This window comes from Medicago truncatula, chromosome 2 (assembly GCF_003473485.1).
Source record: "Medicago truncatula cultivar Jemalong A17 chromosome 2, MtrunA17r5.0-ANR, whole genome shotgun sequence".
Taxonomy (NCBI): Eukaryota; Viridiplantae; Streptophyta; class Magnoliopsida; order Fabales; family Fabaceae; genus Medicago; species Medicago truncatula.
In genome coordinates, this window is record NC_053043.1 from 4,588,144 (window position 1) to 4,874,651 (window position 286,508).

The 286,508-nt window shown below is 31.8% G+C and overlaps 34 protein-coding genes, 1 long non-coding RNA gene, 4 other non-coding genes and 1 pseudogene across 49 annotated transcripts in view; 20 read left to right on the top strand and 20 right to left on the bottom strand.

Moving 5' to 3' along the window:
- Window positions 1-1,147, bottom strand: part of LOC11440807 (3'-N-debenzoyl-2'-deoxytaxol N-benzoyltransferase) — a 2,205-nt gene extending 1,058 nt beyond the window's left edge. The window contains exon 1 of the mRNA XM_003593671.4: window positions 154-1,147. Within this exon, the coding sequence (XP_003593719.2) occupies window positions 154-956 (803 nt within the window). The 5' untranslated portion in view covers window positions 957-1,147. The remainder of the gene's footprint in view (window positions 1-153) is intronic.
- Window positions 1,148-13,254: 12,107 nt separating this feature from the next.
- LOC11445848 (probable purine permease 11) lies at window positions 13,255-15,104 on the bottom strand. Its single transcript, XM_003593675.4, has 2 exons — window positions 14,939-15,104; window positions 13,255-14,526 (listed from the first exon to the last, which is right to left on the bottom strand). The coding sequence occupies exons 1-2, from the start codon at window positions 14,973-14,975 to the stop codon at window positions 13,415-13,417; spliced, it is 1,149 nt and encodes a 382-aa protein (XP_003593723.1). The 5' UTR covers window positions 14,976-15,104; the 3' UTR covers window positions 13,255-13,414.
- Window positions 15,105-16,778: 1,674 nt separating this feature from the next.
- LOC11446839 (GDSL esterase/lipase At5g45920-like) lies at window positions 16,779-19,091 on the bottom strand (annotated as a pseudogene).
- A 6,162-nt stretch (window positions 19,092-25,253) lies between these two features.
- LOC11443835 (GDSL esterase/lipase At5g45920) lies at window positions 25,254-28,232 on the bottom strand. Its single transcript, XM_003593679.4, has 5 exons — window positions 27,980-28,232; window positions 27,226-27,462; window positions 26,160-26,227; window positions 25,865-26,029; window positions 25,254-25,610 (listed from the first exon to the last, which is right to left on the bottom strand). Exons 1-5 carry the CDS (start codon window positions 28,082-28,084, stop codon window positions 25,454-25,456), a joined length of 732 nt encoding a protein of 243 aa, XP_003593727.1. The 5' UTR covers window positions 28,085-28,232; the 3' UTR covers window positions 25,254-25,453.
- A 517-nt stretch (window positions 28,233-28,749) lies between these two features.
- Window positions 28,750-33,273, bottom strand: LOC11442912 (GDSL esterase/lipase At5g45920). The gene is made up of 5 exons (XM_003593680.4): window positions 32,951-33,273; window positions 32,580-32,810; window positions 30,480-30,547; window positions 30,186-30,350; window positions 28,750-29,233 (listed from the first exon to the last, which is right to left on the bottom strand). The coding sequence occupies exons 1-5, from the start codon at window positions 33,056-33,058 to the stop codon at window positions 29,059-29,061; spliced, it is 747 nt and encodes a 248-aa protein (XP_003593728.1). The 5' UTR covers window positions 33,059-33,273; the 3' UTR covers window positions 28,750-29,058.
- A 3,270-nt stretch (window positions 33,274-36,543) lies between these two features.
- Window positions 36,544-39,518, top strand: LOC11441838 (THO complex subunit 7A). Its single transcript, XM_003593681.4, has 3 exons — window positions 36,544-36,685; window positions 36,909-37,510; window positions 39,179-39,518. Exons 2-3 carry the CDS (start codon window positions 36,917-36,919, stop codon window positions 39,311-39,313), a joined length of 729 nt encoding a protein of 242 aa, XP_003593729.1. The 5' UTR covers window positions 36,544-36,685; window positions 36,909-36,916; the 3' UTR covers window positions 39,314-39,518.
- Window positions 39,519-40,802: 1,284 nt separating this feature from the next.
- On the top strand, window positions 40,803-43,010 carry LOC11441288 (pentatricopeptide repeat-containing protein At1g28690, mitochondrial). Its single transcript, XM_039830277.1, has one exon. The coding sequence runs from the start codon at window positions 40,915-40,917 to the stop codon at window positions 42,475-42,477; it is 1,563 nt and encodes a 520-aa protein (XP_039686211.1). The 5' UTR covers window positions 40,803-40,914; the 3' UTR covers window positions 42,478-43,010.
- Window positions 43,011-43,510: 500 nt separating this feature from the next.
- LOC11438846 (signaling peptide TAXIMIN 1) lies at window positions 43,511-44,425 on the top strand. The gene is made up of 3 exons (XM_003593684.4): window positions 43,511-43,696; window positions 43,800-43,928; window positions 44,186-44,425. Exons 1-2 carry the CDS (start codon window positions 43,578-43,580, stop codon window positions 43,921-43,923), a joined length of 243 nt encoding a protein of 80 aa, XP_003593732.1. The 5' UTR covers window positions 43,511-43,577; the 3' UTR covers window positions 43,924-43,928; window positions 44,186-44,425.
- A 4,241-nt stretch (window positions 44,426-48,666) lies between these two features.
- Window positions 48,667-52,137, top strand: LOC11441289 (probable galacturonosyltransferase 10). Its single transcript, XM_003593685.4, has 2 exons — window positions 48,667-49,057; window positions 50,083-52,137. The coding sequence occupies exons 1-2, from the start codon at window positions 48,908-48,910 to the stop codon at window positions 51,532-51,534; spliced, it is 1,602 nt and encodes a 533-aa protein (XP_003593733.1). The 5' UTR covers window positions 48,667-48,907; the 3' UTR covers window positions 51,535-52,137.
- Window positions 52,138-55,131: 2,994 nt separating this feature from the next.
- LOC11439310 (pyruvate decarboxylase 1) lies at window positions 55,132-58,782 on the top strand. Its single transcript, XM_003593686.4, has 7 exons — window positions 55,132-55,804; window positions 56,141-56,304; window positions 56,709-57,270; window positions 57,634-57,722; window positions 57,824-57,941; window positions 58,057-58,245; window positions 58,369-58,782. The coding sequence occupies exons 1-7, from the start codon at window positions 55,349-55,351 to the stop codon at window positions 58,537-58,539; spliced, it is 1,749 nt and encodes a 582-aa protein (XP_003593734.1). The 5' UTR covers window positions 55,132-55,348; the 3' UTR covers window positions 58,540-58,782.
- A 4,725-nt stretch (window positions 58,783-63,507) lies between these two features.
- Window positions 63,508-68,630, top strand: LOC11439312 (GDSL esterase/lipase At1g28580). The gene is made up of 5 exons (XM_003593688.4): window positions 63,508-63,928; window positions 64,026-64,253; window positions 66,488-66,636; window positions 66,735-67,008; window positions 68,206-68,630. The coding sequence occupies exons 1-5, from the start codon at window positions 63,631-63,633 to the stop codon at window positions 68,454-68,456; spliced, it is 1,200 nt and encodes a 399-aa protein (XP_003593736.1). The 5' UTR covers window positions 63,508-63,630; the 3' UTR covers window positions 68,457-68,630.
- A 2,187-nt stretch (window positions 68,631-70,817) lies between these two features.
- On the bottom strand, window positions 70,818-70,891 carry TRNAT-AGU (transfer RNA threonine (anticodon AGU)). Its single transcript has one exon. It is a non-coding gene; the product is annotated as a tRNA-Thr (tRNA).
- A 1,703-nt stretch (window positions 70,892-72,594) lies between these two features.
- Window positions 72,595-75,856, top strand: LOC11433598 (GDSL esterase/lipase At1g31550). The gene is made up of 5 exons (XM_003593689.4): window positions 72,595-72,917; window positions 73,203-73,424; window positions 73,856-74,004; window positions 74,452-74,725; window positions 75,498-75,856. Exons 1-5 carry the CDS (start codon window positions 72,668-72,670, stop codon window positions 75,728-75,730), a joined length of 1,128 nt encoding a protein of 375 aa, XP_003593737.1. The 5' UTR covers window positions 72,595-72,667; the 3' UTR covers window positions 75,731-75,856.
- A 9,002-nt stretch (window positions 75,857-84,858) lies between these two features.
- Window positions 84,859-91,619, top strand: LOC11441291 (GDSL esterase/lipase At1g28590). Its single transcript, XM_003593692.3, has 5 exons — window positions 84,859-85,168; window positions 85,258-85,488; window positions 89,630-89,778; window positions 89,886-90,159; window positions 91,271-91,619. Exons 1-5 carry the CDS (start codon window positions 84,919-84,921, stop codon window positions 91,528-91,530), a joined length of 1,164 nt encoding a protein of 387 aa, XP_003593740.1. The 5' UTR covers window positions 84,859-84,918; the 3' UTR covers window positions 91,531-91,619.
- Window positions 91,620-94,226: 2,607 nt separating this feature from the next.
- LOC11446841 (GDSL esterase/lipase At5g45910) lies at window positions 94,227-96,724 on the top strand. Its single transcript, XM_003593694.2, has 5 exons — window positions 94,227-94,498; window positions 94,708-94,929; window positions 95,023-95,168; window positions 95,557-95,830; window positions 96,340-96,724. The coding sequence occupies exons 1-5, from the start codon at window positions 94,249-94,251 to the stop codon at window positions 96,570-96,572; spliced, it is 1,125 nt and encodes a 374-aa protein (XP_003593742.1). The 5' UTR covers window positions 94,227-94,248; the 3' UTR covers window positions 96,573-96,724.
- Window positions 96,725-97,607: 883 nt separating this feature from the next.
- LOC11446843 (GDSL esterase/lipase At5g45910) lies at window positions 97,608-100,020 on the top strand. The gene is given in 5 exon segments (XM_039830278.1): window positions 97,608-97,919; window positions 98,151-98,372; window positions 98,463-98,608; window positions 98,725-98,998; window positions 99,639-100,020. Coding segments are annotated over 5 exon segments (1,125 nt in total). The 5' UTR covers window positions 97,608-97,669; the 3' UTR covers window positions 99,872-100,020.
- Window positions 100,021-100,970: 950 nt separating this feature from the next.
- Window positions 100,971-102,199, bottom strand: LOC11446844 (40S ribosomal protein S27-2). The gene is made up of 4 exons (XM_003593697.4): window positions 102,070-102,199; window positions 101,724-101,825; window positions 101,576-101,604; window positions 100,971-101,341 (listed from the first exon to the last, which is right to left on the bottom strand). Exons 1-4 carry the CDS (start codon window positions 102,070-102,072, stop codon window positions 101,215-101,217), a joined length of 261 nt encoding a protein of 86 aa, XP_003593745.1. The 5' UTR covers window positions 102,073-102,199; the 3' UTR covers window positions 100,971-101,214.
- Window positions 102,200-104,948: 2,749 nt separating this feature from the next.
- LOC11443836 (phospholipase A1-IIgamma) lies at window positions 104,949-108,101 on the bottom strand. Its single transcript, XM_003593699.3, has 2 exons — window positions 107,202-108,101; window positions 104,949-105,773 (listed from the first exon to the last, which is right to left on the bottom strand). The coding sequence occupies exons 1-2, from the start codon at window positions 107,895-107,897 to the stop codon at window positions 105,168-105,170; spliced, it is 1,302 nt and encodes a 433-aa protein (XP_003593747.2). The 5' UTR covers window positions 107,898-108,101; the 3' UTR covers window positions 104,949-105,167.
- Window positions 108,102-115,195: 7,094 nt separating this feature from the next.
- On the bottom strand, window positions 115,196-115,911 carry LOC11441841 (uncharacterized). Its single transcript, XM_003593701.3, has 2 exons — window positions 115,638-115,911; window positions 115,196-115,545 (listed from the first exon to the last, which is right to left on the bottom strand). Exons 1-2 carry the CDS (start codon window positions 115,758-115,760, stop codon window positions 115,297-115,299), a joined length of 372 nt encoding a protein of 123 aa, XP_003593749.2. The 5' UTR covers window positions 115,761-115,911; the 3' UTR covers window positions 115,196-115,296.
- A 592-nt stretch (window positions 115,912-116,503) lies between these two features.
- On the bottom strand, window positions 116,504-121,967 carry LOC11439769 (protein trichome birefringence-like 38). The gene is made up of 5 exons (XM_003593702.4): window positions 121,433-121,967; window positions 120,804-120,975; window positions 117,913-118,088; window positions 117,222-117,380; window positions 116,504-117,004 (listed from the first exon to the last, which is right to left on the bottom strand). Exons 1-5 carry the CDS (start codon window positions 121,714-121,716, stop codon window positions 116,713-116,715), a joined length of 1,083 nt encoding a protein of 360 aa, XP_003593750.1. The 5' UTR covers window positions 121,717-121,967; the 3' UTR covers window positions 116,504-116,712.
- Window positions 121,968-129,702: 7,735 nt separating this feature from the next.
- On the bottom strand, window positions 129,703-131,038 carry LOC11439314 (auxilin-related protein 2). The gene is made up of 2 exons (XM_003593705.4): window positions 130,622-131,038; window positions 129,703-130,206 (listed from the first exon to the last, which is right to left on the bottom strand). Exons 1-2 carry the CDS (start codon window positions 130,666-130,668, stop codon window positions 129,864-129,866), a joined length of 390 nt encoding a protein of 129 aa, XP_003593753.1. The 5' UTR covers window positions 130,669-131,038; the 3' UTR covers window positions 129,703-129,863.
- Window positions 131,039-132,427: 1,389 nt separating this feature from the next.
- Window positions 132,428-133,926, top strand: LOC11439315 (uncharacterized). Its single transcript, XR_003008978.2, has 2 exons — window positions 132,428-132,545; window positions 133,527-133,926. It is a non-coding gene; the product is annotated as an uncharacterized lncRNA (long non-coding RNA).
- A 1,533-nt stretch (window positions 133,927-135,459) lies between these two features.
- On the top strand, window positions 135,460-137,995 carry LOC11440808 (F-box protein At1g49360). The gene is made up of 2 exons (XM_003593707.4): window positions 135,460-135,500; window positions 136,900-137,995. Exon 2 carries the CDS (start codon window positions 136,922-136,924, stop codon window positions 137,873-137,875), a length of 954 nt encoding a protein of 317 aa, XP_003593755.1. The 5' UTR covers window positions 135,460-135,500; window positions 136,900-136,921; the 3' UTR covers window positions 137,876-137,995.
- Window positions 137,996-143,923: 5,928 nt separating this feature from the next.
- On the bottom strand, window positions 143,924-143,996 carry TRNAA-UGC (transfer RNA alanine (anticodon UGC)). The gene has a single exon. It is a non-coding gene; the product is annotated as a tRNA-Ala (tRNA).
- Window positions 143,997-144,067: 71 nt separating this feature from the next.
- On the top strand, window positions 144,068-145,970 carry LOC11423417 (50S ribosomal protein L34, chloroplastic). Its single transcript, XM_003593710.4, has 2 exons — window positions 144,068-144,289; window positions 145,440-145,970. Exons 1-2 carry the CDS (start codon window positions 144,106-144,108, stop codon window positions 145,688-145,690), a joined length of 435 nt encoding a protein of 144 aa, XP_003593758.1. The 5' UTR covers window positions 144,068-144,105; the 3' UTR covers window positions 145,691-145,970.
- Window positions 145,971-165,847: 19,877 nt separating this feature from the next.
- Window positions 165,848-167,472, top strand: LOC11446847 (senescence-specific cysteine protease SAG12). Of its 2 annotated transcripts, XM_039831151.1 has the most exons (3): window positions 165,848-166,313; window positions 166,759-166,797; window positions 166,990-167,472. In XM_039831151.1, the coding sequence occupies exons 1-3, from the start codon at window positions 165,887-165,889 to the stop codon at window positions 167,340-167,342; spliced, it is 819 nt and encodes a 272-aa protein (XP_039687085.1). In that variant the 5' UTR covers window positions 165,848-165,886; the 3' UTR covers window positions 167,343-167,472. The 2 variants fall into 2 exon arrangements, with proteins under 2 accessions (XP_039687085.1, XP_024633323.1); XM_024777555.2 differs by having other exon boundaries at window positions 166,759-167,472.
- A 5,983-nt stretch (window positions 167,473-173,455) lies between these two features.
- On the top strand, window positions 173,456-175,951 carry LOC11443837 (mexicain). The gene is made up of 3 exons (XM_003593717.4): window positions 173,456-173,620; window positions 173,897-174,245; window positions 175,273-175,951. Exons 1-3 carry the CDS (start codon window positions 173,456-173,458, stop codon window positions 175,851-175,853), a joined length of 1,095 nt encoding a protein of 364 aa, XP_003593765.1. The 3' UTR covers window positions 175,854-175,951.
- A 272-nt stretch (window positions 175,952-176,223) lies between these two features.
- LOC11441294 (uncharacterized protein YNL011C) lies at window positions 176,224-183,942 on the bottom strand. Of its 2 annotated transcripts, none has more exons than XM_024777463.2 (13): window positions 183,494-183,942; window positions 183,089-183,221; window positions 182,371-182,467; window positions 181,978-182,021; window positions 180,553-180,709; window positions 180,295-180,366; window positions 179,632-179,715; window positions 178,478-178,579; window positions 178,126-178,173; window positions 177,632-177,757; window positions 177,133-177,291; window positions 176,581-176,795; window positions 176,224-176,494 (listed from the first exon to the last, which is right to left on the bottom strand). In XM_024777463.2, exons 1-12 carry the CDS (start codon window positions 183,825-183,827, stop codon window positions 176,664-176,666), a joined length of 1,488 nt encoding a protein of 495 aa, XP_024633231.1. In that variant the 5' UTR covers window positions 183,828-183,942; the 3' UTR covers window positions 176,224-176,494; window positions 176,581-176,663. The 2 variants fall into 2 exon arrangements, with proteins under 2 accessions (XP_024633231.1, XP_003593766.2); XM_003593718.4 differs by having other exon boundaries at window positions 177,199-177,291; window positions 183,494-183,941.
- A 3,417-nt stretch (window positions 183,943-187,359) lies between these two features.
- On the bottom strand, window positions 187,360-191,164 carry LOC11441843 (protein spotted leaf 11). The gene is made up of 2 exons (XM_003593719.4): window positions 190,507-191,164; window positions 187,360-188,546 (listed from the first exon to the last, which is right to left on the bottom strand). The coding sequence occupies exons 1-2, from the start codon at window positions 190,980-190,982 to the stop codon at window positions 187,700-187,702; spliced, it is 1,323 nt and encodes a 440-aa protein (XP_003593767.1). The 5' UTR covers window positions 190,983-191,164; the 3' UTR covers window positions 187,360-187,699.
- Window positions 191,165-198,310: 7,146 nt separating this feature from the next.
- On the bottom strand, window positions 198,311-198,381 carry TRNAG-GCC (transfer RNA glycine (anticodon GCC)). Its single transcript has one exon. It is a non-coding gene; the product is annotated as a tRNA-Gly (tRNA).
- Window positions 198,382-200,197: 1,816 nt separating this feature from the next.
- On the bottom strand, window positions 200,198-202,935 carry LOC11425915 (transcription factor bHLH106). Of its 5 annotated transcripts, XM_024776561.2 has the most exons (4): window positions 202,514-202,935; window positions 201,271-201,501; window positions 201,011-201,150; window positions 200,198-200,509 (listed from the first exon to the last, which is right to left on the bottom strand). In XM_024776561.2, the coding sequence occupies exons 1-3, from the start codon at window positions 202,805-202,807 to the stop codon at window positions 201,025-201,027; spliced, it is 651 nt and encodes a 216-aa protein (XP_024632329.1). In that variant the 5' UTR covers window positions 202,808-202,935; the 3' UTR covers window positions 200,198-200,509; window positions 201,011-201,024. The 5 variants fall into 5 exon arrangements, 4 of the variants coding, with proteins under 4 accessions (XP_024632329.1, XP_013462544.1, XP_003593769.1 ...); XM_013607090.3 differs by having other exon boundaries at window positions 201,011-201,501; window positions 202,514-202,933; XM_003593721.3 differs by having other exon boundaries at window positions 200,198-201,150; window positions 202,514-202,928.
- Window positions 202,936-212,019: 9,084 nt separating this feature from the next.
- LOC11439317 (cysteine protease XCP2) lies at window positions 212,020-216,621 on the top strand. The gene is made up of 6 exons (XM_003593724.4): window positions 212,020-212,401; window positions 212,485-212,717; window positions 212,821-212,958; window positions 213,363-213,535; window positions 214,963-215,387; window positions 216,383-216,621. The coding sequence occupies exons 1-6, from the start codon at window positions 212,020-212,022 to the stop codon at window positions 216,619-216,621; spliced, it is 1,590 nt and encodes a 529-aa protein (XP_003593772.3).
- A 3,994-nt stretch (window positions 216,622-220,615) lies between these two features.
- On the bottom strand, window positions 220,616-224,398 carry LOC120578149 (zinc finger MYM-type protein 1). Its single transcript, XM_039830394.1, has 3 exons — window positions 224,337-224,398; window positions 223,232-223,618; window positions 220,616-222,098 (listed from the first exon to the last, which is right to left on the bottom strand). Exons 1-3 carry the CDS (start codon window positions 224,396-224,398, stop codon window positions 220,616-220,618), a joined length of 1,932 nt encoding a protein of 643 aa, XP_039686328.1.
- Window positions 224,399-225,990: 1,592 nt separating this feature from the next.
- LOC25485953 (lipid droplet phospholipase 1) lies at window positions 225,991-230,837 on the top strand. 5 transcript variants are annotated; one of them, XM_024777541.2, is made up of 12 exons: window positions 226,127-226,266; window positions 226,498-226,711; window positions 226,833-226,977; window positions 227,566-227,633; window positions 228,128-228,198; window positions 228,307-228,570; window positions 229,030-229,193; window positions 229,282-229,337; window positions 229,413-229,465; window positions 229,973-230,132; window positions 230,247-230,344; window positions 230,428-230,837. In XM_024777541.2, exons 3-12 carry the CDS (start codon window positions 226,877-226,879, stop codon window positions 230,527-230,529), a joined length of 1,137 nt encoding a protein of 378 aa, XP_024633309.1. In that variant the 5' UTR covers window positions 226,127-226,266; window positions 226,498-226,711; window positions 226,833-226,876; the 3' UTR covers window positions 230,530-230,837. The 5 variants fall into 5 exon arrangements, 4 of the variants coding, with proteins under 4 accessions (XP_039686215.1, XP_013462549.1, XP_024633309.1 ...); XR_005644054.1 differs by lacking the exon at window positions 226,498-226,711 and having other exon boundaries at window positions 225,992-226,266; window positions 230,261-230,344; XM_013607095.3 differs by lacking the exon at window positions 226,498-226,711 and having other exon boundaries at window positions 225,997-226,266.
- A 1,841-nt stretch (window positions 230,838-232,678) lies between these two features.
- Window positions 232,679-236,653, top strand: LOC25485955 (14-3-3-like protein C). The gene is made up of 7 exons (XM_013607097.3): window positions 232,679-233,014; window positions 233,104-233,407; window positions 233,518-233,605; window positions 234,294-234,403; window positions 234,510-234,658; window positions 236,173-236,228; window positions 236,304-236,653. Exons 1-7 carry the CDS (start codon window positions 232,948-232,950, stop codon window positions 236,304-236,306), a joined length of 777 nt encoding a protein of 258 aa, XP_013462551.1. The 5' UTR covers window positions 232,679-232,947; the 3' UTR covers window positions 236,307-236,653.
- Window positions 236,654-248,124: 11,471 nt separating this feature from the next.
- LOC25485957 (olee1-like protein) lies at window positions 248,125-249,638 on the top strand. The gene is made up of 2 exons (XM_013607099.3): window positions 248,125-248,603; window positions 248,979-249,638. The coding sequence occupies exons 1-2, from the start codon at window positions 248,447-248,449 to the stop codon at window positions 249,326-249,328; spliced, it is 507 nt and encodes a 168-aa protein (XP_013462553.1). The 5' UTR covers window positions 248,125-248,446; the 3' UTR covers window positions 249,329-249,638.
- A 2,947-nt stretch (window positions 249,639-252,585) lies between these two features.
- LOC25485958 (dof zinc finger protein DOF1.5) lies at window positions 252,586-253,395 on the bottom strand. The gene has a single exon (XM_013607100.3). It carries the CDS (start codon window positions 253,294-253,296, stop codon window positions 252,811-252,813), a length of 486 nt encoding a protein of 161 aa, XP_013462554.1. The 5' UTR covers window positions 253,297-253,395; the 3' UTR covers window positions 252,586-252,810.
- A 1,665-nt stretch (window positions 253,396-255,060) lies between these two features.
- TRNAG-UCC (transfer RNA glycine (anticodon UCC)) lies at window positions 255,061-255,132 on the bottom strand. Its single transcript has one exon. It is a non-coding gene; the product is annotated as a tRNA-Gly (tRNA).
- A 9,417-nt stretch (window positions 255,133-264,549) lies between these two features.
- On the top strand, window positions 264,550-266,586 carry LOC25485960 (proteasome subunit alpha type-7). The gene is made up of 3 exons (XM_013607101.3): window positions 264,550-264,929; window positions 265,710-266,124; window positions 266,240-266,586. The coding sequence occupies exons 1-3, from the start codon at window positions 264,757-264,759 to the stop codon at window positions 266,399-266,401; spliced, it is 750 nt and encodes a 249-aa protein (XP_013462555.1). The 5' UTR covers window positions 264,550-264,756; the 3' UTR covers window positions 266,402-266,586.
- A 55-nt stretch (window positions 266,587-266,641) lies between these two features.
- Window positions 266,642-270,541, bottom strand: LOC25485961 (protein trichome birefringence-like 21). Its single transcript, XM_013607102.3, has 2 exons — window positions 269,979-270,541; window positions 266,642-267,561 (listed from the first exon to the last, which is right to left on the bottom strand). The coding sequence occupies exons 1-2, from the start codon at window positions 270,408-270,410 to the stop codon at window positions 266,776-266,778; spliced, it is 1,218 nt and encodes a 405-aa protein (XP_013462556.1). The 5' UTR covers window positions 270,411-270,541; the 3' UTR covers window positions 266,642-266,775.
- Window positions 270,542-286,508: the final 15,967 nt, after the last annotated feature.

Genomic DNA, 286,508 nt, shown 5'->3' on the forward strand with positions numbered 1-286,508 from the left:
TGCATCTTGTGAATGGCGAGCCTTAATTACATTCATTAACCAATAATAAACGTAATTAAACACAAATTTTAACTATATTAACCATCTAATTTATTTGCAAATAAAATTTTGTTCTCAATTTGTGTCATAATAACACAGCTAATAGAAACTTACTTGGACCTCCAAATGCAAGCACCTAAAGCTTCAAAAGTGGTGAACTTGAACCCACATTGATCAAACAAAGATCTCTTAAACTCTTCCAAACACTCATCCTTCACATGAAAACACTCTCTCACAACACCACCATCACCTTCTTCATACACCAAAAACTCTTTATCCAAACTCAAAAACTCTCTTACCAACGCCGAATCCACTCGTGGCACATCCCTTGGACCCAACAACTTCTCTCTATCCCACACTGGCTCCACCATGATATGTTCCCCGCCACGAGCCAACTCCGCCATCGTGTTGAAAAAAAGCGTCCCACCCATTCCATCACAAAGTGAATGGTGAATTGCTGCACCGAGAGTGAACCCACCGCACTTGTAAACAGTGAGTTGAAGCATGCATGGATGGTTTAATCCTTCTTCCGGTTTTGGGTCGGGTACTAACTGTTCAACAAAATGGGAAGATGGGTCGTCGTCGAGGTAGTTTACGGATTCGAGAGTGATGTCTACGGTGGCGTGGATGAGAGGAACGCTGTCTTGGCTTTTGGAGCAGAAGAGTTCGAGGCGGTGGTTGTGGTAGCGGAGTGTGGCGGCGAGTGGGTAGTAATGAGGGAGAGTTTTTGAGAGGGAGGAGGAGATGACGGTGAAGGGATCATGGTGGTGGGTGGTGGTGGCTGTGTAAGCGCGGAGGTAGCGTATGGTTGTATTGAGGTTGCGGTCGATGTCGAGGTGGGAGAGAGGGAGGGTGTGGTCTTCAAGGAAGGGGGTGTGAGAAGGAAAAATGAGAGTTTGTTCTTTGATTTTCAACATTTTAATTGTATGGTTTGTGTTATGTTGTGAGGTTATTTTTGCTTAATGCTACCTGATTGCTTTGCTTTGTCTGTGTTTTCAGCGTTGGAGATTTGAGTCACTTTCTCCCACCAAACCCATAGAGAAAGTAGAGAGTTTCACGTGGAGCATGCTGCACCCCATTCCATATCTCACCCCAACCAACACCATTCCCTCAATTAATTTTGTATATACCATGCTGTTACAAACTTTCTATAAAAAGTTACTAATCTAAGAACTTATTTTTTGTTGTACAGTTTATCCTCTTTCAGTCAAAAGATTTCATAGGAATTTTATACAGCCTGCCAAAAATTGCACATTTTCTGCAGATATATCTTTTCTGTGGATCCTAAAATCTTAAGGAAACAATTACCTACGAAGGTATTACATTTACGAATCTAAATCCTTAGCAAAATCCGCAGGTAAAGCGAAAGTTTCTAGTAATGGCTGGGCTTACTACAAAGAAAGTAGAAGCTCAGCCTGGGCTAGTGCCCATGCTAGCTGGGGGTGGCTCCGCCCCTGCCTCTGATTTTTTATTTAAAGTGTTTATTATTTTGAGCAAATTGTTGGTACATTAATTTTAGTGTCATGTTAAGGCAACCGTTAAAGATCTAAAAAAGAATTAAAACATAATATTTAAATTAAAAATATAAGTTTTAAATCTTTTAAGACATTGAATGTACAATTTTTAAAATTAATTTTTTATATTTAGCTCTTTTTTTTTTGATAAAGCTAGAAAATTACAATAAAAAAATAGAGGGAAAAGTATAAAATTGGGGGGACTAAGCCAATACCCAATTAGACAACAAAGACAGAAAAGCAAAGTCACTTCCTAAGTAGCCTTAGACCACTTCTAAGGAAGGATAAAATGGAAAACAAAGTCTGCTACTAAGGATAGTAACAGGTGACAATAAGAAGACACAAGCACAAAGAATTAAAGCAACAGAGAATCAATCTAAAGCCTAAACCAAGGCATACACATCATGATTTATAAGCTTTAGATATGCCACTCTTAGCGCGAGTTTGAATGCACTCATTTTTCGATTCTCTAGGACTCTGCAATTTGTTTTTTTTCTTCTGTCTATTTGAAACATATGGAGTAAAGGACTTATTGTTCTCATCATCATCAGATCCTGCTGTGATTTTAACCAAACTGATTCCTTCTAGATTTGTGGTACTTTTGTTTTTTTTGCCAGGTTTAATAGTGCTAGCATGTTCAACATTCTTTGCCAAGTACTTGTCAATATTTGAATGAGAATCAAATAAAGACCTATGGCTCTCTATATATGTGTCTTGATCCATAGTGCTATCCGTAGCAGGCTCCTCATTAACCTCATCTCCCCAAAACTTGCTCAAAAGTTTCACACTCTTGATGGCAGCAGCGGAAAGATTTTTAGAACTACTAGGTAATTTAACCTTGCTTTTGTCTGGACCTAACTGCTCATAAGTTGTGATAGGAGTGGTCATTTTTATAGGAGAGAAAGTTGTAGATTGAGAGGGTCTAATCACCAAATTACAAGGTACCTCAGAGTCTATAGGGTGCAGCAAGTTTGCCTTCTCTATGGTAACTTCCACATCATTATCCCTGATCTGCATAGCTTCCTCAATGGCAATGAAGGGAAGCTCCCCACCAGATTGTCTAGCCTTCCCTGTGATATTGTCTTCACCATCTTCCAGCAATTCAAAGGAGTTGTGAAGTGTTAGTTTTAGTTTTGAAGGGTCACCAGAAGCATGAACCTCAGAAGTATCATTCAAAATAGGTACAGTGTTAGGATTAGCAGAAATTTCACCTTCCTCAATATCCATTACTGCAGATATGTGAGCCTTGTGCATGTCAGTATTGTTACAATTTTTGGCAGGCTTTTTACCAACTATTTCAGTGTGATTGTGAACAAAAACCTCATTCACTTTAGAGACATTCAACTCAGCTCTCTTCAAGTTGGTAGTATCAGAGTGATTGTGAACAAAAACCTCATTCACTTTAGAGACATTCAATTCAGCTCTCTTCCTGTTAGAGGTATCAGAGTGATTATGAACAAATACCTCATTCACTTTAGAGACATTCAACTCTGCTCTCTTCATGTTGGTTGTATCAGGATGTTGCTGAGCCTTTTGAACCAATTTGTTAAGATTTTTATAGCCTGTCACACTAGTGTCTGCATTCATTTTGGAGCATGCCTGAATGTTATGGCCAAGTGTCCTACAGTGATGACAAAACAAGGGGTACTTCTCATATTGAACTAGCACAGTCAAAGCATGACCTTCCCTTTTCACTATAATAGATTCAAAAAATTTCTCTACCATGTTCACATCAATTAAAATCCTAACAAAGAGACCAAAACGCCTATTTTGAGTTGCCTCATTTACTGTGAGAGGAGTTCCCAAGCCTGAGGCAATCTCAAAGAGGGTTTGCTTACCCCAGTATTCTTGTGGCAACTGCATTAATCTGACCCATACTTGTGCATGTGTTTGTGCCTGTGCCTTAGGGATGAAATCCTTTGTCCAGCAATAGAACCTCAAGAATCCCGGTTTCAAGTTCATCACACCAAGAGCCCAAACAGATTTCATATCTTCAATTGAACTAAAATTGAATTCAAAAAAGCCCTTACCAAGTGGAATTAAGCTCCAATTGCTGAGTTGAGGCTAGAGATTGTTGAGCTTCGTCTTCAGAGCTTGTGTTGTAATCGAAGAATCCCCTTTGTGCAGAGTCAAGCGTCCATGGAGGTGGCATTTGCACGCAGCTAGACCGGATTCGTAAGCAGCTTGTGAGATCTTAATACGAACAGAATCGCCCATAACCACCTTAGGTGGAAGATTGGCCAGAAAACTCTCGCCGGAGGAGGCACCAGAGAGAATCTGGGCAAAGGATTTCCCAGATTCCGGCATAATCGTCTTGGTATGAATCGGTGTGTCTAGAGAAGCCATACATGGCCAAGAACACGCCATGGTTGCGAGATAAAGGAATGGAGCTCACCGGAGAAGAAACCACAGTGTCCGTCGAAGAGGATCTACGAAGAGGAGAACACCACTAGGAGGTGCAAAAGCAAGGAAGAAACTTGGGGTAAAGGTGCAGAGGAGGTCGACCACCGTGTAGGAGGCGGAGGAGCACCGTGAAAATGAAGAAGAAATGATGAAAGAGCTTCACCGGAGCTTCGCCGGAAAGTTGCGATGGTGCCAGAAAAAATCAGTTACGGTGGTTCCAAACATAGCGCTGAGTTGAAGTTACATACTTGGTACTACTATATATTTAGCTCTTTAACTTGTGTCTTACGGACACAAGTTAGCATTTCCCTTAATTTTATTATACATTAGCAAAATATAAGTTGCAAATTTTTGTTTGATGGATGAAACCAACATTATATAACGTTTATAAAATTTGTTTAATTTCAATATAATTCAACATCATGATATGATATGATATTAATGGAATGTTTGGGAGCTGAGTTTTAGAAGCCCAAATCTATTTAAAAATAAAACATGATAAAATATCATATAATAAATATTCACTGTTGTTCGAAACCATAGCTTAAAGTCAGAAGGTTGTCACATAAATATGTGACATCTTCTAATAAGAATGTTATGAATAAATATGCAACAATTTTAAAGGAGGTTTGTTGCAAGCCCACACCTACAGGATGGGTTCGGTCAAACATTGATGGTGCTTTCAAAGGTAAAGATATTGTGTGGTGGGTTAATGTGAGATAGAGGGTAGAGCTTAATATTGATTCAAGTGTGGTTGTTAACACATTGCGATATCAAACTGGCGGGAGTAGTTTAGGAGGATGGTTCGTGCAATATGCTTTGGTTGGTGGAGATGGATCGAGAGGTCAAAATTTGTCATTCTCATGTTGAAATAAATCTTCGTGTTGATACTTTGGCAAACATGGGTTGGACTTTGGAGAATTGTTGATGGAATTTTTAAGGATGATTATTCAGTTTGGTACTCTTATTTCTATGCTAAAAATATTTATCTAATAGGATTATTCACTTCTCCTTAAGTAATTAGTTAGTAATAGACTCTATAATATGGATATCGGATTACATGCAATCCTATTTTTCTGCATTCACACAGGTATGAGAATATCGGTTGTCCGATTTTGATCAGAGGTAAAATTTAGACCGTCCAATATTAATCAAAGGTCACAAATATGTTATTGTGTGAAAAAAAAAAATATTATGGCAAGGTATTCTATGGTAGTATTTTTTTTTTTTACAAACATTCCATAATAAAGATAGGTAGATCTTATGGACTAATCTTTGATTTTTTTTCTCTCCCTTATTTATTTAAATAAAAATTTGTGTTTCCTTTTTACCAATTGGTTTGTCATATCCATCAAATGGAAATTGGTTTATCATATTTGAATAAGGATTGAACAACCTTTGCATAAGTGATTACTTAATCGTGACTAACCACAAATAGTTAATAGAACGGATCTATAGACTATAGGATAAACTAGATCTTATTCTTGAGTGTTGAATGACCAAAATTGCATGGTTTTTTAGTGATACTAATTTGTAAGTTCAATTGCAACTTGAATGACCAAACCTAACTAGACTAGACTCACAGAATCAACAAAACGTCATTTTAATTGGATTTAACATTGAAATGTGTCGTTTGCAATCAGACAAAAACGTTCTGACAAATTACATGGGAGACTATAACAATCATATGCTCGTTGACAAATAAACAATCTTTATAATGGTATGGAAAGGTTTCAAGATCTCTTTCATTTTTATAGCATATTAACAAAAGTATTTCAAAATAGAGATGTAAGTCCGCCTATCTCATATGATAAAAATGTCAAAATCGCAAGTTGTTAAATTATACTATTTGATCGGTATTCGAATCCCAGCAATTTTATATGTGTAGATAAAAATGTTAAAATCGTTAAGTTGTTAATATATATGTAGATAATTAATTCTAAACTAAAATTATGATTTGTAACTTTTGACTCAAACGTTTTTACGTTTAATTTGTTGTTCAATTCATTTTTTCAGATGTATCTAAACATAAATTATTTTGCATTTAACTCACTAGTTAAAATTAAGTATTACAAAATCAATTCTTTAAAAATTATTTTTTGTCCTCAAAGACCAAATATACACATAAACATTGAACCAGTAGTCACCTCTCTTTATATTGATGCATGAAGGGTTTTTCATAGGGCCATACGCATAAATATACACATAAACCCTTCATGCTGGGATTCAAAATCCCTTTATATATATATATATATATATATATATATATATATATATATATATATAAAGAAAGCACAAAGAGACAGAAATGATCTATACTAGTCTACTTATGGCCCCCATGAATACCTAGTATTTTTTTTTGTCTGTATGAAGTGAAATGCGCATGCTTTCTAACTCCAACTTGAAACAGCTAAACTTATTATATTGAAAGATTTGAAACTTACCTGAAATGTTAAAAAAGAAATTATTGATTATGAAGCTGGCAATACGTGGTATAGCAAATGGAAGAGCCCTTAAGAGGATTTTACATGCCCATTGATTTGGTTTATATATAGCCGACCTTTTCTCAATGCATGTACATAGAGAACCCCACAAATTCTCAAATTAAAATATTTAGAAAATCATTGATACGATTTTACATATATATGCATTTTGTTATGGCCTATATAAATCATACAATTTTTGACTTCAAATCTATGCTTGCAGCACATTTGGTATATCTACCTTAAATCATTGTTGCTAAAGAAATGGCAAAATTGGGGTTCTATGTGATCCTTACGTTGGTGTTGGTGTTGGTGTCATTTTCATGCTGTGAGTCTCGTCCACTTGGTACTACTCAATATGGTTCTATGAACAATTTAGCAAAAGATTCAGGTTTAGGTGTTGAGCATGTTATGCGAGCATGGTTATCATCAATGTCTAAGGAAAAACCACGTAGAACGAGTCGACTTAGTCCTGGTGGGCCAGATCCAAGGCACCATTGATCACTATTTAGTAATCTTTAGAGGCAATTTAGACTCGTAAGTTAGGAGAGGGGAATTGGGGAATTAAATCTCCATTCCCATTTATATGTACTTTTTGTTACTCTAGTCTAAGTTTGTACTTGGATTTGTGGTGGTTAATAAAATTTGCTTTGCTTCTAAAAAAAATGATTTGCTTATTCGAAACAATAGCTAGTTTTTAAATTATATGAAGGGTTTTTCTATCATGTGCAAATTCGCATATGTTAAGAAATTTAAAATAGAAATTTTGTATTGAAACTTGTACATTTAATATTAAATATAAAACTTTTAAATAATTTAGTGTTGTTTCCCAAGAAATAGTTTGGTGGATACTCCATCCACCAATTCTACATTTCGGTTAGATTCCATATACCTATGATTTCTCGTTATTTGTTTCTTGAAAATAATAAATGTTTAATAGCAGTTTTAGCCTCCTAACTTTTTCAAAGTTGTCATTTTGGCCCCCTAAGAAAAAAAACTACAAAATCGTCCCATAAGTTTTGCAACTGTAGCAGTTTTGGCCCCCAAGACCAATTTTTGGTAAAAAAGAATAACACGTGGCACCTCACTTAGGGTGCCACGCCAGCGTAGACCGAGTCAAAATTGGCAGTGGGGGCCAAAACTGTCACGAACGCAAAACTTAAGGGACAATTTTGTAGTTTTTTATTAAGGGGCCAAAATCGCAACTTTGGAAAGTTAGGGGTCTAAAACTGCTATTAAGCCAATAATAAACGTGGGTTCCATCCGAGGTGTGGAATATGTAAACAAGAAATCCAGCAAATATTGCTCAAATATATTGATGACAGTCGTCATTAAGTTATTTTTATGGTATTTTTATGGCATTTAGAGAGTCAATTGCTTGTATACATGGTTAAATCATCTCAAGATTTATAAAAGAGAAGTTCTGCACAAATTGGAGAAGAATGCAAGAATTTAGCTACTGGAGAAATCGTGGCACGATGGATGTGTAACATGCCACGATGATTGAATAAATTTACTGCCATGTATGAATTAATTGGATGAGCCACGTGAACAATTGTTTTGTTTTTGGGTGGTGTGAATAATAGAAATATTAGGAAAGCAAGTGGGCTTGTGTTGTTACTAACCCGAAAGAAACAAATGGGAGAATTAGGGATCGTTACCTATTGGCATATAAATATAAGAAGCTAGCAACCAAAAAGGGAGGACGGCACAGGATTCACGCTTGGCACAGAAACATCAAGTTTTGGAAAAGAATTGGGAGTTCATGCATCCCGAGATGGGAAAAGGGCACATGGGCATGGAAAGGCATCAATAACACTAGCGATTGAGAAATAATTGAGGAGTAAAGCCGGCAACGACGAAGCTCTATCGATTTATTTTCTTTACTATGTTGTTTATTTCTTTAATTATGTCTAGCTAATTCCCTTTGATTGAGTCATGATGAACCTATATTACCTATTGTAATATATAAATGTTGACACTCTTTTTATTATCAATATTATTCAGTTATTCAGAATTATTTGTGTTCATTGCTTTTCATATAATTGTTTGCATGACTATTAACCCTATCTTCTTACAATCACATAAATTGATCTTAGGAATTGAATGACTACTAACCTAGCTTTTAATCCTGAAATAGTAATTCTGTTTAATTCAACATAGGAACCTAGAGATAGGAAATTCTGACATCGCTTCCGCGGTTATTCAATCGGTTTAAGAGATTATAAGGTTATAACTTAGGAAAGGGTTTTGAGTCAAGAGATTGATCAAAACTAATTAGTTAATTTGTCGTAAAGATTGAATAAGTGTTGAGAGTAAAGAGAGATAAGCTATTTCACATAAAGCAATAGAGGATTCACGGGCTTAATCATCTGTTTTAATTCAATTATCAAACCATTTTATTTTATTTTCTGTTATTTACTTTTTATTGCACACAAACCTACTGCCTCAGGCACTTATTAAATTTACACATCCTAAAAAATGTTCTTCCAAAAAAATGTTCTTTCATACAAACGGACTACAGATTAAACTCACCAACACATGTTTAAGGAACTCAATCATATCTGCTAACTATGTCACACCACATATTGGTTAACTAACATGTAAACTTGACTACGCATTACACACTTCTTATAATTAACAAATGATAGACCCTTTTTTTAGAGGGATAGAACTTATTATTTTTGTATATTGATGGATATTTAAATAGAATGACGGCTCTCATGTGTTTTTTTTTACCCTTTTGAGTTGTCTTGCACCCTCTTGCTTTATATAAATATTTCCATTTTGAGTTAATTAGGCCACGAAAGTTTAAACCTATAGCTTCGTTTCGACGATCTTTTTTAGTACTAATGTACTTTAGCGTATATGTAGTGGATTCATTAGTTATAAAATTGATGGTTAAGTAAAGCAAAAACTGCATGATTATCATTACACAAAAAAAGTGATGAAAGACAACAGTGCGGGATCGGTTATGCCGTGCATAAATCCCAACATAATTGCTTCCTACACCTTCAAAGGAAACCAAACAAAACAAAACAAAACGAATCAAACGCAGAAACAAACTGAATCATCACCGTCGTTCATCATCATCACCACTAGAATCTTCAATCTCATCATCAACACCGTCGTTCATCATCATCACCGTACCTGAATGCCAAAACCATTTTGCTGTGGAATGGTTTTTGTGAGTTGTACTCCAAACCCATTTTGCTGTGGAAATGATTTTCAGAATTTTCAATCTCATCATCAACACCGTCGTTCATCATCATCACTGTACCGGAATGCCAAAACCATTTTGCTGTGGAATGGTTTTTGTGAGTTGTACTCCAAACCCATTTTGTTGTGGAAATGGTTTCCAGAATCTTCAATCTCATCATCAACACCGTCGTTCATCATCATCACCGTACCGGAATGCCAAAACCATTTTGCTGTGGAATGGTTTTTGAGTTGTACTCCAAACCCATTTTGCTGTGGAAATGGTTTCCAGAAGCTTCAATCTCATCATCAACACCGTCATTCATCATCACCACCGTCATCATCACCGTACCGGAATGCCAAAATCATTTTGCTGTGGAAAACCATTAGATATACTTAATGGTTTCCAGCAGTTTTAGATCTGAAACCGTGAACCTCATGAACACTAAACCACAGAAAATCACATAAACATCATCTACCACTCTCGAATTCATCAATAAATCCAGAAATAAGTTCAGATCCGTCGTTATCTAAGGCGAAACTAGATCGGAGTTCGTACAGCCTACGACAACAAGATTCGAACCAGATCGAAACAACACTTCAACACAACAACAAATCCGAACCGTATTGGAGAAGAAGACCAAAACGCGAAACGGATCCGTGAAGAACAAGAGGTAGTTTATTTTCTCTTTTTGTTCCGTTTTTTTACTTGTAGATCTACGCTCGTGTGAGTTTTTTTTGAGAAATCTAAGGCGATATTTGGAATCAACACAAAAAAGGATGTCTAAAACCGTGAAAACTTTTTGATTTGGACGGAGTATTGAACTCCAGCGCGGTGGTGCCACCGGCGGCCGTCGTGCCGGAATCATCATGTGTGGCCGGAAGAGATGAAGACTCATCTGAATTGTAGAGAGAGAGGGAGAGCTTTATGTTTTAGTGAGAGAAATGTTTGAGAGAGAGGGAGAAGTGTAGAAATGAAGCATAAGATTATTACACGTGTACACTAGATCTGATGGTTGTAAAGTGTTTATGCATGGTGCATAAGGATTTCCTTAGTGCAGCCGAGCTTCATTATAATAATAATTGGTGTTTTTCAATGAAAAGTTACTATATTTAGTTTCCTTAACATGTGTAATATTGCACATGTTAGACAAACTCTAAAGTATATATATGAACTTTCTTCAACTTTGGATGTGAGGTCACCTTGAGCCAATGAGGAAAAGTGAAGCTATATATTTATTGGGAATTTTAAAGATTGATCAAATAAGCATTGAGATCTAGACACTGTGGAATCTTAAAATGAAACAAAGTTATGCCTTTGGAGCAAGCAATCGGAGCAATGACCGAGTCATCAAAATACATAAGGGTTTCATTACTTGTGCACTTAAAGAAAATTATTGAAGTTTTGAATTTGAGACTCTATATTTTGTTCAAGTGATAGTAAAATATTGAGACAAAAACTATTTGTAACATGGGCTCTACTATTTCTTTCTGTCTATATATATCCATTTCATATGCAATATTTTATCATATTGATAGATTATTTTTTTCAAACACTTCATAAGAAAATGCTGAAACTGAAACCCATGTTCTGGATGTGCTTGATTCTTGTATTCCTCTCATTATCTTGTCGTGAATCTCGTCCTCTTGGAACCCCAAGGAGTATGAAGAGCAATGAAGCTAGAGATTCACATTTTGGTGACCATGTTGCAAGTCTCAGGAGATCGTTGTCAGAAATACATGCAGTGGCGGATCTTGAGTTAAATTGTTGGGGGTGCCAAATATATATGAAATATATATTAAATGGTTTCAAAAAATATCAATTATTATTAATCATCCTAGTGGTATGGATCGATTCAAATTAGCAATGGAACAGGGGTTCGAATCTCCTCAGAAGCTTTTTTTTAATACAATATTTAAAATTAGAAGATAAAATTGTAAAAAAAGAGGCATGGAAGTCTCGAACTCATGACAATTAGGATTTTATGGCACCCCCTTTCCACTGGACCAGCTGAAATCTAGTGATAAAATACAGCTAATATTGTATATAAGAAAAATCTGGGGGATGCCGTGGCCTCCGCCGGCCCCTTAGAAGATCCGCCCCTGAATACATGAAAGCCCTCGTTTACCAGGAAGACTTAGTCCTGAAGGCCCGGATCCAAAACATCATTGATTAAGTTGCATAACAAATTCTACTTAAAAATTGTGGTTGGATCTAACACGGTTCTACAAAACCAACTTGTCAAGTGAGACTCACTTAAAAACACTTATATATGTCATCTCTCAACCGATGTGAAACTCTTTTAAGAGAAATATATAGTCTAGTTTGAATTTTTAATTTATGAAAATAACATTTATAAACATATACGTACTTGTGTTATTTAGACATCTGAGTAACATGTGTATTTCCTTTGTCCCATGATATGAATTGTTTTAGTAAACGATACACATGTACTTGATTTGTTGATTTTATAAAAGTTATAACTTAGTTTATAAAATTATTTTTCACTAATGGTATTATGACTTACAAGAATTAGGAAAAAAATAGTTAAAAGTGTAATTAAGAGACAAAATTAATACTTATAAAACGAGACATAAAGTGAGACACTTTTTTTTAGTACAATGACTTATATCGTTGGACAGAGATTGTTAAAGATTAGATTTGAATGTCTAGAACAATTGTACAACACTTGAATTAAGAGGTTGATACGTTAAATAAGGTCCCATGTTCGACTTCTTCTGCTAATATTTTTCTCTTCTCTTTAAAAAATATACTAACTAATTGCTTATAAAAAAGTTTACATGAGCTAAATTTTTCACGTGCATACGTTTGTTTTTTTTAGGAAACAATTTATATACCATTGTAAAAGAAAAAGAATTATTTATTTATAGCGCTAAGCAAAAGGAATTAACTATTGTAACATAAGGATTTTTTTAAGAAACAAGTTTATAATTGTATCATTAACAAATCCACCAATGATTATGTCTAGCTTGATCGTTAAAATTATCGATTGTCTTGTCTCTCTATAGTTGTGGATGGTCATGACCTAGTTTGTGATTTTGTCTCTTGAATGATGACCAAAAGCCCTCGGAAACAATATTTTAAAAATTTTAACTTTCTTATTTATGTAAAAAATCTGAGAAGGGTTGAAGAGATGTTTTTATATTATTAAGATGACAATAGTCCCTTTATTTATTTTGGTATTTGTTTATTAATATCCTCCACCTTTGGTTTATTTAAATACAAATTATTATTTGTCTAAAAAAGATAAATTAGTCCATCAAAATTAACACCAGAGATAATCGAACCTAACTAAAACCTTAAGAGGAGCAAATTTCAAGGTCTCAAACAAACACTATCAAGTCAACCCAAGTGGGTTCACAAATTTTGTATATGCATAGAGAGGAAAAAAAAAATTATACATGCCATTTAATCAAATTACTTGGTTGAATGCGATCAGATGCATGTTTAAAAATGTTTTATTCTGCTGATATATACAAATTAACTCCATGTACATGTAGTATATTGTCTTCTAAGAATATATTATATACAGCTTAATCAATTTTAGGTGTAAGTAAATACTCAGTTGTGTACACAGGCAGTTTCAGATCGTGACTAACAAATTGAAAAATACATTCTTTGATACTTTAATTTCAATAATTTCTTATATATTTGTTTTTATAAAACTCAAAAAACTTTGTATTTTTATATAGGTAATCCATTTCATACATAAATACATACAAAAGAAAGTGATCCATATTTGATTCAGTCCATCATCAAATTTCTATCACATCGCTTGAAACCTCAAGGGGAATAACTTTATCTTCCTTGGCTTTTTTGTCGTCTAAATAATTTTGATAAATATATGAAAAAAATCCCCATATTGCTATTATCAAGGCTATAGATTTGACCCCATCAATCTTGTCATGGAAGAACAAAACAGCAAGAATTGAAACCAAGGGTAGTACCAAGGAACCTATTATATTTGCAAATAGTGAAGATACCTCAAATACTAACCCTAAAATTCCAATGTAACATATTTGCCATGTCACTGAACAACACACTAGAGTGATTATATAGGACTTTTTTCCATTTGCAAATTCCTCCATCTCCTTTTCCAAAATTTTCCATTCTCCACTTGCAAACAATCCCACAACACAAGCACAAGTAGCAATGAAGGATGGGTAAAATTGCATGTCCAAGATTGCAGAAAATGTTTCTCTTTTTATAATTTTCTCAAAAGAATATTGCACAAGGGCGAGATATAATGCAAATGCAGCACATGCACAAAGAGTGAAGAGGAAACCAAGTATGTATTTTTCTCTATGAAGATCCGTTGAGTCTTCAGAAATGGAATCGACGGCAAGCAATGAAGTTGATATGGTAAGGAGGAATACAGAATTGAATATTAATGCTGTAAACCTTTGAGAATTCAAGAAGAAAGAGAATAATGCATTGAAGGCTAATTCAGTTGAGCATATTAGAGAAAAAGTGGAAAGAGGAAGATATACAAGCCCATATGAATACATCAAGTAAACCCCTTCTACAAGTAAACCAAAACCTAAGTATAGGGCAAAAAAATTTGGTTTGATTATGGAGGAATTATCATTGCTGAACATGTTTTTGAATTGATCATGTGGTTTGAAGTAAAATATGAGTGGGAGTAGTAAGGGAAATCCAGCTGATTGAACAAATGATATCATCCATTTGCTCTTACCACCTTTGTCATAATATAACCTTTCCAAAAGAAGGGAAGAAGATTGGCCTACCAAAAGGAAAATTATGTAGAGGATTACACGAAACCACCATCTATAATCTTTTGATCTTGGATCTTGAAGTTGTTGAGTGACAATTATATTTATGTCTGAGTTGGGCACTTTTATGTTATCTACAAATATTCAAGAAAATTGAGATTAATTTTATAATTTTGTATTTGGTGTTAACAATGGAAACAATAAAATATTGTGCATGTGATAAAAGGATGTTGAGGGATTGGAGAGATAGGATGGATGTTATAAATTGATTATGTGATAGAAAAATATAGATGAAGATAAAATGATGTGTCAAATGAGTGTATGAAAATTTGAAGTGTTCAAATATCATTTGTTGATTAGAAAAAGTTGTTTATAAACATGAAATTTAATTCTGTTTTTAAGCATTACAAACCCTATTGGAGGGGAAAAATAGCATATTTCCATCAATAATTCAACTTTTTATTATATGCTAACTTGCACCGAAGTTCCAAATATCTCCCTTGTTATTTTCCTTTAAAAAAAAGTGAGTTTGATTGAGAAACTAACCTGAACTTTGTAGATGTGGTTCTTGATCCATCTCCATTAAAAAAGAGTAAATACTATAATAGAGATGATCATATTTGTTTATAAAACATTCCCAAAGAGGCTACAGATGTTTGTATACTCTATGGATTTTTAATAATGTTGAGCTTACTGATGGGTATGTTGTGGTGCGCTTTATATATATATATGATGATATATATTAACTCTATGGTTGATGAGCAAGTTGTGCAAGAAATGTTGTACAGCTCAAGGAAAGGTAAGTTTATTGTGTTATAATCATGATGCACCACAATAATGTAATAAAATAATTTTAGATTTATTTAAAAATTTATTGATGTGATATAAAATTTCAATCAGACGATCAAATTTAAAAAATATATATAAATTAAAACATCATTGGGTTGGGTGGTATAACATTAATATAATCTGTATAATTTCATCCCACATCATTATATATTTCTTGTAAAGATATATAAATGTGTCACTTTTTTCAATAAAAATTTCTTTCACACAATCAAATTTTCTACTTCTAAAATTATTTACTTAATCTCTAAGTTTTTTTTTTTTAGAAACTTAATCCTAAGTTACCACTTCACAAAGTTGTATTATTTTATTTTTAAATAGCGATAAACAATTTACTTGATTATACTTTCCCTTTCTTAATTCTTCACAATACCCATCGCCTCTTCTACAAATAAATCATATTGCCTTTTTGTTTTTTTTTACCTTTTCACCTTCATGAAAAGTTTGGTTCCTATTTTTTTTAAGGGTTAAATTAATTGGTTAAATTAACTCAAATAAATATATTAACTAACGTGTAACATTTTCACTCGTCTGAAATCTTTTTCAATAATTGATCTCCCAATTTTCACCATTTATAAAATTGGTCCTCCTATTTTAAAATTTGAGAGTTTCAGTCCCCCAATTTTCACCATTTAGTTAAAATATGTGATATATCATGTTATAAAAGAGTTTTTATTTTTATTTTTTATAATTTCATCGATGTTGATTTTTCAATCATTAGATCATATATCATATTATTTGAAATATATTCCATTGCCGTTTTTTAATTCAGAAATATAGTTGAGGGACCAAAACTATCATATTTTAAAATAGCGGATCCAAATTTGCAAAATGGCTAAAATAAATCATCAAAATTACAATAAGCCAAACTTTTGTATTTCTTTTTTGTGATTGACCTAGTGACAAATACATCACAAAATAAACGGCAAAGGGGGTAGAGGAATTCTGGGTTCAAAACCTTATTTATTTCACTAACTAATGCTTGATAAAAAGTACACATCTACAAACAACGATTTGCATTATTCTACCTTCCAAGATATCCCAAGCTTGTGCAAAAGTTGCAGCAGTAGAAATTTTATCAAAGTTTGTATCATCTACACTTTGATGTATTAAAAACAATTCTGGGTTGCATCATAATCGATTTAAGTATGTTCCGTTACTTCTTGGAAATCAAACAACGCCTTCATATGAACATGTCACTGATCCCAATTGTTGACATAACTTTTGCAGTTGCAAGGAAATTATCATTGAAACTCACATATATATATATATATATATATATATTTTGTGCCCTAAATTTTGGAGACCCAACTATGTAGAGTTGTTTACACCCTTTAGGGACGACTCTAAATGAGAATGTCTATTATGAGATTAATATGATCACAATACTAAAGAATCTTATTGTTACATCACTTATTTATATGATAGTATTTTTTTTAAAAGGATAAAAATGAAATAAAAGAATTATGACTATTTTATTCAGTCCACTTTCTAAACAATATAATGAGAAATTTGTATTGTCTGTCATGAAACTAATAACTAAACAGAAATAAAAATTGTGTTCCATTACAACTTGTTCACGCCACTTTATTTCATTCCAGTTGCATTATACAAACTGTTAAAACTTCAATCTGGTTCATTGACACTAAAGCATAACAAATAGAAGACACATTTAGTGAATCCTTACAACAAAAGGACAATCCAAATATAACATATTTTTCAATAATAATGATAACCAATACAGTAATTTCCCAAAAGAGAAACATATACCCCTTGTGTACTACGTGATGATCTTGTTACTACAGAAATGCCTTCAATTAATGAATCATTTGGATCAATATCAGCTAAAAGGGGTAGATCAACTGCCATAGATTCTAGACTCACACCTTCATCTCTCAGTTTTTTTATTACTTCCTCAAACACAAATTGATTCCCTCCATTAGTGAGATGCAAACCGTCACTGCATTTAAGTATAATAATCATATCAAAACCAAAACTATAATACCATAGACTAGTATCACAATATTTGATTAATTGGTACTTTAAATTAAATGGTAAATGCTAATATCAAGATTCCAAAGTATTGTAAGAGAAGATAAATAAAGAAGGTAAATTTTTTGGAAATTAAACCTTAAGTAAACTTTTTCCCATCCAAGGAACCGTTGCATTTTAGTCCAGAGATCAATGAAAGGAATTTGACACTCATTGGCCACAGAATGCATGCTTTAGCATATTCACCAGCAGCTTCATTTGTCCATTCAGGAAGCCCCTCAGGATTGTTAACTCTTATTTTAAAAGATGGTCTCGTTAACTCTTCATTTATGCTTATCTCTCTTATGAATGAACAATAATAAACAAAAATAAATTTTAAAAGATGGTCTTGTTAACTCTTCATTTATGTTTATCTCTCTTATGAATGAACAGTAATAAACAAAAATAAATAATTGAAGAAATCCGAACTTGTTACTACCGACATAAGTTACCTTAAAAAAGGAGACAATGGAGCGAAGGTTGTCCTTGTATTCATGTAGAGGAACATGTTGAAAAACATAGCATCTATTAGGAAGACAAGCATCATTTGCCCCAAAAAATATTGTTAAAGCAATTGGAGCAGTTTCGGTTCCCCGGTCGCTGCCATGTGACACCGGAAAAACCTTTTCCAACACTTTCAGTGCCCATCGTGTGTTATACCCACGATACCCTCTGAACATCACATCAGCCTGTCACACGAGCTCATTTGATTAAAAAAAACCTCAAAAAGATTTTGAGAAAATCACTTTTGATATTTTAATTTGGGGTACGTTTGTTTCAGCTTAAAAAAAATAGATTTTGAGTTAAAAGAATCTATAGTTTTTTTTTGTTGAGATTTTTAATAAATCTAAAGCTATTTATGTTTGTTTATTATCATAAAGCTATTTATGTTTGTCTAGCGGCGCAGCTTATTGTCCGTTTTTCTTTTATTCATGTGTAATTAATCATTATTGATCTTGTGCTTGTATTTAACATGTATAGCTTTTCAACTTGAATGATTTTTAAACAAAAACGAAAATAAAAAACATATATAGTTCATTTTTATTTAAAATCACTCTCATTCAATCTATTACAAAATCTGGAAAAATAACCATCAAGAGAAAAACAAGAAATGACATGGAAACATGGTTGGTGACTTACCGTACGAGAGAAATAGTTGGCAAAAGAAGCACCCCATCCTCCAACACCAAAGGATTCTTCAGTGATTGAATCTGTGGCCTTGTCATGTTTTGTTATACACAAGTGTGTGTCTTTGATGAGTGAAGTTGAAGAAATGAAAGAATGGACAATCCACTATATAGTCAACACAGCAAGCTACATGTGTTAATAAAAAAAAATTAAGATTTCGTAATCAATTCGGGTTTATAAACTTAATGTGATGGAAATGAAAATTCCGGCTAGTTCTATATTTTTTTTAGGCTAAACACCACTTTTCGCCCCCTAAGTTTCAAAATGTTGCGATTTTGGCCCCCTATTAAAAAAAAATGGCAAAAGTGACCCCCTATGTTTAGGGAAATATGCTCTTTTGACCCCCTAACATAAGGGAAATATGTTTTTTAACCCCTTATCTTTACAAAAAGTTGCGATTATGACCCCTTTTCATGCCAAAAAATGAATATTTAATTTCTTTGTTTTTTGTTCTGTCTTTGACCCTCTCTTGTACTAAATAAAATAAGGAACATAATTAGTATGATGGAATAGAATATAATGAGTTTATGTTTTGTTGTTTAGATTGGTACAAAGAAAATGAAATGAAATGAGGTGAAGTATGAAGGAATAAATTTCATCGTATTTCATCATTTACCTTGAGTTTTGCTCCCATTCAATTTATGCAGAATGGGATGAAATCCTCTTTTTGTTTTATTTTTTAAGTACTAAAAATACTACTTATCTATATGTTTCTTTCTTAAAAACAACTTTGCAATAGTGTAGTTCCTTCAACAAAAAAAAAAACTTTGCATTAGTGTAATTCTGTAATTAGAGATTACTTGGTTAAAACATGCTTTTTTATGTTTGTTTAAACTATTTTAAATTTTAATCGTTCCATCATTAGGACCTTGATCTCTTTTCCACTATCTCATACCAAATAAGGGCTGGACAAAAACCAGCCATCCGGTCCAAACCGTCCGGTCCGAATGGCCCGTTGACGTGCGGGTCGGTCTAAACGGGTCAGGCGGTCTCAACGGGCTTGCAGATTCGGTCTTGTATGGATACGTACGGTCGGTCTCGGATGACAGAAATCCAACCACGGTAACCCAATACCGTCCGAAATATACTGAATACTCTACAACAATCTACTATATATATGACATATATAGTAAAGAAATTCATTTTTCAAAATAATATGTCTAATCTCACATTCCATTAACCCATTAAAATTGGACACATCATTTCCTTGAGACCCACGATGCTGACACATCACATGCTAATACTCTTTCTTTTCTTATTATTACTTATTTACTTCTTCCATTGACAGGTCCCACTCCACTTTCACGTTTTCAACACACTTCCCCTTCCTCATCTCTCTTTTCTCTCTCACATAATTCTTCTGGCTTCTTCTTCACCACATAAACAAAACACCAACTCTTTGTATTTCAATGGAAAAAAGAAATTCATTTTCCAAAATAAAGAAAGAAGAAAGCAACATTCAATTGCAACAAATTCATCATCATTTAATTGTTCTTCCATTCTGTTTTAAAGGTTGTAGTTGTTGTTGTTCTGTTGAAGGTTGTTGTTGTAGTTTTCTGAAATTGTTGAAATTTCAGCTTTCCATTTGAATTTTACTTCCTTTCAAAAGTTTTAATTTTTGATTGATTTAGTAACCGAAAAAACCCACCCATCAAAACCGATATCCGATCTAACCGTAAACCGACGTAACCGTAAACACTTGCGGACGGGAATGGGCTTAGTTTTTCCATCCGCGAAACCGATTGAAACCGCGATTTCTGGCCCGAAACCGTCCGAGTCCGACCGTTGTCCACCCCGCAAATATATTATTATTACCCCTCTCATTTACATGAAAGACGTCACTTTTACGGCAACAACTTCTCTATAAGATATTTAATGATAACATGTGTGAAACAATGACAGAGTTTCTTGCATTCATTAAAGCAAAATGCCCGAATTGAATAATAGATATAAGCCATGTCAAAATAGATACTAGAACTTGATACAAGTAATTAGCATGCCAATTTTAACATTTTGGGTCTTATACAGGGAAAGAAACAGTTTTACAGATTTTCTATTTACGTATGGTGATTTTTTTTTTTTGACCGGGGTTCGAACCCAGATCTTGCATATATTATACATTGTTCATGTCAACTGAGCTAAATTTACGAGGATGTATGGTGATTCTTCTAGAGGTAGGGGGTAATGTTTGAAAATTGCACTATATTTTTTTTTTACTAGTTAGTGAAAATAATACAAAAAACTAGAAGAGACTTTATATAAGCTATAAAATTTTAAACATTTTAATAGATAATGTATTTTAATTCTACATAATAAAGTTTTTAAAAAGTTAAAATGGAAAGAAAAAAAAGTTATAACACATTTTTCCCATTATGTAGCTTAAGCCTTAATGAATAACATTCCTCCGTTAAGGTGAACAAATAGAAAATTTAAGGTTTGAATCCGACTTCTACATATCACATCTCCCTATGAACGAAGTTATACTTACGGAAACAATCAATTACATCTTAATTCTGCTCAGTCATAAAATATCCAACCAATATAATTTATATTCCTCTCTGCTCATTTTAAAATATCAAGCAGAGCCTTAAAAAGGGAATTAGATCCTCTCAATAGTGAAAAAACTTGATAGTTAGTTGGATGATTTAACCATTAAAATGTATTGATTCCCACTTATATAATTTTATTGGATGGAGAGCCCAACATATTTTAATGGTGATGTCATTCACATAATCCTTTAAAAAAATCACAATTAAAAGGATCTAGATCACACTTAAAGAGACGAATACTGAGAAAGACACAACCAATGGTAGAGAAACTAATGATTTTTTTTAAGAGTCAGATTAGCCCAATGAAATTGGCTCTGGAGAGAAATGAATGAAGTTATACTTACGGAAACAATCAATTACATCTTAATTCTGCTCGGTCATAAAATATCCAACCAATATAATAAAATCTATATTCCTCTCAGTTCATTTTAAAATATCAAACAGAGCCTTAAGAAGGGAATTAGATCCTCTCAATAGTGAAAAAACTTGATAGTTAGTTTGATGATTTAACCATTAAAATGTATTGAATCCCACTTATATAATTTTATAGGATGGAGAGCCCAGCATATTTTAATGATGAGATCATTCACATAATCCTTTAAAAAAAAAGCACAATTAAAAGGATCTAGATCACTTAAAGAGACGCATACTGAGAAAGACACAACCAATGGCAGAGAAACAACAAGGACGCACAAGACTTTTTTTTAAGAGTCAGATTAGCCCGTTGAAATTGACTCTAGAGAGAATCGAGCATGATACATTGAGAGAAGCACACTCCACGATCTGAAGCCAACACCATCATGTCATTTCAAAGGACGTTAATCGTATGATAAAAGTGAATAGGCAATGAAAAAAGGATGTAAATGAATATACATAGACACATAGAGTATGATATCCGTGTTTTTTTTTTTATATATATGATATACATGTCTGGTCCTTATCTGTGTGGATATCTATTGAGCAAATTCAAGAATTTTGAGGTACCTTCCGGTATTAATGGATATTCATGGACAATATTTTCAAAAAAATAGAATAAATTTTATATATAAAAAAACTACTTTTTGTTATTACTCAATATTTAACGACAAAAGTTCATCACAATCATTTCACTCTTATTTGTATTTAACAAAGGATACTTATGTCTAGAGTTTTTATTTTTTGACCAAATATGAAACACTCTTTGCTTTTTAAGAATGACGAAGGGAAAAAAAGAATAACATTAGGAACATGACTCCGTACGTGGCATCAAGTCTCAAAATAGTCTTTAACTTTAATGAAAAAGTCTGTCAAAATGTCACATCTAACTTTTAAGAACGCCTAAGTTTGATTAAGAAATTTGTGCAAAAATTGTATCTCTAAACACTTATTGGAAAGAAATGTAAGGAATATCCATTAAGTAATATATAGTTGAGATATCCATTAATTTTATCTTTGGATATTTATTAAGGTATCCGCTTCATGCATGTAACAGGTTTTATCCATAAATATCTACGCGTACAAATTCTTTTGTCATCTCTAATAAAGATAAAGAAAATAATTTATTTAGCAGACACGGACGAATATGTTAAAAAAGAAATTGACTCCAAGGTGAGAAATTAATTGGGTATCCTTGGAGATAGGGATGACAATTGGACCCAAGCCCGATGGGTACCTGTAAAAAATACCCACAATAGGTACGTAAAACTCTGCTTTTATGGGTCTGGGCACGAGTACATGTAATACCCACAAATTTTAATGGGAATGAGCACGAGTAAGGGTACTATACTGCCCAACCCCGCATATACATATTTATATAATATCATAAATAATTTATTTATTTTTTGTGTATAATTAATTAATTAATTTAGCTATTTAAGCCTAAACCTAAACTTAAACCAAAAAACTACTTAATACAATAACAACTCCCATCATGCCGGTGTACAATTTTTTAGGGATATTTTGGATGTTTTTTATTTGACTAAATAGTACGATTCGTACTATTTTATGAGTTAATTTTAAACAATTTGGACCTCAGTTTTATTTCAATTGTGATATTTTTATTTTCTTTTCATAGTTAAAGTGCGGGTAATGGGTGCGAGCATGGACACTTAGGTACCCATAAGGTACGAGGAAGGGCACTAAAGTTGTTGCCGACGAGGGTACGAGCACGGGTGCGTGTATTTTTTTACAAATGCTGGTATGAGGAAGGGCACTGTAGTACCCTACCCATAAGAATTAAAAGAAATTAGATAAATGCTAAAGTGTTTTTTTAGATACTCTCAATCTTCAATATAAACAAAAAATTGTCAACAAAAATTAATGTATTTGATTTTAAATTTGTATCAAATACATCAGTTTATTTGTTTATATTTTGAAACGGAGAGAGTATTTGTTTATAAAACTAAAGTATGTTTTTTTGTTTTTACAAAATATAAATATTATGCTTTTTTCCTAACAAAATATAAATAGAGTGAATAGGCAAAAACCCCCCTGAAATTGTAACTTTCGTCAAAAACCCCCCTGATTTTTAAGAAACTTCAAAAACCCCCATGAAATTATCAAACGTTAGTCAATTACCCCCCTTCCGTTTGTTTTGGCTGTTAAGTGACTATTTTTTAATTTCTTTTTGCTTTCTTCATCTTCTTCCTTCCACTTTTTTCATCATCTTCATCAACATTCATAAAAAAATCCAGAAAAAATTTAAGAAACAACAACATCATCATCAACATCACACACTTTCTAATGATTCTCTCTCTCTTGTTTGTTACCTTCTTGAATTAATCAACAACAACCCTTTGGAATTCATCAACAACAGAAAGAATAACAGAAAAGATCATGAACTTGTTGGAAAAAGAACAAGGGTTATGATGAATAGCATGAACACCAACATCAACGTTTCTTCTCATTCTCATGATGTTATTGTTCCATCATCACTCATGTCTCCTCTTCATAATCAATCACTTTTTAACCCTCATTCAAATGAATTTCCTTTTTGGAGCAGCGATGAGATTATCAACAACAATGATCATCATCAATTGTCTCTTGATCTTTCTGCTACGACCCTTTTGGATAACAACAATGAGCAACAAACAAGAGAAGCTTGTAATGAGATGATGATGATGTTGTTAATGGTTGTTGTTTCTTAATTTTTTTCTGGATTTTTTTATAAATATTCATGAAGATGGTGAAAAAAGTGGAAGGAAGAAGATGAAGAAAGCAAAAAAAAAAAAAAAAAAAAAAAAGTCATTTAACAGCCAAAACAAACGGAGGGGGATAATTGACTGACGTTTGTCAATTTCAGGGGGTTTTTTGAAGTTTCCTAAAAATCAGGGGGTTTTTGACGAAAGCTACATTTTCAGGGGTTTTTTTTGCCTATTTACTCATATAAATATTATGTTAGGAAGTAGTGTAAAATGGTAATATATTTAACTTTTAAAAAGTTAAAAATGTGTTGTTTTCGCCTAATTATTTCTATTTTTTTAATTTCCTAATTCCTTTAAAACACTTGCTAGTTGCTATCATCATAGGATAAAATAAAAAATAAATTGAAGGTGAGACGTCTGGTGGGTGGAGGGATTGTATATAACTGGAGGAGAAGAGTCGTTGTGATTTTATTTTTTTTATTACAAAGAGGCAGAAGCTCATGGTTTTTTTTTTTTTTTAAATGTTATTTATATAAAATTTCATGTCATTCATTTCTTTATCTTTCACAACATATTGAGTCCAGAAAAAATCTTTGACAAAATATACGACATTGAAGTTTTATTTTTAAAATTTTATTCGAATAGATAAAAAAATTGACAAGGACTATATAGTTTCATTTCTTTTTATTTTTTGGTCATGGGAATATATAGTTTTCTATTAAGGATAAATTATAGTTCTTAATTCACAATTTTGATTGTCTGATCATTCTATTTTTCTTTGCATGAAACTTGTCTGGTTTGACAGTTACTCTTCCTAAAATGACAAAAACGGTTTTTATAACAGGAAGGGAGTGTTAGATATGTGAGTTTTGAAGAAAAGTCCTATCATCAAAGTGGATTCAAGAAAATGCCGGTTAGACAAAGGAAGAAAACTAACAGAAAATATTTGGAAAAATGGTTATAAAGAGATAGGATTAATGATGTTGGAGGATTGAAGTATGTATACACACACATATAGTACAAGTTTTTTATATCAACAAATTCCATATGGTTTTCATTATGTCACATAACATAAATTTCAGATGATGCTGAGAACTCACTTGAGCATGAACCGAACTACCAACATATAAAACGTGAACTAACTTCATATCTTAAAAAGGCTTTTTAATTAACTGTATTCATAGAGTTTCAAATGCATCAAGCATTGTACAAACCGTTCAAACTTCAATCTGGTTCATTGACACCGAAATTGAAATATCAAATACTAAAGCAAAGAGAAAAATAATATATCACTTACCCCCACATATTGCTATATCATCCTGTTACTACAGAAATGCCTTTAAGGGGTCATTAGGGTCAATATCAGATACAAGGGGGAGATCAACTGGAATAGATTCTAGACTCAAACCTTCATCTCTCAGCTTTTTTATTACTTCTTCAAATACAAGTTGATTCCCTCCATTAGTTAGATGCAAACCGTCACTGCATTTCGGTAAACAAAATCGTATATTCATATCAAACCATACCATATGCATTAAATAATGATATTCTTCTTTGCAAATTCATACAGAATTAGTCATTTTCACATAACTTAAGTCACATGTATTGGCTACGGAATTGGTCATTTTGAAAAACCAATCAAGTCAGCAATGAAAACTTCATAAGTTTTTATATGATGCAAAAATGCAAAATGTTGTAAGCAAAGATAAACAAAGAAGGTAAAAATCCTTACAAACCTTAAATAAACTTTTTTCCAGTCAGGGAACTGTTGCATTTTGGTCCAGAGATCAATGTAAGGAATATGACATTCGGTGGCCACCGTAATGCATGCTCTAGCATATTCACCAGCAGCTTCATTAGTCCTTTCAGGAAGACCCTCTGGATTATTCTCGAATGGATATCTGTCATAGATTTTTAGAAATTCTTCAAGTGTGATTAACCTTTATAGAATTATATATCTGAATGTCACAAACAAAGAAAACATGATAAAATCAGTGACAAAATGAAGAGAAAAATCCAATAAAACAATACCTAAGTCGTGCAACTTCATCAATGGGAGGGGGAGTTATGAGGATGACTTTAGTTGTCGGCCATCGCTTCTGAAATTCAAAGGAAATTTGCAGTGTCCAATTATACCATTTATACAAGAGGCCTAGAATTGAAATTAAAAATATTGAAGCGTCAACTTGTATACTTACATATACATATAAAGGACAACAGCTTTCTTAATAGAAGCATCAAAGTTGATCAACTTATGGGCCACGCAAGTGTAAAAAAACTTTCCTTTAAAATGTTATAAACAGACATCTTGATCCTTAAAGAGAGGGACCATTCTTCCACTCCTAAAGTAGAGGTTGGTTTTCCCCCATTTCTAACATGCATGCCTATACTTAACAGCTCACAGCTCACATGAGACCAAACCAACTGATAACATAATTGCACAGGCACCAAGTAATGACTGACACAGAAAGAAGGCACAATGTTTAGGTTTGTCAAAACAACGCTAGACTCAATTCAATAGAAAAGTGGACCTTTACACAAGCATCTCGTGCGAACTCCATTCCCACAGAAAAGCATGGAATCAAACCTTTTGGAGAGCGAAATTATTGATCATACAGTAGTGGCGAATAGCCAGAGTCCCCATTTGACATCACCTATTCTATTAACCTCCCAATTCCCGAAATCCCACAAGGCCATGTGAGTGCATCCCTAGTCCTACTGCCGTGCACTGTGCCACAACTTGACAACCATTATACACCTAGAGAGAAACTTTTCATTCTCTAGATCTAACAGTTGAAATAGTTCTTGTGCCGTGCAACATTAGTAGAGTATGCAAGGCTATACTTAAATCATCATAACAACGACAAACCACCAAATGACAAATAATTATTCTTTCTTTAACATGCAATATATACGCGACCAAAGCACGGCTATCAAACTCAAAACCACAATTTTTTTTAAAGAAAAAAGCCTCCTTCTGTGCCTCTAAAGAACAAAACACAATACGTCTTTTACCTAATAATCTGTGTCAATCCCTCATTGTGTGCATACCCATTAAACTCTAATTTTATTCAAACTCTGTACGAGTATGCGTTACCTTGAAGAAGGAGACAATGGAGCAAAGGTTCTCCTTGTAATCATGTAGAGGGACATGTTGAAAAGCAGAGCATCTATTGGGAAGACAAGCGTCATTAGCCCCAAAGAAAACAGTCAAAGCAATCGGAGCAGTTTCGGTTCCACTGTCACCGCCTTGTGACACAGGGAAAACCCTTTCTAACACCTTCAACACCCACCTCGTGTTGTACCCACTATACCCTCTGAGCACCACATCTGCCTGTTAAACATTACAACACAAGCCTCATTTATCCTTTTCAAAAGAAACACAAACCCCATTACAAAAAGATTCAAACTTTACATTAAAATCTAAAAACAGAATGTGGGTTGCAATTAACTCAAATTGTCGACCCCTTATGGATCTGGCTATTATGTAGTCACGCATTCATGATAATGGTGGCCGTTTGATCAAGATCAGACACTTAAGATTCAATTTCTATATTTTGAAATAAAAAATTTAGAACGATCAACAATGTCCCGAATGCGTGATTCCAATGAGTGCACGGAATCCAGTTTCACCACTTATAAACTCAATGTCAACGTGAGATTCTTAACAAGACGAGACTAATAAATAAATCACATTACAATTTGGGTTGCACCTAATTCAACTCAAAAAGTAAGTAAATATTGTCCATTATTTATAAACACAAACATATAATGTGGAATCTTAACAAGAACATTAAACAGAAATGAAAATATGAGTTGTTAAAGCAAAACAAAGCAAGAATGGATGTTACTGTGCGTGAGAAAAAGTTGGAAAGAGAAGCACCCCATCCTCCAACATCAAAGGATTCCTCAGTGATTGAGTCACCAAAAAGATATATTTGTGGCCTCTTAGTCATGTTTGATCATACAATTGTATGGTTGGACTTGGTGGGTTCAGTTCAGGTGAAAGAAATGGAAGAGGGTCTTAGATCATATAACTATGTTGATGCATTAATAAAGTAAATAAGATTCCACTACAATGACTACATTCTCAATCACCAGATAAAAAATTATAAAATGTATTTGGAGAAATTAAATTTTTATTTGAATAAATAACCCTTAAAAAAAAAAAATACCCACCTGCCCCTCCCGACAATTTCTTAAAAAAATATAAGTTTTACTGTTCCTTCTATCCCATATTAAAATGATCCATTGGACTATTTTACATTGAGGTTACTTATTATGTACTCTATGCTCTATTCTAAAATTTATAAATTATTTCTTATCTTTCATTGTTATAAATCATTTCTCCTCTTTTTTTCTTTTTTTTTTTTTTGACATAAGTTATACATTATTTCTTACCTTCTATCTTTCATTTGTTTGCCATTGCACAACTACCAAGTGTTGCTTATGCATTTCACACAAATTCTTCACTCATTCGTATGCAACATGTAATGACTTCTCTCAATTTTCATTTGTTTGTCCTTGCATGATTCTTTCTCCAACATGAAAATTCATTAAAAAAGGAAAAGCTTCCGACATGAAATGTAAGCTTAACTCCATATCCAAATAAATGGCTCTATTTAACTGAATTCTGAGAGGCTAAATTGTATATAGCATTATACAAACTGTTCCAATCTGGTTCATTGACACTGAAGCACAACAAATATTCTTTGACTGAAAGAAAAACTATTACACAGACTAACTCACAATCAATACAAACAAAACAAAATGAAATATCTAATACTTTAAGAGGGAAAAAGCATATACCACTTAGAGAATCCTTAAAACAAAAGGAAGACCAATACCAAGGTAATGTACTCTATTTACATATCATTCAATAGTAATGACAACAGTACTATAATTTCCCAAAAGAGATAGCCCTTTTGTACTACATCATCATGTTACTATACAGAAATGCCTTCAGTGGGTCATTAGGATCAATATCACCTATAAGGGGGAGATCAACTGCCATAGATTCTAGAGTCAAACCTTCATCTCTCAGTTTTCTGATTACTTCTTCGAACACAAGTTGATTCCCTCCATTAGTGAGATGCAAACCGTCACTGCATTTCAGTAAACAAAATTGAATATTCATGTCAAAACCAAAAATATAATACACACTTCGATTAATAGCTACTGTAGGCTAACAGAAAGAAAAAAACAAGTGAAATCCATGTAGACAGCATCATTAATTAGCATCATCGAAACTGTGCAATCTTATACAGCAACCAAGCCTTATCCCGCTAAGTGGAATCGGTTACATGAATCAAATGACGCCATAGTGTTCTATCAAAATCTATGTCTTTCTCCAACTCATTTATCTCTAGATCCTTCCTAATAGCTTCTCGTATAGTTTTTCTAGGTTTACCACTACCTCTAGTGACCTGACTCCCCTCCATTTTATCTGTTATACTTACTACAAAATTCACAAGTCTTCTTTCTATATGTCCAAACCACCAAAGTCTAGTTTCTACCATCTTTACTACTATAGGTGCTACCCCAACTCTCTCTCTCTAATGTCGTCATTTTGAATTCTATCCCGTCTAGTCTTACCACACATCCAACGCAACATCATCATTTCTGCTACGCTTTATGTTCGAAACAGTACAATCTTATGTTCTATTAATATGAAACTTGCCCAATTTTTTGTAAATTACACAATAATTAATTTTTCAGTTGTCTTTGCATTTTTAATCAAACCACAGTCACCATAACCATCCAAGAATGACATTATTCTTTGCAAATTCATCAAAATTGGTCATTGTGGCATAACATAAGTCACATATATATGGCTACGGAATTGATCATTTTGAAAACCAAGTCAGCAATGAAAACTTCATAAGCTTTCATATGATGCCGTTATGACAAATCAACAAGAATTCGGATAAACTACATGACAAAGCCATCATGTTCATTATCATTTTAAATTTAAATGGTAAATATTGAATACTGTTAACATTGAGATTCCAAAATGCTTTATGCAAAGATAAACATAGAAAGTAAAATTTTGGAAACCTTAAATAATTTTTCTTCCAGTCAGGTGACTGTTGCATTTTGGTCCAGAGATCAATCACAGGAACACGACATTCATTGGCCACAGCAATGCATGCTCTAGCATACTCACCAGCAGCTTCATTTGTTCTTTCAGGAAGACCCTCTGGATTGTCCACATACGGATATCTGCAATAAAGTTTCAGAAATTCTCCGAGTATTACCTCTATAGCATTATACAATCTAAATCTTACAAACGAAGAAAACCTAAAATAAAAAAACGACAAAATGATGAAAAAAAGGTCAATAAAGCAATACCTAAGCCGTGCTTCCTCATCAATGGGAGGAGGAGTTACGAGGACAATATGAGTAGTTGGCCACCGCTTCTGAAATTCAAAGGAAAATTGTAATATCCAATTATACCATTTAGACAAGAGGCCTAGAATTGAAAAGAAAAAAATATATATTTGATTTACGAGGTCATTCTTTTTTAAGGGTGATAATTTACTGTGTCATTCTATTATTTGGATTATTAGTATTATTCAGGAAGGAGAATGCTATTATTTATTCAAGGATAGGGGAGACACTAGGCCATTCTATCTCTATGGATTATTACAAAACTAAGCAGCCACTGTGCTAGCATCCACAGAATAAACAAGAAAGAACTTGCATGACTTTTCCCGATCAACTTTAACCTTTTTCTCAAGGAAGCCTAAGCTAATATTTTCATCTTTTCTTGCTAAAAGAAGAAAGCATTACAACTCTGAATTTTAAATTTTATATTCATTTGATTTTTTGTTTTTGAGGAAATTTGAATTAATACTCCAATTTATAATGCTTTAAATTTGTAATGTTATATATATAGCACATTTGAGGACGAGCCTTGGCACAACAGTAATGCTGCTACCTTGTGATAAGATCACAAGTTAAAATTCTGAAAACATCTTGGTTTGTAGGGGTAAGATTGTATGCATCTACTTCACAAGACCCCACCTGATAGAAACCTCATGCAATTTATTGTAAGCAATTTATTGCCCTTACAGACACTTATAGACATCTCAATTATACACATAAAGGGTCGACAACTTTCTTAATAGAAGCGTTAACAATGATCAACCTATGAGCCATGTCAAAAAAACTTTCTTCTAAGAATGTTATGCAGATATCTTTATCCTTAAAAAGAGGGACCATTCTTCCACTCCTAAAGTAAATGTGGGTCTTCCCTATTGCTAACATGCATGCCTACCTAACAGTTCATAGGTGACCAGACCAAATGATAATATAATTGCATGGCCACCAAACAATGACAGAGAAAAAAGACACAATGTTTAGGTTGTGAAAACAACGTTATGATCCTACTCAAAAAGAAAGACAATAAAAAGTGGACCTTTACAGAAGCATCTCGTGCAAACTGCTAACTCCACTCCCACAGAAAAGCATGGAATAAAAAAAATCTTTAGAGAGCGTATTATTGATCACAACACAAGTGGAAAACAGTGATAACTGATAACCAAAGTCACTATAGCACAGCCACTGCACGTGTGTTAATTTGACATCACCTATTCCAAAAAGGCCCCACTTCTCCAATTCAATTCCTGAAACCCCACAAGGCCAGAACCAATATTTGGCTACCCCAGACAATATATATAAATCATCATTAACAACCAACCACACCAAATGACAAATAATTAGTCTTTTTGTAACACTAACATGCAATATATGCAAACAAAGCACGCTTATCAAACCCACAAGGGTCAAAACTAAATTTTTAACCTTTTGTGCCTCTAAAGAAACGTGAGTTACCAACACTTCATGTTTAATGTGTATTTGGTGGTGTCACACATGTGTCAGTGTAGAACAAGAAACTAACATGTGCAGCTACATTCAATCCAAATATGTCATTAACAAACTATTTTATTCATTGAAATTCATATGATTCTCGTTAAATTTACATGGCCTGCATGATTTAGTAGAATCTGTTTTAATCTCAACCAATAGAATAGTATAATCATATGAGTCGGACACCGGATATATATGCCGTCCATCAACCGCTAGTCTGCATGCATTCCTTCATTCAACCACTATCAATTTTTCAAATTATTATCCCTGTCCATGTGTGTTTAGTCTAACATCGCTGTCAATACCGAACCTTTTTCAGGGTTTCAATACCATTAACATAAATCTTTTACCTGATCATTTTATTCAAACCAGTGTTACAATTAACAGCATCCTTATATATACATACATAAAATAAAATAAAAATTGTCTTGATACAAATCTATGAAGCACCAACACTGACATCGGACATGATACAAACATGGGTAATAATTTGAAAAAATGAGGTAATTGAAAAACATTTGTCGGACACACTAATCATGAAGTGTCGGTGCCTGCTACGAAGCTACGAAAATAGGTTACCTTGAAGAAGGAGACAATGGAGCAAAGATTCTCCTTGTATTCATGTAGAGGAACATGCTGAAAACCAGAACATCTATTAGGCAGACAAGCATCATTTGCCCCAAAGAAAACAGTCAAAGCAACAGGATCAGTTTCTGTTCCATCACACTTTGACACAGGGAAAACCCTTTCCAAAACCTTCAACGCCCACCTTGTGTTGTAACCACTATATCCTCTTAGCACTACATCAACCTGATACACAACACAATAACCCCAATTACAAAAAGCTTCAAACTTTACATCAAAATAACAAAACCCATCACAAGAAAAAACACAAAAGGATGAAACATGATTGATGGGTTGTTAAAGGAAGAACGAAAAATAATAAATACCGTGCGAGAGAAATGGTTGGCAAGAGAAGCACCCCATCCTCCAACAGAGAATGAATCTTCAGTGATTGAATCACCGAAAAGAAAAATCTTTGGCCTTGTCGTGGTCATGTTGATGCAGAAATGAAAGAATGAATGGAAGATCCACTAGATATATATAATAGAGCTTCTCCTTCTACTAATAATGGATAATGAATTACTTTTCGGTGGAAAAACTGAAAAAGACTGCAAATGCACACAAAGACAAAGTAATTGAATTCATTGAAGTGAAAGTGCACTGAAAAAGGTGCATGCTGATAGAGACGTAACCAAGGCCGGCGAGCGGTAGGGACACAAGGGCTCCATCCTCGATCTACAAATAATACAATCAATATAATTAGTAAGGCTTAAACCCTGAAGATTTGGTCCCTTAACTAAAAAAAAGATTGTTTGAGAATTTTAAATTTTTTTAGTCTCGTTTTGGTCCTTCTGCTTGATTTCCGTTAGTTTTAATAAAAAACGTTAAGTGTTGACACATGTCATTTTGTCATTGGCTCTGAATTTTTTTTTTTTACAAAAAAAAATACTCAAAGCCAATAACAAGGTGACACGTGTCCAGGAGTTAACTTTTTTTAAAAACCCTAAGGGAAACCTAACAGAAGGGACCAAAACGAGACTAAAAAAAAACTTAAAATCCTCAAACAATCTTTTTTTTAGTTAAGGGACCAAAGCGATACCAATTAAATAGTTAAGGGACCAAAAGAGCATTTAAGCCTAATAGTAATCATAAACACTCTCTCTAATAGTCACTCTCTTTGGCGGTTTAAATCATTATAGGTCTGCACTTTAAAAATTGAACAAACAAAGTGATGGAACATATATTGATTTCATCCAATAAAAGAGTGAGTACCAAAGGGAGCGTTGAAAAGTGAGTGTTGCTAACATTTCTTATCAATATAATATGGGTTAAGATGGAGTCTATTTCGCAAAATAAACTCTCTGTTTGTAACTTCGAGAGAGATAGACATAGACAATATATAATGAGTTCTACCATTAGATGGGTCCCACCATCATTAATTATATTTTATCTTTTTTAAAATTTTATATGTTTGTTATAGTTTTTATACACAAATTAAGAAATGTAATAATAATGTCAAAAGACATACAATTTTACTAAACTAACTTTATTTACAATTGGTGTAAGTCTTTGAAAGTAGTGTACACTCCATTAATTATACTTTATAAAAAAAAAATAAACAAAACCTTTTAAAAAATAAAGTTAAACAAAAGTTAATTATGACCCTCTCCAAAAAAATGTTAATAAAGACAACACATTTTTTTGGCCAAATACCTTCCTGACTCCTTTAAGTTTCACGTTTGTTTCGGATAGGTCCTTTAAGTTTCTAAGGTTTTAGATAGGTCCTTTAAATTTTTAAGGTTTCAGATAGGTCCTTTAAGTTTCGAGTTTCTTTCGGATAGGTCCTTTAAGTTTTTAAGGTTTCAGATAGGTTCTTTAATTTTCGAGTTTGTTTCAGTTAGGTCATTTCTATCAAATCAACTTTGGCTTAACGGAGGTTGATAGAAAAGACCTATCTGAAACAAGCTAGAAACTTAAAGGACCTATCTGAAACATTAGAAACTTAAAGGACTTATCTGATACAAACTCGAAACTTAAATGACCTATTTGAAACCTTAGAAACTTAAAGGATCTATCTGAAACAAACATGAAACTTAAAGGATCCGGGAAGGTATTTGACCCTTTTTTTAAAAAAAAAACGTAACATTTGTTGTTATGCAGACGTGAGCATATATTTTGTGTAAAAAAAAATGTGCGCATATTAATTAAACGTAACATGCTTTTTTTTTGACAAAAGTAAACGATATTCATTCATTCAAATTGATAGAGTATATCGATACAATACAAATCCAAATCCGCTAGAAACAAAAAAGATGAATCTCTGAACAAACTCACAATATCCATGTTAATAGCATAAAACGGCAAAATATCTATGCCTACAAATATGACTATATTCAAGTCTCTAGAATACTATGTCTCTAGATCTGCAACGTTGACGAAGTCAAAAGTCATTGTCATTGATCGGATCTGCACTTGCTCAAAGCTAGTCTTTCAACCTGAATCAAATAAACACCACACTAAGACGGGAAATAAAAAACACACTGCATAAAGATGAAAAATCAAAACAAACAGAGTCATTCAGAGACGACGAAATCACAAAAACAATCGAAAGAAAGCAGAAAATATGTGAAATCACTTATTCAATTAGAATAGAAGGAAAAACAACTCGAATGAGTAATTTTTGGGTCAAAATTGACCTTAAATCACCCTTCTGATAAAAAGAAGAAGAAAGGGGTGACGGCTAGGGATTACATAACATGCTTCTTAAAAAAAATATTAAAGGTAACATGTTTATCTTAAACATAGCAATTTATTACAAAGGGTAAAAATAAATTTTCATTGTAAAAAGACCGTTAGCAAACGAGTTTTTTTTTCCGTCAAACGAACTTATAAGTTATCCACTATAAACTAGCTTTTTGACATTGTCAAACAGAGTCTAAGTAACTAAGCAACAAAAAGTTGTGTAATTACTGCTAAGACAGAAATAAAACTTGCATTTCCAAGACATAACTTGAATTTCCTCTGAATTGTTTTTCTCTTAAGACCTAAAAATACGTCAAAGTCATTGATTTAATCGGCAACAATATATCAAAGTTAAATTGTCAATTTGAACCAAATGAACATCACATATGTCTATAAATCAAAATAACGCCACATACAAATGACGAAAATCACAGAAAAAAAATTCAATATATGCAAGTAGAGAGAAAAACAGTTTAAATGAATGATTTATAGCGAATAATTGATCCCTAAACCACCTTTATTGATGGATGAATAAGAGGTGAAAGTTAGAGATGAAAATAAAAAATGAGAGTGGAACCTAATTTTTTTCTTAAACGATACATTTTATCATTCATTTATTAAATGAATTGCTTACCATTTTCTAAATTCTATTTTGTCACTCACATTTTGTGTTTCAAGTTTATTTTTTAAAATTCTTAACTTAGAATAAAACGTCACTCACATTAAAACAAGTTAATCCATTCCTTCGTTTGGATGTTTATATGAGTAGAGAAGATGTGTATTGAAATTTGCCTTGTTTACAAAGTTAGTTTGAAAATATTTTTCAATTATTTTTATTAAACTCAATTATATAGCGGAATGGACTAACTTATTTCAAAGCTAGTAAGTTTTAAATCAACATAAAACTTTTAAAATATAATGAACCAAATTGAAAGGGTGATCAAGGAAGATTTAGGTGGATGGTGATATAAGGAAGATTTCTTTTAATATTGTTTTCATGCAAAATTTAAATGGTGATTAGCACCTAAATTGTTCAAAATTTCATAAAATTGTCCATAGTAAGTCATCACAACATTGCACAAAGATATATATCATCGATCACTATTATAAATAAAATTTAATATTTTAAATTTATTTAATAAATGATTTATGTAATCTATATCAAATATATTTATAGAATGAATGTATCTAAAATATCAATTTTTATTTATAATAACGACCTGAAGATGTATTTGGGTCGAAAATTAAAATATTTGGGTCACCAACCCATTAATTTTCTCATATCACTTTCACTTCAACCATAACCAAAACTGAACCGCTCTCACCGGAATTCAGACACAGACACAGTGTCAACCACCGCACACGCATCCCTAGAAAAGGTCCGTTCCAATTTCCTTTACTCTCCATACTTCATATTCTACTATTTTCTATTATCCCAATGCACATAATTACATTTAATTTCATACCCTAATTCTATAAACAATGTTAATTCAACAATTCATATATCTCAATTTTTGAAATTAGGGTTCCTAAGCCTAATTTTGCTTCAATTCGACAATTCTATTCTAACCAGACAATATATTTTGTATGTGAATGATCAAGAAATCGAGATGCAGGGAAGAGTGAGGAAGGTTTCAGCTCGTGGTGAACCGGTAGCAGCAAACTACGCATTCGGTCCTTCAATAGACGATGTAATCATTAAACACCGGCTTCTAACCCGAACAACAACAACTCGAGGCGAACCACCATTGAAAAAGCTTCAAAAGAAGTTCACTTCTTTCGTTTCTGAGGTAGACAAAGATGAAGACAATTACAATGACTGTGAAAAGCTTGCAAGAGCTTTTTTGCAAGAATTGACTACTTTTGAGATACCCCTTTTGAAGAGTAAAGCGATCGTTGAAGCTAATGTTAGAGAGAAGGATAATTTCAATGAGTTGAAAGATGAAATGAATCGACAGATTGCGCAGGCGCAGGTTGATATTGAGGATTTGAAGAAGCAGTTGGAGGAGAGTAAGGTTGAGAGAAGGCATAAGGAGGAGTGTGAGGCTATTAGGAAGTTGATTGCTGTGCAGCCGCCGAGATCCGAGACGCAAAAGGTTTTGAGTGAGTTAGAGAAGGAAATTGCGGCGTTGGATGCTGAGAACACTGCTGGTTCGAGATTGTTGGAGCTGAGGAAGAAGCAGTTTTCACTTTTGTTGCAAGTGGTATGTGGTAGATATTTTAGTTTGTTTAATTGCTTTTGTGATTGTGTGTTATTTTGCCTCTTAGAAATTTGCAAGCAGGAATTTAACGTCAGCTCTGGGCCTATTTGTGATGCCTAATTGTTTAACTATTTCTCTTTCAAAATGTTATGTTAACGTAGATGCTTACCCTTGTTGCCCTGTTTGGATAAACAACTTATTCGCAGCTTATAACACAAGTGCTTATCATGGTGAGATGTATAGGTTATTTCTATAGCATAAGCTATCTTGGAGAACTTATGAAAATAAGCTAAAAGCAGCTCATGAACAATGTCATAAGTTGTTTTCACAAGTTCTCCCAAATAGTCTCACAAAACTTATATTGGTAGATAAGCTCAAATAAGCCAATCCAAACAGGCCCTGAGGTTTAGAGAATGGCAGAATGGGCTTTAGTTATGAATGTCATTTTTCTATTGAAAAGGGATTCTGGTGCTATTGCAAAAGTAGCACATAGCAAAATCACACACTATTTTGAAATAGAGACATTATATTTTATACTTCTTATTTTGATTATGATAATGATAGCACTATGCAGATGAAGCTGTTAATGTAAATAAAAAAACTAAGATCCTGTGTGGTTCTAGAAAATGTTTTCTTCTTTCATTTTTGTTTTCACCGAAATTTAACTCGGTCTAATGAACCTCAATAGCAATCCAAGTTCAACTGAAATCAACCATAAAAGAAAACATCAATCACTTAAAAACATATATGGTTGAAGGAGAACTCAATTTGGTACGAATTGCCCAAGTCTGAGAAGCAAAGATGAATAGAACTAGAATGCAACCTTAATTATGAATAGCCTGTTAAATCTAGAAAATGGCAGAATGCAGCCTCAGTTATGAATACTAGTTGAGAAGGGATTTTGGCACAGTTGTAGACCGAAACTTAAGATGCATTTGGGAAGAGGGGTAGTTCTAGCTTACAAAGCAGTATTTTGGTTATTTGATTGTGATCTGCATTAACCTTTTAAAATCATCTTAGATGTTTTTAGAGTGTTAAAAAATGGTGTTTGGGTTGAAAATTGTCAAACCAAGTAATCATATATGAATACATTCATAGGTCTGGAAGACTAAAATAGAGAAGTTGTGATTTGTGACTTTTTAGTTTATTGCTTGAAATGGTTATGCAATTTGCTAGGCTCTTGTCAAGTTATATAATATATGTTGACAATAAAATGCTTCCATCTTTAGTTATTTCTCTTTGAAGATTTTTTAGTCGGAAATTCCATCCTTAGCTTCCTAATTTCCTAATGTAATAAAATGTGGACATGTGTTTTTCTCCGATGGCAACAACCCACATGTGACATTCTGAAAAGAGTTCAATGTATCATTCAATCATTCTTAATCTCGATATAATCTGTAATTGCCGGTTTCCCTTTTATTTATTTATTGTTTTGTAGTGTGCATACCTGTTGGAAGTACAAACTGAAACTTTTGAATTTAGTTTTAGTCAATAGTGTTTCAGCTGAATCATTTTTGTTCAAGGATTTCACAATAAGTTATATATTTTCTATGTATCTTTTACTTCTCATGTCATATGAACTTGTTTTTCCGATATTTTCTGTTTTTCATTGGCTATGTTATGAACTGCCAATATCTTGATGGCAAATTCTCCTCCTTAATTTTCTTGCAGGTGGATGAGTTGCAGAATACAATAGAGGAAGACCAAAAGAGTCTAGTCGAGGAGATGAGATTAGCAACTGAGGAGCTCAAGAATGGGATGGAGGACGCAAGTGGGGGGTCAGATGCAATGGCAGTTGACCATTAGATTGAAAGTCTCATTGTTGTATCATTTTTTGTTTTCATATCGTGATTAGGAATCATATGTAAATGAAATATCAATGTTATTTTGCCAGTGCTTAGAACTTTGTACACTTGCATTTTGATGGGGGTTTTCTCTGAAATTTTGTTGTGTAACAATATATTCAACATTGTTGCGTCTTTTTCACTATTTTTTTTTTCCCTTCTCCTTATCGTTTTTTCACCCAAAGGATCTGGTCAATTATACTCCTATGTATCATGAACAAAACCATATATGGGAATGGATATGAGAATTTTAAAAGTATATACTAAATTTTTTCTGAGTAGTTGGAAGTATCTAAAATCAACTGTGATGAGGCTAAATGATCTTAGAAGCAAACAACTTGAGGCACAAATGCACCGCCCTTATTTTTGTGTAAATTGGGTATCCTCCGCGCGCACATGCGGAGCCTAATGCAGTTGTTTGTTCATATATCTATCAAAATATATTCACACAACAAAAATTTACTCTCTTTTATATTCTTCTCCCATTTTTATAAACTTCAAATGAATCTATTTTTTAGGCAACAAGTAAATGATAATGTTCATGTTCTTGCTTGCAAAAGTATCTACCAATTACGCTACTCGCAATATTTTTATGTGTACTCCTCATTGTATCTGGAACATTGAATGAAATGCTTTGATTTTGTTTGCGTAATTTTTTTATTTTTTTTATTTTTTATTTTTTATTTTTTTTTTGCAAAGGACTTCAAAGGAATCTTAAGTTTAAAACACTTTATTTTGTGATAAATATTAAACAAAATTTTTGGATTACTAAATCAATGGCTACGAGGTGTCTGATTTTTCCTTTTCACATTTTAGGCGACGTTCAAATTTATTTATTTTCTAACAGTTTAGGTGACCTGAAAATAATAGAGTAAATTGACTAAAAAATGTTGGATGTAATTTTAAAAAAAAAAAAGGGTTAACTAAGTAAATCATAGTTATAAATTTCAAAATTTCGTTTTTAATCTTTATAAAAAAAGTACTTTTTTGTCCTTGTAATATTTTTTTTTTAACATTTTAAGGACAAAAATGTTTGACAGAAAATTTTACAGTATCAAGTACAACTTTTTTTGTAGAGACTAAACGAAATTATCAAGGTTTTTTTTTAGATTACCTTTGAAGAATGGTGGGTAATTTACCCACCAACTAATGAAAATAAGTAATTTGTTGGTGGGGTCAAGATAGTTCATGGATACCACTTAAAAATGTGCTTATGTGCCTAATGTGTATTGGTTGGGGTAAATTATCCAACATTCTTCCATGGGTACCCTAGTTGTCACCAATTATCAAATATCCACCCAATGACATTGAATTTAATGACTTTGTTTTTATATCTCTTAATCAATCATTTTCTATAATCAAAATAATTTATTTTTATCAATCAATTTATATCAATTAAATACAATAAAATCATCAATACGTCACTAAAACTTATTGACATCCAAGTATTTTCCAAAAGTGTCACAAAGCACAACTCTAGTAAATGACATTAACCAGACAAGTAACATAGGATCGCGAATCCTCATACAAATTCTCTCCGGCAATGTCACTCATTGAGAAAAGATGAAGAATGGAATAATATTCAGACCTTTCTTCTTCTCTCGTAGATTCCTTAGTTCCCTATTATCACCACATCAACCATTTTCACAAAACCATGATTTTATTCCTCCCTCCACCTTTTTCTCCAACACTCTTCAACACTACATTAATTCCCAAACCCCTTCCCACGGCCAAAAGATCCATTCCCACATTCTCAAAACTGGGTTTGTTCCAAACACAAACATTTCCATCAAACTCCTTATACTTTACATTAAATCTCATTCTTTAAGATATGCACGTCAAGTGTTTGATGATTTGCATGACAGAACTTTATCCGCTTATAATTATATGATTGGCGGGTATTTAAAAAATGGGCAAGTTGATGAGTCACTTGATTTATTTCATCAGCTTTCAGTGTCTGGTGAAAAGCCTGATGGGTTTACGTTTTCGATGATTTTAAAGGCGTCTACAAATAGGGTTAGTAATGGGATGGTTGGTGATCTTGGAAGAATGGTACATGCACAGATTCTTAAATTTGATGTTGAGAAAGATGATGTTCTTTGTACTGCGTTGATTGATTCTTATGTTAAGAATGGGAGGGTTGGTTATGGAAGGACTGTGTTTGATGTGATGTCGGAGAAGAATGTAATATCTTCAACGTCACTTATTTCTGGTTATATGAATAAAGGCTTTTTTGATGATGCTGAATATATATTTCGGAAAACATTGGATAAGGATGTTGTGGTGTTTAATGCTATGATTGAAGGTTATAGCAAAGTATCTGAATATGCTATGAGATCTCTTGAAGTTTACATTGACATGCAACGGTTGAATTTTAGGCCGAATCTTTCCACATTTGCTAGCATAATTGGTGCTTGTTCTGTGCTTGCAGCATTTGAAATTGGGGAACAAGTTCAAGCTCAGCTTATGAAAACGCCTTTTTTTGCAGTCATAAAGTTAGGAAGTGCGCTTATAGATATGTATTCCAAATGTGGTAGAGTCATAGATGCTCAAAGAGTTTTTGACCACATGCTTGAGAAGAATGTTTTTTCATGGACGTCTATGATCGATGGATATGGGAAGAATGGATTCCCTGATGAAGCACTTGAGCTGTTTAAAAAGATGCAGATTGAATACAGCATCACACCCAATTTTGTGACGTTCCTTAGCGCTCTCACAGCTTGTGCGCATGCTGGACTTGTGGAAAGGGGTTGGGAGATCTTTCAGAGTATGGAGAGTGAATATAAACTGAAGCCGAGGATGGAGCATTATGCTTGCATGGTTGATCTATTAGGACGAGCCGGGTGGCTGAATCAGGCTTGGGAGTTTGTCACAAGGATGCCTGAGAGACCAAATTCGGACGTGTGGCTTGCTTTACTTAGTTCATGCAGAATCCATGGTAATATAGAGATGGCGAAATTAGCTGCAAATGAGCTTTTCAAGCTGAATGCTTATGGAAGACCGGGGGCATATGTTGCATTATCTAATACCTTGGCAGATGCTGGGAAATGGGACAATGTAAGTGAGCTTAGAGAAGTAATGAAGGAGAAAGGAATATCCAAGGACACTGCCTGTAGTTGGGTTTGAGCTAACAGTGCTTGTATGTTCTTGTGATGAATTCAAAGATGCACAACATCATAACTAAGTTTTGATATGCTTCTGACAATAATGTAAACTCTTAAAAAGAAATATATACGAAACAAGATGTTCAATGAAGTGGAGAAGCAATGGTGTTTCTAGGAGGTAGTTGCAGATAGTATGGTTCAAGGAGGTTAATCCTAATTGACAGAAAAAGAAGGGAAAAACTTAAGCAGAATTGTTGACTATCTTGAATAAAGTTGAAGTCAAGCCCTGCTGCTTAAAAGAGATAGGTTTTTTTTTTTTTTTTTTTTTTTGCAGTAGGTAGACATAGGATTTGGACTTTTAAATTAAAAAACTCCAAATATTGTTAATCTGATCCATATTAAGTTCGGGATCACAGTGAAAGAAGTACAGATTAATATATGGATTTAGTTAGTTTTTATCTAATCCATGAAGTTGATAAATTTCATGACAGCAGCCAGTCGTAGATACTTTAAAAATGTATTTTTTCGATAGATCTTTCCTTCAATTGTTTTTTTAATGATTTGTATCAGACGACGTAGTGCATATTTAGAATGACGGCGAATGTAGCGGAATTATGGTGTGTCATTGTGTTTTACTAAAAATTACACTTTTGAACCTCAACAAAATTACCATGTCAGTATAATTTCGTCAAACTCATTCTAAACATGCACTTACTAACAAATACTCCTTACAATGAAACAATCTTGGCATCACATAGTTGAAATTGCATTTTCAAAGTTTGATTATGTACAAAAATAATAATAAAACCTGATCCATAATTAGAAGAAAGAAAGTGGCGTGAAGAGAGAGGAATGCTTGTATCAACGTGGACTTTAGGTATTGGTAACCAACCAATGCTGTTTCTTTCTTGGAACAGGTTCAAAATCTAGGTGGCTACTTTCATTTCACTACGTGTACCCGTTTTTTTATTTTATTTTGGTAGAAAATTTTATTTTGTTTTCTCTACTAATTTAACTCATTTTATTAATATTTCTTGTTCTCTCCGTCAACTATATAGTACTAGTATATATTATATATAGCCTCCCATAATTTAACAACTTCAAGCCTTTAGGTAAATAGCCATGTGTTGCTGTTGTGGTGAAGATTGTAAATTCAGGCCTCTTGGATTTCTCCTAGGCTTGCCTTTTGCTTTCTTGTCTCTCATAATTTCTCTTGTAGGTGCAGTTATTTGGATTGTTGGGTAAGTCCCTCTCTTTTCCCATCTATTAGCTAGCTGTAGTATTTTCTTTGAAAATAATAATTGAGAACAAGTTATGAATGTGTTTGATGCTATATAATGGCAGGTTGACTTTGACATGCATATGTCCATGCTGTCTTTGCGTGACCCTCATAGTTGAATTTGCTCTGGCTCTCATCAAGGCTCCAATTAAGGTTATGGAGTGGTTCACATCCAAGATTCCATGTTAGAAGAGATATTTGTATTTTTATTAGACTTTGAAGTTACATGGTGCTAACTTTAGTACTATTCTTTTGTTGATTATCTTTTAGCTTGATTCATGCATTAGTTTAAACTATTAGTACTCTCCTTGTCCTAAAATGAATTTTAATTTATCAAAAAAAAAAAAAAGAATTTTAATTAGAAACTTTCACTTCAACTTAACTTTCTCTTCAGCCTAATTTTGAGCAAAGAAAGAAACAGTATTCTATCACATAAGTTTGATTGATTGTAGGACTTATTAATGTTGAAAATGTTTTTGTCTTTTTTTCTCTTAGTGGTTTGTATCTTTCTTTCAAATTAGCAAAATATTCAAAGATGAAATGAGCTCCCGAACTGTTAGTTTTGGCTTGTATCCTGTTATTGCGTGTACACTTCATATAACCTCTGTTTCACTTTCAAGCAATATAGAGGATGAATTCAAGTATTTATCTCCAACTTTTGTGTTTATCGGATTTGTATCATTTAGTTTAACCTTTCCTTTTTTATACTTTGATGCTAACAATAACGTTTCTTGTATTTCCTAATATCTACAAAAACAAAATATTTGTAAGAATTGAACCCATGACCTTCACTCATACATATAGAGATCATTACAATTATTGGGCTGTTTTTTTAATAGAAGACTTCATGTATAAGTATAACATCCATAACTTAAGAATGAATTTTATAATATGTTTAGAAGGCAAATATGTTTTTCATCCTTACACAATTTTTAAATGTTGTTTTCCTTCCTCATAAAAAATAAATCACACCTTTCAAAAAAATAAAAAGAATTCACACTTTTTTTTAGATAAACGAAATGACATGACAGTTATTATAAATCCACTCACATAAGTGAAGGAGTCGAGGTTCTTACTCTGATTACAACATTTGACCTAATAATTTTGACATTTTCGTCAGTTGAGTTAGGACATGTGGACTCACACTTTTTTATTATTACAAATATATTTAAATTTTTGCTGGGATGTGTAGAAAACAAAAAAATCTATAAAAAACACCATGCTTTTTTGATAACTAGAAATACTAGCTATTTAACTTTTACTCAGAAAATATATTTACAAACTTATTAAAATAATGTAAAGTTTTGCGTAATATAAATTAGGAGTTAATCGGTGCCTCCGGAGCACTGGTTAAGGAACCTAAAAAAAGAAATTTTAAAATAAAAATAGCACTTTTCATGTTTTTGATGAGTTGACAACATAAATTCTAATGTAATACTTACTACATTTGCTTTCTTAATCAATGCCCTGAGACACCGGTTAACATTGTCCTATAAATTAACCAAAGATCAAAATTTTACTCAATACGTTTTGATAACTAGTGATACTAGCAATTTAACTTTTTTTTTTTAAATAACCAAACACCATGTTTATGTCTAGAAGGCATTTTTCATTCATTGCATAATGGTTTTAAGTCGTAAGTGTGAGTGATTAAAAAGACATGTAACCACATTATGTTAGAAAATGTACTAGCTTCTTTTCTTCAAATCGAATATATCTGTCTTGAGAAGACCATTATACCTAGATATATACCTAGCTTTTTTAAGGGATGATACGGCTACATCACATTAAGTTAATTCGCTTAATCCAACCATTTTAATAATCAATTGCATACGAGATATTCTCAATTCCACATATTCACTTGGCATTCTAAGTTATATCAAATGTTAAGAATGATAAATCAAAGATAAAGATCATATTTACAAATAATTAATTGATTATTTGGTCATTCGTTTAATCTTTTAACTTAATTTTTTTATCAATTTAAACCTCAATACGTTTTTGTTTATGATGTATCGTTGTTGTCATTAAAACTCAGTTAAGTCAAAAGGATATCTTCTTCACATCATAATAGAAGTGTGATAAAACACATTATCAAAATACGAAAAATATTATTACCATTTTTTTATTATAATTTATTTTTATCTCATTCAAGCATTTGACAAATCCTCGATTACCATAAAATAGAAAGTGAAATATATTAATTTGAGAGTAATGTGTATATTATTAATTAAATATTAAAAGTGAAAGTAAATAAATTAATGATTTTTGCGTCGTTAATGTTGTAGATTTAAAAACATGATTATTTTGGTGGCTTGAAAATAGTTGTATTTGTAGGAATATATTCATTGTCATTTTATGTTATTAATATAAATATTGTGAATTTGTTCGTAGATTCATTTTTTTTGTTTTTGATGACTTTGAATTTGTATTGTATAGATATACTCTATCAATTTAAACTAATTAACATGACACTTATTTTGAAAATATTTTTTTTTCAACCAACTAGTGTTATTAGATCTTGCTAAAGGGACTGTACTGTTGTAGCAAATCAATATTTAAATCATGACTGAGAGGAGAGAGGTACATACTTTAATGGTCCGGCGACGCATCTTGTCATGGAGAGAACTTATAAAAAACAAAAAAAAAATATCATTCCAAATAAAAAATCATGTGTTGCAAAGAGAAGTTAGAGGGAAAGAGAACACTTTGTCAATGTTGATATGTAACTCAACCTTGTGCAACCGACATCTCATACGGATTACGACTATAAATCGTCCAACTTCTACTTTATCATAGAGTGTGTTAACTTGTGTAATATTCAATCCCCCGTGCATATAGTTTAGTTGATGGTGACTTGCATTGTTATAAAAAATTATTTATTCTGATTTTTTTCTTTAATTTTCTCTATGTTTTCTTAATTTGCAATGATAAATATATATAATATTTTTATGTTTATTAGTAATCCATCCCGTGTTTTTAAGCATATGTAAAAAATATATTTCTTATCATTTATATTTGTCCACAAAAAAAAAGTGTCTTTTTTATGTATCAATCACATATATGTGTTGAGTTTTGTTAACGAGTGTCTCCGATCCGGACACTCTTTAAGAAGAATTTTGCTCTTCACCCAGCACAAAACACTCGCATCCTGCAGGGTGCGAGTTAACTAGCGCAAGTGTAAATACATATATTTTATTAATATGATTCAAACATTACATATATTTTACCCTCTTCGGTATATATCAATAGCTCTTGGGGAAAATAGTGATCCGTCTTGTAGGGGAAAACGACATCAAGATCCCTTGAGTTAAATTTAAATTTGGTTCCTTTTATACCCCCATGATGATTCTTTTTACCCACGGTAAAAAGATTTTGGGAGTAAAAGGAAGCAAACCTAATTTTACCTCAAGGGATGATGTCTTTTTCCCCAACCTAACGGATCACTACTTCCTCAAAAGCCACCGATATTTACCTAAAGGGGTGTAAAGACCCTAGAGACTATAGAAACCAAGAAGAAGAAGAAGAAGAAGAAGAAGAAGAAGAAGAAGAAGAAGAAGAAGAGAAAGAGGGGGAGAGAGTTGGAGGAGAAAATGTAAGGAAAAGAGGAAGTATGTGAGAGTTTTTCTAGGTGGTATAAGGTAGATAACACTTAATGAGGTTCAAAAACGTGTGGAAAAAAAAACGTGTAAAAAGCAATCAAAAGCATTGACCACCGTCCCAAAAACGTTTGTGCTTCAGTTTTTACCACCGGCCAACTTGCGCAAGTTAACTCGCGTAGAGGCTCAGTGGGGCGTGACTTAAGTCACGCAGAGCTTGTGAAGTGCGTGAGTTAAGTCACACAGCGTGACTTAACTCACACATGGTTATATTTGAAAAACATGCAGGGCGCGAGCGAAATGTGCTGGGTGAAAAGCAAAATTTCAATTAGAATTCGAAAAGATGAAATTATTTCATAAAAAGTTAAATATTACAATTTTCAATGCATTGATTACATAGATTTAAATACAATAAAGAGTATCGCAGAAACACTCGTTAACCTTTTCATATGTATTCTTTTGTGAGAACAATGTTAATAACGAGAAAACCTCATATAAAGAGAAGTTATGTTAGAAGCTCTTCCATCCTTTACCACCTACCTTCTTAACTCATCCCACTAGTGATGAATCCAGAAATTTTAATAAGAGGGGCCAATATCTATTTATGATAAATATTTATATAAAAATATGTAAATGCAAGTGGCAAAAGTATGACCTCGTTATCATTAAAAAATTGAAGATTTAAAAAGTTATATAATTGTATATTCAAAATTTAAATACACCTTAAAATCGAAGAATTATAATTGTTTTATACGTGTTCTCATATTTTGAAAATGTTTAAGATTTTTTTCTTTTCATTTACAACATTATTAAATATATCATTTTAGATGTATGTTACCGAAAAATAACTCAATTTTTTACGTATGTTACCAAACAGTCCCATTTACTAAACAAGTTGGCCTTAGTTTTTTTTTTCTTTTCTATCCTTTAACATACAAACTTATTACTTTCAAAATACGATATACCTACGAAAGATATCAATAATTTCATTTTTTAAATTCTTAATAACTGCCTTTAACAACACCCAAATTATATAATTTGTTTTCGTATAAAATGTGAAGAGAAGCTTATTTTAAAGTTGATAAAGGAAAAGTTCATTAAAGTCGTCATTTTTATAACCTATGATTTAAATTTAGGCTTGAGTTATGTTCTATAAAGCACGGATACAATACATATTAGATATGATGATATTTTTTTTTGAAGGAAGGAATGTCAAACGTTGAAAAATATAGAATATGATATATTTAAGATTGGTATATAAAAATTAAAATAAATTTTGTTTGAGGGTATAAATTAAACATCATTATTAGTTAAAGAAAAACAAATCTATCCTGTTAAGAATCGTTAATTGTGTTTTGCTGATTGTGGTGGTATCACGGAGGAGCTCAGAAAACAAAACAAAACAAAACCCAAACAAAATATTATTATTTATTTCTGGAAAGTTTGAATCTTGTTCTTAAATCTAAAACTCCATCCAGTTCGTGTAGATCTCTCTCGGTAATAGCACGTGATTCGTGTATATCTGAATTTTCCCCTGAACTGAATTTTAGGGGGAAAATTGGGGGTTTTGGAAAATGAGGCGTAGAGCAACAGATTTTCGAAGGCCAGTACGGAGAAAGGTTCCTGATGCATTGTGGTGGGCATTATGCTGTGCAGTTATTCTTCTATTTATCTATATTCTTACAAGAGGGACTCAAATTGAGTCTAGACCACCTTTGTCCAAGGTATTTTATTGCTTTTTCCAGATCTCTCTTCTCTTCTTGTTTGCTCTGCTGAAAAATTTGTATGAAAACCCATCTAATTTCTATTTACTAGACTAAACAGCTAGATTATATTCTCACTTCAACTCAATAAGTTAGGATAAGATGTTTCTATTTACAATCTCAATAATTTATATGGATGTGAAAAATTGAAACATAAGTTCTTTAGAGCTTAGCTTATAGTATGCTGAGATGATGTTGGAAATTCATTTTGTTTCCGGAATTATGTACCATGTGCTAGTTGACTATATATGCCTTTTCATTTTTCATTTATCGGGTTGTGCTCATATGTTACTTGTTAATTTCTTATATTTCTTGTTTTCGGCTCAACTGGATTTGTGTGAGATGTGAGTTGAATGGAATTCTACATCAGATTTGTGACATCACACGACAATTTAAAACTCGGTATCCATGTTTTGAAAACTCAGTATTTGATCCAAGAACTGACTAATCCGAGGGTACCAATCCCTATTGCGGGGGACCCATTTAAAGCCAGAGCAAAGTTTTGTATGGACTTGCCCGCCGAAATTGGCACCAGGGGAAATCGAACCTGAAACCTTGAGAGGAGCATACTCCAAGATTCCAAGCCAACCACTAGGCCAACCCCACAATTTGCAAGTTTTTAATACATCACATTGTTATATTTTCTTTAAAGTTACTACAATTATATGAAGAGCTTATTGGTAAATGTTTTGCAATAGGCAGAATAGTGATACTTCCATGTGTTCTCTTGTTGCAAGTTATGTCAGGCGCATTTCATTTCCGTACTATAGAGAAAAACTATTTTCCACTAAATATCATTTTTCTTCATAATTTCATTTATAGTATTGGAACTCTAACAGAATAATGCGTAGATCATAATAGTACTTAATCTTGCTTAAGTAATTGGAACATAGCTTGCATGGCATGCTTAAATTCTTATTTCAAAGCTGGAATATTATATTAGGGGTCCTTGTTTAGCCAATAACTTCTTGTAACATGTTGTGCAGAGAACTTACAAAAATGATAGGATTATGGAAGGCCTTAATATTACCGAAGAGATGTTAAGTTCCGACTCGGTGACCAGACAACTTAATGATCAGATATCCCTAGCTAAAGCTTTTGTTGTAATTGCAAAAGAAAGCAACAATCTCCAATTTGCTTGGGAACTAAGTGCTCAGATCCGCAATTCACAGATTCTTCTCTCAAATGCTGCCACTAGGCGTTCTCCTTTAACAACCAGAGAATCAGACAGTGCTATCCGAGATATGGCTTTATTGTTATACCAGGCTCAGCAGCTCCATTATGACAGTGCAACTATGATCATGAGATTCAAAGCAAAAATCCAAGCCCTTGAAGAACAGATGAATTCTGTAAGTGAAAAGAGTTCAAAATATGGACAAATAGCGGCTGAAGAAGTACCAAAAAGCTTATACTGTCTGGGTGTCCGGTTGACAACTGAATGGTTCAAAAACCTCAATTTGCAAAAGAAATTGAAGGACAAAAGGCAAGTGGAGATGAAGATTAAGGATAAAAATCTTTACCACTTTTGTGTGTTCTCTGATAACATCATTGCAACTTCAGTCGTGATTAATTCAACTGCAAAAACTTCTAAAAATCCCAATATGATTGTTTTTCACCTTGTCACTGATGAAATAAATTATGCTTCGATGAAGGCGTGGTTTGCCATGAATGACTTTCGTGGGGTGACTGTGGAAGTTCAGAAGTATGAAGACTTCTCATGGTTAAATGCTTCATATGTTCCTGTGCTTAAGCAACTTCAAGACTCAGAAATACAAAGCTACTACTTTTCCGGAAACAGTGATGGTGGAAAGACACCTATCAAGTTTCGTAACCCTAAATATCTGTCCATGCTTAACCACTTGAGGTTCTATATCCCTGAAGTTTTTCCTGCCCTGAAGAAGATTGTGTTCCTGGACGATGACGTCGTGGTTCAGAAGGATCTCTCTGATCTTTTTTCAATTGATTTGAATGGGAATGTTAATGGAGCTGTTGAGACATGCATGGAGACATTTCATAGATACCATAAATACTTGAACTATTCTCATCCTCTTATAAGAGCTCATTTTGATCCCGATGCATGCGGATGGGCATTTGGGATGAATGTATTTGATTTGGTTGAATGGAGGAAAAAGAATGTAACTGGCATCTACCACTATTGGCAGGAAAAGAATGTAGATCGGACATTGTGGAAACTCGGCACTTTGCCACCTGGATTGTTAACATTTTATGGACTAACAGAACCCTTGGATCCGTCATGGCATGTACTGGGTTTTGGCTACACAAACGTTGATCCTCAGTTGATAGAAAGAGGGGCTGTACTGCACTTCAATGGGAACTCCAAACCTTGGTTGAAGATTGGGATTGAAAAATACAAGCCCCTATGGGAAAAACATATTGATTACTCTCATACCTTTTTGCAGCAATGCAACTTTCATTGATTTTGAATTGAGCTTTAATTGGAACTTCAAAGTTCAAACCTTGGTGGAAGATTTGGATTCACAAGCACTAGTCACAAATGGTGTATATTGGAATAATACATCATTGACCATTCCATCCAATCCTCTATTGCAACAGTGAAACAGTTATTGACTTGTGGAGCTGAGAGGTTTATTGATCCTTAGATGCAAAATCCAATTGAGGTATTCATTCTGTAGTAAAAAATGGTTTTACAATTTTAAAAGGTTAAGCATGTTTGGTGGCTATAACATGGCGTATTCATTGATTCCGGATCTTCAGTTGTAGCATATGGATGTCCATTTCTGTTAGACAATATCAGCTCATAGTTTCTTCTTTGTGATTTTAGTCAGAGTTGAGATCTGCTGTAAACTTATTATTGTCCCTTATTACCACTATTCTTCATTGCAAGACCAGATACATTGTTAATTAACTACTACAGCCTTCTTGCTACTGTTACTGACTTTCTTGATCCAAAAAGAAACTATGATTAGAGTTTTATGGATCTTTTTATCGAAACTATCTTGCCTATGTATTCTCTAATCATGATATTCAATATCCTTTTGTTGTTGGTGTGGATTATTTTATTTGATTGTCTCTCATGTGCTAGGGGTCATGAACTCATGATAGAAATGAAAGAAACTTTTTATTCATTCACATTTACTCATACATTTTCGTTCACTTGATTTTTTATTTTTTTATTTTTAATAATAAGGTCTAATCATCATAGCATAGGGTCTCCAACGCCTACAAACACACAAATGGGAAGAGGGAAGGGGTGTTGTGGTTCAACCAGCAATGACACACTACTCATGTCTTTGTTTTTTTTAATGGCAAGTGTTATTAGCTAATTTGTTATATTAATATTTATTCATTCGTCCGGTTTAAACCCATGATCTCCAACTTATTTTCCTTTAGTTTGTTAAATTACTTTTTTTAATTGACTCAGTAATTCTTATTACCTGAAGTCCTGAACTAATGTTACCGTTACTTATGAAGAACTATCCATTGTATGTAGTGATTCAAATAGTTGAGATTGCTTGACAGAGCCTATGTATTAGCATATTATAAGGTTAGATTAGATGACACTTTTTCGCATGAACTTTGTATTACTTAATTAGATTGGATGTCAGACTCATAAAAAGATTGACAGTCTAGATAATATCTTAAAAAGATCAGACCATAATTACCAAAAATCTATTAAAGGTAACATATCATATTTGAGCTCTTTTTTTTTTTGACAAACAATCGTATTTTTACTTGAGTCTTACCTTACAAAAGATAAACAAATACATAAAAATATGAAAAAATAAAAAATAACTAGACATACCCATGCCCATGCTTTGTGCGGTGGAAAATGAAATTGAAATAATTTGTGCAGAGTATAAAAAATAGATTTGGGACACTTGTTAGCTTTTTCCTAAAAAATATGTTGATTTTGGGATAAAATCAAGTGTTAAAATATATTTGCTTTTAGACAAAAGCAAATTGAAGAAATCAAAATTACCCATTTCAGATGTTATTTCACATTTATATCTACTATTATGAAGAGTCAAATCCATGAGGGATAGAGTGAAAGAAAAATGAGAGAGGAGCTGAGAATTTGTGAGTCAGTTTAGAAGGATGGTGACTTTGAAGTAAGGGTGGCAAAAATACCCAAGCCCATGAGTACCTGTGGGTAAAATCTGCCACGGGTACGGGGCGGGTAGCTAAACAGATATTTCACTATCCATTATTATATGGATACGGACACGAATTTGATTGTATCCATATCCACGGGTACCCATACCAGATAATAAATTAAGTAAATTACTAAAATATCGTTATATAACTTATCTTACTGTTAACTTATTGAAGAAAATTTTACCGCCCACCTAAGATTCCTCATTAGTAACCTATTTTTATTTTAAATTTTTCTTAATTCATCTTATTAAGTTCACCGTTTTCATTTCGTTCAAATCATAAAACATATTCTATGGATTAGGTAAGAATCATGAATTATCTATGGATTATGTAAGAATCACGAATTTTCTATGGATTATGTATGAATGTTTAAAAGTTGAAGTCTTTTGATAATTAAAAAAAAGTTATTATTTGTACTAAAAAATAAATAAATTCAAAAATCCATTGATACCATGAATACCTCAATACCCACGGATACCCACATAGTGGGTACCTACGAGGGTACGAGGCGGATACGTGTATCATATTTATCCAATGGGGCGGAGACGGGTATCATACTATCCGTATCTATGGGTACCCATTAACATCTCTAGTTTGCGGCTTTGAGTGAGATAAAATTAATTAAACAATGAATGGATGAATTTGCATTAGTTAGAGGAAGACTTTTCATGTATTTTTCATGCCTTGTTGCCATATATCAATAGTTGAACGTGATTATGAATCAAATTTTGGATTTAGTCAATCATATCAAATGTTTGAAACTGCATCTAAAAGCAAATATATTGATACCATTGATGCATATCTATAGTTAGAGTGCCAACGGATGTTTGGCATGACACGTCAAACGCATAAAATAAAATCAGTTTGAAGAAATCATATCTATTGTGGTAAATCAATTTGTGCAACACACAAATATATGTTATACACCATGGAAAAATTATAGTATTGGCTAATAAAATGGAAACATATTTAGACCAAAAAAAAAAAAAAATGGAAACATAAAGGTTCACAAACACTCTAAAAAAATTGTAAACCCTAGAATCTAGAGAAGAAGACTTTTGTCTTTTTTTTTTAAAAAGGCTTTTTGTGACATATTCCAACTGAGTTTGGTTTTCCTTCATTTTTTTTTTTCATTTAGTGTTTATTTATGAGAGAGATATACATATATGATAGCTTTGTGATTAAGTAAAGCTCACGAAATGATCGAATATGTTTATCTCTCTTAAAATAAATGGAAAAAATCAAAATTCATTTCACATATTCAATGTAAAAGAGCTATTAAAGTAAGAGTTTTGTTAACTAGTACCCTAAGCATTAATTAAAGAATCTATAAATAAAAAATTTGTGTTAAAATTATAAGTTGTTACTTTTAACCAACTAATAATTACACCAATTTTTTATAAAAGTTTATTTGTTATCATTCTTCTTCTTAAAATAAAGTAAAAGTACCAAAATAAAGTACTCTTAAAGCTAGGGGATCCACTTAAACCCCAAATTAAATTAAGAACAAAAAAGTAATTAAGCTTTTGTTTAAAAAAAGCAACAAACTAAGGTGGTGGCTGCTAGCAAGTAGTAACCGGTTGTGGCTAGATTAAGAAAAAACCTCTGTTCTCTCAAAAGAAAAGTTGAAAACTCAAATAATTTATTCATATTTTTGACAATTTTCCTATCAAATTGTCAAAAACTGGTCCATCCAAAAACGTAAACAAAGAATGACAGAAAGAAAAAAAGGAAGAAAAGTCGAAATCCTCCATCATATACTAATCAAAAACCAGCAAACAAAAGCAAAACCACCACTACCCCCAAATAGCCAATCCAATGAAACCGAATAGAATAATATCTTTAGTTCACAGAACCTTCGACATTATTCATGCCACTATATTAATTTTCTTTAGCATAAAAACAAAAGTGCATTTTAGTGCATAGTTTTTTTCTTATGCTCCAAGGCATAGCACATGGTTTCCATTTTCCAAAACCAATCAAACTTAACCATATTAAAACCCTTTCCTAAACCTCTTCACTTCACATTCACAAAATCACAATCACTATTATTCACTCAAACAAAGTTAACAAACAAATTAATCAAACACATAATCATACAAACTATCAAACTCAATGGAAACTTCACCTCCCAGCTCAGCTCCATCCACCGTCCGTCCCTTCACCTGTGATGGCACGATGGGCGGCCACCTTGCACGGCGGCTTGTCGAAATCGGCGTTCGCGACGTCTTCTCCGTTCCCGGCGACTTCAATTTAACTCTTCTTGACCACCTGATCGCTGAGCCGGAGCTTAACCTTGTCGGTTGCTGTAACGAGCTGAATGCTGGATATGCTGCTGACGGTTACGCACGTGCCAAGGGAGTTGGCGCGTGTGTTGTGACTTTTACAGTCGGTGGACTTAGTATCCTCAACGCCATTGCCGGAGCTTACAGTGAAAACTTGCCGGTGATTTGTATTGTTGGAGGACCTAATTCTAATGACTATGGTACTAACAGAATTCTTCATCATACTATTGGTTTACCTGATTTTTCGCAAGAGCTTCGTTGCTTTCAAACGATCACATGTTTTCAGGTGAGCAGTTAGCAACACCAACACTCATACTCACTCGAGTCAACAAAAGTTGATGTATCTGGTTCAAAAAAAATCAAATAGATGTATTTGGTTCAAAAACATATACATCAACTTTTTGTTGACCCAAAATTTTCATCCGTGGGAGTAATAGTTTGAGAATATAGAATAATTGAATATAACGCGTGTCTCGGTGGACATGTGTCAGACCATGCCAGTGTCTGACACCTGTCAGTTATCCGACACATCTTTAATATGAATTGTTGTTGCTACATATATATCACACATGTCTATTTTGATCACTGAGAATTTGATGATATTGTGGTGTGAATTTTTCAGGCAGTGGTGAATAACTTGGAGGATGCACATGAACTTATTGATACTGCAATTTCAACTGCTTTGAAAGAAAGCAAGCCTGTTTATATAAGCATAGGTTGTAATCTTCCTGCAATTCCTCATCCAACTTTTGCTAGGGACCCTGTTCCATTTTTTCTTGCACCAAGGTATGTATTTTTTGCTTACCTTTTGAAGTTTCTTTTATCTGTTTTGCTTATGAGTGTGATCCTTTTAAAAAGAATGTATGACTAATGGTAGTGATGGGATAAAGCTTATGAGTGTGATCCTTTTGCTAGGGACCCTGTTCCATTTATTATTTATGTGATGAAGTTGAGTTACTAATTATAGCATTCTTTCATGAGTTGTAAGTTCTGTGGTACGAGTTTGACCTTCGAACTTCAAGGGATGAAGTTCAAATTCCCTGGAAGACAGATGTTAAATGGCCACTAGAGCCACTTTAATTAATGAATATTTATCCTTATAGTATTCATGGATCATGTTTGTTCATACATTCATATTTGGCATTAGTATTATGTTAAAGATAAATACACATTTTTACAACTATATGCAGGGTAAGCAATCAGGAAGGGTTAGAAGCAGCTGTCGAAGAAGCGGCTGCATTTCTGAACAAAGCTGTGAAGCCAGTTATCGTGGGCGGGCCAAAACTTAGGGTAGCAAAGGCGCAGAAGGCTTTCATGGAGTTTGCAGAAGCTAGTGGATATCCAATAGCTGTAATGCCCTCCGGTAAAGGACTTGTACCAGAAAATCATCCACATTTCATTGGAACATATTGGGGTGCTGTTAGTACTAGCTATTGTGGGGAGATAGTGGAGTCTGCTGATGCTTATGTTTTTGTTGGTCCCATCTTCAATGACTATAGTTCTGTTGGATACTCGTTGTTGATAAAGAAGGAGAAGTCCTTAATCGTGCAGCCCAATCGGGTCACCATTGGCAATGGTCTTTCCTTAGGTTGGGTTTTCATGGCTGATTTCTTAACTGCATTGTCTAAAAAGGTGAAGAAAAACACCGCAGCTGTGGAGAATTACCGTAGAATCTATGTTCCGCCGGGCATTCCTCTGAAGTGGGAGAAGGATGAACCTCTTAGAGTTAATGTACTATTCAAGCACATTCAGGTAATTTCTATTTATAAGCTTCTTTGGAAAGAAAATCAGTCTAGGGATTCTTTGGCATAATAATAGTTTTGTTCATATATACAATTGTAGTAACTAGCAAATGCATGGTTCCTTTTCTAGATTTATCCTGTTAAATCATGTGACACAGTATTTATAGAAGTAGATTCATAGTTTGAATGTATGTTTTGATTGTGAGTGGATTAGAGGTGTAAAACATTGCCCGAAAATGAGGAACATAACAGTTTCAGATGATTAGCTGTTGATTACATTGCTAAATATGCAATATTGTTTGTGTGGTTTCCATTAAATTACTATATTATTGTAAAATTTCCATTTAGTTCAGCAATTAAATGTGTTGAACAGGAACTGCTAAGTGGAGATACTGCTGTAATAGCTGAAACCGGTGATTCATGGTTTAACTGTCAGAAGCTTCGTTTGCCTGAGAATTGCGGGTAAGTCATTCACAATTTTTGCACGAGTAATATGATAAGTACAATCTCTGCAATCTACATTGTTGGAACTAACATTGGCGAATGTGGATTCTGTCTTTCAGTTATGAATTCCAGATGCAGTATGGATCAATTGGTTGGTCAGTAGGTGCTACTCTTGGATACGCACAGGCTGCAACCAATAAGCGTGTGATTGCATGCATTGGTGATGGCAGTTTTCAGGTTAGTAACATGATAAGAAAGGAAACTTTGTATTCAGAACATTAATGTTAAGTTTCACCAGCAAGTAAGCCTGTTCATTAATTTATTTTCGGATGGATGTATGATGCCTTATTAGGTGACGGCACAGGATATTTCAACAATGATCCGTTGTGGACAAAAGAGCATCATCTTCCTCATTAACAATGGAGGTTATACAATTGAAGTTGAGATTCATGATGGTCCATACAATGTGATCAAGAATTGGGACTATACCCGCTTTGTGAGTGCCATCCATAATGGACAAGGGAAATGCTGGACTGCCAAGGTTAGCACAAAACGAACAATTTATCTTGTACCACTGTTTTAGTTTATAATTTGGTTGAATGTTAAACACATTATAATTTGCATTATGTCATGTAGTTGAATCTTTAAAACTTTGTGAGTGTAGGTACGTACGGAGGAAGATTTGATAGAAGCAATTGCAACTGCTACTGGAACAGAGAAAGATTCACTATGTTTTATAGAAGTTTTTGCACACAAGGATGACACCAGCAAAGAGTTGCTAGAATGGGGATCCCGGGTTGCTGCTGCTAACAGCCGTCCTCCTAATCCCCAATAGAAAATCAATTCCTAATCTGCATTATGCATAAAACATTTATAATTTGTATATTTAATTTGGTGCATTTTATAGTGGAGGACATCTATAGGATAAATGCGACAAAAAATGAAAAATAAGTTGGAATAAATACTCGATTTTTTTTTTACATCCATCTTGTCCCCAAGTATTGCACTTTGTTGTTATAACATGAACTGTTGTAGCTTTGCTAATGACATCCTTTTGTATGTAATTCTTATTACTTTATTTTTTTAATTGACTCAGTAATTCTTATTACCTGAACTAGTGTTACTGTTACTTATGAAGAACTATCCATTGTATGTAGGGATTAAAATAGTTGAGATTGTTTGACAAAGCCAATGGATTAGCATATCATCAGGTCTAGATTAGATTACACTTTTTTGCATTAACTTTGTATTACTTAGATATAGATTGGATGGCAGACTCATAATTGATAGGCTAGATCATATCTTAAAAAAGACCAGACCATAATTACAAGCTTAATTGCATTTTTGGTCCCCAAAATTAACGCACACGTGTATTTTTTTTTATTATTTAAAAAATATTTTTTTATTTTTTAATTATTTAAAAAAGTATATTTTTAATTAAAAAAATAAATTATTTTTTATTTTTAAATTTAAAGAGATTATTTTTTATTTTTTAGAAATATTTATTTATTTTAAATTGTCACATCAGCGAAGACAAGTCAAAATTGGTCTTGGGGTCAAAACTGCCAAAGATCCTATACATAGGGAGCTGTTTTGTATTTTAATCAGTTAGACGGCCAAAATTGCAACTTTTAAAAAGATGAAGGGCCAAAAGTGCAATTAAACCTAATTACAAAAAATCTATAAAAGGCAACATATCATGATTACAAATAGTATATCCATTTATCAATTAAATTATGTAAAAAAAAAGTATATCCATTATAGAGATAATATTCAATGTAGTGATAATTTTTAAATTTGACATTTTAATAAATATTCTATTTCCACACAAAACTACTTCATTGGTGTATAAAATTCTCTAAAAACTTAAAAATTGTTAATTTTGTTTTGATTTCTACTAAATAAATCTAGTTTTAGTCTGTTGTTGGTAGATATATATTGTTATTTGTGAAAACTACTCAATAATGTTTAGATAGGATAGAAGTATTTTTTTGGCTTAATATATGCTTTAGTCCCTTAACTTATTTTTGGATTTTATTTTGGTCCTCTATATATAAAGTATCTCAATTTGATCCCATATGTCTTTTGCCGTTACCTCTTTTGGTCATATCCGTTACATTTTAACTGTTTGGATCTTGTAGGTTTACTGTAAGCCTATGGTGAATGATTAACACTTGATTTTTTTGAAGTAAAAATTATATAAAAAAATTCATTTTTTATAAAATATGAAGAAAAAAATATTCCAGATTTTTTTTTTATGAATTTTTATAAAATCATTTTCAAAATTGGAAAAAAAAAATTACAAAATTTTTAAAAAAAGTCAGATTTTTTTTTCCGAAAAAAAAAAAGTTTTTTTAAATATTTTCTTACAAAATTCTTGATAATATTTTAATTTTTAAAAATCTGGAAAAATATATAAAAAATTAATATTTTAAAATTAGAAAGAAAAAAAACATTCCAGAATTTTTATAAAATCTTTTCCAAGATTTAAAACATTGAAATTTTTTTAAGAAATTTCAAAAAAAGGTCAGTTTTTTTTCTACAAAACTCTGGAAAATATTTTAATTTAAAAAATCCAGAATTCTGAATTTAAAAAGGTTATAAAAAAGGTCATATTTTTTTTTACAAAATTCTGAAAAATATATAAAAAATTCAGATTTTTATAAAATACGAGGAAAAAAAATTATTCCTGACCTTTTATTTTTAAATTTCGTAAAAAACTTATTTTTTTTCAAATTTTGAAAAAAATATAAAAAATTCAGGTTTTTATAAAATATGGAAAAAAAATGATTCCTGAATTTTGTAGAAAAAAATAAAAAAAAAAAATTTCTGAAAAAAACTGACCTTTTTTTCAAATTTTAAAATCTTGGAAAAGATTTTATAAAAATTCTGGAATATATTTTTTTTCTAATTTTAAAATCTGAATTTTTTATATATTTTTCCAGATTTTTAAAAATTAAAATAATTTCCAGAATTTTGTAGGAAAAAATTTAAGAAACCTTTTTTTTTCGAAAAAAAAAATTTGGCCTTTTTTTAAAATTTCGTAAAAAAATATTTTTTTTTTAATTTTGAAAATGATTTTATAAAAATTCTGGAATATTTTTTGCTTCAAAAAAATCAGGTGTTAATCATTTACCATAGGCTACAATAAACCTACATGATCCAACGGTTTCTATTTCAAAAATAGATCAAACAGTTAAAATGTAACGGATAGGACCAAAAGAGGTAACAACAAAAGACATAAGAGACCAAATTGAGACACTTTATAGTTAGGGGACCAAAATGAAATCTGAAAATAAGTTAAGGGACATGTTGAAATTAAAGTTACATGTTTAAATTTAAACTTAAACACGAAGCAGTTATAAGACTTACCGTTTGGCTGGTTTTTTTTTTTTCTTCAGCTTTTTTACATTTTTAAGGAGAAGTTAGGCCCGAACACAATATCAATAAAATACCTTCGAAAAAAAATACCTTTTTTAGAATGAGTAAAATTGAATGGAATGAGCTTTAACCAAAAGTTGTTGAATGCTACTTCAAAAAACTACTTCTCTGCAATTTATTTCACAAACACCTCTCTTCAACTCACACGGCAACATATTCTTTTATTTTTTAATATTATATTTCAATTTATTTTTTTTTCTTCCATTTAATTTAATTTTATTTTTTTGAACCGGTCCATATAATTTTTCTTTGAAGGAGGGTCCATTTAATTTATTTTTTTTAGAGAAGGGTCCATTTAATTTTATAATCTATTATTGAAGGAATTTTATTATATTTTTTATCACTTATATATTTAATTTCAATATCGTTTAATTATCACAACCTCGCAAATATTTTTATTCATGCTGTCATTGAATGACACCAAATATTTTTATTCCCTTTCTTCAACCTCACAAATATACACACACACATTAGCATTTAAAGTGATATTTTATGTCCGTATGTATGTTTTTTGTTACGTTAATGCGTATAAATTTTTAATGTTGTGTCGTATAATTATTTTTATAAAATTTTGATTTTAATTAAAAGTACAAGTATAGATGCGTAAAAAAAATACTTATATATATATATATATATATATATATATATATATATATATTACACATTTATATTGTAACAAACTATGCATATCTTTTTCTTATTAAAAAAACTAAACATATCTTTTTCAATGACACCAACAATGTAACAAATATAATATCATATAATATAAATTTTTATTTTTTTAAATGACACCAAAATTATGGTATTCCTATAACAAAATTTGTTATATAGTATAATTGGAAAAGAAAAAAAATAGATGCAAGGTCCTGGGTTCGAACCCCGAACACCACAAAAAAATAATAAATTCAAAGTTTTGTACAATATTTTGCCAAACAGCTTTTAACTCAAAAATAACTTTAGAATTAAAAAAAATAAAATAAAGAAACCAAACAGCTTTAGCCTTTTTCTTAAAGAGCTTTATTTTAACTTTGTTTTAAAGTAGCTTTTAGATCGAAAAAAAGCCTGGCCAAACGGTACCTTAGAATATTAGTCGCCGCAGTTGCTTGCTAAAACGAAATCTTTTTTTTCTGACCCTCTTTGCAAAAAAAATACCATGTCTGACCCCCTATGAAAATTATTCACCAAAATGACCCACTTTTTTTTTTGTCATCCTTTTCCTCATTCCTGCCATTTGAAACGGCGGGAATGAGCCGCCGTTCTGACACATGTCACATCGTGACTGGCCAGCTATTTTTTTTTTGTCATTACCGCCATTTGAAATGGCAAATTTTGCTCCCAGGGGAGTCGAACCAGGCGCGTATGGGACATTGCCATTCTGTGTTGCCACTAAGCCAATGTACATTTGATGTTAATTTTCGCATCTAATAATATATACCCTTTTTAAAACCAGTTTCACACACCACAAACCATCCAGTTTTTCATTTTTGTTTTTTTTTTATTGGATAATTTAGGATATCCGACGAATATATATATAATTTATTGGAGAAAAATTATCTGACGAAATAATTTTTTTCACTGATAAATTATATATATATATATATATTATTATTATCTGACGAAATATATATTTTTCATCGATAAATTATCCGACGAAATGATATATATATATTCAAAATAAAATATAGAATCCAATTAAAATTATAAAATCTGCTATATTTTTTTTTTGTCAAATAGCCTAGTGGCTAGAGAAATTCACCTTAAAATCTAAGCTCATGGGGACCTATATATATATTTTTTTATAAGACTTATATTAAAAAAACAAAAATGTTTTTTTTTTTTTAGGGAACAAAAATGAAAAATTGGATGGTTCATGCCTCATGGTGTGTGAAACTGATTTAAAAAATGGTATATATATTATTGGATGCGAAAATTAACATCAAATGTACATTGACTTAGTGGGAACATAGAATGACAATGACCCATAACCTTCTGGTTCGATTCCCCCGGGGTTTTGAAATTTTTTCTCAAATAAATTAATATGTATAAATGTACAAATGTTGCCCAAAAAAGCAAAAAACGAAAAAAAAAAATCGGTCCCGCCATACAAAAAAAAAAAATAGCTGACCAGTCACTCCGGGAATGAGGAAAAGGACAAAAAAAAAAAGGGTCATTTTGGTGAATAATTTTCATAGGGGTTAGACATGCTATTTTTTTTTTGCAAAGGGTCAGGAAAAAAAAAAATCTGCTAAAACTTCTACTCATCTTTACTGTAGCTCAAGTTAAAGTAGAAAACTATCATTTTTTTTGTGGGGACAATGGTAGGTAAGAAGGAAGGAGTATAATATACGATTCTGATATCTCCTTTATTAGAAAAAAAATCTTTGAATCTCAGTGCAAGTGGAATCACACACCTAAGCACGACTTAATAAAAAAATCTGTCTTAAAATAGTTATTCATTTTACGATAATGGTAAGGTTCTCTTAAAATGGTTGTTTCCCACTTCCACAACAAATTTCTCATGGCGTCTGGTTCTGAACAGCGATGGAGCACTGTAACATTACAATTACTTCTTGTAATTACGGTTTCAGCACCGTTATTCACGGCTGCATGCTCCTCTTACTCTTCCATCTTCAGCTTCGGTGATTCCATTGCCGACACTGGCAACCTGTATCTCAGCTCCCAACCACCCTCTGATCACTGTTTCTTCCCTCCCTATGGCCAAACTTACTTTCATCATCCGTCTGGACGTTGCTCCGATGGACGCCTCATCATTGATTTCATCGGTATATACCATCGTCAATTTGCTAGCTTAATTATAAGTTATCTGTTATATATTTTTAACAGCAGAGTTTAAATGTTGTTAATATATTACAATTGCAGCTGAGTCATTGGGAATTCCAATGGTGAAACCATATTTAGGAATTAAGAATGGTGTATTGGAAGATAATAGTGCAAAGGAAGGAGCAAATTTTGCTGTTATAGGAGCAACGGCGTTGGACGTTAGTTTCTTTGAAGAGAGGGGTGTTGGTTTTAGTACCAATTATTCTTTGACAGTTCAATTGAATTGGTTCAAGGAACTTCTCCCTTCTCTTTGCAATTCCTCCAAAAGTAAGTTCTCAAATATTCTCATTCATCATCATCATCATCATCATAATCATTGAGTAGTAAATCAATCGTAAAGGTTTGACCATTTTCAAATTTCAATGGTATATAGGACTATAGATGCCCGACCCCATATAGTTAAATTGGTAATTTACTCATCATCTCTACCCACCGGCACCGCACATCATACAGACCCTACCGATTATTAAATTTTATTTTTGTCTTCTTGTCTACACCTGTTATGGTGATAAGCTTAGTATTTTTTATTTATTTTACGGAAAAGTCCATGGAAAGCACGTGTATATAAATAAAAGGAAATGCTAACGTTTAAGTACATTTGTAAAGAAATTTTAAAGAGAAAGTTTATTTTAGACTCCAATGATGAGGTCTTTATCAATTAAGATCCGATATTTAATAGATATTTTTATTTGAGATTTTTTTTGGAGACTTTTAAGATCTATGGTCTCACTTGAGACCCCACATATTTTATAAAATAATCATTGTTGAGTTGTTTTTGTTGAAAGGTAAAAATGATAAAGAGTTATTGGTGGGATCCATTTAGACATTTTATTAGAAAGTCTCCATTGAAGTGGTTGAGTATTTTTTTTTTTTTTTTGAAAGGGGAGTGATTGAGTTCTTATTAGGTACTATTATTAAAAAATTATACAAAAATGATGTGTACATGTGAGAGACTCGTTTAAGACTTAAAAATTGAGGGTCTCCACTGTGTACATGTGTATATGTAAATGATGTATTCAACACAAACTTTTAAAATGAACTTTTTCTACATCAAATTCATAATTTATTTCTCTTTTTTACTTCTTAACTAGTACCCTTAAAGCACATGTTAGCATAACCTAATAAAACATAAAACAAACAATAATATGCATCTGCATAAATTTATTGTAGTTTTTTTTTATCAATAATGAACTTTAATGTCTGCTGTCTGCGTGCATCTGCATAAATTTATTGTAGTTTTTTTTTATCAATAATGAACTTTAATGTCTGCTGTTGTGTAATTTTATATGTTTTTTATTAAAAGAAAAAGCTAACTTGTGTTCTTAATGACACGTGAAAAGTTTATTTTCTCAATGGAAAATTTATTTTTCATTTCCTCTTTTAGTTTTTAACTTGTGTCTTAGGGCACAAGTTAGCCTGACTCTTTGTAAAAAAAGATGGGCTTAAATGTGGCTTTCATCATCCTATTTTCTCAAAATTGTGACATTGGTTCTCATGTTTTTAATTGCGCGATTTTGGCCATTCATTTTAGAATTTTCGACCAATTTATAATTTTGACCATCTAACTTAATAATATAACAATAAATTAATAGATCTAACATAAAAATGAAGGGTTTAATTATTGAGTGTCTTCATAAATGGAGTGATAAATGAGTCATGATCAAGTATACAAAGAGAAGATCATTTGTAGTTATATAAGGGGTTGGTGTGAGCAATTTAGTCAAAAGCATGAATTGGTCAAAAAATTGAAATGGGGGATCAAAATTTTGCGATTAATGATTGAGGATAAAAACTGTGATTTTAACAAAATAGGAGACAAAAACTACATTTAAGTCAAAAATTTATTTACCTGTGTCACAAGCTACGAAACGTCAGATTCAATTAGTGGTACACCCATCTCCCATCGGAGGAATCCGAATTTGATGCAGTCATAGACTGCACATGCAAAACATGTTTTTCTAAACAAAATTTACCGACATTGAACATATACCATCTGATCTCAATCGAACGGTCATAGATCACTAACTGAATGAAGTCTATGATTGCACACAAATCAAATTCCTATTGGAGGTGGATATTTTTGATGAATTTAAATTTCAAAATCATTACGATTAAACAACAACCTATGGATAAAAGTCGAACATATGACTCACATTCTCATGTTTTAAGTATGTTTCATTGAACTAAGACTTCAATACTAAATATATTTGTATATAGTTATAACTTTTCAATAGATTTATAATTATAATTTTAATAATATAAATTTGTTATTCAAATATATGATGTATATACTCGGGAATTTTTTTTCAGATCCCCAACAAAACTGCAGCCTTGGGTGGTCGCCCCCTCGCCCACTCTTAAGGCTGTCGCTGAATCACAGATAAAAATCACACAACATATTCGACGGAGAGAACTTATAAAAAAAAAAAAAGACAAAATGGATCAACAAATTAACATAATTGAATTTAGTAAAATTACTGAATTGAGGTCTAATCTTGCAGACTGCCATGAAGTTTTTGCAAACTCATTATTTCTTATGGGAGAGATCGGAGGTAACGACTTCAATTATCCTTTATTTATACGAAGGAGCATAGTAGAGATTAAAACATACGTGCCACATGTAATCAGTGCAATCACTTCAGCAATCAATGTAAGATTATATTATATGAAGCAATATCTGTCTGCATTACTATTATTCGAATTTCAACTTTCCAAGCATACTTAATTTTCTATTTTATGTCTTCACAGGAGTTGATTGATCTAGGTGCACGCACGCTCATGATCCCTGGGAATTTCCCATTGGGATGCAATGTAATTTACTTAACAAAATATGAAACTACAGATAAGAGCCAATATGACTCAGCTGGTTGCTTGAAGTGGTTAAACGAATTTGCTGAATTTTATAATCAGGAGCTCCAATATGAGTTACATAGGCTAAGAAGAATTCATCCTCATGCTACTATAATCTATGCTGATTACTACAATGCTCTTTTGCCATTATATCAAAATCCCACTAAATTTGGTAATTCAACCCTCTCAACTTCTACTATAATTTTTTTTTTTTTTTTTTTTTTGAAACGGCAAATATTATTAATCCAAAACTCTCGCAAGACGCAAAGAGCAGTAGAAAGAAAGAAACTACAAAGATACCGCCTATTAGCGTAACATTGCCCAAACAAAGCAAACCACCAAAAAATCAACCGAATAAACGGAAGAAAAACAAAGGCCGAAACACCCACCAAACTAGTCAAAGTTGGCAAAAGTTATGACTCTGAAATCTATTTCTCACCGTCAAAATTCAGACCCATAGCCCAGCCACAAAAACAGCAGACCAGCCACCTAAAAAACCCCCAAAAAATCAGCTGGAACTGGCGCAAACAGCAAGCACTGTTGCTGAACTGTCAAAAACAGCAGCACATCAGCGCTGCCAGCAGAAGACCAGCACAGCTGGGACGCGAACCTGGCAACAAGGCAGCTGCAAATTAACGCACAAAACATTCGCGAGGACACCAACTCCACTCATAAAACATGCAAGCCGGAATTGTGGTTCTACCGAGAATCCACCTCCACGACAACACCTTCACCGCCTCCATTAACTCCTCCCACGAAGCAACCTCATTATTGAAAATACGCCCATTTCTAGCTTTCCACAAAACCCAAATTACCACCTCCCAAATCATCCTCAATAGCTTTCGAATCTTCTTATGTAATGGCCCCCCACTCCAACACTCCCAATGAATAAACAAATTAGGCGGCATTACAAAATTCAAATCGAGCCACAACTTCTACTATAAATTACCTCCTCTAACCTTGAAATTTGCTACTTTAACGTTTAGACACATACTCCCTCTGTTTTTTAATATAAGCAAATTTTGACTTTTAGGTTCATTCAATCAATAATGTATGTGGTCTATAATATAAACCACATACATCATTAATTGAATGAATCTAAAAGTCAAAATTTGTTTATATTAAAAAACGGAGGGATTAGTATAATTGAGTCTAAACGTTAAAGATAGTTTTGTAAAGTTGAATTAGATCTAAAACCAGAAATTATACTAGCTAGTTTAATTGAACTACTTTATTATCTAGGTACAAAGTCTAATATAATGCTCAATGTATTGTGTAAAACCCAAGATTGAAGAGTATAGAGAATGAGTTAGTTTAGGACATTATTTCACAACTAATGTGATGATTTTTAACTTTGATGTCAATGCAGGTTTTACAGGTCTTAAAAACTGTTGCGGGATGGGAGGTTCATATAATTTCGGATCAGGATCTTGTGGTAAACCAGGTGTGTTTGCTTGTGATGATCCTTCTCAGTATATTGGATGGGATGGTGTTCATTTGACTGAGGCTGCTTATAGATTAATTGCTGATGGCATCATTAATGGACCATGTTCTGTCCCTCAATTTAGTAACTTGTGCTCCGTGAATGTGAGCTATGAATATGGTCATTTCAATAGCTAGAACGTTTATTTGCCAAGCTGCCATTAATAGTAATAAGGCTAGGCAAGGCATCGTATCTTTGGAGCATATACAAAAATTCAATTTTCACTTGCTGTAATCATAACAATAATTGTTTGACAAGTTTTATTTAACATTCAATAAATAAGCCTCTTATTGGTGCTACTTGCATCTCAATGCTTTTTAGACAGAGAAAGGAAGCACAAATACTAACACGACTACTACGTTAACACATAAATACAATTTATGAAAATGGAAGTAATTGAATCTAATTGCATATATCGATATGGTGTAAAGTGTAGTTAATTTTCTTAAATTAAAATCCAAATAGTTTTTTTTTTTTTTTTTTTTTATCAGCCGTGACATGTTTTGTTGTGATATGTTATAAGTTAAAGTTTCATATTTGATAGAAGAGTTGAAATTGAACAACATATAAGCGAAATAATTCATAAACCCAATATCTTAAGGTTTTCGACAATTGCTCTTTAGGCACCTAAAATCTTAATATTTCTCTACTAGTTAGACTACTATAGTTAGAGGTGTAAGCGGTTCAGACTAAACCAACGAAACCGAAAGTCCAAACCGAAAAAATATCCGACCTTGTTCGGTTCGGTTTGAAATCGATCCGAACCAATCAATACTGATTTAGTTTGGTTTGGTTCATGGTTTTTCATTTTGAGATCCGTGAAACCGATGAACCAATCCGATGATAACCACACTCCTTAATTCTTTTACTAATATTATCCTCCTCACACTCACACAAAATTATGGTTAGACCCAAAATTAAAGTCCAACTTAAACTACTTTTCAATCCATTCACTTTTTCTAATCCTCATCTCATCTCATAAGTCAGACTCTTTCATTTCTACTAAAAAAGAAACCCTATCCGTCAACCACACCAAACCCATTGTTCATCGCCACCGGCCACCGCTGAGATCGTTCATCTCTTGGTTAGTTTTATCATATTTATGCCATTGATTTATACTCATTATATTTCATTGTTTTCCATGTTGATTTTCTATGCCATTGACTTGTACTCATTATGAATCTTGGATCATACGTATGAAATATTGAGTAAGGTTAGTTATAAAAAGTTGTATGAAAAAACATAATATGAAATATAGAGTTATACTAAGTTCTATGAAATATTTTGTGAAAATATGAATTTTTTTTAATTGTATTTTTAAACAAACCGATCAACGAACCAATCCAAATCGAGCCAAACCGATTAATTTGGTTCGGTTTCTTTTTTGAAAAACAGTGAAAACTGAACCAATCCGAACCGATGAAGATTTCATCGGTTCAGACATTTTTTGGCTGAAAATCAATCCAAACCGAACCGCTACACCCATAACTATAGTTAGTATGTGACCTCTTTCATGTATAAATGTGTGTTGTACACCTCATATTCAATAATGAAAAATGAAACTTTAATTCAATTTGTTTCTCTCATAATATAGTATCAGTTTTCTCTCATTTCTCAAGAGAGAAGTTACGATCCTAACTACCTTATAAACATTTTTGGTTATGCTTTCTTCCACTATGATTTGTCTTCATCAATGATCTTCATCCTCATCGTCTTTGTTTGTTATGCAACAATTTCTTAATTGTTTGTTCATCGCTGCAATCAGTTAAATACGTTTTTCGTGAATCATTTTATGATTATGTGTTTTGTTCTTCATTAATTTGTGTTTTGGTGAATTGTGTTTCAGGTTATTTACATTATATCATTCTTTCAATCTTGACATTTATTCAAATTCGTTGCTAATTTGTTCAGTGTTTTTGTTTGATTTTCATCCCACCTTTGTTCTTGGTTGTGATTTGATCATCATTCATTATGCCTCCGCGCCTAAATCTTGTTCAAAATCAACCTAAAGAACCTAACTATGAATCCATTTATTATGTTCATCTAATTGACAGTTCAAATTGAGTCACTCTTACGCCCAAACTCAATGAATCCAATTATCTTGTGTGGAGTCGTTCTATGCAACGTGCATTAAGCGCGAAGGAAAAGCTTGCCGTCATCAATAGCACTGCTTTTGTTCCATATCGTTTGTATTTGAATAGAGGTGCACAGAAATCATGTAATGAATAATGAAGCTTTCATTCAATTTTTCTATATTAAGAACCAATAAATAGGAAATCACACATCATAAATTTTTTCTCTATTGATTTGTCCCCTATTTTTCGTACAATTTCGTACATTTTCTTAACTTTTCACACAACATAATAAAGGTACTAACATTATATATAGGCTAATAAAATTACAAATAATAATAATAAAATATACCAGTTTGGTCGACGTCTTGAGTTTAAATTCCTTTTTTGAATGACAAATCAATAGATTAAAATATATTTACTTTTTGCTTTCATTGAGAGTTGAACTCAAGACCTCCCGCTTACTAAACGGGTGCTCTAACCAACTGAGCTATGAAAGCTTTTATATCCTATGCATATCAAATTGGTTATTTAAACCAAACTAATCGGTTTAAATTGCATCTATAAATTGATTAGATCATTGATTTAATCCTTACACTTCTTAATTTTTCACTTAAAAAGTTTAATTAAGAAATTATGTCTTGAGAATGATGCATTCAACACGTTGAAAATTTAAAAAGTTACTTTTTCTACGTAAAACTTATAAATTATTTTCATTTTTAAATCCTTAATTGATATCTAAGGACATTTGTCAGCAAAACCCTTAAAACAAAAATCTTCTTGAAACTAATGTGAATTTATTGTCTTTTTGTGAGGATCTCTCCTGATAATCTCATCCAAATTCTATTTAATATAATCTATAGAAAATGTTTGACGGACATTTTATATGAATGTATATATTCTGAGAGATCGATAAATATAGTGATATATTTTAAAAAGAGATAAATAGAGTTTTTTTTTTTGACAAGATAAACAAAGAAATATAAATACAAAATGATTTTTTTTTTTATGATAGAAATATAAAATAAGTTTTGTTGAATAAAGAAATATAAAGTGAGTTTTTTTTTTTGTGGTGGCCAAGATTTAAATTCTGAACCTTGCATATATTATGCACTGTCTCTATCAACTGGGTTAAGTTACATAAAATGAGTTGTTCAGTAAATTGAAAAATATAGATATAAAATTAGTTGACTAGTCGTCTAAAAAATAAAATTGTTTAACGAGGGTTGAAAAATATCGGGTGCCACAATATCATTTTTATCATTTATATTTGTAACCATATTAATTTGGGATTAAAACAAGTTTTCTTGGGTCCACAAGTCTTAGTTCAACTTGTTTTTTTTTTGTTACACTTAGTTCAACTTGTTTGTGATATGAAAAACATTATGACCACTTAGAAATACTTATTCAGGTTATATATATCTCTTTCAATGCGAGATTCTTAATACATACTTCTCACATTTAGGATTAAGTGTGACCCGAGTGATCTGATAGCAAAAATATGATAAAAAGTTATCCAACCGATCTTAAATATGCTCTTATATCATTCTATAATTTCAATTGAAGATAACTAAACCATAAAATCATCATGGTGGAAGCTGAAGACTATCATACCCAAAATTTGACATGTGAATCGTGACTCAAGCCACCCGATAACAGAAAACTCATTTTAATATTAATCTTGGATAGACTTCAATATTATTTTAGAGTTTATGATCGAACTTAGTATAATTTCACAAATCTGATTTGTAAGGGAATGATACGCAAACATGTGTGACAACCATATATCTCTTTCTAAAGTGAGACTCTCAAAATTTCTTGGGTGTGTTTGCTTTGCAAAACAGCAAGTACTGGACAGAACAGTAAAATATAGAACAGTACAACATAAGGCAGAACAACACAGGACAAATTTTTTATACCATTGAGTAATTTTTTGTTTTATACGATTTTTGAGGAACAAAATGCTATTTTGGTATTTTAAACAACTTGTATGTGAGACAAAAAGTTGTGCTGTGGTTTGGTGAGAGACAAAAATATGAATTTTTGTTCCGTCCCACCTCCAGTTTGTCTTGTACCTGAAACAGTTTTACAAATCAAACACTGAACAACTAAAGTTGTTCTGTCTTTTCCTTCATTTTTTTTTAGTAAATCAAACACACTGTTTCTGTCTCATCGATTGAAACGTGGACAATGATATAAATGCATTGCAGACAATGTACAGCTTAAGGTGAAAAGAAGGTATTGTTCAGTCAATAACAAAAAAACCAAATTCTATTATGGCTTCACCAGTTTGGTCCCTCCAACAACAATGGTTATTCATTGTTCTGCCACTGGTTTTTACTACTGCTGCTACTAGTTGCTACTCTTCAATCTTCAGCTTCGGAGATTCCCTCACTGATACCGGAAACTTGTATTTCATTTCCCAACCACAGAGCCCCGATTGTCTGCTCCCTCCTTACGGTAAAACCCATTTTCATCATCCCAATGGACGCTGCTCTGATGGCCGCCTCATCGTTGATTTCATCGGTATAACTCAATTTCCATCATACCCTTTTTTTCCTTTTCACTTTATTCTTTGATAAAAATTCATTTTTTTTTGTAAATTGCAACCTTGTTTATTATCTACAAATTATTAACACAGACACCGGACACTGACACATTAACATCAATAATAATTTAAAAAGTGACATAACTGAATAGCTTCGGTATTTGACATTGACACTTGTAACACTAGACTTGACTTCTATTATAAGTGTTGATGCTACAAAGTTTGTTAATGTTACTGTTTTTGTGTGTGCTGGGTTTGTGAAGCTGAGTTTTTCAGGCTTCCATATTTGAAACCTTATCTGGGTTTCATAAATGGTGGGAACATTGAGCATGGAGTGAATTTTGCGGTTGCTGGAGCTACTGCGTTAGATCGAAGTTTCTTTGAAGAGAAAGAGTTTGTTGTTGAAGTGACTGCAAATTACTCTCTCATTGTTCAGTTAGATGGGTTCAAGGAATTGTTGCCTTCTATCTGCAATTCTACTTCAAGTGAGGTTACCTACTATTCGCTTTCCCACATTTTGTTTTTATAAATACTTGTCCCATTGCAAATTTGCATTTATTAATTTGAACCACGAATTTGATGGGTTGAGAATAGTTTATAGACTATTTATTATAGTTTTATAGTTAAGGGATCAAATAGAAGAGATAATGAAAGTTTATGGATCAAATTGAAGATTTACTCTTGATTATATGATATGATGTTTAAATAATAGAAATTGACTGAGAATTTTGTCTGGGAGATAGTTTGATTTAAATATTCAGTAGCTTTCCTAGTATTTGAATGTTGTTCTTCATGTAAGGATTTGATTCACGAAATATTTAATTGATCTCAGTATTTACTTATTACTTTGTATCCCTTGCTTTTTCTTGACTGTTTAAGTTGGTAATTCTGGTTTATGCGATTTCATTCTCTTTAGGCTGCAAAGGTGTTCTTCACAGCTCCTTGTTTATTGTGGGAGAGATAGGAGGCAATGACTATGGTTTTCCTTTGTTTCAAACAAGTGTATTTGGAGATCTTATTACTTACGTACCCCGAGTAGTATCTGTAATCACTTCATCAATTAGGGTAAGAGTTTAATTCAGTGTTTGAAAGTTGAGTAGTAGTTATTTCAGTATTCTCTTATCCTCATATTAAGTTTCACATTTTGAACATTTACTTGTCACATAGTACATATTATTTGTCATTTTACAATACTCACATCTTGTTTTTGTATTTCAATACACCTAACTTTTTATCAAATTACGTTATTAATAAGGATATTTTAGTCAATAAATCTCATTTTGTGATAGAAATTATTACACTCAATTATTTTCTTAAAAAATGTGTATAACTTTGAAGTATGAGACACAAGGAGTAAGTTTTTCAAGCTCAAAATCAGATTCACGTTAATGAAATAGTGAGATTCAGATTACTCTTAGTTTTCTTTGAGAAACCCAGGTTTTTAATTTGTGGTTTCTTTTTACTCCTGTTGAAGTCATTTTTAATCTTCAATTAGTTTATGAGTTTATGCAGGAGTTGATTAATTTAGGTGCTGTCACGATTTTGGTTCCTGGAAGTTTACCACTTGGATGCAATCCAGCCTATTTAACAATGTTTGCGACTAAAGATGAAGAGGAGTATGATCAAGCTGGATGTTTGAAATGGTTAAACAAGTTTTTTGAATACCATAATGAGCTGCTTCAAACCGAACTACATAAGCTTCGAGTGCTGTATCCTTTTACTAATATCATCTATGCAGATTATTTCAATGCTGCATTGCAGTTGTACAAATCTCCAGAACAATATGGTAGTCTGCTTGCTAATCCTCTTTACTTTTTATGTCATATCAATGTGTTTGTGCTGCAAGTAAGCATTACAAGTTGCAACATAAAAGTTCAGTCATATAGAACTGTTCAGGGTTCAGGAAGGATACCAAACTGAATAGTTAAAACAATTTGGTAAAACGTAACCGAACTGTTCATAGTCACCTTTAAAAAAACAAACTATACTTTTTCGACATTTTTTGCAGACCTCATTGTAACAAATTTTTATTATTAACTGATAATTAGGAATGTTGAGAAAAGCCCAAAATCGAACCAAATTGAATAGTATGACTGTTTAAAAAAACTGAAGAACTGTTAAATTGAACAAAACAGAGCTGCACCGGAAAGAACCAAACAATCAAGGATAATTCGTGAACTCAACTGAACCGAACTCGGTTCAGTTCCTGAATTGTCAATCATTGTTTGACTTTTTTCAGTGTGTTTTGGTTTTGGTTTTTTTAACAGCCCTCATTTTCATGTGATATTTATATTATTAATTAGTGGCAATATTGTCATTTTGCAATTGTCCACGAGGGAGATTTTAACTATGTCCTTTGATATTACAAGGTCAAATCCTTACCACTAAACTAGCACCTCATGGACATTCATGTGTTATTTAGTCATTGTTATTAGTTAGATAACATGAATCAATAATTTACAGCAGAACTAAACTAGAGAGTCTCTATGTCATGAATTTTCAGTATGCCACTAAATCATTGAAGAGTGATACAAGGATTTGCTTCACTATTGTAACAGGGTTTGATGGAAATGCTTTTAAAGTTTGTTGTGGAGGTGGAGGCCCTTACAATTACAATGATTCAGCACTATGTGGAAACTCAGAAGTGATTGCATGTGATGATCCTTCAAAATATGTTAGCTGGGATGGATATCATCTTACTGAGGCTGCACATAGATGGATGACTGAGGCTTTATTAGAAGGACCATACACCATCCCTAAATTTAGTTTCTCTTGTCTTAGTAGTGAGTGAGACCTTTGCAGATTTCATCAACTAGTAACTACGCAATGGAGAGAAAAAACAATGTATTTCTCTATGTTATTGTAAAAAAATAAGTCAAACAAAATATTAATCTGAGTGGTTGAATCCTACCGTCCACTTGCAGAGATCTATTAGAGAAAAACTCTACATGGACTAACGACCGAAATTGACACCGGAGGAATCGAATGAGACCTTGAGAGAAACAAACTCCAAGTCAGCATCATCAAACTAGTTTGGGTGGTTACATATTCTTAAAAATGAGACTAACTCATGTGGTTACATATTCTTGAAAATGAAAATGCACGCTCTGAATAAAAGATTGTATAAAGTAGAAAAATTGAACACAATTTATTGAAGTTCGAATCAATAAATCCTACATCTTTATTGAGGTTGCCATTATCACTGCGATCATGCTGAATGCTGCAGCACCAGTGTTACAAGACTTTCTTAGAAGAAATTCACAGCCCCTCACTTGAACACTCTATTATCCCTCTTGCTCAACGATTCTGCGAAACAATCTCAAATCCAATTCAATGGACTCTCAAGTCTCAATATTTTTCAAAATCAACCGTTGAATTGAAAGTTATTAATATTTATAAATTTTGATATTAATCCATGAACAATTCATATGTCACCAAGATGTATTGAAAAAAAGTTATTTGTAATTCTTTCATCAGTAGATAATAGAACACATCAATATATTCACAAAAGAGTGTTAGTAACACATCCTCTAACACATGAGAAGATCATCTCCACTGGAAACTATCAGTTTTCAGTTTTATGTAGACATTGAATCTTTTGTCAAAAAATGTGACAATCTCTTCCCCTAATGCACATATCCCAACACATTTCTTTTTATTGAGTAAAATCCATATGGTCTCGACAAAATTATGAGGCCCACATAAATTGATATAATTCATAAATTTTAATCAATAAAAGACAATTTTTTTTTAAGGAAAAGAGAGTTTGTTTTGGAGTAAATAGGCAATTACTCATCGAAATTGTAAGTTTCGATAATTACCTCCTCTTAAATTAACAAAATTTCAATTGCCCTCCTGAAATTGCACAACGTTAACCAATTTACCTTCTCCGTCAAATTTTTCTGTTAGTCAACGTGACGTTTTTTTGCAAATACCCCCTGAAGTTTTGCACTTATTTGCAAAATGCCCCCTAAACTTGAAAATTTATATATTTTTTCTTATCCTTAAAAGTGGCTGAATTATCACCGACTTGTAGAGCATATTAGCTAAGTTTTGACGGTATGCAGTACACGTTGGTGTTTACTGCTATCCATTCATAATAAATTAACAGAATTCTCAATATACACGTTGGTGAAGTACAAAAGTTGGTGTTTACTTGTTCTCATGCATGAGTACAAACAAGAAAATTATTTTGGTCTGGATCGATGGTAGCATCAGAATAATATACAATATGTTGCCATAATGCCATTAGCTTATTCAGCGGCTTGAAAATACTACTCCCTCCGTCTTAAATTGTATGACGTTTTGGGCATTTCACACATATTAAGAAATATAATTAATACAGTATGGGGAAGAGATATTATGAGTTGTTTTACAAAATTATCCTTAATAAATGATATGAGAAAAATAAATGAAAGAATTGAAAGAAGAAAGAGTAATAAATGGTTAAGGATATAATAGGAAAAGTAACATTAATGTTTTATTGGTATTATAAAGTGATATACAATTTGGGACAAATATTTTTTCTAAAGTCACATACAATTTGGGACGGAGGGAGTATTATATACTGCTGCAAGAAACTTTCCTTGAGAAGATGTTATGTTTCAACTAAGCTGAACAATGTGTACTTAATAGAGGCATGGGGAAGAACAAAACTTGAGAGCTGAAATAAAAGCAAAGCTATAAATAAAAACTTAGCTAACGTTGGAATAAAGAAATGCGTTTATGTTTGTTTTGTAAATATTTTTGAGTTTTAAACATTATTGTAGGGTTTACCAATATGTTTCATAATTCAGTGATAATGCAGTCACTTGAAAAAAAATATAAATTTTCAAATTCAGGGGGGATTTTGCACATAAGTGCAAAACTTCAGGAAGATATTTGCAAAACGTCATGTTGACTAACAAAAGAATTTGACGGAGGGGGTAAATTGATTAACGTTGTGCAATTTCAGAGGATAATTGAAGTTTTGTTAATTTCAAGGGTAATTGACGAAACTTATAATTTCAGGGGGATAATTGCCTATTTACTTGTTTGTTTTGTTGTAGTGTGTATTTTTGACATTAATTTCAAAATCAATGTTCTATAACTCACTATTAATATGTTTAGCACTAGTGTAACGCCCCGTGCCAAGCACGGGATATATTTTATTAAAATTTTTTAACAGAGTTTACCAATAAATAAGTTTTTTTAGATATTATTTTGACTTTTTTAGTTTGATTTTATTCAGAATTTTGATACTCTGCTTAAAATAGTGAGAAAAAGTACAACTATGCTTAAAATATAAAAATACTATAAATAATTACTATATTCTTAAAAATATATCTAATTAATAGGAGGCATGATTACCTCTGTTATAATCTACCATTATGACTTTGCCCTCTCTTTAGAAATCTTCTGCAACCTCACCCCCTTTTTTTCGAAACCTTTATCACTTATGATGTACCAACATGCAACGATGGTGCGATGAGTGGCGTCGTCCCCCCGCACCACCCTTTTTCCGGTTCCCACAACAATTTGTGTCGTTGGTTTCCGATTCAACCAATACCGAATCTGCTACGGGTGGTGGTTGCTGAGTTGTTGGTATTCGTAAATTGTTGGCTGTCACTAGCGATCTTGTTTGGTTCTGTGTGTTGGCTTCTCAATGGCAGAATCCCGCGTTGGTTTGGTAGAAACCCAAAAGGGTCCGTTCTTTATCCTCTATTTTGCCACCGTTTTAGACCTTTTTCGCCACCGTGTGGATTGGTTATGGTGGTTCATTCGAATCCGCCGTCTCCTCCCTTTCTTTGGAGGTGGTTGCGGTTCTACGTTGGGCCAAAAATGACTGTTAATTTGATGTTGATCATAGCAGTAAACAGTTAGTGCATGTGGATTTGTTAATTACCGTGTTGGCGGTTGAATCTACTCCCCACTCCCAAGAATATGTATGTCTTTTGCAACCCATCAATCCTTGATTGACATGAGACTGTATGGACTTGAAAGAGTCATTAATGCTTGTTGCCGTTGTTGCATGGGGTTGATGGCACGTGATCCGATTTTGCGTTGACAAACGTGTATCGTTGATGGTATTCGTTTGTTAGAATTAATTAGGCTCGAATCCACTTTGTTGATCTTTTTTTGATGTATTACCCGTTAGGGTGGATCCACTTGGATTGACTGGATCAAATTTTTTGTCCTCCAGGTTTTATATTTTTTTTTTCCTTTTTTTAATAATATATATGGAACAACTGAAAATCGATTAAAATAGGGTACCAACTTAATTGAGATTATTCTTTTTGCTCCTGTCTTATAAAAATATAATAAAAAATCTACCACTTTGAATAAAGCTATTACTTTTTTTATTTAATCATAATACTCTCTCGGATTTCAATTATAACAAAATATTTAAGTTCAAAAATTTACTTATATGCAATTAGTTTTCTCGAATGTTTTCTAAAAAAATATAAAATTATGAAAAGTACCATCTATTGGAACTTGTTTCATGAGAATAAAAAAATATTAAAAATAAAACTTACATGAATTAAAATGTATATTAGGACAACTACCTTTTAAATAGAGTCAAAGTATGTTATATATTCTTTTTAATTTAAGATAAAAAAAAATAAAAAAAAAATCTTAAATTAAAAAAATATATAACTTACTTTGACTCTATTTTAAAGGTAGTTGTTTATTTTTTATATCTAAGATTGGAGAGAGTCCCTAAAAAAATATTGGAGAGAGTATTTCTCTTGAAAGCAAATCATCTCTAGTGAGAAAAATTTGAGAAAACAATTTTATTTAATCTCCTTTCTTCATTTTTTTTAATTAGAGATCAATGTCACAAATTAAAACAATCTAACCTAATTTCGTTATGTTTTAGTGTAGTTATGATTTCGAATTCATCGTTTCCCCTTTTTTCCAAGCAAACACTTCCTCTTTCTTAATGTTCCTAACCGAAATCCACAAACTAAAACCTCCATCAAACATGGGGAAGAAAAAGGTAGGAGATCTATGTCAACCCATTCAATTTCATGCAAGTTCATCAACTCCTCAATGGTGATCCTAAGAGTAAGGTTAAAAAATTCTTCTGGTATGCTAATGTGGAAATTGATTTGATGACAACTTGATGATAGTGGAGAGTAATGAGAAAAATACTCCTTTTTTATAATGATTCGTGGTTGTAGAGTGGTCCTTTGTGTGATATATCTAGAGGAACTTTTGAGTTATATCAAAATAACTTTATGCCATTTAAGGAGATACGTTGGTTAGGGTTGGATGGGGTGGAGACGATGTCATAGAATTTTTCTTGGAATGAGGTGCAGGGGATATATTGTTGTTATTTGTTGGACAACATTATTTTTAAGGCTAGCGTTTTTGATAAGTTTCTTTAAAGTTGATCATGGTGAAAGGTACCCTGACAAAGGGGTATATCATCTAGTTGCAAGTGGAACATGATGAACCTATGGCTCTAAAAAATCTCATTAGGAACAAAGTAGCTCCTTTAAATGTCTCTATCTTTTCGTGGAGGCTCTTGAATATCTAAATTCTAATAAATGGCAACTTAGCTTGATGGAGTGTTTAAAATATGGACTTATTTTTATGTTCTGGCAGATGTGAAAAAGAGGAGAATTATCTTTTTTTGTATGCTAATGTGAATTCTTTTACAGCATATGACATAATATTCTAAAGTGGTTGAAATTATTGCGTTCTTCCAATTAATTATTGTGAGTGTACTCTTCATTTCAGTGGTTCTCAATTGTTCCAAAAAAAGTTTGTTTTAGTTTTCAGTTGATTTTGCTGACTTGCATTTGGATTATTTGGAAAGACAAAAATTCTTACATTTTTGTCACAAGAACCAGTTTATGGTGTTGTTAGATAAATATACATTTCTCGTTTACTGGATACAAAATGCTAAGAAATCATGTATGTATTTTGAGTTGAAATGTTGGTGGAATAATCTTTCTACTTGTCTTGTTTATTCTACCTCATGATTTGGTTCTTTTGTATCTATGCATCTTGAACTTTGTATTTTCCTTTATTGGGCGGATCTTGTGCTTGAAAGGTTTTTAATATAATTGATCTGAGGTCTTCATACAAACAAAATCCACCCCAGTCAAGAAACCAACTACATCAATATATAATTTATTGCATGTTGTTAGAAAGGGATGGGGGTTTGAAATTAGTTTCATGATAAAAATATGATTCAAATTACATTTCATGTCGTAAGAATCATTAAAAACATCATATGCAGTGTAAACGAATACATGTTTGTAGGGACCAAAAAAGATTTAAATATATTGATTTTTGTGTTAATTGTAAAATTCAGTTTGTATTCGTTGTGTGATGGTCTATATGAACCACTGTTGCTAGCAAAATCAAATGAGGAAATCGTGAACACCATTCCCTCTTGGAGCTGCTCCTTGAACTTGTAAATCAATGTTCTTCGAATAAACACACCTATTCGATCACCCTAGATAACAAAGATTAAAATATTATACTTTAAACAAACAAAAAAAAACAAAAAACAAAAACGGTATGAAAAAAGTATCATTCGATCCATTAGAACCAACTCCATAGAAAATGGTAGTTTTTTATTTTTGTAGTCTTGAACAAACCAAGCACGAACAACCCTCACTACCAATGTCCAGGATTATTTTCTTGGCGAAACATCAGAGATGAAGTTGTGTTTCGTAGACGTTTTTCTTTGCAATAGAAAAAATTACAGAAATTACTTAGAATATAGATATTAGAGAACCAAAGAACAGAAAAAGAAGAACTATATTTTGTGATTGTTGTGTACTTATACCCAAAAGTGCTACTATTTATATAGAAAAATAGTACCATAACGGTTAATATCTATTAATCATTAATTTGATCGTTTTAAAATTAATATTATCAACGTATTTAAAATTATAAAATATGCATTAAACGATTAGATTATATTTGATGTAACCTACAAAAAAATTAACTTCATAACATTTGAAATTTAATAATATCTTATTAAATATTATGTAATATAATTTTGCAACGAATAAAAATTAATTATATAACCTTAAAAACTAATTACTACAATTAAATTTTTAATTAGTAGGTTACTGTCATAGTGTAACGGACCAAAATTCAAAATATAATTTATTCAAATTATTTATTATAATTTTGTAACCTACCAAATTTTTAATGTACCATATAAATGTTAATCGAATAATAATTATATTAATAATTATTTGATTGTAACGTACAAATTTTTAATGTAACATATAAATTTTAATAAAAACAATTATTATATTAATAATTATTTGATTGTAACCAACTATGTATTTTATGTAGAATTTAATGATTAATAAAAAACAGTTTTTAATAATAATTATAATTATTAAGCTTGTATTAAAAATTAGGAGAAATCTTTGGAACAAATGCCAAGTAGGATTATGATGATGTGGACATCTTTAGAGGAGAGGATTTTGAAATAGACTGTTTCTAAAAACTCTAAATTGTTAGTATAAAGATAAGTGAACCAATGCTATGTAAACATCCAATTGATTAAAACTATACAATAACTAGGTCTCACCAAGTTTTTTGAAGACAAATTATGTCTCACCAACAAATGAAAGTAGGGTAAAATGTGTTGTATGCAGATGAATGAAGGTTCACAACCTGCAAAACAATAAAATGTAACGTTAAACCCGAGGTATGACTACGTCATTGTATGAAGAAATTATCTGCAGAATTATGCAACTTTCCCGTAATACAACAGATTCTTCTCGGCGTTAAGCATACCAAGACTATCAAGATACGGATAAAAATATGAAGACTCAATGACTCAGCCACTTAGTAATTTTGTGAAAATGAAAGAAGTGTTAAACAATATTCAGAAGCAAGTACATAGGTAACAAACAATTTTGTTACCTAAGGGCCTTGCTAACCAGTGTCCTAAGGACATTGATTAAAGAATCCATAAGTTGAAGTTTTGTCTTGAAAATGTAAGCTGTTACATTTAACCAAGTAATGATTACACATATTTTTATAAAAAACTTACTTATTTTATTTGCTTAATCAATGCCTCTAAAACACTAATTAGCATTCTCCTCAAAATGATGGTACTCACCATGTTAACTTGCCTTAAGACAAAGTAGGAATAAAATTCAACACTACAACCACACGTTTTTTAATAGCTAATCATAATAATAATAATGATATTTTTATTATTATCATCAAAGTTGTTTTTATTATAGGAGTTCTTTTTATGAAATTTTGATTTGAATTAAAACTAAAAATATAAAAGTTTGTTGCTTTCAGGTTATAACAAACTTTTATTCAATAAAGAAATTATAACAAATCAAACTAATCATGATTATTTTTTTCAATGACACCAACAATTTAACAAAAAAATATAATCTATTTTTTTTTTAGTGACATCAACAACAATCTTTATTAAAGAAAAAATTGTTTAAGTGTATAATTGGAATAATGAAAAAGTAATTATAAATATACTCATCTAGTTTGTTACACTTTTTAAATGATAAAGAAAAATAATCAGACATATATATATATATATATATATATATATATATTCATATCGTGTTTGTTACATTTTTTTCAATATTTAAATTTATATTCTTATCTTTTTTTTTGAAGAAATATTCTTATCTATTTGTTACATGTGTTATTTGTATTGAAAAATGATGACATTTTTAAAAAGATAAAATGTCAATCCAAGAAAACTGAAAGGGATTGTTTATATATATATATATATATATATATATATATATATATATATATATGCTTCTTCAAGTGGATACTATTGGTTTCTTGAACAACATAGAGATTGGAATGTGAATTGTAATATGAATTGGCTTTGGCGCCTTAAAGTACCAGTAAAACTTCAACACTTTCTATGACTTTGTTTTCATAATGCTCTCCCTATTAATGTCCGTCAGCATCATTGCAACATGGTAGCTTCTCCAAGCTGCACCTGTTGCTCTTCAGCCATAGAGGATATTCTTCACTGTTTACGTGATTGTCCGCACTCTAGTGAGCTTTGGCTCCGCTTGAATATGGGGCGTTATAATAATTTTTTTCTCTGAGTTTTTGATGTCAAAGTTTGGCTTCATGAGATGACAAAGGGTACTTCCTCTATTTTGTTTGTTGCAGGAGTATGGTATGCTCGGTGTTGGAGAAACAATACTATTTTTGAGGATCAACATTGGCGTATTCAAGATGTGGTGCGAAAGACATTTTTGTTACATAATGAATGCATTTCTTACTATCCCAATCATGGTTTGGACCCACACTCATCGCATCTCTTAGCTCATTGGATCCCCCCTCCGAAGGGTACACTCAAACTCAATATTGATGGTAGCTACCTAGAAGATTTTGGTTGTTTAGGTGCTGGTGGTGTTGTTCGCAACCACGATGGAGATTGGATAGCTGATTTTTCTCACCATGAAGCTGGAGGTGATGCGTTACTAGGTGAGTTACGTGCTATCCAGATAGGTCTTGATTTTTGTAGTAATAAAAGGCTATGTTAACATTATTTGTGAGAGTGATTGTTTGGAAGCAGTTGACCTGATTATTGATGGTCGTGATCATACCTTACACACTTATGCTACTAACATCTTTCATATTAAAGATGCTCTACATGGAAATGGAAATACTATATTGGTACATGTTCTCATAGAACAAAATATGTGTGCAAATTTTATGGCTAAGGAAGGATCACATACAAGGTGCTCTGCTCACTGGAAGTGTCCTCCGTCTGACATGAAATCTCTCATTTTGAGAGATAAGTTTGGAACTTAATTTCGACTCTCCCTCTTTTTTTCTTTTTCTTTTTGCCTCGTTACATTGTAACACTACCAAAAAAAATATAGTATAGATAACAACTATTGAAATAACTATAAATATACAACAAAATGTTAGCAATAATGCTAAGAACTATTCACCATTGAAATCCATTGATAAATGGAGCTAATATATTGAAAATAGTGAATTTTCTTAGTCATGGCTTCTGAAAAGCGATGGAGTACATTGATACTACTACTTGTAGTAATGGCTTCTGCATCATTAGTCATGGCATCCTCTTCCTGCTCTTCCATCTTCAGCTTCGGTGATTCCCTCGCCGACACCGGCAACTTGTATTTCAGCAACCAGCAACCCTCCCATCACTGCCTATTTCCTCCCTACGGAGAAACGTACTTTCATCATCCGTCTGGACGTTGCTCCGATGGACGCCTCATCATTGATTTCATCGGTAAACAGTCATTTATACAACGTTGTGTATTTTCAATAAACAATATATATTATATTACTATAGTATATTCCGTTAACTGTTGTTTGCAGCTGAGGCATTGGGAATTCAAATGGTGAAACCATATTTAGGAATTAAGAATGGTGTATTGAAAGATATGAGTGTAAAGGAGGGAGTGAATTTTGCTGTTATGGGAGCAACCGCGTTGGACATTAGTTTCTTTGAAGAAAGGGGTGTTCACAGTGTTACCACCAATTATTCTTTCGGGGTTCAGTTGAATTGGTTCAAGGAACTACTCCCTCATATCTGCAATTCTTCCAAAAGTAAGTTCTCAGTTATTCTGTTTTTGTGTGTACTCCCTCCGTTCCTTCTTACGTGTCTTTTTTGAAGAAATTTTTCGTTTCTATTTAACTGTCACTTGCAAAGTTCAATGCAACATTAAATATTATTTTACCAATATTATCCTTAGTTATTTATAGCGGAGAGAGAAATGTATGAAATGAGATATTAAATGAATAAGGTCATTATAGTAAAAACACAACTTATTGCATCAAAAGTAGTAACAATCATTGACTATTTTGGTTTATGTAAAATGTCAAAATGAGACAATTAAAAAGGAACGGAGGTAGTAACTTTTTTACAAAAGTTTGTGTAATCGGTGCATTGAAAATTGAAAACTTTGATATTTTAAAAAAATAATTATCTAATTTAGCATGCTTAAAGAGTGTCTGAGACACTCATTAACAAGACCCTTACTTTAGTGTTAGGAATCCATCGATAAATAAAAGTGTTTGATGTCGTTGGCGGAGGGCCTATATGACTAAGGTGGGCCATGGCTCACCCCAGAGAAAAAAAATTAAGTTTTTTAACAAGACCCTTACTTTGATGTTAGGAATCCATCGGTAAATAAAAGTGTTTGATGTAGGTGGTGGAGGGCCTATAGGACTAAGGTGGGCCATGACTCACCCCATTAATTTTTTTTTTTTTATATGGGAATTATTAAAATATTTTTTATTTTTAACTAAAATTACCTTGGGGTCCACCATCTTCTCAATCTCCGTACGTTTTATTATCACAATTTCAAGTCAATGGAAATGTATAATCAATTATCTTGAATTTTTTAATTTTTAAGGTATGTAATTTAATTTTTTTTTATGCTAAATCTTGTGTTTAATGTTTATTATAACATAAATTTTGTGTTTATATTATAGTTTATTTTTCTGGCCCACCCAAATAATTTTTTCTTGACTCCACCATTGTTTGATGTGATATTTAAACCATAAGATTCTCCCACTTAATAAATTAATCTTTTAGGTTGGACTTTTCTCGTAGGCTTAAGTCCTAATAATTGTTATTTTTACCACGGAGAAGGTTAACTGGATTAAGGTGTTCTACTAATTGGTGATAGATGGATTGGACTCTATTCTCATGAGCTTAAGTGGTAATATTTACTCACTACATTTCTACACTTGATATCTTCGAACTGTTTTGCATTTCTCTCACATTTTTGTTTGAGTGTGTATTTTCTTTTGAACGTAATTATGTGCCACAAATATAGGCGAGTTTGTGTAGCATGACCGACATATATTTTTTTTTAAAAACAAATATATGTGCTGTCAATTTTTAGCACCACAAATGATTCCCATCACGTGTTTTTTTGGGTTGGTAGGTAGGTGTTTGTTGTCATGACAGGTACTTGGTTTAGAATGCAACCATAAGTCGTACAAATGCCAATATTCATCATAATGCACGTTTATAACGTATTAGGAGTTTCCTTAAAAAAAAAAACGTATTAGGAGTAGTTTAATTGAAATAGATGCACAAACAAAAAGAAAAAATATAAAAGAAATTGATTTCATTCAATTTTGATAGTTTAAATGGACTCCATTCAATTTTTATATTATTTTACGCTTATTAAAACTTTAAAATTGATTTCACTAATGTTACAATATACTTTCAATTTCTTAATTTTTAATTTTACAAATTTTTTAATTCGAAGACACACACGAAAAACATTGAGGTGAGTGCTCTTCGTGGGTGGAAGAAAAAAAAGGACACAACAACCCCAAACTGTTTCAAATTTTAAGGAGATTAAGCTTTAAGTGGATCAAACATTCTGTGTATATTTTAACCTGGCAAACCTTTTCAAGCTAGTAGAAACACTTACTTTTCTGGTTTTTTTGTTAAGTATTTTTTCCTTAAAAAATTACCATATTTTGTTTTCCATCTTCATAAAAAAAAAGTTGCATGTTAGCATCCCTGCAAAATATTCTGGTATGCAATTTTAGTCCTTATTAAATTTAAATATGATTGGTTATCTTTAAACTTTTAAATTTTGGAGTGTTCTTTTTACATACATATTTAGAACATGATAAAAAGTTCATCCGCAAAAAAATAAACTCAAAATTTGATTTTTAGGACCACATAATTGTTACTTTTTTTCTTGAACTTTTATCATCTTAAAATATCATATTTTATTCATTTCATGTTAAAAAATTATATTTTTTTTTTTGTAAAAAAAAACATTTTATAATGTCCTAAACATGTTTTCAAAAAGTCATTAAAAAAATTATTTGATTAAGGATAATTAAACAATTTGAATTTAACATGGACTAAAAGTGTGATGGAAATATTTATAATTAAAAATGTGATGGAAAATTTTATAAGAACGAAAATGAAAAATATGTCACTTTTTTTATTATAGAGACGAAAAACCTATTTGACATTTTTTTAAAGGCAAAATTTTATCAAGAACACTAACTCAAACAGAAGGAGTACAAGGACTAGATCAAAATATCACACAACAAAGTTACAAGATTTGCAGGGAAAAAACTCTAAATCACCTAAACATGATATAAGACAACAATTTATCCACAGAAATTTCTACCGACAACAAAATGAGCCGTTGTCACACCTCCTCAACACTGGTTTGGTAAGAATTAGTTGTTGCGAGTTGAGAAATGTATTTGTAGAATTATTTTCTAATAATTTTTGTGACAATTTTTTCTCTTATATTCACATTATATTTTTACTTTCTCTCTCTATTACTTTGATATTTATGCCAATACACAATTTTCTTTGTAAAAATGTGATTGTCCATTTGGTTGTCAAGCAAATTGATGTTCAAATAATACTATTTAAATAAAGAAATAAAAACGAGTGTAAGCGGCATATAAAATATTTCAACGGAGGTCTATTAGTGTAATTTACCCTTATTTATTTTAGTTAAAAAGGTTCACCAACCACGAAAAGTACAAGCTAGAAAAAATACAAAATTATAATAAGCAATTAGAACCCTAACAAAATACCTAAAAGATCCGTCAATATTAAGAATGTTCGTGTTGCGGTTGGATTCGGTTTTAAGGTTAAAAGACATCTGAGCCGCAAGATAAAAAAACATGTAGTTTGGTTTAATTCGGTTGATTTTTAAAATAAAAACCAACCCAAACCAAACCAATGCGGTTTGAGTTGATTCGACTGTTCTGGTTTTTTTGAGACAATACAATATTTTGTATCCAACGTTAAAATCAAGTTAAAAAAATAAAAACAACTTATTTCCTACCATTATTTTATCAAAATATACCAAATTAAAAACATAGACAAAAAAACAACCCCTTTTTATAAGAAATACAAAAGATTTAAGTATTTATCATTTTCTAAAAATTTTCATTGAGTTCCTATAATTCAAGATATATCTAATATAAAGATATATGCAAAAGTGCAAGAAGAATTAAATTAAAGCACGTAAATACATTTTTTAAATCAAAAGCATAGAAGAAACCTAACAAAATAAAATTATACTCACTCCATTTCAAAATGAGTGTCGTTTAAGTTTTTACACACATATTAAAAAATGTATTAATTAAAATAAAGAAAGATGTTATTTTACCAAATTGTCCTAATCAACTATTGGTTTGTTTTTCATTAAAGAAAAAAATTAATACTTTGAAAGTAGTGTATATAGTATTAATTGAAGGGTACAATTGAAAAGAAAAAATTATTATTACATTGAAAAATGAAAAAGACATTCATTTTGAAACAATTTTTTGGCTAAAACGATAATCATTTTGAAACGGATGGAATAGTAAAAAAAGACAAAAACCATGCCATTCTATAAAATTTCTCATTGAATTTCTACGAGTACTAGGTTGGGTGACAAAAGTTTAATTAGTGTTTTTCTTATGTTACGGTTTGGTTGATAAAATTAAAACCGCAAACTAAACAAAACTGTGCAGTTGGTTAAAAATGATCCAAATACATCTGAACTAAATGCAGTTTTTTTGGGTTTGCGGTTTGAGTTGATTCGGTTTGCTGTTTTTCAATCAGATTAGTTTGGTTTACGGCTTTTCAATTAGATTGCTTCAATTTACAGTTTTTTTATTGGGAAAAATTTGCTCATGAAGTTTTTTTTTATCTTCGATACTCTTCACAAATCGTGCTCATGGCCTCAATTTAACCATGCAGCCTGCCATGAAGTTCTTGGAAAGTCATTATTTCTTGTGGGGGAGATTGGAGGCAACGACTTCAATTATCCTTTACATATACGACAGAGCATAACAAAGCTTAAAGAATATGTACCACATGTAATCAATGCAATAACTTTAGCAATTAATGTAAGATTATTTTCTTTTGCAAATTCTATTATATGACTAGACCTATTTGAGTTTCAATTTTCTTCAAAGCATAATTATGAAGTCTTTTGTATTTTATGTCTTCGCAGGAGTTGATTGATCTAGGGGCACGCACGCTTATGGTCCCTGGAAATTTCCCATTGGGATGTAGTGCAGTCCATTTAACAACGTATGAAACCACGGATAAGAACCAATATGACTCATTTGGTTGCTTGAAGTGGTTAAATGAATTTTCTGAATTTTATAACCAGAAACTCCAACATGAGATACATAGGCTTCGAGTAATTCATCCTCATGCTAATATCATCTATGCTGATTATTACAATGCAGCATTGCCATTATATCGTTATCCCAAAAAATATGGTAATTCAACTATCTCAACTCTTTATATTGAATTATAACATTTTTAAAAAAAAGCTCTCTAAACTCCTTTAATATATTAGTTCAGTTGCTATGAATATTGTATATTATATATAGGGGCTGGGGTTCGAACTCCGGACACCCCACTTCTCCACATTTATATGTGTGAGCTCTAGCCATTAGACTACTTGACAAAAAAAAACTTCGTTTTAATCATGCGTACTATAATGTTTCCATAAAAAAAAAATTATGCTTATTGTATTAAAATTTGAAGTCCCGCTTGTTATCCAACTATGTTTGTTGGTTAGTTAGTTAGTGACCTGTAGTGCAAGTAACTCTACTTAGCCTATAAATACTTGTTTTGTATTCAATAGATATATCTCGTATCTTGTATCATAATGACAATGCAATACAATTTATAGTTTTACAATTCACCATAAACAAAACTCTATTCATCCTCATTATTCTCATCACATAACAGAACATTTGGAACTATCTCTTTTCTCTCATCAGTGAGTGTAAGCAAGGAGCTTGCATCAACAACGCTGACTAGAGATAATATGTGGAAAAACATTATAAAGAATGTACATCTATTTTGTTGATATCTTTATATCTTACAAGATAATTTTGTAAAGTTGAATTAGGTAGAGTATATGATAAGTATGAGATAATAGTAGAGCATATAATAGATTTAGTGTGTGTCATTTAATGATCTATGTGTTAGGAAGAAGGGAATTATTACTATCTCAAATTTTATACAACTTATAGATTTCTTCACTCTCACAAACCAAATATTTAAACTAAGTCAGATATAATCTTAAAGTGCTACTGACCGGTGCATCAAAAACAAAGAAACTAGGTTCAATATATAGCATTGGTCTTCCCCTTGCTTCACCAAACTAAGCGATGTGAGATTTCTCCAATAGCTAATATTTTTCAATCTCCTTCTTTATTTAAGAAACTTGACAATCAAACCCAACACTATGTGCCAAGCTCAATAGTTTTTGATGTATTGCGTAAACTCCAAGTGTGATGAGTTTTTAAAGTTAGTCTAGGACATTGTTTAATAACTATTGTCTATGTAATGAGATTTTTTTACTTGATTTCATTGCAGGTTTTACAGGACTCAAAGTATGTTGTGGAATAGGAAGTCCATACAATTACAATGCATCAAACATGTGTGGTAAACCAGGCGTACCTGCTTGTGATGATCCTTCTCAGTATATTACATGGGATGGTGTTCATTTTACCGAGGCCGCATATAGATTAATTGCCAATGGCTTAATTAAAGGACCATATTCCGTCCCTCAATTGAGTAACCTGTGTTTCATGAATGTAAGCTATGGATATGGATATGGACATTTCAATAGCTAGAGTGTGAAATTATGTATTGACATAATCAATAAATTATGGTCATTAAATATGAAGTTATGTATTGACATAATCAATAAAAGTGAAATTGTTATAAATTATTATAATTAATATAAATAAAAATTATGGTCTAATCTTGTTAAGCACTAATATTGATGAACTCTTTGATTGGGCGTTGTTTATGAATGGACCTGATGAGCTGGACCATTCTATTTAACTCAATGAGAGGTTCGTGTCTTAAGTTGTTTAACTATTTAAACAGCACTACTCAAACGATTAATTAAGCACATGGAGAAAACCTTACATGTTAACCTAGACGGCAATGAGGGTAGTCAATATTCTCACCGATTGTCTCTAGATTTCTGGCAATTCTCGTTAATCTTCCACCAAAGCTGCCACTAATACATACATTACACCAGACAAGGCATACATATCATTCAAGCATAGATATACAAAACTGAATTTTCACATTATATTTGAATTTCAAAAATAACAATCATCAAAGTTGTATTTGAATTTCATATTGTCATACTTTTTGGGTTGTTCAATGTATATATATGATTGTCCTTGTTGTTAAAGCTCAGTGTTGGGCTATGAAAACAACATATATATGGGCATGTCATAAGTTGCTTCCATAAGTTCTTTGAAACAATCTTACAAGAGTTTATATGAGTAGATAAACTCAAATAGCTAAATCGTAACAGGCCCTAAGTTTGTTTTGAGAAACCAAGGATTAATTGTATTTCTTTACTCTCCAGTTTAAGTTATTTTCTAATCATTGGTTAGTTTACGAGTTTATGCCGTATTTGATTGATTTACGGGCAGTAACAATTTTGGTTCCTGGATGTTTGCCACATTGATGCAATCCAGCCTATTTAACAATGTTTGCAACTGAAGATGAAGATGAGTATGATCAAGCTGGATGTTTGACATGGTTAAACAAGTTTTTTGAATATCATAATGAGCTGCTTCAAATCGAACTAAATAGGCTTCGAGTCTTGTATCATTTTGCTAATATCATCTATGCAGATTATATTTCAATATGCTGCATTGCAGTGTTACAAATCTCCAGAACATTTTGCTAGTATGTCCTCTAATATTCTTAGCTTTTTACGTCACAACTATTAGATAATAGTTATATATTATGTAAGAGTGGTTTGGTATTTTCTGATCTCTAGTTTTTTATACTCTATTTTGACTCTTGTTTCATCAGCTTTGCTCATTATTCTATTGAAACCCTAAAGAGAAAGGGTGATTTCTCCTTTGGTCTTCTTCTTACTCATCTCTTTTTTCTATATGTTCACAATTGCTAACATGATTTGAGAGTCGGGTTATGGATTGCAATGTGGGAATTGAATTCAAGCCCACGGTAGGGATGAAGGGTTGGTATTGAAGTTGTTTGTAGTTTGTTTAGTCTCACTTTGTTAAGGTTTTCGGGTTTATCGGGTATATAAATGTACATGAACACCCTCGCTCTTTGAGATAATTTTGTTAAGAGTCCCACATCGGATAGGACATGACCTGACAATATGTTTATAAGTGGGGGCAATCCTCACCTCACAGGTTGGTTTTGCCTGGGCTCTGACACCACTATTATAAATGGTGGTTGGGTCTAACACAACCTCACAAAAGGTCATGTCTTATCCGATGTGGGAGTCTTAACAAATTTTTAGGCTTGGAATGCAAACCCATTTAACAACAACAATGTGTTCGTGTTGCAAGTGAGCATAAAATTGAACATTAATGGTTTGTTTCGAATCAAACTGGTTCAATTTTATGCTCACGAGCTGAAAATACCTTTACGAAAAAAACCAAATTTTGCCTTTTCGATTTGAACTGATTCTTTTGTGAACCCAACTATACCAAATTGTAAAACAATTTTTTTTAGCAGCCTTGATATTCATGTGTTACTTAATCGTTAGTACTTCTTAGATAACATGAATCAAGAGTCTACAATGAAACTTAGTTCGGGTTGCTTTTACATTTAGTGTTATTGTCTAGAGAACCTCTATGTCATATGATTTTTTGGTATGCCACCAAATCATTGAATAGTGATACAAGAATTTGTGTCAATGTTGTCTAAGGGTTTGATGGAATTTGGAAATGCTTTTAAAGTTTGTTGTGGAGATGGAAGTCTTGAAAATTGCAATGATACGGCACTATGTGAAACACATAGGTGATTTGCATGTGATGATCCTTCAAAATATGTCAGCTGGGCACACTTGCTTGGGTACTCACCCAAATAAAAATATTTCCGCACACACAAAATTAAGAAAAAAATTGAAAATAAAATAAAATTGCAAGATATCAATTCATGTGACTAAATACTTTTTATTTAATTTTGTTAATTTCATACGAGTGTGCCCAAAAAAATATTTATTTCGGGTTGTGTTCATGAAAGACCGCATATAGATGAATGACCAGGGGTTTATTAGATGGACACCACACCATTCCTATGTTAATTGTAAAAAAATTCAATAAAATAGTAATGTTGAGAAACCGTTTTGTTTGGACGCTTCAATATTTTTTGGTAGTGAGCGAAAATGTGAATCACTTCATATATAAAATCAATATCTAAGGGCACAGCATATTGAAAGCTTAACCGCATAAATTGAGTTTTTTAAGGGAAACCGCATAAATTGAGTGTTAGGCCTTGCACAAACTAGTCCCTGTAACTTTTTACATCTCTTGTTCACCAAAGTTCATCTTCATTGAAACACCATGAAGTTCAATATCATCCTAATCCTCATCTCCTTCACATTTGGTTTCCCTGAAAAAGTTATTTCAAATCCTACTCCTCGTCCATTTGATGCTATTTTCAACTTTGGCGACTCTTTAAGTGACACTGGCAATTTCCTTGCCACTGGTGCCAATTTATTCCCAGCCGTAGGTCATCCTCCTTATGGTGAAACCTTCTTTAGAAATGCAACTGGTCGTTGCTCAGATGGACGACTAGTGATTGATTTCATAGGTATGTAGTTCTATATACGTGACTAAACGATATTGCTAAGAATCACAATCAAATGTGGTTGATGCGACCTCATTTGAGGTTGTGTTTTAATCAAAGAGAAATAGAAAATCTCGATATTGAAGTTTAGATTGTAGCAATAGACCTTATTTTATTGAAGTTTGACAATTATAGTGTTAATAATTTTCAATAATGGTGAATTTTGGTTGCAGCTGAGGCATACGGATTACCATATTTGCAACCATATCTGAAAGTAATCAAAAGCAATCAAATCATCCGCAATGGAGTAAATTTTGCAGTCGCTGGAGCCACAGCGCTTGGTGTAGAATTCTTCAACAAAGAAATGGGAAAATTGCTATGGACAAATCATTCATTGAACATTCAGCTTGGCTGGTTCAAGAAGCTGAAGCCTTCCTTTTGTACAACTAAACAAGGTAACATATAACATTCATTGACCATCCCAAATGAAACCATTGTATGAAATTTTCCAATAACAAAACTTTTTTTAATCCTCTGCTATGTCACAGATTGTGATAGCTACTTCAAAAGGTCACTCTTCGTGGTGGGAGAGATAGGTGGTAATGATTATAACTATGCTGCCTTTGCTGGAGATATTACTCATCTTCGAGACACCGTTCCTTTAGTTGTTCAAACAATAGCAAAGGCCATTGATGTATGTTTTATTGCATCCAACATAATAATGCATTTATATGAATTAGCCTTTATTTGATCAGAAATTGATGTTGGTAATAACATTCACACAATACATTGTTAGCGCAGCCTCTATGCTTGTTTCACAAGCTAGGTTTTTTTTTGAGTTTTTGTTTTTATTGGATTTGAGAGAATGAGAAGAATAGAGAAGGAGAAGAATTGAGTTTTATGAAATTGTGAATTCATTGATTGGTGAATCACAAATAAGCAAAAATATAACAAACTTGTAACCAACTAAACTTATTGTGATTACTAAGTGATCTTAATCAAACAACCTTGATTAAATCACTAAACAGATATTCTAACTTGAATTAACAAAACTAATATACACTCAATTAATTATTGGCTAGGAATTGATTGCTGAAGGAGCAGTGGAGCTTTTGGTGCCGGGAAATTTGCCTGTTGGATGCAATGCTGTGTACCTAACTTTGTTTAGTAGCAAGAACATATCAGACTATGATGAAAATGGATGTTTAAAAGCTTTCAATGGTTTAGCAAATTACCACAACATGCAGCTCAATTTTGCCTTACAGACACTAAGGACCAAGAATCCTCATGCAAGAATAATGTATGCTGACTATTTTGGTGCAGCAATGCGTTTCTTCCATTCACCAAGACAATATGGTTAGTTTATTTTCATGGCTTTATCTAATGTGTATAAACAAACCGGTACTGTATTATGCACAAACTTATTTTACACCATTTGATTACTTAATCTCGTCATATTTCTTTTGTCTTTCTTTTCCCGTTCCTATTCAATATGGCAATGCAAAATTATATGGTATCACTTCTTTTTCAGGAATGATTTGTATAACTTGTTAAAAGCTACCAAAAAAAATTTGACGTCAAAACTTGCTTAAAGCTACCAAAGTGTTTCACGAAAAAAATTTGATCTTAATTTAGTCTCTAATACAGCAAACAAAAATTTAGTGTCTCTGATACAACAAACTAAAATAGACATATTTTTTTATGTATTTCTCTAGGAATATCTTCATATGTTCATAAACCTACCTACAATAACAATTGTCGATCTTTAGAAGTATCATCAATGTGTTCATAGAAATAGATTGGATAAGACTAATTTTCTTTATAAAAGTTACCTACATTTGCATTCTTTGATTTTGATTGTGTAGGGTTCACTAATGGGGCTTTGAGTGTGTGCTGTGGTGGAGGTGGACGTTACAATTTTAACGATTCAGCAGAATGCGGTTCTAAAGGTTCAAAAGTGTGTGCAGATCCATCTACATATACAAATTGGGATGGAATTCACTTAACAGAAGCAGCTTATAGACACATTGCCAAAGGACTTATTAATGGCCCTTTCTCTATTCCACCACTCAAGCCTGCATTCATCAAGATAGCCTAGCCTTTCAAATGTAGTTTTTGACATTTTATTCAACATTAAGATAAATTCAGAAGCGTCAAGGCTGTTTTAACAATAAAATTGTGTATCTAACATACACCAACTTATGATCAAACAACATGCTTTATGTGTAGTAGTATACTATAGTATATGAATTTGAGATGTCAGATTTTTCTTGGTTGCCAATCGTAGCATTGTCTTCAAATGCACAGTAGATACAGTTCATCTTTAACAGATGGTTGAAATAAGAAAAGTTACTTTCAAAACAAAATAGTAGTCAAAAGTTCCGTAACAAATGTTATTTATGGACTGCATTTTGAAAACTATGACATATTGCTTAAAGATGATAAGAATGAAAATAAAAAAGCTAACAAAATTTGCCAAGAAAAATGAGGTAGCTACTATTAAAATCCTCCTCATTTGGGGAACTAAAGAAGGATTTTGGAAGGTTAATATGAATTTTTCAAATTTAATATATCTTGTTATAATATTCTTAAAATTTAAAATATATTAATCATAAGCATTAATTTATCACTCTCTAATAAAATACTCTTTCAAAAAATATGAAAGATTCATCAGTTCTCTCTTATATTTTTCTCTCCCAAAGTCTTTCATTCCTCTTCCCTCTAAATCCCTAGACAAAGCCCAAGGGTTTGATGCCACGGAAATACTTAAAGTTTGTTGTGGAGGTGGAAGTCTTGAAAATTACAATGATACGGCACTATGTGGAAATACAGGTGATTGCATGTGATATCCTTCAAAATATGTCAGTTGGGATGGATATTATATAACTGAGGTTGCATATAGATGAATGACCAAGGGTTTATTAGATGGACCCCACACCATTTCATGTTTAGTGTCTTTTGTAAAAAAATCAATAAAATAGTAATGTTGAGAAACCTTTTTATTTGGTACGCTTCAAGTGCAATTAAGGAGTGGAGCGAAAATGTGAATCACTTCATAAATAAAACCAATATCTAAGGGCACCGCCATATTAAAAGTTTGACAGCATAAATTGAGTGTTAGGCCTTGCACAAACTACTAGTCCCTATAACTTCATACATCTCTTGTTCACAAAAGTTCATCTTCACTAAAACAGTATGAAGTTCAATATCATCCTAATCCTCATTTCCTTCATATTTTGTTTCCATGAAAAAGTTATTTCAAATCCTACTCCTCGTCCATTTAATGCTATTTTCAACTTTGGCAACTCTTTAAGTGACACTGGCAATTTCCTTGCCACTGGTGCCAATTTATTCACAGTCATAGGTCAGCCTCCTTATGGTGAAACCTTCTTTAGACATGCAACTGGTCGTTGCTCAGATGGACGACTAGTGATTGATTTCATAGGTATGTAGTTCTATGATGTATATATACGTGACTAAATGATATTGCTAAGAATCAAAATCAAATGTGATTGATGCGGCCTCATTTGAGGTTGTGTTTTAATCAAAGAGAAATAGAAAATCTCGATATCAAAGGTTAGATTGTAACCGTAAACCTTGTTTTAATACCTATCATCTATGTATTGAATATTGTTGAGTGTTAATAATTTTCAATAATGGTGAGTTTTGGTTATAGCTGTGGCATACGAATTACCATATTTGCAACCATATCTGAAAGTGATCAAAAGTCATCAAATCATCCGCAAAGGAGTAAATTTTGCAGTCGCTGGAGCCACAGCTCTTGATGTAGAATTCTTCAACGAAGGAGTGAGAAAATTGCTATGGGCAAATCATTCATTGAACATTTAACTTGGCTGGTTCAAGAAGCTGAAACCTTCCTTGTGCACAACTAAACAAGGTAACATTGAGTCATTGACCATCCCAAATGAAACTATTGTATGAAATTTCCAATAACAAAACTTGTTTTTAATCCTCTGCTATGTCACAGATTGTGATAGCTACTTCAAAAGGCCACTCTTTGTGGTGGGAGAGATAGGTGGTAATGATTATAACTATGCTGCCTTTGCTGGAGATATTACTCATCTTCGAGACACCGTTCCTTTAGTTGTTCAAACAATAGCAAAGGTCATTGACGTATGTTTTATTGCATCCAACATAATAATGCATTTTTTATGAATCAGCCTTTATTTGTTCAGAAATTGATGTTAATAATAACATTCACGCAATACACTCAATTAATTATTGGCTAGGAATTGATCGCTGAAGGAGCAGTGGAGCTTTTGGTGCCAGGAAATTTGCCTGTTGGATGCTCTGTTGTGTACCTAACTTCGTTTAGCAGCAAGAACATAAAGGACTATGATGAAAATGGATGTTTAAAATCTTTCAATGATTTAGCAAAGAACCACAACATGCAGCTCAATATTGCCTTACAGACACTAAGGAAGAAGAATCCTCATGCAAGAATAATGTATGCTGACTATTTTGGTGCAGCAAAGCGTTTCTTCCATTCACCAAGACACTACGGTTAGTTTATTTCCGTGGCTTTGTCTAATGTGCATAAACTTATTATTTACACCATTTAATTTTTATTTTTTATTAAATGGCAAAATATATTATATATAAAATAGGGGATTAAATCCCAAATACTACACCAAAAAGAAAATAAAAATACACCCAGCGAAAAATATTTTACACCATTTAATTATTAAATCAATGTGTTCATAATGTGCAAGATAAATTCAACTTCTGAAGCTCAAGGCTACATTATTTTGGTGCAGAATGATTTTTACACCATTTGGAAAGGTGTAAAATAATTAAATGGCAAGAATAATGTATGCAAGACACATAGGAATTACACCTTTTAGAAAGATTGCAAAATGATTTGTATGACTTTTTTTTAGAAATGATATGCTTAAAAGCTACAAAAGAAAACTTGACGAAAAAACTTACAAAGAATTTGGTGTCTCTAATGCAACAAACAAAAATAGAACATTTTTTATTTATCTGATTACCATAGGCATATCATCAACGTGTTCATAAAAAAAACCAATCACAACTTGTCCATTTTTAGAAATCAACAACGTGTTCATCGAAGTACATTGGATAGGACTAATTTTCTTAAAATATGTTACTACAGTTGCATTATTTGATTTTGATTGTGTAGGGTTCACTAATGGGGCTTTGAATGCATGCTGTGGTGGAGGTAGACGTTACAATTTTAACGATTCAGCAAGATGCGGTTATAAAGGTTCAAAAGTATGTGAAGATCCATCTACATATACAAATTGGGATGGAATTCACTTAACAGAAGCAGCTTATAGACACATTGCCAAAGGACTTATTAACGGCCCTTTCTCTATTCCACCACTCAAGCCTGCATTCTTTAAGATAGCCTAGCCTTTCCAAATGTAATTTTTGCATTTTATTGAATTAAGATAAATTCAGAAGCTCAAGGCTGTTAACAATAAAATTGTGTAACTAACATACATCAACTTCTGAACAAACACCATGCTTTCTGTGTAATAGCATAGTACATGCATTTGAGACGTCAGTTTTTTCTTTGGTCATATACTATTTCATCAAGCAATTACATCTATTTTACCATCTACAGTTATGCAGACCAAATACCAAATCCAAATTTGATGGAGACATAATGAAATGAAATTTCTATATATTCCCATTGAAACTTCTTTTCTTCTCCGATTACAATAACAATACAAGATTTAAATTGAAAACAAGATGAAGAGAAGGTAACATGCTGGTGCATTTTAGCAGATGGTTGAAATAAAAAAAGTTACTTTAAAAACACAATAGTAGTAGTAAAAAATTCCACAACAAATGTTAAATCTTGGAAATATACCATCTGAACTTGTTATTTTTGGAATGCATTTTGAAAACTATCACATTGCTTAAAGGATGATAAGAAGAAAAATCAATAAGCTAACAAAATTAGCCGAGAAAAACGAGGTAGCCACTATGAAATGTAACATAAATTATTGATTAGAGCAAGAAATCACAACAATATGTTTAGTTACAATTTTTAATGAAAAAATAAATTTGAAGACATGTAGGGCAAGTCTTTCGCTCAACCTGCTCATTGCTACAGCAGGAAAGCAGCCAAGTAGCCCTTCACTAAAAGTGAATTGATTTGCGCCTACACACTAAAAGTGTGCCACAAAGAATACCCTATCTCGTGGAAATACCACGCCACCCCTAACTCAAGAGGGAAGCGCTCGGCCTTAGGCGCACAGTCATTGTTGAACAACAAAAAATACAAACCAAACACCCAAAAAACCTAATACCTAAGGATTCCAAAGAATTTCTCTAACAAAACACCCTTAAAGGGAAAATACAAATAATAAACAAACCACCCAGATGATTGAAAGGTACAAAGAAAATTTCAAGCCAAAACAATCAGAGCAGAACGAAATGACAAAGACACACCAATCACAAGACCAGATCACATGTCAGAAACAACAATCATAAAGAAGAATCATACAATTAAACAATACATATTCAATAACATTATAACACCAGATCAAAAAAAGCATAAGATAACGAAATGCACAACAGTAAATAGAAATGCTAGGTTAAGGTCTTAGATAAGATTGTGGGCATCAAGTCTTACAACTTAACAAAATTTAATACATTGAAACTAAAACATGAAACAACATTGATTCCATCTTAAGCCTAACAACCACAACTCTGCAACCATGGACAAAGAAAAGATGACACACCATTTAATCTCCCTTCTTCCTAAAGGAGCATCCTTCTGTTAGCCTTGCACGGCCACCTGTAGGCTGGCACAAGACGGTCTGACAGTTACCGCACACCACAACAGTTTGAGAGTGGCTAAAGACAGTGGTTCTGCATCCAAGAAGAAAAAAAAATATAAGCAAAATAGGAATTGAAAACAATATAATATGTATTCTACTATTACATATAATACAGATGATGATTATTTTAAATTCAACAAATACACAGCTAATATTTGATAATATACCAGACACATTATAAAAAATACAAACAATCTATTTGAGCACTATTATAGTTATAAATTGAAATTAAAAGAAATAAACTAAAAGAGCATATCCAACTTACATATTGAAACAACCTTGGCATTTTACATCCTGCAATAAAAGAGATAAAAACAAGTTAAAAAAAATAATCACTGCAAATAAATTACTCATTCAAACGGAAAAACAATAATAATTAATAATGAGAAACAAGAAATCACAAAAAATAATACCATGAAAAAAGAGTTTGGTGACTGAACAAGTCTTTTGAGCTTGTGCTTTCTCTTCTCAAGCTCAGCTGGTGGGTTTAACAAATCAATATCATTTTGAAGAACCTGTACAAACACCAAATAGATTATTAATAAATCATGATTCAACAAATCAAATTAACACTCACAAAACAAATTAGAACCGATTCAAAACAAAAGTCATCGTTAATTAACAAACTAATTCCAATCTGTTAACAAAACAAAATATGAACATAAAATTTGGCAAAAAAAATAAAATAAAAATCAACAACATAAATGATATTTTTGCAAAAACAAATTCAGATCTGAAAAAGAGGAACAGGGCACTGACCATGTTAGCGGAAAACAGAGGAGACAACTCAAGCAAAAACCCTAAAAAATTCAGAAGAAGATTTCGTTGGGCGTGATAATGGTTAAATAAACCAGTTTTCTGACCCGGCCCAAAAGAAAGTATTGGGCTTGATAATGAAATTTTTTTCGAATAGAAAATTGCTTTTCCCACTACAGAATTTACTATGAAACATTTAGAAATTACGCATGCAATTTCTTTTTTATATAAGCTTCTTTTTATATAATTTTTTTTTATTAACTATTCCTTCCACGTCTAGTTAGTTAATACAAGCCTATTTTTATATAAAAAAAAATAATAGTCATTATCATTTTACTATTCTTCCCATGGTAAAACATACAAATTTCAACAAGTAATAAAAAGTGATATCAGTATCTTCCATCAAAATTGAAACTACAATAGGTATACAATAAGATAAATTATTCGCCATAAAAAAATTATGCCGAGAATATGATTTCTAATACATCTAAAAAAAGATTTCTCACATATTATTATTCTTAATCGGTGTTTATATCGCCATCCTAATTTATGTGACACCTAAATAATTAGTGGTGTTAAATTTCAAGTAATTGAAGTCATGTTAGAAAGAGAGAGCGTTTAAGGATGTTAAAAAAATAAGGAAGATCCCCCAAAGTAAAGTACGTTTGTTAAAACCTATTTTAGAGCTTTGAAAAATGACAAAGAAAAAGGGGATACTTGGGATGATGTAAAGGATAAGTGTCATCTAAATCATAAGAGATGAGTTGAACACAATTTTAGAGATATCGTTGGATCCCAAAGGATGTTGCCTTGGAGGATCATAATTTTGTGAGAAAAACTAAATTTTTTCATTTCCTTTAATAAATATCTAATTAGTCAATTTGTTGCGTTAATTTGGAGATTGGGGGCAGCTTAATAACCTATGAATGAAACTCGTGATAGAAATTCACAAGTGTCATTCATAAGTGTTGGAAACCTATCATAGAACCGTTTTACCGAACCTCCCTCACTAGGTTTATCATATTTTCCGTGTTGGAAATTATTACCTTTTTTCCATAAAAACAACGAATGGGGGGCAATGGAAAACCACCATAGAATGACTCTTACGTTAATCTCTTCTTTCATAAATTCTGGCATTGAAAATGTCTCAACTGAATTGATATATTATTTTTTTTTTTGTGTGGAAGTTGACATCGTCGTTTGATCACAAATGATGAGCACAAAGTATCGTAACATGATGACATCCAACATATGACGACCAAGATGTAATGACTTTCCTGAATCGAGTATGCATTATTACTTGAGACTGTGAAATAGCTACAAGGGTTTGATCGGACATTATTACTCTTTAATCTTGAGAATGTGAATAACTGGTTGGATTGGAAGTTATCCACAGAATCCATCAGTAACAATATGAATCACTAGTCTATTTTATTTGGAGTTGCATATTTTATTTCTAGCATGCTTATTTTTCTTTCTTCTCGATGAAAATATCTCTCTTAGTGTGCAAATTTTTTAGCGAAACAGAAGTCATTTATCAACGTTTGAAGGTTTATTCTTTACTACATCTTGGATAATGCTAGACATATATAGTAGGATCGCGAATGAGATGACAACGTTAATATATCCCTTCAATTTTAATATATTTATTTGACGGACTGCTTCGTACAAAAATAAGTAACAACATGATTGTTTGTGTTTCTTTGGAAAGAATCAACTTTAATTGGTTGAATTGTTTTCGGGAGCCCTTCATGAAGATTTTTCTTGAGACATATAGCATCACTACTGCATCTTATATTATAGGCTACATTTCACATTTAATTCCCTAAATAGTTTATAAATTTTGTTTTTTTTTTTTTTTTTTTTTTTTTTTTTTTTTTTACCAAAGTTTATAAATTTTGTTATTATCCCATAATCATTAAAAGTTTTGTTTTGGTCTTTCAAATATGCTTCTATCAACTAATTTGGTTCCGCTCTCTTAATATCTAATCAATATGTAGTCCATTGTTCTTATTAATTTATTTTATTTTCACTCATTAATCATTTTGAAACAAAATAGACGATTTGAATCTAATTATGAACTACCCACACATGACTTTTCTTTCCTTTCTTCATCTTCTTCCTTCTATCTCTTCTTCATCTTCATCACCCTCATCCACATTCAAACCCAAAAAAATAAAATAAAAAACTCAAATTCAATTTTCAATCTTCCCATTCTCTTTTCTCAAAATCCATAAATCCCAAATTACTTAATTTTTAACTTACAAATTTATAAATTCATCAACTCAAAAACAATACAACATAATCTCATCACTACACCATCATCGCAGCAACAACAACTTTAATTTTAAGGGAACTTCTAAGGTACACCTGCAAATTAAGGTGTACCGGTACTCTCGCTTACAATTTTTATAAATTAACTATCATTTTTTATGAAAGAAAATAGGTGTTTGTTGACATATATATTTTAGAAAATATCATTTTATAAGAAAAAACATCATTTCATTTTTTAGAAAAATCATACTAAATTTTTCTACATTTTATTGTAAAAAATAATCAAAATTCTCTATTATGAGTAATATGAATTCAGAAAAATCAAATTTTATTGTGTTGACGTTTTTGGTAAATAAGATTTAGTTATTATAATTATAGGTGATAGAAAATATTTTTTTCCTACAAAAAATAACTCATTTAACTATTAATTTAAGAATTTGGTGTACCAATACACTCAAATTGTTGGATGTACCATAGAATTTGCCTAATTTTAAACCCGATAAAAAAATCTTTAAACCTAGAAAATGCAAACAATCAGAAAATTACTCATCAAAATTGAGAATTGATTCCTCTACGTTAATTATTTATTTATTTATAATTAAATGAGATTTATTAATCAAAGCCCAAAGGAGGGCCAAACACTATTATAATGTTCATACATGAAGAAACACTAGTACAAGTCAACCATCTTTTAGAATTAACAATTGTCGTAAGATATAATTTTTCTAAAATGATTTAGACACGCAATAGCACAAAATGACACCTCAAACTTTAAAGAGAATGATAACAATGAATAAGAATAAATTCTCAATTATATCAAGAATTAATTAAAATTCGTCATCCTCATGATCTATAAGCTTCCATGAACCATCTAATTGTTGAACCATACCCTTATTCTCTACAACCCTCCATGACACTGGCACAAGGTATTCATCTTTTAAACCATCCAATGTTTTATTCACAAGTGCAATATCACGATTAACCTCAAGTTTGAACACTCTTTTACTCCCTTGTGTTCCTGCCACTCCATGCAAATAAGCCTCCAAATTATGCCAACTTAAAATATTCCCTGGACTCTTTAAATACATAGATTTTCTTGTGTCAATTTTCAACTCTTCACCAACATCTGAATATCCAATAAAAGGGTAGTTTGGAACAATATCTAACTCATTTCGAATGCGTAATGTTGAAAGATCTTTGTAGCTAGAAAAAAGCTTTTGAAAGTTTGTGTCACCAACTCTAGGGCTAGCAAATACTATGGCTGTAACTGGTGATGCTTTAAGAGATGGATCACTTGGCTTGTTAAAACCATTTGTAACAATGTCCACTGCATTTAGAGTTGCAATTGCAGCACCTAAACTGTGACCTGTTATAGTTATGCTTATTTCTTCATTCTTGTATTTCTCCACCAACCTTCTTACCTCACTTAAGACCTGCACAGATCGATAATTATCAACATATCATACAACGACGCTATGCCAATTTTTTAAAAAAGAGAAGCGCTATTGTGCAGGACAATATTCACCACACAACTCGCACGACATGTTATGTGACATAACCTCATTGCTTAAGTTAAATACATTTTAATTGAAATAAATAAGCAAAATCTGAAATTGTGTGTGTGTATAGTATGTTGTTGTGTGAAATTAAAGTGTTTAAACTATGTTACCTAAGTTAAATTCTTACCACTAAATTGATGTCTCATGGACATCCAATCGGATGCTACAAATATAATTTTTTTTGTCTATTTGCTTGATGGATTTAACCAAACTAAAATTAATCAATCATTTGAATCCAAACACTTGAATTTTTATTTTACCTTCTAAAATATTATATTAGTTTGTTTGATATTGGTGATTGTTATTTTAGTTTTAGTCTTTATAATAATAGTTTAGTCCATGCAGGCCAATCTAACACATTTGTAGGCTTAATGCAAACTTTTAGCTGAAACCTTTATACATGCCACAATAAACTTGTAAATAAGACCTTGTATGTATATATGAATATGATATGATATGACTATTTCTTTAGTTGGTCTTTTGAAAATAATTTGATCTTTGAAAACAATTTTCGCTAATTGTCACCTTTTCAAAGGAACGGAAGTAATATTGTTTTGGTTGATATACAAATTGATGAGAGTCACAGAAATCTCACACATACAAATGGAAGAATCGAGGTTTGAACTCTTATTACAATGTTTAAATTAACAATTTTAATGTTTTTATCATGTGAGCTAGGATTTAATTTAGTATTTTCTTATCACAAATAAAAAATATGACATTATTGCGGCATGCCGGTGGCCGCTTTTATAATATTATTCTCTAACAGTTAAACTAACTAAGACTATAACAATTATATCCTTCAAAAAAGACTATTAACAATTATTTTATTTGAGGGCCTTTTTCCTTGAAAAAATATATGTTTTATTGGAGATCTAAAGCAAGGGTTTGGTCCGCTTCATCCTTGGGTCCGTGTAATACACAAACCATATTGTTTTTTTAAGGGAAAAACCATAATGATTTTAGTAGTTAAAATATGGATAATATACGGAAAAAAAAGAACTAATTCCATCATGACTAAAATCAAAATAACAATATTTTACATATGAACATAATGAAACACTAGTATATGGCATGGACAGAAAGGATATATTTGATTCAAATATCTCTTTCAAAGTTTGGCAACCAGATGGTTTATGAAAAAGGCCAATCACCTATATTTGCTTTATCGAGCATCATCACACAATACAGTTTTTCTTGTAAAATTCAAAAAATTGATAAACATTTTCATTAGACTAAAAATGCAAATCTCCCCCATTTTTAAAGAAAAAACTACTGATAACATTTAGAATATAGATTTACCTGGTTTCGGGCACTGGTCTTACTGAAGGGAGATCGTGGATCTTCAGAAGTATAAATGGAGTACCAACCTTGATGCACTTTAGGATCATTAATATTATTGCTATTACCAAATACTTTAGGAGCAGAAACCAAAAGAAACTGAAGATCATTAACCCATTCCAATGTTTGAATCGTTCCTCTCCAAGCAATCACAATATCCCTTCTCCCCAACACATCTTTCCCTTCATCATTAGCCACAGCAACAAATCCAATCCAATTTGATTCCTTACTCCAAGCTTCTCTAGATAAAGACTTTATAATAAACGCTTCCGGAACATTGATTTCGGAAGTCGCATAAATAAATTTTGTCACAGAATATTTAAAAGGATTTCCATTTTCTAAAAAAACTTTAGAAAAGAAATCATTCTTTGCATACCTACAACTACCTGCAAACTTTGATGCTTTCTCTGTGTTGAAAGCATCGTATGTTGCTTGTGCCATTTCACCATAGTGGATTATGTAACGTCGTAGATCAATGTCAAGAGGGTCTAATAGACCTATCCAATGATTTTCACCACTGAGTTGTTGCCATTTGTTTGCTATGCTGCTGCTGTTGTTTGGTTTCTTCTTCTTCAAATTGTTTCTCCATCTTTTGATCATGATTGCTACTCTGCTTGGTTTTTTTATGTATGGAACCAGAGAGGCCTTCACCTTCATATATACTACGTACAAAAATAATTTGTATTTGACTTTCGAAGGATAGGACAATTATGGGCTCAATTTAATGTTTGAGGTTGTTTTATGTTATAATCATAGTATATTGTTGAGGGAGAACATGCCATTCGTAATAAGACATAATTTAAGAGAGTGTCGGGTTTATTTTATTTTAGAGTTTTGTAATAAAAGGTGGAAGATTATGTACCTATATGATACCTACTTAATTAAATTGTTTACTTATACTTGATTTTAATGATCAACATTAATTTTTTGTGATTTAACATATAAAGTTATTGAATAAATGTATTATATCATCCAATAGTACTTGGATGAACTCAAAAACACTTGAATGATATGATAAAGTTCACTTTTACTAACTTAACTAAAGGTTTTATGCGAGAGATTATCAAGTGACGATGAGTCGACATTGTTTTGGCTTGATCCTTTGTTAAAGGGTTGTCTATTGAGTGAGATATTTAGTTCACTATACAATTTAACCTTGGACACAAATACATCAATGCTGTATCTATTTAGATTAGGGTGGGGATAATCCAATTGACTCCGCTAGAGCTTTAGACCTTAAAATTATGGGCCACAAAAAGACCTTCAATTTTTTTTAATTTTGTTATAAAGATATAGTATGATAAACTAATTATAAATGTTTTTCTAACATAGTTTGTTAGGATGGAAGTCTCACATCATGCTTCTTCTCAAATATTTTAGACATTCGTTGACAAGATAAAAAAAACTATGGATCCATCCATAGTCTTTTTTATCGATTCATCAAAGTTTACTCATTTTGTTCAGACTCTTAATAATTTTATATATAAAAAAAAAGTCTCATTTGTTATCTTTATTGTATTTTATGTGTTGTTAACGTTAAAAAAAAAAATTAATTAATTTAGTAAACATTAAAAAAATAATGACCCAGACGTAACTCCCAAAAGATGGTGAGAAAAAAATTAAATCCAATTTAAATATTGCCCATCACGATCACTTTAATGTTCAGCAAACGTGTTTTGCACAATTAATTGAAATAAATTCTCTCCATTTGCCAACAACAGCATGGATGTAGCCAAAATGCCAAATCGACTGTCAAATTCAATCACATTTTTAACCCTTTCTGTAAATATTTTAATTCTTAAGTTTTCAAACTTATTTTTTAAAGTAACATTATATATATGTCATCTTATCCTACTGCTCAATTATTCAACATCATTTAAATATAGGTTTCCTCTATTTAAATATATTTGAGGTAATGCCTCACTAAATATAAACAATCTCATTCAATTATAATTCAAAATTTGATTCCTCATGTTATAAGGGACTAATCTTTTCCTCCCAATTGATCCAATAGTGTCATTCTAATGAGAATAGAATCACACAAAAATTATTTAATATCCTAATTAGCTTATGATGGTTCCAACCTTTAAAGAATCAAAGGTTAACAGTTTATGGAGGAATGGCTGTAGAGTCAAGTCAGGGTTACGTACTTCTTATTTTCGGTCGCGAGGTTAAGTAATTTTTTGGCCCTTTTCAAAAATAAGTAATCTTTTGGGTTATCCACTTGTTAACATCTATCTCATTTGTATGTATTTTTGCTTTTTTTATATTGATACCATGCATTTTTGGCTTTGAAGTTTTACCTTGCTTGTCTTCAAAGACCACTCATAAGTTGTTGCCGAGTATACCGTCATTGTTCCACATAATTTATTTTTTATAATCGATTAATAAAAATACGTTGAGGTGATCTCAAGGTTGAAGGAACACTTTTTTTTTGTTTGCATTATCCACTACCAAATTAAAGTCCTCAGATCAACAACAAAATTTGAACAAAAACCCTAAATGTATAATGAGACGAGTTCTTGTCATAATTCTTTTCTATTCAAACAAAGTTCTTATGTGCATTGGAATCAAAATCTATCTTAAAAAAATGTGAGTATACCTACTACGCTTACAAATATGCGCATTAAGGATTCAACACATCTTCGATCGTTGGATCAAGATTTGAAAACTAAAATTTTAAGTTCGATATTTTTTATTTGATAATAAATTGAAAATTGTATTAAAATCTAAATCATCCAATCTTAATCTAACAACGGCAGACATGTCGGAAAATTAAAATTATGAGCCTGTTTGGCCACACTTCTTTTCTCCTTTACTTCTTCTTAAAAGCAAAAGGAGGGCCAAACACAAATTGAAAGAAGCTCTACATAAAATAAAGAACGTTTTTTTAGTGAACAAAAACAATGAAGAAGGAGCCTGAAAAAAAGTTAAAAATATCTACTTTTCAAAAAATTTCGGCTCCTTTTTTCTTTGATCCTCCTTCGATACCCAACTCCAACTATTTTTATATTTTCATTTTAATACTGGAAACGTTGGTACTTGGTAGCTAACAACATATACTCAATAAATAAAAACGACTCTCTTTTTTCTTTATGATATTACCTTCGATACCCAACTCCAACTATTTTTATATTTTCATTTTAATACTGGAAACGTTGGTACTTGGTAGCTAACAACATATACTCAATAAATAAAAACGACTCTCTTTTTTCTTTATGATATTACTTTCTGCTATGTATACACATCTTATGCTATATATATTAATATTATAACAACGATTGTTTTTTATAAATTATGTTATTTTTAAGGTGATAAAGAACTATGTTATAGTATTATCTTTTTAAAAAAGATATTATAACTTAGAATTAGAATACGCAATCATATTTAATTTGAAATATAGTATAAGAGAATATAATATTATAGTCATATTTAGAAAATGGTTAAATGTTACAAAATAATTATTTAATAATAGCCATTCACTGTTATATTTTTTTTTTACAAAATATAATATTATAGTTTTTTTTAGAAGATATAATATTATAGTTATAACCTATAGATAATATATTATTAAATTATTTTTAATTAGTAATTCTTGTAAATTATTTGAGGAGTTCGACCAATCAAGACAGGTATGAAAAATCTAATAAATAAATAATCTTTCATTTTTCATGGAAAATGAATTCTTTTTCATATAATGAATTATAAATATTATTCATTTTTATATAGAATTAACTTAAAAAAAATGTTTCAAGAATTGATATTTCTTTTCTAAATTTTTCAGTAATTGATAATATCACAAAATAAATATTACCAAAAAAATATATACTATGACAACGATCAATGTTTTTTCTTAATATTTAACAACTACTTGGAACTTTTAAAAATAATTTTTAAGCTCTTTCTTTATTACCAAACAACTTTTACTTTATTTTTAAAGCTCTTTCTTTTAACTTTAATTTTAAAGTAATTTTTAGACCATAAAAAAATCAGGCCAAACACACCCTATATCTGCTTTGATATCCATGTGCATTATACAAGCATTGCATCGCCTATAAAAAATTACCCGATACAATGGATAAAAATCGACAAAACTTGTATGAAAGAAACTAAAGAAATCGACAAAACAACTAAATCCACGTGTCCTGGTCTCAAACAAAACATACAGATTCAGTCAATTAAGTACTATGTATATGTACGCAACAATAATAGGCAACATTATTTGATCACATCTTCATAGGCATGAGATAAATAGTCATATCTGTTCTTGGCAATTTCTAAGTTACGTACTACATTATTTCTTATCCTTCAAGTAACAAACACGTATGACATATTCCCAGACAATATTATTAATTAATTAATTCACTATAAGATGCTTGCAAGTTGAAGAAACTCAGGTATTTGACAACAATTTGCGATGACTTGCACGAACAAAGCTGAAAGAGGTAAATATTCAAGAAAAAGAAAGGGACTCCGTATGAATCCAGCATCATCCAATTTCATAACTAAATAAATTAAAAGAGACGTGAGGAACCACCAAACAAGTTGTACCTCTTATAATTAATACAAATTTTTATCTTATCTTATGATCAATTATGCAATATAATTAGTCGCCACCAGATCATAGCAATAACTTTTCAAGTATATTTGAAAGTGATATTGCCGAAAGCGTTTGTTAATATGGACCTTCATTAGTTGTTGAATCTTTACCATTTATTTATTTTGTGAAAATTTACATTTTATAGGTGTTTAATTAATTTGTAGTACGCCTGAACTATTTAGAAATTTTTAAATAGATCCCTAAGTTAAAAAAAGTTATAATCAAGTCTTTAAATTATCGTATTTTTGTTCAATTACGTCCTTTTGTTATGGAGTTTTAGTCAACAGTTAGTCAATACTTATATCAACTATGACACGTCAATTGATTTTACACATCATCGTCCACCTAACATAAATAAGTCCATATATCATTTATCTTAGGTCCATTAACTACTTTATACATGAAATTTGGTCTTTTAAGAAATAATAAACAACAACCAAACATTATCTCACTAAGGGTGTGTTTGGTTGGGAAGAGAAATTATGAAGAGAGAAAGAGGTGAGAGAGAGTATGAGAAGAGAGAAATATGAAAGAAATAGAGTAGATTTGATGTGTTGTTTGGTATAAGAGAGATAGAAGAGAAATAGAAAATAAAGAAATTGAATGATTTTATGAGTTGACAAAAATGTCCCTACCTAAAAAATCTAACATTTGCAGTAAACAAAAAAAAATGTCAAAAAGTTGTTTGTTAATTGATTTTATTTTTTTCTATTAATATTCTTTTTAAGAATTAAAATAATTACTCTGATTACCATTTGATTATTCTACGTGTTTGTGACAATATTCTTTGAAAGGATATTTGACATGCTTTTTACACTATTATTTTTCATAAAAAAATGTTCCTGTTAATAAAAAAATACTACTATTATTCTGTGGCAATTTTGTTTAATTTTTTGTTGTTGCAATTCATTCTATTATTTGACGAGTTCTTGTTGCTTAATTTTAGTTGTTGAGTTAAAAAAAGTGAACAAAGGGTATATATAGAAATACAACAAAATAACATGCATCCATCCCATTTCTGTGCTCAATAGAGAAGATTGCAAAAAGTTGTGGGACCCACAAATTTTGTGTTTCTCTTCTCATCTTCTCTCATGTACAAACAAGAGAAATAAGCAATCTCTCTTCTATTTCTCTCTTCTTTATTTATCTCTCACTTATTTCTCTCCAACCAAACAAGCTGTAAGTGGCATCGACAGCGTTGATCAAAGTATGTCATAATATTATATCATAACCATATTTGGATCCAACTCATTAACCTCTAAATCTTTCATGAAAATTTCTCTTATAGTTTTTCTAGATCTTGATCTACCTCTTTTGATATGTCTCTCCTCCATGATCTATTTTTCGCATTAAACATCTACATATCTTCTCTCTACATACCTAATGACGGAGTCCAAAAAATTTTGAGGTGGCCGCCATCAAATTAACACTAACAATACACAGAATCTGAGCATCACAAATTCAATTCTACACTAACATAAATCAATGATGTAAACAAAATTAACACCAGTACACAATATATCAAATATGGGCATCACATGCTCAAGATAAGAAGGACATCCTACGATGGATGATGCTGCAAAACTAAGTACCAATTTATTACCCACAAGGGGAAAAGTGGCTTTGGTAATTTTCATAGTAACTGAAGGGCAATATGGTATTTCCAGCACATATATTCTTTTAAAAATAAAAATAATTGGGATGTTCGTAGCTCCCTTTGCCTACTGCTGGCAAGTTCGGGTATGTTCCATTTAATTTAAGCTTCATTTACTCCATTTAGAGTTTAGATGCAAGACATGTGGTAAATAATTGTATTTTAATTTAAAATTTCAACCGTTAGATTTTTTTTGCCACATATCTTGCATCCAAGCCCTAAATGAAGTAAATGGAGTATACCCAAACTCAACTGTACATACCCAAACCACATAAGCTTATTTTTTACCATCATTTCTACTATAACTCTCTCTATTGGTGTCATTCTTAATGCTAATCCTCATCCCGACTAGTCTTTTGGAAAATACTAATAAACACTTTGATATATTCAAACTCAACCAAAATATAGTTGTAGAATAACTTATACATTAAAACATATATGAGGAAGCGTTTGATCCAACTTTTTTTTAGATGTAAAACCTGCTTTAAACTTAAAGCTAAGATTAAGAGATTTAAAAAAAGTTAAAGTTAACTCACTTGAGTTGTCCTGGTGGTATTGGTTTGAAACCTGAGAGTGCGCTCCTCCTCGAGATCTCAAGTTCAATTCTCCCCAGTATTAATACTAATTTAAGTGGGCTAATTTAACTTCTTAAAAGAAAAGTTAAAGTTGCTTGTGAATATTTTTTCTAAGGTTAATAGTACTTTTTCCACTGTAAAATAGGTCATTTTCGGTTTACCCTCTTAAGAAATTTTCAGTTTGGAATCCATCCTTAAAAAAAAAAAAATAATCCGGAATAGTGCTCGTATTTTACTTGACATTCAAAAAAGAGTGATAGTCTTAACAAAATTGGTAGTTTGTATTTTCAACGTAACTATTATAAATCCAACCATAATTTAGGGTGTGTTTGTTTCAAGTTTAACAAATTTACTAGTCGAGATACCCGTGCTGAGCACGGGTAAAGTTATGTCGTTGTACTATGAGGTGCATGAGCAATGCTAAAAAAAAAACAATAGTGTACAATTGTATAAAGTATGTACACTTAGTATTCAGTTAAATTGACGTGGGAAAATATTCAAGTAATAGTATACAATGTAAGGTAGCTAATAACAATACTTGTGCTAACGCACGGGTTGATATATAGAATTTATGTATAATTGCCTTTGATAATGATAATTTGAATATTTATTAATTATTCATTAAATACTTGAATATTATCTATTGGTGAATAAATTTTTTCAAAGCTATCAGGTAACAAAATTAGTAAAAAATTATATATAAGAGAATTTTCGGTTTACAAAAGTTGATGTATCTAGTTAAAAATTCAGTCCAAATACATTCACTTTTGTTGACCTAAATTTCTCTTATAAATAGGACCGGAGGTAGTATATAGTTTAAAGAAAAGAGGAGAATAATAATATTACACATGGTCAAGCAAAATGTTGTCCATCCTCTTGCAATGGTCACAGATGTTGTATTATTTTCGGGATCGATTTTGAATATCAATTTGCAAACAGTGATAGTATTAGAACTGCCACATAACCTCAAGTACTCATGGTTTTTTGATTTGAGAAAATTACCCAGATTAGGTGGTAGGATATGAAATGGAATATAAAGAGAAATATTACGTAAAGGGGAAATTATTATTTATTAGAAGTGGTAATAAAAAATCAATTTGAAAGCGTAGCGAAAGAGACACTGGTATTCATTGGGTAGAGGCTTCGGGTATGAAAACATGGTAATTATAGGATACATAGAATAATTTGAACATAGGAGTCAATTATTTATGTTACATCATGCTAAAACTAAACATCAATAGGAAATACATGACACATATAGGTAGTAGTAAGATCGAATTTAAATCGAAGTTTCTGTCCTGCAACAATGTAATTACTAAGTATGAAATCATTCCATTGAATTCCACTATTAGGGTCGTCGACGTAATCACCGTAGTGAATAATGTCTACAAAGTAAAATGTTCCATCATCACAACACAAAGTTAGAAGACTGCGAAAGTCGTTCTGAAGAAAGGTCCCAAAATGATTGGGCAACATCTGAAAAGGCAAACATGCGAAAAAACTTTAAAATAAACTGAACATTAGATATAGAAAAATATGAAAATGAACTATATAAATTGATAACGTACCTTGATTGGAGTGTTTAAATCATTATCAGAAATGTGTATATCAAATATAATGACTTCCTCTGGATACATGCTACGACTATGAAAAGAAGGTATTTTAGTAGCGCAAAATACTTCCCTGAACATTATAACATTCTTTAGAACATAAAGATGAGAATTTTATTCCTAGGTATTTAGTAAAAATATATTTGCTTAACATTATAATATCTTCGGATCCATAAAAATATGAATTATAATAGGTTACACATGAATTTGTTCCCATCTTCATGGGAACTTTATTCACACCCTTTTCTTTGATTTTTTTTTTTCTATTGCCAGGAAACGTTTTATACTCTGAAATAAAATTTAATAAATTTATAACAAACATAAACATGTATATTTCTATCATTTTATTTCCAAAAATATGCGAATATCACTTGAAACAAACACACCTTAGGTAATAAACATGGAACCAAAATTTCCTTTAAAAAAATGGAACCAAAATTTTCATTAAGTTACTTGTAGTTGTTACAACTTACAAGTATGAAATATTTTACACTATCTATGCATCAATAAACAATAAAATTGTATATGATCTTTGATTCAATAAATTAGTAAATTTATCCTTCTCATAAGGTAATTTTTTTTTAATATGCAACAAATCTGATCCCTTTCTACTGAACTTATTTTGTTCAGTAAATTATTCCATAGACGGGTGAGTATTTTTACATGGCTTAGAGAGGCTTATAATAAGAAACGGTTGTTGTGTTTTATACGGTCTGTGCATCAATTAAGAATAAGAAGTTGCAGGTCTTGGGTTCAAACTTCAAACCCAAGCAAATGAGAAATAAATACTGATCTAACAATTTATTACTAAAATTGAAAAAAAATCAACAATAAAGTTCTATATAATCATTGATTCAATAAAATTAGTAAATTTATCCCCTCGTAAAGTAATTTTTTAATATGCAACAAATCTGATCCCTGAACTTATTTTGTTTAGTAAGAATCCTATAATTTTACACTTGATTTTCATCTCTTAATATATATTTTCCAAGTAATGAAGGAAAATGAATGATCAACATGGAGCTTAACACTTTCACATGGAGAGTGCAGCATATAGGAGCTGGTTCCAAGTATCAGGTAATCCTGGTAAGCACCAATGGCTGCAATCATTGCCTGCATGATCACCACTATAGGAAGAAGGGTGTGCATCTTTCCTTAGTTGTGAGAGAAGTGTAATGTCAAGTAGATAAACTGGTGATTTCATACTCTTCAATACATTATTCAATATGTTACTTGATGGAGGTAGACCTGCTGGATATGTTGATCCTGATAATGGTTCAAGTTGTCCACTACAACTATTTTTTGGTTGATTCCACTCCTTTCCCCTGTGTTCGTTCAAGTCACAAAATATGATTAATTTTGTTTTAATTTATTATTTTCAGCATTATGGAATATACAAAAATGGATTTGATTGGCCTCCAAAGTATTTCAATATTTCACATAATGGTTGAAGTTGTGACTGCAGAGAATCTGAGTTTGCAAAATTCAAGCTTTACTTGTATAAATTTTATTACAGAAAACTATTGAATAGGAGGTACTTACATATAATGAGTAGGAGAAATGCCTTGAAAGAAGACTTTAGTTTTGGTAGGATCAACATTGAGATCAACCCATTTAGCCCAAGTCGTCAATCCCTTATTGTATGCCACTAAACGGTCCATGTTCTTGACTAGTTTAGACCCATCTCTTATATAGTCCCATCTGAACATGATAAAAGTAGTTAGAAACCAAGTAGATTTTTTTTCTCTATAATAAAAAAAAAAAATGCATTAATGGAAGTATAAGTGGCTTACTTTTTTTGGAAGAGAGTTTCATGTGGTGTACATGGTTTTGAATTGCAACTCGCAAGCGCAATTGCTACCACATATGTAGCCTATATGTTTGGTATTACGGTGAATATGTCAAAATCATGACCCACCATAATATTTATAAAGTTACGATGAGTCACCGTGGTTCTGACATATCAACCGTGATACCAACATACACGTAAGATATTAGGTGATCCATGCAATCAAAACTCTAACCATAGTGTACATATTTTGTTTTTTTGGGTAAATACATGGTGATGTGTGCTTGATCTACCATTATAAATGTATGTTCAATCCAATAGTAATTTATATGCAGTAGTTCTTTTGGGATAAACATTGCTACCAAACATACCGTTAGGTGTGTGTGAATATTGTTGTTGTGCTATAAGTAGAATGATTATGATTGTACAAAAAGCAAAGCATACCCCTGTGATGATCCTTTGTGGGTCCACCAATGCCATGAATTGAAAACCAACATGTCCATTCCTTTCCATGCATTACCAGCGACAATAGAGTCCAATGTAAGCACTCGTCCAACGTTTTCTCGAATTATGTCGACCAAATAAGGTGTGCGGTAAAGTTGTATAGTTACTCCATAGTCCTGCACAAATATACCAACACCAACTGTTATCACTCTTTAATAGCCGATATTAAATTTCATTTGCATCGCATGGAAATGTTTCACAAACCACTGACAAACAACATAATGCAAAACTAGAGCTGTCAAAATGTGATATTTGGCCGACAAAGGCCGACCCTAACGAATTTCAGACTTCATCATATAGGATCAAAAACACAATTAAATAACTAGGACTCACGAGAGGCATCCATTCATTCATTATATGTAAAGGCAAACTAAATATATTTATATTTTGAAAATTACTCGCACGGTAAGAGCTATATAAATTTCACCGAGTAAAAAATTAAACATTGAAAAGAGAATGTTTGAATATGTGTTTCTAGCCCATTTCATTATAATTAATCTTCAATATATAACCTTATCTTATTGTGTTGACAGAAAAAACAAGAAATGATTCAAACCTGTGTCCCATGGAATCTCTTTTTCACTTTAAAAAACAAGTAGAGTATAAAAGTGATTAAAGTATTTTCAATATAAAAACAGCATTTTCAAAAGGAGAAACATGTATTTGTATGCATACAATAAAATATTATCTTGAAAAGAAATAGATGTCCCATTACCAACTCGAAGATTAATCACATAGCGGAGCTCAAAGGGTCCCATGGAAACATTTTGGAACATCTACTGGTCTAAAATCCTAATTATGGTGGGTAATTAGAAAGAAGAAGAAAAAAAATTTAACAATAAACATTGGAAAACTATGATTTGTCATTTTCTTAGGAATCTCGTGAATAATTCTTTGATTAAAAGGTAAGAGCACCATCAATATTAATTTCTAACTTATGCCGCCAAGTTTGTGTGCAATTACACGGAATAATGTTGACAAGTCATAAATGGTATATCAAATATACATACAATTATGTCAAGTACAATTTCATGTTCTGTGATTGATATTAATTATTGAGTAACCCACATAATGAACACCTAATAATAAAGGGGATCCTCCCTCCAACTTGTAATCACAGGTTGGCATGGTCTCCCTCACAGCCTGTCAACTTCCAGGGATAAGTCATTACTCATCTTAATTTTTGGGACGAAACATTTTTCTATTCACTAAACTACTCTACCTTATCTTATCAAAATCTTTCAAACATCGAAACAAACACGAGCATCAGACACCACAACAAACAATAATTATTATTTGAGAAAATGACATAATTAAATTAAACCATACGTGTTGGTATTGTGTAAAAATACATTCGATTCGATATATTGGTGTGACGCTGGGATGTTTTCTCAACTTTATTTTTTTTGGTAACAAGTATTTTTATTGCAATTATTAATTTTTGAATCGTTGATTTGGTTATCTCTCAGCAAAAGAATCTTCTCTTTACCGTGAAACTCTTCAAAAGTAGCATTACTGTAGAGTTTAATTTATATGATACACCATCCCTTTATCAAAAAATATATATGATACATCATCTGATCATCATCATACAAATATTTTTTTTATATTGAATGTGTATAAAAAATAAATTCATACTATATTATTTTGATTAGTTGAGATGTAAAGGGTCTATGATTAAAGCTGTATTTAATCATATATAGCATTAGCACTTAGCTTTGTGGGCTACGTTTTCTATTTACGCACTTAAATAAATATAAGTGTACTCCTTGCAGCTGCACTTTACGGTGCATCAATTTGAAAATGGAGGTACATGTCCACTATATTCTTGGGCCATTGAATTGATATAATATATTTTTTCATTTGATTTTTGTCATACCTAACTCTTGCTTTTATACATTTATTTTTTAGGGATCTTGCTTTTGTACATTTAATAATTGAAGAGTAACACTTGTATGGTCACATGCATAAATAATTTGGATTTAGACACACACAATTGATAAAAAGTACAGGAGCAAATAAAACTTGTGACCATATAAGTTTTTCTCACACTATATATATGTATAAGTTATTTTTTATCATTTTACATTCTTTCTTGTCATATTTCTCTCACTTCTTTTTCTTTTTGTGTGTGTTTCTTTGCTATACTTCTTATCTTTTGACCATCTCTGACCTTTCCATTTATATATTTCTTGCCCAAAAGTGACTAGTTTATAATAATACAGAAATATAAAAGTTTGTGTTACTTACGGGTAAACTTTAGTAGACCTAGATTAAATGTATTCAAACATAAATTATTTCATATATAAACTGTTTTTAACCAAAATTAAATTTACAAATTTAAATTTAATTCTTGTTACTTTGTAATCAAACATCGAAAATCAATTTTTATTTTTATTGTAGGAGAATAGAAGATAGCACACATTTAGAATTTTGAAGAACATCTATAAATATAGACTATGTTTGGTATTACGGTGGATATGTTAAAATTATGCTGATCCAACTTGATTTTCTAAAAATTATACTTTATAACTTCTGAAAATCATCGTGATTCTGACGTAACTACCGTGATACCAAACATACACATGATATTTTTTTTAGCAAAAACATACACATGAACATGATGTTTGGTGTTGGAGAAAAGTGACAAAACTAATTAATACTTGAAGAACCAACGCATGGCGTAAATGAAAAGGCAACATTAAGAAACAAACAAGGAAATGGAAATGAAGACAAATGTGTGAGTGTTGTATTCACTGAAAACCAATGAATGAATCATGCACCAAATTAGAAAGAAGACAAAGATATAGTAAAAATAAAATAAAGTAAACCTGGAATGTCACTGTAGACTGTGCTTCCCTCCTTAAAAAGCTGGTCTTTACATTGGGCACCGACGCATGAATCATACACGACAGTGATTCCCACATGTTCAGACTCAGTGAATCACCCACAAACATTATCTTCTTACCCCTCCATTTGTTCAGAAAATCCTTCCCATCAAAACTACATCCAGAAAAATTGCACTCATTTTAACAAAAATCTTATTAAAAAAGATTGGCTAAGAGAAAATTATTAACAGCATCAATCTATGAAACACAAACTCAGACACAGACACTGGACACGACACAGATACAAACACTGATAATAATTTGAGAAAATAACATAATTTAATACAATCATATATGTTAGTGTCGTGTTCGTGTCAGAAAACATTATGTATCCGAGGTTATAACACGCATAATCCAAGTAGTATTTGTGTTTCATAGATATCAATAAAGGCTGGTTATCTTACAACTTTCTCATATAAGATTTGAACTCAATCAGTAAGGATTAAAATCAAATAAATAAATTTAACCGAGCTGATATTGAAAACTATGTTTCAATATTTCTAATAAATATGATATTGGTATGGAAGAAATTGTATTATTATATTGATACATATAAATGTGGGAGTATATACCTTGGTAAGGCACATGAATCAGGTTTCCAAGAGTATTTGAGGTATTGTTTATCAGGTCTTCCATACTTTTGACAATTAAATTCAGGATCAATGAAGGGGCAGCTTGAATCATAGAGAGGATAAGAAGGGTCAACCACCCAACTTCCTATGAACAAATTGCACCCATTTGTTACTACTGGCTTTTTCCCTCTTAAGCTACTTACATTATGGAACTTTGCTTCACCAAGTAGAAGTTGATGAAAAAGTGAGAATAGAAGAAGCAGAGTAATTGCTCTGAAACCCATTTGAGATTTGCCTTGAATTGAATGAAACTTGTGTGCTCTTGTGGGTCATATATGTAATGTATGATGGAAAAGTAGTACTTAGTCGGTTCTATTGGTGTGGTGGGTGATATTGGACACTGATTTTTTATTTATTTTTGGGATTGTGACAAAGGGTTTTGGATGGATTAGTTTGTTTGTGTAGAGCTATCATAAGTTTGAAAATTGAAGAGATTGTTTTTATGGGGAAACTCAAGTGTTAATACTACATACATGTGAGTGAATTGAAATGTTCTTTTGTATTCATTCCATTGGTCTAACCATCTACATCCTCCAATGTATTTAAGGCTCACGGGTTAAAGAGAATCTGTTTGTTAGAATTAAATATATTTATGCAATTTGTTGTCACGTATCTAAATGGTCTCATCATCTCATTAATCATATAAGCTTGTTGTAACTAAAGTAGAAGAGATTTTTAATGATAAAATTTATCAATTTTTACTGGTTTTGATTTGTTTGGTAGTGATTTTTTTTTCATCAATAAGAATAACTCTTGTGAAATACTTAATCAAAATAGAAAAATATAATTAAGATGGTTTATGTCATATTGAAAGAAACTTAACCTACTGCCAGCTGTGATAAAATAAAAAAGTTACAAAAATCAAACCAACACTACTTTTGGATGTATGCTTAAACAATATGATAAAGGTAATTGTTAGCATTTTCGTTATTATATAACCTTGATTATTTGCATATATACCACTTTCAAGCTTTGTAAATTTGATTTTTGTCTAAAAAAATAAACTTTGTAAATTTGACAACTGCACTTAATTGCTACCACTAGTTTTAGTGTGCTACCAAAGTGCACATGCCTTACATTTTGTGTGTTAATATTTCCCTCCTAATTGTTGTGGTCTTTGAACCTTGAGACTTTATAGAGTTTTGTAAATCAAGTACTAACTAACAAAACTCATTTGAATTGATCTGATGGTATTAACTTTGGAACTGGGAGTGTTATCCTCCGTCTCAGATTCAATTTTTCCCTGCGTCAATTTAGGTGGATTAATTTAACTTCTTAAAAAAAAAAAAAAAAATTGACCAACAATTATCTCCCTTGAAGTCTTTACGCCACATTCTTCTCTTATAAACCATTCGAAATGTGAGGAATTTCATCATCCCATCCAAGAGTTGAATCCTCTTGGTTTGTTTTCATCATAGTTTTACGAGAGTTCATAGACATCCTCTTGTATCAAGAGGGCGATTGTAATCCAACTTTTTGTAGTTCGATCGAACTTGAGACCTCATAATTGTACGTGTGAGTTTTAGATAGTGTTTGTCATTTATCTAAAAAAAACAATAAAATACACACTACAAAACAATTTGTTGCACGGCCTTCTAATTTTTAATTTAGAACCTTTTTTCTACATGAATTTGGACTTTTATGATAGTGGAAGAGTGGAAAAAAACTTTAAAATAGGTTAATAACATATAAGTATCGCCAAATTATGTGTAAAAAACCATACAAGCTTAATAATATACCACTCAAAATTAGAATTACAAATATAAAATAACGTGTTTTACTCTTTTTTTTTTGTTAACCCTCGTATTTTGGGGGGAAGAAGAGATATGACAATTTAAAGTTTGATCGAGAAATAAATAAAATATGTTAAAAATTATTTCAACCCGAAAAAGAATTCACATTCTCTCGAATTATTTCACGTTTAATGAAGTTGATTAATCACTTGAACTGAATCATTTGGTTATCTCTTTTACTCTTTAAAAGACATAGTAAAAATCGAATGTACTTGTGAGAACTTTTTTGATGAATAATTTGTATGCATTTTTGTTAATGCTTTTTAAACATTGAAGTCTATGTTAGGTATGATGAGCCACCAAAACTCAACTCATTTAAACTTTATGTTATAAAAATAAAAATGAATGCACTAAAAAAATCATTTAAACTTCCTTAAAAAACAAATAAACATTCAAACATGTGTAGATAATTTTTTTTTCCTCCAACATTAGTTTGTAACTTTGTGGATTCCGCTAGACTGAGCTTTTGTTGCTAAGTTGGGTATATATGTATTTTTTTTTTTTAACAAAAGTTGGGTAAATATTTATGTATTGGTTTTTCGGGTGGCTATTTTCCTTTCTTCTTTCAGAGATTAAATGTTTTATTTGTACTATATTATTAGCGCCAGTTTCCGTGAACTTAACTCAGTTGATAAGGACAATATATAATACATGCAAGGTCCGGAGTTCGAATCCGACCACCACAAAAAAACAATATTATTAGCGCTAAAACATCTGGGAGAATTTATTATCCATTTGAGTCCACAAAATTCGAGAAATTAATTTTAGGAATCGTGCGCAAATGATACCCGGTTAAAAAAACAAAAATTCAACATCGATCAATATAAAAGGACCAGTAGAGTAGCTAAATCTTATTTTGTAGCTAAATCTAAAAGAGCTGAAAATAGTTATTTATAAAAAAAACCATATATATATATATATATATATATATATATATATCGTGTTTGTTACATTTTTTTAATATTTAAATTTATTATTATCTATTTTTTACAAGCATTTTTGAAAAGAGAATAGGTAAATCTAAAAGAGCTGAAAATAGTTATTTTCTATATATATGACATAGATTATTATTATTATTGAAAAACATTTTTATGTTTAATTGCTGTTTGGATTCTTTATATGTAGGATTGTTATCACCGTATTTTAAATTTCTCAATTTTTGTCTACCAAAATTTTAAATTTTTGAAATTGAATCTACAATCTAATTTACCCAACTAAATTTTGAAGACTAGACTTTCTACCAAGGTAATTTTTTTCGGTTTCCTTCTTTAGTGGAAAGTCTGGTCTTTCCCTAAATCCAACTTTCCTTACTTATTTGGATAAGTATTTTGTGGGTACAAATTTAGATAAACATTATTATTATTTTTTTTTTTGAAGGAAGATAAACATTATTATTGTATATTGACTTTATGTGTTGCTATTTTTTTTATTACCATAATATTGGTATAAAATGTTTACAAAATTAACACACCTACTTTATGTGTTGCTATTTTTTTATTACCATAATATTGGTATAAAATGTTCACAAAATTAACACACCTACTCGATAAACTCTTCTATTTTTCTATCCGATCAAAGTAATTGCTGCGTGCAAGTGTAAGTTATTTGTCCACATCAAATAGAAAAATGAATTTAAACACTTTACAAGTGAGATGACCAATAAACCTAAAACTTTATAATATTGGGTAAAAGTCGTGTGATGTCTATATGATTGTTCTGACTTAGATGGGATGATCCCTCAGACTCCGTTGTAAACCAACGGTGATTATTTGGTATCAAAGCTTATGAAGCTTCACTATTGCAGATGGTCTCACACTATCAAAAAAGTCTGGGACAGAAAATAAAAGTAAGCCTACTTTTTACATCAAATAAAATAGAGGTAAACTTTGTTTACCACCGCCACCAATCCGGTGTGAACCACCCTCAAACTTTGGTGTGTCGGTTTGCTCTCATAAACAAAACAACAAAACTTTCGTTAAAAAGTTCCACCCAACGAACCCTAAAAGGTGAGAGGATATTTTTCTTCTTCTTGTTCAGTACTCAACAAACCCACTATTCTACGCAACTCATAGTGGCAAGTGCTTAGGATTATTCACATGTAATGGGTCATATGGGGTCCGTAATCCATTGTCTGCTTCTATCTGGTTTGAATCATTGTCCACTGTGGCTGCTGGTAAGCCGTGTACATCCTATGGTTTTGCCACTTTATGGACCCCAAACACAAAAATGCTTGCAACTTGCAATTAATAAAGTGCAATTTCTTCTCTATTAATTAGCTAGTTGACCAATCTTTTCCCCAATGTTGCTTGATAATCTTGTGCACTTGCAAGTTGCAAGACAACATAACAGCAGCAAATTAGTGATAAGCTTACGTTTTTTTGTTTTAATTGTTTTTTTCTTCAATACGCCTCAACATATCAAATGTTTTTGGAGTTTTTTTTTACATTTGAGTTATATATCTACAAGACTCGTAAATATAAGTTTATATTTTGTACATCATAGATATACAATTTTTTTTTTGGTTGATAGATAGACGAAATGGTAAAGCCATTATAAACTCAAACACAAATGGAGACACTGGGGTTCGAACCCTGATCATGACATCCGACCGAACAATTTCGACATTTTGCCAGTTAAGCTAGGATTTCTGGATTCATAGATATACATTTTATTCACTATAAATGTGTACAATTAAATTACATGATATCATAAGATATTTTTCATCAAATCAAGATCTACTCAAAGTTAAGGATACTAAAGCCTTAGCCATGGTCTTACCAAAAATAAAAAATACTTTTCATAGAATTTTATAAATAAAAAGACCACATATAGAGACAAAAAAGACCTAATACAATAAATTTGTTTTATATCTTATTTATTATTAAAATTTATATTGGGTTGACCCTGAGACAAATTAATATCTATCTATTCTATTTGTATCTTCTTCTATACCTATATCTAGGGGGAATATCTAGTTTTGGTGTGGTAATTTTCTTTCAATTGTAACATTAGTTTAAACTATTGTATTTACAATCTTATTTTTTTATAATATTATTTAAATCTTTAATTAAAAAATATGCCAGTTAAATTTCATTGATATAGAAACAATATAAATTATATTTTTATATAACCAGGTACAATTAATAACATTAAAAGAAAATGGAATAATAAAGAACATAGTATCATAGGAAAATAAATATTAAAGTATATGGTTTGACGATTTAGAAGAGAAAGGGAGGTGATGACTTACCCTTTTATAATATATTATATAACCATGTACAATAAAATAAATCTATAATGAAGTGTAATGGAAAAGCGGAACATGTCCGTCTTGATGCTACTCTATAAATATATCTATATTAGGATTGTACAAGGGACGAACTAGCTATGTTGTATATGACCCGAACCTGGTTCTAACACTAACTCAAGACAAATTTTCGACATGAAATCGACCCTAAACTCTGTCAAAATTGATGAGGTACGTGTCAGATAAGGATGAGACAATACCAAGACAAGATCAGGTTGGTCCAAGTCAAAATCACCTGTACATCAAGTCAAAATTGATGAGGTACGTGACTGATACGATTTGGATTTGAATTTACTTATGATTCTAAGTAGTATATCTTCGATTGAGTTTTGATGATACGTATTTTGAAATAAGTTTCGTTATGTTGTAATATATGGTTTTAGCATTGTGATTTAAGAATGATGTTTTGAAAATTATGGTTATAATGGCGACGGCTTAGGTGCACCTAGTATGTGAATTCAATTAGGTATAGTTACCCCGTTAGATGGAGCCGCCCCTATGGAAAGGCCGTCATTAGGAGGAGAGGGCTATCAATAAGAGGTAAACTCCCTAATTTAAAATGTTTTACACTTGTTTTGAGTCGAGAGAAAAGATCTACCCGTTAGATGGAGCCGCCCATATGGAAAGGACACCATTAGGAGGATAGGGCTATCAACGAGATGGAGCTAGTTCTCGATTCACCCATTTTGATTATTTTTACTAAATGGAGTTTTCTATATTTTCTTTAAAGACTTTTATCAAGATTTTCGACAATATATTTTTAAAGGCTTTTGTTATGATTTTCGGCGATATATTTTCTATAGGCTTGTAATCTTATTTTCACATCTTTACAACATTGAGATTAGAAATACTCTTATTCATGATGTTGATTTCACGTACAATGATTGATAGTAAATTAGCAAGTGTACTAATTTGAATCGAGTAATAAAATAATTCTTTTCCTCAGGGACTGTTTTAATCTCTACTTAACAAGAACATTATCATTAAGATGTAATTAAATTGGGGGTTGCCTTAGGCAAATTGGTTTTGTGTGCAATTGTGATTCAATTGACGAAAGTGACGGTGGTTTTTGAAATATTTTAGAGAGATGACTAGGTCATTCGAATCATCTGCAATTCACTCAATGGGCAACCTGGTTCTTATGTCTACGAACGTCACAAAGTAAATGATGAATCAACACATTAACTTAGGTCAATTCCTTGATCCTAAGTCTGCTTATCTAATCATAATTCCCTAATCCCTTAGGTGAACCTATAATTGTCAAAGGATATTAAGTCCGTTAATTCAATGATCTCAACCTAACAACTCTCAATCCCTAGATTGTCTGTTAGACTGAAAAGCATAAATAGATCCGAGTTACACGCTACGGTCAATAGTCATATAATCTCTTAAATCAATTATATTGGGTCAGAATCATAAAAGCATTAAGAACAAGATATACTGAATAAACTAGATTGACATTCATAAACGTAAGAGTTTCAGGTTACAACCACATGAGCTATTACATAATCATCTCTTGACCTAATCACAAAGGACTTAGCTACTCATGGCTAAAACATAAATAACTAATGATAAAGAAGAATTCATTACATGAAATTGATAACTGGCTATGAGTTTTGATGGTCTCCCACCTTTTGCTCAGTGATCCAGCTCCAAAAGTATGATTTTCTCTCCAAAAATTCGAACCCTTCCTCCAGAAATCGATTTCCTTTTTGTAGGACATTTAACAGAAACGCTAAAATCGTACTCCGATGCTCCAGATCGGAGCACGATGGCCCAGTCAACACAAAACTAACATAGAAGCGTCTTCAAAATCGTAGCCCGATTTTGGGAAATCAGACTCCGATTTTTTACGAGACAACATGTCTCACTTAAGCTGCACAATCATACTACGATGTCACCAAATCGTAGTACGATTTTTCTCCTCTTCAGAATTACAAAACAGCCATTTTTTTCAGCTTCTGACTCATGCATAATCACCTGAACTTAACCAAAACTACATAAAAACTATAACAAAATGATGTATGACCTAATGTCATCAATGATACAAAGTAATTGCAAGCAGAAATATTAATGTTGCTTCTAAATGTTAGATATGTGATGGCTTGTAGTAAGGTTATACGAAAAGGATAAACTCACAATTTAAAAGGTGTTATAAAAATTTCGCTAATAATTTAGTTCATTTTATTACAGTTTGGTTAAACAAGCTAAGAGCAACATATTTGTTATGTCGGCGACATTGGATTAAGAAATATTCCTATTTGATTTTGGATTAATAGAATTTTATACGGTTATTAGTTTTGTAAATGAACATTAGATTTTGAGAAACTTAATTACTCGTGTCCATGTGTGTTTCCCTTATAGTTGGTGGTGATTGTTGTCTCCTCACTAAGTCTTTATGACTTACCCCTTCTTCTTACATTTTTTCAGATTCAAAGTCAAGTGCGTAGAAAGCTTGTAGTAGAGTTAAACATCTGTCAATGTCATCCTTTTGGGTAGGTCTCCTCTATGTATAAACTGAATGGTGTATGTAGCTGCAGCTATTGGTAGTCGACAAATGTTTTGTTTTGAGTTGTATAAACATCTAGTTATGTCACTTTGAGATTCTGCTGATAATACAAGTATATAGACAAGATTCATATCTTGGAAAGTATTCAAAATATAGAGGATACTATGTCAAAATTTCAGTGGATATCATTACAAGTGAAAGTCAATTTGAAAATTGTTTAAATTATAGTTTGTCAAGGGTCGTTAATAGACTTGCCGGACTAGGATGTTCTAGTTCATGCGCCGGTCACGAAATTGAATTTTGGGTCGTGACAGATTTCACTATAGTTTCTCATGCATCCGTGACTGTTTCCCATACATTTTTTTTTATTTGATCATCTAGATTTGAGATCTTTAACTTTGCGATTCCCACACCTTTAATTTCACTTCTGTTTCGATTTCATAAATTAAATTTTACATGAATTTGCGATCCAAATAAGGAATTAACAAAGGGCAGTGCAGTTTGAAGATTAAAAACGAATACTGTGACGACTGGATCCAGTGGAAAACAAATTGTTATGCTTAGTTTGAAGTTAGTAAATTTGTCGAAAAAGAATCTAGTGTATCTCACTAAATAGATAATGTGACATATATAAGAACATTCAATTAACATTATATGAGTTGGTTCTAAAGAACAGATGAAAGTATAAAGAGTCATTGCGAGCAAATATTAAATTGCAGAGATCATACTTATAAAGAACAATATAAAACAAGGACTAAATAACTATGAACAACAGTTCCAACACTGTAGAAGCCTTTTCAGCGGGTTCTTTGTTGATTTTGCAGCAGCCATTTCTTCATTCTTCTGTTGGTTCATCCTTTCATCAGCTGCAGCTCGCTCTTTGGCCTCGGTAGCAGCCCTTTCTACCTTAACTTGGGCGTCATTTTCAACCCTTTTACGTGCTTCCTTCTCCTCTCTCTCTGCAGCAGCAGCCTTTTGCTCTACAGCTCTTACATCATCACTCCGGCGTGCTTCAGCAGCTGCTCTTTCACGATATCTTCTTGTAGATATTTGTATGTTCTCTCTTGCCTTATGTCTCTCCGCCCTTTCCTGCTCTTCTCGTAACCTATATAAGCCGTATACATCATAGGAAAATTTTTAAAATTAGTGTCAATGTCGTGTTCTATGTTTTATAGTTTACAAGTGACGTTTCATACTTTGTAATAAAAGTGTTACCAATTGATTTTTTATCTTTCAGTTGTCTAATGTTTGAAACATCTAATAATTTGAAAGGTTTGTAGTTAGGGACAGATTTTTTAAAAGAGAATCATAACAGGAACAGATTTTTTAGAAGAGAATCATAACTAAGAATGAAGGTAGTAGCAAAAAACAAAGACTATTATGCAAGTAAAGTCAATGGTACCATCAAATTTTAAGGCTGCGTTTGGTCTGACTTTTTTGAATCATAAAAGAAGGAAAAAACAACCAAATTCAACACATGTGGTTATTCTATGCGATATAAAGTAGGAAAAAAAACTGACCGGGCATGGACGACAGCACAAACAACAGCAGCATCAAAGGCACTCATGATGAAGAACAGAAGCGGCGACGAGACAAGGAAGAGCGATGAACAGAACAGTCGACAGTGGAATTTGAAAACACAGCCTTTTGCGCCTTTTAATTATGAAACTCTGTTACATTCAGATTGAGGGTCGATACTAGTTAGGCCAAGATTAAAGCTACAGCCCATAACAAAGTGAGAAAAGTGCGTTATTTTCTGTTATTTTTCATCGCCATATCTTCAATCTTCATCTTTTGTAACAATCAATTATCATATCCCTTATATTATTGGTTATTTGATAATCTTGTCATTTTTCCATTGAAGTGCCAATTTACTATATATCTACATCATTGATGTATAATTGTCGACAAACCTGTAATGGAAATACCTGATCACAAAAATAATATTAGTTCAAAGATTTTACAATTTTTTTTAGTAATCTAACTAACAAACCCTAAATTCTTTAAAAAAACTAAAAATTCCTAAATAGCTAAGGATGTTAATAATAAATAAACCTAAAAGAAATGAAAAGATTTGACCAGATTTTATTTTTGTGACCCATGAAGTGGAAATACTTATTAATCACAAAAATAATATTAGTTCAAAGATTTTACAATTTTTGAGCAGGGGACATTTACTTGGCTCAACAACCACTTAATCAGCCAAGGACGGATCCAAACATAATATTTTGGTGTGGCTGAATTATATAAGAAACTATGAACTAAATTATACTAAAAATAAGAAATAATATTGTTTGTCTTTAGAAAGCACAAGAAGATCAAGAGCTAATATGAAAAATTCTTATTTTTGCTTAATAATTACTCCCTCTATGTTCTTTTTTAACTGTCGTTTTGAAATATTAACATCAAATTAACGAAGTGTATTTTTGCACCTTTACTTCCAATTACATAGACCGTTATTTTAATCCACCAATATATTCATATTTTTTTACACACACTTTCTCTTTACAATAATTTAATATGTTATCTTTCTTTCGTAACAAATAATTGTTAGTTAGTATCTTTTTCTCCAACAAATTCTTATTTTTTGCACACTTTGTCTCTCTCATAACAAACAATTATCAATTTTAAGATAATAAGAAACAAATCTTGTTTAAAAAAACAATCAAATTTTGTTTAAAAAAACAATATTTAGTTTTCCAAATATATAGTATTAATTAATTTTATTGAAAACGATAAGAGTAATTGACAAATAGTATAATTGATAAATCGTATCCTTAAAATACCAAAAGCACAATTAAATAGGAACGTTAAATCCGCACTTAAACGACACTTAAAACATAATAGAGGAAGTACTATTTTTTATTGCAAGGTGAGAAAATTTTGCATGAGATCTACATCATATATCACTATATGTATTTATGATTCAATTCTATAACATATTCATCACTACACCAAAGTGGCTTAGGTCTTTATACATCAAGTTATGGTTCTAGGTTTGATTCCTTAAACTTAATTTTTATGATTCACTCGTTTTTTTTTTTTTTTGGTACAATATGATTAATTCGTTTAAACGAGGAAGAATAGGGAATGAGAAGAAGAGAAGGAAACAAATCAAATATGGGTGGTTCACCATAATATACTATGGACCTGCAATCAAACGGTTATAATCATGTTAAAAATATTAGACATCAAAAAACTAATTGCGAGGATCAAAACAGAAAACGGCAGAAGACATAAGGGATCAGTTTGAGACACTTTATAGTTAGGGGATCAAAGTGAAAATCAAAAATAAATTAAGGGACCAAATGATATATTAAGTCTTATAAATAAAAGGCCCAAAACACACTAGAGTTCCGGCAGATTTAATGAAAGCGTAGAACTGAAAAAACAGAGGTTGCCGCCTCTGGTAATTTTCTTCCTCATCAATCACATCGCTGCCTGGTACAGAACTCCATTGTTTTTTATTCAAGCTATTTCATTTTATGTTTTTCGCTACTGCTTTCATTCTTCTCTTACAGAAAGACCATATTTATTTTTTGGTTTAGAACATCATGAACTGTGTCTATGGTATCGTACCTAAGTTCTGTTCATATATAAAAAGTGGGAAACATACTTGTTAACAATTAAGCACAGAACGCGGCATCAAAACCAATACGTCAGACACACGCGACGGTCGGACACATTTTCAACAGAAGTGTCGTGCTACAACTTGTATTTAAAATAAAGAGCCCCCCCCTTCTATTTTTGCAAGTTTGTATTGAGATAATAGTCTTTTCTCGGTAACTTTCTTACTTTTCATTGTTTCCTTGTACCTGTTGTTGCTCATGTGATTGACTTCATTTTTTGAATCCACTCCATGTTTAATTTAAGGGGAAATTGCATTAACTCCCCTGTAAGTTTTCCCCTAAACACTTCAAAAAAAGTTTAGGCTGTTTTGCTCTATTGCCCTACAGGGCACTAGACTAGACCAGAGATTTTGCGGCCTAATCCTGTTTTGCTCTCTGGCCTGCTGCCCCACACCAGGTAGGGGTTGACGGATTCTTTTGACAGCAATACATACTAGCTGTGGCTGGAACTTCCGAATAAATTGAATGGTTAAGAAATTCAAGTATTATAATTGTTCTATTGAAATATAATCTCTACAATTTATTTCTTTCCTGCAGTGACTCCTTATACTCTCATTTGATTTGTTAGAGCAAATTAATCAAAGTTAAATTGAATATTATAATATGTGTTACATTATATACCACCACTAGTCTCTGGTGATTTTGCTATTGCTTCTTTTATTTACAGACTAAGGTTTGTTGCTTTGCTAATTTTTGTTGTTGTGAATAATTTGTTAAATCATAAGATGCCGTATGAAGTATTAAAGTGATGCCCTTCTGAGTATGTATACTTACTGAACCTATTTGCATTGTTTAGTGCAACAAAGCGGAATAGCAAGATGTCAGAGGCTGATTCTGCCATATGCAAAAAGAAAAGGAATGGAGAGTGGTCAAATATGCCTTATGATCTGCTCTCAAATATTGCAAATAGGCTGGAACTGATTGATTTTACCAGTTTTACTCATGTTTGCAAAGATACTTGTGGGACACTCTATGATGCAAAAAATTTGGTGTGGGGTCAATACATTCGGTCAGTTACATTATTTGAACATCGTCTCCTTAAAGGAGTATGGATCCTGCCAAGATATCATAAACACTAAGATCAAAGATGGTAACTTGTTGGGGTCATATTTTCACTCTTTCATGGATTTCTTTTGTCATTTTTGTTCTTTGTTTTATGGATTTAGTTATCTAAAACTTGAGATTTTATTGTTTGATCTATTGACTAAACTGTTTTATGGTTAAGGATTTGCATAACTTTTTTTATTTTCTTGTATGCTTTTACTATGAAGTGTATGTATTAGCATCCAAACAACCAATGTTTGTACGTTCAAAATTGGGGTAACCTTTGGGGGTTAACCATGCGTGGGGATTGGGGAAAACACTTCGAAGGGTGGATTTCATTGAGAAAAATAAATTGACATAATTTGCTAGACAAAATTTCCACAATTTAGGTTGTTTAACATGTGCCCTTAGCATTTCCCTTAAACTTTTTAACTATTAACATAAATATTCTTAAGTCATGAATATTCTTCAGACTTAAATATAGTCATATTTGTAAGCATATGTACTATACTGTTTTATATTATTAACATGGTTGTTGCGAGTTTGTTTGAAAATTCATCCTTTTTGTTTTTGGCGACTTTGAATTTGTATTGTATCGATGTACTCTGTCAATTTGGATGAATGAATATCGTTTATTTTTGTCAAAAAATTATTAAATTTAATAAAATTTCTATAAAAAAAATTAAAACGACACTAAAAAATGACTTTCTAACTTTTGTATCCATGTACTATGTCTCTTTTGCATTTAAACGCAAGCCAAAATATGACTTTCTAACTTTTGTTTCGCCTTATGATTATGTAATCCTAAAACGACACTAAAACTCCATAGTTTTGGTTCACTGAAAATAAACACACAACCTAAATGGACATCCACATTTCCTTGAACTTGTGTCTACTCATTTCAACTTCTTCTTTGTTCCTTTATACTTACCACCTCTTTCACATCCAAGCACAAGCTGCAATATTCTTGGTTTGTAACCACTATCAAATTTATCTGTTATAATAGTAAATCATGCCTTTCTTGCATGACAACAAACACAATTAATCATCTCTTCTCGATCTTCATATTTCTTTTTAAGTACAAAATATTCCACAACATCAATGGAATATACCTCTGAATCCGAGTTTGCAACAACAGGAGATTCAACCATATCTATGTATATATATTACAAAAAAAAAAATCATTAAAGCACTAATCAAATGCAAATAACATAGAAAAAATATCGCAATCCAGAGAGGGTTCAATACGTATCTCCCGAACTCGTTGTCATTATAACTCAGGATTTATCTCCCAAAGGTTATCCGACATCAGGAAAAACAAAGCATAAACGTAATGTAAATGAAAGTAACAAGCTTTACCTCTTATTTGATCGTAAAAGAGTGAAGATTGACCCTATTTGATAGAATGATGTGACGAATAACCCCAAAATCGTCCAAAAATCACAAGCAAGATTGAGTGTAAAAGTAGAAATAAAAGTACAACCAGTTGTTTCTGACATATAAAATGACCCGTTTTGGAGACCCAAAACACACCAAAAGGGAGGTGGGGTGAGGAGACATTGGGGACCAGAAAAGCAATCTTCCCTTGAATTTGATTGTCATAGGCTTTATAATAAACGAAAGCCCAAAACACACTAGGGTTCCAGCATATTTAATGAAAGCGTAGAACTGAAAAAGCAGAAGTTGCCGAGTCTTGTGTTTTTCTTCTCACATCTCTGCCTACCTGGTATGTTCTCTCTTCTTCAATCCTTGTGTTTGCTACTTTCAAAATTACAAGTGCATGTACTGAATTCCATTGCTTTTCCTTCTTTTATTTATTTTTTTAGCTATTTTATTTTGTTTAGAATATGGCTTTACCTGCGTGAAATAGTCTTTGTTTATGCAACCACTTTCATCCCTAATTATAAACTATGAAGCACCGACACGGTATGTGATCACATGTGTTGATGTCGGAAACCGGGTACATTTTTGCTAATAAGTGCATGCCCGTGCTACATTTATAAATCTCCTTTAAAAAAAAAAAACTGTCCTCAACTACAAGTTCTTTATTCAAATTACTAGATGTTTCAAACATAACCCTAACTAATACCGGTACTAGATAATAAAGATGAAAACAAATCAACTTAGTATAAACAACCCTAACTCATTAACTGCACTTTCTAATTTTTCGTACTATCTATGAAGGATAAAACTTACATATAGTGCTTATAGTGTTGTTCTTACGTTTCCTCAAAAAGTAACGACCGCTCTTTTTTTATTCTTAGAAAATCATGAACCGTGTCTACGTCATAGTACCTAAGTTCTATTCATATAGGACAAGTGGGATACATACTTGTAAACTATTAAACACAAAAACTCCATTACACTTAGGACACCGACACGGGACGGCTATGACTTCTAAAATATAGAGACGGATGGAGTGTATTTTACGAAACCGTCCTTTTTAAAAAGTGTCAAAAGGCAGTTTACTATTGTTTTGCAATGAACAATAGTTTATTGTCGATCTCTTTCAAAAAAAAAAGAAGGAAAAGATAATTACCGTTTATGCACTCTTTATTGGAACTTTTTACATAATTATTGGCTCATTGGCGTGGCCTAAACATAATTTCATTGGATCTATTTATTAGAATTTTATTGACGTGGCCTAATCAGTTCATGCTCTCTTCATTGGAACTTCTTTCATAATTATTGGCTTGGCCTACACATAATTTGATAATCAATATTGGAACTTTTTCCATAATTATTTTAGTCTGTTGTTCTATACAAATATGATCCCTGCAATTTGTATTTTGGCCGCAGTGACTCTTTATACTCTCATTTGAAATGTTATAATATCTATTACATTATGTACCGCTACTAATCTCTGGTGATTTTGCTATTTACTTCTTTCATTTATAGACTAACCAGACATTATCACCATGTTATTTCTTATCCTCAGATTTGAACTTGTTAAACATGTTTGTTCCTCTGATAATTTTTTTTGTTGTTAACAATATTTGATAAATCATATGATGTCCTTTTGGTAGAAATTAAAGTGGCGCTTACACCAATTATTAACGCCCTATTAATGTTGTTAACATTTTATTTAGTATGTATACTTACTGAACCTTATTTACATTGTTTAGTTAAACAAAGTGGAATACCAAGATGTCGGAGGTTGATTCTGCCATCTGCAAAATGAAAGAAGAGTGGTCATGTGTAACTTATGATCTGCTGTCAAATATTGCAAATAGGCTGGAACTGATTGATTTTACCTGTTTTCATTGTGTTTGCAAAGATTGGCGCTATGCTACTGAACCTTTGCATGAAGCTATATTTAGTGGATGTGATCCATGGTTTCTGTTGTATGGTGAAGAAGGTCCCCGTTGTTTGGTACTAATTAACAATGATAAAGTCTACACTGTCCAAATTCCAGAACTGGACAGGTCAACTTGCCTTGCGTCCTACGACGGATGGCTGCTTGTCTTTCGCCATGATTCATTGTTTTTCTTTTGCCCCTTCTCTGGAGCAAAAATACAACTTCCGAATTGTCCATTGACAAAATCACATGACTATATTGCAGCAATTTCATCTGCTCCCACATCTCAGGATTGTATTGTTGTCGTGCTCGATCGCCCCAATCATTTTCAATTTGAACTGCACACACTTTGTCGGGGAGATGATATATGGGTTAAATACCAATTCAATCTCAATGAACATTTGTTTCCCTTAAAAAGATGTGCAATGTTTATTGAAGGGGTGTTCATCTATGCCAGCAATAAAGATGTATTTATATTCGACGTTGCTAATACCAAACAATGGAGCAAGTGTAGTTTAAGATCTATACAAGATCAACCTGATGATGAATCAGGATTAAAATTTAGATTGAAGGATCTATTGTCAAAGAAAGCAAAAAAAGAAAAGAAGCATAAATCAAAGGATCTGAAAAGGAAACTAGGATATGATGATAATGTTGCAATAGCTACATGTGGGACAATCTATGATGCTCAAAATATGGTGTGGGGTAAATTCATTCATTCTGTTACAGGATCTAATAGTCGTCCTCTTAAAGGTGTATGGATCGTGCCGAGAGATCATAAACACCAAGATCAAATATGGTAACTTGTTGGGGTCATATTTTTCACTCCTTATAGATTTATAGTTAAGGATTTGGGTAACTTATTTATTTTCTTGTATGCCTTTATTATGAAATTTATGTATTCTCTTCGTATCTAATTATAAGAAAAAAAAACAGTTTTTGTCTCAAATTATAAGGAAAACAGACCAACTTTTACTCTATTTATGATGTGTTTGCTTTGTCGGTGGAAATTCCACATTCAGCCAAAATCACGGTAGCAATCCATGTTTATTGTGTAGCTAGGAATATTAGCTTCTTAAAATCACGGTAAAAACAGCTCCAAATGCACAGCAATTGTGACAAAAAGTTAAACAAAACACATGCTTAAAAAAAGCTGTTATGAATTCTCGTAAAATTAAATGTAAATTGCATTCAATGTGCTCCTCCTCTCCTTTTTTCTATGATGAATAACCAATGAAAATTGTTTTAACATCTTCCCGTTAAACTTATTCTAAGGAAAACACAAAAAACTATACTCCAAATCATGTTTTAGTGTTCTTAATAAATGTGGATTGATTTTTTTTTTCTTCCTATAATTTGAAACGGAGGGAGTATTAGCATTCGAACAACTAATGTTTGTATGTTCAAAATTGGGGTAACCTTTTGGGTTAAGCATCAGTTGGGACTTGGGAAACCATTTTTCAATGGTGAATTTCTTTGAGACAAGGATAAAGTAGAGAGATTCTTGGAGTTGGAACAAATACTTTACAGGGAATACTTTTTTAGTAGAGTTCATGATATAACAGTAGAAGGTGAAAAAACTATTACACTTGGATTAGATAATAACAAAAAACATGAAAGAATTCAAATGTAAAATGAGTAAATATAGATTATTTTATTATTATACTTGCAACAACATTCTGACATGTGTTTATCGTCAACTGGAATATTTTTCACATAAATAAAAGAACTTCTGATAGTTGCACCAGTATCTGACACTGTATTTTGATGGGAGGGAATAAATAAACCCATTCACCTAGAAGAATTCCAAATTTATGGTTTATATAAAAATTGAACTACAAGTGTGTGAAAATTTGCTCTTGATAAAGGATAAGAATTTCATACTATGTATATTGTGATGACAAACTTCAAAAGTATGATTCAGCCAGTAACTTGCGACTTCGTGTATCTCTCTATTAGGTCAGCAAGATCTCTAACCAGTGACTTTGGGTCATATCTTATAACCACTTTAGGATCAAGTAGGGTGTCAACGACTATCTGCAAAATGATCATGGATTCTTCTTTAAAAAAAATGATCATGGATTCTATACCATTAAGGTTTTCATATCAAAGACGACAACAACAATTTTCTTATAAACACATGACATAAACATCCAATGTAAAGCGTGACTTTTGAGCACACCAATTTTACAATGTCACTCCATGCCTCAGATCATCACAATAACAACTCCTGAGCAGTTTAATTTTGATCCACTCTCTAAAAATTTTAGAGTTTGAATCATGGTTCAAACAAGTTTTAAGTTGATAGTAAATCACATTCACTTCGCAAATCAAAATGCAAGATCTACTCGTGAACTTGTCCTCATGAAATCTCAAACAAAACATCATAGGAAATATATTTACCATGCTATTAACAACAGAGATTGTACCACTCTATTTTGCATAATTTGCAGATTTGGGAGACATAACAGTTTCAATTGAAGGGGACAACGGAAGAGTAATAGAAACAACGATAATTGGCATCCCAAACCTTTCAATTTTATGTGAAGTTTCTAAGGTAACCCATTAATAATAATAGTGACACCAAGTAGTTTCAATAGGAAGGAATTCTCTCAAGATTCTGTAAACGGTTACAAGGTTCTCCATATGTTCGATTTAGAGCATCCGTAATAGCAGTAACAAAACAAGAAGCTGAAAATCCGTTAGTCTTCCGGTCATGTGTGCCATTTAACATAAGAACCTTCATTTTTTCAATCAAATTAGTGAAAAACAGAAAATTGAGCGAAAAACTAGATAACTTCAAATGTTTGAGATTTCTAAATATAACCCACCATTACTCAACCAATATAACATATAATCCAGTGTGAAGCTCATGCATAGTAGCGCTCATCAAGTATTTTACATTTATGCAAGAAAGCATTAATCACTCTCTAGTTAATAACAACATGCCTGGCATATCATGAAACATGGGTTTAACATGTTGGAAAATAAATGCACGAGGCTTAGTTATGGAACCACTCCCAGCCATTAAATGGATTGAATTTGAGGTTCAAGTTTAACAATTAAGATGACGAGAAATACCCTAAGGCAGGACCGTGAAGGAATAATCACCCCAATCCCCAACCATACGTAGAAAAGTTTGCAAGTCAGTAAGCATCTAATGGGAGATCAAAAGTGTCATAAAGAGTGAAAGCTAGACGTCCTAATCCAGCAAAGTTACATATTAATCTAGTAAAAGTTGCCTAAGAATACTGGGAAAGTTCAAGTATCAAGTATTTCATATTCAGACACAAGATCTCGATACATTCACAATATTCAAGGCAAATAATGCTGTCAGGTAATTAAAGCCCAACGAATGAATGTGAGAGTCTTAGCAATGAGGGTCAGATTGAAGTAAAAAGGGAGCCCATGCCATACACAATGCAATCTATTCAAAGAAGAGAAAAAGAAGTTTCCGTTATAAATTGAGCATGATTAGGAACACAATACCAAATTCAAAGTTAGATTTCGTCTAGTAAGATAATATTTTCATAATAGATAAAGGTAAAATAGCACCCACCAAAGGAGAGGGAAGCACGTGAAAGAGCTAAAACCATAAGGGCTGAATCTGAAGTACGAATCAAGGTCGAGCGTGTTGCAAAAAGAGATGTTGACGAGGCCAAAGAGGGTTGCAGGCTGCAGCTACTGTAAGTTTGGACCAATAGAAGAATGAAAATAATCTTGAATCCTTCTTTGGCATCGGTGCAAGACCCAACAGTTCTCCAAGGCTTCTTAGGGCTAACTCTATGGCGAGACACTAATGTTAGGCACTGGGAACATCATCTTCAACAGGAAGTGTCGTTTCTACATTTTGTAAAATAAAGAGACAAAGGAAGTATATTTCATGATATTAACCTTTTGTTTTTTTTAATAAGTTTGTATTGAAATAAAATTTTGTTGTTACCTTTCTGACTTGTTTTTTTTTTGTTGGCTTGTATTGTTGTTGTTCATGTGATTCATTTGATGTTTTGAACACACAAAAATCTCACTTAGGCTTTTCTTCTCAACTATAATTTCTCCCACTGTCAATGGAACCATCATGTTAAATCCTCAGAACTATGAAGGAAATTGACTTTCAAAGCTTGAGAGCTTGAAAATGAGAATTCTCAAAAGAAATTATGTTGAAAAGATGCTCAAAAGAAAAACAATGATTTTATTTAGGAAAATGATATTTGGTGCATATTTGGAACTTAACCAACTATCAAAGTAACTAGTATCCTAAAGTACTAACATAATTTTATTCTCTTTAACTATCACTATTCATAACACAACCTCAACATAATTTCATTCTTTTACTTATCACTATTTTTAACAGATGCTCAACATCTTGGCTATAAATTATTTAAGGCTAAAGTGTGTTATTCGTCTCTTTAAATATGACTTGTTTGAGTTTTGGTATCTACAAAAAAATAAAAAACGTTCCAGCAAATTTTTTTGTTTTTTAAAATAGTATCTAGGCCCATTTTCTTGCCGATTTTGCCCATTGCTACTTATTTGGCAGATGCTGACTATGTAAAGTTGACCACGTGTCATCCAGGTGGTAATTATCATTTTAATAAATCATAAAATTGATTTAGAAATTAAAAAACATTTAAAAATCCTTTTAATAAAAATAAATTGATTTTCTAAATTAGAAAAAGAAAGATAATTTTTTCTGCACATAAATATCATAACCCAATCTTCATCCCAAAATTTCAATTCTTAATCCTCAATCTCAAAATCACATCTAAAAAAATAATCTTACACACACAAACAAATCAGACTCATCCCAAGTTCAAAGAACAAGCAACATTGCAACACGAAACAATTGTCAACATTGCAAATGAATCTCAACACTTCATTAACCAAAAAACCTAATCAATCATCAACATTTCGGTGTTGTATATATGTGTGTTTTTTTTTCTTCTTTCTATCAAATATGATTAAAAATTAGTATTTTAATATTTTTGTGTTTTATATAATGTAGCGGTAAAACTCACCGACACTGTTCTGTGAGTTTAACTTAGTTAATAAGCACATTGCATAAATATGTAAGGGTCAGCGTTCAAATCCCGCATACCCCCACTTCTCCGCATTTAAAATATGTAAGGGTCACTACACTAGTTGATAAAAAAAAAAAAACTTACACAGTCCTCGTGAGCTTAACTCAGTCGTAAAAACAATTTATAATATATGCAAGGTTCGAACCCTGGACACCGCAAAAAAAAAAAAAAAAAAAAAAAAAAAACTCAAACTCGTACTCTAGGTGTGGCTTTATTGTAAATTTGAATTCACCACTCAAACATATCAAATGTTTTTGCAACTTTTTTTTTCTATAAAACTTCTTAATTATAATTAAGGGATAGAGCTTCAATTAAATGAAACTTAATATTGAAAATATAACTTTTAAAACTTTTAAAGTATTAAATGCACAATTTCCAAAAAAATATATACTCCCTCCGTCCCTAATTAAAAGACCCTTTTGAGAATTTTTTTGTCCCTTTTTATAAGGCCCCTTTGTTATTTCCAACTACATTAATTATTTCTTTACATACATGCCTCTATTTATTATACATTTTTTTCTTCAATCAACAATAAATAACATGTTGAAAACATAAACTAACCTTCTTTCTTAAAGATAAAATTGTAAAAACAATAGTGATTACAAACAACTTTAATACAAATATCCAGTATCTTAATTCCCATGATTTTAGCAAAAGGGTCTTATATATAGAGACGGAGGGAGTATATATTTGGTTTCTATCATCCCCCTTTTTTTTTTTCTTTGTCCACAATTTAGCTGTGACGAATAACATTATTCAATTAATAGCTGCCTTTTGATTTAGTGGTGACATGTTATTAGACACAAATGTGTAAAGTGGACTGAGTTTAATTAGATTAGAGACAAAAGGGGTCGGTTTATTCTAGATAGATTGGTCATTCCTTTTTATTTTTTCGTTTCTATTTTCAATTGAGATTGGAAACTTAGAGATACAAATAATCACAATAAATCCTTGTTGATGGTTTCAACTACTCGAAGGAGACATGAAACAAAAGGGATTGGTTTGTGATAGGGTTCTAATTTCCTGTTGACTATATATAGGGGGACATATAACCAAATATCACAGTGATCAAAATACCATGACTATAGATCAGAAAGTTGACGACTAAATAATTAATTGAACTTGTGATTGAAGTTAATATTTCAATAGGAAACAAATGAATATTGTTTCATGACAAAAAAATTAAATAATATTGCAAGACGGCGAACAACACAACGTAGCACTCAGACTACGAAAAAATTAGATCAATTTAAAAAATCACTTATTTTAAAAAATAAAGAGAAAAGAAAATGAAAAGATGTGATTTCATATTAAAAATTAACTCAAACCACCTTTCAAATAAAGAAAATGAAAGAGAAAAACATAGAAAAACAAAGAAAATTACGGGCTAATTGGAGAAGGAGAACCTACAGAAAGATATAACAACACACCAATACCTTCAAATTTTGTCTTAGTAAGTACATATTATTCAATCATTTATTGTCATATTTTATTTAATTTTAGTTTGTTTGAAGCAAATTTAATTTTTGAGTTAATTTTACATCTGGTGTTGCTATCCAACAAAAATCTCCGATATTTTTTCATTTTGACAAATTAAGGTAATTAATATTAAGTTAAAAAAATGAAAAAAGAAGGAAAAAGGTAGAAAAGTTCTTCCAAAAAACAAAATAAAAAAAATAAATAATAAGAAACGAAAAAGATGATGAGATGCAAGCCTTGCAAAGGGGTATAGCATAAAGAATATGAATGAAAAAAAAAAAAAAAAAAAACTGGAGATGCAGGGGATCGAACCCTGTACCTCTCGCATGCAAAGCGAGCGCTCTACCATTTGAGCTACATCCCCATCTGTAAAATAATCGTATTAAAATATAATTATTCTTGAAACACTTTCAACAGTACTCACTGGTTTAAAAGCCGAAAACACGTAGCAAAACTCACAAAAAAAGAGGATAATGGCTTCGTTATCATCTTCTGTGTCTCCTTTGATATCCATGAAATTCAGAGCACCCACTTTCACTGCTTCTTCAAAACCATCTTCAATCTCTCTCAATTCCTCCAAATTTCGTTCTCCATTGCTTCATTGCTCATTCACTTCTTCTCCTACTTCTCTCTCTTTCAACTCTTCTTCCATTTCAGGTACAAACTTAATTTCTTAATTTCTTTTGTAATAAACATACCTGTACTGTTAATTTTTCAATTCATGCCTCAAACATTGTTCAATTTTTTTGTTATTGGGTATGCAATTGGTAATTCTTCCAAAAAAAAATGTTTTATTGTTGGGTTTGATTGAACTTGACTATGGTGACTGTTTGGAATGGAAGTTTAATTTTTGGGTTTGAAATGAAATTTTATCTCTGAAGTTTATGCTTCTGCATTTGTAATGGAAAATGGGGTTGTGTTGTAAGTGGATAAGATGTCTTGTAAATGCTAGCCATATTGTTACATTCTTTTTGGATGAAATGCAATAAAAGACACCTCTAGAATTTTAAATGTAATCTAGTAATTTAATGCCCTTGCTTCGTGCTTCACCGCAACTAATTTTTGAATCCGAATTGAATAGAACTAGTTTTGAATGTAGTACTGGTATGTCTCAATTCATTTTTTAAGATGTTGAATGAGTAGAAAAATGATTTTAATTGGGGTGATGAAAATTGTCGCTCTACTCTCTCTAAGGATTGTGGTTTTCTAATACTACTTATTGATATTCATATTACTAATGTTAACATTGCTCTGGCTTTGGAGGAGTTGTTTGATACATTATCATAGGACATTTATTTTTTTGTTGTCTGGTTTTTATTAGAATGATGTTTGTTGCAATTCCATGCTCATCTTGATCTCAGCATGACTTAAAGTTAGGAATTTGGCAAGTCGTTATTAGAGAAAAGATACTCTGCTGTTTACCTGTGTCAGATGGAAATACTTCAAAGACATCCTTTGTAAAGATTTGAAACTTGAGCAATACCTCAAGATAGAAATACCTCGTTAGATTGAATTTTAACCGTCAAGGGTTCCATGTAAATATCAAAGTGTGTTTGGTGAATGGCACAACAGCGACACATGTTACAGCCAAATTTTTTATTTTCTCAAATTATGATCGGTGTCAACGGGTCCGTGTCAGTGCTTTGTTGGAAATTGTATGTGAAAAATAGAGAATACAAAAGAGGTTGTAGTTCTTTTGCAATAATGGATGCTTTGCTTTCAATTGTTTGGTGAATTTGTTCAATCTGCATGTATATAGTTAAAAAATTTGTTTGGATTTAGCTTGTTTTGATTTCTCCATGTCCAGGTTTGTCACTAGGATTGGATTTGAAACCTAATGTTGGACCTAGAAGACAAAATGGTCGTCTGGTTATAGTAGCAGCAGGCAGACAAGCTCTTTGTTTAACCAAGAGAAGTAGATCACGAAAATCATTGGCACGCACTCATGGATTCCGCAAACGAATGAGCACAACAACTGGAAGAGCTGTATTAAAGCGACGACGTGCCAAGGGACGAAAAGTCCTTTGCACCAAGAGCCACCCAAATAGTGGCAAATAGTCACACAAGAGCCTAAAAGTATTATATTTGTGTATTTAGCTCCTTAAACTTGGCCGCATTTCAAGGTTTTTCTTTCTTCTTATTTTCATAACAATGGTTTTATGTACTCCTTTATATTTAAAACTTGTATTATTTTAGGCAAAATCTTTGTTCCAGTATGCTGCAAAAAATATGCAAGAGACTTGATGGAATGACCAACAAAATCAGTTTTGCATGTATAACAATATCTCTTATGTGATTTTTGTTAAATTAAAATGACCGTACGTTATTTAGTTGATTATGTTTTGGTGCAGATATTTATTTATGCACTTGTTTGTTGCAATTGATCTTTCACCAACAGAAGTTTTGTTCAACTTTTTTTACATTAGTGTGTGTTTTAGGCAACAAATTTTATTCCAGTAATTCGATTTATTATTATTAGTTCGTGTATGTTTCATTTATTGTCAAATTGTTAGAGTTACACCTTGTTTTAAATTATATATCATATAAAAACCAGCTTTGTCTTAGCTTTCAAGTTTCAACAAATAATACCAGCTTTACTCATAATACCATAGTCATGATAACTTCTATAGAATGCCTTAAATGGCAATCATGATTGCTATTTGATGAGGTCATGGTAGTAATTGTTGCCACTAAACTTGAAGATGTCCTAAAGAAGTCTATTTTGTACTAAAACCTCAGTTAGTTCTAGTATATAATGGTTGGATAAAATGAACAAGGTATTTGTCTAAAGCTTTCAACTTTGTTCAGATTTTTTATTTTATAGAAAATATCCCACGATGTGCTATCACTCTTCATTGAATCAAATGAATAGATTTAAAAATAATGGAATTTTTTTATCTTTTTATTTTACTGAATCACATGAATTTTTAGTTAAATTTTACCTAACTACGTCTATGAAATAACTATTAAGAAAACAGGAAATTTAATACCTAAATTGGAATTTGCAACAAAAACAAACAAATAGAATCCAACTTATAATATAAATCAAAACAAATCGATAAATTTCACTTAGACTTTGGAGTATTTTTAAGAATCTCAAAACAAAAAAATGAATTCTATTTATACAATTAGTATAGTATGCTATTACATAATTCTAATTAGATTGAAAACCCAAAAAATGAATTCAAGATTTGTTCGGCTCCATGAGATAAAGATATTTTGTACTCATTTTAATATATTTTTGTTTTTTAAATTAAGCAAAAATTGCTTAAACTTTACAGGAATTTTGTTTAAACATTACCCAAGGATGAGGGATCAATTAAGTCTCTCACCGGTGGACCATGAAAAAATTACAGTTGAATTTATCGAATGGACCAGATTTGTTAGAAATAAAAATGAAAACTTATGCACCTTTCCACACACAATCTTGTCTCGCCTCTTCTCCTCTCCCTCCTGTCAGGTCCGATCACCCCACCCTTCAGTTTTATCTGATTTGTTTTCCTCTCAATCCAATTTGTTCTTCTATCTCAGAATTATAGTATCGAAATTCATGGCAAGGTTGAACCAACCACCCAACACTGTTACACTTTTAAAAAAAAGGCAAAACAATAGAATATAATCATGTTTTATTCAATTAATATAATTTATGATGCTTGATAGAGATCGGAAAGGTTTTGGTCAAAGTGAGATTTGTCCCCTTGAATCATACCTCAGCCAATAAATGTGACTGTTATTTTCTTCAAAAAAAATTGTGATTGTTATTTCTTAAAAAAATTTGTGGATTCTATTGCTGATTTTCTTAGTTACGAGACTAAGGGTGCTTCAAAGATTGTACTTCTACAATGATCAATGAGTATACCAAGTGTTGTATGATTTATGAAGTTGTTTAGTAAATCGAATTCTGAGAAAAAATGAAAGGTGTAGCGGTGATGAAATGTATCATAGGAAGAAGAGAGGAAGAGGTGAGATAGATTGTGTGTGAAAAAGTATAAATGCTCTCATATTTATTTTGAATGAATCTGGTCCCTTGATTAAATCCAACTGCATTTCATTCGTGGTCCACCAGTGAAGAATTTAATTGGACCCTCACCCTAGAATCCACCAGTAATGATACATAAAAGTTTATTTATTTATGTAAGTTGTTTTCCAACTTTTTGTTTTGCAGAAAAGTATCATTTATTTATTTGCTTTGTTGTGATGTGTGTTTAGTAAATTGATTTGCGTCTCATTTGGTTGGAATCAAAGTTGGAAAATTCAAATGTTTCAAACAGTTTGATGTGATCACTTTCCGTGTGTTTATATGCATGGTCTATGGGTGTGGAAAATTCAAGTGCTTATGAACAAAGTTTCACCGGGTATACGGATTCGAAGCTACTATCAATCAATAACAAAAGCATAATTAAGAAACAAAATAATAAATTTTAATAAATTTATTATTAATAAATTTTTAAATAGCAGCGCGTTAAAATAATTGAATTCCCTGTTCATTTAAAAATAGTCAAACATATATAAGTTTTAAGATGCATCTAATAGAAAAATTATGTGGATTGGGTGGAATATGTGTGTGGCCGGGTGTGGTGAGGTGGAAACGGTTCATCGCTTATTTGTTTCTTGCAATGTTTTTTTTTTATGAATTATGGCATCTTGTTCGTGATTGGCTTGGGGTGTCTGGGGCTGACCGCTTGATATTGCTGCTCATTTTCACCAGATCACTTTTTTGGTTGGCGGTTCGGTTAACAGACGCTCTTTTATACAACTTCTCTGGCTTTTGTGTGTGTGGATTATATGGATTGAACACAATAATAGGTTGTTCAAAAATGAGTTGAATTCGATGTATCAATTGCTTGAAAAATATAAAAAGTCACTCTTATTGGTGGATGATGGTTGCTAACACCGTGTATGTTTTAGGAGTCCATAGTTGGTTTACGTGCCCTATTGTTTGTCTGGGCACTGGATAACTCTAACTTCGTATGTTGAACATCTTTGTATTTTTAATCGTCTTCTGTAGGCACATCTTGTGCTGAAGAAGCGACTTCATTGTTAATATATATTCCATTTTTACTTGTTAAAAAAAAAAAAAGATGCATCTAATACAAATCTCACAAAAAATGTCAAAAAGTGGATTGTTACCTTTTCGCACTTTTGTAAATATTTTATCACTTTCATAAAAGGGAGAATATCAATTATTATTCTGGGTTTCATAAATAATACAACATTCTCAAAAGTGTCATCTATTAAAACTTTCTTTCATGAGAATATAAAAGTCATTAAAAATAAACTTACATGAATTAAAATATATTTTAGGATAAATAACATTTTTTTTATCAGCCTATGGAGGACACACCATAGATATATTAAAATGAAAAGTAGGATAAAAAAAAGAGGGGGGGACGACCAAACCCTCAAAATGTTAAGACAATCTATAACATAGAAGACCTAGTCTATACTTAACCAAATCTTCACTAATTTGAACATGTGTGGAAGACCACCAAATAAAATCATTGATAGACAGGTCTAAAGTACATACTCAACTTATATGCGCAACAATTTCCCTATCTGAACATATAGGACATCATGAAATTCATTAATTGCAATAGAGTAAGACAATTAATTCATCTATTTTTGATATGCCAAGGAACAATTTGAATTACTTGATGGCTAAGGTAAACATTTTTTAATCACTTTCAATCCAAATATTATGCCAATTTTTCTGGTAAACACATTCCATTGCAAGAATGACTACCAAAATCTAAGCAAACAGAGCATTACAAATTGCAAGGTTTGAAACAAAACAATCAAAACTCTCTCCATGATTGCTTTTGTAGATGCCTACAGAAGTTGTTGGTCTTGGATTGCCTTAAGTTATGCCATCAGTGTTCCACTTTATCCAACTATGGATAGGTGGCTGTCAAATAACCTCAATAATTTTGGTGTTCTTTGATGATGAGTATCCATTTTAAAAGCTTTCAAAATAAAAAATGAAAGATAGTTGGACCATTTATTAGCTTTGCAGGGTTACCAGATAGAGAAGCTTGAGTTGTGATCATAGCAATAATTGCATTTGTGGCAAGTCTTAGGTTTTTTTTTGTTACAAAAGTCTTGAATTATTGAATCTGATTATTTCTACAATACCACATAGGATAAACAACATTAAATAGATACAAAGTAAGTTATATTTGATTTGAGATTAAAAAAAATATTTATTTATATTTAAGATTCGAAAGAGTCCCAAAAAAATATTTGAGATAGTATTTTTCTCGAAAACAAATTATCTTTGAAGAAAGAAAAAATGAGAAAACAATTTTCTTTAATATCTTCCCTCAATTTTATTTTATTGGAGTCAAGCGTCACAAATTAAAACACTCTAAATTAATGTCCTTTTACTTTACCGTAATTCTGATTTCCAAATCATTATTTTCCATTTTTCAAAAAGAACCATTCCTCCTTCTCAAAGTTCATAATTGAAACCAACAATCCTAAACACGGGGAATAAAAAGGTATAAGATATGTGTCAATTCCCTCGATTGAATGTAGAGTTGTTTTGCATTATAAAGACTGAACTCATCTATTATCATAATCTATATGGAACCTTTTGAAGTTAAAGCATGACCAAAATATGGAGCATAAAAAAGACATAACTAAAGTGAGACCAAACAATTCTCTCTACCAAAATAATAATACATTTTCTTTAGTTCATTTACTTCTATAATTTCAGGATTGAACGTGATCCTAGTTGATGAAAAAAGATTTTGTAACATTGATTTTCCTATCCCTAAAGAAGAAAGTGATAGTCACTTACCAACTAAGTAGTTGTTGTAAAAATCATTGAAAACATCATATGCATGTGTAAATGAATACACGTTTGTTGGGACAAAATCAGTTTTAGATAATTTGACCTTTGTGTGTTGATTGTGAAATTCAGTTTGTATTCTACGCGTGATGGTCGGTAAGAACCACTGTTGCAAGCAACATCAAATGAGGAAATCGTGAACATCATTCTCTCTTAGAGTTGCTCCTTGAACTTGTAGATCAATATTGTTCGTATAGACGCACCAATTCGATCACCCTAGATAACAAAGATTAAAACACTATACTTTAAAAAAAAAATACAATATGAAAAAAGTAACTTTCGATTCATTAGAACTAACTCCATGAAAAATGGTAGTTTTTTTATTTATTTTTGTAGTCATGAACGAACCAAACACGAACAACCTTCACAATCAATGTCCAAAATGAAGTTGTGTTTCGTAGACATTTTCCTTTGCAATAGAAAATATTACATAAATAACTTAGAATATAGATATCAGAGAACAGAAAAAGAAGAACTATATTTTGTGATTGTTGTGTACTCGTACCCAAAAGCGCTACTATTTATATAGAAAAATAGTACCATAACGGTTAATATCTATTAATTATTAATTTGACCGTTTTAAAATTAATATTATCAACTTCTTTAATATTATAAATGTGCATTAAACGATTAGATTATATTTCATGTAACCTATAAAAAATTATCTTTATAACATTTGAAATTGAATAATATCTTATTAATATTAAGTAATATAATTTTGTAACGAATAAAAATTAATTATATAACCTTAAAAACTAATTACTACAATTAAATTTTTAATTAGTAGGTTACTGTCATAGTGTAACGGACCAAAATTCAAAATATAATTTATTCAAGTTATTTATTATATTTTTGTAACCTATCAAATTTTTAATGTACCGTATAAATGTTAATCGAATACTAAATATATTAATAATTATTTAATTGTAACGTACAAATTTTTAATGTAACATATAAATTTTAATTGAAACAATAATTATAATAATTATTATTTGATTGCAACGTACCAATTTTTTAAAGTAACATAAAATTTTAATCAAAACAATAATTGTATCAATGATTATTTGATTGTAACGTACCAATTTTTTAATATGTAATATATAAATTTTAATTGAAATAATAATTATATTAATAATTATTTGATTGTAACCCACTATCTATTTTATGTACAATTTAATGTTAAATAAAAAACGGTTTTTAAATAATAACTATAATTATTAAGCTTGTATTAAAAATTAGGAGGAATTTTTGAAACAAATGTCAAGTAGGATTATAATGATGTGGACATCTTTAGAGGAGAGAATTTTAGAATAAGCTATTTCTAAAAACTCTAAATTCTTAGTATAAAGATAAAGATATGCTTGTGTTTAGTAAATTGATTTGCCGTTTCATTCGGTTTGGAATTCAAAATAAGGAAAATTCAAATGTTTACATCACTTTCACTTTCAATTTCACTATGTATGGTCCATGGGACTGGAAAACTGAAGTGCTTCCGAACAAGTTCATCGTCTATATGGAGGCTACCAAATCATTCTGTTATCAATAAATCACAAAAGCCTAATGAAACAAATCGACATGTTAAAGTATAAAATCGAATTCCCCATTTATATAAAAATCAGTAATGATATAAACTCAACTTAACAAACCATTCCTTTTATTAGATAAAAAGTAGTCACAATACATGAATTGTTTGGACTAATGAAATTTGAGGCCTAACTCATCGTCTATATGGAGGCTACCAAATCATTCTGTTATCAATAAATCACAAAAGCCTAATGAAACAAATCGACATGTTAAAGTATAAAATCGAATTCCCCATTTATATAAAAATCAGTAATGATATAAACTCAACTTAACAAACCATTCCTTTTATTAGATAAAAAGTAGTCACAATACATGAATTGTTTGGACTAATGAAATTTGAGGCCTAACTCATCGTCTATATGGAGGCTACCAAATCATTCTGTTATCAATAAATCACAAAAGCCTAATGAAACAAATCGACATGCTAAAGTATAAAATCGAATTCCCCATTTATATAAAAATCAGTAATGATATAAACTCAACTTAACAAACCATTCCTTTTATTAGATAAAAAGTAGTCACAATACATGAATTGTTTGGACTAATGAAATTTGAGGCCTAACTCATCCTTAAAATTGGTTCATAAGTTGATGATTGCCTCCTCTATATAAACTCTTATCAAGAGTCTAATCTATCCGATGTGGGACATGGGTTTTTCCAATACACCCCGGTCACACCCAGCATTCTTTGGGCTTTGGAGCGTGAATCGGACGTCTCGTCCAGCAGCACTCTATAGGCTTGGTGCGTGAATCGGTAGGTGGCCTTTGAAATCGACAGGCTCTGATGTGCGTGAATCGGTAGGTGGCATTTGAAATCGACAGCTCTGATACCATAATGAAATTGAAGGCCTAACTTTAAGGATGAGTTAGACCTCCAATTTCATTATGGACGGCCAAAATATGATAATAACTTCATTGTAGATTATTCGACGAGGTTCAATGAATTGCTTAAGACATAGTCCATATAGACGTTCCATATTACGGATCAATGAATTTCTTGGACTTCCAAGACCAAGACAATGGATAGTTACTTCATTGTTAATTGGTTCAATGTGTAGAAACAGAATATTGCAAAGCAAAACAAAGGTCCCACTCATGTTTGGATCGAAAAAACCACAGACCTGGAGAATTTGTCATCATTAAAACTATTTCCAGGTAACTACTACTCAATTAAACCAACAAATTAGTGGGAAACTTGTTACTATCAGAAGCGTGATTGCTGGATAACCCAACGGATAAGCCAATACAAAGCCAAGAACACATTAATTAGTCATATAATAGTCCAAGCACATTTAACTAGAGTGCTCTTTTGTTCTGGAATGTCACTTTTCTTATATCATATAATAGTCCAAATTAATCAAAACTGGAAAATTGATTATGATCAACAAGTGGAGTGGACTCTCCAATTGCAAACCGCGTAAGACTGGTGACCCACAATGCATAGATGATTCTAATTCCACAACACAACTGATTTGCCACATCAGTATTTCACTAGCTTAAGCCTGAGTTTTAACAACAAATGCAAATGTAGAGAAAATGTTTCAGATGTTTGTACTTCAGGATTTTTCTTTTTTGATGTTAACCATCTGGTTCTACGGGAAATGCACCCTTGTAATCCGGAGTTAGGCGTAAGCGGAAGATAGTTTAACCAATAATTATTCAACCTAAAAATCGAAAACATGATTTAAATTATGAATTTATAACTATTAAAATATGCAAAATGAAGTTTGTAGTTTTTAAGTTTTCTTTTGTTTTTTTTGGATTAGTCGTCTAAGGTTACTTTTGGGTTAATGGTATTTTTTGTCCTTTTTTTTTTATTTTTTATCAAAGGTAGAAAAATTAAATTGCAAAGCTCTCCAACCTTATTACAACATATAATCGGGCCAAATATGAGCAAACTCACCTAAAAAAAATCTTAACTAAAACAACGTATATGCAAAGAAGCGTATCAATTGTATTGAGTAACAAAAAGTCTTTTACATTAAAATACTTCTTCAATGTTGACAGCCACTCTTTTTTATAGAGATCGGTATGACAATAAACAAGTACTTATAAAAACTAATATGTCAATAAGTATATTGAGAGACTAGTATCACAATATTAATAGAGAATTTTAATGTCAATGACTACTTTGACTAACAGAGACACAATCACATTCTATTTTAAAATTTCGATACATTAAATGACTATTGTGGTTACTCGTTAATAATGATTATTAGCCCTTTATTTTTTTCTTCAAAATAATCCTTCATTATTTTATTTACTTCATTAGTCTTTTAACTAAGAAACGCTGAAACCTCTCCCTTCTCTCTAAGAGAAATGATATATGTACAACCATTTTTTAACAACTTTTTTACAACTTTCTCTCTCATACTCACATTATCTTCTTATTCTCTCTCTTCCTTTCTCTCTCTCCAATATTTTTGACCAATCAAAAGAGAGAAAACTAAAGTTGTTATAAAAGTTGTACCAAAGAGTTGTACATATATCACTGCTCTCTCTCTAAACACAAACCGACCTCCACCTCTATTTTCCATCTCCTCTCCCAAATCCAAATCCCACCTCTCCACGATGTAGTTTTTCAACGGCATTGAGGAGATGAGGATCCTTTTTCTCCGATTCACCTATATTCCCCTTCTACATCCGGCAACTTGTCTTTCCTTCCTCAGTTTGTTTCGCCCGCTCAACTTTTATTAGCTTCGGGTGATTCTGTTGGTTGTATATGTTGATTTGGTTAGTGTGATTTGCCGCTTTTGTGTTTTGCAGGTTAACGTTTATGGGTTTATGCTGTTATGGTAGGTGTTATTTGCGTTTGCACCGGTGGTTTGATCAGTCAGTGGCGTTGTTGTTGTTTGGGGGCAGTGTTGTCGCTGATGTTCGTCGGTTTCTGTTTTGTGTGTTTTTGTTTCGGTTGTTCAATGGGTGGTGGTGTTTGTGAGTCGTCGGATCTTTTTCGTCGGCATATGTTTGGTACGTGTTTGTTCACTTTTGGTTTGACTTGAGATTGGGTGGCAGAAGATTTGTGGCCGTTTTGATGTGGTTCAATTTCAAAACCCGAAAGGGTCAGTCGATTTCAAAAACCCGAAATGGTCGGGTGTTACTAACGTATTGGAATCATCCCTTGATCTGGGTTCTTACGTGTATGCTTAAAACCTGTTGTGTAGGTGGCCTGACTACTTCGACTCTCTGATGTTTTTAGATTTGTTGAGATCGGCAAGTTTCAAGTTGTCTTGTTTACCTACACTATGATACTTAATGCTCGAAAGAGCTTTTATGCTTGCTGCTTTGATCATGGAATTGTTGACACTTGAACTTTGTTACTGAGTTAGCGGTCAATCCATTCGTCGAACTTAAACCTTAATTGTTCTTGGCAGATGTTTACCTCTCATATTTTTTGTAACTTGGTTTCCCCGTACACGGGTGCGTTGGATTGCACATGTGATTGGTGAATATTTGTTAGAATAGATTAGGGTTGTTGATCCACTAGGTCTGTTTTTATCGATGCATCCCCTCTTGAGTTTTACCTGGGTCAGGTCTAATGTCCCCGGATCTTTGTATTTGTTTTTTTATTTTATTTAATTTAATCTTTCTTTTGCCTAAAAAAACATGTCCTTGTTGCATTGATGTCATCCAACAATACTAGAGATAAATATTTCCTTAAAAAAAAAAAAAAAAGATAAATATTGATTGTCACCGTTTTGGATTCGTAATTCGAACCATTCCTTTTGAATGAAATCAGTGCTGTGAAAAATTAAGTGCTTTAGTTTTAAGGTTTACGAATTTGGAAATTTAGATTAAAAAATAAAGAGAGGGAAAAAAAACGAATAACGTGTATTTTTTCAATATTAAAATGTTATACGAGATTTTTTTAATGGAATTGGTTGAAAGGCTAACACTTCAATATAATGTAAAAATTAAAGGGCCGGTCAGAAAAAGAATTAAACTTCAAAAAAACACGAGTATTGATGTATAAAATATTGTATATTTAGACTTTTGTTTGCGAGTTTGGAGAGAAAGGGAAGAGAAAGCTTTGAGGGTTGAAAAAATTGCGATGTAAAACTGAGTTTAGTGTATATTTGAGACGGTAAGAGTATGTTTGGATGGAATGATCGAAAATTCTAGGACAATTAGAATTCTAGACCGAACAAATGTTTCAATTCATTCATATCTATATTTTGATGTTTTTTTTTTTCTTTCGAAAGAATCTATATTTTGATGTTTGGATAGTTTAAAGTATCCTTCATTTTTAAACAATGTTTGGCTATTATTTATATAAATTTTGAAACTTTTGAGATACAAATATAAATAAAATATATATATAAAAAGTGATTCAAATGAGAATTTTTATAGTTATGGGGAATACTTTTGAATTTTTTTTTTTTTTTAATTTAAATTTGTAGGAACCGATTTGCAAATTTGAAATAGATCAATTTAAAAAATTTGACATATAAATAAAGACAAATTAATGTGCAAATTTTGAAACATACATCAACCGATTTGCATAATTTGAAAGAATTATAAAAACCATTTCGAAATATACTTTGCAGTTTGCATAGAGTAAGGAACAAATAAGTTTTTAGGAGGTAATTGAAATTCTCTAAAATTAACTTCGATAAAATATATATCATAAAATTGTGTTCATTTTGAAAATTCTACAAATTTATATTTAAATACGTAAATGGTCCCTGTAAATATCAGACATTTAGGTTTTAGTCTCTATAAAAACCTTTTTTTTAGTCCTTACAACTATAAAATATATTGTTTTAATCCTTGTAAAATCATATTGTATTGAAATCAGTCCCTGTAACATTCATTTTAGGCCTTATTTATGAAACTAAAATCAAATCATATAGTATACATATTACGTATTTTGTTCACAATTATCAAGCGTTTTCATTTTTCTGGCCCTTTTGTTTGTTTAATATGCGAGTTTAGTAAATCGATTTGCTGTCTCATTCGGTTTGGAATTGAAATTGGAAAAATTCAGATGTTTACAACAGTTTCACTTTCACCATCTATGGTCTATGGTCTATATGGAGGCTGCATGGGAATAGTTACAAAATCCTTCTGGACCACGTTAGTGGAAACGGAATATATTGTAAAACAAAAAAAAGGTCTCACTCATATTTGGATCCAAAAAACCATAGACCTTGAGAACATGTCTAAGTAGAAAGTTGGAGATTGTTCGGTTGTCATCAACAAAACTACTTCCAGGTAATTAATACGTTAGAAGATGGATCACCCAAAAAAAAAACACGTTAATTAGGTTGCTCTTTTGTTTGGGATAGTCACTTGTTTTCTAATAAATAATTTCTCCTTGATCAGCTCAATTGGTTTGATAAGGGTCAAGGAGTTGAAAGTCTAGAGTTCACGTCTAGACAAAAAAAGAAATTAGTTGGAGTTCTAATTAACGTTCAAGTTCTGATAAAGAGAAGAAAAAAAACTAATATAACAAGGGTCATATTAACCAATGTTTTCGGGGCACTGGTTAAGAACTTAAATATGGTAATATTTACATTAAATATTTAAATAATAGGTGAATGTCAATCTTCACGAAGGGAAGATGTTATCGCGATTTTCGGGTGTCAAGTCATTAATTTGGCTTGAACCTTTCAATCTTTGATATTCTCTATTTTTTCTTGGGAAGGGCAAAATTGAGAAAAAAACCCTTAGATTCTAAGTTCGGGGGTCGTTTTCGCTACGGGAAGGTGTTAGGCACCCGGAGCGATTATGGTACTCCATAAGAACCGTTCTCCTAAGCTTATTTCTACGCTTTATTTTTTATTGCCTACTTATTGAAAAGAAGAGATTTTATTTGAGTGAAGAATGAGGAGAGAAGATGATTGAGGTTTTTATTTTACTTGGAAAATGATTTTTGAAAAGGAGGAGAGAAGCCATAAGGCATAAAAGAAAAATGTCGAATTTGATCTTTATTTTTATTTCACAAAAAGGCATTGGAGTTTTGACTCCAAAGTTTGTTTGAAAAATTTAGCCTATTTCGAAGGAGAAATTTCACTAGGCGTCGAATTCCTAAACATACACCTAAATCGATAATCATGCAACGTGTGTGCGAGTGTCGGTGCTTGTGTCGGTGTACATTATTAGAGAGTCCATAGTCCTTTACATTGTCCTAGATACATTCTATGGTCTTGCAAAAATCTTAAAAGAAATTAAAACTATCTAAAATATTACATGCCAAAGTAACATTGAAATAAAAGAGATAAACCCTAAACTATGAGGAATAGGAATGGAATTGTGAAATGCTTATGAAATGTATGGCACATGAAATGAAATGGTTAGTAATCATAAGGCACAAAATAGTAGGAAATAAACAAAAAGAAATTGCATAAGAATGGCAAAAAAAAAAGAAAAGTAATAAAGTGGTAAAAACCTAAAAAATTTGATATGATACCTAAATGTGCTTGTGACCCATAATTCTCACATCATGGCAATTTTGAAAGAGATTTTGTTTCAAGCCATGACATGAAATTAATAGAGACATATGCAAGCAAAGTATCACACCAAATTCATAGAGAAATTTGACACTTTATTCCTTAAGACAAACACTTATTGTTTGCAAAACAAGAAATTTACAAAATCATATCCAAAAACAGCAAAAAGGACACATGATCAGAGGCATATTCATCACAATATTGTATATCAATCATCCATGTCACATATCAAAGTGTCAAGAACAAAAAAAACATAACCAAAAGAATACCAAAAATGTAAAAACACATGGGAATTAATTCATGCCATTTTACCATTTTTTTTTACATGCAAAACACCATAAAAATACCAAAAATGTATCAAGAAACACCTAGGATTTTTAGGAATTTTTGTAAAAATATGTGAGCAAGAAACAGGTTCAGATAGCAAAAAGTAGGGGTGCAGATAGCAAGAAAAAGGTAAAAACGTAAAAGGAAACCTTAAGCCCAACCCAAAACCCAATGCAGACTGGGCCTGGATCGTCCAAAGGCCTCAGAGGCGTTAGATTGATCCAGACCTAGATCTGACGGTTCAAAACAAGCAGCGCATGGTAACACAGATCAAGCACATGGAAACAAAGCATCACAGCCATTCAAACAACAAAACCCTAGATCCTACGGTCCAGGATGAAAACAAAATGAACCGGACCGGTTCAGGCGTCTATATAAGCATATGGACACCGGTCCAATTCATTTCTTTCATCTCTCTCTCTCTCTAAACTTCTCTCTTCTCTCAGACCTCTCACCTCTCTCCTCCCTCCTCCGGTGGTTGTTGGCCGGAGAAGATGAAGGTTCCACCGGAAATTTCATCTTCTCCGGCGAGAAGTTAGGGTTCCGACGAGCAAAACACCCAGAATTCAATTTTTTTTACATTTTCTTGTTCGTTTTTAAACCCTAAACACGAATCTGACATTGATTTTCACAAACAAAGCCTGAAACGACGTAGATCGGAGAATTTTCATACGGTTTTGAATTTTTTTTTTTTTTAGGGTTTTGAATGAGTACGTTCAAACTCTTAAGGATCTACATCGTTTCGTGTTTGTTACTTCTCTGGTGCTTGTTCTTGCTTGCAAAGTCTAAGTCCTTATGGATCTAGATCTTGCGCATACGGTTCAGTTCGTTTTCTGTTCTGGAAACTTTTTAGATCTGGTTTGTTCGTTTGCATGCAGGTTCAACTATGATTAACGCCATTAAAGAGAAAAAATGAGTTTTACCTGAGTTTTAATGGAGATTCTGCTGAGTTTCTTCGGAAAACTTCGATTTGTTCTTGATGATTTCTGGTTGCTTTTTTGAACCGAAAATAAATCGGTTTACTGGCTTGGTTTCTTCATCTTCTCCGATTCTTTCTCTGTGATTACGTGCTTGAGCTTGCTTCTTGCTTCTTAGATCCACGTGAGAATCCCTGTGATCAGTGCTTGAGCTTGCTTCAATGTGAGCTCGCACTTGGAATTGTAGGGAAATCTCCAATCCAGTGATGAAGATTCACACGAATCTCTGAGGATTGATGTGAAATTCGTTGATTTCTGATGAATTTCTATGATTTCTGCAGAAAATTAGGGTTTGTGTTCTTCGTGTTCTTGGGAATTTTTGATCTTTTGATCCTAACAGAAAGGAGAGAGAAAGCTTGATTGTGTTTGTTGAGTTGGCGTGTGATTAATGGACCTGTGTGGCACTGTGCACTATTTATAATCTGACATGTGTGACCTTGGACCAATGAGGTGGTGACATCTGGATTTGTATGAAGATGGCACGGCCTCGGACTTGAAATGAATTTGGGACCTTTCTGCAAAAAACAAAAACTTAAGGACTAAACTGCAATTAACCAAAAAGGACTGAAATGCAAAAAATAAAAAGTTCTGGACTGAAAAGCAATTTTGGACTTCTTTGAGGACCAAAATGCAAAATAAAAAATAAAATTGGAATAAAATTGGTAACCTGACAAAACGTAAAGTGAAACCTAAAATAAAATCAACAAAAGGACTAAAACGAACCAAATACTGACATGAGGTATTTCAAAATACCTCCCTGTCAAAATTTTGACAGGAAAAGACCAAAATGCCCCTAGGGACTAAACTGACTCAGATGCAATTTTTGAAATGATTTTTTTAAACAAAGACTCAACAATAATTCGTACAGACAAGTTGAAAAGACTCAGAGGCAATCACGGGGACTAAAATGGGTTCCACTGCAGGAAATGACCAAAATACCCTTTTTGTATGATTTTTGAAATAAAATGCAAGAAAAAGTAACGCGACGTTTTAGAGAGTTCTTAAAGGACTTGGAATGTCAGAAAAGACAGAGGCAGTAAAATTCGTTTAAAAAGAGAAACACAACAGCGAATTGACAAATATCAGTGTTAAAAAGAAGTTTGAACGAGTATTTTTAGGTCCAAAATCAGGGTATAACAGAAGAGAACAAAACATTTCCACCGCCTTAGCAAAACACACAGCTCCGATCCCATTTCTCTTCCCCTATCATCCAAACCTTGAAAACAAGATGTAACCTTCATGCTGGTGGTGCGACGTCGTTTGGCCGTACCACCGTTGTTTTTTCGTCGTCGTTGTGCCTCTCGTCGGCGTTTCCTTAGGGGTTTTTTGTGCCTTTTCTCTTCCAGCAACCGATCATCCCTGCGCTTCCTCATCAGTTTTCCGTCGACGCTTTCGCCGCCGTTCTACTGCAAGGTTTGTTCTGGTTTTGGTGGTTTGCGCTTTCAATCTACTGGTTCGTTTTCGGAGGTTTCGTTCCAGATTCGTCGACTCCTCCACGCCGAAGAATGGGTTCTATCTTCTATTTTGTATTGTTGTTTGTTGTATGTGTTTATATTGCTGTCTTTTTTCCCTTTCGGTATTTCTTTTGTTTTTGTGTTTTGTTGTTCAGAGCTGAGATTGATGGGTGCAGACTTGACCTTTTGCTTTGGTTTCATAATCCCGAAAGGGTTCGGTTCTGTTAAACCCGAAAGGGTCTGTTTGGTTACTAACGTATTGGACTCATCCCACGATCTGAGTTCTAACGCGTCAGATTGTAACTTGTTGTGTTTGGTGGCATGTACGCTTGACTCTCTGATGATTCCAGATTTGTTGAGATCTGCAGGTTTCAAGGCAACTTGTTCGCTTACACTCTGGTTCCTCGTGCTCGAAAGAGCTTAATGCTTGCTGCTTGTGCAGGGAGTTGTCGGCACTTGGATTTGTTACGGTGTTGGCGGTCAATCCATTCGCTAAAATTAAATCTTAATTGTTCTTGATGAATGTTCACTTTTTTTTTTTTTTTTTGTAATCTGGTTTCGTCCCCGTACGCGGGTTCGCTGGGTTATGCTCATGATTTGTGAATTTTTGTTAGGATATTTCAGGACTGATTCACTTGGTCTGATTTATAACGATGTATCCCCATTTTGGATTTTATCCAGGTTAGGTTTTATGTCTCCCAATAGTCTCTATATCTCTTTCTTTTTTAATATATTTTTCTCTTTGGCTTAAAAAAAAAGTTTGAATAATAACCCAAAAAGGATAATATTTGCATTCAAATTTGTGTATATGCATTAAATGTTTTCTTTTTTGCTTAAAATTTTCTCTTTAACTTTCTTAAAGAGAAATAATCTTAATCCTTTTAATCTATAAACTATTAAAATCAATTAAATGGTGTCCAAACTATGAAAAATACACCAACTTAATCCATAAACTATAATGAAAAACAATCAATTTGGTTAATTGAAGATTTAATTAGTTGGATGGGAGAATAGGTTAAAGACCTTTTGGTTTTTGTTTTTTTTAAGGAAAAATTGAATGACATTTTAGTTGATTTTAATAGTTTAGGCATTGTTTTCGTGAATTTATCTTAATTAATAGAGATATTATATAATATATACAAATGTCGAGGCTCGAATTCTGAAGATCTCACCTTTTCACCTTAAAATATGAATTTATAGTCTTTAGGCTATTTAAAATAGGTTAGGGACTAAATTAATAGTTTATTATTAATTTTTGGCTTAAATATTGCACTCGTCCCTGCAAATATGGCCCGTTTAAGATTTGGTCCTTGTAAAATAAAAATTCAGAAATCAGTTCCCGCAAAATTTTTTGTTTTTGAAAAAAATATTGCAAGGACCTTTTTAAAAAACAAAATATTTTGCAGGGACCAAAAACTACAAAATGGGTTCAATCAGCGTGCGCCACGTAGACATTTTGGTGACTTGTCATGACTTAAATGGGCCCAGGGATATTTTTAAAAGACATATTTTTTTGCGGGGACTGATTTCTGAATTTTTATTTTACAAGGACCAAAACTTAAACGGACCATATTTGCAGGGATGAGTGCAATATTTAAGCCTTTAGGGTCAATTTTGACTCAAAAATCACCCTTGTTAGTTGCATTTCCTTCTATCCTAATTGAATAAGTGATTTCACATACTTTTTGTTTTTTTCGTTTGTTTTTGTGATTTCATCGTCTCTGAACGAATCTGTTTGTTTTGATTTCCCGTCTTTGTGCGGTGTGTTTTTGATTTCCCGTCTTAGTGCGGTGTTTATTTGATTCAAGTTGAAAGATTATCTTTGAGCAAGTGTAGATCCGATCAATGACAATGACTTTAGCGTCGTCAACGTTGCAGATCCGGAGACATGAGTATTCCGGAGACTTGAATATAGTCATATTTGTAGGCATAAATTTTTTGTTGTTTTATGCTATTAACATGGATGTTGTGAGTTTGTTCACAGATTCATCCTTTTTGTTTTTAGCGAATTTTGGATTTGTATTGTATTGATGTACTCTATCAATTTGAATTAATGAATATCGTTTATTATTGTAAAAAAATAAAGTATAGTTAGTTAGAGTGTGAAAGTACAAAATATCTATTAATTATACTTAATCAAATTAATTTTAATCAAAATTTTATAAAAACTAATGTTCGTAATTTAATACACATTAGTGCAACAAGAAGGACGGACAAACGGGTACGGAGTGCCCGTTTATACGCTAGTTAATATATAAAATCAATATGATAGAATTTTGAAAACTTATGAATACTTAAAAAATATCAGCATTAATGTAGTATTTTTTATAAAATATTTGTTTATTATTTGTTCAAATTCTTTTATGCATGCTTGGATGCATATAAAATTCAGTTTAAGGTATGCTGTTGGCCTTTGATCGGGTTAGATGGGTGGTTCTTGAAGGAATATTTCGATGGACAACTTCTTTTTGACGTCGGATAAGATGAAAGCAACCACATATTTATAATAACATATGTTTGTGGATGTAGAAAACAAAGAGAATTTATAGTGGTTTTTAACACTTTTGCACGAAGACCTTGGAGACTAAGCTCAACATGGATGTAACTTCATTTAAACATGCAAAAGATAATAAATAACAGTTAAAACACATTCTTTTAGCTTTTAATATTTGCTTGATCCTTTACCTAAAAAAAATTTTTTTTGCTTGATCCTTTAATAGGGAGGTGCATCTAAGTATAATTATCACAAGTTTATAAATATACAAAATTATGTCGGCTATCCTTTGAAAAAAAATTCGGACTATTTCTTTTAAGTTTTTTTTAATTAGTCATTTACATTATATCTTGGCTTAATTAATGATTTGATCCCTTAAATTATTTGTTGGTTACATTTTGGTCCCATAAGTTATTAACATTACGTTTTGGTCCCTTAATTTATAATCCGTTAGCCAAATAAATCCTTTATGTTAAATTTTGTAAAAAACTGTTAATCTTCATCATTAAATCTAGAATTCATCACTCCTTCATCATCAAAACTCATAATTCATCATCCATTCATCTAAACCCAGAAAAATAAACAAAAAACTCAACAATCAACTAAACATAGAAACAAAAATAATAGCACAAAAGCAACAACAAGAAAAATAACACAAACATAAACAAATTATCATGAATGTTTAATTTGAAATTGTTGAATGTTGAAATTGCTTTTAGAGGATGACGGTTGGTGACTGTTTTTTTTTTTTTTTTTTTTTAATAGCCAAATATTATTAAGCCACCAAAACCCTCACAAGAAGAGAGGAGAAGGGCAAGACAGAAAAAAACAGCAACAAACAGTCCCTGAAAACTGTCAAAACGCAGCAGGGTGGAAAATAACAGAACAGAAAAACCACCCAAAAAATAGACGCAAAGTGCCCAGCCTAAAGAAAGCGTTGCCTAGACAATTCGAATTGATATTCCATTTATCAATTGATTATGTTGGTGAAGGTAACAAAACTTGCAGATGTGTTTTTGGAGGGTATGAATGTACTTTCAGTTTACATTTTGGATTTGATAGGTTTTACTTTTCTGGGTTTAAGGATGAATGTGATGAATTTCTCATAAATTCTGGGTTTTGCTGATGAATGGATGATAAATTTTGGGTTTTGATGATGAAGGAGTGATGAATTCTGGGTTTAATGATGAATATTAACAGTATTTTACAAAATTTAACGGAAAGGATTTATTTGGCTAACAGATTATAAGTTAAGGGACCAAAACGTAACGTTAATAACTTATAGGATCAAAATGTAACCAACAAATAACTTAAGGGACCAATTCATTAATTAAGCCTATATTCTTTTTATATAGAGTAAGAAATGAATTTCAAATTGTACCAAAAAATAGAAATGAATTTCAAATTAGTTTTTAGCTGATAATTGAAATTCCCTAAATCTATATTTAAAATAAATATTTATAAAAAAAATCATTTTAAAAATACTCCAAATTTATCATCCGAAAAATAAAAATAAATAAAATTATTTGAATTACAATCTAAAACAACTTTGCCTCAACAGATTTCTTCATCCAAATACACAAAGTTATTTGTTTGATTCCGTTTTTTTTAAAGGGTTATTTGTTTGATTTCTACATATTTAAATTTGGCATTTTTTTTTTGTTGTGTACAAAGGAGGTAATGAGGTTTGGACATAAAATCTCATGGATGTTATAATCAAATCCCTCATGACTAGATCAATAATAATTGCTTTAAATTTTGCATTTTAAGCACTATACAAGTTTGAACAATATCAATTTCCAACCTGTAATTAAATTGGTACTCTTAAATTGTAAAAAAAAAAATAATACAAAAAAGCCGGTCAAGCTAGCAAATTCTCTATAGTTAGTACTAGTATATTTGTTTGGATTAGAAATGCTGAGAAAGTGATATTTAAGTTTACTAGTCAACCTCTAGATTTAAAATTTCCATTTTGTAACGTCAGAACTTGATTTTAAATTTCACTAAATAAAAAAACTGGATTTTAAATTCTATAAATAGCTGTATCTATGTTAGTTTTCTTCATATATCCTTTTCCACAAACATTCTCTTTTATTAGCTAACCAAAAAAATAAAAAATGAAGCATCTTATAGGGTTTTGCATCATCCTTTTGTGGGCATGTGCATACCCAACCATGTCTAGAACACTGACCGAATCATCTGTTGTTGAAGCACACCAACAATGGATGATGAAATATGAACGCACATACACAAATAGTTCTGAGATGGAGAAACGCAAAAAAATATTCAAGGAGAATTTGGAATATATCGAGAATTTCAACAATGTTGGTAACAAGAGTTACAAACTTGGCCTAAATCGATATTCTGATTTAACCAGTGAAGAGTTTATTGCTTCACATACTGGATTCAAAGTTTCAGACCAACTTTCTGACTCCAAGATGAGATCAGTTGCAATACCCTTCAACCTGAATGATGATGTCCCAACAAATTTTGATTGGAGAGAGAAAGGAGTTGTCACTGATGTCAAAAACCAAAGACAATGTGGTAACTATACGGTGACCCTTTTGCTTAATATTTTTCTTAACAAAAAATGATTTTATAAGTCATCTTGGACCATGAAATTTTGAAACATAAATGCATCATCCAAGTTAGCTACAGTGACCCTTTTTGCTTACTTTTTTTAATCTTAAAGAAACATCATTTATCTAACTACTAATTACATTCAACTTTTAAAGTAGAATTATTCAGGAACCTGAGTTTAAATCCTAACTAAAGTAATCATTAGTCAGATTTTATTTATCTCTAGACTAAATTCGAGATTAGCATAATACCTTTTCCCTAAGAACTGGAAGGTTATGACAAAAGAAATAGTAGTGTAAGGGTTTTATGAAAAGTGACTGACTTGTCTAATGAAGCAAATTTAATTTCAGAATCATATATTATTATTATTATTATTATTATTTATTAATTTAATCAATATGTGTTGTAGGATGTTGTTGGGCTTTTACAGCCGTGGCAGCCGTAGAAGGTATTGTGAAAATAAAAAATGGTAATTTGATCTCATTGTCAGAGCAACAATTAGTTGATTGTGATAGGCAAAGCTCCGGGTGTGGTGGTGGCGATTTTGTTCTTGCCTTTGATTCAATAATAAAATCCAGAGGTATTGTTAAAGAAGATGATTATCCATACAAAGCTAATGATGTTCAAACGTGTCAATTAGGTCAAATACCAGGCGCAGCCCAAATAAATGGTTATTTTAAGGTACCTGCCAATGACGAACAACAACTACTACGAGCTGTGCTACAACAACCAGTATCAGTTGCCATCTCTACTAGTTATGATTTTCATCACTACATGGGAGGGGTTTATGAAGGAAGTTGTGGACCCAAGTTGAACCATGCAGTTACTATAATTGGTTATGGGGTAAGTGAAGCAGGGAAGAAGTATTGGTTGATTAAGAATTCTTGGGGTGAAACATGGGGTGAGAAAGGCTACATGAAGGTGCTAAGGGAAAGTAGTGCAACTGGAGGTCAATGTAGCATTGCTGTACATGCTGCTTATCCTACTATATAGTACTACTTTTTGATGAATTTTATAATATGATGTAATAATAAGAATAAGTTTCCTTTGTTGTCCTTAATACGGAGAAGATTTGAAATGCAATGAAAAAAGCTCCTCAAGTTGTAGAGAGTACAGACCCGTGTGATTCGTCCTAGCTAAATTCTACCCACAACGATCATATTTTGTGCCCTAAAAAAGTTTTTTTTTTAGATTACCCTCTCTTGTTGAGGGTATTTTACCCTCTCATGATATCAACCAATTAAAATGCAATATATATTGCAAACATTAAATATCATAAATGAGTCAATTTTTTTTTTTCTAAAAAAAGAATCAATTATAATCCTAAGGTAATTTTTAATACTTTTAATTTTTATTTAATTATAGACATGATTACATTAGAGATCCTTTATCTTATTTATTTGTTACATTTGGGTCATTTATCTTTATTTTTCCGCTTAGGTCTTTTATCTCTTATAAAAGAACATATACATCCTTTTTCACATTTTTTTTATTAAAAAAAAATACATAATTTTATTTTTTAAAATATATTTTTATTAAAAATGAAACAAATCCAGAAATATGATGAAGATGTTCATCATCTTCATCTTCTTCCTTTTAATCTTCATCATCTTCATTGAATCAAAAAAATTTCTACACAAATATATCTCCAAATATCATGAATTAATGATATATTCACTTCAAATGATCTTCTTTTAAACACAAAAATCAAAACCCTATAGAGAAAGAGATTTAATTTCATAAAAAAAAAAAGATTTAGTTATATAGTTTATCACGCTGTATATTATTATTATTATTATTATTATTATTATTATTTTCTAACTCAATATTCAAGTCCGGCATAAAAACAACTCCAAAATTGAGAGCAGCTTTGCACAATTAAAATTTCACATCAAATTTCTTTCATCTGAATGTCCTTAAATTTATCAGTTATATTCATAAAATTTCTTCTTCCCATTTTGAGTGTTCAATTTTGTCGTTCCCAACTGCCGCAATTTTCAATTTTCGTGAGAATCGTCGTCGTTCGTTTGATTTCAAATATCGTGAGAATTGCCGTTATTTCCAGTATCATGTCAGGTATGGTGACTTGATTTTTCTTTTTGATTTGATTTTTCTTGGTTGTGAGGTAGTTAATTATAACAATTGAGTAAGTCATCCGTTGTATTTTGAGGGCTGCTAGCAGATGTTGTCGCTGTGATGTTGTGAGAGTTTGCTAGCATTTTTTTGGTAGCTGCTGAAATGGTTATGTGATGAGGCTTTTGTTCTTTTGTTTGAACTTAAAGGTTTTTGCTGATAGTGAGGCATGTCTATGCGTGTTAACATATTATATTAGGTTGGCTGCTTAAATAAAAAAATAAGTCACGATACCTGACATGGTTCTAGAAACAACGACAATTCTCACTATAATTGGAAATTGCGGCAATTTGGAACGACAAAATTGAACGATCAAAATGGGAAGAATAATGAAAAAGAAACAAGAATTGATCAATATGGAAGAATAAAGAAGAAGAAATTTGAATGAAGGAGATGTTTTTGTTCTCACGTTCGAGGTTCTGGAATGGAAGAAATTTTATGAATGTAAATGATGAATTTAAGGACATCCAAATGAAAGAAATTTGATGTAAAATTTTATTTGTTATAAGTCTTGTAGTGTAAATTAATTAAGATTGAACACCTTAACATAAAAAAATAAATTAAATCATTTTCAAGTTTAAAAAAAAAATTAAATAAAAATTAAAAGTATTAAAAGTTACCTTATGATTAAGATTAACTCTCCTTCAAAAAAAAAAAAAGATTAAGATTAACTCCTTTATTTTTAGAAAGAAAAAAAAAATGTACTCATTTATTTGACATTTAATGTTATCTATGTATATTACATTTTGATTGGTTCATATCATAAGAGGGTAATTACCCTCTAAACAAGATAGGGTAACGTAGGCTTCACCCTAAAAAGGTCATTTGTCAAGAACTATGACAACTTTTTTCTCTCTCTCTTTTCATTAAAAACAATAGAGAGAGAAAAAGGAAGAGAGAGAATAAGATGATAATGTGAGTATGATAGAGGAAGTTGTCAAAAAGTTGTCACAAAGTGGTTGTACAAATATCATTTCTCTTTTTATAAATTAATTTCCACTAATATTTTGAGCAAAATTATTTGTATCTTAAGAGTGTAACTTGTAACTTGCTTTGATCGCCTCTTTCTTTCAATTCTTCTATTTAAAACTTGTGATCATCTTTTTGAAACGTGTTTTAAAACATGTTTTTCTTTTTCAAAAGAAACATTATATACAATTTTATAAATAAATAATGTCAAAAACCTTATTCAAACTCCCTCTTTTTTTGGGTTTTCACCATATTCAATAAAAATATCATTCTTGATTTATTTGAACATTCATGCTATAAAAGAGGGTTTTTCCATTCCATTCACATGAACCAACATGGAGAAAATACTTTTCCACTACCATGATTGCTGGATAACCCAATGGATAAGTAAAAGAGAAGAGCACGTTAACCAGGTTGCCCTTCAGGCTTTAGTGCGGGGTTATCACTTTAATCAGAACCGGAAAATTGACTATGCAAAAGCAACAATGGGGGTGGACTATGCAGACCGGTTATGGACATACATAGATAAAAAAAAGGCTTTAAATATATTCCTTAACTTATTTTCAGTTAGGTCATATAACTTTAAAACCAATCTCTCTCTCTTTTCTTCTTCTCAAACCTTAGCTGTCACTTTTTTTTTTTCTTCTTTTTCTTGTTCTTCTTCTTTTTTTTGTCGGAGGGGTGATTTAGGGTCAATTGACCCCAAAATCACCCCTCCGAGTTGTTTTTCCTTCCATCCTAATTAAATAAGTAATTTCACATATTTTCTGTTTTTTTCCGTTTGTTTTTGTGATTTCGTCGTCTCTGAATGACTCTGTTTGTTTTGATTTCTCGTCTTTGTGCGGTGTGTTTTTTACTTTCGGTCTTAGTGCGGTGTTTATTTGATTCAGGTTGAAAGATTAGTTTTGAGCAAGTGCAGATCCGATCAATGACAATGACTTTGGCGTCGTCAACGTTGCAGATCCGGAGACATGAGTATACTGAAGACTTGAATATTGTCACATTAGTCATATTTGTAGGCATAGATACTTTGTTGTTTTATGCTATTAACATGGATGTTGTGAGTTTGTTCACAGATTCATCCTTTTTGTTTTTAGCGAATTTGGATTTGTATTGTATCGATGTACTCTATCAATTTGAATGAATGAATATCGTTTACTTTTGTCAAAAAATAAAAACTTTAAAACCAATTCAAAAAAAGAACTTTAAAATCGATCAAATTAATCTCTTAACTAAATCATTTAAAATAATTTGGTCCTTAATGTCTACTTTGTTAGTCAAAGTCAAACTAACTACGTAAAAGGGACCAAATTGCTTTCACATATATATAAGTTACAAGGGCTCAAATTGACCGATTTTAAAGATTTGAGACTAAACTAAATTCTTAAAGTTAAATAAAATAACTAAAGATATTTGAGTTCATAGATCAATTTTAATCCAACTTAAAAAACTTAATCCCATTTGACGACGACACATCAATAAAATAACTTTTTTTTTTTAAGGAACATCAATAAAATAACTTAAAAGCCAATTTAGAATTTAATAATTGGTTAAAACCTTTTATTTTGAATTAATCCTTTAAGTTTTATTTTTGGCAAATTTTATGGTACACCCACTATATTTGAGTGTACCGGTACACTCACTCTTTAAATTCATAGTTAAATAAGTTGTTTTTTGAAAGAAAAAAAAATTATCATTTATAATTATAATAACTAAATCTTATTCATCAAAAGTGTCAATGAAATAATTTTTTATTTTTTTAAATTTTTATCACTCATAATTGAGAACATTCATTATTTTTTACGATAATATGTAAAAAAAAGTTACTATGATTCTTATAAACAATCTAATGATGTTTTTTCTTATGAAATGTTGTTCTATAAAATATAAATATTGACAAATAGTTATTTACTACATAAAAAATTATCGTTCGTTTATATAATTAAGAAGCAGGAGTATCAATACACCTCATTTTGTGAGTGTACTGTAGAAGTTCCCTTTATTTTTCCCAAATTGGTTTTTTACGATACATTTTATTTGCATTGTTAATCTTTAATTATTTTCTTGTTGCATTGTACTCCCTCCGGTCCTATTTACAAGAAACAATTAACTTTTTATATATATTAAATAATTTATATATTTGGTATAGGTTCTTGATTAGATACATACATTATTCAATGTATTTAAAAAGTTAACTTTCTCTTGTAAATAAGACCGGAAGGAGTAGTATTTATGTTATATTTTGTGACCGTGCAAACCACAAGTTTTGTTGCTCAATTAAAGATGAATAACATTATTCAGTTGGGGAGCAATATAGTCTGGTGTGATTACTTTAACTAATACATTTTTCCAAAATAAAATAAAAAGTATCGTTGTCTTATATTCATTTTTCTTGTCCTTTTGTTTTGCTTTGATGCGTGTTTAGTAAATTGATTTGCGTCTCATTTTGTATGGAATCAAAGTTCGAAAATTCAAATGTTTCAAACAGTTTGATGTGATCACTTTCAGTGTGTTTATATGCATGGTCTATGGGTGTGGAAAATTCAAGTGATTATGAACAGTTTCACTGTCTATATGGAAGCTACTATCAATCAATAACAAAAGCATTTTTAAGAAACAAAATAATATTTGTGTCTTTAATTTATTCACAAATCGCAATGATATTGATAAACAATCATTTTGTTGTAGATTCAACTAAAAATAGCACGTCAAAATAATTGAATTCCATGTCCATTTCAAAATAGCCAGGCATATATATAAGTTGGGTAAAAAAAAAGTTGGCTGTTACCATTTTTTAGTAAAAAAATAAATTTTACATTAATGAAAAAGGAAAATCAACATATTAAAGTTTACTTCCTTCAAAAAAAACATATTAAAGTTTACTAAAAAAACTAGGGTTGAACTTAAGTCATTGTCCACATTAGACATTCCATATTACGGATCAATGAATTCCATGGACTTCCAAGACAATGGATAGTTACTTCATTGTTGATTATTGGTTCATGTAAGTGGAAACAGAATATATTGCAAAGCAAAACAAAGGTCCCACTCATGTTTGGATCGAAAAAACCACAGACCTCAAAAACTTGTTGAAGTAGAAAGTTAGAAACTGTTCATTTGTCATCATCAAAACTATATTTTTAAGGTAATTATTCCCAATTAAACCAACAAATCAGTGGGAAACTTGTCACATCATTAAAAGACTTCTTTTGTTTGTTAATATGCTGTGTTTAGTAAATTGATTTGCCGTTTCATTCGGTTTGGAATTCAAAATTAGGAAAATTCAAATGTTTACATCACTTTCACTTTCAATTTTACTATCTATGGTCCATGGGATTGGAAAACTGAAGTGCTTCCGAACAAGTTCATCGTCTGTATGGAGGCTACCAAATCATTCTGTTATCAATAAATCACAAAAACCTAAGGAATCAAAATAGTCTTTCTCTTATTAATTTATTGGCAAATCGCAATGGTATACAATCACATTTTCATGTAGATTCAGCAAATTTTATCAAAAAAGTTTAAACCAAAGTAAAGATTAGACATGGTCTATGGGTGTGGAAAATTCAAGTGCTTACGAACAAGTTTCACCGGGTATATATGGATTGGAAGCTACTATCAATCAATAAGAAAAGCATAATTAAGAAACAAAATAATATTTCTGTCTTTAATTTATTCACAAATCACAAAGATAGACAATCACTTTTGTTGTAGATTCAGGAAATTTTAATAATTTTTTAAAACTGAAATAAATTATAGCTAGTCAAAATACTTGAATTCCTTGTGCATTTAAAAATAGTCAAGTATATATAAGTTGCAAGATGCATCTAATATGAATCTATCAAAAAATGGTAAAAAAAAAAAGTGGGCTGTTACCATTTTTTAGTAAAAAATTGAAAAATCAACATAACATTTTATTAAAATTTATTGAAAAAAGAAAAAGAAAAGAAAGTAAGGTTAAGCTTTAGTCATAGTTCATATTAGACAATCCATGTTAGGGATCAATGAATTGCTTGGACTTTCTAGAGAATGGAATATGGATAGTTACTTCATTGTTGAATGTTGATCTCATTGGTTCATGTGAGTGGAAACAGAATATATTGCAAAGCAAACAAAGGTCCCACTTAGGTTTGGATCGAAAAATCCATAGACCTCAAGAACATGTTGAAGTATAAAGTTAGAAATTATTCAGTTGTGTCATCATCAAAACTATTTCCAGGTGATTGCTGGATAACCCAACGGATAAGCTAAGACAAGGCCAAGAACACGTTAATTAGAGTTCAGGAATTAATGTCACTTTTTCATATCATATAATAGTCCAAATTAATCAAAACTGGAAAATTGATTTCGAGCAACAAGTGGAGTGGACTCTCCAATTGCAAACCGCGTAAGACTGGTGTCCCACAATACATAAATGATTTTTATCAGTATTTCATAAAATCTAGAATGAAGCAAAATATGAGACAAACAGTGCATTTGAATTTAAAGCTACACAAAATGATAAAATATCTGAGTTAGAGAAACGGAAAAGGATATTCAAAAATAATTTAGAATACATAGAGAATTTCAACAATGCTGGTAACAAGAGTTACAAGCTGGGCCTAAATCAATATTCTGATTTAACTAGTGATGAGTTTCTTGCTTCACATACTGGACTCAAAGTTTCTAAACAACTTTCTTCCTCTAAGATGAGATCAGCTGCAGTGCCCTTCAACTTGAATGATGATGTTCCAACAAATTTTGATTGGAGACAACAAGGAGCTGTTACTGATGTTAAAGACCAAGGCAGTTGTGGTAACTATAATGTCTCGATTGTTTAATTTTATTTATTTTTTAATTAGTCCTCTTAGAGCATACAATTTTGAAACATAAAAAACATGCATCCAAACTAACAAAATCTCCAATTATGCAATTAAGAATTTTCATGGATAGAATGACATGGAATGAGTTCTTAGGTTATGTTACTCATTCTATTCTATTCCATTCCATTCTATATCACAAAATCCAAATATCTCCCAAACACTTTAAATAAAGCACAACATAGATACCAAATGCCACAAAAACACATCAATATTGCTAATGTAAAAAATATAGTAAACAAAAACCGCTACATATTTGTTTATTTGTTATTATTAAATAAAATATAAATATAAACATAATTTAGAAATGATCTAAACTGAGAACCAAAATTCATATAATTTTTTAAATTGAACAACTTGATTTATTATTAGAAAAATCTAAACAAAAAAGGCTAGTCTTCCATCTTTATTCATCCATTGAATATCGAAAAGGTATTTAACTTTTCATTCATCATCATCGTTGAATTTTACAAAAGATGAAAATGTTTGTATTTGAAAAGATGTTCATATATGAGAACTTTTCAAACGTTTAATGAAAATATTAGTACCAATATATATTACATTTAACCGTGTTTTTAATTGTTTTATTTTTTAAGGAGAAAATTGGAACAAGCAGTGTAGTAATTATTGTATGTGTCTGACTTGTGTTCATAAAGTGTACAATGTGTGTCAAAGAAAAGAAAAATATTTTTTGGAGGAAAACTAGTTGATGTTGTCAGCCAAGGGTCTCATCTTATGGGTGTCAAAATTGATGTGTGTCAGATACAAGGACACTTAATTTGATTAGTGTTTGTGCTGGATAGATTTTAACATTTTTTTTTGTTGAGATAGAAAATTACATGTTAATATTAAGGAACCACAGTAAATCCATGTGACTTTAGGAAAAGTGACTTGTCTAATCAAGAAAAAATTAATTTAAGAATAAGCATAATTAGTATGATATTATTCGATATGTTTTGTAGGATGTTGTTGGGCATTTTCAGTCGTGGCTGCTGTAGAAGGTGCTGTGAAAATCAACACTGGCGAGTTGATCTCATTATCTGAGCAACAATTGGTTGACTGTGATGAACGGAACTCTGGGTGTCATGGAGGTAATATGGATAGTGCCTTCAAATATATAATACAAAAAGGTATTGTTAGTGAAGCAGATTATCCATACCAAGAAGGTAGCCAGACATGTCAATTAAATGATCAAATGAAATTCGAAGCTCAAATAACAAATTTTATAGACGTACCTGCCAATGACGAACAACAACTACTACAAGCTGTAGCACAACAACCAGTATCAGTTGGCATTGAAGTTGGTGATGAATTTCAACATTACATGGGAGATGTTTATTCAGGAACATGTGGACAATCAATGAACCATGCAGTTACTGCAGTTGGTTACGGTGTAAGTGAAGATGGAACTAAGTATTGGTTGATTAAGAATTCTTGGGGTAAAGGTTGGGGTGAAGAAGGCTACATGAAGTTGTTGAGGGAAAGTGGTGAACCAGGAGGTCAATGTGGCATTGCTGCACATGCTTCTTATCCCATCATATAATATTTTTATACGAATTTCACAATGTTATAAATAAGTTTTCTATTAATTTCCTTTTACTGAAGTTCTTCGTATTCGTGCTTATATTGTACTGAAATTCTGCTTATATTCTATTAATTTCCTTTTACATCAGTATTATATTGCTTACTATTCTTGATGTATGAACTAAGTATTGGATGTATGGATGTTGGTTTTATGTTTCGGCTTGTAACTTGGTAATCGCCAAATCAAAGTTTGGACCTCACATCCCATACTTTAACCTTCGTAGCTGACTAATTTTCATACTTTAACAATTGCACAATTTATATGATTGGCAGAGAGATGAGTGGGTAGTAAGTGAAGTTTGGAACAACTTTAAAGGAAAATTTGAAGATATAGGTAAACAATAAATGATAATAGGTGTACATACAAAGCTCTATCCGTGATAATAGCCCACATTAATAGTTAGATATATATACAAAAAAACAAATATACACGGCAGTAAATAGAGATTGTTTTATTTTCAATATTCTTATAATACAACAACTCTCCGACATGTGTTTATCGTCAACTAGATATTTTTCACATAAATAAGAGAACTTCTGACAGCCACACCAGTCTCTAACTCTGCATTTTGATGGTAGGGTATGAATATACCAATTCACCTGGAATTCCCAAATTATGGTTAATATAAAAATTGAACTACCAGAGTGTGAAAATTTGCTCTTGATAAAGAATAAGAATTTCATACCATGTATACTATGATGAAAGACTGCAAATGTATGATTTGGCGGTCAGTAGTGAGGCAATAATTAGATTAGCCCCTCATTATTATCATCTGGTATCAATTAAGCTATTAACATGCGACTTTATGTATCTCTCTATTAGGTCAGCAAGAGCTCTAATCAGTGACTTTGGATCATATATTATACCCACTTTAGGATCAAGTAGGGAGTCAACAACTATCTGCAAATCACAAGCAGAGTAAATAGCATCGTAAAATGATCATGGATTCTTATACCAAAATAAGAATATAAAGATCCACATTAATCTGCAACAGTATTAGGGATAACATTAAGTTTTCTTATAAACATATGACATGAACATCCAATTTAAAGTCTGACTTTAGAGCACACCAACTTCACAATGTCACTCCACAACATTGAAAGAGTTTGAATCATGGTTCAAACAAGTTTTACATTGATAGTGAATCAAATTCACTTCTTTAAACAAAATGCAAGCTCTACTCATGATCATATCCCATACGAAATCTTGAAGAAAACACCACAGGAAATATATTTACCATGCTGTAAACAGCAGAGATTATACTGACTCTATTTTGCAGGATGAACACATTTGGGAGACATACCACATCAAATATTCCTTGGGAAGCCAAACAGTCAACATCAGCAGAAATTTTACTATTTCTTGGCACCAGAAGAGTATTGATATATTCACTAGGCTGCATCAAATATAAAGAGAAAATAAAAATTTTTAGCACATTATTCGTGTTGTACTGTCCTTTTTTGTTTTCATTTTCTATTATAATTGTATGATTGTATCTTTAGCATGGAAAATTTCATCTTATATCAAAAGAAGAATAACATTGAGATGGCACTAGTGAAACGTATAGTTTCCTGGTATATCATGTCTAGGTTGCACTAAGAAATGAAGGGGAAAACGGAAGAGTAATAGAAACAACGGTAGTTGGCATCCTAAACCTTTCAACATTACGTGAAGTTTCTAAGGAAACCCAATAATAATATTGACATCAAGTAGTTTCAATAGGAAGGAATTCTCACAAGATTCTGTAAACGGTTGCAAGGTTCTCCATATGTTCGATTTAGAGCATCCGTAATAGCAGTTACAAAACAAGAAGCTGAAAATCCATTAGTCTCCCGGTCATGTGTGCCATTTAACATAAGTACCTTCATTTTTTGTCAATCAAATTAGTGAAAAACTGAAAATTAAGCTAAAAAGTAGATAACTTCAAATGTTTGAAATTTTCAAATCTAACCCAACATTACTCAATCAATAAAACAGATAATACAGTGTGAAGCTCATGCATAGGTGGGCTCATAAAATATTTTACATCTATGCAAGAAAGCATTAATTAATCTCTATTAATAACACCATGCCTGGCATGTCATGAAACATGGGCTTAACATGTTGGAAAATAAAGGCAGAGTCTTGGTGATGGCACCACTCTCAGCCATTACATGGATTGACTCTGAGGTTCAAAAATTCAAATATTATAAGCGTCAGAAAATGTGAATATTAAGTTGACGAGAAATACCTTGAGGCAGGACCGTGAAGAAATAATCTCCCCAATCCCCAGCAATACCTACAACAGTTTGCAAGTCAGTAAGCATCTAATGGGAGAACAAAAGTGTCATAAAGAGTGAAAGCTAGACGTCGTAATCCAACAAAGTTACGTATTAATCTAGTAAAAGTTGCCTAAAAAATACTGGGAAAGTTGAACTATCAAGAAAATTCAGACACAAGATCTCAATACATTCACAATATTCAAGGCAAATAATGATGTCATGTAATTATACCCCAACGAATCAATGTTTCCATTTGTACAGGCCAATGCATACATGTGATCATAAAAATCATCAAAAGCTAGCTAATTGTGAGAGTCTTACCAATGAGGGGCAGATTGAAGTAAAAAGGGAGCCCATGCCATACACAATGCAATCTACATTATGTAGTTGTTCTAATACAGCCGCATTAGCCGAGGGAAAGACCTATTCAAAGAAGAAAAAAAGAAGTTTCAGTTTTAAATTGAGCAGGATTAAGAACCTATGAAGCACGGACACCTCTAGGACTAGGCGTGTCGTGGTGTCCGACAATCCTATGACACTTGTACGGCATGTGTCGGACAACTAAGGCAAGTATCCCAAATAAAATTGTTCATTCCTTTACTTCGACACTTATTGCACCAATGTCCGACACCTATATAACACTCATACGAGCCATCTCGGACAACTGAGACAAATGTCTGAAACTTTTTTTTCACTATTGCTTCCACACACCGTAGATCCAAGAGTTACATGTGTTGTGAAATGTTGATCACTGAGGGGTTATAGAGACATTAAAGTTGATTACAGCATTTTTAGTTTGTTCAATAGAAGATGAATAAATAAAGGTCAAATACTATCGTAACTTGTTTTAGAACTTTTTCCAATGAAATAAATTGCTCAAGTTAGAAGTACATGTATCTATTTTGATTTTCATTTTATATATATATAGCAGTGTCGGTGTCCTATATTTTTTACATTAGCGGTGTCGATGTGTCCGTGTCGGAGTCCGTGCTTCATAGTAGGAACACAATACCAAATTCAAATTTATATTTCGTCTAGTAAGATAAGTTTAAAAGTTGTGCTGTGCCAATATTTTCATAATATATAAAAGTAAAATAGCACCCACCACCAGGGATTTCAAAATACATGTTATGTTCTACTACCTCCGTCCCTATCTATAAGACCCTCTTGTGAAATTCTGCTGTCCCTTTTTATAAGACCCACTTCAAATATAAAGGATCATTAATTAACTTGTTGTAGAAGGGAAACGAATGTCTATGCCAATCATTAGAAATCTTTCCTTCCTTTCTTTTTCCAAAATTTACATTTACAACAAAATTCAAAAACAAATGCCTTCTCTAGCTGCATCTTCCATATAATCCATTTATCTCTTCTGCCTATTTGATTGCAACGCATTACACAATGCGAAAGTCAAATATGCCAAAAGTCCTTTAACAAAATATGAAACAAGTAGGTCCAACAGCTCAAGCATTTACCTCATGGAGCAAATTCTTTCCCTCGCTTGACATGTAGAACACCCGTTTTATTTTTGAAGGAAGAGCTGGAGCCGAAAAACTTTCCTACCAATGAAAGTATAAAATTTTAATAAAAGAGCAATACAACATATAAGAGCCAAGAACTAGCAGCATAGTGTAAAATCTCAATCAAGTTAATCAACAAATTAATGCCTATGACTTTCAGTATATTGACACACCAATTACTATCACGTTCGAGTGCAAATGAGAAAACGATTTATATATTTCAATTTCAAATCAATACCCATCATTTTACGGGCCAACCCCCTGCCTAAGTTTATAAAATAGAAGATGAAATCAAAGGAATAAAATAATTTTGAAATTCTATCTTTTCTATATTAAACTTTTCTCTGTTTCAAACACAATTAACACCCAACATTTAATATTTTCAAATGCCACTCCAACTTTCATGTTACATCAGCACACACTGCGAATCATTACTAACTTAAAATTACCACCACTATGACTGTCGGATCCCCTTGAAGAACCATTCCCCATTTTCTTCAAATAAGAATCTCAAATATAAACAAGCTTTATCTATGACGATTTCTTTTCAGATCGGTAGAAATTGAAACAAATCACTGTATGAGTAGGCATAATGACACGGTAAATACATTGTCCTACCTTCTTAATAGGTTCCATTGTTCCACTGGTTGGATGAGAAATTTCATTCTGTCCCCGTATAATAGTTCCATCCTATGCAGATATTGGATAATAATGTAAGATAATGCAACAGCTATCTATTAAAATAGAAGGTCAATCTTCTTTTGAATTTCTATATCAAGTTTTTTTTAACAGAAAACAGATAAACTTTCCCTAAGAGTAGCATTTAATTCTCATGAAACCATAAGATAATTTCACAGTTAAATAGATGTATCGTACCCATAATTCACACCCTAATGTAAGTCTGTCATTGGTTGAAATCACAGGGAGAACAAGGCTTTCAGGGGGAATATCAGAAACTCTTGAAAACAAAAATATTGCTGCATCCAAGGACTGAAAAAATATACGTGCTCCTGCAAAAAAGAAATTTCCAATGCTGCATAGTTTATAAAAGTCAGCTATGTCAATAGAATGTTGCATGCCGTAAAGTCAGTTAGTATAAAATATCAATATATGTTTAACTTTGACATAGAACCAGCTTGGCAATACCAGCGTATCACCAAAGTAAAACAGAAGTTGCATTCACATTTGATTATAATTTGAAAATTCAAAAAGAAAATATATAATATCATCAGCAATCATTTATATTCTTTGGAGACAGAAAATCAGTCACTACCCATCCTAACTGTTACTTACTTTTCATAAAGTTATTTTATACTATATTAGGTGTCAATTAAGTATTAATGGTGTACTCCCAAAAGGGAATCACCTTCTTCAAAAGTCTGCAAGGATTCAAGCCTTCAAACTTAAGTAGTCAGACAATGCAAGAAATGGGACGTTGTAGTGAAGAAAGTAAATAGTAACCCTAGTAGTAACGCCGTCTCTAGCATTTGACCTATTACTGCATAGGAAGTCAGGGTATTTAATCAGGTGTTGTTGTGGACAGCCATTGTAGACTGTAAAGATTAGGAATTAGGCATTTTACCCGTCTACTTTTATCTTTTATTCAAATTACTAATGCTAAGAACAGAAAATTTATCGGAATACACACACACACAATAATGACATGGAAGCCTTTTCCTTCTAGGTGAAGTCAGGTACATGTATTAGAATACCTGTTCTTTTTAATTTTCAATATATAGAAGAAATACCAACAAGTTAAATAAAATGTTTCATTTCATTTGCTTCTTAATTAGAACAAAACACAAAATGCAAGCCATTGAAATAACATACTTGAATTACAAGAAACCAATCATTAAGCAGACGATGAAAAAATGCAACACAATCAAGAGATAAAAAACAAAATTAAAAAGCATATCCATTTTATGAGTTTTTTATCCAATAAATTCATATTACAATAAACCTAAAATTATTCTGATCCAAACACAAATATTTGACGATTCTTCCCATGGAATATAGTTATAAATATGAATGTTGTACTCACAGCTCCACCAATTGGAAACTGCCACATGCCAAAATATGGAAGTCTCAACTAATGAAAGGAGAAAGTGAAACACAATGGTTAAGCTCAAACCATTAGGCATTACGGCATTATGCCTGATAAGTTATATGGTTCTACAATGATCCCACTGTGGTCTTTACAGCACAGAATAAAATCAATAAAAGCAAGCTTTTGGGAGAAGGGGGACTCCGGCACAAAAAAGAAAATCAGGGAAAGTATCTTGCTGAATAAAAATAGAGGACCTGCCATTGCTGAAACAAAATGATCCTTCAGAACGGAGGAGAATCTGTATAAAGACCAAAAACAAATACCAAATTGTCTTAAAAGCATAACATTTGAAAAGGCTTAATCATAACAAAGAAGTATCATATATTTTGCAACTTTTTAGGCTATTAAAAGCAATTACTAATTCCCATTCCCAAAAGGGAAAAAAAGATAAGATGTGATATGCTGTTAAAATACTAGCAATACCTCCATCCCAAAAGCAAATTATTAAAATATAATAAATAAATAAAGCTGATTCTATACGAATAAGAGTGATATAAGATTTTTTGCACCATGAAACAGATCATTAAGAGCAAGTGACGAAATTATCTGCATTCAGAATTAGCCTTAGCTTGCTTTGTAGAAATCACCTGATTCTGGAAATAAACCAGAAAAGCTCGAATAGTCTCCCTGTAGGGTTTTGACACACCTTTCCATAAAACGTGATCACCTTCCACAATAGAGTACCTAAACATGATTACAAGAATTAATAATTGATTGATGATGCTAATCAAGTAGCTTATATCTTATCATTTTTTTCTCTCAATCTTACCCTCGTTATCTTATTGAAAAATAAATAAATATATTAATTAAGCATATTTTTTTATGTCATTTCATATTTATAAGCTAAGCCTAGTTCAACAGTTAACTTTACCAAACACTACAAATTCAATCGGCTGGATTATCAGCTATAGGCTAGCTTATCACCTATCCACTTTTGTTTACCAAACAGAGCCTAATTCTAAAATGTGGAGGTTAATGGCCATGACTCTTATACTAAATTATTCAAACAAGGCGCCACCCCTAGAAACTTAGCAACTTAAGGGCCTACTTTAATTGTCTTATTGGAGCATATCTACTAAGTATAAATACTTGTGAGACTGTTTGGAACAGCGTATGGAAACAACACATATCCACAAGTGTTTTCAGCTTATTTCAATAAGCTGTCCTGAATAGCATATGAAAACAATATAAAACCGGTTTAATTCATTTTGTCTCTTGTTATAGAAACACCTTATACATAATCACTTGTACCATAACTATATATGCAATAATTGAAAGAGAAGCAAGAGAGTTCAAATATGGTACCATTCTGATTTAGCTTGCAAAGAATCAAGTGGTAAACGATGACCAAGCAAATTTCGAACCGCAAGAGCCTCCGCTGTACTTTGATCAGACAACCTCAAACACCTAGAACGTATGTCTCCAACAGCAGGACCACCTATAACGCGCGCGCACACACCACAATCAACCAAATCCCTAAAAAAAAATATGATCGCCGGACACTGACACAACACTGACACACCAACATGGTAATAATTTGAGAAAATTAAATGAATTAATTCAACTTAATCACATGTGTCGGTGGGTGTCGAACACGTCTTTGATCAAAGGTGTCAGTACTATAGAGTAAAAATAACAATTCCCCAAATTTTCAATGTAGAAACACAATTAATTAATTAAGTGATTAATAATAAGCAATGTAGATAATACCGAGGACGCGAACGATTTCGGCGGTGCTACCACCGTCATCCGAAACGGGAAGAACATGAGCGACACGTGTGGTGAAATTCTTAAGATCTTCAACGACGCCGTTGAAGGCGGTTCCACCGGAGAAGACGAGTAGAGCAGGCTGTGGATGAGGAGGGTGAGAGTGATTAGGGTTAGAGTAACAGCGACGGTGATTGCGATTGGGAGAAGATGGAATTGGAATGGAAGCCATTGTTGAAGAAGAATGGAAGATTCTGTTGGAAGTTGGAAATGTGATTGTGAGGGGTAAAGGAGTGTAACTGAAAGTGGGGCCCAATAATGTGAATGTGTCAACCATGTTCGCAAATTTGAGATGTAATCTTGTATTTTACACTTTACTTGACTTCTGTTCAGTGATGACTGAGTGTGTCTACACTAAAACTGTCCAATGGTCAGACTCCAACACCATGTCCAATATCTTATTATCATTTTATACTTAAATTGAGATGAGAAATGATATTTGAACATCCATTTGGTGATAACTTACGTAACAACTTTCTCTCTAATACACATATTATATTTTTATTTTATCTCTCTATTGCTATGATTTCCGTGTCAATACTACTTTTTCTTTATAAATTATGGTTGTCAAATAAGTTGTCATTAAATTAGTTGTTTAAATAACACTCTTCAATTGAGATTATGTGCATCTTTGGTAAACATAAAAATGAACCAGAAATAGGTTTCTTTTCCTACAAAATTATCAACTTTCATTTTTTTATCCTTGTATAAAAACAAAGTTTTTGTTTTTATAATGTTATAAATAAAGTTTAAAAAATATGTTTAAAAATTAAAAGTTAAAAAATACATAAACAAGAGTAAACCCTCGTTTGGGTCCCTGAAAGTGTCTCTCGCTATCAGACCAGTCCCTGGATCAATTAAATGAATCAAAAACTCCCTCAATGTATGTTTTGTTAGTCAAATGCATCCAAAACGTTAACTTGGTGTTAACGGCGCTGATGTGTCTATTAAACATGTCATTTCACCTCCATTGTTGGCCTTCCATGCTGGCAGGGACTTAATTGCATATGATAACAAACATTGCAATGGTCATTTGTGTCCCTCCTTTATTCTCACTTTTCTTCTTCTCTCCTTAATCAAACACACAATTTGCAATCTTAATTTCAAACCCTAAACCTTATTTTTGTCCCCAATTTCTCCTCTCCCATTTTTGAAATTAATCCCTAAATTGATTTGGGTATGAATATGGTGGGGGTGGGGCGATGCACAAAACACCATGGGCAACATCAAATCACCTTCTCGTTCTTTGTGTTTATTCTTTCTTCATTTTCCCTTCCCCATTCATCTCCCTTCATCACCCATATCATGTTTATCTAAATCCAGAAAGCTCCATCCACCAATAATCTCTATCAATCTCAAATATGTTGTAGATTCTCACCCACAAATTCTCATCACTTATAAATTTTTAAAGCATTCATTTTGGTCCAAATTCTAATAAACAAGGAAAAAAATTGGGGTTATTTAAAAAAGATGAAAATTTAATTCGAAATTTGTTGTTGAGATTGTTGGTGTTGATGAAGTTTGAATCTGTGTTGTTGCTATTGTTAATGAAAATTTATTTAGAAATTTGTTGTTGTTGCTCTCTATGTTTCATCATTTCAGTATGGAGAATTGTGGTAGGTTTTAAGCATGGATTAAGTGATATTGTATAGGAGCAGAAAGACCATAATACAACAAACAGACTCCCCAGCAAAAACAGCACAGGGGTCCGCTCCCTAAATTTGCGCAAAATAAGCAGGATAACAACTAAAAAAACTGCAGCTGCACCTTATGAAAAACGGGCAACAGAAATCAGTAAACAAACACAACCAACTGTAGGCTAAACACTGCCGCACAGTTGGACAGTTTGTTTACCTCCCCCAATTCAGACAGCTGCCCCTGAGTGAAATTGTTAGAAGTGGGATTTTGTAAAGTTTTTTGTATTTGGAACTTTTGAATTTTGATTTATGTTTTAGTTTTGGATTAATTGGTTGATGGTTTTGAAAAGGAAAGAATATAAACTACCGATTTTGAGTGTTTGGATCTAAAATTTAGGATTTTGTTGTTGTTTTGTTGGGTGTGTTGATGCTTGATGGAGGTTTGAAAGAAGGAAGAGGAAGAAGATGAATATTAAAGTTTTCTCATCTTTTCCGAGAAGATAAAAGAGTCATTGCTTTCGATTTAGTCCCTCGCGTACGTGGCCATCTTTGTAAGCGTCTGATGTGGCAAAAAATAGGGACACATCATCAAAGTTAACACCAAGTTAACGTTTCAGACTAATTTGACTAACGAACTAACATTGAGAGATGTTTTAATAATTTATGTTGATCTAGGGACGTGTCTGATAGCGAGGGACACTTTCAGAGACCCAAATGAGGGTTTAATCACAAACAAAATTAGAGTTTAGAATCCGACAAAAAAATGAGAATTTAGAAAGGACTAAAACAACAATGCCGGATAATTTTATAAAAACACAGACATGCAACATTTTATCATATGAAAAATGAAAGTTTTTTTTTTAGAGAATTTATAATGGAAAAATTCATTTTGAGCACTTAAATGAATCACGTCTACATATCACTCATTTATAATTTTTTAATATTATTATCTAATAAATACTCAATTTTTCCAACTCAACACCTCACACAAATTTCTTAAATAGAACTCATTAATTATTTATCAATAAGTCTATATCATTACATTTTATTTTTTAATATTAAAAATATGTAAGACCCGCAAGTACAGTAAATATTTTCTTCGGCCCTTATTATAAGAAACAATTAATTTTTTAGATTCATTAAATAATTAATGTATCTCGTTAACAGTGGTAGCTAATAGATACCAAATCTTCCTTCAAAAAAAAAAAAAAAAAGATACCAAATCTTATGCACCTGGTGTGTCAGAAGTTAAGGTGCTTTGGGCATTCTAACACAACCTTTTTCCTCATGGTAGTAGAAATTCACTGGACCAAGAGATGATTACAATGAGGATAAGATATTCTTCTTACAAAGGGGAGTGCAGACACTGTAATACAGAAAATGTAAATGAAAAAATATTGGATCCCTCAATATATCTTTAAAATTTCTTCGAAGAAAAACATATATATTTCTAAACTATAAGCCAATTCCTTTTATAAGAGCTTCTCTGATATTGTTTTCGATTTCTGCTTCAAACAACTTAGATTTTGCCTAGAGGCGTCAGCCTATTCTCTGGAAATTGGTTATTTCTTTCTTCATGGATCATTCAAGACTTGCAATGCATTTTGAGAGAGTGGAAGGTTTTTTAAGGATGTGTGCTAACATGTATGTATGTGTCTAAATATGTTAGTTCATTTTACTAGAAAGCACTAAAGAGATATTCAATTTCTCTTTCCATCCTTGGATTCTGAAAATAAAGTCGTTATTTTTCTTCTTAGTGAAATCACGAGTGTTCATTTTCCCATTTTGATTAGAAAGAGTGTTTGGTGTTAAGTGTGTTTGTCTTCAAGTTAAATGTAAGACAGTTTTGATTTAGATCTATGATACTATCTATTGTCAACGTGACAAAGTTTCTTAAAAAAAAAAATGGTAACATGAGTTTAATTTTTGTTCTTTGGAAATAGAACTCAATTGTCTTCTTCTGAAAGGAAGTTAAGAATCAACTACATAAAAAGTGAAGAGAATGTATAAAATTAGTTGAAGTTAGGTTATTTTTGTGAAAAGTAAACGAATTGCTGCAGGGATTAAAAAGCAAATTTTTTATTGAGACGAAACATGAAACTTGGTAATTTTTAAGAAAGAGGAACATAAAACATTTTTAAGATGAAGTTGTTTATAAAAAGACAATTCTAATATGTCAATTAAATATCCTCTTATGATAATACTCTTTAAGCACCGATTTTGAAATTGAAGAATAAACAACCCCGTTAAAAAGACCATCCTTGTATTGTAGCAATGAATGTCAAGGTAACATTTTCATGTTCAAATTCAACCGTTTATATTCAAATATTCATGTAACAATTTTGCAACCACTATAGAGAATCAGCTGAGATTGCCAAGATCGACGCTATAACATTGTTGTAGCTTCACAGTGTAGTTTTTGTCAAAAATGGCAGCGTTCCATCGTAATCATGTCAAACTCATCGTCAATTCAAACATATATGAAAAAAGAAATTGAGTCAACTTCGAAGTCTTAATAAGGCAAGCTCTTGGAACTTGTGCTAATAACCAATGACTTGAGTTTGGAGGACTCCCCATTTGCATTTGCCCTTTGAGTTATTATTTCCAAATTCTTATGCAAGCTTTGTTTCACCAAACTCTTCATCAATTTCTTCCCTTCATTTGTATCTCTTTGATTTAATGGTGACCCCATTCCAAATCTTGGTGTTTGTGGACCAGAATGTGGTCCCATCTTTATTTGTCTTTCATCCTTAAACCATTGCAATAGTTTCATTGCTCTCTTTTGAGCTAAAGGACTCCCCAATAAAACAACTTCAAGAAGTATAGGAACAATCCTAGCTTGTGCCATTTTATCTCTTTGTGATGAACTTTGATGTGCTAAAATCATCAAAATATAAACCGACAACTCTTGACATTTTGGTTTATCTTCCCATGACAAAATCTCAACAAAATTTTGTGGCACCATTGAGTTGTTCTCTATTGCTTTTTTACCCATTAACGTGACCAACAAGTTACCTAAAGTAGCAAGAGCTTTTTCTGAAATTTCTTTGACTAAAGAAAGTTCTAAGAGGATTGGGACAAGACCATAAGAAACTAAAGGGCTTGCATTTTCTAACATTGTTGAAAGGTTGTACAAGGCTCCTAAACATGATCTTTTGGTATCAAAAGTCATGTCTTTTTTAAGAATGTCTTTAATAACTGGAAGGAAATCTAATGAAGGAAAAGGGTATTGAGTGTTTGCAAGTGATGATAATGATAAAAGTAACTCTGCAAACTCACTTATGGTTGACTCATCTACAAGGTCAATTGTCTTAGGTAATTTGGATAGTATTCCTGCCTCCACTATCATAGCCTTGTTCCTGAAGAAAGAATACACACGTTAGATACAAAGAAGGAAAGCATGTTTTAATTTGGTCAAAGTTTGGTCAGAAACAAATATTTACATTATTCTCAAAGTCAGCATAAACTAGTCAAGAGCTGAACAATGCTATAGGCTAAATTATTTGAAGCATCTTTCAGAGTAAAGTCAATGGGAATAAAAAAATTAATGTGTTGGATAATTGAGGTCAATAAAAGACATAAAATTGTCATTAAGATCATAAAGAAATGTGATGAACTACCTACCTACACTATACTATCATAAAATTGTCTCTTCAATACTCCTCCGTCCCTATATTATTAATATAATTAATGTGTTTATTTTGTGTGTTAATATTATGAAATTGTCCTTTGTTTTTATGTGTATTAAATTTGACTTTACATATTTTAAGAAAAATTAGTAGTATTAATTAGGAATATGTTTAGGAAAAAAATAATAAATGCATCTAATAATCTGAAAAGAAATTTACATTTAGAAACAAAAATAAAATCAAACGGGTGGTTACATATAGAATAGGAGGGAGTATATACTTTGTCTCCTAGTAGCCCATCATTTTGGTGATTTAATATATTAATGTTTCTTCCAACTCAATTTCTATGTGAAGTGTACTATGGTTGTCACAATGAGATTTGAAGAAATTTGATGCCAAAATATTGACTAAATATTCCATCATCAGATTTGATGTCATTAATGCAATTTAATTAATTTGGTAACTTTCATGTTTCTATTGCCGTAGGGGAGACACTCAACTCTAAAAGCAAAGTTGTATTAGTTAATAGAAGAGTGTTATTTCAACAATCAATTTGGTGATAATTTATTTGATAATCATACTTTATAAAGAAAAAAGTGATATTGGCACGGAAATCATAGCAATAGAGAGATAAAATAAAAAATAATGTGAATATGAAAGAGAAAGTTGTTGCAAAAGTTATCACTAAATGATGTTCAAATATCATTTCTATAATTAATAATATTAATTTCATTTATTTATTTATTCTTTTGGGAATTTGAAGAATAACACTTTGGTTGTGGTTACAGTAAAAAAAAAAAAAAAAACAGTTTGGTTGTGGTTAGTGTGGAATCATGAACAAAACCCGCCAAACCGATAACCACTTTGTATTAATAAATCTTGTCCTTATTCCCCCAAAGTCAAAATCAGTGGTTACTCAGTATTCAGTACCCATGATGCATCAACTATCACCAATTTCTTGTATAAAATAATTAAGTGGAAGAAAACACACTATAATAAATTTAAGAGTAATATAAACCGTATTAATTTTGGAATAACATTAAAATAAAATAAAAACTATTTTAAGAAATTTTTATTTTGTTAACGTGCACTCATTACCGTACAAGAGAGACCTATAAGCAATATAAGAAATGTTTTGTAAAAAAAAAAATATAGACATGAAAAGACAACAAAAGAATAAGAACCAGCACTAATTCATGCAATTTGAAGTTAGTGCTTCTTATCCCATGCTCAAATTCAGCACTAGTATCTTTATGATTTCTTCTCTCACAATATTTTAAAAGTTTTAATCATTCATTTTATCTTTCTCTACCATTCATGTTAGCCAAGCACACCCAACAATTTAGACTCTTTAAACATTTTTAAGAACATATTCAATCAATCACAACACAAGTTTTCAAACTTGAATTAAACACAGTTTCACAAAAGTTCATACTAATATAAACATACATTATTGAATTGCTTGCTTCTTGTTAATCTTTTTTAATTCCAACAAAAATAATAAGACTATCAAACTCTAAAAAACATTGTAGCTTTAGTAGAAGTGATGCATATAAAAAAACTAATAAGACATGAAGAAAAAAAATCTAGAGACATTTCATATATTGTGAGACGAGTTTGAACCTGGTGCGTGAAATTCGCTGTTAGGCTGCTTGATAAAAAAAAAAAAAAAGAATTTCAAAAAACTTACGTGTAAGTTCCATCAGCTAGGTAAATCAACGCCGTCAACCCTGCTCTCCGGTGACTAACCACCTGTGACGCCACCATAGATACCAAAACCGGCACCACTCCAAGTTCTGTTATCAACTTTCTAACCTTAACATCTTCTTTAACTAAACTTTCAATCTCTTTTGCAGCTATCTCCTTCTCTTCCCAGCTTCCAAAGTGAAGCATCTTCACTGTCTTTTGCAGCAAAATTTCAGTTTCTTCCACCACCTCCTCCTCCTCCTTATGCTTCTCTATAACTTGCACTGTTTCAATATTTTCAACCATGTTCTGTTCAATGTTGCTCTGTTCAGCTCTGCTTTTTTCTTTGTTTAAATAATCGGAGGATTCACAGCGCTTTCGGGTTGCTTTGGATTGAAGAAACCGTTTGATACGAGTAAAGAATTGAAGCTTTATGTTAGAGAGTACCCAAATAGAAGAAGACGATGAAGTATTTGACATGTTGGTTTTGTGAAGTGTTTGTTGTTTTTGGTTTTTCTTTTATAAATTTGTTTGTGGTTTTGAGTTTGAAAACAGAGGAGAAGTGAGAGAAAATGAATCGATGAAACTATTTGAAGGGTTATGTGAAGTTTAAATACAGGGGAAATACAGAGCACAATAAGCACATGCAAAGAACAGTGATGTCCCTTTTATAAAGTTAATTGTGGATATTATGACACAAGATCTCAAATTATTCATTTTTTTTTGGTTAAGCAAATTATTCATTTATTAGTAGGGTTTTATGCATCATTTGTTGCAAGTAAAAATACTTACGTATCTTGTACCCAAAAAAAATAATACTTATGTATCTTGTACCAAAAAAAGAATACCTACTTATCTTTTTTTTCTTCTTAACCCTCCAATTTTTTAGAGATAGAGGTTGAGTTTAGACGATAAATATTTAAATTCTGAGTTCTTCCAAACAATTTGATCTTAGTCAAAGCTCATTGACAACATCCATTTGGTTAAATATTTATGTACCTTAATTTTTTTTTTTACTCAATTTGCGTCCCTAAACTTGATAAAAAGAAAATGAGCATGTTTAATCATATAAATCTCATCAAATTTTTATTGATTTGAGTTGAGCCGGACGGACTCATAAAGAAAAAGAAGAAGAAGAAAAAGAGCAAAAACTCATGTCTATGTTCTTCATTCACAGAATTTAGGAATACTTTATACTTTCCTTAAAATAAAATAAAAACTTTTTACTAACACAAAACTTGAACTTGATATACTTGAGGAAACTAAATTCTTTGCCATTTTTTTATTGAAATTATTTGCCACTTAGACATACAAATATTGATAATTTTGACTATATATGTGAATAACTTTTTATGGAAATCTTGACTATATTTGAACCAACATGATTTATCATATAATAGCATTATTTGTGGAAATGTAATCAACAATCCATTGGTTTATATCTCATTCTTTTAGGTATACTATTTGGTTCCTTCAAAAAAAAAAAGGTATGCTATTTGGTACAATATCACTTATAACAGGTCTAACATAGAGTCTTTCTCCGCCTCCTAACCAAATTTTCTTTTTGTTGAGCAATCTCAACCTAATTAGTCTATAAGTTAGTGGAGATGAAATATTAGACCTATCATATCATCTATCTTCACCAAATTCAATTCAATTTTATGGGACCTTCTTGGGTAGTACATGAATTGGCATTTTCATTATTAAAAATAGACAACAACTAACTAAAATTGGGCTTAGGTTTTGATGTAAACCCACATCTATTGCACGTGAGACCTAGGCTATATGTTTCCCCCATGGAACCATGAAATTTGGGGCAGTGCACACTCATCTAACATTAATGAACACTTAATATATATTTTCATAATTTTTCATTTGCTATAAAATCTGATCTGGATCGTTAGCTGTGATATATTCTCACATGCATTAGTGATTTGATGATACTAAGTTTTATTGCATTCCTTCATTAAGTTCCTTGATTTGTTGTTATGCCAACATGACGTGAGAAAACAAGTTAAATATAAACCCTCAATTTATTTTGGACTAAAACTCATTGAAAACAAATTAGCTTTATAGATGCATCGTAGATATTTGAGCCAGGAGAACCCAAAAGGAATTAGCTTTATGTTGGATTTTATCAAGAGGCTAAATAATTAGTTAACACTTCATTGCTTAAACAGTTGTTTTTTGGTGATTGGCCAAATAATTAGTAAACACTTCATTACATCATCTTATCGGTCATAAGGTTTGACTCAGCTGCAATGCTAATATTGTTAGACCATATATCTTTTGTTCAAGCTCAAATCTAAGACCTCGTAAATGTGTGTAAGTTTTAGGTGAAATTTTTCAATTCATCTACGGATTAAAAAAATTAGGGTCATGTTAACTTGTGCCCTTAAGACACAAGTTAAGAATCTATAAAAATAAATAAAAATAAATTTTGTATTGAAAGTATAAATATTAAAACTTTTATACTATTGAATACACAATTTCCAAATAAAGAATTTTATTTTTAGTTTCTTAACTTGTGCCCTGAGCACAAGTTAACATTTTCCAAAAAATTATGTATATATTGTTAAATAGGCTTGAATCTTATCTCAAAAGCTAGCTCAAAGGATAGTGTTATTAAAAATGGTCTTGTTAACGAGTGCTCCCGGATCACTGTTTAAGCATCCCAAATTTAGTAATTATTATTTTATAAAGTCAACTATTATAATTTTCAATGCATTCAATACACAATTTTTTATTAAAAATTTACTATTTAAAGTGATTAAAAAGTGCCTCAAGAACATTCGTTAACATTTCCCTAAACATATTATACACTCAATAGTCCAAGAACCTTAGCGATGTGAACAAATAACAAACTACAAACAACTTCAAAATATAACAAATAGAAATGTTGTATGTCGGTATCAGGATATTTTATGTAAAAGAAAAATTAAATTAAACTAAATTAATCAATAATTGTTTTGTTTAAGGAATAGCCAATAATTGTTGTTAAATTAAAAAACTCCAGGATTTTCCGGGAAGAGTGACTTATATGTAAGTGCGCGGTTTCGCATGCAAATAAGTCATCACCAATATTTTGACATAAACTTATATAAATATTCGGTATATATAATAATAACTTTGGGGGTGACAATTCCATTAGGTAGAGGGGTTAGGGATAATGTTTGAGAATTTGATGGCTGTGGCATTTCCATGTTGGAGTCCACTATAAGTTTTTATCCATCTTTGAATTGAATGCACTGAGGCTTACCCTATGGCAATTACGACGTTTTCGTTTTTTATTTTGGCTTTGAGTTTGCAAATATGATGTGTGCCACTACCAGAACTTGCTTATTATTACCAACATTTGTTTCTACCACATACATACAGTAATGTTAATTTACTTGCAATCCATATTTAAAATTTAAAAATTCCAGATGATGAGAACTTGTGTGCATAGATGTGTTTTTTAAGAGTAAAAATTAAAAAGCAAAAAATGTGTATATTATTTAAAATTGTGTACGTTTTGTGAAGTTCAATAAGATTCCAACATCTGAGAGTACGTGTACAGTTGTTGCATTGCATGGATGCACATGGAGAGGAATATACTGCAGTCACTGAGGTGCATATTTTTCTCAACGAAGCATAACATTTTCGACGATTGTAATCTTTCCTCGAAAATACACACACTAATTGAGAGAAAATACTTGTTTAATTAGCGTGATAGTATAAATTTTATTCGTTGCATGCTATGAAGCATGGATTCGAACATCGGACACGGACACTGACACGTCGTTATCGCTAATAATTTGAAAAAAATCATATAGTTCAATATAATTATATGTGTTGTTGTTGTGTTGAACATGACACGTGTCTGACATCGAGACACGACTAATTCAAAAAATACAAGTGTTTCATGGGTTGCATGCAATAACAAGTGAGACATTTTATTTTTGGAAAATTCTATGATGAAGTCATGAAAATGACTTTTCTGATGAAGTTAACAACACTATATCAACAAAACTGTAGTGAGTAACACCCCACTGTTTGTACAGTGACATCAAAAGTTCAGTTCCCATAGTATAATCAATTCATCAGATTAACAAAACTACACTTAATCTAATTTTATTCTACCTTGTTTCAAGTGTAGCACCCCACAAAGTGTAACACTTAAGACTATCACATAATATCATCAATTCTTTTTGCATGTTAAAGATGCTAACGATAAAATAGTACCTGTAAGTCCAAGATATTGCAAGCATTACTAGTTGAATTACTATTGATCATTAATCAGTAATCAATAATTTAAAAATGAATCAAACATTAAAATCAAAATTAACTTTTTTTTAAAAAGTCAGTTTCCTTACTGCACCGTAGAAGCTCCCTTTATTTTTAAGGGAGAACAAGTGAGACATGTCAAATGATCTAAAAGGAAACAAAATAAAGTTCAATTACGGATTATACGTGTATATATATGTGGCAACATTCTTCTAAAGCCAAAACAAAGCGAAAATAGTAAAAAGTGAGACGCTTTTTTCTTCATGTTCCATAAAAACAAAATGCTGATGTGTTTAACAAATCACATGAAAGTAGATCAAGGTTCACGGATTATAACTTTGTGGTTATTATGAGTCACCTTCACATCAATTTATAGTGGCACATGGATTATATATCCTGGCAAAACCTGAACACTGATTTTTCATCACACGTGGGATCATTAAAAATGTGGGATTGGGCACCCATTTTGAGATTCATTACTGTACATAAGAACAATTTTGGAGTATATCACTAAAATGGTTTTTCTTTTGCCGTAAAAAATAGGTAGTTTTTCTTTAACATAATATGACAAAACTGGAATGATTTTAAGTTACAATATATTGAGTACTATGGCTCATACGCACATAAGAGGGGCAAAGGGAGCTGAGCGTGGGTACTTGTCTGCATAGATGTGTTTTTTTATAGAGTGATGATACATGTACCACCTCATGTGGCAATACACCTTTTACATCCACACAAAATTCTGACACGTGGCAACCTGGACCCCACACAAATAGAAGATAAAGTGTGGTTGTGAGATGAATTTACCAAAATATTTATAATACATGGGGTGTACAATAGGGTGTAGGAATAAATGGTGTTGATGTAACATTTTCCTTTTTTATAATGGTGTTTAGAGGTGAAATGAAATACTCTTTATAATATATTATTCAATGGTCATACACACAAATTTGTCATAGAAGTTGTTCTTGTATGAACAAGGGAGGTTTACCTCCTAAGCATAGGGTATCCTTCCTTCGTTGATGACTAGATACTCCTCGACAACTCATACACTCCTTGTCATAAGTCCTCTGGAAAGTATAGGGGTGTCTGTAAAAGACACTCCGATGTTCAAGTGAGACGAGGTGCTAGTAGGTAGCAGAAGGACATGGTTAATGAGTATAGTTGTGATAAAAGTGGAATAATCGTACTTAGGACCCTTATTTATAGTGTTTGATTTTATGATAGGCTCCTCGTTGGTTGCAATCTTCTCTCCTTATTTTAGTCTAAATTTTTTTGAGGTTAATCCATATATCAGAGTAACCAATCACCCAGATAGGTGTTGAAATCTATATAGTTTAAGTGAGTCTCTTGTAAGTAGGAATAAGTCATGTATATCTAAATGCAACGGAACACGAGGTAGATGGACGCATCTATCCGATTCAGGTGAGTTCCCAGTTTGTAGGAACAACGTTATAGCTATCAAGATGTTGGTTATACTTTGAAGCGGTGGATCGCATGCATAAATGCTATGTGGATGAACGAGGTAGAACAAGGTAGTTCATAATATATTGTTAAGGCTGTTAACCTGTATTGCACATCGATCTGAGATGCTCTTTTTGAGGAGGCGGTGAATGATATTTGCTCATGTATGATGCCACATGTCATATCGAGGTGGGTACATCGATAGACCTTGACTTGTCTCATTTATTGGGTATTCTTTCCTTTTTTATTGGATCTTGCTAATGGACTTTCTTTATGAATAATTGGGTTGGACCTTTTCATACCAGTACAGAAGTAGGAATTCTGCTCTTCTCCCAATAAAAAATATTCGCTCTCAATCAAACTTCCGAAAATACCTCTGCGTGAATTAACTCACGCTGGGTATAACATCCGCTTGAGTTAACTCACGCAGGAGTTAAACATGAAAATACCCATGCGTTAGTTAACTCACGCATTGGCATTTTCGGCAGTTTGGTTGGAAATGAATAAAACGTGTATGTTGGAAGAAGGGCAGAATTCCAGAAGTAGAGTTAGAAAAAGTATGAATAAATGTTGCGTCAACCAAAAAAATAAACGACCAATTTAATACAGAAAAATATAGATTTTAATAGTTAAAAGAGATTTCCTTAAAAAAAAGAAAAAAGTTAAAAGAGATGGTATTAGTTTGTAGAACTGGAAACTTTTTCAAATATTAACTACTCCTTCCGTTTTAAAATGAATGTCGCTTTAGCCTTTGGTACACAGATTAAGAAATGAAATAATCATTGGATATAACGTTATTACTAAACTGCCTTTACTTTATAAGAAAAAGACAAAATTAAAGTTGCATTGAAAATTGTGTGAGAGAAAAGTTGGAAGAAAAAAATTAAAGTTGTATTGAAAATGTAAATTGACATTCATTTTGAAACAGATTTTTTTGCTAAAGTGACACTCATTTTGAAACGGATGGAGTAATAGTTTTTGGATCAAACTTGCAACCATATTAAAGAGTAATCAATCTTTTGGTGGTTTATTCGGTTATCTCCACAACCAAAAAATAAATGTAATGCTGTCAATTGGATAAAGAAGTTGGTCGAGTGATGACATGTATGAGTTAGGGTGCAATTTTATCCAATGAATGCACTTCTGAGTTCAGACTTAACAAAGACAAAAGGTGTACTCCATCCATATACGAAACGCCCACTAGAGCAAGTGATGCGTGCATCACATTCTTGACGGCTAGACTTGTAGGTATGACCGGGATGAAGTGTTCAAAAACCCAATCATTTGGCACTTTTCACTGCTTTTGGACCAATTACTCCCAATGCCTGTTGTTGGTTTCAACTTTTCATGCTCGTAGAGTTTCCCACTTGTTTCGAGGACAATACTATGTGTGTGTTATTCAAGTTAAGGTAAATGCAAAAAGAAAAATCTACGTTCAAATTATTTGAGGCCTTTGATGCAATTCACGAATTTTCCTTCTTCCTTCTTTCCATTTTCAATCTTCTTATCAGAGTTATAATTAATTAGCTATTAGTTGATGTTAATTATTAGTTAGTAGATGCCTATAAATGGGCATGATGTAGCTTTTCTCATTTGTGATATTTACTTTCATCAATACGAAGGAGTTTCAAACCTTCTCTCTACTTCTTTAGGTTTTGTTTGTGAGTTTGGATTGAAGGGGAGGGATTTAAAAAAGAAGGAAGGATCAAGTGGAAGAAATAGATGACATTGAGAAGGTGATGTTTTGAGGGTTAATTTTCCGGTGGATGGGAACAACGTTGGGGGATAAGTTGAAGCCACAAGGATTAGCAACTAAAATGTACATAATAAATGAACAGTTTATTTTTCCATTTTCTAACCTTCCCGCGCATCCTATTCAAAAAAATTGAGGATTTTTAGATTGGAATCAGAAATATGTAGGGTACGCGATAAACTAGTAGGGTGGTGTGAAAAGAAACAGTCTAGAAAAGGGTGCGTAATGTAAACCCATATCATATGTCTCCAATTGTGTTAGATAAAAGGGCCCGTTCTCCACATTCTCAAATAAGACAAAATAAAATGTTCAACGAAAAAAGAAATGCACCAGCCGGGAATCGAACCCGGGTCTGTACCGTGGCAGGGTACTATTCTACCACTAGACCACTGGTGCTTGTTGTTATTCAGTCTTCTATTAATATATCTATACACACTAGTACAATTATATGCTGGTAACTCAAATGTATATCTTCGAAAACAAATTTTGCTCTAAATTATACAAACTGCATAAAGTGTATATTTTGGAGAAATACTTGCATGCAAACGAACCTAAAACTTCATTCTTGCAAACAACTGACAGCACATTATACAGTACAAAAATAATTAAAAATTACAAAGGAAAATTTGTATTTTTTTTAGGGAAGGAAAATTTGTATTTGTTTCTTCTTCTTCTTCTTCTGTTATTTAATTGAACCTTCCCGTTCTATCAATATAAAAAAACGCTATTATTTTCCCTTTTTTTTTCTTTGTCAAATGACAAGTTCAATTATTCTGTTTTGGTTTCTTCTAAATTGAAGCTTTGTTTTAGGTTGTATGTGTTGAATCTGAGGCATTCAATTACAATTGTTGTGAGTTTTTTGGACTAACTTCAGAGAAAGCTTGTGAGAAAAATATCTGTGATATTTGTGATAAAGAGTGGGAACTGAAGATAAATCATTTATACTTAAGACCTGGTAACGATAAAAATAAATAACTTTGTCATGTTTTCTGGAAATGCAAAAAAAAAAAAAAAAAGTTGGATATGGAGTTATTCAAAGAAACCGCTATTTTCTGTGTTAACGAAAAAGAAAGACAGGCTAATTTGTTTTTGTAAATTTTAATTATTTTTGTATTTTTCTAAAAAAATAAAAATAATATTGTTTTATTGTATAATGTGCTGTCAGTTGTTGATTGGTTGTTTGCAAGAATGAAGTTTTAGGTTCGTTTGCATGCAAGTATTATTTCTCTATATTTTGATCTAACAGTAAAATAAAACAAACAAGAAAGGGAAATGCCTAGTGTATATTTATTATCTTGCGTAGCTATCATATCCTTTATATCTAATCTTAGCAAACATGCTTATCCTAATTGTCAAACCCTAAACCTAAAAAAATGGCTCCAAAAATTTAAAATTTAAATTCCACATTGAAAAACCATAACAATTATTATACATGTTTGCAGAGAATGAAAGACCGAGAAAGAGGAATAGACCGTAAATTAAGAGAAAGAGGGTGAACATTGAAAAACCATAACAATTATTATACATGCTTATCCAAAATTCTTCTCTCTCAGTCTTTCATTCTCTGCAAAAGATTTTTCCTTTTCTCATTCTACCACTATTCCTTTACGATGACGATGACAACGACGAAAATTCTTCTCCGTTTTGATCTCAGTCAAATCGATCGTGTTAGGTAAATACCAGTACCTGTACAATGCCTCTCATCTTTCTATAGATTCCATCATAGGTTGAATCTGTTAAGATTTTTGAATATTAGGTGCAACGATTCTTAAATTACTTTTCACAATTTTACAATTTTATTCTGCAACAAATTGATCCACTAAAATATACGGTTGACAGACTATGATAATATTATGTTCCTTACTTGATCTAATAGTCCGAAAAACTTTCCTATGGTGGGAAAGGATTCCCCTTTTCCATGTTAAATGCCACCCAAATTAACAACTAACAAATTGTCCATAAAACCAGTAGTTCCACTCAACATGTCAAATTGAAATTAAGCAATCTTACGGTTATAAAACTTCTTTCGTATCGGATACACGATTAATGACATTTGAATGGATTTGGATCCTCTCTTGTAAAAATAATGGATAAGTCCATACAGAGCTTGCTCTGGCTTTAAACGGGGGCCCCGCAAGTGGACGGTGAGGTTGGTCCCCTCAAATTAGTCGATTCTTAGATCGGATATCAAATTTTCAAAACAAAACAAAAATAATAAGATAATGAATAACAAAAATATTATGATAATCTGCAGTACATATACTAATAGTATCTGAGTTACTCTTCTAAGTATCCCAACACTGACATCTATGAAGTTAACAATAACATCCTTATTTTGTAGCCATACAAGATAAACACAGAACTTTGATGTAAATGTTACCAAATGATAACAAATTTACAACAGACTCAAGTTACAATCAGTTGATAGATGATACTAGCAACAGAAATAATAATAACAATAGTAGTTGTGGCAGCTTCAACCCTTCGACTTAGAGGTGTTTGCAATTTAGTAAAAAATCTTTGCCTGCAGGATAAAAAAACAATTCTGCTATCCACCACATCAAGAACAAAAAACTACTATTTATTACTTAGCATAGTATTCAAATTTAAATGCACTTTTAGTCTCACTATTTTGTCTAATTTTTATTTTGGTCCTTGCACTTTAAATCAATGGTTTTCGTCCCCAATTTTGAAAATATCATCTATTTTTTCCATTTATGCATTTAAGGTTGGTTTTTTTTAATGTGACAAGTGACCTACTTATATGAAAACTGAACTGATGACACGAAAAAATGAGTTATTAAGTGAAAATCGACCTAGATAGTGTCATGTCATCAACTGAATAGCCACGTAAGCATCTAAATTGTCATATCATCAAAACTCAATCTAATTAGATGAAAAAAAATTAGACATTTTAAAATTTGGGGAACCAAAATAACGAGTTTAGAAATATGAGAACCAAAATCATAAATCAGTAAAAATTGGAGACTAAAAATGCATTTAAACCGGTTATCAATTAACGAACCAAAATGTTTGGCATCAACAAGAGCAAAATTCATGGTTGCATGACATAGTAGATGTCTGCTGCATCTGTTTGCAAGGACGTGGTGTTCTTAACGAGTAGTCCATCGAGGTAGAAGCCCTTTCCAGTACAGAACTCAGTGCCTGATGAACATTACTTGCAATAAGTGGACATAGTTCAATATCATAAATGTCTACTTTACAACATGTGTAGACAAATTCATTCTTAACCCTGTCTCCCAAAGTTGATATTTCTTCCCTTACCAATTGTAGTTGAAGTTTATCAAGAGTTTGTCTTAGATCAGATAGAAGTTCTGGTCGATAATCGCAGCTGATAGATGCTTTGTAAAGAAATGATCCACCATTTTCATATGGTTCAACTTTCACTTCATCATCGTCTGTTGGAATTGAATAACCTTTGCTTGCTTCATCTGCATTTTTTTTCAAATGCTTCACTTGCCTAATAACCTCAGCTAGTAAAGTTGCTTTGTCCATCTATAAGAATATCATCAGCAACATTAATAACAGTATGTACATATGCGAAACTATGACACATTGACACCGAAATGGACATCATAAATAACACATAGACATCACTAGGTCGTATATCCTGTCTTATTAAATGTATTGTTTTTGTTTTAAGGATTATTAAATGGTTGGTTGCCTAATTCCTTCATCATTGGTCAGGTAAAGTTATTTTCTAGACTTAGACCCACCAAAACAAATAAATTAATACTAGTAGTAAAACTGCATAAACTATTTGAATAGCTTAACCAGCTGTTGACAGCTATTAATAAAAACATTGAGAAAGAATTATTTGTTGAGGGCCAGAATATTCAGCTGGTGATGTGGAGTGTGGGCCCACAACTAAGAATCATTTGTTATTTATTTATTATTGAATGAATAATAAATGAAATAATCTTAGTTTGGGACCATCGAAGATAAATCTGCAAAAAAGAATAAACTAAGCCAAAAAGATGTTATTATACTTCAGAATCTTGAAATGCAACTCCACAACCTTATATAGTTGACTTTAGCGGTTCCCATATACATTTGACCAGTCAAGGACCCTTCAAGCTTCAGCTTCTAAATTTCTAAATGTTACCTAAGTAAATGTATTTTTTCAGTCAGAGCAATTAAATCAGAATCATATATATGTTGATTATTTTAAACATGCTAAAACAATGTTATGTAAGTAGAGCTCAAATGATAAAATGTTACAGAGACATTTGATATGCTCGGACATAAGTGTGTATCCGCAATTCCTTACTTCTCAGCACCTATTGTAAGTTTCACCGCTAGCCTTTCTAAAACCAGATAACAATATTAAAACAATTATACAATCAAAATAAAATGGTAAAAAGGTTCAATTGGTAAACACCATCGGTGTAAAACATGTTTATCAAAAAATCACATTTCACTATAGAGATATTTTAAAAATTAATATAACAAAGTAATATGATTGGATGCATATAAAAAATACAAAAAGAAAGGAAGATTATTATACCTTTGGAGAGGAGGGCACTAGTGCACGGAGTTTAGCAAGATGACCATTAATTCTGTTTCTTCTCTTCCTCTCTGCTTCCCTATGATTCTTCAAAGCCACTAAAGTTTTGTTAGCATCACAAATCTTTTTCTCTCCATTAATTATTGGAGGGGACTTCACTAATTCTCCTTTCTCACTATCCAAAACCAATGAGTTTGTTGATACAAACCCACCTCTTGAAGTCTCATTTGAAGCACCAAATCTATATGAAGTGGCATTGAATAGTATCCTCGAAATATCAGAGCTAGAATCCATGATCAAAATGAGATATTAATGCAAAAGACACTGAAATTAAATTCTTATGAAGCTTTAGAAAGTTAATTATAATTTTGTAAGCTTAATGCAATTGTAGAGCTCGTATACAGATTGATATTTATAATGTAATACACAGGCAGGATTCCAGAAAAATAATATTTGTCGATCATATTTACTGTCATCCAGGTCAGCAAATTCATGCGTGATCCATTCCACAAAATCTATAATAATAAATAGACCTATAAAGCAATAGAAAAAGCAATGTACATTTTCTAAAGGCAAATAAACTTTTATTAAAAAGCACAACATGTAATCCATAAGTCATAGCTCAACTGGCAAAATGCTGAAATTGTTAGGCCGGATGCCATGACCGGGGTTCGAATTTCGGTACCTCCACTTGTGTGATAGAGTTTACAATGGCTTTGCCATTTCGTCTATCTACCAAAAAAAAAAAAATGTACAAAAAAAATTGATAGCATATAAAAAACAATTGGACGTTATTTTTTATTTTTTTTGCAATAAAAAGAGTTTATGTAAGTATATACATAAGTGTTTAACATTCTTAAAAATTGTGATTCAACATAACACAACCCATAAAAACCAGTTTGTAAGGTTAAGAGTGCCTCCATTTTATAAACTCATAACAAATTTTATCTATTTGATGCGAGATTTGAATTTTTCCCAATACACCCCCTTAAGTCCAACACTCTTAGATTTGGTGCGTGGATATAAATGGTGGGTGGCCCGATAGAGATAAACTTTGATACCATGTTGAAATTGGGGTCTCACTCATCTTTACAAAATAAGCTTGTAAAGTGAGGAGTGTCTCACTTTATAAACTCTTATCAAGAGTCATATCTATCTGATGTGAAACTTGAGTTTTTTCTAATACACCCTTGATGCCAACACTATTGGATTTGGTGCGTGTATATTAAATGGTGAATAACCCTATCGATAAGCTCTGATACTATCTTTGAAATCATGGTTGGACCTAATACAATCCCACAAAATCGGTTTGTAAGATGGAAAATGTCTCCTCTTTATAAACTCTTGTCAAGAATCTATCCAATGTGAGACTTGGATTTTCCCCAATAATCATGATAAGTATTTGTGCTATAAGCTCTAAATAAGTTATTTATCCAAAGATACCCCTAGGTTTCTTAACCATGTGATTAGGATTTTGATATCTACGGATCAATGTTTATGATAAAAGATAATTGTTAGAAGTTGTGGACATCTTAAATAGATCTTTTCAAGTTTAAGAGATTAGTTTTTCTTTTAGTTGTAAAAATATAATTTTATTAAGAAAAAGCCACATAGCTAAGTGCAAAATACAAATAGTACTCAAACCACTCAAACGGGTCTCATATTCTTACTCCAAAGATGGTGAGTGGGCAACATGGATCGATGAGGACACCATGATCGTCAATGTTGATGAAAGTGCTTTGACGGATCCAAGAAAAGTGGGTTATGATGGTCTAATTTGTAAGAGCACGATGGCAGTTTTCAATTTGGTTTTTTTCGAAAGTGTGAGGATCTCTAATATCCATCCTACTGAGATTCAAGCTCTCTAGATTGGAATCAAGTTGTGTTGGGAGGTCGGCTATAAAAAACTTATGTGTTACTCTAACTCTCTTCATGTGGGGCAATTGGTGTCGAAGAACACTTCTCGTTTCCATCACCATGCAAATATCTTAGAATTCCTCTGAAACTATCTTGCTAAGGATTGGACGGTTACTATTCACCATATCCTTTGAGAAGGAAATTCATGTGCAGACGTTCTTCCTAAGTTGGGAGTTGATAGTTCATACCATTTTATCACAGTCAATGAACCCCCCTCTTGTTTATCTTCCGCTTTAATGGGTTTTCTTAGGTGTGTTCTTTATAAGGACCTAGTTTTTTTTTTCTCTCCTCTTATTTGTTTTCTTTTCCTTTTCTCTTTTTCTCATGTAACAAAAAAAAAAGTACTCAAACCACTAAAACGGGTACAAATATTAAGAGTTGTCATTTAAGTTCTTGATCGGGTCAAATTATTAACTTGATGGTGGATGAAATATATGTTTCAAAACTTCAACTATGAATGACATCAATGGTAGATTCATTATCTTGAATGTGTTGGGCAGAACTGATCATACGCCTCTAGCAGCAGCAGTATGAGACTGAGTGCTAAAGAAACATTGAGAAGGACCCGTAGTTCCTACGAAACATATACCTAATCTTACGTCGTACTGTTTTTCTCCTTTTGTACGTGGAAGATCTTCATTTGATTGTGCTGGATTAAGAAATTGTGATTAATTCCTAAAATTGCATAATAGTAGTGGACATCTTATATTTTAATTTATGTATGCATTTGGTGTCAGTGTCTAGATTCAACTTACGAAGAATTATATCAATTTTTTATTTGGAAGAAAATAATAGAATAATTTGACATTTATACAAGTAAATTGTTTATGATGGTGCTCGTGAATTTACTTTGCTTTCCTTTCTAAATAAATAGAAGTGGAAAAAGATCCAGTTGTAAATAAATTTTATGATAATAAATTAATGCGTGTAAGCGTGTGAAATTATGTGATTAGTGTTGGCATATACGAATATGCTGAGAATCGTGAGATCATAAGATGAATGAGACATGTAAGTCACGTAAAAAATATTTCAGTGTAAATATATAAAGTGATTCCTCTATTTTATTTAACATATTTTTATAGCATGTACGTGACAGATTGAAGCTGGGGAAGGTTGCAACGGCAAGTATTTTCCAATGGTCCCAACAGATTTTTTTTTTTTATAGAAACTAAGTAATTATCTTTACAATATCTAAGGATTTGTAGAGAGAAATTCATGATCTCTTATAAACTTTTTCTTACTGCACTTCATTGTGTCGAATATTATTGGACTTGCAATAATATATGATATAGATGACTTTGAACAACCAGACAAATGAAAATGATATCAAATCTTTAATTAATATTTTAAATATCACGAAATTCTAGCCCGTGCTTGGCACGGGTTTCCAAGTTAGTGATTTTAAAATCGAACCTGAGTTTGAATTGGTGAAACTTCTCAACCATGACTTGATTGCTTTAGTTGATTCAATAACATTTCAATGGGAGAAGTAATAAATCATCATCTGACCTAAAATTTATACACTGACTGACCTAAGATTTTATTTGAGCATAATAAAATGCATTTTCTTGAATTTCATGTACTTTTGAGGTGTCCACTCATCGCAAGTAAAGTGTAATTATTTTTTTAATTATTTGTGACAGGAATTTGGACATTTTTATTCAATATTATTTTGAGGTGTAATTTTCCCGGAATCATAAAGTAATACACGTTGATGATTCATGCCAGGCAATCTGCATTTTATTACGATTATATCTGATATTAAATAATTTTCTTATTATCTGAACTTCCAATTAAGATTTTTCATGATTAGACATAAGTTTCTTTGACCCAAAAAAACTACGTAGATTGATATGGACATCTCATCAAATCCTCTAAGTTTGACATTTTTGTTGGGAATCAACGGTTGTGGTCCTGATCTTTTTTTTATTTGCCGGGAAACTAAAATAAAGAGTTGTGTATGTATTGGGAATTTGTGACTCTTTCTCTTATATTGCGTTTTATATGTGAGAGGGTGGGTACCACTTATGTACCATTAAGCTACCAATGATATATATTATTGGCCAATTAGAATGTCTCATCTACCAATCTTACTTTATTAATTGTTTTATTTAATATATTTTTTTAAAGGATGTGCCACATGGCACAATTTAATTGGACAATGGTATATACCATTATGGTACACAAATGTTATCCGTAAGAGGGTAGCTTGTTGTCCAACGAGCTAGCCAAGAATAACCAAAAAATTTATTTAATTACCCCATACACTAGTAATATATATTTATTTACTCCAAAAGAGTCTATTTGTAATAAATTGTTAGAAACAGAGAAAAGTTAAAACTTTTAATTGATAAATTTATTTGTCATGTTTTAACACATACTCCTATCAACTAAGAGAGATGTTTGATTGTAGTAATAAAAATCGTCAAGATAAGATTTAGAAACAAAATAGATAACGAGCAGCTTCTTTCAAATTATTCAAATATTTACATTAAAATCAATTATTATAAGTGAATCTACCTCTTAAAGTGTTGTAGGGCGCAACTTTTCTAAATGGCTATTATTAGTTTTATATATTTTTTTTAAGTTAAAATTATGGGGGAGCAGAGGTACTACACCACCTTAATTATATTAGGGATATGATCAAATGACACTAAAGTGTCAAATTAAATTTGACACTAAATCCTAACAATTAATCCAACATTAATCCGACGTTGCTCATCAATTCATTAAATGCTCACATGCTTGATCAATTGATCAAAATTTCAATTTTAGAAATAATTTATTCTTTCTTTTCTTGGTTGAATAGTTCCTGTTTTTGTTATATTTTGCACCAATAGATAGATGATTGCCATTTGATTTCTCCCTACTATTTTGTAGAGATTCTATTTACTAATTTTTGTTGGCTTATCTTTGTATCATGTTTATATTGGCTACGCTTTCATTTGTTGTATGGTGTTATTCTTGTGTTCATGGTGCTAATTATTTTTTTTTTTTGTTGACAAAATGTTGCTAATATTATTGTGTCGGGTGTTTAAGCATTTGTGCTTTTCTTTCGTTTAGTAGAATATGTTCTTTTTAATTTTGGAAGCAATCGTTCATTCATTATCCCAGGTACTCTCTATAAATCAATTTTCTTTAGGTTCTTCTAAGAAAAACAAAAATAAAAAGGTTAATTGGAATAAAGAAATAAGGATGATAAGCCTTTAAAAAAAATGACAGTGAATAGTGTAAACCGTAAAGAAACCATAATAATATTATCATATAATTTTTGGTAAATAATTAACCAAGCGAAGAAAGAATATTTTATTTCTAAAATTAAAATTTGCATCATTTGATCAAGCATATGAGCATTTAATGAATTGTTGAAAGACGGTGTCAAATTTAATTTGACACCTTGGTGTCATTTGATCCTATCCCATCATATTAATAGAAAGATAAAAGTATAAAAAAAGAGGGGGGCATAAATCGAAGCCCTCTAATAAACAACATAAAAGAAAGAACAAAAAAGATAAAACGAACTACGATCAGTTAGAAGAAATTACCTTGAACCCTTTGCTAGCCTCAGTCACCTGCTTTGACTTCTTTTTTCTTGGAACCACCAACTGAAATTGATGATCAACCAAATCATCGTTCTCTTCATTCCGAGACATATTAGTCCAAGAATCTCTTAAGAAATTCATAGTTTGTTGGGCTCTAGTAGGAGCACTGATAATGCCTAAAACTTGCATATCGTGAATACCATTTGCATTAAAATTTGACAAGTTAGGGTCCATCACCACACTATGGACTACCACTTCCTCGCACAACTCTTCAAGAAGGACAACATATCTCATAGGCACAATAATTGATGTCTCGTTAGACCTAATTATATCAGTAGTAATCAGAGGATCCTCTTCTACATCCTCGAGTGTTGTTTGGAGTTAATTCTATATGAAGTGTGAGAACTTCATCAACCTTTTCTACTTCAACGTAAACATAAAAATCAAACCGTGAAAGATCCTAAGCAAATCCGATGAAAGATTCCAAGATCCTACGGATCTTACAACACTTAAGTCATCCAATGATGAAAAAACGAATTCAAAATAACCTTTACCTAATGACGTCATGGACCATGGGACATTTGTTTTCCAAAATTTGAAGATTCTTGCCTTGGAATCTAACATGCGAAGTGGGATGGAACCCTTTGGAAGAGTGAATCTACCATACAACACATTTTGAAAGTTTAAAACACCTACCAAATAATAATCTTCAGAGATTTTGATAGAGATTTGCTCACCTTTCAAACACGGTTTAGGTAGCTGCGATGCTGGAATATTATTAGTTTTATTACATTTGTGCTACTACTTTAATATACATTTACATAAGTATTCGTCAAAAAAATAATAATTACATAAGTAAAAAAAAAGAATGTAATTTTCATGTCTATTAGTTAAATTATGACTATTGGTTAAATTTGGCATATCAAGTTCTATAACGTGTTCAATTTTTTATTTATTTACAAATGGTCTCTAACCAAGCAATTGGATTAATGAGTACTAAAAAAAAAAATGAATTGTTCACAAAAATCTAAGTTCGATCACAACATGAAACAATTTTTTATGAAGAGAATTTGACTTCAGATTTAGCAAGACCCCCTCCTATCCTAAAAATTAAGCTATTTTCACTTATCCCCTTTATTATCCCTTGCTTGTCACAAAAGTAGCATTTCTCTAATTTTATATTTTTGAAAACTAAGTTCTAAAATTCATTTTTTAAAAGGCCAGCAAACTGAGATTATCCTCTTTAACATTGCACTTTTGTGTTTTCTGGAATTTATTGAAATGTATTTGGTGTATGTTTGATTTCATTTTTGAAGGAGTCAAAATTAATTCTAGAAGTGTAGAATTGATGTTAACATGTTTAATTGCTTCTGTGTTAGCCGGCCCTAGTTTTTTAGTGGGAGAAACTCCAACTTCTTTCTAAACTTTCTTTCTCCTTCGTTCATCGAGGAGGGGTGGTTTTAGGTCATTTTTTGACCTAGAATCACCCCTCTACATCTTTTTTTCCCTTTTCTTTCAATTTAAATAAGTGGTTTTCACATCTATCAAGTTTTTCCCTTTGTGTTTTTTTTGATTTCGTCGTTTAAGTGCGGCGTTGTGTTATTCGTCGTCTTGTGCAGCGTTTGATTTCGCGTTTTCTCGCGGTGTTTATTCAATTCCTCTTGAAAGATCTACATCAGTCAATTACAAATTCAACCAATGATTTGGACGTCAACGTTGCAGATCCGGAAGCATGGGTATTTCGGTGACTTAAGTTTTATCATATTATTTGTAGGCATTTTGCCGTTGTATGTTATTAATTTGGGTGCTGTGAGTTTGTTCGCAGATTCACCCTTTACGTTTTTAGCGATGTTTGTATTTGATGTACTCTATCGATTTGAATGAATGAATATAGTTTTGTTTTTGTCAAAAAAAAATGTTTAATTGCTTCTGAGTTGAATTTATTTCACCTTCATAATTCTACTTGAAACTATAATTTGTAGCTTTTTATTTTAGAATTTATTTATAAACTCAAATTTATTGCTCAATTCACATTTACATGAACATATCTAAATATAAATCACTTTACGCTCAACTCATTTTAGACGGAATAAATTTTAAAAAATCAATTCACTCATCATAAATTCTCGTTACGGCATAACTTAAGTCAATTTTTCTATAGTTTTTCCATACGTTTTATAGATGGAAGCTCATATTTATGTAAGTTGCTAATAGTAGTGTGCACTCTAAAAGGACTGATTTTGTTGAGTTTAGATCAATTATTTAAAGGTGATGACCCATCCTAGCTGAATCCACATATTTTCTTGATGCTGCCAATGAAATTGTATTTATTTTTTTATAATAACCAAATTGTATTTTAGATTCTGTTTTAAAAGTGAAATGACATGAATTTATTTTGGTAAAAAGAAACCTGTTTTTGTTACTCTCACAATCGGATTCCACTTGTGTACTATCAATAGTATATACCATTGATCACTTATAGTGTGCCGCCTAACAATGTTACTTTATAAATACTTTATTTGATATATTTTTTTAAAGGATGTGTCACGTGACACATTCTAATTGGACAATGGTATATACCATTATGATACACAAGTGTTATCCCTCACAATCACCATGTAAATTAGGATTGAGCACGTTGTTTTTTCCCCTTACACAGATATTTGCAGCGTAAATGTGGCAAGTTGCAAAAACGATACATCATCAGCCAAATACCAAGATTGCTCAAAAAAAACTACGTCACAATGTTAGGACTGTTTTTGCAATAAATATCCACATAACTGAATGGAAAATGTTGACATTTTGAATAACCGAAAGGATGACATTTTTTTTTAATCATGCATGGGACAATGAAAGAAGAATATTTCTTTTTGTTATTCAAATTTGGTCTGAGATAAGTAAAGAATAATCAATAATTATTTTATTTAGAAATCGAATTTAGATTCTCTAGAATAAGTCTCAAATGTGTGGATTCAGCAAAATTTTCATCGCATTTACAAATTAGTGTTTTTAATAGATCAACCACATTTATTCTCCATTTCATTGACAATTGTTTTTATAGTATCCACAACTATTTGTAAAAGAGCGATGCTAAATGGTACGAGAGCTTCAAGCGCACGAAGTCGCACGACTTGTTAAACTACAAGCAATTTACTTTACTATTGGACTTATTGCTAGCTTATTGGTGTTATTGTGTTCTTATATATAACATATAGTACAAAAATCAATGTAACTAAAATGATATCATACGGATCTAAGAATATCACCTTTCCACATGTCAATTATAAGGTGATACTAAGACATGCATGATTTGGAAAACACACAACATGGAAACGTGTTTATGAAGTTTAGATACATATTTGGCCACTTTGACTCAAATTAAAACTAAGATAAAATACCAAACTACAATGATATATCAATTCGTGCAAATTTGACGATAGACTTTCTCGTGCATTATAGCATTTTCCTTTGTAAAACTAGCTAGATTGTCTATATTAATCAAATATTTTACTAGTTCTATAAAATATCAACATGCATGCCTGTTCAAAAAACAACATGCATGTTTTTTTTTTTGCAATATTTTTTTTAGATATGAATAATATAAAAATTTCATTTTAATGTACATAGTATTTAAGTAAAAAGTAATAGTTTGATGCCCCTTAAAAAATACAATTCTAGAAAGTTGTTCATCCCAACCATGTTGAGGGATGACGAGATATATAGTTTGACCATTCCTAACCATAAACGAATTGGTAGGTTGCAAAATGAATATACATAACAGCCCTATTCAAAAATAAATAAAAAATACATATCAGCTAGTTGCATGGCCAATTTATGATTCCATCACTATAAATACTTGCAACTTATATACGAGGAATACACATCTTACATACAACGTTTTATTAACTACTCTTAATCAGTTAGTTCTAATAAAAAGTGAAGATGATTTCTTACAACTCAAACCTATTTCTCATTTTCATTATCTTCACTACAATTTTATGTCTCCCTTCAAGTACTTATGGAATCCCAACCAAGTACTCTTCCATAATGGGTCCAAACCTTGATAAGCTTCCTACTCAAGATAAAACCATAGAAATATTCCAATTATGGATGAAAGAGCATGGACGGGTCTACAAAGACCTAGACGAGATGGCAAAGAAATTTGACATTTTTATTTCCAATTTGAAGTATATCACGGAGACAAATGCAAAGAGAAAATCATCTAATGGTTTCCTTCTTGGTCTTACAAATTTTACTGATTGGAGCTCCGAGGAGTTTCAAGAAAGATACTTACACAACATTGACATGCCCACGGACATTGACACAATGAAGGTGAACGACGTTCACTTATCATCATGTAGTGCTCCTTCATCCTTGGATTGGAGGTCAAAAGGAGTCGTATCTGATATTAAGGATCAAAAGAATTGTGGTAAGTTTCATCGTTGTCTGCACGAAAAAAAAAATCTTACTTTAACCACATTACTTTAACCACATTGCATTTGTTTTTGTTAGGGAGTTGCTGGGCATTCTCAGCTGTAGGTGCCATTGAAGGAATAAATGCAATAACAACAGGGAAGCTTATCAACCTTTCAGAGCAAGAGCTTTTGGATTGTGACCCTATAAGTGGGGGTTGCAATAGTGGATGGGTCAACAAAGCATTTGATTGGGTTATAAGAAACAAAGGAGTTGCATTGGATAATGATTATCCATATACGGCAGAGAAGGGTGTTTGCAAAGCCTCACAGGTCCTTAATTTCTATCAAATATTATATATATAGCTTCCAAATTTCTTATAATTTTTTAGTTCTTTATATTAATTTAACTATCTTCTTTGTTCATGAATTGTAGATTCCAAACAGTGCAATTAGTAGCATTAATACATATCATCATGTGGAGCAATCAGACCAGGGACTATTGTGTGCAGTTGCTAAGCAGCCTGTTAGTGTGTGTCTTTATGCACCCCAAGACTTTCATCACTACTCATCCGTAAGTAATTCTATAATTAGGGTTAAATATATATTATTGTGTTTTTACTAAAGGATTACATATATTTAAACCTTATGAAATCACAACTTTTTAACTTTAATCTTTATAAATATTTTATCTATTTTTAAGTTTGATCTTTTGACTATCAAGCTTTTAGTCTTTGATTTGTAAGTCCAAAGCATTCATTTTATAAAATGATAGTCAAATTTTTCTGACAAAAGTTGAATAGATAATATTTTATTGAGATTAAAAATATTTTTAACAGAATAATTAATCTATTTATGATAATCTATGTATTTTTTAGTCGATGATAAGAAATGTACTTAATACAATAATTTATCTTTTTACCAATTTAAAATTAAGACAACATCACTTACTTGGTTCTTATTTTCATCCATTTGCAGGGAATATATGATGGACCCAATTGTCCGGTGAATTCTAAAGATACAAATCATTGTGTGTTAATAGTGGGTTATGATTCAGTGGATGGTCAAGATTATTGGATCGTAAAGAACCAATGGGGCACGTCATGGGGAATGGAGGGTTATATGCATATCAAAAGGAACACAAATAAAAAGTATGGGGTGTGTGCTATAAATTCATGGGCTTATAATCCAGTCAAATATAATGGAAGGAAACCAAATATTAGTTCCATTTTAGATCAACAATAAGTTAAAGCAAGAATTATGGTTTTATGCATATAGAATTTGTTTGTGTGGGCATTGTTGATGTTGTTTTCAACACGTCAGTTATCCTATTCAAAATTGTTAAGCATAAGAAAATGAATAAATAAATTGAAACACATGAAAGTTTCACTCAATGATGTAATACAAGTCATGACAATAAAGTGGCAAGTGTTCTGCTTATCATAAAATAATGGTGGCGAATGAATTTGATTATTTTTACTTTCCTCTATGATTTACATCTTCCTCCTTTTACTATTTATTTGTTAAGTGGTTATAAAATCTTTCAAGGTTTCACTGCCTTAGGGATCAAGCAAACAAGGACACGATAATTGTTGAAAATTGTCCAATGATCAAACAACTGATATATTCACCAAGTCTATCAAAAAGGTCCATATTTTAAAACTGAGAAGAAAGCTAGGTGTTGTAGCTTTTGAAAGTTTAAATTAAGAAAGCATGTTGAGATTAATAATTCAAGCTTAGGTGCATATAACAATTAGTTTAAGTTAGTTAGTTAGCTGTGCCCTATGCAACTAACTTTCTGTGTTTTAAGGCTTAGTTTGTTGACACTATAGCAGCTACTTGTTGAAACTGCATATCCACTTGTATATACATCTCACTCTTGTGAATAATAAACATGGTCTTTTCATATATATCTCACTCTTAACTCAAGCTGAAAGCATGTTAAGTCGCGCAAGGGTACTTTCGTCCATTCAGTTGGGAGGAAGTGTTTTTTGTTGGGAGAAAAGCATTTTTCAATTATAATGTTTTATGATATGAAGATACTAGCCAAATGTTGGCAAGGTAAGCATAATTCCAATATGGATAATACAAATTTTTCAATTGAAGATATGGTCGTTGAAAATGAATTTACTTTGGTAACATCTAAATCACAAATATATAAATTGAAGAAACACTAAAACAAAACAAAAAAACAAAAAAACTGTCTCTAGAAGCTGAGCAATAAAACTAAACTTAAAATATGGTCTAGTCTCCCATAATAAAACTCTACCTTATATAGAATATTGAAAGTAGATATATATTTGACCAAAAAAAAGAATATATTATGTATATATTGTTGTTTTAATGATTATTATTAAATTTGACCACCAATTGTTTTGCCAATTCATTCACTATAAATACATGGTAATACCAGGAAAACACATTTTTCTATACTACGTTTTGTTAACCACTCCAAATCTTTTACAAAAAAAAACTACTCCAAATCAGTTGGTTTTAATCAAACTTTGATGATGTCGCTCACATCAAACCCATTTCTCCTCATTATCATCTTCACTATATTCTTATGTCTCTCTTCAAGTACTTATGGTATCCCAACCAAGTACTCATCCATATTGGGTCCAAAACTTGATAAGCTTCCTACACAAAATAAAACTATAGAGTTATTCCAAATATGGATGAAAGACCATGGAAGGGTCTATAAAGACCTAGAAGAGAAGGCAAAGAAATTTGACATTTTTGTGTCCAATTTGAAGTATATCACAGAAAGTAATGGCAATAGAAAGTCATCACCTCATGGCTTCCTTCTTGGTCTTACCAACTTTGCTGATTGGAGCCCCCAAGAGTTTAAAGAAAGAATGTTACACAAGCTTGACATGTCCATGATCAATGACACAATGAAGTTGAATGATATTGCCTCATCATCATGCAATGCTGCTCCTTCATCCTTGGATTGGAGGTTGAAAGGAGCTGTCACTAATGTTAAGGATCAGACCAACGATTGTAGTAAGTTTGTTGTGTTTGCATCATTAATTACGTATCACTGCATGATATTAATTGATACACTTTTTATTTTTTTTGAGGGAAATTAATTGATACTCTTAATAACATGAACTATTATAAAATGTCACGTGAGTTAATCTTTTTTTTTCTCTCAATAGATTTCCGTTTAAAATGGTTCTATAAATACTTATATTATGTTTTGTAATGTGATGGGAGAACAATAAAATTAATACATTGGAGACTAGGGCCACCTATGGATCTCAAATAATGGTCCATATATAGACTCGTACCATTTTCAGTAAAACACCACATTTATTTCTTTTCTGGACAAAATTCTTTATTTTTAAAAAATGGTCCACAGTTAATTTTTTTTTTTCAACATATTAGAGTATTCCAAAAACTACTATATATCACTTAGTCAAGAAATAAAAATATATATCTCTCTTTTTCCAAAAATAAAATATTAAGTTAATTGCCTTTTAAAAAATATTTAGTTAATTGTGGCATATTTTCATAATAAATTAAAAAAATATTGTTTTAATTATAAATCATACCACCTGCCACACATCCTATATTGTTTTAAGTAAATATATTTTTTTCTTTCAAAAAAAAAAAGTAAATATATTTTTTATAATTATAAATTTATAATTTTTTTATCAATAGTCAAATCTTTTACAATATGATGAGTCAAAGTTCAAACCTGTGTCAACATATAATAAATGGCATTGCCCTAAATAAAATTATTTTTAGCAGAGGAAACCATAAAAAAAAAAAAAAAAACAGAATTTTTAAAGTTTAATCCATAGTTTTTTCTTCTAGGGATATAGCACTCATTTTTTGTATTTTTTTTAAAATAATGAATCTAATTAATATTGTTGGTAAAGACTAAACCTAAAAATTCATAATTTTATAGATACTAAAAACATATTTAACTTGTATATATATATATATTAGTAAATAACTTTTTTTTTTTACCACATTGCATTTGTTTTTGTTAGGTTCTTGCTGGATATTCACAGCTGTAGGCGCCATTGAAGGAATAAATGCAATAAAAACAGGGAAGCTTATTAGTCTTTCAGCGCAAGAACTTTTGGATTGCAACCCTGCAGCATGCAACACTGGATTTGTGAACAATGCATTCAATTGGGTTATAAGAAATGGAGGACTTGCATCGGATTATGATTATGCTTATACGGCAAAAAAGGGTTTTTGCAGAGCCTCACAGGTTCTTAATTGATTTCTACCAATATTAAAAAGTTTAAAAAACAAAAATACTTTTTGTATTTGAGTTCGTTATATTAATTTTTGACCACCACCTTTGTTCATGAATCGTAGGTGAGAAACAATGCATTTAGTAGCATTGATACATATTATCATGTGGAGCAATCAGAACAAGGACTATTTTGTGCAGTTGCTAAGCAGCCTATTAGTGTCTGTCTTTATGCACCCCAAGACTTTCATCATTATTCATACGTAAGTAGTTCTGATTTTTAAGTTAAATATATATTTTTAATCTTTATAAAATTAAAAAATTTTAAATTTAACGTTTATAAATATTTATATATTTTAATTTTCATCTTTTTGCATAAATCGCATACTTTAGCCTTTGATTTGTATGAGTAAAAAAAGTCTCTGATTTGAACATAGATTAAAAACATTAAGAAGAAGTCAAAAATCGGAAATTTATCTTAAAATTTGTACAATTTTATGTTAAATACATAATTTTGTAATAAATAACTATCGTTTTCAATATTTTTTTTTTTACCATTTGTAGTTTTCTTAACCTATGCAATATGGCAAATTCTATGGTACACTCAAAAATTTAAGTGTACCGATACACCAAATCATCAAATTCATATTGAAACAAAATATTAATCAATTTTTTATTTGACAGAATTTGAATAAATAGTGCATCTAAATCATGGTCCAAAGGTTGACCCCTTTTTTGGTAAATTTTAATAAAGTATTACATTTGTTTATTTTCTTATTATTAATAAATTTACTTATATTTTAAGACAGATGGAGTACATCACAATATTATCTCCTTTAAATTTAACAGAATTCTAGCACGGATTTCCATGCTAGTTTTACTAAAAACGAAATGATCCACCTTTAAACTTTTTTAGGGATTTATATTAAACAACTCTTGAATATATAAACGGTATATTTTATAAAAGAATTAAAACATTTTGGTGAGCAAAAATTTATTGAGTACGACGGTTGCTCAAAACCGTGACCAATTTGAGAAAACAATTTTTTTATTTTTATTTTTCCCACATATAAACCAAAACCTTGACAAACTCTTTATTTAATCAATAATCTCCATAATATTGACAATTTTTCATTGAAAAGAATATCATTGAGCTCCAATCAAATACACCAAGATGTTTTTTTTGAAGGAAAATACACCAAGATGTTGTTAACCAAATCAAAGAGGATAATTTCTTTCCATTCTTCCCTCCGTATGATAAGTTAAATATCATAAAATTATCAACCAATTCAGCCCCCCATTCTCTTACATTTAAATCCATCTATTTGAAAATAGAATCCCAAATTATTTTTGTGTTTGCACAACTTGCAAACAAATGACTTGCGGTTTCAATTTCATTAAAACAAAATACTCAACATTGTTGATGCACATCAATTATCATAAATGATTGATGTTCGATGTCACAATGATTAATTTATTTTCACTTAATTTTTCTTTTGTATATCGATTGGCAGGGAATATATGATGGACCCAATTGTCCGGTGAATTCTAAAGATACAAATCATTGTGTATTAATAGTGGGTTATGATTCAGTGGATGGTCAAGATTATTGGATTGTAAAGAACCAATGGGGCACGTCATGGGGAATGGAGGGTTATATGCATATCAAAAGGAACACTAATAAAGAGTATGGGGTGTGTGCAATCAATGAATGGGCATATAATCCAGTCAAATATAATTGAACGAAGCATTAGTTCCATTTTATAGATCAAGAATAAATTACGGTTTAATGCTTCTAGGTTTTGTTTGTGTGGGTAATCTTGATGTTGTTTTGAAATGTTAGATTCCCTATTCTAATTTGTAAGCATATATAAATAAATAAATCAATGGAACGATATATGTTGGGCTTTGGAATCATCATTAGTACCATCTCTCTTTTTTTAAACGGCAAATATTATTCTCGTCGAGTAGCTGCAAGATACAACAAACTCGCGGAAGGAAAATGAAAAACAAGATGATGCCGCATATATACGGAACACCAAAAACCCAACAAAACAACAAAAAGGTGGCATCAAGAAATGAGGCCGAAATATACTTGTTAGCACCAAGCATACCCCTGCCTCAGCTTTGAACTGGCCAAAACTCACCAACATAAAATTCCACCAGCCACGCACACTACTGCAGGGAAAGCCGCAAAAACAGGATTCCAACAAATAGCAGTAGGCGCATCAGTTCAGCAGAAGAGAGATAACAACCAAACTAATATAATCGGCCAACCCTACCAAAAACCAACCGCACCTACATCCTTGCTTTCCTACCAAGACAATCAATTGGATCCCAACACCATTCGTAAAAAGAGACATTTCGGAGTGTGTGTCCTAGACAAGAACCACCGCCAAGACAAAACTTTAACATTTTCCACAATATCATCAACTCCATAATTTGCCCCAAAAAGTTGCTAGCCAAATCATACCTCTCCCCTTTCTAATCTTTTTATTTCTACCTGCATCCTTCCAACACTCCCAATGTATAAAAATACTTGGCGGTATAAGATAGCCTCCTCCCAACCACCCCATTAAATCCCGCCACACTACACTAGCCAACTCGCAATGAAGGAAGAGGTGTAACGTCGATTCCTCACTCCTACCACACGAGACACACAACAAGGAGCCTTCCACCGGTAAAACATTCCTTAAAGCAAGATTGACCTTAGTCGGAATGCGATTAAGAAGAACTCTCCAACCAAAAGCTACCACTTTTGATGGCGCCGGAATTTTCCATAAATCTTGAAACACCCCTTTCTCTTCCGTTTGCCACAAGTCCTCCGTTAGCACCAACCCCACCAACTTCGCATATGCCGATTTGACGAAAAAAAAACCCCTTTATCATCTAAATTCCACCACCACAAATCCTCCTCTTGAGTCCACACAAAACCCTCCAAATTCTCATTTAGACTTACTAAAATCTCCTCCTCCCACATGAATAGATTTCTACGCCAATTAAACCTCCATACCGTGCCTTCCTCCAAGACCTCCCCCATCTCTCTCTCTCTCTCTAACTGCTTTTAACTGTCATGGTGACTGAGGTTCACAGTAATTAGTTTGCTATAACCGTTGGAGCTAGATAGCTTGAGCTAGAAGCAATCATATATATAAATATATAATGCATTCCTTTGGTTGTTAAATTGCTAGAATGAAATCAGTTTCAAGTCTAACAAACACATAGAGTAAAAGAGTGACAAAACAAGAGTGAATTCTGGCGAGTTTGTTGCGAGAATGAGTCTTAAGCTTTGTGATTTCACACCATTGTAAACGTTGATTCATAGTGGAGTTTTTGCTCGGACTCTGATCGAGGAAAAACATTTAGTAAGAAACTTAAAAACAAAAGATAACACTTTTATTGCCTAGTTTGAAATTCTTTGAAAATTAATTGCTCTATAGTCAGGGACGGATCCAAAAATTTCATAAAGTGGGGTCAAGATCGTTTATCATGAATATTTAAACAAAAATATATAAAACCATAACCATTAAAATGATGAAGTCATTACCATTAAGTAAAATAGTGAAAATTACAAAAAGTATATGACTATATCAAAAAACTAAAGACACGAAGAATTACAATTTTCCTCTTCGTGACGTCATATTTTGAAAGCGTTGCAAGATTTTTTCATTTTCAAAACACTATCAAATATATCACTCTCAATGTATGTTACCAAACAACCATTCAAAACTCATCTCCCATACGGTTGCGCATTTGATTCTTCACAAATTTCATAGCAGAGAAACTCCTTTCAACAGTTGCAGTAGCCACAGGTAAAAGTAATACTAACTTCTAAAGTAAATACACCATTGGATAAGCAATATGTCTTCTAGTTTCCACCATCTTTCTTGAAAGATCACTAATCCTATCTAAATTAGAAAACTGTTCACATGAACGAACATCCATGATATAATTTTCAAGTTAATTGCCTATTCCCGTAAGCTCCAAAGAAGAAAATTCTGATGGATAAAATCGAGCCAAATTAACGCCTTGGTTTTCCTTGTAACACGAATGCATCATCCATATTTACAATGTCAATATTTTGCTTCTCACAAAACAATGACACTTCACATAGTAAATTATGCCAGCCATCTTCTCTCATCTTTTGCAATCTATCATTTGAAACTTTAACTAATGACATAGCATTTACAATATCTTGATCTTTTCTTTGCAATGCTTGAGATAAATAATTAGTAATTCCCAATATATTTCTCATCAAAAGCAGTTTAAAAATAAATTCAAAAGACTGCAAATTATTCAACAATAGACGAGTTTCAACTCGATGGTCTGAGTTTGAGCTATCTTCCAAAATCATATTAAGCACATCACACATAGAAGGAAACAAAGAAGCCAACCTTAGTAATGTACCATAATGTGATCCCCATCTAGTATCTCCAACCCTTGTTACTGTACTTTCTTGATTCAAGCCACGCCCGCTGGAAATTTCTCCGCACCCTAGTTCATCACCTACTTTACGAATCTGACTTTTTCTAAGCATATCTCTACGCTTACATGAACCTCCTACCATATTAGATATATTGTTGACTACCATAAAGAACCAAGCAATATCATCAAGCTTTCTTGCAACTGCCACAAGTGCCAATTGGAGTTGGTGAGCAAAACAAGGAACATAGAAAACAGACTTATTTTCTTTTAGGATCAAACTTTTAAGGCCATTAAATTCACCACGCATATTACTAGCCCCATCATATCCTTGCCCGCGAACTCTTGACAAACTTAAATTGTAATTTGCAAACATGGACTCCAATTCTACTTTTAAAGAAATGGAAGTTGTATTTTCAACATGGACAACCCCAAGAAACCGCTTAATAACATGCCCTTTCTTGTCTACATAGCGTAAAACAACAGCCATTTGCTCTTTATTTGAAATGTCTCGAGATTCATCAATTAAAATGGAGAATAAATAATCTTTAAGATCAACAATAATAGCTTTTGTGGTCTCAAATGAAGCAGCTTTCACAATATCTTTTTGAATGCTAGGTGCCACTAATTTGAAATTTCCCTGACATCTTTTCAAGACTTCACCAAACTCTTTATCATTCTTAGCAAGAAACTGTAGAATATAAAGAAAATTACCTTTATTCTTGGAATCCTCTGATTCATCATCACCGCGAAATGCCAGCCCCAACTTCAATAAAAGTCGAATACACTCAATTGTTCCTGTCAAATGAATTCGGTATTCCCTTTTGACCAAGTCTGATTGTTTGTTAATCACAACTTCAATGTGTTGCCTCTGGTTCATTAATGCATTACATTTTCTCCAAGCTTGATTGTGCGCACTGTTAGGACCTCCAACATGGACATTGAGTCTATCTTTCTTTTTCCAATTTGAAAATCTCTCGGTAAAAAATGCATCCCAACCTTTGTTTTCACCAATCTCAAATCTCATAAGATAACAACATAAGCAAAACACATCATCTTTTGACACACTATATTCCAACCAACTACCAAATTCAAGAAACCAATCAGGATTAAACTTACGAAGAAAAGTCCCAAATGGTCGTTGCGAGAAATTATGTTCCTTTGGTTGACAAGGCCCTTTTGCTAAATAAGCTCTTCGAATTTCATCTCTATCATTTGGATGATAACATGACAATTGTTTCCTTTCTCCAGGATTAGCTGGAAGATTTTCCAAATCAACCTCTAGAAATCCATTTTTGAATGATGGCCCTGGTCGTTCATGTGTTGGTGTTGGTGTAGTTTCCACTTCATTAACTTCTTGAGACTCTCATGTTCTTTTGTAGTACCTTTCAATTTCTAGCATATTCAAATAATATAACTAATTTAGTACTTGATTCCAATACAAGCACAAGTGAGACATAATAAAAATTGGGGCAAAAATACTAAACATAATAATACAGTATAAGTAAAAAATTGGGGAAAAAAATAAATCTCAATAATATAGTAGAACTAGAAGACAAAAATAAGATTAAAGGTAACATGGTTTTTGCAACAATAGTGGTGTGGAATTGGAAGTGAAGGTTTTTGCAACAATAGTGGTGTGGAACTGGAAGTGAATCACTACTTATACCGGTGGTGTGGTGACATGGTGTGGAATTGGAAGTGAATCACTACAAAATAACAACAATAGTGGTGTGGTGTGGAATTGTAAGTGAATCGCTCCAGCTAAGTAACATAAGGTTTTTGCAATTTTACAAATTGCAATTGCACACAACACTTAACTTTTCATTTTTTTTTGTTTGGTACAATTATAAAATACTACCGCTAGGCCAATCTGCACAGTTACTTTTCATCTTCCAATGAGTTTGTGACCACTAATCTTCTTTTAATATTTTTTTTCAATGTATAAAGTAAATGTAGTACTACTATTTTTAACAAATATAATATAATAGTTTATATTGTTTGTCTGAAGTGTATAAATTGAGTTACGTGTGAGCAACCTAAAAAATTAAAGTAGAGTTTTCTTAAAGAAGAATATTATAGTGGGGTCAAACATATAAAAATATGGTATTATTGGTTAAAAAAATTGACAAAGAGTGGGGTCAGCTGACTCCAAAACCCTCTATTTACATATGTGTCTGTCTATAGTCACATGATATTTAGTTGCATCTATTACTGTCCCGTAGCAAAAGCCTCAACTGGGAAAGTTTTGGTGATACCAGCTAAACTCTTGAAGTGAATCTTTCCATTGAGTGTTTCATCTATATTAATTTCATTGACAGGAGGCCAAAGCATGAGTTCTTTGGCTTTCACCCCTTTGAGCTTCTTAATTTTCTTTTTCAACATGTAACCATTGATTTCAGTATCATAACTCACCAACTTGCCAATCAATTTAAAGTTGTGTTCAACTTTCTTCTTCTGCAAGATACGCATGTAATCGGTGTTTCTAACAAAACTAACTTCGATTACATCGGCGAGTGGAAGAAGTCCTAGTGGAAGTCCAAACTCATTCAACATAGCCTCCCAAACTTTCACGTTGTGGCATGTCATATAAGCATTAACCCTGCCAAATAAGCATTAACCCCTTTCAATGTTCTTTGTTTGAGGACGAGTTTGTACATTAGTCAAGTAGAATATCATTTGTAGGTAAAATCACTCATGTTCAAATCCACCAAAGGATTGAGTACTAAACCCTTCTGGCAAAGCTACACCGACAAAACAAATGATTCTCCACTTCAAGAGTCTATGTACACCACACATAATTCAGACTCGTTCCTTCCAACAACACCCCCTTTATAGATAAGTTTCCACGAGTAGGAAGTCTACCAATGATATCACACACTGCGACACTTAAACGAGAAGTGGGGAGGAATTTACAACTCAAGGCTACATATAGGGAATTAGCCGTGAAAGCATTTGAAGTTTCAAGCATTCATATCCATTTATCCTTCTCCTTAGATGAAAAGGCTCCCCTCCTTCAATGAAAATCTCCATTCCATTCCTCATCAATCCAACGCAACGCCTCATTTGGTTCACTTTCCCATTCTTTTAGAGAGACAACGAAAATAATTGCAGAAAGACTAGCTAGAGAGAGGATTCTCCCCCAACTAAATATCATGCCAAAAATACGTAGATTCCCCCATTTTCAACTCTTTTCTTCGCAAACTCTATAAAGCAATCTTGATCATTATCCAAACTCTTCCCAAGATTACACACCTCATTCTACCAAAGAAAATGAAATTTAAATTTAATTCTATCAAAAAGATTTTGCGGAAAATCACATTTTTCCATCAGCTTTGAACACATCTTTCCACAAGAACTTATCCACATCCACAATCGCCATTTCAATTTTGCAAGAAGCGTCGAAGTGAAGATTTTCAATTTTTGTTAAACATATTAACGATTAAAATTAACTAATAAACATTATTTAAAAAGTCAACAAATAATAGATCAATGTAATATATTACACTAATAAAAAAAACAAGTATTAATATTTATGTATATGGGTCTCGTAAGTCCTAGTTCAACTGACAAAAATGCTGAAATTGTTAGGTCGGACATCATGACCGGAGTTCAAACCCCCAGTACGTGCACTTTATGTGTGTGAGTTTACGATGACTTTGCCATCTCGTTTATAAAAAAAAATTATGTATACAGTTTGTTCGCTTTGATGGTAAAAAAGAATCCAAAATTTGATTTGATTTAAGTGGTTATGCAAACGCACATCCAAATTCATCGAATAAATTTCAACTTTTTTTTGCGATTTTCTATTAATTTAGATTAGTTTGTGTACATCTATAAATATTAATGTGACATCTATTGAGAGATTTTTCTAAAAAAATTGTTAAAATTTTACTTACTATCTACTACTCTTACCATCACATAATAAGTGGGCTAAAATATGGTTTTGATCCCTGCAAATATGTCTCGTTTTGGTTTTAGTCCCTGCAACAAAAATTTGTTGTTTTTGGTCCCTGCAAATATGCCTCATTTTGGTTTTGGTCCCTGGCTCCACTTTTATGATGATTTACACACGTGGCACATGATGACTGAACCCATTTATTAGAGAAAAAGTCCCTGCAAATTCTTTTGATTTTGAAAAATGTCCCTGTAAAATATTTTGTTTTTGGAAATAGTCCCAGAAATATTTTGCAGGGACCAAAAACAACAATTTTTTTTACAGAGACTAAAACCAAAACGAGACATATTTGTAGGGACCAAAACCATATTTAGCCTAATAAGTGAATCTTTTGTAAAAAAAATAAAAAATATTGTCCAAAAATAACCAATCCATTTCACTTTTCAATACAATATTAATTAATTTTTTTCTCCAATTATAACTCTAATTAATACTACTTTCATCACTTTCAATTCAATATATTCCACTTTGCATTTATGATAATAAAAAATGCATCAATATTTGACAAGAACACTCAAAATTATTTTTTTCTCTCCTCTATTCATATAATTTTCTTAATATACGTAAAAATGAACGGATAACTCACTTAATCTAAAACGAATGGAGTATTTACATTGTTAGTCTTATTTTTGATTTTTGTAAAATATAGTTTGTTTAGAAACACCATGAGGGATAACCTTGGTGCAACGGAAAAAATATAGTTTGTTTAGAAATACCAAATGATGGGACCCCTTCCCGGATCCTGCATATGCGGGAGCTCTAGTGCACAGGTTGTCCCTTTTATAGTTTGTTTAGAAAATTCCATTATAGATGAACAATTAACAAACTTTGTAATAACAAATACGAATGAAAGTTGAAATTCTGTAGAAAGATAGGAAGAAAAAAATGTTGGAAGAATAGTACAGGGGAGACGTCACAATTTTTTGCGACGATGATTGGTATAAAATATAGTAATAAATATTAGGTGTCGTGAACTGATTGGTTGGCACTAGCCATCCCAGCTCATCTGGCTCATCAAAATTCACAACACACGAATGACTCTGAAAAATGAACAACGATTTTGTTATGTTATGACACAACAACCACTGGAACTTAGTTTAAAATTGAAAGCAAATAGATACAATTATTTGGAAAGTTTTCGTTCCTTTGCTATATGGCAGCATCATCCCCTTTTATTTACGCGCGTTGTAGTTACTCTCCACTAATTACTTCTTTTTCTCAACCTTCTTCCTCATCCTCCCCCTGTTGCTCTTCTTCATCCACCCCTAACTCCATTTGCACCCCCCTTTCTGGTAATTCCCTATTTTATTCTTTTTCAATTTCAGGTTACTTACTCCCTTGTTCTAAACTCCTGCATTTATTGTTGTTTAACTTATTCTTCAATTGCTTTAATTTGTGGGATATTGTAATTATTACAATTTCAATTCGATTGAATCAAGTAATTGAGTTCAATTCCTGAATAGAATAACACAATAGAAAGAAAAAAAAACAATAATAATTTGAATTCAATTGCGTTTTTGTAGATTTCCATGTCTAAATTTATGATGGCTGTGTTACATTCTTTTCGAGAACTGTAAAGTTGTTGTCACGTGACTGAAAAGTCACTTGTTGAAGTCTTGAAAACAGCCTCATGCGTAAAAAAACAAGATTAGACTGCGTGCAATACACCAAAATGGTGGGACCTTTTCCCGGACCTTGTGTATGCCGAAGCTTTAGTGCAGTGGGTTGCCCTTTTGGGTTGCATTCTCTTCCCTCTTTCTTTTTTAAAAAAATGTTTGTGTTATATTTCCTAATTTGTAGGTAACATGCCATAGAAATATTAATATATGATTTTAATGTTGGAGATGAACGTCTGCAGGTGCAAACAAAGTAGAAAGACACATAAGCCTTAGAGCTGAAGCTATGAGTACTACCACTCAGGGAAAGTCTCCTGCTAGAACCACTGGGAATCTGAAGAATGATCCTGATCATCTACTTGTTCTTGTCCATGGTATCTGGTCTAGGTAATGTTGTTTGAAATTGAATTACTATGTTTTTATGTTCATATTTGAGTTAAAAGATAGTCTGAACGGCCGGTGGAAAGAAAATCCAACAAGCTTAAGGTTTTTATGATTATATACAATATTGAATGTTCCTTTGTGAATCAATGTTGGTTAGTGATCTTAAATTTTTTTCCTAACTAACTAGACTGAATATGTTTAATTATCTAAAAACCTGAGTTCTTTTGTGATAACTAATATTGAGGAGTTTCCGAGTATATAGATTTTCCCTGTCTTAGTCTTTTTAATTGCAATCAAAAGATCTTTCCATAGAAAAGCAAGGCCGTGTGCGTGGTACATTTTTTTTGGCTTAAATAATCAGTGAAAACTTAATTAGTTCGGAATCCATATATCTTGCACTAAAACCTGAATCAATAGGCTCTTTTAGAACACAGAAGTGATGCACAATATCTCTAGTAATTGGATGTTGGAAAATTTCTTCAGTCATTATTGTACTGTTTGTACAACAAGCGGTGCCTGGCATTTGTTCACTATTTTGCTGCTGGTTTTTGCTCTCCAATTGGATGTTTTAACTTGTTTTAACTGATACAGCCCAGGTGACTGGAGTTATGCGGAGGAAGAGTTAAAAATGAACCTTGGGAAAAGCTTTTTAATTCATGGTAACTCCATCTTTTTTACTTATGGTTTAATACCATTTATTTTGTTTCTACCACCTTTTTTTTTTTTTCTTGTTTTCTTTAAATACAATTTTTATGTTTGATCTGTGCTTAATTTTGTATTGTGTAAATGCTTAAAACTCATTGAAGGTAGTGGAAAATGCATGTTGTGTGTATTGTGCACAAAAACATATTCAAACCCCAACAGAAGAACAGTTTTGAAAATCTTGGGATGATTGCGTTATTGCGGTAAACTGTAAACTGACCGAAATGCCTTAGCCAACTCAAAGTTGATCACACGATCTCTCTAGTGATAAACCATGGTTGTTTTCTGTGTAATTCATGAGAAAAACATTTCTATCAGTTGCACGCATTAGTTATCCCTAGTTAGTTGTATATGCTGAGAACGTTTTTGCAGAATTGCTCGTGTGTGTCCATGTTAAATTAATCTTTAATTGTTTTTTTAAAGTCCTTAAAAATGAATTTGATTTCTGCAGCAAGTTCATCAAATGCTTACACTAAGACATTTACTGGGATTGATGAAGCTGGGAAGCGATTAGCTGATGAAGTGAGTCTTCAAGTATTATATACAAATCTGTTTGTCCAAAGTTTGCACCTTCAGAGTCGGTTCTGAATCAGGTCTTGAATAATATAATATTTCATTTTATCACAACAGGTCATGCAAGTTGTAAAGAAGAATCAGAGCCTGAAGCGAATATCCTTTCTGGCCCATTCTCTTGGAGGCTTATTTGCTAGATATGCAATTGCTGTTCTTTATTCACCTGATACCTATAATAGTGGCCAACCTGATGATCCAGTAAACTGCGAGATGGAAAACTCACAGAAAACAGACTTTTCAAGAGGGATGATTGCTGGACTGGAACCAATGAATTTTATTACTTTAGCAACTCCGCATCTTGGCGTAAGAGGGAAAAATCAAGTATGTTCAGAACAATCAAATTATGGTGCTTTTATTTTGACACATATGGACTTATATCTAACAATATAATGCAGTATTGCTTTTTACTATACATACTGTATGTTTTATGCTGATGATTCACAGCTTGCATAATGTTTAGGCTTAATTGTTATAACAATTAAAATATTTAATGATTTTCAGCTCTAAATCAGATTTTTGCTAAAGTTTTACTCTTAGATTTTGTGCTAATTGTTTGAGTCATCTTTATATACTTCTTTCTCTTAACTGGTTCTTATTTGTTCTCTTCCGTCGTTTTCTCTTCCATTGCTTAATCATTCAAGTTTAATCGAATTCATCATTGATTTTCATGATTGCCACAAAATCTTGATTGCATGCACTGCCTTTAGAATTTTTATATAGGTCAATGGGTTTTTGACTATTTTTGTAATGATTTTTTCTGTTAACATTCATACTTCACAGCTTCCATTTCTATTCGGTGTTCCGATCCTAGAAAAGCTTGTTGCGCCTGTAGCTCCATTGTTTATTGGTCGGACTGGTAGTCAGCTATTCCTTACTGATGATAAACCCAACAAACCATCCCTTCTTTTGAGAATGGCTTCTGACTGTGAAGATGGAAAATTCATGTATGTAATGGGAATTTTCTTTGCTGATTACAAGTTCCTTTGTTTCAGTAAAATAATCATGTTCTTATAACATTTTTATGCTTTGTAGATCTGCACTTGGAGCATTTAGAAGTCGTGTTGTTTATGCTAATGTATCATATGATCGTATCCTTTCAGTGTATTAGTGACACTTATTGGCCCTTTCTTCCTTAATTTGTGTTATTCCTTTAACCTATATAGATATGGTTGGGTGGCGCACGTCTTCAATAAGGAGGGAAATCGAACTTGGTAAGGTGAATATGAGTATTTTTCTTCTTTGATTGTCCCCTTTTTATTAAAATCAATATTAAATATTTGGATTACAATAAAATAAACATGTCGTATGATTATGAAATTTGTATTTAGTAGCTGAACTCCTGTATGTGGTCAAGTCCCGTGTTTAACAAAGCCAAGAAAGTTAAGAACTCCTATAACACCTGACTATAATGCATTAATTTGCAGTAATTTTAGAAGCACTTTTCTACTCTTTCTTGAGCTTTGTCAATTAACACTTCAGTCTTCACATTTTGAATCATTGGAATGGTTATATACTTATCACTGTTAAAATATCAATATTTTATCCATATCCTACGTTTCAAATATTCCACCATAATTATAAATTCCAAGTAGATATGTAGTTCAACGCAGAAACACAACATGTTAGCTTAAGTTTCAGAAAAAGGAAAACACCTGACTTATGGAAGTTGATAAGGCAAATATATTTGTGTTATGTAACTAACATTTTGTATTTGTTCCGACAGCCTCCACGCCAATCTTTGGATGGATACAAGCATGTTGTTGATGTGAATTACTGTCCCCCAGTTCCTTCCGATGGACCTCAATTTCCTCCGGAGGCAGTGAAAGCAAAGGAAACTGCACAGCATACACAGAATAGTGTAGAATTTCATGAAATTATGGAAGGTGATTAACCAAAACTAACAGAAGATGCTCTAATTTACATTGTGAGACACTGTTGTCTTGTTGCCAAAACCATTTTGTTGTCTTATTGCTAAATCCACTTGATGTTTTAAACAGAGGAAATGATACAGGGATTACAAAGATTGGGATGGATCAAAGTTGATGTCAACTTTCACTCAGCAGTGTGGCCTCTCTTTGCCCACAGTAACATCCATGTACTGCATTTCTCTGAATCACCATTTCAAGTATGCTGGCATCACTGGTATAGTTTATAACATGAGTATTCCTTTGATTTCAGGTGAAAAAGAAATGGCTTCATAATGCTGGTGTAGGAGTAGTTGCTCATGTTGTTGACAGCTTAAGACAGCAAGAAACATCCTCAATTTTACCAACATCATAAAAAAAATGTTGTGATAAGAAACAGGCCCACGTTCGTAAACCTTTACTGGTTTATACACTTAGGAAAATTGAATAAGGGAAAGGAAGTTAGTTACAAGAGATAAAAAACAGATCTGATAGTATATACAATGTCAGGAGAAGAGTGTAAGATATCTTTGGAAAAATCAATTGTTAGTTTGGGTCGAGAATGCGTTTCTCTAACTAGGGGGTTGACACCCACTATTTTCTGTGTAAATTCACGTGCATAAATCAATACAATCATACTCCCCATTTGATACATCAATACAAACATACTTATCATTTCATTCATTTGTTACATTCATTTATTCCGTTTTCGTTTTCACTGGAATTATGAAATATATCAAATGGTGCTTTCGTCCAGAGAATCTATTAAGAGATCCAACAAAGATTGGCCGGGTTGGAACCACAAGTTGCTGCTGTTGAGTCCATGCTAAAAAACCAAGAGGCATTGTTACGGGGACAAGATCATTTGGTGTGCTTGCATGATGTGGCACTGCCGGAACACTCTGCTCAGCTGGGTTCCTTGATGACTAGTGTCACAAGGATCACCAAGTCCCTGCAAGCTCTACATACTGAGGTGCGAGAAGGATTCCAACTCCAAAAAAGCAGTCCCACTCAGTCCGGCTCCGTAACTCCGTTTCGAGTGCTGGTTCGGGGAATTGAGTGACAATAAAAAATTATAAAATTGATGATTTGTACGTGTGGATCCATTTAGAAACTTATTTGAGGAGTTCTAGTGTGGATATTATTAGTTATTATTTGGTAACCCTAGGTATAACCTTGTGGATGTTATCAGGTTATACTCATGAAGGAATACAATTCTTAAAAAAAAAAACATAAAATCCGTCAAAAACTATGCATATCAAAGGTCTTCAGTCTCCACAACTATTTTGAGTAGAAGAAGGGTATTGCAGATTTGAACACACACTATGCATATCAAAGGTCTTCAGTCTCCACAACTATTTTGAGATGCATTTAAAGAAGATTGTTAGCAAAAAATTGTTCAAACAAATATTTTGGTAAAAGATCTAGTTGTTTATCTCTTGGTTTTTAATCCACATCAAGGTAAAAAAATATATATATTTTCCTCTTAAAATTTAATTTCACATCCAAATAAATCGGGCAAAAACGTAAAACCTTAATTGTTTAGAAGTTCTAGCTCAACCGGCAAATGTCGAAATTGCAAGGCTGGACGTCGTGACCTGAGTTCGAACCCGGAACCTCGCGGTTATGTGTGAGTTTAATTCCAGTGAATTACCACTTCATCTAAAAAAAAAAAAACGCAAATTATGTACATTTCCAAATTCTTTGCGGAGAATATTTATTTGAAAGATATCCACCAACGGGTAAATGTGCTTCAAAGATGCTTATACATTTCAAAAGCCTCCATTGAATGAGATACCTTAGGCCAAAAATATTTGGAATTCTTCTACTATTAAGTGGGTCAAACGTAATATTGATGGTTGTACCAAAGGTTGTCTATGGACCTGCACCTTGTGGAGGTATTTACCACAATAAGGATGTCAATTATTTAGGTAACTTTGCGCTCAATGTGCATAACACTACTTACTTTCAAACTTAGTTTCTAATATTGTAACTTGGTATCTAAGAAATAGATTGTTGAACTATACGGAGTTAACAACAAACAAACATGTATTTTTACATTTTCCATATTTTTTAAAGAGGAAAATCAATGTGTTGACAAAAATCTTTGATAGAATGGTCTGATTTGGATGGATTCTTTTTAAATTCTTTAAATTGTAAAAGATTATACTTTTTTGAATTCAAATTTTGTTAATGTCAAACTTTGTTAAAGGCTCCCTTCCTTCTTGTTTTTGTGGATTCAACTGAGTTCCCTTGTTTATCCTGGCTTGAGCTTTGGTCTATTCCTCCAAATGTTTTTGTTTTTGTATTTGTCTTTTTTATTTTAATTATATTTTTTAATGTTGAAGGCTTGAAGCTGATATGTGATCACTAAGGGGTGCAACATAATTCTAAAGTTTTGGTTTGTTGTTATTTTGCCCACTCTTTTCTTTTCTGTTAAAGGTAGTTCAATTTTATTCTTGAAAAACTTTTTTTTTTTTTTTTTTTTTTTTTTACAAATTATTCTTGAAGAACTTTTGCAGAATAATCGAAATCAAAGGCACCGTAATAAAACAAGAAAATTTCCTTTTAAAATTTAGTAATTTCGATACATTAGCACATCAATCACGCAAAAAGTGCAAAAACACAAACATTCCTTTTTCAAATTCAATTCAATCAATTCATACTCAAACCATTACCAACGCGTAATCACTTCTCAAACGCGCTTCTATAAAAAGAAACCCTCATTCTCATTTCTTCTTCATCACCCAAACTACCAAAACCGTTACGCAGTTTCAAACCTCGCAGATCTTCCATGGCTTCCCCTAACCAAAACTTCGTCTACACCGCCAAACTCGCTGAACAAGCCGAACGCTACGAAGGTAACATCGCATTTTCGCTTTTGATTCGTATCTTTCTTTATTTTTCTTTCTTTTTTTGCTTATTTGTTTCATGGCTTTGTTTCTTTTAGAAATGGTTGATGCGATGAAGAATGTTGCGAAACTCAACGTTGAATTGACGGTTGAAGAGAGGAATCTGTTATCAGTTGCTTACAAGAATGTTGTTGGAGCACGTAGGGCTTCTTGGAGGATTCTTTCTTCGATTGAGCAGCGAGAAGAAGCGAAAGGGAGTGATGTGAATGTCAATCGGATCAAGGAGTATCGGAAAAAAGTTGAATCGGAGTTGGCTGATGTTTGTAATGATATTATGACTGTGATTGATGATCATCTTATTCCGAATTCTTCCGGTGAATCTAATGTGTTCTATTACAAAATGTAGGTTTAGTTTTTGGTTTTTATTTGATTCTGTTTTGTTTTGTTTTTGTTCGCCATGAAATTTGAATCTTGAATGGTGTTGTTTTACTTTGTGTTTGATTGTGTTGTAGGAAAGGCGATTATTATCGTTATCTGGCTGAGTTTAAGAGTGGTGATGAGAGGAAAGAGGCTGCTGATCAGTCCTTGAAAGCATATCAGGTTGTTTCTCTTGAATGTTCTGTGTATTTCATTACTGATTCACAATTGTCTTTGAGAGCTTAATCATGCTTGGTTTGGGTTACTTTACATTCATATCCTTTCTGATCTTAGTATATAACTATATATGCATTTGTTTCTTAGTTAAAGCATTCCGCGGGACTTGCCATATAAGAAGCTTTTGGGGATCAATAATGATTTTTTTTTTTTTTTACATTTATAATATTCCATCTAATCTTGTTATAGGTTTAAGTGATAATTATTGACTAGAACTTATAAAAGCTGTTTTTATTGGGAAAAGATTGATTAAAATAACTTTTGCTTCCATCATACTATGTTTCTTGCGTATAAGATTTGTGCACTTGAATTCATTGTGGTAAATTGTTATATACACTTCATAGGGGTTAGCATAATGATTGTTTACTATAAAAATATGCTTGTGATTGATTTAAAGATGAAGTGAGGTGCTAGATGTTGGTGCTTAGTCTTCAGGCATGGCATTCATTCACTATGTGTCTTATATTTGTCCCAAGACTGATCTGTGATTGGTTTTCGTGGTGTGACCTTGTTTACTTGAAAAACCATCATTGTGTCTAGGGGAAGTGACAAACTGTGTTGAGTTTCAAGATTTTTTTTGCACCGGTTCACATTAGTATTGACTCTTATTAATCATACATGAAAATAATTACAGGAAGCCTCCACTGCTGCAGAGGCTGAGTTACCTCCCACACATCCCGTCAGACTGGGTTTGGCTTTGAACTTCTCTGTGTTCTATTATGAAATCTTGAACTCTCCTGAAAGGTATATCTAATATTACGTTCTTACTCAAAGAATGTTGCACCCCCTCAGTTTTTTTGTGTTCATGCTAGGCTGGTCTCTTAAACAACTGTTTTCTTTCGTATTTCAGGGCTTGTCACCTTGCCAAGCAGGCATTTGATGTAGCAATTGCTGAGTTGGATTCTCTCAATGAGGAATCTTACAAGGACAGCACACTGATCATGCAGCTTCTGAGGGACAACCTGACATTGTGGACTTCCGACATTCCTGAGGAAGGAGGTGGAAACTATCTTCTATTAACTATGCTAATTTGATATGCAGAGGATGTGAAATTTACCTGAAATGCTTTATTTTTTATTGATAGCATTTGATATTTTCCTTAGTCAGACAGGACAGGAGTATGTGTTGATAACAAGCTTGTTTTAGATTGTTCTCTCTATGTCCATGTGATTGTTAGTTGTTAGTAAAATAAGTTGTCCTCCCACCCACTTGATAGAGATTCCAACTAATTTTTGGATCAGAAGAAGATCCAATGGAAGATTTAGTAATCAGGCTTAGAGAACTAGATCTTGTTTTGTTCCATGAAACATGAACATAATTCATCTTCAAAAAATTAATAAAAAATCCATATGAATTTGCACAACTTCACAATCCTGTAGAAAGCAGCCCTGACAGTTTTTGTTGAAAAATGAGTCAAAATAACCTGCTAGTAGTTCTAAAAACTCAGATAAACTGTTTCCAATTGCGGCGCATTACCGTGGGGTGAAACAGTGGCTAGCTGCCTGCCAGATGTGTCGTGTGGTCCAGAATGGAGTTGCGTCTGTTGCAGCCACCTTCGTGTCTTCTCTTGGCATCTGGTTTTGCGTCTTGGGTGCTGGGATAGCAGCGTCACAGTGTTGTGGTCAAAAAAACCTGGGAGCGCCGTTAAAATTGAGTCATTATATATGGGAAATAAAATTTTGGGTTTTTGCACAGTAGAAAACCTATTTCCCCTCTTGTCTGTGCAACTTCTCTCTTGTCAATAGTGCCGCATTGCGGGGGGTGGGATGAAACAGTGGCTACCTTGCCCCCATAATGGAGTTGCGGCTGTCGCAGTCGCCTTCTTGTCTTGAATTGGAATCTAGTTTTGTGTCTTGGGTGCTAGGATAGGAGCGCCAGTGTTTTGGCCGAAATAACCTAGAAGCATTGTTAAAATTGAGTCATTATAGGGGAAATTTTGGGTTTTTGCACAGTAATAAACCTACTTTCCCTATTGGAACTGCAATTCATAACTGCCAGCCATCATTGTCCCAAACTGCCACCATCTTTTACAGCAGCAGGGGTTTCAGCATTCATTGTACCAACCCTCACCTTTCCCTCATTCTAATAGCTGGGACAACACCTGCTGCTTCTCAACCATCATCAATCAGTGGCTCATCTCTCAATCCCAGATTTGGGGTCTAACATCGGCCAATATAAGTCCAAAATATACTAAATATCGGCCAAGCACCAACTCATAGTTTATGATTCTCAATGCTTACTGAATCATCACTAACTTCCAGCATTGGGTCTTAGTGGTAGTGGTATTATAGTTTGTCTTTAGTGTTTCCTTTCTGGTTGTTCTAAACTCGTTAGTATTAATTACTATAATGTTGTAATGTCTACTATGCCTCAATTTTGCCATTGTTACTTTCCTTTCAAACTTGCCTTCGCTCTTCCTATGCATATTATTTTCTACTGAACATTATTTAATTTATTACTTTTCCGCCTTTGCCCTTAAAGAAATTTTCCTGTATTTCCTTCCTTTTTAACAGTTGAGGAACAAAAGTCTGAATCTGCCCGAGCTCCTCCTGCAGGAGATAATGCAGAGGTATGTAATTGTGTTACCTGAGAGATTGTCTTCTGGTTTTACTTTTACCTTAACAAAGTTATATTTTGCATGCAGTAAAGTGACAGGTTTTACTAGGGGTTTGTGGTGTGAATACGAAAGACTAGTCTCTATGCAAGTTCTGGTGGTTCTCTGTTTCCATGTTTTCTAGTTGTAGGAATTTTAAAGCTCACCACTAGGATGTTTTAATTACACAGTAAGTATGTCTCTAGGAAAATTATAAACCCTGGGGCTTTCTTCTTCATTTGACAATGTAATCCAGCATTGCCAATGTTGCTTTAGATGCTTTTTAGCTACCGGAAAAACATAAGATTCATGGATGACTGTAATAATTTAATTGGTGCTTTTTGTCTACATATACACTATTCAAAAAAATGCCACCTTAGATGATTTCATCATCTTACAAAGTAGTATATATTTTAAATTTTTGTAATTAACTTAGAGTTTGGTCTAGCACTAAAACATCATATCATGGAAATGGATGTTCCGGGTTCGAGCCCTATTAGTGTTGTTAGTTGGAGGTAAATGTAAAATTACTGAGAGTCATAATGTCTTCTCCATCTTGAACTAGGCCTCCATTGGAAATGGATCCTCTCAAAACAAAAACAAAAAAACTTCTCAATTTTCATATATCTTAAATCACTTTTTCCCCCTTTTTACAAATTCTAATGTTCATCATTCCTTTATATTTTTTGCCACTTGAGAGGATTCTAATCCATTCCATTGAGACTTCCGACCCAATCATTGTTTTTTTGGATCGGAGTGTAACTCCCGATTGGCTTATTTCAAAGGTCGACTAACAAAGGTCTATACAGCAATCACCACTATCAAATTACAATTTGGATTTTTATTTTTCAAAGGAAATAAACTAATTCGTATTGAAAAATTGTGTCCTTAGTTTAATGATAGATTATTCTTTTTCTTGTGGTTTTTCATAGGTTCTCTCTTGCGAAAAATTTATTAGTCGATACACGTAAGAATCTTGGTTTGCTATGTTGTGGGAGTCTAATCCCGATCGCTAAACTCAATCCTAATTGGTGATGATAGATTATTCTTATTAGATTATTATTATATTTTTGATTCTTTTGTAAAAAGACAAACTCTTCTCTTTTGAGGTTTTAAAACTTGCAACCGTGTGTGTTGCCACTTTTAGTTTTTAGACATTCAGAGATGCTGATACTTTTTTGCGATCATTGATAGTGATATTTGCTATGGTTACGTTATACTTATTTTTTACTTTATATTTTATTTTGCACAAAAGCATATCGAACTTATTATAAATAAATTCTTTTAAGTTTAAAAGGAAGATTGTTTTCGACCAAAAAATCGAAGATTATTTCCTCTCGTGAAAGGAGTGGCCAGTGATATTTAGGCTAAAAAAAATTAGATGTTTTACTCAAAAAATAAATTAGATGTTGCAAATAGGTTTTAATGGTGTAGATGACCACACATGAGAGAACGTGAGGAAAACCAACGGGAGAGAAATATTTTCCGCAGGCAATTGAATTTCTTTCTATCTTGGATTGGTTTCTCCCTAACTATTGATTTAATATAAGAAAATGCTTACGGCTTGGATTGTTTTGAAATCTTTACCATCCATTTTAATATTATATCTTTCATTTTTTATTTTTTTTTAGGATACTAATGTATCTTTCATTAACTTGAATTTTTTTATTAATTAAACCTAAGGCTTGATTAAACCTAGAGACTTGGAGGCAAGCCTTAGAAGCGTATGGATTCCGCTTGAGTAGAAGCAAGACGGAGTATATGGAATGTAACTTCAGTGGAAGGAGAAGTAGGTCTACCTTGGAGGTGAAAGTTGGAGATCATATCATACCCCAAGTTACACAGTTTAAATATCTTGGGTCTTTCGTACAAAATGACGGAGAAATAGAAGCAGATGTAAGCCATCGTATTCAAGATGGGTGGTTGAAATGGAGAAGAGTCTCAGGTGTTTTGTGCGATAAGAAAGTACCATTTAAGTTGAAAGGAAAGTTCTATCGGACAGCAGTCCGACCGACGTTGTTGTATGACACAGAGTGTTGAGCGGTTAAGAGTCAACATGAGAATTAAGTAAGTGTAGCAGAGATGAGGATGTTGCGTTGGATGAATGGTAAGAATAGACATGATAGGATTATGAATGACATCATTAGAGAGAGAGAGAGTGGGGGTAGCACCTATAGTAGAAAAGTTGGTAGAAATAGGCTTAGATAGTTTCGGCATATAGAGAGAAGACTCGTAGATGTCGTGGTAAGAAGAGTAGATCAAATGAAGGAGAGTCAAGTTAAAAGAGGTAGATGAAGACCTAGGAAAACTATTAGAGAAACCATTAGAAAGAATTTAGAGGTCAATGAGTTGGATCCAAATTCGGTGTACGATAGAACACTATGGCGTCATTTGATCCATGTAGCCGACCCCACTTAGTGGGATAAGGCTTGGTTGTTGTTGTTGTGTTTATTTGTTCTTATTCATTTCATTCTGCAAAGGAGTTGAATTTGTCATGAGTTTTGTCATTCATATATATGGTTGATTTTCTTAACGAAATGCTGATGTAATTATCATTCTGCAAAGGAGTTGAATTTGCCATGAGTTTTATCATTCATATATATGGTTGATTTTCTTAACGAAATGATGATGTAATTATCATAAGTATTTTAGCTAAATCTTGTCTCCAAAATAACGGGCAACGCTTTGGTGCCTTTGTGGCGCCAAAGGTATGTAATCAGCGAGTGCCACATGTCCAAGGCTTTTATTTTAATCTGATTAAATGAAAAAGAGAGAAACACAAGGCGTTTCTTCACCTTCTCTCTCACTCTGTTTCTGCAACTTCAACAGTTCAATCCACAACCCATTGCCGTCATTCGATTTTGTGCCATCGACCATCCTTCCATCACTACGCTACTGTTCAATACATGGAAAGTGAAGAAAAGATCATCGTTTGGTGACAACGTTGCTGTTCTGTTTTCCCCTTTAAGAAAATAATAATCAAAAGAGAAATGTTAAGGACAGTTGCTCACACACTCTCTCTTAGATACTCTCTCAATGTATGTTGCCACCTGTCCTTCTTTTTTAATTTTCTTAACTTACTAACCGGAAGACCAGGTTAAGAGGCTTTCAAAACTTTCTTTTATTTCTTATTTTTTTAACATTTTATTGATAAATAATTTAAAACAATTTATACTTGTTTGATAAATAATTTAAAAAAATGCACTTGCTTGGTAAAAAAATTCAACTCTAGCTTATTAGAAGATGGACAATAGTCTACACCGTTTAATTTATAAATACGATCCTCCGAAGAATATACTTGGTTAAATAAAACAAAAAAGATATAAGTACACCATTTGATCAAATCGGATATAATATACCATTTGATCAAATAGGATATCCATATAATATACCTTGGATGGAAAATGTTGTGGAGGACCTAAAAAGAATAGTTGATTTTTTTTTTTGTTAATTACATTTTTAGTTCTTGCATTTTGACCAACTCACGAAATTGATCCTACCTCTTTTAAATCGAACAAAATCGTCCATAAACTATATGTTTTTTGTAGTTTTAGTCCTATCTTCCTATTTCCAACTCCAGAAACGCACAGAAATGACAGTTTTAGTCCAACCACCTATGCTCAACCATGAAATAAACAAGGAATAAATCATGTGGGTACAAGGAATCTGCTTTGTTCAACACACAAACCAAGAAAAACCCTAATTTTTAAGACATGTTTCAGGTATGTAACATGTCTCGGGAATTAGGTTAGTGTGCTGAATAAAGTAGATTCCTTGTACCCACATGTTTTATTCTTTGTTTATTTCATGGTTGAGCATAGGTGGTTGGACTAAAACTGTCATTTCTGTGCATTTCTGGAGTTGGAAATAGGGAGATAGGACTAAAACTGCAAAAAACATATAGTTTAAGGACGACTTTGTTCAATTTAAAAAACATAGGACCATTTTCGTGAGTTAGTCAAAATGGTAGGACCAAAAGTGTAATTAAGCCTTTTTTTTTTTAAGATTAAAAGAATAGTTGATTTTATTTTTATTTTTTGAGGGAAAGAAAAAGGGAGGTGTAGGGATTTGTATTTTCTCTATTGAAAATTTTCTCTTTTTGTTCTTTCAAATAAAATTTCAACCATCAAACATTAGAGAAAAAAATAAGAGTTAAATTATAAAGAAAAGTAGTTAGTGAATTTTAATGGTAGAGATTTTTCTTGGTTACTTAATGGTGGAGATTAAAAATGAAGTAAATTTAAGAATATGTTTTAAGGAGAGAATTCAAATCCGAGGTGTAGTGGCTTATGTCAGAAGATGTTAGATTAAAAATGAAGTAAATTTGAGAATATTTTTTCAAGAGAGAATCCAAATCCGAAGTATAATGACTTATGTCAGAAGATGATGTAGTAAGTTTGTTGAGCGTTTTAATGAAGTTGCTAAATATCCTCCTTGTAATGACCATTGGAGATTTTAATTTCCTTATGCTTTTGTTCAAATCCTAATTCGATTGAACTTTTGAGCGTTGTTTTAATATGCCCCCTTGTGATTTTGGAAATTTGAACCTTCATCTAATTTGGCCATTTGATGATTCACTTTGTGTTGCATCAAGACAATTTAAATTTTAAAGTGCTTGACCTTTTGAAACGATGTACCAAGAGATGATTCATCAATGTTGGGATCAAAAGTGTTCCTATCATAAATCTACTTACTATATATAAAATTTAAATCCCTATGATTTTACCATTTTACCTCTAAGAAGGGCATTTTTATAATTTTCTATTTGGTGGGATGTGGTTGTTGCCACCTCACATTTTTTCTAAAGAAAATGTATGGCGCGTACTCTATGGTGGATTTGAAAGTTAAAGGTATTATTTTCTCATTTGTCAGCATCAGATGATAGGATTTTATATAAGTTTGATAATGACATGAAATATGTCTTTCCTTATGTAGTGGGAATATAGTTGATGTAACACTATAGTTGATGTAACATCAATTTATCTTGAGTTCTTTGCTACCATTTTGTAGTCAATGGCAATCCAAATATATGTGACAATTGGTCAGGTTCGAGGCTGCTCATCAACCTACATCATCCGGTTGTTGAGAAGTTTAAGACTTATTAAGTTTGCATTATGATTTCACAATACAATGTTAGAGTAACTTATTATATCACAATCTGATTTGATTGTTTTTTGACCATGTTTCTTGAATTATTATCGTGACCTTAACACTTCTCAAGATCAGAGTCAAAGCTACAGTCAGAACTTAAGTCAGAGTTCGGCTTCTTCTCAACGTACTTCGTACAACGATATTTCCAATCTGTCTCAGGTTAGGCCAATTGCTGAATTTATAAACTTAGTCAAGGTCTGCTTTTTTTATGCACAAATATGCTTTGAGTTTTTTTACGCACAAATTAAAAATACGTCTTGCATTATTCTTTATTTCATGTGCACAATTTGTGTTAGGGTACATTCTGCATCACTATTTGGAAAACAACTAAATTCAATCCTAACCAGTTTGGATGGTATTATGAGAGTTGCATCAAATGTTTGAAGACGTCAATGTCAAATGGTGTTAGCTATAGATGCACATGCGGGAGTGATGCTTAATTTCCATTTGTTTCAACAATGTTAATTGGTCAACGGGGTACATATAATGAACATGCATGCATATATCTAGACTTTATATGAAGATAATAGGAATATAAATTAGAAGTCATGATACATTTTTTTTAGCTTAAAATCAGTTACGCTACCTTTATTTTATAAATTATATGTAACTATATTTGCATACATCTTATCCATGTTAATATGCATTAGACTGATATTGCAGTTATTTCCCTGTTTAGCATTTCCCAAATGAGGTGTCAAGAACAATTCTGAAAGGAAAGCGCAAAACAATCACTCTCATTGATGACCAGACACGGAAAGTATAAATGTCGCCTCATTACCGCCGAAAGAGCAAGCTATGAAAAATACTTGGGGTGGGCAATGATTCAATTTCTACATAGAACGTGCGATGGAAGAAGGTGGTAAGCTCATCTCTGATCTCGAAAAGTCACCGAAGAACTTGCACGTTCGAGTTGTTCTAAAGTAGATCTTTGCTGCTGAACTATTTGAACTTCTACTATTTTGACGTATCGCTTTGGACTGTAATCGTAAACTATCTTGACTTTGGGATGCCATTTGTTCTTTTCATTTTGTCTAATGTAGATATTGGCAAAAATCCCTTTTTGGTTAGTCTATGACACTTGCAGTCTCTTTTATAAACCTATATATTATGTAACGTTAATCTGCACATTGTTGGTTCCTTCATTGGTTTCAATTAGTATCACGTTAATTATAATGTTGTTTTCCCATCTCATAAACAAAATAGAACATGCTCTTTTCCTACAACAAATCTTTATAACGCTTTGGTAAATGTTGTAGAAATGTATATATATATATATATATATAACATCTAATTAACACCGCAATTTGTTTTGTACCTACCACTTTCCAAATGAGATATCAAGGACATTTCTAAAAGGAACACGGAAAACAATCACACTCATCGACAAACAAGCTCAAAAAAGGTATAAGTGTCGGCAAAGAGAGCAAGTTACGAAAATTACTTAGGCGGTCAATGGTTTAACTTTTGCTGAGAACATTTGTTAGAGGTAGGTTATAAGCTAATTTTTGACCTAGAGAAGCCACCTAAAAATATGCACGTTCAAGTCGTATACTAGATTATCACCTTAATTCTAATCCTATACTAGATTATCTTCATTCACTGATGCTAGTTCTTTGCCTGATTTCATCTGTTTTAAATATGGGTATCAATCCTTTTTTTGTCACTCTATAACAACAACACTCTTTTTATTTTATTTTATAATTTTCGATAATATGTAATCATAATTCACACATCATTGTTTCCTTTATTGGTTCCAATTGTTTTCATCCTAAATATTATGTCAATTTCTAATCTCATAAACTGATTATATGCTCTCTTAATCATCCCATACATGATATTTTATGATGAATCACAATGTTCCGTCGTTTTAATATCTCTTCTTTCGAAGAATTTTTTAATCGAATACATTTTTGAACTCGTGCGAAGCACGGGTTTGTAACTAGTAATAAAGAAAAATCTTATGGTTCGGATGGATGGAAGTGTGTTAAGGAGTGGAAGTTATTAAGCTTGATCGTGTTTTGGCTATAAAAAAAAATAATCTTATGGTTCAAATGGATGGAATTCAAAAGCGTTTTCAGAGTGGATCGTACTTCGTAGGGATGGAAATAGGTGAGTTCAACCCATGACCTAGCCTACATCAACTCTACACGTTAGGTAATACTTTTTAAAAAAAAAATAGATAAAGCCAAGACTTTTTATTAGAAGCTTGTTTAACTAAAATGATCAGGTCGCGAGCCATAACAAAGTCTTTTAGACCTATGAGGTTGTCTTATTTAAGTGAATACGAATAAAACATTTTATTACTATTAATATCATCTCAATTTTTGACTTTTTATTAAATTATAAATTTGTTAACTTTTTCATTTTTTTTTTTTCACAAAGTCAATATTTAATCTTTTTAATGTATATTAATTTTTCACATATTTAAATGTATTATTATATGATAGAATCGAAATATGATATTATATCCAATCAAATTTTTAAAAATGTAATGTTAAATATCAAAAGAGAGTTTAATCTAATTAATCTTTTAGTTTTTTAGTCTATTTAATGTTCAAGTATTTAAATATGTTAATATGAAATAAACTTTTAGGCCTAAAAAACAAGCCTATTGAAGGCTACATGTCAGACTTCGACCTAAATTTTTTGATAGACCAAACTTAGGCCTAACAAGGCCTAAATCGTCCCATCCTATTCTTAAACTTAATGGCGCGTACTCTATGGTGGGTTGATGAGGTTAGAGAAGAAGTTTCAACACGAGTTGTAGGATATTCTTCATAAAGAGGAGCTGATGTGGTTCCAACGCTCTAGAGAAAAATGGCTTATTAGCGGTGATAGGAATACTCAATATTACCATTTAAAAGTTGATAATAGGAAAAGGAAAAATAATGTTTCGCTGCTTCGTAAGGATCAAGGTGATTGGGGTTGAGGATACAAGTCATGGTTAATGATTTTTATAAAATCTTATTCACAGAACCATGTGGAGAAAATGGAGCGGCTGGGGTCTGGGGACGGGGTCGTCAATTAAGTATGGGGAAATTCAAAAAGTGATTGCTTATATGATTTCACAAAGGCTTTAGGTTTGGATGGGTTTCCAACTTCTTTCGTTTGGTAATCTTGGGATTTTGTTGGAAGGAGTATTTGCAAAATTTAAAAAGGTGTGAATGAATATGACTGGCGTGGAAGTGGTTAATAAAACTAATAGACTTTTGATTCTCTTCGCAATACTATTTAGGAGACAGTGAGTAAGGTTGTTGTCGGGGCGAATGATGCATGAAAAATATTGTGGTGGAAGGGTAAACATCTCTCATTATCCTATAATGACAATTACAATCCTTAAGTTTTGTATGGAGGGAATTTAAAAAATTCAGCGAGATCAGTAGAAGGCAACTTGTGCATTGGGTTCCTTTGGCTTCAAAGACTAAACATTATGAATGACATTAAATTAAAATTTATCTTAGGGAGTTTATTATGGAGATAAATCACTTTTGGCTGAATGTGGTTCATAGTGATGGTCGAGCTAAATAGTAGTAGATGATGATAAATATGGTGAAGAAAGAATTGAAATGAAAAAATAAATAAAAAATGTGGTAACAAATATGGAAGAATGTAGAAGTAGCTTAACTTGAAATGTAACTTGTGTAAAAGAAATATTGTGCTTTTTTTTTTTTAAAAGGAGAAATATTGTACATGTAAGTGAAAAATGTTGATTTGATATAATATTCAAAAGTAACTATAATGACCAAAATATACGAAAGAACAATATTGAATTGTTGAGAGTAATACAATGTAATGTAATAATCAGTAAAGGACACATGTCAATTAATGAGAAAACATATTTGCTGTGAGCCATGAATAATGTAATTTCCTTAACATATACACCATGTCCCTCAGCCGTAGGGATGGAAATAGATCAGGTCGGCCTACAGGGGTCTACGGCCTAGCCTACAATAGGGCAGATCAAGTCATGCTTTTTTCTTAAATAAAGAAGGCCTAGGCTTTTATTTTAAACCTATCCCTTACTCCTTAATTTTATTAGGTTGCAAACACTTAACCCTAAAGATTTGGAGCCAAATTAGCAGCAATTAATGCTAATAAGCTAACCCTAAAAAAATTTGGCTCCAAAGTAGTAGCCTTTAGATATTCTTAAAGCTTATTAGGTCATGCTATTAGTTAACCTAATTTTTCCCTCTAATTCTATGTCATTAATTGCTAATCAACTTGACCATAAAAATATTTCTCTCATTTTACATGTTAAATTTGAATTTCAAAATTTGGCTTGACGATTGTTATATTCCCTATACTACGTGCCTTTACTGATGCTTGGTAATAGCACTGTTACCATGCTTTTTAACATGACTTTTAGATACCCCATGCAAGCCAATTGAGTCCTCTTCTATTGTCATTAAAAGCACCTCATTTTTCCATGAATTTCTTTGCCTTATTCTCCGTCCCAATAGAAACATTTCCCATGCTAGATAATTAATTCCTTTTCCATATGGAAACCATTTTCCATTTCTAATGATCAGAATCACTGACCCATCTACACTCTCTCTGTCCTAGAACACTTTTTTCGTCTCTCTCCCTTGGCACTCTCTGCCCAAGAACCCTAAATTCTTCCAAATTCTCTCTTGCACAACATATTTGAAATTGAAATTGATATTTGGGGTTCAAGTATTTAGGTTGCTCACTCTTTTTCAAATTCGTTTGTATGGTTCTCTCTCCACCTCAAAATTGCAGTTCTACAAGCTAGAATCATCGATCAGGTTTGTGAGTTTCGTTCTCCCCGTTTTGATTTATGTGTGTTCTGGTTATGTGTCTAATTTTGTGCTTACTTGGTTCTCAAGATGATTGATAAGGGTAAGCGAAGGTCATATGAGCACATTTAATCTCAGAAACAATTGTAAGGGAATTCACCAAGAAGAATTCACCAAGAAGAAAACCAATAGAAAAGGTGGAATATCTAAAGCAAGGGAATTCAAGTTATAAGTCAGGTGATAAGTATTGATAGTGTTGAAGCAGAAGAAATAGTAACTGATGATTTTTGTGAAATATCTCAGTGTGCTGACAACACGAAATACGAAATATATGAATGAAAACTCATCAGGTAACCGTTTCGGATTGTTATTGTTTGTAACAATAACAATTAGAATTTATGCGGTAAGAATAATGCATTTTTCAATTACCAGGAAGAATGTTACTGTAATTAAGAGTTAATGTTGCAACTTAGAATTTGATACATATCAGTCTGTAGTGCTTATGAATGTTACCGTAATTACGAGTTAAACTCCACTCTTTGCATCTACGTGAGATGCATGTGTTATTTACATTATATTCCAATGTAATAATGCGGTTTTCAACTACCAGGAAGAAACAAGGATGATGCAGATAAGTCAAATGGCACCGCTGTTTTGGAAACACCATATGGTCTGGCAAACGGTAATATTTGTAGAAACTATTAGAGAAAAAGACATATCGAATGGTGGAGTAAATTTTCCTCCACAATGCTCAAGTTAAATGTGTGTTTGAACTTTCCATGTGCTTTTTTAGCAGTTGCCTCATCAACACGATTTTACCGATTTATATGTTGCTGTTTTGAGAGTTACTTATAGAGAAGGGTTGAAGATATTAATCACAGATGAAGATGGTGAAGACACTGAAATGACATTCAACGTCGTCTATGAGAAAATATTTTGTAATGTGTAGTATTATAAAAAATCCAAATTTAGGAGATTGTATCGATACATTACTATCAATTGACAATACATTGATATTAAATTTCCAAACTATTTTGTATCGGTATTCATTTCATATTTAGATCAGCAACTATATTTCGTCTAATAAGACCTGTGCGACGAACGGGTCACCAATCTAGTTTAACTTAAAAGGTCAGGCCACATGCCTCTCAAAAAGTCTCTTAAGCCTATTAGGCTGACCTATTTAAGTAATATGAATATTATTTATTATTATATTATATTTTATACTTTCAATTAAAATATAAATTTATAAACTTTTTCAATAATTTAAGCTTTATTAGTATACATTAAGTTTTTGCATATATAAATGTATTATTATAAACTAGAATAGAAATATGGTACAGTATATAATCGAATTCCCTAAAACCTCGTGTTCATTATCAAAAGAGAGTTTAATTTAATTGAACTATTAGTTCGCTGGTCCATTTAAACTTAGACCACATTGCTTATTTAAATATGTTCATAAGATATAGGCTTTTAAACAGGCTAGTATGCCATATCAGGCTTTCAGAAGATTAATTTCAAGCCTAAAAAGTAGGCATATGATAGGCCGCAGGCCAGACTTAGGCTTTAAGAAAATATGGCAGGTCAGGTTTGGGCCTTGCAAAGCCTAGCTCGGGCTAACCTATTTCAATCCATACCATCCGATCACTAATATAAACAAAAGTTTAATTTTTAGATTCTTCATTAAATTACGTATGTAGTCTTTAATAAAGTTTAAAGACTACATACGTAATTTAATAAAGAATCTAAAAATCAAACTTTTGCTTATATTAATGACTGGAGGGTGTACTTTCTTATATTGCCATTTGGGAGCATAGTACTTTTATTTATTTATAAATTATTTGCTAAAAAAAATTATTTATAAATTATAGTAGATGTAATTAGGAATGTTATATACCACTTGTTGTGACTCAATAAAGTTCTTAGGCAACGAATGATCATTATTGTTTGCTGAAATGATATGTGTTGACCATTCATTCTTTTTCCTATTTAGCTGGTCTTCATGACTAATTATACATCTCACATTCTAATTTTCATTGCCTAAGATTGCAATTTCAAACTAGGAGAGGAAAAAACGGGTCAAAACAAAAATTTCGACCATCCACAAATAATGGGAGACATTAGAACCTCAAAGAACAAACAGAAAAAATAAACAGAAACTAGTTTGATCCATTATTTATTTTAGTATAAAATGCAAGTCCTTCTTCATTGCAAACACACCATCACCTTTAATTAAAGTAAATTAATTTTCATATACTCATACCAACAATATCAAGAACAATGGCAAAGTCTACAATCCCCCTTGTCTTCACCCTTTGCTTTTTATCCTTCTTAGGTTCGGCTTATTCCAAGTCTGATCGCTTCTTTGTAGAAGGTGTTGTTTACTGTGACACATGTCGCACCCAATTCATCACCAGATTGACCGAGTTCATTGAAGGTACGTACATATTTTTTAACATGAATCTATGAAGCACATATACTCATTGAATTATGCGTGTTCCGGTATCAAATATGTATCATGTTCGACACCAACACACACTGTCACATATATGTCAATTTCTTAAATTATTATCGATGTTCACATGTCATGTCGTGTCTAGTGTCTGTATAGTCTGTGCCTCATGATGATACCTAAAAGTGAAATTAAGACTATTGATTATTATTTTTTTAAAAGAGTCTAACGATGAAACTCACACACATTTATTACTAAGAAGCGGAGAATTAGGAGTTCTAACTCGTGCCTTAGCATATCCAATGTCTTGCAAATTGACATATATAAATAATAATTTGTGTGGCCATATATGTAATGAAGGTGCAACGGTGCGTGTGGAATGCAAAGAAGATAATGGAACATTGACATTCAACAAAGAAGCAACAACAGATAAATCAGGAAAATACAGTGTGGAGATAGATGGAGACCATGAAGATGAAACATGTGAAGTTATTCTTTGCAAGAGTCCAAGGAAAGATTGCTCAGAGGTTGACTCAGAAGCTCACCTACAACAAGCTGCTAGGATCAGTGTCACAAACAACAACGGAATTGTGTCCCCAGTTCGTGCTGCTAGCCCTCTTGGTTTCCTTAAGAAAGAGCGTCTACCTAAATGTGGTGAGGTTCTCAAAGAACTTGGGATTAATGAAGATGGAACTGAAAAGGAGGACTAGATAGCTCAACCTTATGTCCTTTGCCCACATTAATAATTAGGGTTCTTATGTGGGATTAATAATGGAAGCTTTTATGTATGTACCTTTGGAGGAGTTATACTAGATTTCATGACCCTCAAAGGATATTCCTTTCATTTTTATTTTCTCTAGTTTGTCATGTTTAATAATGTACGATTCATCCCAATCTATTTTAGGGTTTGGTAACTAGTGCCCTAAAACATTGGTTAAGGATTTTATTAGTAGAAATTTTGCTTGGAAATTCAAGTTTTTACTTTTATCTTAATAATAATTACACAATTTTTATTTCAAAGTTACTTATTTTAGTACTTTAACTAATATCTAAGAGAGTATTAGCATTTTTATTTCTTTTATCATTTTATTTTTAAGTAAATCATTGAGTGATATTTTATATATTAAGAGTGAATTTTCTCTAAGAACTAGGCTTCTAGACCATTAATTGCTATTTATTATTTTGGTCTTAACCCTCTTATTCTCTAATCCTTCCAAAGTTTGGTAGGAGGTTAATAAAGTCTGATCTCAATTGATTGTCGTAGCCAAAATCAAATTCTTATAAATAATTTGTTCTTAATTGAAAGTGGTTAACTATTTAAATCAAATTATTTGGTTTGTCACGAAAAAGTAGGAGAATTTTCAAGTGAAAAATAAAATTGATACTTCCCAATTATTAGAGCAACATAAATAACCAACTAAAAATTAAAACGTGTAAACAATAATTAAACCTAAACTTTTTCTTGAACAATTCCAATTCTATACCAAGTTACCAACCACCTTCGCCATATTTTGAAGCATACTTAGTATTTGTCGTCTTATGTCTAACTGATATGACAAAAGAAAAATTATAAAAGGATGATTGTTTGAAATTGAAATAAATATGTTGAGTGTGAACCTAAAACATAATATTCAATTTCAAACAGTTTATCATATCAATTAATTAATATAATAAAACTTCTGTCTTTTGTTTGACAAAAGAATTTGATTTTGAGAAACAAAGGAAGAAAATATTTGAAAGTGACGGCTCTAATTTTATAAATTCATACAGCTAATCAAGTAAACATTAATCAGAAACTTTATCAAGTTTTCCATTATATTAATGATCGAAGAATAATTCTTCCTTATGTTGCCATTCATACTCAAGTCTTAGTCTTTCTAGTATATTTTATTTTTTCCTAGTTGAAAAGAACCAAAACTCGCCAGCAAAATACTTTTAGCAGTATAGACCACATATCAACTAGTTTATTTATTTTCTTTAATATAAAGAAAAAATGGTTGCTAAAGAATCAGTCAATTTTTTATGTTTGTTTTTATAATGATAAAAATTTAGAATGAGAGGGTGATGTTTAGTCTAAAATATGGAAGACATTGAGGGTTTAAAGAGTACTCATAATTGATAAAAAAAACGATTTACTTTTATCTCCCATCAAGGTGATTGCGGGAAAGAGGAAACGATTAATCATCTTTTTTTGGAGTGTGAATTTTTTGGCAGCATTTGGCGTCTTCTTCATCGATGGTTGAGTATATCTACGGCTATTCCATCAGATGTGGGTTGTCACGCACAACAATATTATGATGCACATGATTTTAAAAAGGAAGTTTGTTCTTGCTTTCAGGCTGTGTGGATGGCTTACCTTTAGATCATTTGGAAAGAACGTAATTTGAGAATTTTTAATAACAAAGCTTCGTCTCAAGATTACCTTCTTGATAGTATCACGTTTCATTCATGGTGGTGGTTGAAAGTGCATAAACTGAATTTTTATTTTCATTTTCATTGTTGGTACTCTTTGCATTCTCTCTATATAGGATATACCACTGTGTGATTATGGTTCATGGTTCGGCGCTATTTATTGTATTTTGGGCTTTTGATTTTTCTCCCCTTAGTCACATCTTGTGCTTAAAGGTTGGTTTTTTAATATATTTTTTGATTGGCTTAAAAAAAAAATATTAATGGGTCTCGAATCCTGAAACCATATCCAATCAAAACCAATTCTGGTAGTATTATAGAATACAAATTGGTTTAAAATTCAAAACTATTTCTTTAATTTTGATTTGGTATGTTTGACAATAAAAAAAAAGATTTGATATGATTCTGCCGGCCTTTACCGTGCTCAAAAGAAAAGGATATAATGTAGTTAACTCAAATATTCGTGTTTTAGTGTATATTTTAAAATCTTATATCTATGTATCTATCTATGACCATTTCATCTATATCCATATTCATCACTTTGTATAGTTTTCGTGGATCGATAAACAATCATATCACAGCTAATGTGTATAATGATCCCCTTGAACCACATCATTTATCAGCAACCCATTCATACCATATAAATAGCTGTATTAAAAAAAAAAAAAAAAAAAAAAAAAAAAAAAACTAAACTAAAAGGAATCGTGACGTCTCTTTGTATGGTTGAACATTACATATAGAATAATTTGTCCCGGCATTTTTGTTGGTTGTTCACATCATAATACTTAGGGATATATATGGTTTGGTCCCTCGGTTGTTGAAACCTTCCATGTATACATATAATTCCAAATTATGTGCTTTCGTAGATTATGCATTAATATAAGCAGTTTATTGACCTTGATGCTACTAGCAGAAACAAACAATATTCTTTTAACACGTATTGGACCATGGAAAAAAAATTATGGCCGTTCTATTAAGTTTTTACATTAAATCTACTTTTTTTTTTTTTTACTAAATCAATGTATATGGTAAAAAAAATGTCATTCTTTATACACTCCTTTGAGATCTTTTTATGTTTGGGTTTGTCTAACATGTGCAATATTGCATATGTTATGGCAACTAGTAACTTTTCATTGAAAACCAACAATTATTTATTAAAAGCTACATATTTAATATAAAAAACACAAGTTTCAAATCAAAGTTACTACTTTAAACTTCTTATCATGTGCAAATTTGCACATAATAGAAAAACCCTTTCTGTTTTTAAGGTAAAGCTTAATATTTTTTCCCCAGTACTTTAAAAACTCGTATCCGAGAAAGAAAAAAAATGCAATAATGTTGGATCCTTGGCTGGTGAAGAGTATATTCGTGAAAACTCTAATCAAGTTCCTTAAGAAGATAAGGGTTATTTTAATAAATTAATACTACAATTTTTTTTAGCATTATTATTTTACTCTTCCACAAAAAAAAAAAAAAAAAAATATTACTCTTCCTAGATGAATGCTTGGATTAGCCATAAATTTGATGAAATAACATTGGAACAATAATTTGGTTAAAATTAAGTGGTTATACCAAAGTAACCATCAAGCTTGCACTAAGTTCAAATTTATTTCTCTTTTGCACCAAGTTCAATTGAGAATAGGAAAAATATATATACATGTTACATGTAGTTTAGCTTTTCAATCCGTTCTAAACTTCTAATACGTAAAATTCACATGGGAGGAAAATGGTTTCTTCTCCATCCATACTTTATATTATATATAATCGTGTAAAGAACAAGAAATCACAAGGAGGATGCTAATGAATAACCACCTGAGGTCTTCCTCCGCCGTTTGCCGGAAAATACTTCCCGAAAATCACTCTGAGGAGGCATAAATTGTTCTAACCCTAAGTAGTTATGGCCATCATCAGAACTAGCAGCTTCGTAGAGACAACTTTCCGGTGAACCACTATCCTCGTGACCGGGTGGCTTGGCCTTCCGACGACCAGCTCCAACCGGAACGTTACGCAGGGCCCCACCAGCCGTCCAGTACCTTTGACAACTCTTACAAAAATGTCTTGGTTGATTAACGTTGTAATTATTGAAATAACAAAATTTAGTTTCCATACTCTTGCATCTTGGACATGGTATGATCTTTTCTATCTTCTTCTCCACCGTTTGATCTTCACTTTCTTTTTCACCTTCTTTTAATTCTTCACCATGCAATTTTATTGTTGTGCCAAATAGCTTAATCCCTTGATTTTCTTCACCTTTTCTCACTTCAGCCATATTTTCATGTAAAGAGAGAAATAGAGAGAGAGAGAGAGAGAGAGAGAGAGAGAGAGAGGTTGTTATTGGATTATTCTTAATAGAGAAGGTTTTGGTTGGCGTTATAATAGAAGGGGTTTATATAGAGATAAATAAAGCAAAAAAGTGCTTATTAGTTAGCACAATCATAAACCACGTGCTACACGACAAAAGAAGTAGACGTAGGTGGAGTATAAAGTGGCTTGTGAAAGAAAATGTGAAAAGTGAGAAGAGTGGAAAGCGGTTGAGGGTACTGAACAGTAGAATTTTGGATTAACAATATGAACAACTTTAAAAGGATAAGAGCAATTTTCTAGAATTTTTTGGTTGAGTTTTTACTTTTTGTGTCCAATGAGAAATTGAGTTAGTCTACGTCATCATCATGTAGTGCTGAAATGTCTAACAAGTGGGACCAATCCAGATAGATCGCTTGAGAAGTGTCAAAAGTTAGTCGAAAGGGAATGCATGTACTTTTGTTTTGCATAATATATGTGTGTGAAAGAAAGAAAGAAAGAATAAACTTGATTCTTCTGGTGAAAATGATACTCTCCTTCTATTCTATTTTCAAAATTTCATATACAAGTGCCTGATTAGCATTAATGTCTTTCCTATCAAGCTAATTAGAACTCGTTTGGTAGTCAACAACAATATCAATATTTTTTAGAGTTTGATGATTCAATATTGTAGGATAATCTAATACAATCACCTTATTCGGTCATGTTTCTCTAGGTAAACATTTACTGCGGTGGAAGCTAGCAAAGCAATGGGGAGGCAACATAATTGTTATAGGGTGTTATTTACTACGTTAGAATGGATTTACAACACACTAGATTCGACAAGAAATATCGGTTAAGTTGGAATTGATATGTGATTATGGTATAGATAGACGATGATGCGACACGTAGAGGAATACATAACACAATGGAGATTATAAAAGAAATTCAAATTACTTATGAGGAGGCAAGATCAAAAGGTCAAAGATACGTGTGAACATATATGTGTAGGCATTTAGTGTATGATTGTTAGTTTCATATAGTAATTTTGTATAGAAATTGAGCGTCACAAATCATTTACACAATTATGAAATACTCAAACTATCATGTCACAACGAGAAACAAGTGTACCTAAATAAATGTATGGTTATGTGCACCAATTTTCTTCATTTATGCAATCAAATGTTTTTCTTTAAAGTTGTTTACTAATGCTTTTAATCTTGTCTTTTATTTCTAAAACTATTTCGACCCAGTTGAAATAATCAGTTATTTTCATCCTTCTAACTTTCAAACCTATGAATACAATGAATATTCAAACTTTTTTAAGAAATAATTGCATAAATATGTCCTAAAATTTCTAGTTGATCATGCAAACAATTAATCTAAAAAATTAGTGATTGTTTACCAAAAAACGGATAAATAAGAAAATAATTTTGTTTCCAACTTTTGTGGGGCATACTAGTAGTTTCTTACTAACTAAGTAAATTTTGTTGGATTTCAGCCCTATAAAATCACTAAAAAAAATTGAATTCTGTGGGAAAAAAACAAGCAACATAATAACTTTTTTGAGGCATTTAATATTATAATTTTTAACCAAATATTACTTTAACTTGTCCTTAATTATACTCACATTTGAGGGGGAAATCCTAAGCATAAGCTAAATAATTTTTTTGTACAAAAAAAAAGTATATATATTGAATTTTCTTTTTTTACCAAATAATTGTCTATTCTTTCTTTTGTTTGAAAAAGGTAGTGCGTTTGCCGGGAGTCGAACCCGGGTCTATTGCTTGGAAGGCAATTATCCTAACCGTTGGACTACAAACGCATCTTGTTATATGTTTAACTAAAGAAATAAATAAATATTTAAGAACATCAATATATAATCAATAGTTTGATGCTCTCTGCATCCTTTCAAAAAAATATATAATAAATTTCCGAGGTAGTACACAAATTTATTTATTTATCTTTCTCATGCATCCTTTAAGTTTTGTGTTTTTCTCAGGTTCGTCCTTTAAGTTTCATAAGTTTCAAATAAATCCTTTTAGTTTATGAATGCTTGCAATGATAGTCATTCTATCTAAAAAAATATTGATGTGGTCGTCAACTTGTTGAATAGACACAAATCAATGTATTTTGCACTGTGAGTGTGTAAAGAATATGTCTTTCTCCTTGAATCACTCATTTCCCCTAAATTCCATTATTCCCCAATTTCAATCCAATTTCAGTTTTCATTATCATTCCAACTTTGTTCCCATTCACTCTTTCTCATAACTTCAATTCTAATTTTCCATGGCCACATTTCAATCCAATTCTGGTAACAAATTTGATGGAGATATCCTTTCCAGTGGAAGGCACGAGGGGGAAGATTTGACAGATAGAAAAATGTTTTTGGATATAGAACGAAAACAAACCTTGATTTCTGAGAAGAACCCTTCACAAATCCTTCGGAGAACTAGTTTGCATAACAATTGCCTTCTATTTTTTGTTTTTTTTATTTCCCCCAATTTCTTCCCAAAACCCTAATTTCTAATAGAAGAAGATTAAAAAAATAAAAATAAACAGTGTTATAAACGCTGGCAGTCCAAAACGCAGCGTTTTGTACCTATTCAACACATTAACGATCATGTCAATGTTTTTAATGAAGACTAGCTGCTAACATTGTAAGCATTCATAAACTAAAAGGTCTTATTTAAAACTTATAGTAAAACTTAAAGGATTAACTCAGAAAAATGTAAAACTTAAAGGACCCGCTAAATGCATTTGATAAAAATATATATGTTTTAAGTTTCTATAAAAACCAAAACTTCAATTCCAAAAAAGAAACTACGGCCTTTTAAGGTTAGTCGCTACACCCTTTAAAAAAAAGTGTCACTACATAAATTTTATTCAATTTTAGTCTTTATCTTTATTTTTTTTATAAAGATTTTTTTTTTTAAGATCCATATAGAAATTAAAGCACACTTCTTTCACATTCTCAAAATATGCAATACTTTGGATGAGTGAAAGACATTTATTAAATGAGTTCTCATTCAAGTCTCGTATCAAATAATGTGAAGAAGAAGAAATTAAAGATGTAAAGAAGTGTTATAAATATGGATAATTAGTTTGATTTTTCTTCACACAATAGTATTTGGGGGTATTAAAGGTTTGGGTAGTTGTGTATCTTTGAGAGTGTTTACAATTTTTTCGGTGCAAAATTGTGTTACACATAATATCAATGTAGGTATTTCTTCACCAAATAGTTTGTAAATGTTTTTCGCCACGTAAAAATTGTAATGAGTAATAAAATATCTTGTTAAGAGATTATGGATGTAGTTATAGAGTGTGAACCTTGTCGTTTGTTTCTTTTTTACTTCTTGAGTGGGTTTGCTTCTGGTTAGATTTTCTCTTTTTGGTTTAACATTAATATAATTCGAGAAATGCTAACAAGTATTTTTGGGGCATTTATTTAAAAGTTTAAAGTAGAAATTTTTTCTTGAAAATTGTGCATTTCAAACATTGAAACAACGAAAAATAACTTTTTATACCTAAATTTTTTCAATTATTTTTATTTTTGAATCATTAACAAGTGCCTTAAGGATACTTGATAGTATAACCAAAATATTAAGTTTTCTTTTAGAAGGAAATGACTTATTGCAATGGTTTTCTTTATAAGGAGCGACATAAGTATGCACAAAAGTCTATAAGGAAATGTACTTGTGAAGCATTGAAGAAATGGATGTTCGCTAGAAACAGGTGTAGTTCACTGTATTCTTTTTTATTTTTGGTGAATTCATTGTATTCAAATGTTTGCCATAAATGATATTTATTACTCCCACGTCCAAAATTGTATGTCACTTTAGAAAAAATATTTGTTCTAAATTATACGTCGCTTTATAATATCAATAAAATATTAATGTTATTTTTCCTATTATATCCTTAACTATTTATTATTCTCTCTTGTTTCAATTCATTTATTTAACCTTCTCATATCATTTATTAAGGACAATTTTGTAAAATAACTCATAATATCTCTTTCCCACACAATATTAATTACATTTCTTAATATGTGTGAAATGCTCAAAACGTCATACAATTTGGGACGGAGGGAGTATCACTTTATATTATCCTGATTTTCAATACACACGGTGAGAAATTTGATTGCCGGCCTTGGATAATATTTGTATTTATGCGGTCGTACATCAATGGTTGTTGAATCGAAATCAAATTATTAAAATATCAAACCATAAATTTTAGTTTTGAAAAATAAAAATTTGGAGTTGATATCAATCCAATGATCATCGATGGTTGACTGTGTAGTGATTATTGACTATAGGCAATCCAATTTCACACAGTTAGTGGATTGCCTAAAGTCGCTCATCCCTGCATTGATGCAGTTCACACATCAATGATTGTTGGATATTGAGATCGGGTGACCATATTTCAGACTTATTATTTTAGTTTTTTAAAATCGACGTCTACATTAAAATTTGTAGTGTTTGATCTCGATCTAACAACTACCAATATGCTTGCTGCATAACCGCATGAGATTACCGACCACATGCTATCGAAATTGACATGTGTGGTGAGTTGATCCCTATAGCTAGCCTTGAGTTGCATGTTAGTGTTATTATTAAGGTAAATCTTCCCTTTTACATCATGAGCCATGCCCAATCTAAGTTAATCATTTTTGGTCTTTTACATCATGAGCAATGCCCAATCTAAGTTAATCTTTTTTGGTTAAAGTGAAAGAGAAAGATACTCAACGGTGTGAGTAAAACTCAATTGCCAAACAATTGTAATTTTTTATAAATTATTAAACTAGATATGCTCAAAATATATATTTGTCAAGTTTTTATTTTTATTTTTTATTTTTTTTATGAATACAACTTAAGCCCCAACAAAGAAAAAAGAAACAATAGATTTTTTAGAAGGGAAGAAACAAAAGATTAAAAACCCCTAAAAAAAGGCATTGGGATTTAAATCTTGCAATATGATGAAAGAAACATAATCAGAAATAACATCAACAAAAGATCAGATTCTTTATCAAAATTAACTTGTGTTTGACAAACGCATTGATTGGCTTCACGAAACATAGACTTCAAAGACAAAATGATCCAGCCAACATGCGAGAGGTGTCGGGAATGCAACTAGTGAGGTGACCCGTTAGGACGGATGAAAGAAGTTATCCTGAAGCAGCGTCAAAGGCCCTTGTATGCCCTTCAACATGATTTTTTATCGTGTAATTCGCATTCTGTTTTGGCTATTCACGAAACTCTTTAACCAAAAGCTCGGAATAGATATTCATCCCATGATTGTCGGGTTATATTTTTAATTTGGTCAATTTATATTTTGTTGAACGAGAAACTCGTGTGGACACACTTACAAAAATGAAAAAGATAGAATTAAATAGTGTAAGTTTTTTAAATAATTATTTTATGAAAGTGTGTCTAAACCTAGTGCACGAAATCTTGTGGCAACTAAATTATTTTTCCTGTTGGACTTGCAAAAATTGATCAAATCATATTTGAAGTTTGCAATTATAGCTAGTGTATACTATTGTTACTATGCAGATATATAGAAGAAAAAAAAAATCCATGCAAAGATAATAGTCCTATTGAAGAGAAGTACTCCTCCGTTCCTTAATAAGTGACCTATTTGACCATTTCACACAGATTAAGAAAAGTGTAAAGATAAAAGAAAAAGAGTGATACTTTTACTGAGTTGCCCTTGTCATTATTTTGAAACTTTTTCACTTTTAAGTAATGATTACTTTCTTTGTTCCACTATAAACTTTAACATGGGGACCACAAAAAGTATTTATAAGGGGTAAATTTGTCAAATTTTGCTTAGAAATTTGAGAAGGTCAAATATTGTGGGACAAATATTTTTTACAAATATGTCACTTATTGAGGGACGGAGGGAGTATTTACGTATTGTTCCAGCATAAAGGGGAATATGTCCCTTTTAGATAACTATATTATAAAGTATGAATATTTGCTAAGAAAATGAAACTTTACATGACTCTGATTTGGTTTTTTGCAATCAGAGAGTGGTATTTGGTGCATCGATCAAGCGATTATGAATAACTCCAAACAAGTATGATCTAGGCATGACTTTTTGCGGCTTTTGATAAAGCAAAATAGGACACAAATCAAGATTAAGTACGCATCATGCAATTATAGTGGATATATGATTCCTAAAGTCGCATGCTGCTAAATGCATTTGGTATTACTTTTCTCACCAAAGCCAACTTTCCAGGTTCCAATGGATTTGTTGCTCCCTTTTCCATCAATTAAAAGTTTGGGATGTGGGTCCGGTACCTTTTAGTAAGCATCTAAATTTGTAATAAGTTGGCATGTCATTTCTTTTCTAAAGAAATCTTTATAATATTAAGACAAATGTTATTATTGAATTTTACGTATTAAAAATCGTACATTCAACTTCTTAAAAGTTGACATATTATATTTTCAAATGCAAAGTTGTTCCTTTTAGGTTGTTTAACATGTGTCCTAAAGACATAAGTTAGCATAACCCTAATATTATTAATTGGAAAGTAATCTCATTTCCAACTTGCAAGTCTTTTTCATATTTTAATTTTGACAAAGGAATAATCAATTTGTTTGAATGGTAAAAATATCTACTTTTTTCTTTTGGGGGTGTATTAGATTTAGATATTTCTATAAAAGTTAGTTATACCAGTTGCTTAGATTATACTAGTAAATTGTTTTTTAGATTTTTTTTTTTTTTAATGACAAAGTATATATAAAACGAAAGAAAAACAACAAGAGTTATAACAATATACACGATAGGAGCCAACAAACGACTCTCCACCAAACCACCACAAAAGGAACACCACAAAACCCCATAGACGGGGCCAGGGGGTTATATAAGCGTTTAGTATATTTGATATAATTCCAATCTCTCATTATAAATGTAATTTCAGTTTTATTTTTACCTACTTTTCTCTTGTCTATAGCTTCTATAAAAAATAGTAGGCTTAATACATCATTTGATTCCTTAACTTATTTTTCGTTTTCACTTTAGTCCCTTAACTATAAAATGTCTCAATTTGATCTCATAAATCTTATGTCGTTTACTATTTTGGTCCTCTCTGTTAGTGTTTAACCTTAAATATCTAAGGTAAACCAACTTTATAGGTGGTCCACCATAGACCTCATAAATCTTTCTAATTCTAACCATTTGATTTTTTTTGTCAAAAATGAAACCATTTGATTTTGAAGGTCTATAGAAATTAATAGTGAATCACTAGCACCTAATTTATTTATTTTTTCTTCATAGTCTTCCTCTTCTCTTCCTTCTCTTTTTCATCACTTTCATCATTATCTTCATCAACTCCATCAAACAAACCCAGAAAAAAATTCCCAAAAAATGGATTTAAAAAAAACTCTTAATCATCAACCTAATTTACTTCTAAAAAAACCTCTATTTCTTGATCTTTATCCCTAAATTCTAAGAACCCATAAATTTTTAGCACGGCACATAATATAGAGGGAGCAAATTAGCAAGCAAATAATCCACGAAAGGTTGAAACCGCTAGAGGAAAAAGGAAGAGCAAGCTTTAAAGTATGAGTTTGGGAGCTCAAACATCAATGCATTTTTCTATTATCATATCTCATTATCATTATTCTGTATTGGTTTGTTTTCGCCCTTTGTGGTGTTGTGAACAATTCGTTTTGTTTTTATCCTCCTTCTCACCAAGTTGAAAAGGAATAAATGGATTGGCTTTCAAACAATTTTGATTTAGAACAAACTTTCCTGTCAATTTTAGTCAATCAACGAGTAACTTGTTGTTCTCCAAAAAATAAAAAAGCAAATAATCCAGATATGAATCGGTTGCTGAGAGAGAGGGGTTTTGGTTTCAGTGATTTTCTTTTTCTTTTCTTTTTAATTTGTTCATTTATTTGTTGTTTCACTTATTTGTATTAATTGTGTTGTTGGTACATGTTGTAATGGAGGAAGAAATGAATTTGAGTTTCAATAATTTCTAGTTCTTGATTTTGCTGGGTTTTATTGTTTAAACTTTTCTTGGTTTATATGAACTTAATGATTGATGAAGATTAAGAGGAAGACGAGGGAGGGAGAGGAAGAAAAGAGAAAAAAATTAGGTGTTGTTGGTTCAATGTTGTATACAATGGACCTACAATCGAATGGTTGAAATCATATCAAAAATATTAGACATTCAAAAACTAACGGAGAGGACTAAAAGAGATAACGGTAGGAGATATAAGAGACCAAATTAAAACGTTTTATAGTTAAGGTACCATTTAAAAAAAAATAATTATATTAAATGACCAAACATTACTATTAAGCCAAAATAGTAATACAGTATGATGTTAGAGTCTGGTTTTGCCTCTGAAATCGTGTTTTATGTTCTTAGTAATGATATATTTGAAAAGGTTTTACTGAAATGGATTATTGGCGGTAGCATCAAAGTTATGCATTTGGTCCTTTCATTTAATCGAGATTTTTTTCCTTCAAAAAAAAATTTAATCGAGATTTTTTAAAATTTGTTTATGCTATTAAGATTTGTTAAATTTTCCCAAAATATTGGTGATGTTCTTTTTTTTTTTTTTTGACAAAACGTTCTTTTTTTCTTGATATCAGCCTATTGAAGATGAAAATTTTTGGTTTAAACATGTCTTTAGTCCTTGCACTTTCATCAGGTTTTGATATTGGTCCCTACACTTTTTTTTTTTGTTTGGAGTTGGTCCCTGCACTTTGTAAAAATATTGGTATTGGTCCCTCTATTAACTTTCTGTTAACAAAAAAACACAAAATTATTGGTATTGATCCCTGCACTTTGTAAAAATATTGGTATTGGTCCCTGCACTTTGTAAAAATATTGATATTGGTGCCACGTGGCGTGAAATGATTGGGCCACGTGGCACTCCGTTGGTTTTGTGTTTTTTTTTATAACAGAAAGTTAACAGAGGGACCAATACTAATATTTTTACAAAGTGCAGGGACCAATGCCAAACAAAAAAAAGTGCAGGGACAAATGTCAAAATATGATGAAAGTGCAGGGACCAATGACACATTTAAACCAAAAAATTTTGGAGGGTTAAAATTCGAAGAAAATTTTTAGAAGGATTAAATAAAAAGTTGATATATTTATAAGGACCAAAAACATATTTAACCTTTGATATTTTATGTTCTGTCGATAAAAATTAAAATTAACGGATGCTTTTTCAAAATTCACTCTATTTTTAAACTCATTGCTAGTATTTAAGTTTCTATCCATAAAGATAATTGATGGTTAAACAATTTTATTCTTTTTAGCTTCATTGGCCTCTTAATTTCTTTCCACAAAGATAATAGATGGTTAAGCAAATTTCTTATTTGAAGCTAATGTATTTCTGACAAGCATATATTAATTTGTTGGTTAGTTACACTAGTTAGTTGTTCTGATTGGTCAATTTATGTAAAGCCTTGATTATCCCTTAATGTAATTCAAATTCTCTCACTTTCAATATAATTTCCACTTTATCTACTTTTCTCTCATCTAGGCTTCTATCAAGAATAGTAGTAGTAGCTTAATAGGGTGCTTCAAAATCATCCTTAGCTGCTATCTTCGGATCAATAATTTGTCAGGTGTCTCTCCTATCGTTGTTTTGAAACATACTAATCGAGATACCTGTGCTACAATACGGATAGCGCGGCCGCGTTGTATTTTTATTAATATATAGTTCATAAATCCACATATACTTAGATATATTTTTTTATTAATATATAGTTCATACACCCACATATATTTTTTGAATATATTAATAAAACTTAGGCAGTCGCGGTGTTTAAATAGAGATATTAAAAAAAAACTAATTAAAACTGATCACTCGTTGTAGTTACTAAAATGAGTCTCGTGTTACAATTGGACACTCCAATAGTTTTTTTAGTGATACATTTTAAAAAAAAAAAAACAACGGAAAAAATTGAAGTATGATTAATCATAATATATTATAATATTGTGTTTGTTTTAGTATTGACGATATTAAAAAAGCTAATAAATGAAAATACATTTCATAAATAAATATAATATATACTAACATATTTCCGTAAAAAAACATATAGTGAGATATATTTTTGTTAAAATATAGTTCATATACTCATTTGTATTTTATCAATATATAGTTCCTATTAAATTTAAGAAATAAGAATATATTAATATATTCCCATAAAACAAACATATACTCATATATATTTTTATTAATATATAGTCCATACACCCACATATATTTAATTAATATATTAATAAAATTTAGGAAATCGCGGTGTTTAATTAGAGATATTAAAAAAAATACTAATTAAAATTTATCACTCGTTGTAGTTACTAAAATGGGTCTTGTGTTACAATTGTAGACTCCAACGGGTTTTTTTAGTGATACATTTAAAAAAAACAGAAAAAATTGAAGTATGATTAATAAAAGTATATTATAATATTGTTCTTGTTTTAATATTGACGATATGGAAAAAGCTAATAAATAAAAATAATCATAGATTTTATTTACTAATATGTTTGAATGTGAAAAATATTAATATGTGTCCAGTGAAAAAACATAATTAACGTATTATATAATAGTGTTATCGTAAAATACAAAATCATATTATGCTATAACAACAACACTTGTTAGTTTCCTCTATAAAAAAAAACTTGTTAGTAAAACCGAATTGAAAATTAGTAGAGAAAATGGAGTTGAAAATGAAGGGAGAAAATGAAAAATGAAGAAAGTTGGTAAGAAAAAAATATGCAAGGACCGGGATTAGTTTAGTTGGTTGAGACAATGCATAAAATATGCAAGGATCGGGGTTCAAACCCCAGCCACTACGAAAAAAATCTAATTTCTTTTTATATAGTTATCGTAATGTTACGTGATCCGTGCGAAAAACGCGAGTTTCTTTCTAGTCAATTTATTAAAGATTCAAAATTAAAAACTAAGATTTTAATATATTTTTTTAAATAATAATTTAAAAGTGAATACGATCCAACAAGATATGTATGATTTTTTCTTGTCAAAAAAAAAAAAAGATCTTTATGATTTTTTTTTCCTTGAATAATGGTAGTTATCTTGATGGATAAGCTAGCGAAATTTTCACGACATTTAATTTGTACTAAATGTATTTTTTTTCTAAATTGCAAGACTGCCCTCCCTTGAATTGTGGAAGGAACAAAATTATATGGTTGTAAATTAGTCGTGATCCCGTCCGGATAAATTGCTTCGCAAGATATAGCAATACTGTTTTTTCTTTCCACGCATTCCACTTGGAGTGATTTGTTTTAGTTTTAGTTTTCTTGTTTACTAAGCCACCACGTTTGAATATAAATAAGATTGAAAACGTTCCTTCTTTCTATTTCTATATTTTTACTCTAACAATTGGTTTGTTGAAATTTTTTACTATAATTAACCACGAAAGGTTTGTTGAAATCGAAAGAGTTTAGAAGAATATCAAAATGTCTCGGTATGATAGAGCTATCACAATTTTCTCTCCTGATGGTCATCTCTTCCAAGTAAAGTATGCTCTTGAAGCCGTTCGCAAAGGTAACGCCGCTGTCGGTGTTCGAGGTACCGACAGCATTGTTCTCGGCGTGGAGAAGAAATCCACTGCCAAACTGCAAGACTCGAGGTTAGGTTTCACACTTTTTAGTGTTGTACCATGCAATATATTCCATGCTAGATTAATCAGGACTCTAGGGTTTAAAACTCGATGAAGAATTGAAGACACTTGCATCATAGTATATCTTACCTTTTTTATTTATTTTGAGAATGCTATGCTTTTATTATAACCACTTCTAACTTGAATCCTGATGTGTTAAGTGTTTTAGTTATGTCATTTGTGATGTTAATTATATAATGCTCCGTTGCTCAATCAAGTAGAACTAGAAGCAATTTTTTTCCTTCTTCAAATTCTCTGGGAATGTTTATTTTTCTTATACATCTACTATATCGAAGTTTATCCAAACTGCTTATAATATATCAACAATGCTAAACTTCCCGAAAAAATGTACAGCGACATATTCACGATGGAATTGGGCTTGTTGCAACAAAAAATAATAGCACCACAACCTCTGTATTCCACTAATACCGGACTTTACACCAATACACATTAAACACATATGCAATCGTGAATTTTCAAGAGGCAATTAGTCGCGCTATATAGCAGTGCTAATTGGTAATCAATGATCGACACCCTCAAAGAGATGAAGGAGATGGATCACATGTGCCACAATTTTTTGGGGTTTTTTTTAATTGAATTTATTGTGAATTATTAGCCACTTGATTAATTGGAATTAGTGGTTGAGATTTGGTGTAATTCTAATGACTTACACATGGTGTCAACAGATCCTGCCTCATATATATAATATGGATTTGGGTTTTTTACAATCATTCTGCATTTGTTTTGCAGATTGGTGAGAAAGATTGTTAAATTGGATGATCACATTGCCCTTGCTTGTGCTGGACTAAAAGCCGATGCTCGTGTCCTTGTAACCCGGGCCCGAGTTGAATGCCAAAGTCATCGACTTACTGTTGGGGATCCTTGTACCGTGGAATACATAACCCATTACATCGCAGGTCTTCAGCAAAAGTACACACAGAGTAGTGGTGTGCGACCGTTTGGGCTTTCGACTTTGATCGTTGGCTTTGATCCTTACACCGGGTCACTGTCTTTGTACCAAACCGACCCTTCCGGTACATTTTCGGCTTGGAAAGCTAATGCAACCGGAAGAAACTCAAATTCAATCCGTGAGTTTCTAGAGAAGAACTATAAAGACACCTCTGGGCAAGAAACTGTCAAACTGGCTATCAGGTCGTTGCTTGAGGTGAGTTAATTATAATAGATCAAGTAATTTTGTTTTTGGCTATTGCATAATTATAGTACTATTATAGAGTAGTATTTTCATTTGGTTTTTCCTTGTCTGCATTATATGTAATTAGGTTGTTGAGAGTGGAGGGAAGAACATTGAAGTTGCTGTCATGACCAAGGAGTATGGTCTGTGTCAACTGGAGGAAGCTGAAATTGACGCCATTGTCGCTGAGATTGAAGCAGAGAAAGCAGCTGCTGAGGCTGCAAAGAAAGTTCTTCCCAAAGACACATGATTCTAGGTTTCTTTTGTTTTGTACAAGCATGATCCTTGTTAGATTTTGTCTCTAGCCTACGAGTCAAGCAACTCAAAGTAAAATGGCATTGAATACTATCTCCGTTTTTAAATACATGTCGCAATTCACATAACTCACTTTAAACATATTTTTTTAACTAATATATAAATACAAATGTTAACATATAAGATGTTGCATGTTATTAATTTGTATTCATTTGTATTATGTCATGTTATTAACATATTATCTGGCCTAATACTGAATTAGCAATTCTTCATAGGAAAAACACAAACACCTTTGTTCAATACATTGTTTAAGAAAATTACTTTTCCAAAACAAAAGTATACATTTTGAATCTAAAACAAATATTTCTATCACAATCCCATTCTCATGATCATATAGAGAAAAATCTCATTAATAGTATCAACAGGCCCTGGCATACACCAATGAACACAATCATTAATGCTTGCATTTTTACCAGACACATGCCCATATTTGTTAGGATGTCCATCAGGCCTCATCAACATTGCATCTGTTATATCAATCAAACCAAAACGTGAACCATTTTTCCCTGTATTGTTCTTTGCAGCACTAAATTCATCCAATTGTATTTGATGTATAATCTCTAGACCATATGGATGCACCTCCCATTTTTGTTCATTAGTAAATGGTTGTGTTCTATTACAACCTCCACCTCTGTTCCATTCGCCATTCTCGAAATGATTTGGAGAATGTGTCACCAAAAATGCCAACCCTTTGAAGAGATTAGGATTCATGATAGTTTTGAAAGCTGTTCGATACGCTTTCTTGTATCCGTAATAGTTTAGTTCTATTGAGTTGTTGCATTTTTGACATCCAACAATTGTACCATTTTCGTAGAATGTGAATGGTCGGAAAAACCATTGTCCACCGGAGAAAATCACGTAGTCGAAATTTTCAATTCGACTTGTCCAAGCTGTATCTGGTTCATCTAGATAAAGACTCTCGGGTTTGTAGAAATTAGAACTATTGTAGATGTAAGATTTAGAGGATTTTACTAGAAAAGGGGACCATAGCATTGCAATGGTAAAATTATAATCAGCATAGAACCACCATTTGAAATATGTTAGGTCTTCAATTGATGATACATATTTAGTTGTAATTTCCTCAGGACGAGCAACCTGAAAGGGTGTACTTAAATTAAGTTTTATTTTGGTAGCAGAATTGCAGAAGAAAAATATGATCAATTGATACCATATTATGATAGTGAAAGAAAGAACTCTATCATTTATCGAAATTAAAAAGAGATACTTGAAAGAATTGGTAGTTTATGTTTTTATACAAGAAAATTATACATATATTACTGTTCTAACTTCTAACAGGCCGAAGCCCGTTTCCTTAACGGACGGGTCATCCTAAATCACTAACGCAATGAAGGACCATCACATAGACTTGTCCTAATGGCACCATAGAAGACCGAGTCAAGACCATCTGATCGAGTCAGGACGGTCTCATGGAGGGAGAATCATTTGCCTACAATTTTCCTTGAAGACAGTTGTCCAAGAGACAATTTGGGGTCCCTATACCCTAATTCTCCTAATACGAGACTTGACTAATTGTTCAGGCCCTAGCATAACAACACATCTTCAAGGTTATATAAGCTTTTGATCACCAACGCTTCATTTTAAACCTAATCACCACCTTAAGCACATCTTAATTTGAATATTTGCATATACACCCCCTCCTCCGGACCAATGACACATATCCGACCAAACACCAATGTCCGAAAGACTGAGGAGCTTCCTTCCACTGGTCTGCCGTCCGAAGTTCTAGATCCGAACATTTAACAAATGAGGTTTAGTTATATTTTAGTTCATAATTTTTTTTTTACTTGTATAAAACCTTAGAGGAAATAACTTTTTATTTCCTTAAATATGTTGAGTACCAAAGTTATCATACGCCTCTAATTAGAAAAGTATATCTTTAACATTTTGGGCACTGACACCATGACACAGCTAACATGACTACGATGGTACTCTCTTTTTAGGTGCTATTGACTATAAAGAAGAAACAAAACAAACAACAAAGAAAATCTATATTGGGAACTTAAACTCAAACTCCAAAAAATATGCTTACTTACAGCACCACTGAACATAGACTATATATATATATATATATTTTTTTTTTTTGAAAAAGAGCATAGACTATATTTGATAATACTAATGTAGAGTATTCTGAAATAAACCTGCGTTTATTTAGACAAATGTTGGACTTGTAATGAAGTGCTTTCAGCTTAGCAAACAAAACTGTGTTATTGGACTAAACTATTGGGATAGTATGGGGCTTATAAACTATTACACCGACCTTGATTTAATGGTTCCTATTTATTACTCCTAAATTTTACTCCACTTTGTTATCTCCATGTGCATTGTACGGTTGTATAATAATGCATATACTCCTATTATAGGAAGAAGATAATTTGGAAAAGACAATTCTAAGTCCCTTTCAAGTTTTCAAGTTGACAAGTACTGGATTCAAATCCAACCCTTTCATTACAACAAAGTTCAAATTTGTAGCTTTGTTTGGAAGTTTAGTAGGGAGAGCTTTTGAAAAAAAAAGTAAGGAGAAAAGGAAAATTGAAAGAAGATAGACCACTTCAATGGAGGAATTTATTTTCTTTCAAAATGAAATAAAAATACTATTATCTCAATAAGGTAAAAGATTTCTCATTTTCACTCTCTAACCCATAAACCAAACCTAGATTCGTCGTTGATTTGAGGTGAGACCGTCAATATTTACACAATTAGTTTATACAATTAAATAATATCAACCGTTAATTTAAATTGGATGGGCCGACAGCTATAACCCGTTACCAATCTATAACACTAAATCTGAATTCCTCAAAACCCTCTCTTCCCCTTCCTTTCGAATTTCCAAACAAACAATTTAAATGCAAAGAAAACAAATACAAGGTGGGTCCTGGATTTCTTCTAGTACTATTTTTTGATGCATCATGTGACCGAGTATACCTAAAAGCCAATGATTTTTTGTCTGTGTGTGGGTGCAATTTTTCATCTAACACGTTTGAATCTTCCTCTTGTTTTTTCTACTTTTTAATAAAAGCATAATAAACAATGAAAATAAAAAAATGAAGTTAGTACCATTTGAAAAGTGTTTATATCATTGTCAAGTTATATGAAAAATTTGCTTATCTATTTTTGGTCAAAAGAAGTTACTCCTATATGACAAATTTGCCCAAAAAAGTTTGAGCAATTTCAATCCTTAATTTTGGTCAAACTGCAATTTTAATTTAATTGTATATTTTTTGTCTTCCATTTCAAAAAAAATAAAAATGGCCAATTTATAATTTTGATAATTTTAAAAAAATTCTGAAATAGAAGACTAAAATCTATATGAACAAAAATTTCATATAAGAGACCAATACTGCATTTAGCCAAAAATCTATATGAACAAAAATTTCAAACAACCAAACTAATATTGGGGATGAAATTAATCCATCAGATTAAGGCTTGAAACAAAAATTAAAGAAGCAAATAGAGTACTAATCAATAAATAAATCTGATTAAACAAAACTTACAGAATTCAAGAGACATAGCAATGATTCCATTTGATTTCTCCCAATAGAGTCACCGACAAAAGCCATTGACTTTCCCTTAACAATCTTGAAAAACTGAGTTGCATCAAACAAAGGAAGTTCACAATTATCAGGTTTCCATCTCCATTTAAGAAAATCACTGTCTGGTCTTCCATGAATAAGACAGTTCTGTTTCTCAGTTATAAAAGGACATGTTTGATTGTAATAAGGTTGTTTTAGATAAGGAACCCATGTTCCTAAGAACAAGTTGTTACAACTAGTTGTAATAGGTTCTACAATTGGATATAGTACTTTTGATGATGTTTGATTGAAGTGAATGAGAAGAGGAAGAAGTATCACAAGAATGAGTACTGTGAGTGGGAACAAGAAAATCCGTTTAGGTTTGAAAATCTCTGTTGCCTCACATGTCTCCATGACTCTATGATAATAATAATTTGACAAAATGTTTCTCAACTTTAAAGAAACAAACAAATATGCTATTTAGTCAAAAAAAAAAAAAAAAGAAGGGTAAAAGACAACTCATAATGTATTGGAAACTGCTCAATGTGGTCATCATCTGCAAGCTACACTGCAATCGATGTTTTAAACAAGAGAATAAATCTTTTATTTTAATTCTGACTTTGACAAGATAAAGAAAAATCAATTTAAAAGATAAAAAAATAAATTTAATAATGAGTTTTTGAGAAATTCAAGATTAGAGATAAAAAAATCAATTTAAAACAAAAAGTACAAACTTTTTATAACTAATTTTATAAAAATTAATTATAAAAATTTGTAACTAATTAACGTGACATTCATGATCATTTTACCATTGTACTCAAGGAGATTTGAACTCGAAATCTTGAAGTTACATGTTAATCATTTTTCGCTAAGTTAACATATCAAACGTTTATAAATTAAATATTAATTAAAGACAATTGCATATAGCTGAAATTAATTGTATCCAATTATCTAAAGAGATTACTCTCTTCGCTCTAAGTTATAAGTCTTTTTAAAAATTTAGAACAATTTAAAGAATATAGTTAATTTTCTATTCCCACTAGTTCTATTTATAAGATATAATTAGGTCATCAAAAATTGATGCAATTAGTTCAAAATATGGATCATATACATAAATTTTTGTTGACTCAAACGTCTTTATAAATAGAACCGGATGAAGTATTTTGTATATGAAAGTTAGAGAAACTATTCGTTAATTTACAAAAATATGATATAAGTTTTAATATTTAGCCATAGATCGTTACATACAAATTATAGCATATCATCAAGAATAAAGAAGGAAGAAGAAATTGTGTACCTTTGAATTAGGTTAATGATGGATACCGCAGACAACTGAGAGGGATGACTACCCTCATTCCGTCTAGCTTTAGTTTTTCACAATGTTGTTCAGAATCATTAACCGTCTTTGGGCAGGGACCTCTCTTTGAGCTTAGCTAAATGGTCCAACTCATCACGTTCATTTAGAAAGAATAATCCAATCAAAATGAGTGTCGTTTTAGGCTTTGGCACACATATTAAGAAATGGAATGAAATAATCATTGGATATAACGTTTTTACTAAACTGCCCTTACTTTATAAGAAAAAGACAAAATTAAAGTTGCATTGAAAACTGTGTGGGAGAAAAGTTTGAGTATTTATTGAGGGTAAAGTTGGAAGAAAAAAATTAAAGTTGTATTGGAAATGTAAAGTGACATTCATTTTGGAACAATTTTTTTTTCTAAAACGACACTCATTTTGAAACGGATGGAGTATTAACTTATAATAATTGATTATTGTCAATCCATAATTGATTAATTAAATCATTAATCCAACAAAATATTCTTCATTAATGGTATGAGACAGATAAATTAATATAATTAGGAGAAGATGGAGTAATGCATATTAGTTTTTTTATTGATATTGTAAGATAACTTATAATACGAGACATCTTGTCTTTTGTAAATGACTTTTAATTTGAGATAGAGTTTTTATTTTTACAAGTCAAAATGAAACCACGAAGTTAATTTAAAAAACAGAAGATGAGAAAATTTATATGAATTAAAGTGGCATTTGTGATCATTTTACAATTGTATTTGAGGAGATTTGAACTCGAAATCTTGAGGTTGCAAGCAAATCTATCATCGCTAAGTTAACATCTAAAGAGATTACTCTTTTCGCTCTAAATTACAAGTCATTTTAGAAGTTTCAGACAAATTAAAGAATATAGTTAATTTAGTATTCCCTCTAGTCTTATTTATAGTTAGGTCACTAGAAGTTGATGCATCTTGTTCAAAATATGGATCATCTACATAAACTTTTGTACATGAAAGTAAGAGAAATTATCAGTTATTTTACAAAATTATTCTTCATTAATAGTATAAGATAAATTATAACAATTAGAAGAAGTGAGAGAGAGAAATGCATAGCATAGGAAAGAGTATGATACAAAATTAAAAAAAAAAAAATTAGTTTTTCATTGATATTGTAAAGATAACTTATATTGCAGCCCAAAAACAGGTGATCCACATTTTTCTCAGAACTGCAACCATCAAGACACATATTTAAATTCGGTTGAAGAATCTCACAAATTACCAAATTATCTTTAGTAGGAACTCGGTTCTGAAGAAGCCGCCACACAAATATAGATATGTTCGAAGGGACTAATTTATTCCAAATGATTTCCTATAAGTCAAGTCGAGTATTCAATTTCGTCGCCGTTAGCAGCTGATAAACACCATTAACAATATAACCTTTGTCAGGAGTGACTTGCCACCTCCACCTATTTTCCACAACAATCACCATTAACAATATAACCTTTGTCAGGAGTGACTTGCCACCTCCACCTATTTTCCACAACAATCTGTAAAAAAAATATGTTAGATAAAGCATCACCAGACTCTCCCAACATCTCCTTCTCTAAAGCAAATAATCGTCGTCGTCATTTTCAAGCCTCTCTACCAATCTAATGCAAACATTATAACCTAAACACTCATCATCTCTCACATGTCGGTTCTCAGTCCCATATCTATCTTCTAACACATTATACCACAAACTATGATGTTCATCATGTAGCCTCCAACACCATTTTATTAACAAAGCCAAATTAAATTCTTTCATCCCCCCTCCCCGAAAGAACTTTTAAACCAAGATTCAAGAGAAGAGACGATACTTGTGGGAGCCTCGAAGGAAAGGAAAGCAAACCGGAAGAGAAGACTAGACATGTTTCATGAGAAGCAGACGAGGTTAAAAAAGAATGAGCAATGATATATGAACTACCATTTGATACAACCTATTTGACAACCTTCATTTTCTCTTTTTTCATTGGTCAAAAACAATGGAGAGAGAAAAAAAAAAAAAAAAGGGTAAGAATATAATGTGAGTATGAGAGAGAAAGTTGTCTAAAAGTTGTCACAAAGTGATTGTACAAATATCTCTCAAAAAGAATATCTGCTTTTCTTTAAAATAAAAAAAAATAAAAAAGAATATCTACTTTAAGAGATATGATTGGATACATATGTTAAAAAATACATTTATGATATATATAAATTATGTATTGCATACTCTTTAAACATGTTATCTCATATAAATATGTATTGACACACTCCCTATGGTTTTAAATGTAATTAGATAAAAAAAATTGGTTCACAGTTAATAAGAAACGTTATTGATCTTAAAAATCTGGTTAGTAAAGCCCCATGCTCATTTTGTTTTCGCTAAAATATGGTTTTGGATCCTGCAAATATGTCTCGTTTTGGTTTTAGTCCCTATAAAAAAATTGTTGTTTTTGGTCCCTGACTCCACTTTTGTGATGATTTTCACACGTGGCACATGATGACTGAACCCATTTATTAGAGAAATAGTCCCTGCAAAATATTTTGTTTTTGTAAAATCGGTGGCCGATTCTGACTTCTTCAAACTTCAATTTCTTGTTCTTTTGTAGCTTGCAACTCCATGAATTACAATAAATAACCCCTAAAATTACATGAAAAATGTCTACTAAAAGAGTAATGACAGAATGTCATCATAAGAGAAAGCTGCCAAACGTCTTTTAGGTCGTTCAAGAAAACTACCTCAACAGGTAATATGTATATTTTCTCTTCAAGGATAATTTTATTTTGTATACCAATTTTATACAAATAGTTAATATGATAAAATTGTCAAAAACACATTCTTAATATAAGGATATTTTGATCTTTTTAAAAATTAAACACACTTCTTTCTTCTATATTTCTCTTCTTTCTCTCTTGTACCAAACAACCCATCAAATCTACTTTATTTCTCATCTCTTTCTCTCTTCCCATACTCTCTCTCACTTATTTCTCTCTTCACAATTTCTCTTCTAAACCAAACACACCCAAAAAGAGACTAAGAAGGGGTTTTTGGGGAGGGAAGGATTGCGACAGAGAGATTAAAAGGCAACTAGATCATCCACCCGTGCTGCCGCACGGTTCTTATATAGTTAAAAATATTATTGGCATTTTATTATAATACAATTATTCTTTATAATTCCTAATGATAAATATCCTCCTTCAAAAAAAAAAAGAGATCATTTTTTTTAATGAAGTTATTATTTTTACATCCCTGACTCAGAATCCTAATCCTGGAGAATCCACTGCAGTTGACAACAACTTAATTGTTGCCCAATTGACATCGACTTACACACTTTGCAAGTTAACTCATGAGCCTAAGAATTCTTTGAACATTCAAAGATTGTGGTTACATCCATGTTTTGTATATCCAACGTTCAAATATTGAGCCTACCAGATCATTGATACAAAATTGAAAATGATCACCACTCGAAACTCAAAAGAAAGATGATATTTGTATTTTATTAATCTCTAACTCAACTATATAAATTGGTTTATAAGATATATATATATATATATATATATATATGCTTAAATGCTCTTTTGGTCCCTTAACTATTTAATTGGTATCGCTTTGGTTCCTTAACTAAAAAAAAGATTGTTTGAGGATTTTAAGTTTTTTTTTAGTCTCGTTTTGGTCCCTTCTGTTAGGTTTCCGTTAGTTTTAATAAAAAACGTTAAAGGTGGACACGTGTCACCTTGTCATTGGCTCTGAGATTTTTTTTTTATAATTTTTTTTTTTAAATATATATATTTTATTTTTTTAAAAAAAATTCCAGAACCAATGACAAGGTGACACGTGTTAACTCTGGGACACGTGTCACGTTGTCATTGGCTTTGGGATTTTTTTTAAAAAAAAAAAATATATATTTTAAAAGAATAATAATTTTTTTTAAAAAAAACTCAGAGCCAATGGCAAGGTGACACGTGTCCAGGAGTTAACTTTTTTTTAAAACCCTAACGGAAACCTAACAGAAGGGACCAAAACGAGACTAAAAAAAAACTTAAAATCCTCAAACAATCTTTTTTTAGTTAAGGGACCAAAGCGATACCAATTAAATAGTTAAGGGAACAAAAGAGCATTTAAGCCTATATATATATATATATATATATATATATATATATATATATATAATTATATTTGAACTATATTTTATCATTTTAACTTAATTAATTCTTTTACACAATGAATTAAGTTTTTGAGTTCAACACTCTTCATATATACACAAATTCTGGCAAAAAAAAAATTGGTTATCTATGCAAACTGTCGTGATGGCACTCCAGCGTGATATATATATATATATATACACACACACATCGCAATTCACATGTACGAATTATGTAGTTTCATGCTCCAAAACATAGACTCAATAAATCAATTGCATATAACTTTACATTTTTTTCTCTCTAAGTATAAAAAATGATGAGCATTCTTTGTTTGGAACGTAAGTGAATTAGTATACACATAAATGAACCTAAATCATATCAGCTCAATAGCAAAAGTTTAACGTTATAATCTTAAATATTCAAATCTTCTCGATGGTTTTTATTAAAATGATTAAGTGTCAATTTCGTTAAAAATAATTTCACCATTCTCGATTTATTTAAAAAAATAATACACAGGGTCTATAAAATCACAAACTAATATGCATGAACCACAAATGTCTTAACCGTTGATTAAAAAAAAAAAAAAACCAATGAAAGCATATCTAATATTTGTGAGCAATGTGAGGTGAGCTTTTTTGCTTTAGTGAACATGACTATGTGATCTGAATCCATTATCACATTCACCTATGATCCTTTTAACCCGTGTGACGCACATAAGTAGTATTATAGCTTGCTTATTTAATATATGTCTATGAAGAACACATCTTAATACATGATATATTTGAAAAATAGATACAAAGTCCTGTATACAAAAGAGCAACTATGGAAATACACAAAACAACCAAGACCATACCGGTTCTAGACTCCTCACTAAACAAAAAAACAAACTTGGAACAATACAAACCAAATCAACTTTACTAATTAAGTAGAAACCCGTATTATTGAAGCATCAGATGAAATTTCTGTAATGACAGAAAAAATGTCTTGCACTGCTCAAGAAGGCCTAACCACTTGATTTATCAACACACCAAAAGGCATGACTCAAGTCAACCTTTCATGCATAACTTATTGATTTTTCCTTTTTCCTTCACTGCACAGCAGAACTAAAAGTTGCAAACTCCCACATAGTAGTCACCAAGCACTCCCATTTGATGTACATCTAAATATTGCATAAAAACTATAAACTAACAAAAGGGATACAAATTAAAAGAGTCAACTAAAAAAAGCCTTGTCACCGACAATAAGCCAAAGTCATGGGGGATAAAACAACGTTCCAAAACAGACATATGAAAACATGTGATATGTCCTAGCCATTAAAGTATGAAAAGTTCAGTTTCCACTATTACACAATCATATCTCCCATTTGATGGTTTTGGTTATATAATTTCCACATTGCCAATTGAATAACCCCTCGAGAAAGGAAAAAAATAACTGAGATGTCAAAAAAAAGATAAACAATAATAAGAATGGTAGTAAAGATTGTAAAAAAAAGAGCAAGAAGACTCAAGTGGAATATGAATATGATGAGAAGATAAAGAACATTATTAGCAAATTGAACATAGCTACGTATTAACTATTTGTCGAAATGATTAGTAAATTCATGACCATGGTTCATATCTTCAATTAAATCTATTAATTCAGAAGAAGAGTTCTAGTACCATAATATAAAATCACTTTGATTAACTACCTAAATGATTGTTTTTAAAAGTAAATTTAATTGCAGTTGATTCTCCATTTAGTTTGCTGCTATTGAATGACATATGGCAGCATGACATAACAACGGTTCTAGACAACCTTAAGGCAAAGAATATTTATCATTTTAGAAACTTCTTCATCGCTATAACCTAATCTGTTAATCCATTATTCCGTTGTCAACAATGTTAAGGCACATGTTACCTACATTAGTACTGAAATAAGTTTTATTAGTGTATGTAAGGAAACAGAGTAAAACTTATACATCAGCAAAAATAAAAAAATAATAAAGAAGCAATTTTTTGTTGAGGATATGGATTATTTCAAGGCTCACTTGAAAGGAGGGTTTGATTTTGCTCAATAGGCAGCAACATAAGAGACAATAGAAGAATCAGAAGTCACCTAAAGCAAAAATCACCTAAGCCATGAATGGAAATCAGATAGAAAGAATCATTTGAAAGCAAAATAGATATACACAAAGACATTTATATATGGATTATTGATAATAGTTGATATCTGGAAAATTGATAATAGTAGCAAAAAGCATTGATATATGGTAAATGGTGAAGGTTTTATATAGACATCCAGAATGATTTGATTCTTTTTTAAATAGGAGATTTTTGATTATCACTATGTTATATGAATCTGCCATATCTAAATATTGACAGTAGCTATATAGAGTCATTCATTTATGTTAAATTTCTAAGGTTTTCTATGGACATAGAATATGAACTTGATTCTTTTCTATATATATATGTCATCTGAACCATCATGTGCACAAATTGATATATCAAGAGACCCAACTTTTCCACGCTCTGCTTGTAGACTAGTTTTTCATCTGAGAAATCTCATTTCCACAAACCCTATGTAAGTATTCCAGCCATTTGCTTAGGAACTTTAGTTTTATATTTTTTTTTTGGTTACAGGAACTTTAGTTTTAGATTTGAGATGAAATATAAATTTCTTCATTCATCTTTATTTAATATGTTCACCCTAATGGGCCAGATCCATTTTCTATGCTATTGGTTCTGAGTTCTCTAATGAATTAAAATATTTCCTCCAACTTTTTTTTAAAGGATATTTCCTATAAATCATAAGTTATAACTGTTATAATTATTCCTTAAAAAAAAATCCGTTATGATTTTTATACGGTTGTTCAACGCAATTGACATACTCAAGTTATTCACACTTGGTGTGAAGGCAGATGTGTTGATTGGCTAGCAAATTTTAACCTCTCTTCAGATTTTAACCTCTCTTCTGAGTTCTCTAATTATTCTTGAAATCTCTGGTTATATGGAGGACACCTTCCGAAGAGCTTCAAAGACTCATTTGTTTATAGTTTTGGAGCCTACATTCTTAAAAATGTGTGTTTAGCCTCTTAGTGTTTGATTTTTTTTCCTTTTCTTTTGGGCCTCTGGCTCTTTTCAAAATAAAGGATTTAGCTTTTTAGTTTTTTTATGACACTTGGATTGATTTGATGGTGTTATCTTAAAATATTGGAGTGTGGTTCTCTTAAATTCTCACATGCCAATTTCAGTGACTATTTTGGCTTTTTCAACAAAAAAAAAAAAGGTTATGTCTTTTAAAGAAAATGCGAATATACTTCATACATTTTGTATTTTAAACATCTTAATTTTTTTTATTTTTACCCGATTAGCTCAATATTTTGAATCCCTATTATATGATCAACAATATAAAACATTGAAAAATGATATTTATATAATTTTTAGAACAACTATTAGTCATCTTTACAATACTCTAAGATCTTATTTTCTTTCTATTCTTTTTTACCAATAAAAATTAAAAGAAGAAGATTAATAATTTTATAAGTATTTATCTCTTTAAAACATTTCCATAATGAAATGATAAGAGTGACATACTTATTGAAAAGTGAGAAATTCTAATATGATCACATGATCAAATAAAAAGTGGTTGGTCCCACACATAAAAAAATATTTTTTAATAATAAAAAGGAAATGGATAAAAAAATGATTGAATATTTTAATGATCATCTTTTCATGTGTCTCCAAACACTTTTAATTTGATCTTGAGACAATAATAAAATACTTTTGGGAAAGTTGCCTACTCCCCCGAGGGAGGAATAAAAGAGGGCTCTACCTACTACTACTACCCTTGAAATTAAGTAGAGCAATTGATTGGAGACAAATTAGAAAGGAGTGGGGACCATTTCACGTGGTTTTACAATTCTTTCTTCCTTCAAAGTATTTGATAGTGATTGAGGGGATTTAAGTAGAGGTGGCATTTAGTTTGGACTAGTTGAAGAATTGGTGTATGATGGATCAATTTTTTTAATGTTTAGATTAGGCAATCCATCAAATCTTATCATACTCTACCCAGACTCTATCTAAGCCATCACCAACTCTATCTCCTTCATTGCTCTTTCTCTCTCTTGGTACTTTTTTTATTTTTATATCAATATTATTCAACAACTCCCCTGCAGTTGCATTGAAATGGTGATGGTTTCAAATAAGCAGTCATACCAATATATAGCTAAATCACATAATTATTATGGTCATTGATTGAAACTGATCTTAAGCACATACACAAGAACTTTTTTTTTATGGATTATTCCTCTCATAGGACAATAATGTAACGTTTCTACATGATTTAATTTCTTTGCCTGCTCTGGTTCATAGGAAGAAGGAAATTACCAAAGCTTTGAAAGAAACTAGTGCACAACCGTGAAAATGGAATTTTTTTTCAAACTTTGAAAGCCGAGTTCAAGAAGTTTCTTTGATGATTACTCTCCTTTTTTTGGTGTATAAACGAGTGGAATTTTTAACTGTTTTTATAATTTAAGAAAATATTTTGTAAAAAAAGTGCCAAAATTAATATTAAAAAGTATGTCCAATCCAATTGAGAATCCAGGTGAAATCTGATTATGATAACCAAAATATAAGCTTATGTAGAGTTTTTTCCCAGTTTAATAGAGTTTGCAAAAGAGAGATAAAGTTGATGTGGGTTAAAATATTGATAGGACATGATAAATTTTGATGGAATGCTATAATCAAACCATGAAAAAAATAGATCCATTATGGACCAACTTTTTTACAGGTCCAATTTATACGGAACCTTCAGTAGAAGCCACACCCGTTTTTAAGAATATCAAATGAAGTGATAATAAAGATCCTGATCATATACAATGCATTAAGCTTAAACTAATCTCTCACTTTTCCATTTGATTGATTAGACATAAATTTGCCCTTAGATAAATTATAAGCAGCCTAATCTTCGGCATAAGCCGAATAAGATCGTAATAAACTCTTAATTAAAAGATGTAATATTGTTGTATTCATATGATTGAATTTTAACCCTAAGTTTTAATTAAATTGAAATAAATTTGTTATTGTCTCAAACAAATGCTCTTGTGTTATAAGCAAGAGATCATGAAAATATATCATTCATTTTTTTTTTTTCATAATTAAAATAATATATAAATCATTATTTACACTTGAATAGAAGGTAAGTGGGCAACAAGTTGCACCGCTTTCAAGTACATACCATCATTCAATTAAATTATACAATATTCTAATATTGCCCTTGGGTTATATGCTTTCAAATACATACAAAGTGCTACCATTTGAATTTTGATTGTCACTGTTATTACATTTTATATTTTATGAGACGGAGTTGGAAAATAAGATTATAAATACGAGACGACTCTAACTATATAAGTCGGTTTCATAAGACTAAATTTGAATTCGACTAAAATTTTAAAATATTCTAAAACTTATTCAAGATATTGGGCCAAGAGATCTCTTTCACTATTTTTATAAAAGTTAAATTGAGCTCAATTTAAATGCTAAAATGAAATTGACATTTATTAAAGATTGTGTGACTTTGTGGAGAGAAATTTATGGTAACTTTAGTATGTTATAGTGTTTTGAGAAAGTGAAATAGTGGTTATGAGACAGTAACATAACATGTTTTGCTCTCCATCTCTAAAAAAAAATAAAAAAAAATGGTTCGCTTTCCTAAAAAAGAAAATGAGAGGGTAACATAGAAAAAAGATAGATAGAAAATCCTAGTGACTTTTCTTCCACGAAGCCACTCAATCTCAACCTGCTGGCTTTGACGAGCATGTAATATAGATACACAGTATTTTGATCATATATATCTTCTTTGCATCAAAGCCACCGGTTTGGCGGCTTTTCCATCATTGTTTTGATTCTGATTCACATACATGTTATGTACTTTATAGTGATATTATAATTTATATTTAAATATATTGTTACATCCTCTCTCTCTCTCTCTCTCTCTATATATATATATATATATATATATATATATATATATATATATATTATCCGATTAAATTCAAATTCACAACAAAGTTGACAATATATTTCATCAATACACATAATAGATATCAATTCATATAGGTTCAATTCCCATGTTCAACTTCGTTCTATCACGGTTTTGTATTTTTGATTAACAGCGATGCTATACATCGCGAAACATTTTATCCCAAATTGTTCCCGAACCAATATCCAGGGTTGAGCGGCTATCAAGGTAGTTTGGGAGAAAAAATTGGAACACAGTAAATGTTGGTGAGTGGAAATCATGCCACATGTGTTGTGATAATGTCAGGTTGTGTTGGTTCGCTATGAATATTTTTTCCCTTTGATAAAATATTCATTAAGCTCTAAATCGGTCTAGTTTACAACGGGTTATTTTAGTTTGACCAAATATCTAATCGGGTCACATCGGATTAGACATGCACATTGGAGCCAATTTGCACTACCACTACACACTTTGGAGTACGGTACAAACATGTATAGTTATTACAATGTCATTTTGAAGGTAAAAAAATACAATTATATATGATTATAAAGTATAAATACTCTTTCGATTAAACGGGTCTTAGTGACAAATAAGTGTCGGATGACCGAGATAAATGTTGTAAAAAGAAAAAACTTTTTTTACTTTCTTTGTTCGGACAAACCCTTGGATACTGCTTAAACATACCATAGATTCATATACGATACATGAAAAAAGAGGAAGAAATTAATGCAAAAGGTCGGTCGTTTGCTATTTTAGTGATATATGTAGTAAAGAGAAAATTGTATTGTCTTGAAGTCCTAGCTCAACTGTCAATTGCCGAAATTGTAAAGCCGGACGTCGTGATCCGGGTTCAAACCCGGGACCTCACAGTTGTGTGTGAGTTTAATTTTAGTGGATTACCACTTCATCCAAGACCAAAATAAAAAAAATAAAAAAAATAAATAGAAAATTGTATTATCACAACACAAGGTGAGAAATTACTAAAACGGGTTTTCATTTCTGCTGCAACATCTCGACATAAGAGGGAAGATATTATTACTCCATTGGTCTCAAATACTAGTGGCAATTAGGTAAGGGTTTTGAGTGCACACACATGCATGGTGCTATCTTGAACTTGTGTGTTGTGTTTCAATGCATATTTGTCGTGAAAACCCTGAAGCTACAAATCTAAGCTTCTATGTTGACGTGAAATCTTGTCGTGATTTTGGTTGATCGGCCACATAACCAAACGAGTGATTGAAGTCATTAAACACTACTTTCACAATATTTTTTTGACAAACTACTTTCACAATATTATTACAACCTAAATGTAAAAATAAGTAAAATCTGTTATTTTATTTAGCACTTCCTTGCATCTTATTTGCAAATTTTCAACTCTGTATGTCAGGTTTGAGGGTACAATAATGTCTATGCATGAAAGGACAAGTCATCATATTCTAATACCTTATTGCCAACATTATCTAAGCAACCTTTTGATACAAAAGTGATATCTATTAGTACAATTACTTGTCGCTCAAGGTGTATCTCTATTCTCTACTGAAAAGCATTCAAAAGAGAAAACGATTCAACGCTTTAATTGTGTCAGATTAATAGATTATACATGGGTTCTCTGTTTTCTCTTTTCTGCTCCCTTTTATGTACTAAACTATTACTATTACAACTTCAACATAGATAAAATAAATATAGGGTAATTCGGTGCACTTAAACTTCCGCATATATAGAGTTCGAAAAAGGGTCCATCATCTGGTGTAACGTAGCAGCTTTACCTATTTTTTTTCACAAGAGACTGTTTGCAGGACTTGAACCCCTGACTTTTCGGTCACATGACAACTTTGCCAGTTGCACCAAGGTTACCTTAATGTTATAAAAAACAATGTGGTTTCCCCGATTATTATGTTAAAGCTTGTGTTTGGTCAAGTGCAAATTCAATCAATGATTTTGATGTTGTCGACATTTCATATTCGGAGACATTAGTATTTCAAATACTTGAATATTTATGCTATTAACGTAGATGTTGTAACTCATTTGGGGTTGACCTAGTGGTTGACTTGGAATCTTGGAGTTTGCTCCTCCAAAGGTCTCAGGTTCGATTCCCTCTGGTGCTAATTTCCGTGTTTTAAACGGGGCCCCGCAAGTGGACGGTGGAATTGGTCCCCTCGGATTAATCGATTCTTGGATCGGATGCCAAGTTTTAAAAAAAAAAAAAAACGTAGATGTTGTTAATTTGTTTACAAATTCATTCTTCTTTTTTGTAACGACTGTATCTATATATATTTTGTATATTTGAATAATCTTTATTTTTTTATAAAAAAACAGAAAGCTTAGCAAAACATAACAGAGTGAAAAAGCCAGAGCCAGAGAACCACTTTCCATATCAAACATAATTATATATTAAGCTTAATTGTATCAAACACAGAAAGCTTTCATTTACGACAAAAATAAACACTTGCAGAATGAATCAAGGAAAAAGAAAATCCTACTAAATGTGTATATATTCATGCAAAGAATAAAGGAGTGCGAAACACTGAAAAGAAACACCGATATGATAATCTTTGTATGGTCCAGTACTTGATATATGTCCCTTTTTGCATTATGGTTATTGAAGTTTTGACACTGTCTTTTACGTTTCTCGTACATATGAATGCTGATTTTGGCCTTTTTATGATGAGCCTATTCATGTTCTATGAAATAAAAGCTCTTTGCACTATAAAAAGTAAACCAAAATTGGAAAAGTTTTCATATGAGGTTGTATGTTGAAATTCGTGATTTTCAAAAAAAAAAAAAAAATTAAACCTAGATCATAAGTCGCAAGTTTTTGATGATATTGTATTCTCTACTTTCACGGGAAACCCGCATTCACGCATTCATCTTAAGTTTACAAAATGCAAATTTTAATTTTAAAATTTGAAATGCAAAACATGAATTTAGTCGTATATCGATCGAACGACCATTGATATACCGAATGCATGAATGTTGGATATCTCGTATGCAAGATCCATTTGGAGTTAATAAAGAGCTAATTATTCATCATTTACAATATTATATAGCGTGATAAACAAATGTTTAATTAGATTTTCATTTTTTAAATTGGTTTTGTTTTGTGGAAAAGAAGAAAGTGAGTAGAAAAAGATGACCGAAAATAATGTTCGTTTAAAGTCTCAAGCAACCCAATTCTTCACACTAGACTTATGAATATTCCTCTAAATGAAAGAAAAAGAATACAGATAAAAAAGGAAATGGAGATTTTTAAATGGTAAATCTATCATGGATTTCTCCAATTTTTTAATTTGACATGTTTCATTTAACAAAGATATATTCTATTTTTAACTAACGAAAATATATTATTAAAATAAAGGTTTTCTTGCATCTTCATCCAACCTTGAATGTTAATCACAATTCCAGTTATAAGGACTAAAATTGATAATAATATAGATAGTTAATATAAGGAAAGAATCCACTTTTTGAAAGTGACATCAAAGGTGTAAAATGTAAGCAGAGTAAGGTGGTGACATTCTCAAATATATTCAATGCTATTTGTCGGACCCAAAGTTGCCTTCCCATGTTTTTATCACATTTCTCTGCAAATCCTTTTAGCCTATATGGTAAAGGTAAAGCTAAAGCAAATAAATCAAATCCGAGCAAAAATTTAAAGGATGTATGTCTAGTCACTCAAGATATGTTTGGCGAAACTCGGGAGAATTTTGGAGGACTAACTTTATATCTTGATTATTCAAAAAAAAAATTTATATCTTGATATATATTTAAGATTTTAAAAATGTAAAGAATAACGTGATAGATAATCATCTTTTTAAAAAAAAAAAAACGTGATAGATAATCATACAATATTTCAATCATCTTTTTTTAAAAAATAAATACATTCCCTCCATTTCTCAGCTTTCCCTCCAAAACTCAAATGTCGCATCTTTGCACCTTCTTCTGGAGTTCATCTTTGCTCCATTTATGTTGACTCCATTTACTCCTTTTCAATGTATAGATGTGTGACATATGGTAAAAATAAATTCAATGGTTGAGATTAAAATGCCTCACTACATGCTCTCTTTACTATAACACACTGATTCTTTTCTTCTTCACCTCCATTCTCCCAAATTCAGCGTGAACCCTTGCCCACCATTGAAGATTTTCAATAGTAACTTGAAAACATGATCTCTCCTCGTGGCTATTTAACAAACAAAATGAACATTCTATTTGAAGACACGTTGGTTTCAAAAATGATTATGAGGATGATACAGCTTGATTTTTCTTGATTGGAACTGTGGAACATCACAGTCAAACCATTTTCTTGTAAATGTTCAATAGATTGTTCTTAAGCTCTAAAACATAATATTATACATCAGTGATCATATGAGTGATCCCATTCATTTTCAATTTTACACATCCCTTACAAGCTGCCTCCATCCTTACCCACCATGAAAGATTTCCATGGCTTCCAATTTCAGTCTCAAACCTCAAAATCATCTTCCAATCACCTTAATTTTGCTTCTCTCAATTTCAATTTCGGATCCAGATCCAATCCCATATCCGATTTTATCTACGGATCCACCACTAACAATGATGCCAGAGGTTTCAAGTATCAACAATCAAATTCGCCGCAAACGGCGGAGATGGGTGGCGCAGAAGGCGGTGCCGTCAGTGATAGGAAGAGGGTGAAGCAAAGAGGGAGAGGAAGAGACAAGAGGAAGATGAAAGTTAACGACTGTATCAAGAGAGGAAAAAAAGATGCGTTACATTTTTTGTAACGATACTTATTTCTAATCTTTTAATCATAGCCTTTGAATTTGTTTGTTCCACGTGTCACACATCTATACATTGAAAAGGAGTAAATTGAGCAAACATAAATGGAGCAAAGATGAACTCCTTCTTTTGAGTCCTATTGACAAGATTTTTTTTTAACTTCTTAGTACTGAACATTGTAGGCTAAAAATGCTTTATAGCATAAACACTCCTTTGCTAGGTAGGTGGACTCTTTGAATTTCGAACTTCTCTTCATGTCAAACAGTGACTGGAATTGTGACAATATATATATTTTCGTTTTGAACTTCTC

Coding starts and splice junctions, on each gene's coding strand:
- LOC11423417 (XM_003593710.4), top strand. CDS start 144,106: ATGGCTTCGTTATCATCTTCTGTGTCTCCTTTGATATCCATGAAATTC. Junction 144,290..145,439: donor CAACTCTTCTTCCATTTCAG/GTACAAACTTAA, acceptor CTCCATGTCCAG/GTTTGTCACTAGGATTGGAT.
- LOC11443836 (XM_003593699.3), bottom strand. CDS start 107,897: ATGAAGGTGAAGGCCTCTCTGGTTCCATACATAAAAAAACCAAGCAGA. Junction 105,774..107,201: donor AGACCAGTGCCCGAAACCAG/GTAAATCTATAT, acceptor CGATCTGTGCAG/GTCTTAAGTGAGGTAAGAAG.
- LOC25485961 (XM_013607102.3), bottom strand. CDS start 270,410: ATGGAGACATGTGAGGCAACAGAGATTTTCAAACCTAAACGGATTTTC. Junction 267,562..269,978: donor TGCTATGTCTCTTGAATTCT/GTAAGTTTTGTT, acceptor ACACCCTTTCAG/GTTGCTCGTCCTGAGGAAAT.
- LOC11440808 (XM_003593707.4), top strand. CDS start 136,922: ATGTCGGAGGTTGATTCTGCCATCTGCAAAATGAAAGAAGAGTGGTCA.
- LOC11443835 (XM_003593679.4), bottom strand. CDS start 28,084: ATGACTAAGAGGCCACAAATATATCTTTTTGGTGACTCAATCACTGAG. Junction 27,463..27,979: donor CCAACTTTTTCTCACGCACA/GTAACATCCATT, acceptor AATGTTTAACAG/GCAGATGTGGTGCTCAGAGG. Junction 26,030..26,159: donor GATGAAGTTGCACGACTTAG/GTATTGTTTTAT, acceptor AATCTATGACAG/ATATCCATTCGAGAATAATC.
- LOC11439310 (XM_003593686.4), top strand. CDS start 55,349: ATGGAAACTTCACCTCCCAGCTCAGCTCCATCCACCGTCCGTCCCTTC. Junction 55,805..56,140: donor AAACGATCACATGTTTTCAG/GTGAGCAGTTAG, acceptor TGAATTTTTCAG/GCAGTGGTGAATAACTTGGA. Junction 58,246..58,368: donor GGAAATGCTGGACTGCCAAG/GTTAGCACAAAA, acceptor TTGTGAGTGTAG/GTACGTACGGAGGAAGATTT.
- LOC25485960 (XM_013607101.3), top strand. CDS start 264,757: ATGTCTCGGTATGATAGAGCTATCACAATTTTCTCTCCTGATGGTCAT. Junction 264,930..265,709: donor GCCAAACTGCAAGACTCGAG/GTTAGGTTTCAC, acceptor TTTGTTTTGCAG/ATTGGTGAGAAAGATTGTTA. Junction 266,125..266,239: donor CTATCAGGTCGTTGCTTGAG/GTGAGTTAATTA, acceptor ATATGTAATTAG/GTTGTTGAGAGTGGAGGGAA.
- LOC11439317 (XM_003593724.4), top strand. CDS start 212,020: ATGGGTCCAAACCTTGATAAGCTTCCTACTCAAGATAAAACCATAGAA. Junction 212,402..212,484: donor TAAGGATCAAAAGAATTGTG/GTAAGTTTCATC, acceptor TGTTTTTGTTAG/GGAGTTGCTGGGCATTCTCA. Junction 212,959..213,362: donor ACTTTCATCACTACTCATCC/GTAAGTAATTCT, acceptor ATCCATTTGCAG/GGAATATATGATGGACCCAA.
- LOC25485958 (XM_013607100.3), bottom strand. CDS start 253,296: ATGGCTGAAGTGAGAAAAGGTGAAGAAAATCAAGGGATTAAGCTATTT.
- LOC11441838 (XM_003593681.4), top strand. CDS start 36,917: ATGCAGGGAAGAGTGAGGAAGGTTTCAGCTCGTGGTGAACCGGTAGCA. Junction 37,511..39,178: donor TTTCACTTTTGTTGCAAGTG/GTATGTGGTAGA, acceptor ATTTTCTTGCAG/GTGGATGAGTTGCAGAATAC.
- LOC11443837 (XM_003593717.4), top strand. CDS start 173,456: ATGAATTGCTTGGACTTTCTAGAGAATGGAATATGGATAGTTACTTCA. Junction 173,621..173,896: donor GACCTCAAGAACATGTTGAA/GTATAAAGTTAG, acceptor CATAAAATCTAG/AATGAAGCAAAATATGAGAC. Junction 174,246..175,272: donor TAAAGACCAAGGCAGTTGTG/GTAACTATAATG, acceptor TATGTTTTGTAG/GATGTTGTTGGGCATTTTCA.
- LOC11441288 (XM_039830277.1), top strand. CDS start 40,915: ATGAAGAATGGAATAATATTCAGACCTTTCTTCTTCTCTCGTAGATTC.
- LOC11438846 (XM_003593684.4), top strand. CDS start 43,578: ATGTGTTGCTGTTGTGGTGAAGATTGTAAATTCAGGCCTCTTGGATTT. Junction 43,697..43,799: donor GCAGTTATTTGGATTGTTGG/GTAAGTCCCTCT, acceptor ATATAATGGCAG/GTTGACTTTGACATGCATAT.
- LOC25485953 (XM_013607095.3), top strand. CDS start 226,128: ATGGCAGCATCATCCCCTTTTATTTACGCGCGTTGTAGTTACTCTCCA. Junction 229,194..229,281: donor TGTGAAGATGGAAAATTCAT/GTATGTAATGGG, acceptor TATGCTTTGTAG/ATCTGCACTTGGAGCATTTA. Junction 230,345..230,427: donor TTGCCCACAGTAACATCCAT/GTACTGCATTTC, acceptor CTTTGATTTCAG/GTGAAAAAGAAATGGCTTCA.
- LOC11433598 (XM_003593689.4), top strand. CDS start 72,668: ATGGCTTCACCAGTTTGGTCCCTCCAACAACAATGGTTATTCATTGTT. Junction 74,005..74,451: donor TAATCACTTCATCAATTAGG/GTAAGAGTTTAA, acceptor GAGTTTATGCAG/GAGTTGATTAATTTAGGTGC. Junction 74,726..75,497: donor CAAATCTCCAGAACAATATG/GTAGTCTGCTTG, acceptor CTATTGTAACAG/GGTTTGATGGAAATGCTTTT.
- LOC11439312 (XM_003593688.4), top strand. CDS start 63,631: ATGGTTGTTTCCCACTTCCACAACAAATTTCTCATGGCGTCTGGTTCT. Junction 63,929..64,025: donor CCTCATCATTGATTTCATCG/GTATATACCATC, acceptor TTACAATTGCAG/CTGAGTCATTGGGAATTCCA. Junction 64,254..66,487: donor TCTTTGCAATTCCTCCAAAA/GTAAGTTCTCAA, acceptor CTAATCTTGCAG/ACTGCCATGAAGTTTTTGCA.
- LOC11442912 (XM_003593680.4), bottom strand. CDS start 33,058: ATGACCACGACAAGGCCAAAGATTTTTCTTTTCGGTGATTCAATCACT. Junction 32,811..32,950: donor CCAACCATTTCTCTCGCACG/GTATTTATTATT, acceptor GTTGTGTATCAG/GTTGATGTAGTGCTAAGAGG. Junction 30,548..32,579: donor CCATTGTCTCCTTCTTCAAG/GTAACCTATTTT, acceptor TTTGAATTTCAG/AAGCGGTGGCCAACTACTCA.
- LOC11441289 (XM_003593685.4), top strand. CDS start 48,908: ATGAGGCGTAGAGCAACAGATTTTCGAAGGCCAGTACGGAGAAAGGTT. Junction 49,058..50,082: donor CTAGACCACCTTTGTCCAAG/GTATTTTATTGC, acceptor CATGTTGTGCAG/AGAACTTACAAAAATGATAG.
- LOC11439769 (XM_003593702.4), bottom strand. CDS start 121,716: ATGGGTTTCAGAGCAATTACTCTGCTTCTTCTATTCTCACTTTTTCAT. Junction 118,089..120,803: donor AGTCTACAGTGACATTCCAG/GTTTACTTTATT, acceptor ATATTTGTGCAG/GACTATGGAGTAACTATACA. Junction 117,381..117,912: donor CACAAAGGATCATCACAGGG/GTATGCTTTGCT, acceptor TATCATGTTCAG/ATGGGACTATATAAGAGATG.
- LOC11445848 (XM_003593675.4), bottom strand. CDS start 14,975: ATGGAGATGGATCAAGAACCACATCTACAAAGTTCAG. Junction 14,527..14,938: donor ACCACATCTACAAAGTTCAG/GTTAGTTTCTCA, acceptor GAATATTTGTAG/ATAACATAAAAGTGCCCAAC.
- LOC11446847 (XM_024777555.2), top strand. CDS start 165,887: ATGAAGCATCTTATAGGGTTTTGCATCATCCTTTTGTGGGCATGTGCA. Junction 166,314..166,758: donor CAAAAACCAAAGACAATGTG/GTAACTATACGG, acceptor TATGTGTTGTAG/GATGTTGTTGGGCTTTTACA.
- LOC25485955 (XM_013607097.3), top strand. CDS start 232,948: ATGGCTTCCCCTAACCAAAACTTCGTCTACACCGCCAAACTCGCTGAA. Junction 233,606..234,293: donor AGTCCTTGAAAGCATATCAG/GTTGTTTCTCTT, acceptor AAATAATTACAG/GAAGCCTCCACTGCTGCAGA. Junction 234,659..236,172: donor CGACATTCCTGAGGAAGGAG/GTGGAAACTATC, acceptor CCTTTTTAACAG/TTGAGGAACAAAAGTCTGAA.
- LOC11446844 (XM_003593697.4), bottom strand. Junction 101,605..101,723: donor CACCAAACTCTTTTTTCATG/GTATTATTTTTT, acceptor CTTTTATTGCAG/GATGTAAAATGCCAAGGTTG. Junction 101,342..101,575: donor TGCCAAGGTTGTTTCAATAT/GTAAGTTGGATA, acceptor TCTTGGATGCAG/AACCACTGTCTTTAGCCACT.
- LOC11441841 (XM_003593701.3), bottom strand. CDS start 115,760: ATGTTCAGGGAAGTATTTTGCGCTACTAAAATACCTTCTTTTCATAGT. Junction 115,546..115,637: donor ATTTAAACACTCCAATCAAG/GTACGTTATCAA, acceptor TTGCCTTTTCAG/ATGTTGCCCAATCATTTTGG.
- LOC25485957 (XM_013607099.3), top strand. CDS start 248,447: ATGGCAAAGTCTACAATCCCCCTTGTCTTCACCCTTTGCTTTTTATCC. Junction 248,604..248,978: donor ATTGACCGAGTTCATTGAAG/GTACGTACATAT, acceptor TATGTAATGAAG/GTGCAACGGTGCGTGTGGAA.
- LOC11441294 (XM_024777463.2), bottom strand. CDS start 183,827: ATGGTTGACACATTCACATTATTGGGCCCCACTTTCAGTTACACTCCT. Junction 180,710..181,977: donor TTTTGTTTCAGCAATGGCAG/GTCCTCTATTTT, acceptor TAAACTATGCAG/CATTGGAAATTTCTTTTTTG. Junction 176,796..177,132: donor TCTCTGCTGTTTACAGCATG/GTAAATATATTT, acceptor TGTGATTTGCAG/ATAGTTGTTGACTCCCTACT.
- LOC11425915 (XM_013607090.3), bottom strand. CDS start 202,807: ATGGATTCTAGCTCTGATATTTCGAGGATACTATTCAATGCCACTTCA. Junction 201,502..202,513: donor TAGTGCCCTCCTCTCCAAAG/GTATAATAATCT, acceptor ATATTCTTATAG/ATGGACAAAGCAACTTTACT.
- LOC11439314 (XM_003593705.4), bottom strand. CDS start 130,668: ATGAGTGCCTTTGATGCTGCTGTTGTTTGTGCTGTCGTCCATGCCCG. Junction 130,207..130,621: donor TGTGCTGTCGTCCATGCCCG/GTCAGTTTTTTT, acceptor CGGCTTATATAG/GTTACGAGAAGAGCAGGAAA.
- LOC120578149 (XM_039830394.1), bottom strand. CDS start 224,398: ATGGCGATTGTGGATGTGGATAAGTTCTTGTGGAAAGATGTGTTCAAA. Junction 223,619..224,336: donor TTCAAAGCTGATGGAAAAAT/GTGATTTTCCGC, acceptor CTTATTTGGCAG/GGTTAATGCTTATATGACAT. Junction 222,099..223,231: donor GAGGCTTTTGCTACGGGACA/GTAATAGATGCA, acceptor TGAATTTGGTAG/TTGGTTGGAATATAGTGTGT.
- LOC11441291 (XM_003593692.3), top strand. CDS start 84,919: ATGGCTTCTGAAAAGCGATGGAGTACATTGATACTACTACTTGTAGTA. Junction 85,489..89,629: donor TATCTGCAATTCTTCCAAAA/GTAAGTTCTCAG, acceptor TTAACCATGCAG/CCTGCCATGAAGTTCTTGGA. Junction 90,160..91,270: donor TCGTTATCCCAAAAAATATG/GTAATTCAACTA, acceptor ATTTCATTGCAG/GTTTTACAGGACTCAAAGTA.
- LOC11446841 (XM_003593694.2), top strand. CDS start 94,249: ATGAAGTTCAATATCATCCTAATCCTCATCTCCTTCACATTTGGTTTC. Junction 94,499..94,707: donor ACTAGTGATTGATTTCATAG/GTATGTAGTTCT, acceptor TTTTGGTTGCAG/CTGAGGCATACGGATTACCA. Junction 95,831..96,339: donor CCATTCACCAAGACAATATG/GTTAGTTTATTT, acceptor TTGATTGTGTAG/GGTTCACTAATGGGGCTTTG.
- LOC11441843 (XM_003593719.4), bottom strand. CDS start 190,982: ATGTCAAATACTTCATCGTCTTCTTCTATTTGGGTACTCTCTAACATA. Junction 188,547..190,506: donor CTAGCTGATGGAACTTACAC/GTAAGTTTTTTG, acceptor TTCTTTCTTCAG/GAACAAGGCTATGATAGTGG.